General features: G+C 49.3%; 6 protein-coding genes, 1 long non-coding RNA gene and 1 pseudogene across 15 annotated transcripts; 3 read left to right on the top strand and 5 right to left on the bottom strand.

Annotated features, from left to right (window-relative positions):
* The first annotated feature begins 46500 nt into the window (after positions 1 to 46500).
* On the top strand, positions 46501 to 86870 carry TRIM67 (tripartite motif containing 67). 3 transcript variants are annotated; one of them, XM_081300492.1, is made up of 10 exons: positions 46501 to 48510; positions 69776 to 69871; positions 71544 to 71666; positions 72435 to 72545; positions 73587 to 73740; positions 75960 to 76105; positions 78216 to 78354; positions 78781 to 79084; positions 80997 to 81159; positions 81948 to 86870. In XM_081300492.1, exons 1-10 carry the CDS (start codon positions 47500 to 47502, stop codon positions 82011 to 82013), a joined length of 2313 nt encoding a protein of 770 aa, XP_081156618.1. In that variant the 5' UTR covers positions 46501 to 47499; the 3' UTR covers positions 82014 to 86870. The 3 variants fall into 3 exon arrangements, with proteins under 3 accessions (XP_081156618.1, XP_081156617.1, XP_081156619.1); XM_081300491.1 differs by having other exon boundaries at positions 73587 to 73746; XM_081300493.1 differs by lacking the exon at positions 80997 to 81159 and having other exon boundaries at positions 73587 to 73746.
* Positions 86871 to 89304: 2434 nt separating this feature from the next.
* Positions 89305 to 98239, bottom strand: FSAF1 (40S small subunit processome assembly factor 1). 2 transcript variants are annotated; one of them, XM_081296962.1, is made up of 7 exons: positions 98031 to 98239; positions 95902 to 96230; positions 92270 to 92326; positions 91557 to 91652; positions 91348 to 91434; positions 90755 to 90807; positions 89305 to 89917 (listed from the first exon to the last, which is right to left on the bottom strand). In XM_081296962.1, the coding sequence occupies exons 1-7, from the start codon at positions 98110 to 98112 to the stop codon at positions 89782 to 89784; spliced, it is 840 nt and encodes a 279-aa protein (XP_081153088.1). In that variant the 5' UTR covers positions 98113 to 98239; the 3' UTR covers positions 89305 to 89781. The 2 variants fall into 2 exon arrangements, with proteins under 2 accessions (XP_081153088.1, XP_081153089.1); XM_081296963.1 differs by lacking the exon at positions 98031 to 98239 and adding an exon at positions 97635 to 98024.
* Positions 98235 to 127267, top strand: GNPAT (glyceronephosphate O-acyltransferase). Its single transcript, XM_081296955.1, has 16 exons — positions 98235 to 98456; positions 106675 to 106857; positions 111507 to 111683; positions 113701 to 113830; positions 116415 to 116542; positions 116922 to 116997; positions 117262 to 117413; positions 117533 to 117663; positions 119089 to 119312; positions 121758 to 122000; positions 123171 to 123250; positions 123985 to 124125; positions 125306 to 125405; positions 125482 to 125575; positions 126084 to 126145; positions 127007 to 127267. Exons 1-16 carry the CDS (start codon positions 98379 to 98381, stop codon positions 127048 to 127050), a joined length of 2043 nt encoding a protein of 680 aa, XP_081153081.1. The 5' UTR covers positions 98235 to 98378; the 3' UTR covers positions 127051 to 127267.
* LOC308650716 lies at positions 106864 to 116407 on the bottom strand. Its single transcript, XR_014022395.1, has 3 exons — positions 114253 to 116407; positions 108379 to 108486; positions 106864 to 108269 (listed from the first exon to the last, which is right to left on the bottom strand). It is a non-coding gene; the product is annotated as an uncharacterized lncRNA (long non-coding RNA).
* EXOC8 (exocyst complex component 8) lies at positions 127099 to 138376 on the bottom strand. Its single transcript, XM_081296954.1, has one exon. It carries the CDS (start codon positions 138235 to 138237, stop codon positions 136093 to 136095), a length of 2145 nt encoding a protein of 714 aa, XP_081153080.1. The 5' UTR covers positions 138238 to 138376; the 3' UTR covers positions 127099 to 136092.
* Positions 138377 to 138767: 391 nt separating this feature from the next.
* SPRTN (SprT-like N-terminal domain) lies at positions 138768 to 155442 on the top strand. Of its 2 annotated transcripts, XM_081296956.1 has the most exons (5): positions 138768 to 138995; positions 139853 to 139952; positions 144871 to 144999; positions 146278 to 146545; positions 147400 to 155442. In XM_081296956.1, exons 1-5 carry the CDS (start codon positions 138775 to 138777, stop codon positions 148155 to 148157), a joined length of 1476 nt encoding a protein of 491 aa, XP_081153082.1. In that variant the 5' UTR covers positions 138768 to 138774; the 3' UTR covers positions 148158 to 155442. The 2 variants fall into 2 exon arrangements, with proteins under 2 accessions (XP_081153082.1, XP_081153083.1); XM_081296957.1 differs by lacking the exon at positions 144871 to 144999.
* Positions 155443 to 155588: 146 nt separating this feature from the next.
* EGLN1 (egl-9 family hypoxia inducible factor 1) lies at positions 155589 to 197719 on the bottom strand. Of its 4 annotated transcripts, XM_081296958.1 has the most exons (5): positions 196642 to 197695; positions 164568 to 164687; positions 161599 to 161735; positions 159260 to 159327; positions 157425 to 157953 (listed from the first exon to the last, which is right to left on the bottom strand). In XM_081296958.1, the coding sequence occupies exons 1-5, from the start codon at positions 197494 to 197496 to the stop codon at positions 157892 to 157894; spliced, it is 1242 nt and encodes a 413-aa protein (XP_081153084.1). In that variant the 5' UTR covers positions 197497 to 197695; the 3' UTR covers positions 157425 to 157891. The 4 variants fall into 4 exon arrangements, with proteins under 4 accessions (XP_081153087.1, XP_081153086.1, XP_081153084.1 ...); XM_081296960.1 differs by lacking the exons at positions 157425 to 157953; positions 159260 to 159327 and adding an exon at positions 156128 to 156264 and having other exon boundaries at positions 196642 to 197701; XM_081296959.1 differs by lacking the exon at positions 164568 to 164687 and having other exon boundaries at positions 196642 to 197706.
* On the bottom strand, positions 197593 to 219267 carry LOC308651274 (tubulin delta chain-like; annotated as a pseudogene). The gene is made up of 2 exons: positions 218070 to 219267; positions 197593 to 198089 (listed from the first exon to the last, which is right to left on the bottom strand). The product of its transcript is annotated as a tubulin delta chain-like (transcript).
* Between the last annotated feature and the right edge of the window lie 1504 nt (positions 219268 to 220771).

The raw sequence follows: 220771 nt of genomic DNA, 5'->3' as shown, positions 1-220771 counted from the left end.
CTTTTGGGTCTGTTAAGTATATTATCATGTCATCCGCAAATAGCGATAGTTTAATTTCTTCTTTTCCTATTTTTATGCCTTTAATTTCTTTTGTCTGTCTAATTGCTCTGGCTAGTACTTCGAGAACTAAATTGAATAGAAGTGGTGATAGAGGGCATCCCTGTCTTGTTCCAGATTTTAGAGGGAATGCCTTCAATTTTTCTCCATTCAGAATGATGCTAGCCTGAGGCTCAGCATAGATAGCTTTTACAATGTTGAGGTAAGTTCCTGTTATCCCTAGTTTTTCTAGTGTTTTGAACATAAAGGGATGCTGTACTTTGTCAAATGCTTTTTCTGCATCCATCGAGATGATCATGTGGTTCTTGTCTTTAAGTCTATTGATGTGGTGGATAGCATTTATTGATTTCCGTATATTGAACCATCCTTGCATCCCAGGAATGAATCCTACTTGATCATGGTGCACAAGTTTTCTGATATGTTTTTGTATTCGATTCGCCAGAATTTTATTGAGAATTTTTGCATCCAAGTTCATTAGAGATATTGGTCTGTAGTTTTCTTTCTTTGAAGTATCTTTGTCTGGTTTTGGGATCAAAGTGATGTTGGCCTCATAGAATGAATTTGGAAGAGCTCCTTCTTTTTCTATTTCTTGAAATAGCTTGAAAAGTATTGGTATTAATTCTTCTTTGAAGGTTTTGTAGAACTCCGCTGTATACCCATCTGGTCCAGGGCTTTTCTTAGTTGGTAGTCTTTTGATGGCTTCTTCTATTTCTTCTTTTGTTATTGGTCTGTTTAAATTGTGTGTGTCTTCCTGTCTCAATCTGGGCAATTCATATGCCTTAAGAAATTTATCGATATCTTCGTTATCTTCTATTTTATTAGAATATAGGGTTTCAAAATACTTTCTAATTATCTTCTGTATTTCTGTAGTGTCTGTTGTGATATTGCCTTTTTCATCCCGTATGTTAGTAATTTGAGTTCTCTCTCTTCTTCTTTTCGTTAGCGTGGCTAAGGGCTTGTCTATCTTATTTATTTTTTCAAAGAACCAACTTTTAGTTTTATCTATTTTTTCAATGGTTTCTTTTGTTTCAATTTCATTGATTTCTGCTCTAATTTTAATTATTTCTTGTCTTCTACTACATTTACTGTTGTTTTGCTCTTCCTTTTCTAGATTTTTGAGGTGTTGTGTGAGTTCATTTATTTGTTGGTTTTTTCTTTTTTTGAGGTAAGAACTCCAAGAAATGAATTTCCCTCTTAAAACTGCTTTCATTGTGTCCCATAAATTCCGGTATGTTGTGTCTGTGTTATCATTTGACTCTAAGAATTTTTTCATCTCCTCCTTTATGTCTTCTATAACCCATTGATCATTCAATAACATATTGTTCATTTTCCATGTGATGTAGGATTTTTCCTTCCTTCTCTTATCATTGATTTCCAATTTCATTCCATTATGGTCAGATATGGTGCATGGTATTATCTCCACGCCTTTATATTTACTAAGAGTTGTCTTATGGCATAATATATGGTCTATCTTTGAGTAGGATCCATGTGCTGCTGAGAAGAACGTGTATCCACTTGATGATGGTTGATATATTCTATATATGTCGGTTAAGTCTAGATTATTGATTGTGCTGTTGAGTTTTATAGTTTCTTTATTCAGTTTTTGTCTAGAGGATCTGTCTAATGGCGAGAGCGGTGTGTTGAAGTCACCCATAATTATTGTGTTGTGGTCTATTTGACTCTTGAACTTGAGGAGAGTTTGTTTTATGAACGTTGCAGCTCCATTGTTGGGTGCATACAAATTGATGATTGTTATGTCTTGTTGGTGGATGGTTCCTTTTAACAGTATATAGTGACCTTCTTTGTCCTTCTTGATTAACTTAGGTTTGAAGTTGATTTTATTCGATATGAGTATGGCCACTCCTGCTTGCTTCCGAGGGCCATGTGAGTGGTATGATTTTTCCCAACCTTTTACCTTCAGCCTGTGTATGTCTTTTCCTATCATATGAGTCTCTTGAAGGCAGCATATTGTTGGATTTGTTTTTTTGATCCAGTTTACTAGCCTATGTCTCTTGATTGGTGAGTTTAGGCCATTAACATTTAAGGTTACAATTGAGATATGATTTGTATTTCCAGTCATGCTTCTTTATTTATTTATTTTAGTTTGGTTAGTTTTGCTTTTTGGTTATTTTCCTCCCCCTTTACTGAGATACTTCCTGCTGTTAGTTTTGGGCACTATTTTTCACATCCTCTTCTTGTAGTGTTTTGTTCAAAATGCTTTGCAGAGCTGGTTTTCTTGCTGCAAATTCTTTTAGCTTTTGTTTATCGTGAAAGATTTTAATTTCATTGTCAAATTTGAAGCTCAATTTTGCTGGATATAGTATTCTTGGTTGGAATCCATTATTTTTCAGCGTTTGAAATACGTTATTCCAGGATCTTCTCGCTTTCAAAGTTTGTGATGAGAAATCTGTCGTTAACCTAATTGGTTTACCCCTGAAAGTAATCTGCCTCTTTTCTCTCGTAGCTTTTAATATTCTCTCCTTGTTCTGTACGTTGGCTATCTTCATAATTATATGTCTTGGGGTTGGTCTATTATGGTTTTGAATGTTTGGGGTCCTGTAGGCTTCCAGGATTTGGCAATCCATTCCATCTTTCATCTCTGGGAAGTTTTCTAGAATTATTTCATTTAATATGCTGTCCATTCCTTTGGTTTGAATCTCTGTGCCTTCTTCTATCCCTATGACTCTCAGATTTGGTTTTTTTATGACATCCCATATCTCTTGAATAGATTGCTCGTGGGAATTAAGCATCTTTTCTGTGTTGACTATATTCTTTTCAAGTTGATAAACTTTGTCTTCATTATCTGATGTTCTGACTTCTACTTGATCAAGTCTATTTGTAATATTCTCGTTTGAGTTTTTAATTTGGTTTATAGTTTCCTGGAATTCTAGGATTATTGTTTGATTTTTTTTTAATATCTCTATCTCCTGGTAGAGCTCGTTCTTTGCCATTTGAATTTGTTTGTTTAATTCATTTTCAAAATATATTTTTATTTCTTGGACTTGCTGTCTCATGTCTTCTCTAATATTCCTTTCCATTCGAGTTAGGTATGCCTTGAGTTCTTTCCCTATACCTGTTTCTGAAGTTTCTATGTCCTCCTGTAGAATTGAGTAGTCTTGCATTGTTTGTAATCCTTTTTTCCCTTGTTTTCTCATGTTGTCCACGTTACTTTCCAGCTCTTTTTGATTGTCGTGTTTCTGCTCTCCTCTATAGATTTGTTTTGTTTCTGTATTACTCTGATGTCTCTCCTTTGTGTTGTTGAAGTATGACTGCTAACGTGGATTCCGCTGGGAAGGAATTCCGACGTTCGAGCTCCAGTGACGACACTACTCTGCTATGACGGGCCCCAGTCTCCTTGCTGGGGTGCCCTAATGGGGGGGTGTGACTGGACTGTCTCTGTGTGGTTTCAGCTCCCGGTCGTGGCAGGCGGGTAGACTCCAGCCGCCCAGTATCACAGGCCGCGGGCAGGTGATCCGTCACCAACGGGAGGGCGTTCTCCTACCGCCAAGTTACGCGGGCAGTGGGTGAACTGTCGCCGGTGGGCCTGCAGTTTACAGCTGCCCAGTCGCGAGGGCCTTGCCTCTAGGCTCCTGGTTTCTCCTGCTAGCCTTGGTTTCTCCTGCTAGACCAGATTTCCCCTCAGTGATGATTCTCGGCAGTTCAAACTGTACTCTGTGCCTGTTTTGTTGTTGCAATCTGTCGGACAGTGGCGGTGGATACTTCAGCTGTCCAAGATGGTGGCCGCTGGTTACCTTAGTGGAGTGTCCCTTGTAGGGGGTGGGGCTGTACCGCTTCCGTCCCCGCCAACAATCCCGAACTCAGCCCGGGGGTCAGTGCGGGCTTGGGCTTAGCTGGTGGGATACCACCGTGTCGCAGCCACTTAATTCCCTGCTGACTCGTTAACCCCTTCTCTGGGGCGCCACGCCTTCTGTAGCCTCGGGGCAGGCCGCGCGAATCAGACAGCCTGGATCTCCGGGGTCACACCGTTGGCTTTTGGGATCCCCAGCACTCTATGGTTTTGATTTTTTCTGCTTGCCCCTCCCCAGCGCTGGCTAGACAGGTTTTCTTTTGGCCGCTGATGGGAGGGGGGGGGGGTTGAGGGTCAGGTGCCTCTAGCTCTCCTTTAGTCTTTATGCAGGCTCACTCTGATAGTCCCTCCCCCTGAAAGTCTAGGAGAGATTTTAAGCGAAATCCCCCTATGTATGGGGGCTGAGCTGGGTGATACACACCTGTTTGTTGTTGCAATCTGTCGGCGAGTGGCGGTGGTTACTTCCGCTGTCCAAGATGGTGGCCGCTGGTTACCTTAGTGGAGTGTCCCTTGTGGGGGGTGGGGCTGTACCGCTTCCGTCCCCGCCAACAATCCCGAACTCAGCCCGGGGGTCAGTGCGGGCTTGGGTTTAGCTGGTGGGATACCACCGTGTCGCAGCCACTTAATTCCCTGCTGACTATTTAACCCCTTCTCTGGGGCGCCACGCCTTCTGTAGCCTCGGGGCAGGCCGCGCGAATCAGACAGCCTGGATCTCCGGGGTCACACCGTTGGCTTTTGGGATCCCCAGCACTCTATGGTTTTGATTTTTTCTGCTTGCCCCTCCCCAGCGCTGGCTAGACAGGTTTTGTTTTGGCCGCTGATGGGAGGGGGGCGGGTTGAGGGTCAGGTGCCTCTAGCTCTCCTTTAGTCTTTATGCAGGCTCACTCTGATAGTCCCTCCCCCTGAAAGTCTAGGAGAGATTTTAAGTGAAATCCCCCTATGTATGGGGGCTGAGCTGGGTGACACACACCTGTTTGTTGTTGCAATCTGTCGGCGAGTGGCGGTGTTTACTTCCGCTGTCCAAGATGGTGGCCGCTGGTTCCACACTAAATATTTTGACATCCATGAGGACTGGCAGTCAACACCCCTTTTATTTATTTATTTATATTTAGGCGTGCTGTTGCGTAATTGTTCAGGTTTAAACCAATAGTTTTAACCAGTGCCACAAAAATTCTGTAGAAATTTCTATTCATTTTTGGGTGTGATGTGGATCAAACCCAAGGCCTTGCACCTGCTAGGCAAGCACCCTGCCACTGTTACTTAGGTGGCAGTTAGAGCACAAGAACCTGGAAAACAGTGGAAGTCCCTGTGAACATACTCTTTGGAGCTGAGGACATTGAATGGCACCCGCCACAGAGATGCTCACTTTCTGGTCTGCGTTGGTCATTTTCCACTTGGTGCAGGACCTAGGATGAGAACACATGGAACACACCTTTAGCCTGCAGAAGAAGTAGGAACAGGGGGATTGATGGGACAGTGGGATAGTGGAATAGTGGGATAGTGGAATGTCAAAGCGGGGAGAGCCTGTGAAATAGAAGGGAAGGCAACCTGCAGAGGAAGGCCACTCACTCCTGCCCGCCCTCCTGGCTCCCTCCTACCTCCCTCCCTCCCTCCTCCACAGTCTCTGTGCCAAGCAGTACTACCAGGCTCAAAGATACAGACAGTAGCTCTGGGATAAGGAACGAGGGCCTTTTAGAAGCAGAGCAATGATTTCTGTCCTGCGTACACCAGCTGTTCCTTAAATATTGAACATGATTGGAGGGGCAGACTCAGAGAAGCCCATTAAAATGTCCAACTTTTCTAATTTTAGAAATAATATTGCCCCCGGAGGAGGCTTCCAATTTAGCATTTATTACCTCTCCTCACCTCCACAGAAGTTTTTACTTAGTCAAATGTGCTGCTCAAGTAACAGAACCCTGGTTACAGAGGTCGCCCCAATGACTGTGCCTGCCCCCTTGGCATCCAGTCCCTCACCTGCCACGTCCCTTCTTCAGGTTGCACATCCTTACATCCTGCTCCTGTGGTCCTGCAGCCACCTCTGTCCTCTGCCTCCCTGACCACTCCCCCAGGCAGGACCAGTGTGAGCAGCTGTCCTGAGAGGCAGTGCCCACGGAAGAGATCCCAGATCTGTCTGCCCTCCTGGTGGCACCGAAGGACTCCAGTGCCACCCTGTTCACCTACTCCTTTTGAAGTCTAAAATCAAAGTTCGGAGTTAACACATCCACTTCTGAGTAATAGTGAACTTTAATCCAACTTCACCCCTTCCCAAGTAGGCTGTACAGGGGAGTAGCTGTCCCTGCCCACACGCATTAAGGCTCAGAAGGGATGAGTGACATCTTCTTGTTTGGGCACAGGATTCTGAAGGACACAGAAGAGCGAGTATGCAGTGGCTCAGCAGTTCCAAGAGAGGCTCCAACCGTCCTTTACATCCTCCTGTGCCCTTTGCATGTCTATATGAAGATTGTAACAAAATAAAAAAGGTGTTTAAATAATTTTGTTCCTAGTTATATTTAGGCAAATTCATAAATATCTCTGTTCCAATAGGCTACAGTTAGTCTGAAACTTATTTTTGTGTGGCTGGATGTTTAGACCCTGAATGTAATACTTTGATTTGTGAATATTGCATCTCATCCTGTTGGAAAAGGTCTTCTGAACCTTGGTTCTTCAATCTAGTTTAATACTTGTCTTTCCCAGAATGAGCTCATCCAAACCAATGAATGGACTCGCCTCTGTGGTAGTAGTGACAGAGGTGTAGGTGTGATTTCCAAGGCAGCACCTCGTTTTCTCCTCCAGTGCTCTTGAGGCCTGTGTGACCACCCCACTTACAGAAGATGAAACCAAAGTCCAGAGAAGGAGCCCGAGCTGGACTTTCACATTCATACTGTGTTCGGTGGGAGAGTGGACAGCTGAATGTGAGGCTTCTTAGACTCCACAGATGTTCCATTCATTGTGGTTTAAAAGCTATGGGATGGGCAGTGTGTAGGTGCACAGCATCCTACTGACCACACAGCCCTGGAGTAGACACTTGACCACTGCCCAGCAAAGTCCCCAAGAGCACGATGAGCAGGAAGGACAGAGCGGAGGGCAGAAGCTTGTGCCAGACCCTGCTCGGTGGCATGTGCATCGCACAGTCACCCAGTGCTGATACTTGGCTGTGCACAGGACAGCCACTGGCCATGGAGGGTGACTGGGCCTCCAACTGTGGCCTGGTCCCCAGGAAGATGTGCCAAACTGTGATACACAGTGGATGCAGAAAGCTTGCAAGACATCTCATTGATACCTATTCATGTTGTTCAAACAATGTGTTGGAGATGCTAATTTAAATAAAATATAGACATATGTGTGTGTGTGTGTGTGTGTGTGTGTTTTGTTTTGCATTGATGGGAATTGAACCCAGGGCCTCTCTATTAGTGAGCTACAACTCCAGTCCTTTTTATTTTTATTTATTTATTTTTAAGATTTTTCTTTTAAGTTGTTGATAGACCTTTATTTTATTTATTTATATGTGGTGCTGAGAATCAAACCTAGTGCCTCATACATGCCAGGCAAGTATACTACCATTGAGCCTCAACCCCAGCCCTATTTTTATTTTTTTGAGACAGACCTTGCTAAGTTGCTGAGATTGGCCTCAAACTTGCAATCCTCCTGCCTCAACTTCCCAAGTCACGGGGATTACAGGCACTACAGAGTCTGGCAATAATATATTTTAATTTTACCTATTTTTATTTTTTTAAAACATTTTTTAGTTGTCAATGGACTTTATTTTATTTATTTTTATGTGGTGCTAAGAATCTAACCCAGTGCCTCGAACATGCTAGGCAGGTGCTCTACCACTGAGCCACAGCCACAGCCCTAATTTTACCTATGTTTAAATGTGGCTACCAAAAAATGCAATTACATATGGGACTTGCATCCACAGCTCACATTATGTTTCTGTTGGGCAGCACTGTCCTAAAATAAGTCCTAGATCCCCAGGGTTAAAACTCAGATGTGCAAACACACAAGGATCTTTAAAACAGTGGAAAGCCTAGCGGACAATGTAAACACTGTGTACCGCAGGAGTTCACAAATGGGACCAGCTTTGGAGAAAGGCCTTGCAGAGGAGTTGGACTCTTCTGGGTCTTGCAGGAGCTAGAGACAGAACAGGGGTGACCTATCCTGTGGCACTGTGGAGATGGCTAGTGGGTGTGTGCCCGAGATGAAGATCTGATAACCTGCATCTAGAGACTGGGAGCCCTTGCCAGTCTTGAGGTCCAGGTTGAGGCGCCCAGCCTGGTCTCAGGCAGTGGGGAGGCAGAGGCAGAGGACCTGTCAGCGCAGGGATGACGACCTGTGCTTAGAGGGTGGACTGGGCAGGGGGAGGGGGATGCAGGCGTCTCAGCTCTGGGGCAAAGGAGGAAGGACAGCAACATCTTTCAGGACTTGAGCCCTGTCACTCCATGACTGGCTGTTTGAGAATCATCCTGAGACCATTCACATTTCCTTTTTTACCTTGAGGGAACAAGAGTTGAGAGAATGGCCCCAGTGGTCACTGGGGCTGTCACATGGAGTAAAAGTCATCCAGCTGGCAGCTGGCACGTGTCCTGTGAAACCACCACCCAAAACCCTTTACAAGGGCCAGAGTTTACAGGAGGGCCTGGGTTGGGACAGGGGGCCTCATCCAGGTAAGCTTCGAGGAGACGGAGGACCATAGTGAGTCCCCACTCTGCATTATCCACTCTACTGTGAACATCAAATGAAAGGAATAAACCTATTGAACAGAGTACTGAACCCAGGACGCTCAGAGCATGCTGGGCCAGGACTGTCACAGAGAGGAAACTGGGCTCTGGACAGACTGGAGACCCAGGCAAGACCGGCTCCCAGCCAGCAGTCTCATGCAGCAGAGGGAGAGAGACCTGAGAAGCAGAGATCCTGTGCCCAGCAGAGAGCTTGAGGCCCTGCAGAGAGCCTGAGGCCCAGCAGAGGGCCTGTGCCCAGCAGAGAGCCTGTGCCCAGCAGAGAGCCTGAGGCCCAGCAGAGGGCCTGTGCCCAGCAGAGAGCCTGTGCCCAGCAGAGAGCCTGAGGCCCAGCAGAGGGCCTGTGCCCAGCAGAGAGCCTGTGCCCAGCAGAGAGCCTGAGGCCCAGCAGAGGGCCTGTGCCCAGCAGAGAGCCTGAGGCCCAGCAGAGAGCCTGTGCCCAGCAGAGAGCCTGTGACCAGCAGAGAGCCTGAGGCCCAGCAGAGAGCCTGTGCCCAGCAGAGAGCCTGAGGCCCAGCAGAGAGCCTGTGCCCAGCAGAGGGCCTGTGACCAGCAGAGAGCCTGAGGCCCAGCAGAGAGCCTGAGGCCCAGTAGAGAGCCTGAGACCCCAGCAGAGAGCCTGTGCCCAGAAGAGAACCTGAACCCAGCAGAGAGCCTGAGGCCCACCATTCTTTTCCCATTTGAATTATGGAACATCGATGATTTCACAACTCTCCATTGTCGGGAGTTGCTGTGGTCAAAAGCTATATGCACACCTGTAAGTCCTGAGTAAAGGGGTGCTGAACAGGTATCTCACCCCGCAATACATTGGGCTTTTCCCCAGCTTGGATAAGGAAGGTGTGGGCATCACCTGATGGGGTTGAGTTACACTCACCTGTTCCTTTGTAATCCTACCCCTTTGTCCTTTTTGGGATAGAATATTCCATGGAACCTCCCCTTGTGTGTCCCCTATACAAGAATAAAGAATTCCAGTGGCTCTCTCTTTCCATGGACCCCTAAGGTAGCAGAGCTGTTCCTGAATTTTGAAAAGGTACTTCTGTGTGTTGTGTGCTTTCTTTGCTGTTTTCTTAAGTTACTGGAATAGTCAGATTTGTGAACCCAGCACAGGTCGCCAGCTCCGGTAGATGGCAATACTCCACCTAGCATATTTGGAATTTAATTTCTTCAAAGCTGCTTTCAAGGATCCAAATAGGAGAAAAACAAACATCCAGAAGCAATGTGCACAAAGCCTTATAGTTTGGGGTACAGATGGATCTGCCTGGTTCTCAAGGGCTGACACCTTCTCTAAATATCAGTGAGTTCAAGTCATATGTGTTCCTATCATCACACCCAGTCGTGCAGATGTGGGATATGCCAATACCCAGAGAACAAAAAAATTAGGTCTTTCATACTTTTTAATTGTCTTGTAGTTCCTTCCCATAGGCCTAACAAACAGTCCTATGAGTAAAACAAAACCACAGAATTGCCCTACGAGGCGTTTCCAACAATGAGTGGCTGCAGGAGAAGACAGACTTCAACTCGATGTTTATTTTTTAAAGTGCCAATTATAGATGGAACAAAAAGAAAGCAGAGATGGCCTGTGGTCCACCACCCACAGCTGACCCTTCTTCCCCTGGGCATTCCAGAGAGCACCTTTGTCATCCCAGTGGCTGATGCAGTGGCCATTAAGCCAGGGAACTTAATGTGACTGGGCTCTGATGCAGTAGCCCCAGGAGGTACAATCTGCAGGAATCACAGCTGAGTGGGAGGGCTGAGGAAAGGGGAGAGTAAGAACCTGGACTGGCAGCCAGTCAGAATCTGGACTGACGGATGCTGCTGCTGTCTGACCAAGCATGGACTGCTCAGGCACAGCAGGGGCATTCTTTGAAATAAGGTCTTACTGATTCAACTCTGAGGATGTTAGTAGAAAAGCATGCTGCTAAGACACCTGCAGGTCCGAGCTCAGAGGTGAGGTAGGAGCTAGAGACCTGGCGGTAGAGGTGAGCTTGGCGGGAGGAGCCAGGCCAGGTGGACGTGCAGCGAGAAGAGAAGGCTGGGGACGGGGCACCCAGGACATGAACACTGCCACTCAGGCAGAAGTCGTGTGGGTCACAGGCTTCCTCCACCAGACACCAAGGAATTGACCCCCATTGGCACCTGCAGAGCCCAGTCACATGTCTCAGCCTCATGAGATTAGGGATTTCCTACTCCATAGAGTGCACTGAACAAGAAGTTGTCATTCATGATAGATAATCAAAATGCTGCTGCCTATGCGAAGCTAAGCCTTGTTCCTAGGGACTGTGGACCTAGATGGGTCAATCTCAACAAGGAAGAAACATGAACAGTCCTGACATGGGAGCATGCTGCCCAGAGACAATTCCATTCAGACCTGCAGAAGGGCCTTCTCCATGCACATCCACCAGCAAAGTCTTCTGTGCTTGGGGACCTGTTCGTTCGTCCTTAGTTCATCCCTGTGCATGTTAGCATATGAAGTCACACGAGGTCATTGAAGAAGGGTCAGATGAGAAAAAGCCTCCACAGCACAGCGGTCAGAGAGCCAGTTCCCCTGGAACAGACCAAGAGCCCTCCTCTGAAGTTCGAAGAAGAGGTCAGGTGGGTTCTCAGCAATGGGGACAATGCTTTTCAAATTAGAAAGGGCCAGTGTCAAAAGAATAGTAAAACTTTCCTCCAAAGTTGGAGAATGAATTGTAGCCACCCAAAATTCATGTTGACGTTCCAACCCCCCATCACCACCAGCCCCGTTCCTCAGAATGTGACTGTATTTGGGAGAAGGTGTAAAAAGGTGATCAAGTAAAGTGAGGTCATCAGGGTGGGCACTGATCCAATCCGACTAGTATCCCTGGAAGAAGAGACTTGGACAGAAGATGCTACCTGCAAGTCAAGGTGAGGCCTTGGGGACACTGTCCTGTGACCCCAGCTCTCTGCTGCTAGCCTCCAGGTTGGGGGCCGATGCCCGTCTCTCGTGTGAGCCCCTGGCTCTGCACTGTTGCTGTGGCCCTCATGAACTAACACACTGAATAGTCCACACTTCACAACTCTGTGGCCATGTCCCGGATGGTTGGATGTGGTGCTCAGTGTGATCACAACAAATGCCCTGCCTCAACCAGGACAAAGCTGCTTTCAAGGGCAGGCAGGAGAGGGTAACCCCCAGTGTGAAGGCCACAGCTGGAAGTGGGATGCTCACAGCATCTTGCCTTCTGCTCAGACTCTGGTAGAAGCGCAGTACCCTTTGTCCCAAGTCCCAGCACCAGCAGTTGCTGGCTAAGGGCAAAGGCAGACACTCAAGGCAGGAAGGAGGCAGCCTGTGGACAGCCCCGCAGCTCACCGCTAACCCGTCCACAGGCCTTTGCTTGAAAAAAACAAAGCTATCATTTCTCTAATCAGTGCTTACTGAGAGGACTGTCTGTCCTCTGCCTTGTAAGATCAGGAACAGGAGACAAGGAGGCCAAATCTGCCCACTCTTCTCGGCTTGGTCTGTTTCCTACAAATCCAGTGAGTTGAATTTGGAAGGGCGCATCCAGGTATTGTTCTCTGGGTTGTAACATATTATCTCCTCTCTACAGTCTATAGTTCTGGATTAGCTCCTGTTTTCTTTCTCTGCTTCCTTCCTTCTCTCTCTAGCTCCCTCTCCTTCTGTTCTTCCCAGCAGAGTGCATTAGTGTCCCTGTGCAGACACACACGCTGGTCCTACCAGGCCTCCGGCTGCATCATTAGTTACCTGATCCTGCCCACAGGCTCTGTCCAGAGGTGGGTCCCGTGAGCAGGCTGACCATGGACTGAAAGGATCCCAGCCCATTGCCCTTGACTTGCCCAAGGTCCCAGAAGCAAGCATCGGTGGACTGCTAAGGAGCGCAGAGCAGACCCTTGTCCAGTGTCCCCTTCCCACTGCCTGACCACCGTCCCCACCTCCTTCACCAGCTCTCCTCCTAGGTGCCGTTCTCTCCTGACCTAGGTCAACAACCTTATCTGACTTCTGAGGCCAAGTCCTTCTTGTTTGGGCCCAGGTCAGTGGGCCTTTTCTGGTCCTCTGATCACCCTCAGGGATCTCTGTTTCTCAGATAATCTGTCCTATGACCAGGCCAAGGGCCAGTTGTGGAGAAGCGGCCTCCAGTGACTGCCAGTCTCAAGCTTCTTAAGGAATGAGTGTGCAAAGGTGAAACTTGTCACAGAGGCAAACCCCACAGGACATGGGGAGGGACCCTGGAAGGGAAGGGTGTAGCCAGCCGTGTGCCTGAGAACAAAGAAAGCAGCTGGGCCTGGCTGTCAGTCCTCCTGGAGAGGCTGGGTATGCCTTGGAGGACGGAGTGGGCACGAACCAGCTGAAAAGTAGGTCTTGACAATCACTGAAATCTCACTCCATTCTGCACAGAGGCAAGCTCAGTCCTCTGCACCCCACAGGCCTGGAAGTACCTGAACTCGGTGGGTGCTCTGAGCTCCGAGAAGTCTGCTGGGTCAAAACAGAGAACCAGAGACCAGGCCCAAGGAGATGCCACTCCTGTCTGTCAGGCACTGCAGGGAAGCTGGGCCTGTATTAGCTGCACACATCCAGGGCTGGAGAGCCACTGCGGGATTGGGAGGGAGACAGCCAGGATGTCTAACAGGCATGTGCCAACGCAGGGAGAAGCTGGGCCAGACACCATCCCCCTAGCTGGCCTGGTACAGCGGGGTGGCCTGGCTAAGCTTCTACCGCCCCTAACATGCCATGTGTCTATGAGACAGGATGCCCCAAGCTCAGAAGGGCCTCCTCAGGTAGCCAGGCTGACACCAGGTGGACTCATGATGTTGCCAGGCTGACACGATGACTGCTGACTCTGCCTCGGTCAGCCTTGCTGTCCTCCTTCCTTTGCCCAATACCTGTGGCCGCCCAACCTCCAGGGTGAGATGCTGGGTTTTGATTTGTCTCCCACTTCTGTTCTTGGCCAGGAATAAAAGTCTCCCTCACTGATCAACAGGTGCTCAGTCTTGTTATTAGTTCCATAATTCCCAGAGGGAAAAAGGACCCAGGCTTTGGGCTCAAAATTTGGTAACACTGGGACACCACAGCAGCAGCATGCTGACCACTATGGTAGCCCCAGTGGGTGCCTCTTCCACCTAACCCTGGACGGAGGCCACCTGCTGAGCTTAACCAGAGGGAGTCCTGGCTGTGGGCAGCTGTCCTGGGGCCTCAGTGCTGGGTGGACTGGGAAGGCCAGATAAGTCCTGAACCCAGAAAGACCTCGCCTTACAAACCCCTAACAGAGCTGAGGTAGCCCTCACACTCTGGTGTCTGCTCCCCGTGACTCAGAGTTCAGAAAGGGGGAACCTGGCTTCTGGGTAAGACTGTATTTCAATAAAGGCTATTAGTGAAGATTCTGTGGTTGAAAGTTGTAGAAATCAGGCAAAGAAGAGGGTTTATTGGAAATATGTAGGTCTGGGTGTTTTCTTACCTTTTTCCTTTTGTTTCTTTTTTAGGGGGGTGGTATTGGGGATTGAACAGAGAGCCTCATGAGTGCTAGGCAAGCACTGCACCATGGGCTACCTCCCCAGCCTGCTCTGGGTGTTCTCTAGCACCAATGGCCAGGTTTCCTTTTGTTTTCTTTGGCACTGGGGATGGGGAACCCAGGGCACTTGACCAGTGAGCCACATCTCCAACCCTTTTCATTTTTTATTTTGAGAAAGGGTCTTGCTAAGTTGCTTAGGGCCTCACCAAATTGCTGAGGCTGGCCTTGAACTTGCAATTCTCATGCCTCAGCCTTCTGAGTCTCTGGGATTATTAGGTATGCACCCAGCTCAACCACCAGTTTTCTGCTTCTCCAGGTGTCCTTCAATTCCAACACTACCCAGAGTCAGTGCAGACCCAGCAGAGCATCAGGGCTCAGCCCACCCTCCACCTCAGGAGCCAGATGCAGGTCCCAGCCTCCAATACTTCTGACTGAAGATCTCGCTGGCTGGGAAACCCAGAACAGCTCAGAAAGCACTTCGTAAGATGGGTTTCTTTTAAAGGATGCACTCAGGAACCACTGGATGGAAGAGCTGCTGGAGGCCAGGCCCCTGCGTGCAGGCTCCATGCCCCATCAGGCAGGCCTATGGGATGTGCTCACCAACAACAGCTAGTCTAATTCAGGTTCTGTCCTCCTAGCTCCAGCTCCCCCGCTTTCCTGGAGGTCCAAGAGGAAGCCAAAGTCTCACCCTTCTAATCGCTGGGTCTTTTGGGTGATCAAATTCATCATGAGACAATCTAGGGTCCCACACTAAATTACAGTGTTAGCACAGCCTCAGATATGATTAATCAGAAGGGATTAGTTATTAACACCAGAGACACATCTATCAGGAATTCCAGGGGTTTTAGGAGGCTAAGGAAGCAGGTGTGGGCAATGGGCCCTAGAGGTCTTGGTAGCAACGCGCAAGGAGGCCAGCCTCCAGTCCCCCCACCCTCCCCAGCTGCTGGGCGTGGGCCACGGGGCCCTGGCCTCCGCTCACAGCGCCCCCCGGAGCCTTTCACAGTGTGGGCATCCCCCAGGCCCGGGTCCAGAGGCTCGGACTGAGCAGACCTGCCCCTCCAGGAAGGGGCCAGAGCGCAGGGCCGGCTGTTCTCCCCGCGCGCGCCCGTTGCCGGGTATTGCTCCGGAATGGGGAACTGCGGGCTGTGCCGGCCTCGCATTCTTCCTCCCTTTCGGATTTTCTGTATTCCTGGGGGACTGCTGCGTCCTGGCACTATGTGGACGTCCACGATTTTCCGGCGCGGCGAGGCAGGCGTCCAGCGCAGAGACGCCCGGAGCGACGGAGCCCCGCCCGCCGACCAGTGCGCGCTCCAAACCACTGCCCTGGGACGCCAGTCACCCTCGCCGGGTCCTGGCTGGCTCTCAGCTGCTCGCGTGCGGGAAGGGGAAATCCTGGTCCTTCGGGCCTCGGCTCGGGGTCTGAAGTCGCGCGGCCGGAGCACAGAGCAGGTGCTCGCTGGCGCCCCCTGCGGACCCGGAACCGCCCTCCACTAGGGAAGATGAAGGACTTCTATAAGGGAGGGTGACCGCAGGAAGGCGTGACGCCGGCGGCGGCCGCGAGACCTGCGGTTCCGTGCAGCAGCAGGCGCGGGGGAGGGGCGTGGAGGCGAGCTGGCCTGGCCCTCGGCGAGCTCCGCAAGCTGGCTCTGAAAGATGTCTGTTCGCTCTTTGGCTTTTCACCATTCTTGCCATCTGAAAAATGGGACTGGCAAAGCTTGATTTGCGGTTCTGAAAATTACCCCAGAAGATGCAGCACAGCCCTCAGTAGCTGTCCAGTTGGTGACAGGCGTCCCTGTTGGACTGGGAGATCCAAGAGTGATTTAGAGACATGCAGTATCGGTTGCTCTGCAATCCCACATCTGGCTACCAGAACCAAAGGTATCAGAGGGAGACCACTGTGTCTCTTGGAGTGTTTCTCAGAAGGAAACCAAATTTAGATCACAGCGCGTGGATGAACAGCCGAGTGTTTCTAAAGGGCTGGAAACTAAGCGCCCAGTTATGTGGCCGCTTTTAAAACAAAGGCAGTAAAATGTGCTCCCTCACAAGTTTCTAGGCACTCTGGAATGAGGGGTGCTGCTCTGCTCTGGAGAAGCTGGGTGATCCTGTACTGGTCCTCCACGCTTAGCTCTCTCTGCTGCCCACAGGGACGCCCCAAAGCAACACGTGACTTCCTTTCTTCTCTCTGGAGCCATCCGAGCCTCCACCGAGGTGTAGCTCTGTGTGTGGCAGGGCGCTTGCCTAGCCTGGGAGGCCCTGGGTTCCACCCTCAGCACCACAAGGGGCAACAAAGCACAAAAAGTCCCTCCTGTCTGTGTCATCCGACTCCCAGGCCTAGGAGGAAAGGCGGTTCTGGATGGTAGTATTTATCAGCAAGACATCTTCACTGTGCAGTGAACCTCACCTCAAGTCTTCAAAGACATCTTAAAGGTGCACATGGAGGGCTGGAGTTGTAGCTCAGTGGTAGAATGCTTGCCTGGCACGTGTAATGTCCTGGGTTCAATCCTCAGCACCACATAAAAATAAAGACATTGTGACAATCTACAATTAAAAAAATATTTAAAAATTAAAAAAAAGGTGCACTGGAATGCCCTTCATTTTTTAAAGGGAAGAGTCCATCCCCTCCCCAGCTTGCTGGCGCCTCCGCTGGCCCCTCCTCTGGGCATGGTCCCTAGGCATCTCCCTCCAGGGGTCTGGTGACCCCCACTGCTGCCCTCTGCCCTGGGCTCCCATTCAGGCAGAAATTCCCATCAGACTCCCTGTGTAGAAGGTGGGACCTCACTGGCAAGCACTGTGCCCGGATGAATTGGTCCAGCTGCTTTGTGGCATTTTGATTGATGCTCAGTCGATGGGACTGTTTAAAACCCAGTTTCCTTTGGAAAGGCAGCAGAAAATCACTGGCTTTGTGCATGTGTGCGTGTGTGTACCCTGAGCACTCTGAATGACTCTTCAAATGTACGATTTGTTCCTATTTAATTTAATCCAGGGGTCTCTAAAGGTAAAGAGCAAAAACAAACTCCACATCTATGGGTCCTCGCCAGAAGAGGGACTCAGGTCATTCCACATTAAAAATGCACACAGCGACCTGTGACTGCACCTTGGGTGGGGTACTTGCTCACACTGCAGCAAAGCAGCCAGTGTCCCTGCTGCCCCAGGTCTCCCCTTGCCCAGAGCTCGATGCTCCGCCCTCTCTCCCAGGCATGCACTAGTGGCTGCTTTGCCAGGACATTAGACAAGAAATCCAGGCCTGCATTTGCCCTGTGTTGGACAATAGGCAGTGATTCTGAGTCCCACTGTCTAAACAACAGTCAGGTGACAGGACTATGGAAGTAGTTCCTGCTTACGTCCAGCTGACAGCAAATCAACCATCAAACACACATCTGCTTGGAATCAGGTCAGGTAGTGTGATGTTTGCCTCAAAACTGTCCAGTCCATAAAGGCAACAAATTGTTCTGAGTGGCCTGATCACTCCTGCTCACAAGCTATAGCATCCCCTGGAACAGGGTGCAAGAGCATGGTAGGCATGCCTTCCCGTTGACAGCACTGCCGGCCGAGTCAGAGGATCCATTGCCTTGTGTCTTTGCACTTGGTCTTTGTTCTCACTGAGAACACCTCTCTTTACTTCAAGTTCCTACTCTGTACAGGAGTCTAAAAGACATTCACAGTGGCTTCACAGTCCCGCCATGGGGATTTGGAAGAAGAAGCATCATTTGAGAGGAACATCAGTAATAGTAGGATCCACCTGCTCCCCAGGAGAGGCTTCCTAAGAGACCTGGTAGACCCCAAGCCCAGAAGGGTGCACAGCTCATATCTGCAGAGCTGGGGTTTAAGCTATGTGCCAGAACCAGCCCTGGCAGCCCCATTGTCTGAATTCAAGAGGTTCTATCACAAGGTGAGGGCTGATGCACCAACGGTGGCTGGAGAGGTGAGGAGAAGAATGTCCCAGGCAGGAGGGGGTGTCCTAATTCTAGAGACTCTTGCTCTTTAGCCAGAAATGCTTCCAGGAAAGAGAAGGGCATTTTCACCCCTTTGGGTGAATAGAAATGTCCCTCAGTAGCATGTGGATCACAGCAGAGCTCTCTGAGCTGGAGCTCTCTCCTGTCTGCTGTCTTCCATGCAGCATCCTGGGAAATGACAGCTGGCCTCCCTCTGCCAATGTCTCTTTCTGAGGAATGCACTGGCTTATCGACCCGTGCTGTTCGAATTTGGCCAGTGAACCTGTGCCCCAAAGGTTTGTCAGCTCTGAGGGCAAGGGTGATGTTGGCTGCCGCTTGTCTAATGATGGGTGAAATACAGTAAATCAAAATGAACTAATACACCTAACCTCCCAATCATCCTAACAGGCTTGCCAGCCTTAAACTTGCCCAGAACACGTGCACCAGCCTACAGTGGTAAAAAAGTCATCTAACATAAGCCTTTCTTTAAGATAAAGTATTGTTAGCTCACATTATTTATTGGAAAATACAATGGTTCTATGGTATTATGGTTTATCCCCAAAAGCTCATGTTTCAGACAATGCAAGAATATTCACAGGTGCAGTGATTCATTTTGAGAGGTGTAACCTGATCAGTGGATTATTCACTGGTAAAGATTAACTGGGTGGAGACCATAGGCAAGTAGGATGTGGCTAGAAGAAGCAGCCACTGGGGTTGTAACTTTGGGGTTTATATTTTGTCCTTGGTGAGTGGGGCTCTATGCTGTCTGGGTGCCATGCTCTAACTGCTCCCCCTGCTTTGTCCCTCCACCATGATGCTCCGCCTCACTTCAGGCCCAGAGCCATGAGCCGGCTGATCATGGACTAAATCCTTGAAATTGTGAGCCAAAATAAACTTCTTCTCCTCTGAGTTGTTCTTTTCAGGTCTTTTGGTCACAATGACAAAAAGATGACTCAAACAAATTGGTACCTGGATTGGGTCATTGCTGTGACTAATCTGACCATGTGGTTCAGAAGTTTTTGGAGCTGTGGGAACAATTTTGAAAAGTTTGGAGATGTAGGCCAGAAAATCTTTGGTATGTTGTAGGTGGAGTTTAATGGACAATTCTGATGGGGGTTCGGAAGACCAGAATGCCAATGAGACTGCAGACAGTAAAGACTGGGCTTGTGAGTTTATAGAGGGGAAGGAGGAGATTGGACGAGAGGCCATTCAGGTTACATTCTGTCAAAGAAGTCATTTACATTTTGCCCATGTCCTAAGACTTTATGTGAAGCTACCTTTAAAAGCAATGTACTAATTCATCTGATGGGAGGAATTTCAAGGCAGCACAGCATTTGGGCAGTGGCATAGATGTTGCTAGTGACTTTTAGCCATTTTTACTGTGATAATCAGGAACAGAAAGCAAAGCATACATATTTAAGAGGCTTGCAGTTTGGCCATAAAAGTGCAAGCAAAATTGGAGCTAAGGAAGTTGTGGCTGTTAAAAATATTGCAGCCACTAGAGAAATGTTACATGCTTTGTGCAGTAATGATATGGAAGGTCGCTTGAGGGCATTTTGGGAGTTAGCAAGACCTCATTCGTCTTAGGTCCAAGGACGTAAAAGTTAAAATTCTTTTGAAAAGAGACCATGAGGGCACCCTGCTTGCACAGGGGGCCTAGGAAGTTTTTTCACAATGCTCAGATTCCAAAGCACTCAGAAGATGATGCAGCCATGGTTCCTGGAGGCTTGACTGATACTCAGTCAAGATGGTGGCAAACCTTGGCATCAACCATGTGGTCCTGGTTCTTCAGAAATGCATGATGCTGAAGTTAGGGGGTCAAGGAGGATCTACTGAGATTCCAAAGGAAGACCTGGGAGGCCAGGCAAAGTGCAGGAGGGTCAGCATCCCTGTGGGTGCCCCTGAGAGGGTGATGCATGAAGACACGAGAAGGAAGCAGAGCAGCAGCGGAGACCCCCAAGACTAAGAGATGCCAGTAACATGGAATGTCTCCCAGGAAAGTCTCAGGAATCCAGAAGACACAGCCAAGAGAGAGACCGTGCAACCAGCAAGGCCATAAGGCTGAGTCACAAAACGTCATGACGCCATGGGCCCCAGATGCTTGTCATGGAGCAACAGGACTTCTCTGCCCAGCTGACCATGGACTGAACCCCTGAAACCGTGAGACAAATTAAACTATTCTTCCTTTAAGTTGTTCTTGCCAGGTCTTTGGATCACAAAAAGCTGACTGAAACACACGACTATGCTTTTGCACCATATTAATGTTGAACCATCGTAAGTTGGGGATCTTCTGCACAATTCTTGACTTTAAAATCTGGACCTCAGACTCTGGACGCCAAGACATACAAGGCATTGCTGGGGAGTGTAAGGCAGAGTGCACAGAGGTCCCTGAGACCTGAGCTCCCTCTGCAGGGTAACAAGTGTCCACTGGGTTATTTGTGTGTGCAGACACAAGCTGTGAGTGGCGCTTGGCACTCTGTGGCTTTGGCAGTTCCAGGTCATGGTGGGTACAGTGGCCTGGGTTCTGGTGCCATCTCTGCCTGAACCAGTGGGCCTCCCTGGGTTCCCAAAGCCAGACTCTGAGCCAGACTCTGGGACAAGTGGCTTATTTGAGAGGTGACCCCAGGATACACTGAAGTTGTTGAGGGTATGAGGCTAGGGAATGGGAAGTCTGTGAGGGCAAGCTGGGCCCCCCAGGGCATGGGACTCAATCCCCCAAGACCCCTCAGAGGAGACTGCAGAAGCACCTCAGAGTGGTCCATCTGTGGGGTGGGGAGTCACCCCCAATATCACCTGCTTTAGCCCAAGTTTGCACCTGGGCACACTGTATCCTTAGCATTCTCCTGGCTGCCTTGCTTGCAGGCAGAGCAAGGCAGGGAGAAAGCCATGGGGAAAGAAGGAGAGAGGAAGCCTCAGGTAGACACCGACAGCTATGGGGAATCGTCCACTGAAGCCACCAGCTAGTGCAGAGGTGGCCAGGGGGATCAGAAGCATCTGCTGTGGGTCCCAGGTGTTTGTAAAACAGGGGAGTTGAGCCAGAGCATGTGCACGCTCATGCCTGCAGAGCCTTCTACCCTACAGACCTGCTCCACTGGCCACCTGACCTGGGTAGGGACATGCCACCTGACAGCACCTTGTATGTTGAACACCTGCTGTGACCACAGAGAGATTTTGTGGTGAGCACATTGTGCAATGTCCACAAAAAAGAAATTGGTTATTGAGAGGCCTGGAAGGACCATCCAGGGAAGAGGCTGTCCCTCCATCTGAACACTTGGTTTGGCGACCTTGCTTTTCTTGTTTCAATAATAAGGACCTTGCATTTGTAGACAGGCGTCACCTGCACATCCATCATTGCATTTAATCTCCCCATGGTCCTGTAAGACAGGCAGGAACATTTCCCCCATCTTAAAGTAAGTGGTTGTTCTGGAATATTCCTTGTCAGCCATTTCTGCAGCAGCATCTTCAGCTTCTCTAGCCTGCTGTGTGACAGGCCTCACCCATCACTGCAAAATCTCACCCCAAATGTGAAACAATAAGCATTAAAGGTGTTTTCTGAAAAGTTTTTAAAAAGAGTTAGTTACCTTGGGGCTGGGGCTGGGGCTCCGTGGTAGAGCACTCGCCTAGCGTATGTGAGGCACTGGGTTCGATTCTCAGCACCACATATAAATAAATAAATAAAATAAAGGTCCATCGACATCTAAAAACAATATTTAAAAAAAAAGCGTTACCTCACTGTTCTCTGGCTCTGGGATACAGGAGCAGCTTAGATGGGCTCCTGGCTCTGGCGCTGGCAGGAGGTTGCAGACAGAACGTTGATAAGGGTGGGTTCATCTGAAGGCTTGGCTGGGGCTGGGGGACCCACTTCCAAAACGACTCACTCACAAGGCTGAGTTGGCAGGGGGCCTGTTCCTTTTACAGCAGACCCCACCCTCAGGCTGCTCCAGGGTCTGTCCCCACCACCTGGTAGCCAACTTCTTCCAGAGCAGGAGAGCCCAGGAGGGAGCAGACACCACTGTGTGTTTTGTGAGCTAACTCTGAAGCCATACTCTGCTGCCCACCACATCCCACTGGTCACAGAGCAACACAAGGGCATAAGCCCAAGGCAAAGCCAATGTCACTAACCCTGTGACAGCAATCCCAACGTTACAATGAATCTCATAATGAAAAACAAGCATCCAGCATATGCTGTTGAATTCCTGATCCTAGCTTTCTAATTTACCTTCATCAAAATAAGATGTTTGCAATAATAATTCCTGGTTTTCAGTGTTGTTTATTGTTGGTTGACTTTCTTTCCCCCACAGAAGAGGTGGGATTGGACCCTCTATGTTTTTCCCCTAGCCCCACCCTTCAACATGCATTCCTCCATCTTCCTAGTATAGTTAGATTTTTTTAAAAAATATTTTTTTAGTTGTAGATAGACACAGTACCTTTATTTTATTTATTTATCTTTATTTGGTGCTGAGGGTTGAACCCAGTTTCTCACATGTGCAAAGCAAGCGCTCTACCACTGAGCTACAACCACAGCCCAAGTTTGATATTTTTTAAAGATAATTATAGAATTGATTATTATATCCATGTATTATATCCAGTGAAGCTATGCTGTGTACCATGATATATTTACTTTTGTTTATTTTTCCTGGAGTTAATAGTTGCCTTTTATTTTGTTTAGTTTTTTATGTACCTCTAATTTTCAAGATCTTTGACAGAGCTTTTAAAAAACTTTTCTAATATGTTTAAGTAGGATGGCAGCTCACCTTTATTCCCTGCCCCCAAACCTCTTTTTGGAGTCCCCTGCCCTCTTGCACTGATTTGGCCTGGTTCTCTCTATGCCTGCTACACATGGCTGTCCTGGGGTTCTTTATACTGGGAAATCCTGGCTTTCCTTTCACTTCCCCATTTCTGAATACCCCATCCTCCTTATTTCTAACTTCATATGGTGAGGAATGTCATCCAGTAGCATATGGAAGTTTTTCCTGCCTTAACAGTATTTGGAACTGCCTTTGACATGGCTCCTGGATGCCAGGCTGCACAGCCCACCCCCTGTCCCTGCCCAGAAGCAGCAGCAGGGCTGTGGAGCCCGGAGTTCAACCCAAGTAGGTTGGAGCACAGGCAACAAGCATGACCTGTGACTGTGTGCCCACGGTGCAGGTGTGGGGTCCTGAGGGCTTCAAGGAAAGGCACTGGCCTGTCACCCTTGGGCTTCCAGGCCTGGGCACAGTAGGGACACCTGTTGCAGAAGCCTGCTCCATGCACCAGTGCAGCACAGAATCTGCAAGAACAGAGCATCCTACAACCTCCACCTCCCACTTCCTGACCTGCGGGGAGAAAGTGGAATGGGCAGAGTAAGCCAGGACTCAAGTGGACCAATAACCTTAGAAGGTCTCCAAACCTTGGTTAGCATAAGTGTGGACCAACAGTAGTGACCCAAGTGTTATAGATGAGCACACGCCAGCCAGCTGAGAAAATGTTCTGTTCCCTCTTGCATTCCAGGAGATCTGTCTCCGTTCTTCAGTAAATGTCATCCTGGTCTGGGGGTTTCATTTTTTTAATTCAGGAGACAAAACCCAGAGGGAGGAAGTTGAGGGTGAGCCCCTTGCACCGAAGGACAGAGGCTCAGGGCTGCGGCCTGCTCTGCGGCCACAGGGTCTGCAGTCTCAAAGTCCTCACCCACCTGGGAAGCAGGGAACCCAGTGTATCTCAAAGCCCTGATTTCATCTTCATCCTTTTCCATGTTCCTAAATCATAGTGTGTGGAGATGACGTCCCCAGAATTCCTAGGCTCCACTCAATGGTCACCGCCTCCTGGGCTTGCTGTGGGGAGCCCAGTCAGTGCCTCTGTCCTTCATGTCATAGCCATTTAAGATGTCTCATAATTCTTGAACATTCAGTGTGTGTGTGTGTGTGTGTGTGTGTGTGTGTGTGTGGTGCTGGGCATTGAATCCAAGGCTTTGTACATGCCAGGCAAGCGCTCTACCAACTGAGCTGTGTCCCCAGCCCCATGCATTCACATTTATTTTTATTTTTTTATTGGTTGTTCAAAACATTACAAAGCTCTTGACATATCATATTTCATACATTTGATTCAAGTGGGTTATGAACTCCCATTTTTACCCCGTATACAGATTGCAGAATCACATCGGTTACACATCCACGTTTTTACATATTGCCATACTAGTGTCTGTTGTATTCTGCTACCTTTCCTATCCTCTACTATCCCCCCTCCCCTCCCCTCCCATCTTCTATCTCTACCCCATCTACTGTAATTCATTTCTCTCCCTTGATTTTTTTTCCCTTTCCCCTCACATCCTCTTATATGTAATTTTGTATTACAATGAGGGTCTCCTTCCATTTCCATGCAATTTCCCTTCTCTCTCCCTTTCCCTCCCACCTCTCATCCCTGTTTAATGTTAATCTTTTTCTCATGCTCTTCCTCCCTGCTCTGTTTTTAGTTGCTTTCCTTATATCAAAGAAGACATTTGGCATTTGTTTTTTAGGGATTGTCTAGCTTCACTTAGCATAATCTGCTCTAATGCCATCCATTTCCTTGCAAATTCCATGATTTTGTCATTTTTTAGTGCTGAGTAATACTCCATTGTGTATAAATGTCACATTTTTTAATCCATTCATCTATTGAAAGGCATCTGGGTTGGTTCCACAGTCTAGCTATTGTGAATTGTGCTGCTATGAACATCGATGTGGCAGTATCCCTGTAGCATGCTCTTTTAAGGTCTTCAGGGAATAGTCCAAGAAGGGCAATAGCTGGGTCAAATGGTGGTTCCATTCCCATCTTTCCCAGGAATATCCATACTGCTTTCCAAATTGGCATGCATTCACATTTAAAATCAAGACTTCACCACTTGTCTGGAAGCTGTATGATGAGAATTCAGTATCGTGTAGGGTGATGAGGCTAGAAATGCCTTGTTGGAGGACTCTGAAGGCAATTTGCTTAGTTCTTTCTCCTGGGCTCACTAATTTCCCCAGAGAGAACTCCTCCACCTCTGCTTGGCAGGTAGCATCTGAACCCAGAGGAGACTAGTGGAGTGGGGACCTAGCACCTAGCAGGTGCCCTTTGCTGAAGCCTGTGTTCAGGGCATCAGCGACGGACACTCAGGAGACCCAACCTCCAGGCTTCTGTCAGGGCTGTTGCTCAGCTGTGTAACTCATGGAGCAGAGAGGACTCTGGGGTGAAGCTGCCTTTTTTTCCTCATCACCTGCCCATGTTGGGAAAGACCCCAAAGCTGCAAACTCTGTGCCCTTGGGGTTGCAGGAGAGTAGGTTTGCTGCTTCCTGGCTTCTGTGTCCACACCCACTTCCTGCTTCTGTGGCCTTCGTTCTGCTTTGACGGCCAGCCACATTAAGGGCCCTCTCTGTCCATCTGCTTTCTGGCTTGCCAGATGGCGTCTGGACTTCTCATCTGCTGTCTTTCCTCCGTGCTGCGGAGCTGCACACAGTGATTCTGTTCTGCAGCCTGAGGAGGGCCTGGGTGTGTCTCTGAGCCGGCTGTGGTGGCTCCTAACATGGAAAGCCCATATCTGAGCGCTGGGGAGACAGCAAGGAGGGAGCTGGGCTCGTGAACTCACGTCTCACGCCAGGACCAAGGGCTCAGCCCCGGGGAGGCGGGTGAGGGCCAGCTCCGGCCAGCCAGGAGCAGGAGGCCTCTTGTCTCTTCTGGAACTCAGAGGCTGCCTCTCTCAGGCCCTTCCTGGTGTTCCTTTGACAGTCACAGTGGCTGACACATCATGGTCAGCTTTAAGTGGGGCAGGAGACGAGACACGTCCAGGTCAAGTGAATCCTATGTCACAGTTGTAGACAAGACATTTCCCAAGTGCCCAACAGGTCCACAGGCAGAGCTGAGTAGAATCTGACCAAAGGTTCAGCAATGGAGGATTCGGGTACAGCAGTGAAAACAGGTGAAGCTTTTCACCCTGTTCCAGTCTCTATGGGGCACCTGCAGGCTAGTGTTCTCAGTAACAGTGACCTCAGTTCCCAGGAGACTAATCTAGGCATCAGAACCCAGCCGTTGGAGGGCGATCGACAGCAAAGCCAGCGGGCACCAATGTACGGCCCAGCCGCATGACTTCCCACATCAGTGTCTTTCTGTCACTCTAAAGCAAACAAAACGATGGGGTTTAATTTGTTTTTTCCTGGGTAACAGTTGGGAGTAAAGACAGGTATGTTCAACTGGTCATAGTTAAGCAAGTTGTCACGTTCGTAGGACACCTTTTATTTCATTCTCTGTGACTTACCCTATTCCTGTCCTTTTTCCACTGATAAAATTATTCATCTTTCTTCACTAATGACTTTTTTTTTTTTGGGGGGGGGTGCCAGGGATTAAACTGGAGCATTCAGCCACTGAGCCACATCCCCAGCCCTATTTTATATTTTATTTAGAGACAGGGTCTCACTGAGTTGCTCAGCACCTCCATTTTGCTGAGGCTGGCTTTGAACTTGAGATCCTCCTGCCTCAGTCTCCCAAATTGCTGGGATTACAGGAATGCGCCACAACACACGGCTCTTCACTAAAATTTAAGAGCTCTTTACATATAAAGAAACATGAGTATTTTAAATATGTTGCATTTTCATTTTGATAATAATTGTTTTTGAAAGTACGTTCTAGATGATCTGGTAGATAAGCTTATGAGTGAGGACGGGGGAATTCTCAGTGCCTGATTTGCATTTGTGAAGTCGAGGCGTTGTGGCAGACGGTACAGATGAAGAGTCTGAAGCAGCTTAACACAGTGCGGAGGAGCTGAGCAGCCACAGCTCGTGACAGCAGAAGCAGAGTTCTAGGTCACATGGAGCGTCCTGTGTGTATGCCTGTGTGTATGCTGTCCCCAGGAGAGCGCTCAGCTCCCGACTGCAGTGAGACTCTGAGTCAGATGAGGTCTTGTCTGCGTTTCAGTAAAGTCCAAATGCCAATCTCATTCTCCAGTGAACAATAAGGATTCTGGAATCCTCAACTGAATCATTAGTGAGATTTTAATTAAGTGTAAATCATAATTTTCCAGGACTTACAAAAAAAGCTTAAAATTATTTGTACTGTTTTGTACAATGTGTTTATATAAACAACCTTTCTTGGCATTAGAGTTTTTAAAATAAAATGCAGAAACAGATAAAATATCAAAACAGTCCTGAGAAGTCATCTTTCCAACTATAAAACCTAATATCAGCCACTCCACAGAGCTAACAATTTCTATCAGATTACATTAGAGATGTTCATTTCAATTATAAAATATATATATATATATATATATATATACACACACACACACACACACACACACACACACATACGTATAGGGGGAGAGAGAAAAAATAAATTGATTTTACAGAATTAGCTAACATGATTTTAGAGATGGGAAAGTCCAAAATCTGCAAGGCAGGCTGGCAGGCTGGAGCCCAGAGAAGGCTAGTGTGGCCTTTAAAGTGGGAAGACCATCTGTGGCAGAATTCCTTAATGAGGGGAGGAACTCAGTGGCTTTTCCTCCCAAAGCCTTCAACTGATTCGACGAGGCCCACCACACTTCAGGGCTGCCTGCTTTAGTCATAGTCACTGATGTAAGTGCTACTCTTATCTACATAACGTCTTCACAGACATCTAGATGGGGTTTGACCGATTGTTGGTACAATGGCACAATTAGGTTGACACATAAAATTAAACATTACAATTTGTTATGGGCCAAAGGCTTCAAATTTTGTCTTATGCACATATTTTATAAGTAGTATGATAAAAGTATTGTAACTGCGCCTGATCTGGGAGTGTCTGCATGTCTTTTCTCTTTAAAAGCATTGGAACCACCCGCGGGTCGAAAGGTGCTGCTTGCAGGACTGAAAGCCATGCTGAGGCCTTCCCTCCAGAGGAGGGAGCCCTGCTCCACCCTGTCTGCCTCCGTCCGTCCGTCTCTGTTGGTGGCTCTGCTTGGTCCTGGATGCCCCACAGTGTCCGCCTCCTCTCTCCACACTGGCTGTGCGGCTCCACATCTTTCTCTTTAACATATTTCTCCTCTTGCAGGTGAGGCTTAGGTGACGGTGTCAGTGGAACACAATGCTGTCACTCAGGAGGATCCCTGAAAGGGCAACTGCAAAGTGACCTGCACGGTCACTGCAGCGAGCAGGAGGGCACAGAGGAAGGAGTGTTGTGACATCCCCTGGCTTCCACACGGGACCCTTTCACCTGGGCCCGTGTCAAGGAACCCCCCACCCCCTGTGAAAGTCCCCTCAGGCAGGAAGAGAGCCAGCTACCACTTGCATTAGGACAGAGAACTGGACCAATAAAACCTGCGCCCTGGGCTGGCAGCGGTAGTGTCCCCGTCAGGAGTGCGCAGACCCGGCTATAAATAGAGCCGGCAGCAGATAGGGCCGCTCTGTAATCAGGTCACCAGAGTCTGCCTGATTTATTTTCTTTGAGTCTTTGCCATTTTGCACTCGGATCTGGTCTCTTTGTGACAATGATGCAGCAGGACAGGAGCAGCCCCTTCCGAGAGCTGCCCCTCCACCCGCCCCGTCCTGGTTTCCCCATCTCTCCTCTGTCTCTCATTCTCTGGGTGGTCTCTGTCCGTCTCTGTCCCTCTCTCTCCTCTTCTGTCTCTGCCGCGGCTTGTGCTCTTGTTCTCCAGCCTTGGGAAATGAGGCAGGGGCTCCTATCTTGGGGGCCTCCTTTTTGGTCACACTCCCACCTGGGTGAATGGTATCCTGGAGTGGGTTCACCCCCAGCCCTCCCAGGGCCACTTAGCTTCCTCCTGAACTGCGTGACTGAGGGTGAGGGGTGGGGAGTAGTAGTGGGAGAGCAGAGATTCCCCCCAAGATGCACCTCAGTAGGGGCCGCTGGACAGTGTCCTTCTCCTTCCCCAGCCCGGCGTGGCAGCTCCCCTGGGCCTCTGATGAAGGAGAAGTAGAAAGGACCCTCCAGGGTGTCCTGAGTGCTGGGAGGGCCTCCAAACCCCCCACCTACTCCCATCACAGGTGCATAATGCCTTCCTACAGAGGCGGCCCACTTGGTGACTCTGGAGGCCTTTGTGTCCCTTATTCAACCACAGCCCCTGAAAGGCATGCTGAGGAACTTTGAGCCAGCCCATGATCTAGGTCTGAGCTGGGAGGGGACACAGCTCCAGGCAGCCCTGGGCCCTGGGGGCGGCCTCTGCTGCATCCAGGAGCCCAGATCCCTTGCTGGCCCCAAGAGCCCACATTGCTGCCCCCACTTGCCTCACTGAGCTGCTGCTGTGGAGGCTGGGCTGCGTCTGATGGGAGGCCTTTCCATCTGGGTCATGGCTGTGGAGAAGCTGGCTGCCTCGCTGTTCAGGCTGGGAGCTGCTGGGGGTCCCCCGTGCCTGGCTCTGGCCTGACCTGCAGTAGCTTCCTGTAAGAGTGGCCCTACATCTGAACACTCAGGAAATAGGCAAGTGGCATCACATCAGGCTGTCCTTCAGGGTACAGAGTCACTCAGTCACTCAGTGGATTCTTCATTCACCTTCCACCTAACAAGAACCCCTCCCTTTCCTGGGAACGAGAAGCAGGGTCCCAGAGCCCTTGCGGTGCTGGGGGAGGTGCTGGGTGGGCACAAGGATGAGCTGCGGCCTCTCCGTGGGCTGCAGTCCGCTCTGTGCAGGAGCCGCGCCCTGTGTGCAGGGACCACACAGTTTGCTTGCTGTCCTCCAGCTGCAGCCTGCGAAGCCCAGTCAGAGCTGTGAATCCCAGAATCACAAGATGGACCGGTCCTAGGCCTTTCTTAAATAGCCCAGAGCAGGCACAGGAACCAGGCTGACAGGCCCTGTGAGTTTCAGCTGCTGGAAGCCAGAGGGCAGCAGGACGGAGGGTACTGGACACCTGGACAGCTGCGGGGTGGACACAGAAGCTGCCCGGTGCTCTGTGGGTCGTTTCTGCTTCTGTCAGCCCAGCCTCTGGTCTGCTCCTTAGCAAGGCAGTTGGTGTGGGAGAGAGGAGGCCTCTGCCTGGCTCCTGACCCAGAGATGGAGGACCATTCTGCGCCCCTGGAAGGCTCTGGCGCTTCCTGTGAGGGGTGCACGGTGAACTGTCCTAGTGTTTCCTGTTAGGGCAGATTGCCAGCAGCACTGGGCTGCACCCCCTTTAACTAGGGCTCTTAGACCCTTCACCAGATCACCAGGTGCCCACCAGGCAGGACACACTGGTGGCCTAGGCACCCAAGCCAGGCAGCTCACCCTTTGCACTGCTTCAAGCCCCTAAAGATAAGAAGAAATAGGTAACTTGAGCTGTCCTTAGCTATTAAATAAAATGAACTCCTAGTTCAACACCTTCCCACAGGGACATATCAGGCCCCAGTGGCTAACCGGAAGAAGCCCACCAAATATTAAGAAATAACACCAACCTTCTATACATTTGTCCAGAAACTGTAAGAGGAGCAGCCTCTTAACTGTCCCTGCTAGGCTCCCTGGCTACCTGCAGTGCAGCGATCCTGTCATTGGCCTTTGATGCTGCAGCACCTACATCCCAGAACTTTCTGCTGCTTTTGGCTTAGAAAAGACACGTCAAGAACTTCCTGGGACTGAAGGGCAGAGTCCCCCAGCCCCTTCCCCAGGAGGCTGGTTCTGCGGGGGAGGGGGGTGCTAGTGCTCTTTCTCATGCCTGCTGCTGCCCCTCTGGAACCTCAGACCATGCACACGCCCTTTGTCCCTGAGCTACACCCCAATAAAGGCCTGGTTTTTGCCTAGAATATCCCATGGCCCCAGAACCACTTGGAGTAGGAGTAGGAAGCACCTTTCTCCACTAAGTGCCTTTGGACAATGTGAAAAGTGATTGATCACATGTGTGCAGGTCTATTCTCATCCACTGACCTCTGTGTCTGTTTTTAAGCTGTTATTTTCATCTTGGTTACTAGGGTTTTACAGTAAGTCTTAAAATTCGGAATTCTTTTGGCTTTTCCAGGACCTTTGCATTTCCATATAAACCTTAGAATCAGTTTGTAAAACACCTGCAGGGATTTTCACTGGAATTTTATTAAATTTGTAGACTGATAATGTTTTGAACAACCAACAATAAAATAATTTAAAAAAAAAATTTGTAGACTGATTTGGGGAAATTTGAGTTTTCCAATCTGTGAATACAGGATATCTTTCTATTTGTTTACTTATTCTTTATTTACGTCAGGGCTGTTTTATAGATTTCAATATATAGGTTTTGCACATATTTTATAAACATTTTCCCTAAATAGTTGATATGTTGATGGTTCAATAATGGCATATAAATTTTTGTACACAATTTTCTTTTTCTTTTCTTTTTTTAATCTGTTTTTTTTTTAATATTTATTTTTTAGTTCTCGGCGGACACAACATCTTTGTTGGTATGTGGTGCTGAGGATCGAACCCGGGCCGCACGCATGCCAGGCGAGCGCGCTACCGCTTGAGCCACATCCCCAGTCCCTTCTTTTTTTTTTTTTTTAGTGCTGGGGATTGAAACCCAACCCTTGGCTCTTTTTTTATTTTTTATTTTGAAACAAGGTGTCACTAAGTTGACCAGCCTGCCTGGACTTGCCATCCTCCTACCCCAGCATCCTGGGATCACGGGTGTGTGCACCACCATGTTTGGAACCAGCACAATTAATTTTTGTATCTAGACCTTTGCTAAACTCACTTGCTAATTCTAGTAGCTTTTGAATAGATTTTCTATGTTGATCCTGTTACATTCAATAAAATATAGCTTTTTCCTTTCCAATTGGAATGTCTTTATTTTTCTGGTTTACTGTACTAACTGGGACCACAACTAAAATACTGGCTAGAAGTTGTGAAAGGCATCCCTGGTCTTGTTCTTGACCTTTAGGGAAACACGCTCAGTGTTCACCGCTAAGTGCTACAGGCCATAGGGATTCCTTCATAGGACTTCCTCAGGCTGGGGACTTTGCTGTTCTTAGAGGGCTGAGAGTATTTAATCATAAGTGGACTTTAAATTCTTGCCAAATGCTGCATCTTTATTGATTAAGATGAAGTTTTTGTTGTTGTTTAATAGTATCACCTGAGGGCTGGAGTTGTGGCTCAGTGGTAGAGCATTTGCCTAGCATGTGTGAGGCCCTGGGTATGATTCTCAGCACCGCATATAAATAATTGAATAAAATAAAGGTCCATCAATATCTAAAAGAAATATTTTTTTTAAAAAAAAGAGTACCAATTAAGTGAATTATAGTGACTGATTTTCTAATGTCAAAATAGGTTTGAATTTTTTGGAAAACCCCACCTGATTGTGAAGTACCTTCCTTTTCACACATGTAAGAGCTTGAATCGTTTAGAGTTTTTTTCTGTTTGTTTCTTTTGTGTGTGTGTGTGTGTGTTTTGTTGTTGTTGTTGTTGTTTTGGTACCAGGGATTGAACTTAAGGGCACTCGCCCACTGAGCCCCATCACCAGCCCTATTCTGTGTTATTTAGAGTCAGGGTCTCACTGAGTTGCTTAGCTCCTTGCTTTTGCTGAGGCTGGCTTTGAACTGGAGATCCTCCTGCCTCAGCCTCTCGAGCCACTGTACCCATGAATTGTTAGACTTGTTAGAGAATCTTGCTCTGTGCTCATGAGCGAGGAAGGTCCTGATTTTCTGTCCTCCACAAACCTTCGTTTTGTGTTGGCACTAGGGTTATGCTGGCCTCGGGAAAGTGGGCTGGACTGTGTTGTTCCTCTTACAGTTTCAGGACAAGTGCTCAGAAGGTTGGTATTATTTCTTAAAATTTGGTGGACTTCTTCTGTTTAGCCATTGAGACCTGGTATGTCTCTGTAGGAAGGTGTTGAACTAGGAGTTCATTTTATTTAATAGCTAAGGATAGCTCAAGTTACTTATTTCTTCTTATCTTTGTAGTCTGTTTTTTAGGGAATTTATCCATTTGGCTTAAAATTGTTCTCAGTGTTCTCTTGGCATTAGTGACTAGGCATGTGTAGCAATGTGCTCTGATTCCTGACAAAGGTATTCGTGTCTTCTCCCTTTTGTTGATCAGTCTGGCTAGCACTTTGTCAATTTTATCAATCTTACCGGATCATTTTTTTGGAGTTATTGATTTCCTCTATATTCCTTGGTCTTCTATTTCATTGGTATCTGCTCTCATTTTCACTATTGGCTCTCTTCTGCTTACTTTGGTTACAATTTGCTCTTTTATTACTAGTTTCTTTCATTTTTTTTTTTTTTTATGGACACAATACCTTACGTTTTACTTGTTTCTTTTTATGTGATGCTGACTATCGAACTCAGTGCCTCACATGTGCCAGTTGAGGGCTCTACCACTGAGCTACAACCGCAGCCCTATTTCTAGTTTCTTAAGGTGGAAGCTTAGATTCAACTTGATTTGCTGTTTATTTAAGATGCTTCTTCTTTTCTGATGAAGGCATTTGGTGCTGTGCATTCCCTTGTAATCACTGCTTCCTCCTTAAGTCACATCCCACAGTTTTGATGGGAGAGGTAACTGAGCATTGAACCCAGGGCCTCAAGCATGACAGGCAGGTTCTCTGCCACCGATAGACATCCCCAACACTTTAAAAAAAATTTATTTTGAGATAGGGTATCACTTGGTTGCTGGCCTGTAATTGCGCCTGTCCCCAGTAGTTGGGATTATAGGCATATGCCACTGTGCCTGGCTTTCCACCATTTTGACATATATTTTTCCTTTTATTTGGTTCAAAATACTTTTCTAATTCCCCCCTTTGATTTTTCTCTGGCCTCTGGCCTTTATAGAAGCACATTATTTACTTTCCAAGCGTTTGGGAATTTTTCTGATATCTTTCTGTTATTGACTTCTAAATTCATTTTTCTTATGGTCAAAGAACACAGTTTTATGAATTTAATTCTTTTACATTTTTAGACTTGTTTTGTGGTTTAAAATATGGCTATTTTTATGTTTTGTGTACGCATGAAAATACTGTACATTCTGCTTATGTTGGATGGAGGTTCTATAAATTGACTAGATAGAACTGGTTGATAGCCTTGTTTGTCTTGTTTGATTTTCATATCCTCACTGATTCCTCACCTGTTTGTTTACCCATTGAAGGGGAGTGTTACACTTTCAAGTTGTAATTTTGGATTTGTTTAATTCTTCTCCTTTTTCTTTATGCATATTTCAGTTCTGTTAATGTGCCCACATACACACGGAGGATTGCTATATTTTCTTGGATCTGTCCCTGTCTCCCAGCACAATGTTCCTCTCTGCTGAGGTTGTGTTTCCAGGCTGAATGGACTCTGCCTGGCGTGAAACCTCTCGGTTTCTTGATTTTGGTGTCTACGTGTCATGTCTGTATACACCTTTGCTTTTCTCCTGTTTGTCTAACTTTGTATTTCACATGGCCATCTCTGCCTTTTAATTTGGGTGATGAGAACGTGGACATTGAAGGTTCTTGTTATATGACTGGGTAAAGCTGTCTTGCTGTTTTTCATGTGTACTGTTTGGTCCTCTTTTCCTCTCTTCTAAATTGAGAGTTTTTGTAACGATTCCATGTTACCGTCCTCTGACTCAGGTGTCCCTGGGTCCTCCCTGTACTGTTGCCCGAGGTCCACAGTGTGCACCTTTCCTCTGTCAGAGCCTGTCCCGTTCCCTCTCTTCTTCCTTCACTCCAATCACGGGCACGGTGCATCCTCTGACTTGTCTCATGGATCTTAGATCCATATGATGTCTCTTAAACTCTTTGGTAGGCTGACTGCTGTTCACAGGAGCAAGGAGTGGGTAAGGATGGATGGGAGGAGCAGATGGGGCCCAGTGCCGCAGTCTTGGCTGGGCACAAGATCATGAGCCACTCACAGCTTTGTAGATTCAAACAGCAATTCTTTATTCCCGAACTCACACCGGCCTCTACACACGTTCTGGGGAAATCCAAGTTCTGCCGCACAATTCACATCCCAAAATACTTTCTCAATTCCACGAGAACTCAACGGGAACTCAGGCAGCAGGATACGCCCTATTCCCAGCAGCAATAACCTTAAACCTGGAACTGCCTTAAATCCAGATTGTCCTAAACCGGGAACGCCCTAAACCCAAATTGTCTTAAACCGGGATACTTCCTAAAACCTGCAGGATACACCCTAAACCTGGATCCACCCTCGTCCTTGAGCAGGGTCACCTTTCTCAAACACACATGCAATGTCACAGCGAATTTCCAAGGCAAGTCCATTTAACATGGGGTACGCTGGCAAGGAAATTTCGATGCGTCATTCCTATTTGGCAATGGCCCTCAGCAGCCCAGCAGCACCAGGAGTTGGCCCTTTGGGCTAGACAGAAATTCAGAGGTGCATTGTTGGGAACAGACACTCAGCAGACCAGCAGGGTGCAGGAGCCAGGGCTCATGTCCAAGTGAGGCTGGAGGCTCTGAGTCAGAGGAAGAGGGCACGGACATTGAGAGACTCAGGAGGAGCTGGGTACCATGTCCAAGGCGGGTGGGTGAAAGGCAGGCTTCTGCTGCCAGACGGCCACAGGTGCAGGTGAGGCAGTTGGCACCCTATGAGGTCACCAAAACTCTGTGAAGGGCTTTGGGCTTTCAGGAGATGCGAATCTCCAACTTGAACCAAAGGTGTCTGGATTTCAAGGTGCCTCGGATGGCGTCCGTTACCCATTTTAAGTTGCTGCCTCCTCATGTGACCTGTGAGTTCTGTGGAGATGGAATCCTGTCTGCTCCTGCCCTTGAGTCCCTGATAACAGACTCACAAACTTCTTCAAAGACAGGATGATGTGAAGCCAGAGGCCTGGATCCCACCTCAGCTCCTCCACCTCCTGGCCAGGCACACCTGAACAGCCCCTTCCTGAGCTCCACCCCTTCTTCTCCTCCTGAAAGTGGGCAAACCCGATCCCACCTGCCAGTTGTGCTGGATAAAGAGTGGAAAACATGAACCAGGCAAAATCCCACATGCTGACCAGGGAGCAGGGATTTTTTAGTGCCTGCTGCATGATGGGAGGTCATGAAGGTCAAGTGCTCTCTCAACTGTGTTCCAGGGCACCTTCTCCCCTCCCTCGGCTCCTCCCCATGGGAAATTCCATCTGGAGACAGTGATCTGTGGAAGGGGATGGCACTGGGCTGCTGTCACTGTTGTCCTTTCCACACTGATATCAGCTGAGATATTCTGGTCATGTGACTGTAGATTACGGCTAAAAGGCCACCTTAGGTATGCCGAATTTCTGGGCTAACTCTGGCCGCACAGACATGGTGCCCTGTGCACATGTGGGAAGTGGAAGGACCCTGCAGGGCTGCCTTGGCCTCTCTGCCAGGACACATGTGCAGCCATGTCAGCTTGCGACCTGTGAGCCTCTCCATGTCCTCCACATAGTTGGTGGCTTCGCAGGATCCACCAGGAGGAAAGTCTGAGCCCCGCAGCTCTCAGATCCCCACCCTGTGTGCAGGGTCTGTCATCCTGTATCCCTCAGGACCGGGGTAAAGGTGGACCATGAGCCCTCTCAGTGACACTGGTATCTTGGCTTTCTGGTCCTCTGTCTCTCTTTTCTTATTACCCAAGACAAGCTATTGGATTGGCTTCTGCTTTTTCATGGTGCATGAAAAACTGACTCCAACTGATCTTACTGTCTTCTAAAACTACTGTTTATGACATGAAGTATGTTTACTGAGTTATTTTGAGCTCAGAATCTTTTTTAAAAAAATTTTTGTAGTTGTAGATGGACAGCATGTCTTTATTTTATTTGTTTATTATTATGTGTTGCAGAGGGTCAAACCCAGTGCCTCACACGTGCAAGGCAAGAGCTCTGCCACTGAACTACAGCCCCAGCAATTGAAAGTCAATTATTCCTCAAAATATTATCTTTGCCATAAATTTAAAATTCATAAGCCATAAGCCAAGACGTGACTGTCTTCTTTGTCTTTGGTTCTACTAACGACATGGCTGGACCACCAAGCTGTCCTGCTAGCCCACTCATCCCTCTGGAGAAGTGTCAGTAAAGCAGTGGCCTGGGCAGGCTGGAACAGAGCAGCCAGCCACGGCCTGCCTACCTCTCACCCTGCAGCATCCAAACTGGGTGGCTGCCACACCCACTTTACCTGGCACTGCAGCATCCAGGGTCTGCTTATCTCGACTTCCTGGGAAAGTGGGATTGCAGCAAGGGGCCAGAAAAGGAAGTGGGCAGAGCTGGGTGGAAGCTCAGACTCAAGGGTTAACTCCCCCCTTCTGATTAATTAAACAACAAGCAATGTGGCTTAAGGACCGTGCCTGGTAGGTTGTCCAATTCAACATATGGTTCTTACCCATCATGGGAAAACTGACCTCTAGGCGTCAGCCTCCTGTCTTAGGTTGATACCACTGCAATCGGATCAACCCATCACTGACTACCGGTCCAGCATTCAGCCATACTTGTGGATAGGCCTATGCACCAGTGGGGGGGGTGAGGTTCTTGCCTCACCTCTGTTGGCCCCCAAATTTTAGACCATCACTAGTAGAAGGGAGGAGGATACAGAAATGCCACGACACCAAGCCAATTGAGGGCTCCTTTGGAAAAATTGCATCACTGGTGACACCATCAGTAAAGATATGCCAGCAGTACCACAATTCGCTGCACCAGACGATAGTTCACAATGCATGCAACTGATATATAGTCCAGGCAAGTTCTGCAAGCAGTTCAAAGCGGAGGAGTCTATCAATATGTCCATTTCCTCCCAAAGTAAATCGAGTCCTTGATTGAGCATTACTTGTTGAGTTATATTCATTGATGCATCAGTTTATACAGTTTACTGTGATAGCTATCATAGAAGCTGTAGTTTGGTTTTATCTTAGTCTTCACCGGCACTGGGATGGAGATGGGAATTCTGGCAAAGATGCTAAAGAGACATTATCCTGAACAGAATTATTAAATATAATGAAAAGTAAAGGTGAAAGTAAACAAACAGATCTGTTAACCACCTTTAAAAACAATCCTTAACAGCTGTTTACCTAATTTAAATTAGTAAACAAACAGATCTGTTAGCCACCTTTAAAAACAATCATTAACAGCTGTTTACCTAATTTAAATTAGTAAGCAAACAGATCTGTTAACCACCTTTAAAAACAATCCTTAACAGCTGTTTACCTAATTTAAATTAAACCATTTAAATCACGTGAATAAAAAAAATAATTTGGATCCATTTTTTCATGAGCGCTCCTCATATATGAAATATGGACATACACACATACAGACATACAACACAAAACAGAAGTGTGAACACATAACATACAACACATAAGACAATAATAAAGGCCTTGTAGCTTTACCTAGGTGAAATCTCCATTGCAATGTTTAAAAACTCCACAGTCAAAAAATAAAACTGATCAGAAAAACATTAACCTAGGTTTGTATGAGCTCAAAAATAAAATAGAACTTTATGATGTGGAAAAAATGCAATAATAAAATAGATATTGAAAAAAGCACCCTGGTTAATCACTGTTGCAGATGTAAGAACAGCCAAGCTGGAGCTCTGGATATCAGCTGTTATGGATTTGAGTCAAATCATCTTCTTTTTGGTCTGTAGAAATTGCTTTAGTTAGTCTCTCTGGAATCCAAATCGGCTGCTGTTCTCCCTGTGGAAAAAAAACAGAACCCCGACTCCAGACAATCACTGGGTCAGGACCTTTCCATTGTCCTGTTAGAATATCTTTCCAAAGTACCTTAGGCTTATGTACATTTTTTGGATATATATGTCTTTCCGCAGCACTAAGTCCTGATGAATCCAAATTTAGAAAGTTTAGAGTAAAAAGGGTTATTTTAAGTTTATCTTTGGGGGATATATACCCCTTTAAGATCCTTTTAAATTTAAGTCTTTCAAAAGCATTCTGCCTTAGTTTTTTAGAATTACTTTAGTCCTTTTAATTTTTTTTTTATGTGGTTTTAAACTAATTTCCTTCTAGTTTAACGTTTTCTAAATTGGTTCTTGCCTATAAATTTTAACACCCTCATCTGAGACTTCTAATTCCTGCACCACCAGAAATTAAAGTTGATGGGCTTTTTGAAAAAAAATTACTAATAATCTCCTTGTTCTTCTATTTTATCCAATATTTGACTTTAAACTTCTCTCTTCTACCTTTTTTTATCTTGAATGTCTGTATCTAATAGTTGTCTTAGCTTTTTGCATTTTCTATCTGAAATACCTTTATTTGACATTTTTAACCATTTTCTATCTTATTTCTATCTTCTAGTTTTCTTCTAAGGTTTTTATATTTACCCTTAGTTGCTTTTTTCTCTCCTAGTTTTCTTTTGTTTCCTATTTTGTGGGTTTAAAATTCTTGTCTTTCTTCATCTTTTTTATCTTCCTATATCTTTTTTATCTTTCTACATCTTCTCTCTTTTTTTTTACCTTTCTGTACTTCTGTTTTTAAAGTTTTCCACTTCAAATTTTTAATCTTCTTTATCTAAGTATCTTTTCTTATTATCTTCCCATTTTCATGGGTTTTTTTTCTCCATCATGAAGGCATCTTAACCACCTTCAATTTAACCTTTTAAAGCCTTTTGCAACTTATTTAGACATTTTACAACTTTTTACTTTACCACACAAAGATTATCTCATCTCCCTCTTTTTGGTTTAATAAGTACATTTTAATAGTTTGATGAGTAAAGCAATCTTTTTTCCGCCATGAAGGTATCTCGACCACCTTCAATTTAACCTTTTAAAGCCTTCCAATTATCATCTACACTGTACTTTTAAATGTACTTTTTCACCACCTACAGCTTCACTCTTTTAAACGAGGCTTAGATTCTGTTTAAATCGCTTAATGTTAGTTTACATGGCTGCCCTTCAACCAAAGGCTTTTTTTTTCTCCATTAAGAAGCTTTGTCTCAATCTGCCATGTACAAATATTTTTTTCTTCTTTCTTTCTTTCTCAAGCTTTTAAATTAAGTCTAGTTTCCTCAAAATCTTTTTAAATGGCATTTTACAACTTTTTACTTTACCACACAGAGATTATCTCATCTAGAAACATTTCTTTCTTTTTTTAACCTTTATATTAAAATATATTTCCACATCTTGAATCTTTTTATCTCTTTTTTAACCATTAACCCTTTTTATAAATTCACATTCTGAAACAACCCTTATAAAATTTTTGAATTTAGACAAATTACTCCACTTTAATAAGATGAAATACTTTCATGTTTTTTATGGTACTATAATACTGTAATTGAAACCCAACTGAAACTTCTTATACTCTATGTATATAAATTACACCTGATAGAATCTTAAGACTTAGTAACCTTGTTTCAGCAAAGACACAGACCAAAGCAATATTAAACTTTTTTTCCATTTACCAATTTATGAAAATGCACATAATGTTTAAATATATTATTACCTTATGGAACTTAATAAGTAAAGAGTACTTGATTTTATATTTAGTGGTTGATATTTTAACACTTTAGCTTTGTAAATTAATCAGATGTCTGTAAAAACCAAGATCTTAGACAAATGTAGTAAACAGAATTAGCCATCTCTTTCTTATTGAAGAAAAATCCTTCTACAGGATACCATGATGGTCCCATTGATATACTTAATCACTCGTCTTTAAAAAGCCATGGGCTACATTTTTGTATTGTATCAAAATATGTCCTAGCTTTTCTTGGTCTTACTGGGGTGCCTCCTTCCTCTAACAATTTCTCTTCCTTGGAGGCAAACAACTTCAAACCTTGAGTCAACCATTTTCCCCAGTTTGCCTGAGAAAGTTCTAGGAACAGGCCACTTGAAATAAAAACAAAATAAATCAAAACAAGAACACATTGTTTTTTGAAATGGTCACCCATCCTTTCGCTCTCCTTCAGAGGCGAGCAATTTCACTTACCTCCAAGTTTCAGAGGTTCCACGTACGGACCACCAAATGCTGCAGTCTTGGCTGGGCACAAGATCACAAGCCACTCACAGCTTTGTAGATTCAAACAGCAATTCTTTATTCCCGAACTCACACCGGCCTCTACACACGTTCTGGGGAAATCCAAGTTCTGCCGCACAATTCACATCCCAAAATACTTTCTCAATTCCACGAGAACTCAACGGGAACTCAGGCAGCAGGATACGCCCTATTCCCAGCAGCAATAACCTTAAACCTGGAACTGCCTTAAATCCAGATTGTCCTAAACCGGGAACGCCCTAAACCCAAATTGTCTTAAACCGGGATACTTCCTAAAACCTGCAGGATACACCCTAAACCTGGATCCACCCTCGTCCTTGAGCAGGGTCACCTTTCTCAAACACACATGCAATGTCACAGCGAATTTCCAAGGCAAGTCCATTTAACATGGGGTACGCTGGCAAGGAAATTTCGATGCGTCATTCCTACTTGGCAATGGCCCTCAGCAGTTAACCAAGAGCCTTAGTACTTTCCCAAACCTTATTTGCACGAGTTTGGACCCATAGCTTTAACCCAAGTGCTCCATAACCCAAGACTGGCATACTCTAGTGGCAACCTGCTATCAGGTCCCCGTCCTCCTGTGAGAGTCCTGTTCCAATTTATGAATAAACCTTGCTTTTTTGCATTCACTGTTTCTAGGTTGTGAATTTTTCAAGAACCCAGAAAGAAGAGGTTGGCTGTGAGCTGCTGGGGCTGCTACAGCACTGAAGGGCAGGGCCCACGGTTAAGAACTGTGACGCTTCTCTGCTACAGAAGCTGGCAGTGTGCACAGACCCCAGGACCCTTTGCCAGCAGGAGAGGGAAACTGGTTTCACTATGACCATGACCATTGTTCCTTTGCAATGAGTGCTGAGTTGAAATAGAAAGAGCTTGAGAAATTATTGAAAATAGAAAAGATATTGAGCCTATTTTGATTAATATATAAAATGCTATCCTGTGACTTATGAGTAAATGGTGTACAGTTATTAGCTGGTCATAATTTCTTTTTTTATTTTTTCAGTTATTGATGGGCCTTTCTTTTCTTTCCTTTATTTACATGTGGCACTGAGAATTGAACCCAGTGCCACACATATGCCAGGCAAGCGCTCTGCCACTGAGCCACAACCCCAGCCCTAGGGTCATAATTTCTTAAGTTTTTCTCACTAGAAGCTTTAAAAACCCATAGTAGCGATTAACCTATGTATGGTGTCCATATTTAAATGTCTCTTTCTTTCTTCTTGCCAACCATGGCTCCTGCTGACCTGACTGTGAGAGCTGCCTGAGGCCCTGGGGGCTGTGTCCTCCCTGGGGGCTGTGTCCTCCCTGGGGGCTGCACCTGCTTCCTGGCAGGGTTATCCTCCGGGTTCTTCACCGGCCCTCTCACTCCCTGCAGACAGGTACAGCTTCCCACCTGCTCAGGTGTGTCTGCTGCTCCCGCCATACAGTACACACAGTGTCTGCTGAGAACCAGCCATGTGCCTGTCCCCAAGTCAATGTGTGGGGGGCGGTGTTTGAACATACAGAGACAACAAGGCTTGGCATCTGCTGAGCAGCCCACGCACCCACTGCGCGGCATGTTTTGCCTGAGTTGCTTGTTGAATTGCCTCCTCCAGTGGAGATGTACACTTCCTAAGTTTCTGTTTTATAGCTGAGGAACCCAAGTCACTGAGAGCGTCTTCCAAAGCCTGCCCACTAGTAAGCAGGAGGGCTGGGGTTCCACCCCACGTAGCCCAGCTTCCAAACATACTCTCCCACCACCTCACAGCAACACAGGGAGGTTTGTGGGATTCCCATCCACTCCGGAGGGATCTTTGGGCAGACTCTGTCACACCATGTTGGTCAGTGTTAGGAGGCTGCAGACACTGCACCCAGTGCTGCCACTCCCAGCCCTGAGTCATGCTGAAGATGGCCCTCCAGGAGGTGGGTGTGGCACCCCGGGGCGCCAGAGCCTTGGAGGGGAGATGCCCAACACAGGCCTCAGAGTCAGAAGAAACTTCCAGGTGAGGGCCTGCACTCTTGCTTTGACCTCTCTCATTCCAACTAGGACCTGCTCTGTGGCTCCATGGGGGCTCAAAGGCCATGGGGGAGGGGGCTGCTCTTTGTTTCCAGGTGGCGGGTGGGGGCTATACTCAGGCCCTGCCATAGGCATCCTGACACCTCACTGCTCTGTTACAGAGAGTGTGGAGTGGAGACAAAAGGACATGGCAGAGTCAGCTCCCACAGCTGTGGCTGGGAGCAGGGAGCCCACCAGGGGGAAGCGCTGGTGGTTGTGGGAGAGAAAGGGAGAGGTGAAGCTTAACAGAAAAGGCCAAGCTATGGGCAGAAAGCAGCACCCAAGAACAAAAAGGGCAAAAGCACAAACAGTCCCGGGCAGGGTCCCATGGAGACAGGTCGAGCCTAAGCACCATCACAATCTCCAGAGGTTTCTGAAGCATCTATCTCAGTCAGCTGGTCCCTAACTTCTCAATAGGCAGACAGGCCAACCTCCACCCCAGCTAGTGTTAGAGGTGGGAGGAATAAAGAAAGGAAATTATCGTCAGGATGGAGGGGTATTTTATAGGCCCCCTTCCCCCCCTCCCGTACATGCTGGTCTCAGACATATGCAAGGTGTGAGACCCTCGGAGGCCACCTAGCTGCTCTGACTGTGTTTCTGCTCTTCTCTGCCGCAGAGGCCCATCTGGAGGGCACAGCCCAGGGAGCAGTCATTTCCTTCCCATCAAACTGCACTGGGCCATGTGGTTCCTGGGCTGCAGATTCCTAATAATTTCCCCAAATCTTCCTGCAGTTTGGCAAACAGGAAACTCAAATCTCAAATGACACCCCATAAAAATGCCCAAAACATTCAACTAAAAAAATACCATCGACTTTCGTTTAGAATTTGTTTAAGAGATTGCTGCACTCAAGATTGCGGCATCTATTTTTAGCTGATAAGCCTTAAGCTCCATTCTACCTAGGCTTGAAGTTCAAGGGTCTGGAAGTCTTCACAGATTGCCTTTTATTTCTGGCTTGCTGTGTCAGCCCGAGCTAAATTATTTAACTGAGCTGTGCTTGTTTTGGAGAAGTAACTCGAGTCTGTCTCTTGAGGGTTTCTAGGACACTTAGGGTAAAAGCCAGGCTGGAGGACATTGGCCGGGGTGACTCCTGCAGAGTGTCCCTGCTGGCGGGAGGGTTGGGCATCAATGCACTCTCCATGACTGTGGATGATGGTAAGGTGCACCATCAGCTCACCAAGCAACCACCGGGGCAAAAGTGGGGAGAAGGCTGGGCAGATTTCAGCAGCATTGTGACCATTGTAACTTAAGACCACACACACCCTAACATTGAGGGCCAGTGGTGATGCTCACTTCCCCAGCTGGGAGGCAGAAGTAGAACTAGGAAGAGACGGCTTCTGCTGTGAGTGTCACACAGAGCACAGCCACCTGCCTCATGGGTACAGCCCTGGCTTTACTGGTGCACCTGCGACCTGGGACGTGGGTGTATCACACAGCACCTGCATCAAATTTCTTTATGAAATTCACTCTTTTTTTTTGAAATTCACTTTTTAAAAAGGGAGATATTTCATTCTTATTTGAGATAGGATCTCTCTGAGTTGCCCAGAAATCGCTGGCCTTGAACTTGAGATCCTCCTGCCTCAGCCTCTGGAGCAGGTAGGATGACAGGTATGGCCAAGGTGGGAGGTTTTGTTCTTTTTTTAATATTTATTTTTTAGTTGTATTTGGATACATTACATTTATTTTATTTGTTTATTTTTATGTGGTGCTGAGGAGGTAGGCGAGCACTCTACCGCTGAGCCACAACCCCAGCCTGGATGTTTCCTTCTTAACAACACGGTGCCATGCCCCCTTTCCCTGTGGCCTCCCTCCAGTGGGCTGTTCCTGTCCCTAGGAACTGAGCCAGGCAAGGGCTGCTACCTCCTCCTGCACAGACTCTAGAACCAGGAGAAAACTTGAAGTTCTATTGCAACATTATGTAAAATGAGAGAACCAAGGTCCAGAGAAACCAGTGACTTCTCTCTATACTTATGGTCATGGCAGAGTTGGGTCAGAAAGCGAATCTTTAATAAATGATGTTGACAATTGTTAGCAATCGCTGTGGTAGGATGCCAGTCCTCCAAAGAGGCAAAGCCCTAGGCACTGTGCAGTACACAGCTGGTTCAGGTTGTGGAAATGGGGCGGCACAGATTGAGGACGCACATGGAATGCACAGGTGCAGGAATTGGATGTGTTAGATAAGCATCCTCCTCAGGGGTGACAAAACCATGCTCAGCCTGAGCAAAGGAGGGGCTTACACAGGGTGCCCTTCAGGAGGCCACCCACCCAAACCCAAGCAGTGTGGTCCTGGATGCGAAATTGACAAAGCAGGAGTCAAGTAGAGTGGTGGTCAGGGACCAGCCTGTTCACCCTGGAACTGCAGGAGGCATGACTTCCCCTGAAGTCACCAGAGAGCTGGGCTGGGTGAGTGAAGTCCTGCTTGAGTCACCAAAAAAGTGCACTTTGAAGTGCCTTCAGTTGCACTTGGTGACTCTGGGTTCCGTGGTCACTTTCTCCTGGGCTTATCAAAGCATTGCAGGCAGGAGGCCACTTTCTCCTGGGCTTATCGAAGCATTGCAGGCAGGATGGGGCTCCAATCACAGAAGGCCGATTAGGACAGGGTTGTCACCATCTCCCACTGGGGATACTGATGTCTGGGGCTTGCTGAGCCAGATTGCTTAGTCCAGTATGGTGTCCATCTGGCCTCAGGTCGGCCTGCTCTTGAACTTTGCCGCCAAAGCAAGCTGCTCAGCAGGGGTAAAGCTGAACTGAAGACGCACACAGAATCCGCGGCGTCCGTGTTTACGAAGATCACACTTGGTTCCCATGCATGCATTTATTATGATCCCAGACAGGGAAAGCTTAAGCAAGCTGCTGGGGCGGGCGCCGTGTCCCCAGGGAGTCCTGATTTCCGAGGTCTGAGTCTCTTTGGGGCACAGCGCTGCGCCCCTCCCCGTGGGCCGTTCCCCTCCCGAGGCTCCGGGCCACACGAGGGCTGCCGCCTCCTCCTACCCGGGCCGCAGCGGCGCCGCGCTCGCCGCGCACTGGCAGACTCCGACCCGCTCCCTGACGCCGGCGCTGGCCTGCGGTCTTTGTTTGGAGTACCGGGGAGCCCGGCGCCGCGCTGCTCCGCAGGCACAACGTTTCTAAACACGGTTTCCGAATTTGCATGGGTTTCCTGCCCGCGCGGACTTCCGTGGCCAAAGCCCCCGCGCCAGCCCTTCCCCGGCGCGCCCGCACCGCCCGGCGGTGGAGTCGGAACCGCCCGGCGGCGCTGGGACCTCGCATTCCCGCCGCCCTGCAGCAGGGAAGACCCCGCGCGGTGCTCGGCCGAGGCCGCTCGCGCGCCTGCTCTGGTGGGACCAGAAAGCCGGTTCTGCAAAGCCCACTCGTTCTCGTCTGGGGTGCAGACCCCGAACTGCCCGCGGACGAGCACTCCCGGTCGAAACGAGGAGGCAAAATGGCTTGTGCTTGGATTCACATGTAAAACCTCGCCCTTTGGCTCCAGGTTGTCCGACATTTTGTGACTGGCTTTTTTTCTTTTTCTTTTTGCTTAATCATGATTTGGGAAACCGTGTCGCCGGTCCCTTTCTAAACGGCTGACCTTTTAGGGCTTGGTTTTTGCCCTTTTATTCTGGCGAGCCGGGACCAGGGACAGAACGGCAGGGGCGGGGCGGGGCGGGGCAGGGCGTTGTGCTAATTCTCGATGCAGTCTCCAAGCAAATAATGGGTTGTTATTAACAATGATCCTCCCTGCGAAATCCTCGAATTGCCCCTTGACTCCCAGCAGCGAGACGCGAGCCCTTATTCGCTGAGCTGGCGCCTCCCCCTCCGCCCTGTTACTCCCGGCTCGGGAAATTACAACTCCTGGGCGCGCGGCGCGGCAGGCGCGGGAGGTGGCGGGGCAGGGAGGGGATTCCCGAGCCAGCGGGCGCTCGCCCCCCGCCCGCCGCCGCAGCGTCGCGCGGCCAAGGTCAGGGGCGCCGCAGGAGCAGCCGCTTCGAGCTAGGGACGTGGGTCAACGCCGGCCGCGGGGAGGCAGCCCCGGGCGCAGCTGGCCGGTCCGCAGCTGAGGGGCTGCCGAGGTGGCCCGGCACAGCGGACCCGGCGGGCTAGCCCGCGTTGCGCACGCGGGAGCTGGAACCCCACGGTCACTCTCCGCTGGCAGCCGCTGTCCGCCACCTCGTAGTGCTGAACCAGCCCGGGCGGAGCGGCCTGCGCTCGCGCCCGATAGGGGCGGGGCCGGGGCAGAAGGAGGACTCGGGACAGCCGCCCCGCGGAGCCAGGAGCTGAAACGGAGCTGGCCAACCGCAGCCGACCGCTGGTCCGGTATACAGAGGAGGCGCGCGGCAGCCGACGGAGGCGCTGCTGATTCATCTCCTGGAGCTCCTTGCAGACCACCGCGAGAGCAGCCAGCAACCTCTGGACTCTGGCCGCAGGCTGAAGGAGCTGGTGCAGGAGCCTTGTGGGTAGGAGGTGAGGACCCCTCCCTTCCATAGCCCCCAGGAGTCTTAGGGCGGTGGCCGCAGGACCGAGAGGGGCGTGCCCGAGTTTGTGAAGGAGGCAAACCCGTGTGATGCCCAGGCCTTCCGTCTCACCGGCGTTGACCACACTCGGCCCCCGCCGCCCGTTTCCGAAGCTTTGGCCATTCCTCCCCGGCCGCGAGCAGCTCAGGCTGCGGGCGCGGCGATGGAGGAGGAGCTGAAGTGCCCCGTGTGCGGTTCCCTGTTTCGCGAGCCCATCATCCTGCCCTGTTCCCATAATGTCTGCCTCCCGTGCGCTCGCACCATTGCTGTGCAGACCCCGGACGGGGAGCAGCACCTGTCCCCACCGCTCCTGCTTTCCCGGGGTGGAGCCGCCGCCGCGCCCCCTCTGGATCAAGACACTGCAGCCGGCGCGGCCTGCGGCGGCGGCGCGAGCGCAAACGCTGCGGGAGGCCTGGGCGGCGGAGCGGCAGGTGGCGGGGACCACGCAGACAAGCTGAGCTTGTACAGCGAGACGGACAGCGGCTATGGCTCCTACACCCCGAGCCTCAAGTCCCCCAACGGGGTCCGCGTACTACCCATGGTGCCGGCGCCCCCCGGCTCCTCCGCCGCGGCTGCCCGGGGTGCCGCCTGCTCTTCGCTGTCGTCCTCCTCCAGTTCCATCACGTGCCCGCAGTGCCACCGCAGCGCCTCCCTGGACCACCGCGGCCTGCGCGGCTTTCAGCGCAACCGACTGCTGGAAGCCATCGTGCAGCGGTACCAACAGGGACGCGGGACCGCGCCGGGGGCGTCTGCGGCCGCGGCGGTGGCCGTCTGCCAGCTGTGTGACCGCACCCCGCCGGAGCCGGCAGCCGCGCTCTGCGAGCAGTGCGACGTGCTCTACTGCGCCGCCTGCCAGCTCAAATGCCACCCTTCCCGGGGCCCCTTCGCCAAGCATCGCCTGGTGCAGCCACCGCCACCGCCCGCGCCACCCGAGGCGGCAGCGGCTCCGCCCAGCGCCGCCGCGACCCCCAGCACCGGCAGCGGCTGCAAAAGCCCAGGGGGCGCTGGGGCCAGCGCGGCCCGGAAGTTTCCCACGTGTCCGGAACATGACATGGAGAACTACAGCATGTACTGCGTGAGCTGCCGGAGCCCGGTGTGCTACCTGTGTCTAGAAGAGGGCCGGCACGGCAAGCACGAGGTGAAGCCGCTGGGGGCCACGTGGAAACAGCACAAGGTGAGCGCTGGCAGCGCCGCCCAGGCGCAGCGCGGGAGGGACCCTTGGCCTCTTGTGCAAAGTTGGCAGAGGGTTAGCCTTAGGGCCACGCAGGAACAGCCTCGTTCATTCATTCATTCCAGCAGTTAGCTATTGAACCGTGTTTATGAATCAGGTACCCTGAGCTGTTGGGAAAAGATATGAGAAAATGACTCACTAAGTCCCCTCCCACTGGAAACTGAGATTGTATACAAACTACCCCAATTGCAGAAGCAGGGCTCTCACTCCCAAAGGCTAGTAAGGTACCCTGGAGGCCCCTCCCAATTAAGCCAAATAGGGTCTTCCCTCCATTTGAAAATAAATGCATTTTTAAAGTGCACATTACCACCTGGCTGAAGAAAACTGTCTGGGGCCTTCCTGCTCAAAATCTGCTCTAAGGTGGGAGTTTGCACCCCAGCCCTGCCTGAAGGGATGCACTGTTGCTTGTTCAGCAGGACACCCTGTCTTCCAGAGCAGGAATTTTCCTACCCTCAGTTGTTCTCCAGCACCTTCTGTCCTCAAAATGCCTTTCAACCTAGAGGGCAGATGTCTCCTTGGCACATCTGGAGGTGTGCCCTTTCAAGAAGGGAGTGTTTTCCCCAGAGACCCTCTCTTGCCTGGGACTGTATCCAATCAAAACACATACAGTATTCCCATTGGATGGTATGGAGACCTCTTACCTCCCTCTCCTCCTTAGAGAGGGAGATTTGCATGTGGATCTGAAGGAGGGAATGGGCCAAGTCCACTGGCCAGTGGGAGAGGGGTGGAGTCATAGGTGATCTCTTAATAAGGGGACCAGGCACACCTCTCTACAGCCTCCTTCCCCTGGAACTTGCTGGCAGCAGGAAGCTGAGTGTCAACTCCAGAAACTTATGCTGACAGTTTTTTGGTTGTTTTGTTTTGGCACTGGAGATAGAACCCAGGGGCATTTTACCACTGAGCTACATCCCCAAACCTTTTTAAATTTTTTATTTTGAGACAGTGTCTTGCTAAGTTGCTTAGGCTGGGCTTGAACTTTCAATCCTCCTGCCTCAGCCCTCCAAGCCTCTGGGATTGCAGGTGTGCACTACTGCACCTGGTTTGTCTTCCTATTTTATACTTCAAGAAAGAGAAGAAACCATCAATATCTGCTTAGACCCTTCACCAGGCCCCAAAGGCAAGGCTAGAGTCAGCTCTAACCAATACTTAATCTCCCACCCAAAGGCCCAGTGGGCACCTAGATTCACTACCTTTAGAGGCCATAAATTGGGCTGGGCAGGTAAGAGCCTATTGTTCAAGGTTCCCCAATGCTCCTGGGCTCTTGGTACCCTCATTCATGAACTCTTTCCAGTAAGCTCATTCTAGAGGAGGTAAGAGGTCTCCATACCATCCAATGGGAAATACTGTATGTGTTTTGATTGGAAAATAGAGCAATTTTCCAAGGCTATCTTATCACCCAATTGGGAACAGGCAGAAAGGGCCACACAGAAGAGAGGAAGAGACAACTGTTTCTGTACAGATTTGTTTGTATGAATATGAAATATACACAGTTACTATATAGAATTTCATCTGCTATGATGAGCATGTGTTGTTATTGTAATTTAACATTTTAAAATAAAAAAATTGAAGAAACAAATAGGGAACACTTGAGGAATCCCCTTTGGAGAGGGAGATTTGCATGTGGATCTGAAGGAGGGAATGGGCCAAGTCCCTGGTCCTAGAGCAGTGGTTCTCAGGGGGGCCCATGTGCAGATGCCCCACCCTACCCAACTGTTTTGGGAACCTTCAGGAGTTCATTAGTAACGAGGAAACATGGGCCAGGAGACTGCTGAGAACCAGAGTGCAAAGTCCCCAGACACTTACCTAGCCTCAAATGCCAATAGTGCTGCTGGTGAGAAACCCTGCTCTGAGGTTGCGCAGCCCTGGATCTCTCTAGAGCCTGCAATTTACTAGCTGAATGAGTTTAGGTGATTTTAATCTAAAACGTTTTGAAAGTAAAATCTAAGTGGAGCCTTGTGGGTGGATTAAGCACAGTTTTGTAGGTCTAGCCTCCAGCATACTACCCGACCCATTAAGTGGGATTGTTTTTATAGTCCTGACACTTCAAATCAGAGGACTTGCAGAAAGCTGCAGGGCAGCAGCCTGAGTGCTGTTTTGACCTCACTGACTTGGTTATCTGGAGAAAACGTGAGCGGGTAACTTTGGGGTTGTTTGTGGTGAGCCCCCACATAGCCTCGAGCTGAATGGGGACACCTGCCTTAAGTTCGTTTTTTTTTTTTTTTTTTCCATATGGCCCTTTGTTACATATACTTTGCAGGAATTGTAGATGCCTTACTTGTTTCATCTTTTAAATGAATTGACATCATTTTACAAATCAAGAAATCATTGTAAAAAGGCTGTGATCAATTACCAAGACAAGAAACATGAGTTCTAAATCTCACATTCTGGTTTCACAAGCTGTTACATTTTCACATCCTAGAGAGCCAAAACCAATTTTGGGTATTGCCACTGAAGTGTTCAGAATAGTGAGGATTAGAAATGAAGGAAAGTCGATGTGAGATTTTGCAGTTGTGAGAGATTCAGCATCTTGCATGGAAGAGGTGGATAATGAGCTGTCATGCCAAGAACCAAAACCATGCAGGGAGACTCAGTGGTCACCCCCAGTTTGGTGTCAATGTATAAAATCTCTCCCCAACCAACAGTGCACCAGCGTGAGAAGAAGCAGCAGCCAGGGGTCAGCTCAGGAGTGGGAGGGTTACTGTGGGAATATGACTGTGCAGATTCTGGCATCTGAATTTTGTATCTAGCACTGCTGCTTCAGGGACAGCCACGTCCTCATGAATGGAGCCGGACACTGCGAGGTAGTTCTGGGGAGCTTGTGTTCATGACTGCAGGCAGGTGCTGCCACCGTTGTTTTCCTACAGAAAGGGAGGTTGTTGAGCATGTGTTGTGGTGTTCAGGGACTAGACATGAAAAGACACATGGGGGAACTCATGGCTTAGCTTTGGAGTAGGCACCAGGGCCACCCCAGCAGTGAGGGTGGCTACTGAACGAATGCCTGCACACGGCACATCACACGCCCACCTGGGCCGTCCAGGTTCTTGTGAACCTTAACATCTTCGGGGTTCTTGTTTTCTGTCTGAAACCCCGGCTCCTCAATGGACCTCCTGGCTGCCAGCAGCACTCACCCCAGGCTCCTGGGCCAGGAGAGCCTCCCTGCAGAGCCTCCCCACAGGCTCCCTTTGCCCAATTTCCTCTCCGACTAGCACTAGGGACACCAGGTCTGTTCCAAAGCAAGGTAGATAATCATCTTTTAAACACAGTGTGGAAATCTTTAGATCTTGGCTAAACAAATTCTATGTTGATTCCCCCCGAAGAGGATTAACCGTTTCCAGGAGCTTCTGACCTGAAGAAGACCCCAGAGGTGAGAAGACCACCGCTTCCCAGACAGCATTGCCTTTTTTGTCTACTGATGGCAGAGTTCTGCTTCTCCTGAAGCTAGGGGGAAGGTCACTGTGGCCTAGCCTGTCGCAGGCCTCGATCACATCTGAAAGTTGTGCTTCAGGGGACTCTGGCTGCTGGGTGTAGGTGGTTGGCCCTGAGTTAAGGTAAGGACACTGTTCCCAGCTGAGGTTGTGGGACACGGGCTAGGCCTCTCCACAGAAGCCATTGAGCATCTCACTGGTGCCCCAGGAATGCCGCTCGGGAGTGAGGGATGACTCAGCCTGAAGACCTCAGGAGAGATGGGACTTCCCTCCAGCCTGGAGGATGTGCCAGGGGCCGTGGCTTCCCAGCACAAGCCTCCAGGAAAGACCTCCACCATCAGAAAGACCACACATGCAGAGCAAGGCTGAGCTGTGGCCAGCTGCGCCCAGCCGTGGGGGACTCACTCCAACGATTGCAGCCCCATGTTACCAGCAGGGCCCTCTCCTGAAAACTGCAATTACAGAGGGAGAAATGTGGCCTGAACTGTCATCTGCAAATTCTAATTTCAGAGAGAACACTTCTAATGTGGTAGTTTTTTTTTTTCCTTCTGGAATTGCTTCGACTCTCTTTTTTCTTCAAACTGCAATATAAACTTCTTTACTAATGATAATATGGTTTTCCATGGCTGTGTGCTATTCTATTGAAGGGTTATTTTTTAGTTAATCAATATGTTAGTGCTGTGCAGAGGTTTCAGTCTTTAGCTGTGCTGGACATTTCTCTGCTAAACCCATGCCTGACACTCCTGTTTCCTCGGGTTAGATTAGCAGGTGTGCTAGTGCTATATCAAAGGATATCCATCTTTTAGGTCTGAGTAATATCTCCAGATTACTGCCTGTCCTGTTGTTTCTCCCAACAGCAAAATTATGTCAATAGTAAAAAATTCACAAGGACAGGGACCAGTAGGGTAAAGCACTGGTGTGCGCTGTCTTACTTCTAATAATTGTTGTCTACAACTTTCACTACATTTTTGTTAAAACTGTTTTTAAGAGGGGATCACAAGTATCTAGACGTCTATATTCCTAACTAGTCAGGGGCCTTCTTCCCCTCAAGAATCGATTTAACACGTACAGCTCTGCTGTCCTGTATCTCCTCTTGGATTTCAGGGTCTCCAAGGTCCACCTGCGGTCTTTTGGAGTGGGGTTGGGTGGCCATTAGAAACAGTTAGAGAGAGAAAAGACGTTGGCCAGTGACCTCCAGGACGTCTGGGGCTCCAGCCTGCCTGCCTCCACTGGCCTGGGGTCTGTGCACTCTGAGGCAGAGCCTGGGGTGGTGGGGAGCCAAGCCTTTCACTGACTTTGAAATTCTGGGAAAAGAAGGCTGTATGTGCCTGGCTGGCTCAGAGCCCATGGCAGGGCTGCCGGTCCTGGAGATATGCCCATGGTGGTCCTGGGCACCAAGGTCAGCACTGCAGAACCATCACTGGAAAGAGAGCTCAAGTCATGCCCTCAGAGCCACCTCTTCCCTACCGCCCCACACAGCTGGGAAACTGTACCGGAGAGGCCAGAACCCACAGCTTAAAGGCCTTCCTCTTGTCTTTGAAGACTATTTGAGAGTTTGAGGAGTTTGGAACTGAAGTCAGCCTCAAAGTGTGTGACAGGAGGTCCCTCTTGTCACCAGTTATGAGTATGGTAATAGTGTGTACCGTGGCTCTCCACATCTTTAGCCTGCAGTGGAAAGACTCCCTGTAGGTGTACATTCCTGATGAGCACCCTGACTGCAAGAGCCAATCATGCGGAGGGTTCTAGACGGGAGGGACCTCATGCTCTCTGAGGCACTCTAAGGAAAGCACCAGCACACAGGCTCACCACCTGTGTTTACAAATAAGGGTTTATTGGAACACAGCCATGCTTTTTTGCTTTCTATTGCCTATGGCTACTTTTAGCCGTAGTTGCTTTGGGGAGAGTTGAGTAGGTGCATCACAAATGGGTGTTCTGTAAAACCGAAAATATTATTTGTCTCTTTATAGAAAAACATTTGCCCATTTTACATTGCTGTGACAAAGTAGCTGAGAGAATCATCTTAAAGGAGGAAGGAATATTTTTGTTTCATGGTTTCAGAGATTTCAGTCCGTGGTTACTTGGCCCCGTCTCTTTGGGCCTTTGGTGAAGCAGAACATCATGGTGAGGAGTATTTGGTGGAGCGGGCTGCTCACCTTGTAGCAGACAGGAGACAGAGAGAAAGCGGCTGGGGTCAATGCTGTCTAGAGGACCTGTCTCCAGTGACCTACCTCCTCCAGCTAGGCCCCGCCTCCTCAGCTTGCACCACCTGTGGGAGCACCACTAGCTGGGACAGGCCTTCAACACATGGACAAGCCTTGGGGACACTGCAGATGCAAGCACAGCACCTCCAGACTTGCCCGCTCCTAAGAGAGCCAGTCTCAGCACCTGCCTTATGGGAATGCAGGGCTCTGAACCCAGAACAGTCCTGCTGACCCAGGGTCTACACTGGAGACTCCTGCAGGAACTGTGTGCTGGGCTGCAGGATGTGGGCCCATGACTGCAGTTCATCTGAGAAATGGCCACGTTCATTGGAGTGGACTCCAGGGCAACCCAGAGTGTTGAACCCAAAAGTCAAGAAGGCACCCGACTTCCCGATCTCAGAGGGTGGGAAGCAGCTGCAAAGCTGAGGGATCCCCAAGCAGAGGGCAGGGGCCTGGGGAAGGAACTCTGCACACATGTTCTTTGCTGCTCCCTGGGATGGAAAAGAAAGCTGTCTGCTGTTTGTCCTTGGATTTCCTGTTTGTTATGTCTGTTGCTCTAGAAAGCAGTGGGGTGTGCCTTATCCACTTTTGAGGGGACTGCGGGGGTGATGGTAGAGGTTATGGGGTCACAATCTGGGGCCTCTGGGCCAGAGCATCCAGGCAGACAGGGAGAGGCTCTGTGGGGGACTTCCTGTTTTGTATAGTCGGCTGTTGGATGGTGGAGTTTATGAACAGTGGCCCTGTCACTTTGCAGATGAGGAAACCTGAGGTGAAGGGCTCTCTAGACTTGCACAGCAAGCCCTGGGTTGATATTGAAAGATGGCCTCCACTGTGCCCCAGGGTGTGTGCTGAACAGCAAGATGCCGCAGAAGGCCAAGTGTGTGTTGGGCTAAACAGTAGATCCACGTGGCGCTTGCAGAGGAGTCATTATATGTGGAAGAAACAGGGTTAGCTGAATGGGACAGGGTGTGCCCATGTCTGTCTTCCCCGAATGGTGGGGACAAACATGGCACAATCTCTCCTTTAACTGGAATGGGCAGCAAGAAAGGAAATCAGAAGGGGGTGGGCAAAACACCCCGTTTAAAACCAACAGGACAGGGGTTGGGGCCGGAGCGGGCGAAGAGAGCAGATACTCTTCCCATTTCACATGCGTCACAGGGAAGAGGTTCAGAGGACAGGAGGGGCAGGACAGGGGCAGGAGCCAGGGGGGCAGGAGACCAGGAGTGCTGGGGGTCTGCCTGACAGACGGCCGCTGCAGGAGGGATTGGACCTGGAGGAAGCACCCGCCTGGAGCACCTGTGCAGACAGCAGGTGGCTTGAGAACCGGGTCACAGCCAGGTCAGGAAGCGCAGGCAAACCCTGTGATTGCCCAGTCTGCTTGTCCTGGCTTATAGTTTGATTTTAGATGGTAGCTACAAAACCAGAAAAGCAATGACCGGGAATGATGGTAGGTGGGCCACTAAAATGAAGAGCCGAGGCCAATGGCTCCACAGGTTGGCTGCTCTGCAGGTTGGCTGCTCTGCCCAGTGGGGTTGCCAATCAGTGGAGCTGTGCTTCCTGGGAACCAGATGCCACCTCTGACACTTGCTGTGATAGTCCAAGCTGACCGTGGATCTCGCCATCATGGCCTTATTCTTAGTACTTGCTTTTTAACCCACCTAAGTACTTCTTGGGTCTACAGAGAAGCCAGGAAGCACCTGTGTCCTTGCAGGGACAAGCGTAAGTACCTGGTTGTAGAAGGAATCGTCTCCCACAAGGGCAAACATCTGGTCACAGGAGAAAGAAAAAAAAACAACTAATGGGTAAATAGGCTAGGTGCCTTCTGATGGTGGCAAGTACTGAGACAGAGGTAAGGATAATGTGACAAAGATATTTCAACAGTGGAGAAGGTTGGAAATCATCTGTGCAGAGGTTAAATTTCCAGATAGGACTTGAAGACAGAGGAGAAGGGACCAGCCCTGCACGCTGGAAAGGGAAGCAGGAGCCTAGAACCAGAGGTGGGAAGAGGCGTGGCAGGTTTGAGGGGCAGAAGTGGGCCAACATGTGAATGGCTGGCAGGAGCAGAACCAGGCGGAGCAGGGAATGCAGGGCTGGGTGGACCCTGGGTCCTACCGGGTGCCAGGGGAGCCCCCAGAGGGCTTTCGGCTGGGAGCCAGGAGTGGTTCTTAGAAGGTCCTTGGGGCCTTTGTTCAGGAAGGGAGGGTGGGGGACACGAGTGGGGACAGGAAGACTCATCTGAGGCTACTGCAGTAGACCAAGTATAAAAGGGGAACTCTAGTTAGGAGCAAGCAGCAGCAATGGCGAAATGCTCGTGCATTCATCTCCTGCTGGAGCCCGCCCCACGTCTTGGACTTGTGGTTTGATGTCTTTCATTATTTTTGCAAAATTGTTGTCTACTCTCTCTTCAGATAATTGTTCTATCATTTTTAAAAATATTGTTAATTGTTGATGGACTTTATTTTATTCATTTATTCATATGCAGTGCTGAGAACCAAACACAGTGCCTCATCAGGCTAGGCAAGTGCTCTCACGAGGCCACACCCCCAGCCCTCTATCATTTCTCTAATCCTTTTGGGATTTCAATGACACGTGTGTTAGATTGCTTGATAACATTCCATAGTTCTTGGACACTCTTCTTTTTGTCTCTTTGTGTTGCAGTTTGGGTAATTTCTGTTGACCTCTCTTCAAATTCACGACTCCCTCCTGGGCCATGTCAAGCCTCCTGACCTCCTCTTCCTCCCCACATTGCCTGTCCCTCCCTGTCCCAGCTGTGGGTGCCTCAGTCAGAGCACTCCCAGGACAGTTTCTACTTCTCACCAGGGACACAGGTTTTCTTCTCTTTCCCTCAGCTGTGAGGGGTCTTTGCTCTGCTGCCAAGGGTTTTTTTTTTCCTTTTAATTTATGCAGTCTTAAATTTTATAGAATCTTACAAGCTGTCTTAAACCCCTTTTGAAATAAATAGAGCTGCTTTTCTTTTGCCTGCAGGCCAGGATGTCCCTGGGGTGGGAAGAGCTGCCTGTGACCTGCAATGGGCATTCAGCATCGGTGAGATGTCCACTTGGTTGCTGGAAGCCTCTGTGTGGCAGGCAACAGCTCTGCATGGCCATCCCAGGCAGCCCTGCTCTTCCCAGCTCACTCCAGCCTCTGCCACTTGCTCTAGACAGTGGTCACAACGTTTCTGTTTTCCTTTGGTTGCAGAAGAACTAGGAAACACTTTCAAAATCCTGCGATGTACTCCACTTGGCCAGTCTTTAGGTCTGTTTTCTACTTTGTGCGGGGGGGAATTCTTCCTTGAGCCTGGAGCTGCAGAGAGAGAGACACTGCCCGTGGGGTCCGACTCCTGGAGCACCCGCTCTGCTGGGGTCAGACAGTCCTTTCTACCACCAAGTCTCCTCTCAACTCCTTTTCTGTGTTCTAGACCTTTTTCTAGATCGATTTTGCTTAAAATCCATTTCTTCTCTCAATGCAAAATGGTAAGAGTACAGACCTGGCTCTTCCTGAGCAAGCTGCAGGTGGTGGCCTGAGGTCGAGTTGGGCCTACAGCATCCCAGGCCTGCCTGCCTCCTGGCATCTCCATGGGTGAGGCCTGCTCCTTCTTTTCTTTCTTTCAATTCTTTTTAGTTACATGCAACCCTGGGGTATACCCTGACGGTATCAGGGTGTGAAACTCAACCCACTCTGATTCAGGGCCCACCCACCTGTCCCCATTCCCTCCCTTCTCCCCATTCCCCCTTCATTCCCTTTACCGGGGCTGGGAATGTGGCTCAAGCGGTAGCATGCTCGCCTGACATGCGTGCAGCCCGGGTTCGATCCTCAGCACCACATACAAACAAAGATGTTGTGTCCGCTGAAGACTAAAAAATAAATATTAAAAAATTCCCTCTCTCTCTTTAAGAAAAAAATCCCTTTACCAGGCTGCACATACAGAAGTTCTGCCAGATCCATTCCACGGTCCCTGCCTTTTCCCATCCCTTCCTCTTCCTCTTTGATCCCCTCCATCTACTCTCCTGATCTTTCCTCTATCTTGATGAAATTCTCTCTCCCACTTTTTTCCCTTTCCCTCTCTCTTTCTTTGCATTTTTTTAAAACTCCCTCCTTCTTTTGGACTAGTTTCTGCATATCAGAGAAACTCTCAGGCCCATCCATTTACTGACAAATCCGTAAGTCACTCTCTTTATAGCTAATAGCCTGTCATGTGGACCTACCACATTTTCTTTGTGCATTCATCTACTGAAGGTGCCTCGTTGTTTCCACAGCTTGGCTGTTGTGAATTGTGTTGCTGTAAACTCTGATGTGGCCGTGTCCCTATAGTATGTGGATTTTACATCTTTTGGATATATACTGTAGAGTGGTGTAGAGTGGTAGTTCCATTCCTCATCTTTTGAGGAACCTCAACACTGCTTTCCAGAGTGGTTACTGGAAAAAGTCCCACCAACAATGTATGAATGAACGTTTTCCTCACATCAAGCGAGGCCTTTTGCAGTGTGACCTCCAAAGTATAAGAGCAGTCAGTTGCACTATCATTCCGATACATGTTGCACATCAGGCACAAAGCTAAAGGGGAATTTGGTTCTTGCTGCTGACCCTTGGTTCATTCCAGAAACTTTCCTGACATGTTGCCCAAGGAAAATACTCACTTGTTCAACAAATACTCACTGGAAGCACGTTAGTACCTCATCCCAAGCAGGAACCCGCAAGCTCTCCCTCTCCAAGACTACACACAGCAGGATGTAGTGGGTATGGGTCCCCGAGGGCCAGCTTCCAGGCAAGACAGCGAAGGGAGGGGCACTGAAGTGAGTTGGGACGCCCACTAGTCCCTGCAAGGCAAGGGGGGCATACCCACAGGGGAGCAGCAGGCAAAGGCACAGAGGTGTGGCCGTGCCATGCTGTGCAGCATGTGCCAGCTGTGCCCTTCCGTCGACTTCTGCAGAACCTGATGAGCCCAGGCCCTAGGGAATGTGTGCCAGTTACTCTGGGTCTTACTCTTCCAGGTGAGCTCTTGAGGATTGCTGGGCACCAGCTGACCCCATGGTCAGGATGAGACGCCACTGTGTGCCCTGGGCCTGTCTGATGGGAAGCCAGTTCCTGGTGGTGTTGTCCCTCGGCTCCACCTCTCCTGGTTTCTACCTCAGCCTAGGTGTTAGCTGAAGACGTCCTTGGGTTTGCTGACCTATCCATATTGGTCAGCTGCCCTCTGCAGCCTGGGGGATGCCTGAGCAGTCAGCATCTGGAGACTCAGAATGAGAAGGTGAGAAGTGGTGGCGCAGAGAGGAGGGCCTTGCCTTTGCCACCCCAGGGCACTGCACAAGCCAAGGCTCGGCAGGCGCTGCTAACCCTCACCCAGCAGGTTGGGCGCGATCAGCTCCCCTACGAGTCAGTGTGGCAAGCAAGAAAAACCCACTGGCCACCTAGAACAGGGAATCCGTCAGCACAGTGTTTTCTGCCTCAGCACTCAGGGCCCACAAGAGATCCCAAAGCCAGGTCTAAAGTCCTGGACAGGAGGCCACATCAGCAAACCCAGACTCCATATCTGCTACTAGACCCTCAAAATTCTGTGACCCCAAAGGTGTGGTGGTTTCTTCCCATCAGCAAGCATGCCGTCAGTTCTGCAGTGGACATTGGCTGGGTGTCCTCTAATGCTCTTCTCTTCCGACCCTCCCTTCTTGGAGGCAGTCAGTGTCAGACCCCACAGGTTCAGAGCTCCATCCCAAGGACCCCCACCTAGGTGCTGACCCCAAGCCCCGGGTTGCTTTCCCTGAGCTTCTGACCCACCAGCTATAAATCGGGGTCCCCCAGGTTTGATTGACTTGCTCCAGTGGTCACAGAGCCCAGGCAGACACTTGCTCACGCTCACAGTTTATTATAAAGGTTATTACAAAGGACGCAGGCTGTCCAAGGAGGGGGGAGGTAGAGCTCCCACGGTCCCCCAGACACACACCCTCCAAAACCTCCCTGTGTTTAGCTGTCCTTTGGGGATTTTGTGGACAGCGTGTAGCAGTGGGAGTGGGTAGAGGTCTGCCGTGAGGCTGGTGGTCAGGGGAGTCCAGCAGGGCTGTGGTGCAGACACAGTGAGGTGTCTTTTTCCTGCCAGCGTGGGCAGGACCCTCTCAAAGGGGTTTTCTGGTGCACTCTCAGGCAAGCAGGTCAGAGGATTTCTCTGGCTAGCCCGAGGCAGGTGGGCAGGGAAGTCAGAGTTTCTGTGGCCTGCCCTGGGAGGAAAAGAGTCAAGAGAAAGAAGGGAAGGGGAGGGGACTTGGCTTCCTGAGTCCTAAGGTGCTCGACATGCTTCTGTTCACATGGGAATAACCTGGGCCTTGGGGACGATGAACCACTTGCTGACTGCTGTCCAGCATGGAAGGTCAGAGGAAGAAGGCATGTGGCTGTGTCTCCCTTTGAAGTGCAGGACATCCGGAGGCAGCCCCAGGGGGTGGGACTGCCAGTTGCCAGCAGGGTGGACTCCAGGGAAGAGCCCTGCCATGGCCACCAGACAGGATGGCCTGTGAGCGCTGGTCCTCCCGGGCAGTGGACAGAGCTATTCAGTGAGCTTGTGGGGAATGAGGCTGAGGAGGAAGGCTCTGGTTGAGAATGGCAGCCTCCAGGGTGTCCACCTCTGAATCCCTGGGCTGGGGAGGCCTCTGACCCAGCAGATGTGTGAAAGTGGAGCATCTTGAGAGGGGAGGTGGTCCTGGGTTCCTCATCTGACCCTGTGATCGCCCAAGGTCCTTGCAGAAGGGAGGCAGGAGGGGCAACTAGTAGTCACAGATGTGAGGTGGATGCAAACACCTTGGTCCACAGGGGACCGAAGCACCATGCCACGTCTCAGGGGCCTAAACATCAGAAGTTTATTCCTCTTAGTTGTAGAAGCCTGAGATCATGGTGCTGCAGCTCTGGAGTCTGGGAGGTAAGAGCACCTGCACCCTGGGTACTCACGGGAGGAAGGTGAGGAGCTGCCCAAGGCTTCTTTGAGGCTCTGATGAGGGCCCAGAGCCTCTGGAGAGGCCCAGTGCTCACAACCCCATCACTGAAAGGGCCACCTCCTGATGCCACCACCTTGAGAGTTTGTATACAGTGTGTGCATCTGGGGACACAAACACCAAGACCACAGCATGAGAGGCCGCATGAGTCAAGCAGCCATACCAGGGTGACCTGGGCAAGGAAGCAGACTGTCCCTGGAAGGAACAGCCCTGGCGCTCTGCAGACTCTGGCTCCAGACATGGGGTGATGACTCTGTGTCACTTAGGCCTTCCAACAATGGTGTCAGGGAGCTCGTGTGCCAAGGGCACCCATGACAGAATGACCCCGGCTGTTCCGGGCAGGGTGGGTCTGAATCTTCTCTGCCCAGCCTGGATGGGCACTGAAGGGTGGGGGTCTTCACAGATGGCCATCTTCTGTGCTGCCAGCCGTGGTGGAGGCCTCATGTAGCCTAGCCCTCTCAGGGAGCCAGTGCACAGGAGCTGACCTCCTGAGCTGCTTTGCTTCAGGGACCCCCAATCCGGTTTCCCTGTCCTGCCAAAGACCCCTCTGATCCTGAGACCCAACTTAACATGGCAGGGCCTGCTGCCCACCGTTGCTCACTCATGGTGACCCCTGAGCTCATTGCTCCTGAGTGGACTTCTGTGCAGGGCCTAGCCCTCACTGACCCTCAGCTTCAGCCCTATAGCAGGACTCCATGACAGACCCTCTAGGGTGGGACTGGATCCTAGGGCTTCCGGGAGGGGGAGCCTAGGGGCTCTGAGAACCCAGGGGCTCCTGGGGAGGGGTCTGTTCCTAGGCCCCCCTTAGGATCCTCTTTGGCCCTATTGCCACTGCTGAGGCCTCTGTGTGCCCACCTGCCCTCCCAGCTCTGTGAGTCACCTCCAGTGGCACCGTGGCTCCTACTCTGCTTCCCCTTCAGACCTGTTGCCTTGTCTGCTTCCACCACAAGGGCCACTGAGGCTTGGAGTCTTTAGGCAGCTGTGTTTATCTTGGGCATTGACTGAGCCTAGCGCCTGCAGTTCAGAGAAAACCAGGAAACAGGGCGGCTCTCTGCCGGTGGGGCAGGGTCTGCTCCAGCTCTGCAGGGTGGGTAGAGGGGCTGCGGGTCTACAGCCAAGGGCAAGGAGGGTCATTAGAAGTGCCCTCCTGTGTGACTGCACTAGGGATAGCTCAATAGTGGCAGTTAACCTAGAAAGAGTCATGAAAGGCCGGTCAGTCTGCAGGGCATGGGGAGCTGCCAATGCCTAATGCCACAGAACAGAGGGTGAGGAATGTCCACCTGGCCATCGTAATCATGCCCAGTGTGGGGGAGGCTCAGAAATTGGAGAGCAAAGTCAAGTTAAGCATTTGTGGGGTGCAGCACTGGTTTAGGCAAAATATGGCACCAGGGACACTCAGGACTGGCTTGTGGTGTGGAGTTGGCCACAGCATGGAGGTGGCTACAGACACGGCCTGTGAACCAGGCCCCCTTCAGGGCGTTCAAAGAGCACGTTCTACTGGGGAGGACGGCCAGAGCTTCAGGAGGAGCTGCACTTGGGAAGGGTCTTCCCAGGTGGGTGCTGGCAGCAGCTCTAGGCAGGGCCAACAGGAGGTGCTGCAGGCAGAGCCCAGCCAGCAGGGGAAGAGCAAGGTGGCCTGGGGACCCAGTTTGGAGGAAGTGTGACGTCCCCAAGGGTAGCAACATGGACAGTCTGGGTTGCAGAGCTGAGGGCCTGGAGCCTCTCTAGACAGCAGAGGACACTGTCATAAAGAAGAACAGAGCCAGGCAGAGAGCCGGGGGGCTTTTTGGTGTGTGGGACTCAGGGCCCTGGGGGAGTCTCTCGGCAGCAATCTTCACCAGCAGTTGGACACGTGGGGTCTGAGTCCAGCCCAGCCATGCTCCAGGTGCAGGGGCTGCTGGTCTAGCAGGGGGACTGACAGTGCCACAGGGAGGGCTTCCTGGGGACCTGGCACATGGTGCTCCAAACATTAGTGGGTGGTGTCAACTCAGTTACGTGCCGGACACTGACTTAGTCCCTGTGCCTTTCGTTTCTGGGGTAATGGTTCGCCCATCTCTAGCCCTTTCACATGCACATAAGAATGACCTTCACATTCGAGAGGCTGAGTTAGGATTGCAAGTTCAAGGCCAGCCTTAGCAACTTAGGGAGACCCTGCCTCAAACTGAAAATACTAAAGACTGGAGATATAGCTCAGGGGTAGAGTGTTCCTGGGTTCAATACCCAGGACCAGGAAAAAAAGAAAAGACATTTAATTATCCCTATGACCTTGGGCAAGTTCACAGCACCCTCTAGGTGGGAAGAAAGACAAATGGCTACACACCTGCGAGTGCCATTGGCACACATGCAAGTTACATCAGGACACTGGGTGGCAACACAGAGCACATTTACGTGCTCCTTTATAGTTGGTACCTTTTACTAGACACTCAGCTTCCTCTATGTGAAAAGAAGTCCCCCACAGCATTTCTAAGGTCCTTGTGTCTACATTGTGTACCTCCTTTGATATCCTAATGTTGGTGATCAGGGACCGAGTTTGAAAGCAAGGGCCCCAGATGTCCCTGCACAGACCCTGGCAAGCATCTGGGGATCAGCTAGAAAACCGCAAACTGCAAACAGAGATGGGTTCCAGAAGGTGCTTCAGACAGCTTCAGAGATGGTAGACTAGCATTGGACAATTCCTAAGGAACCAGGGAGGGCTTGATTGTGTTGCTAAGCACAATGGTGAGATCCTGTGGGGCCAGATTCACCGCTTTTGTCCAACCTTAGGAGGGCAGAACAGAAACAAGAAGCTTCCCAGGACTCTCCTACAGGGGTTTGAAGTACACTGGCCCAGGCCCCTGCCTGTGAGGAACCCAGACAGCTCTGGGGGCTGCTGGTGGAGATGCTCTGTGGGGCGGGCAGGCATTGGTTGGACCCAGGAAGAAACTGTCCCAATCCAGACTCCTAGAGATGCATTCTAACCCGCGGGGACAAGGAAGCCACTAACTGCCCCTTGCTATTCAGTTAGACCCATTCAACCAGGAAGCAGAGCGTGTCTTCTGCCTGGGCCTTTCCTATCTTTCCCAGAGTTAGCTATGATCTGCCCACTGGGGCAAGCCAAGCTCCTCGCCTCTCAGACTCGAGGTCTTCGTTCCAGCCAGAGAGGAATAGTGTTCAGGGTCCTCAGCCAACACCCAGCAGTCCCTGTGGAAGACAGAGCTGGTGCTCTGAAGGCTGAGGCATGTTGAGGGCTCCTGTTCCCAAGGAGGAGTCACCCCAGGCTGCTCGCTCCTGGGGACCCAGTGTGACTGTCATACCATCTTCCAGGCCAGGAGAGGTGACTTACCATCATTCCTCACACAGGACTGGGTGGAAAGAAGGACAAGTGCGTTTCTGTGGGGACACCCCCATGGCTGCCAGCCCTCTCTGCCCACCTGGGTGCCGCCAAGGCCTGCTAATCGGGGGACAGGCCCTCACCCGACTGAGCACAGGACTGGCCCTGGGAGGCTCTGTGCTGGGGGGCTCTCTGGCCATGCAGAGGCAGCAGAGGGGAAGCAGGTGGTGAGTCTGTAGGCCACTGAGCCACAAGATGGCTCTGTTTTCAGCCAGGCACTGCCCAAGGTCATGGTCTCCTTGCCAAGTGGGAAGCAGGTCAGCTGGTGCTGGGGAGGCGGGGCCGCTGGGAGGCAGGCACTGGCTGGAGCACAGCCATGCTGGTGCCTGGCACAAGTATGACCTCTCTTCCCACCAGCAAAGGTGGCGGATCCGGATCTGCTGGGACCTACCCGGCTCAGCACCGGCCTCTGGTCCACCAACCATTCTGCTCTTCTTCAACCAGGGACTATTCCTAAACTTCCATTTGTGCAAAGACAAAAGACAATTGTTGATGCCCTAGAGGTAGGGGGAGGTGGCCTCTGGGGGAGGTGACAGGCCTGAGTGTGTGTAAGCCCCAGACCCGCATGTCAAAGCCCTGACCCTTGATGTGAAGAGGTGGGACCTTCAGAAGCCCTTAGGCTCAGATGAGGTCAGGAGGTGGAGCCCAAGGAGAGAAAGGAGCCAGGCCTCTGCTGGCCACTAGGGGAGGGCGTGTGTAGGACCCTGGAGGAGCCCAGTGTGCTGGCGCTGGAGGCGTAAGCATCCTTATCTAAGGTGCCAGTCTGGGGTTCCAAAATAGCTGAGAAGGGAATGGGCCTGGCCTCGGTGGGCCCATGCTCTGAGTGGGTGCCTTGGGGAGGGGCTTGCTGCCCCTCTCTGGATGCTAATAACTGATCACTTTATAAGATGCCTGCAGGCCTATGGACAATGCTGCCATCTGAGCCTCCTTCCAAGGTCAAGTATCCTGGATCCTGGACCCTCCAAGGATGGGGGTCAAGATCTATTCCCCTCTATATTAAACTTAATAGCATATAAAATCCAGCTCCCACAGGCTGGGGCTCGGCTCAGCAGTGTAGTGCTCACCTAGCATGTGCGAGGTCCTGGGTTCGATCCTCAGCACCACATAAAAATAAATAAATAAAATGAAAGTATTGTGTCCAACTACAACTAAAACATTAAAAAAAAAAAAAAAAAGATCCAGGTCCCCAGCCAGGTTAGCTGCCCGTCAGGTGCTCAAGAGCCACATGTGGCCAGTGGCCATCAGTGGAGGGTGGGCGTGGAGCACCCCAGGTTCTGCTGACAGCTTTGCTGTCTTGAAAACTTGCAGAGTGGGTGCCCTAGGGTGAGCCACAGAGGGAGGTGCCTGAGCAGGGGCTCAGGGGTACAGCAGTGGAGTAGGAGAAGCTTCTCGGAGAGGCTGCCCTTGCTCGGATGCTCCTGGCTCCCTGGAGCGGACCAGCCCTCAGCTGCACCTCACCTAGAGCTACAGAGCCTCCCTTGGCTTCCATGCATGGTCCTAAGTCTGCTCCCAGCTAATCAGAGATTTCCAGCTGAGGCTACACTTGTCTAGGCCAGTGAGGCTCCTCTTGGAGGGCTGGGTCAACCCAGACTCCTGGCCTCCACCTGGTTTCTGATGGGCAGCTCCGGGAGGAGCCAGAGACTGCCCTTCTTCTGAGGTCTGTAGCAATGCTGACACACACAGGGATCCTGCTCTGAGAACCACTGCTATGGTCTAAAGAGTAACATTCCTGGGCTTTTTTAATGCCAGAGAGAGAGAGAGAGAGAGAGAGAGAGAGAGAGAGAGAGAGAGAGAGAGAGAGAGACATAGTGCTGCATGGCCAGGGGCTCTTCCAGTGCTGGGACCTGGCTGTGACAGCCAGATCTCTCTGGACTGCCCTGCTCCACTCTCAGCCTTTACATTTGGAAAATGTGACTAGTTAAAAACCAGGTCATCCGCCTTGTCCATGGCTAGGTTTCAAAGACAAATTGGATTGTGTGTGTGTGTGTGGACACAGGAGATGCAGGACACTTACGCCATAGACCCGAGCTCAGCCAGCAGATGCCCCCATTGTGAGCAAGCCATGCCATAAACAGACCATATACACCTGTGTCTTTCTACAATATCAGATTCATTGAATAACAATAAATTCACAGGCTACACACTTGCAGTTGTTGTGATTCACTGAATGCCAGTGGGTCAAGTGACAGAGGCCAGGCACCCACAAGTCCTTTCCTTCCATTCCACACTTCATTTCTAATATCTGAAACACTCAAGGCACACACTGCACTTCATACAATTTTCATATAAGAAACAGACTAAAAAAGGGTAAGGCAGCTTCAGGGTCAGAGGGTGCTGGGCCAGCTGCACAGGCAGAAGGATGTGGACACAGAGCAGAAGGGTCAAGGCGGAGGTCAGATAAGGGTCAAGGAACTCTTTGCACAGAGTTGCCCAGGCAGTGGACCTTGGTGGATACCAGTTTGTTTCAGAGTATGAGTTTGAAGTGTCAGATAGAGGTGTCCCCTTGGAGGGGCCAGGAGAAATGCTGTTAAAGCCCAAGAACAGAACTGGAGATTCACTGCTGTGGCAATTCTCCTGGGCAAGGCTTGTGAGGAGTGACCAGATGACAGAGTGCAGGTGCCACCGTGTCCAGCCTCAGGGGGCTCCTCCTTTAATGGGCCTTGGGTAAGCAGGTTCTGTCTGGTGAGTTTGATAAGCTCCCATGTCTGGTGTTCCTGATGAGATTTGGGATGGCCACATGTCCAGGTGTTCCTGATTTAGTTTGATAGGTTGGCATACGTAAATTATCTGTCAATTTGTGCCTTATGGTGGTGCCAGGCAGATGATGGTTGTTCAAACAAAGAGTAGAGTCTTTCTACCTTGGCACCTGTACTGGAAATAGAGTGACTCAGGGCAAATTCCTGTTGCATAAAATGGAGTTACTGAGGAAAATGAACAGCCTGAGAACTGCTGTTCTACACACCAGGGAATCACTCAGGGCAGGCACAGCCTGAGAACTGCTGTTCTACACCATGGAGTCACCCAGGACAGGCACAGCCTGAAGACTGCTGTTCTACACACCATGGAGTCCCAGGGCAGGTGCAGCCTGAGGACTGCTGTTCTGCACACCATGAAGTCACCAGGGTAGGCACAGCCTGAGGACTGCTGTTCTGCACACTATGGAGTCACTGGGGCAGGTGCAGCCTGAGGACTGCTGTCCTACACACCATGGAGTCACCGGGGCAGGAGCAGCCTGAGAGCTGCTGTTCTGCACACCATGGAGTCAGTCAGGGCAAGTGCAGCCTGAGGACTGCTGTTCTACACACCATGGAGTCACTAGGGCAGGCACAGCCTGAGGACTGCTGTTCTGCACACCATGGAGTCACCAGGGCAGGTGCAGCCTGAGGACTGCTGTTCTGCACACCATGGAGTCACTCAGGGCAGGCGCAGCCTGAGGACTGCTGTTCTACACACCATGAGGTCACTCAGGGCAGGCACAATCTGAGGACTGCTATTCCACACACCATGGAGTCACCCAGGGCAGGCGCAGCCTGAGGACTGCTGTTCTGCACACCATGGAGTCACCCAGGGCAGGCACAACCTGAGAACTGCTGTTCTACACACCATGGAGTCACCAGGGCAGGTGCAGCCTGAGGACTGCTGTTCTGCACACCATGGAGTCACTCAGGGCAGGCACAACCTGAGGACTGATATTCCACACACCATGGAGTCACCCAGGGCAGGTGCAGCCTGAGAGCTGCTGATTTATGCACCATGGAGTCACTAGGACAGGCGCAGCCTGAGAGCTGCTGTTCACACACCATGGAGTCACTAGGGCAGGTGCAGCCTGAGAGCTGATGTTCCACATACCATGGAGTCACTCAGGGCAGGGACAGCCTGAGGACTGCTATTCCACACACCATGGAGTCACCCAGGAAGGCACAGCCTGATAGCTGCTGTTTCATACACCATGGAGTCACCCAGGGCAGGAACAGCCTGAGAGCTGCTGTTCCACACACCATGGAGTCACCAGGGCAGGCGAAGCCTGAGGACTGTTGTTCTACACACCATGCAGTCACCCAAGACAGGCACAGCCTGAGAGCTGCTGTTTCACACACCATGGAGCCACCCAGGGCAGGGAAGCCTGAGGACTGCTGTTCTGCACACCATAGAGTCACCAGGGCAGGCGCAGCCTGAGGACTTCTGTTCTATACACCATGGAGTCACCCAGGGCAGGCACAGCCTGAGGACTGCTGTTCTACACACCATGGAGTCACTCAGGGCAGGTGCAGCCTGAGGACTACCATCCTACCCACCAAGAAGTCACCAGGGCAGGCGCAGCCTGAGAGCTGCTGTCTAACACACCATGGAGTCACTAGGGTAGGTGTAATCTGAGGACTGCTGTTGTACACACCATGGAGTCACCCAGGGCAGGCACAGCCTGAGAGCTGCTCTTCCACACACCATGGAATCACTCAGGGCAAGCACAGTCTCAGGACTGCTGTCCTACACACCATGGAGTCACTCAGGGCAGGCACAGCCTGAGGACTGCTGTTCTGCACACCATGGAGTCACCCAGGGCAGGCATAGCCTGAGAGCTGCTGTTCTACGCACCATGGAGTCCTGCAGATGGGGGTACAGGTCACTTTCCACATATCCTATTTTGCAGCAGCTGGTCTTGGGTTCAGAAGTCCCCTCTGTGGCTCTGATGGCCACTCCCTTCTCATCGGGCTCATGGTCAGACACTGGCAGCTACTAGAGAATGGTATAGGCCCAATTCACCTCTAGGGCCACGGGCCTCTCTCTGTTCCTCCCTCTGGTGTGCCCATAGGTTGAATGGTGACTGTGCAGAAACAGGGAGTGTGGAGGTTGACTTGGGGTATAGAATGGTTATAGCATCTCAACTGTTGAGAGATAGACCTGCCACAGAAGAGTGGGGCCTAGGCCAGGCGACAGGCTCATTTGTCCCCTTGTCCTGGGCTGAGTCCACCCGGGACAGGCCTGTTGCCTTCCGCAGCTAGTGAGCAGTCCTTGCCTCTGCCAGGCCTGGGTCAGAGGGAGGGTGGAAGCCCACCCACACTCTCTAGGCACTCTGGGAAAAGCCATGTGCTCTGGGGCCAGGCCTCAGTCATAGTCCCTTTATAGAGGAGGACGACCTGCACAGGGAACTCCTGCAGCCCTCGCACAATGTGGCTTCAGTGAGGAGGTGCAAGCAGTGTTCCCTTGACCCCTCCTTTGACAATGTCATGTCTCTTCCAGGCCCAGCTCTCTCAGGCCTTAAACGGGGTTTCGGATAAGGCCAAGGAGGCAAAGGAGTTTCTGGTCCAGCTCAAGAACATCCTGCAGCAGATCCAGGTGAGCATGCTCTGGTTCACTCAGCAAGGACAAGTCCCCACCTGCCAGGTAGGAGAAGGAGGGGCAAGCCTTGCGATGAGCACTCGGCCCCACACCAGAGGGCTGGCATGTCCTCGCACATCCCTGCATGTCGCCTGCCACTGTCTGCTGACATGCACGTGACATGACGTGGGATGGAGTTTACAGGAGGCCAGCAAGTAGAGGCCACGTGCTGGGGAGCTGGAGAGGTGTGATCCAACTAGGCCACACAGGTGGTGGCAGCGGTGCCCTGTGCCCAAACAGTCCCATGTAATCGTGGCACCAAAATGTAAATCCAGGTGTTCACTGAGCACCTGCACTGTGTCCGACTGAGCCTAAGAAGCACCCTAAGCTCAGTCAGTCTTGCTTCAGGGATCCCCGTGTAGGGGAGGGAGCCCCCACAGGAGGGTGCACACAGGGCCGAGCTGTAACAGATCTGCACAGATGGTGCAAAGGAGATTGAGTTGAATTCCTAGCCCGTGAGAACTTGTGAGCCTTCTGCCACCGTGACAGACACCTGAGACAGTCAGCTCACGAGGAGGAGAGGCTTGTTCAGGCTCGTGGTTTCAGCAGTTTCTGTCCACACTGCTGGACTCCACTGCCTCTGGGCCTGTGGTGGCTCAGTACACCATGATGGGAATGAGTGTCAGAGGCTTCTGGCCTCCTGGTGGCTGGGAAGCAGAGAGAGGAGGGGCTGAGGTCCCAAAGTTTTCTTCAGGGGCATGTCCTCAGCAGCCTAACCTCTGCCACAAGGCTTCCCCGCAAAGGCTCCGCCACCTGCCAGTAGCACCACAGGCTGGGGCCAGGCCTTCGGGGATGCATATGGTCCAAACTAGAGCAAAACCCATCCCCTCATAAGCTAGCCTCAGAGGACACCCTCAGGGCATCTGAAGTATGATGTCCCAGTGTTTCACACACAGGATGGGTTAGTTTATCCAGACTCTATCACAGAGCACCAGAGACAGGGCAGCTTGACCAGGACACATGCACTCTCTGTCAGGAAGGCTAGAAGTGACGGCCATGACAGTTGGGTCCCTCCTGAGGCCTCTCCTCGGCTTGCAGATGCTCTCTTCTTCCTGAGTCCCCAGGTGACCTCTGTGTGTCTGTCCTGCTCTCCTTTTCTTGTAAGGACCCTGTCAGGTTGGATTGCGACCTGCCTTATTACCTCCTAAAGGCCCCGTCCCCAGGCACAGGTACTTCCAAGGTCCCAGCCTAGGACTTCACCACAACACTGGGGGACTGAAGCAGAGGTCTGGACCCACACTGTCCGAGGTCTGAGGACCTTCCTTCAAGCTGACAGAGCCAGACCTAGAGTGAGGACATTGCTTTTTGTTTGCTTCACCTTTTTCTGATTATAAAAAGCCAAAGTATGTGTCATAGAAATTTTGGAAAGTAGGAAAATAGAGCTGAGTCCCCACCTGCGGGGGACGTGCACACACTAGTGGTGACACTGTGCCTGAGGCGGCCTGAGCCTGGCTCTGGAGAGCGTTCCCAGGCGCAAGAGCCTCTGGAATGGTCTGTGAGGGTGACGACCCCCAGGTGTGAGGCCTGCACAGGTCAGCCCTAGGGCACCGGGACCCTCTCCTGTGGGGCAGTATAGGGGGCTCGGGGCTTCTCCTTTTGGTCACCTCCCTCAAGCTCTCTGCCTCCCTAGGAAAATGGGCTGGACTACGAGGCCTGCCTGGTGGCTCAGTGTGACGCCCTGGTGGAGGCTCTGACGCGGCAGAAAGCCAAGTTGCTCACCAAGGTGACAAAAGAGAGGGAGCACAAGTTGAAGGTAGGCAGCTGGGCTGCCCTGGGGTCCCCTTCATGCTCTCCTGCCCAGTGCTGGACCTTAGTTGAGTGGCTAGGGAAGGAAGGACGTGGTGAGGAGGGGCTGAGCCGTTGGTGGGTGGTGCTCAGGAGACAGTCCCCACCCATGCTCCCTGCAAAGCCAGGGCAGGCAGCAGCAGCCACCATCTCCCATCTCCCACCATCTCCCATCTCCCACCATCTCCCACCTCCTATCCTCAACTGTAGAGTGGGAGCAACTCGTCACAATGGCAAAGCTGGGCTCTGCTCTGGCTCTGTCCCTTTCTTCAGTTCTCTCTGATATATATGGCCATCCCTGCCCCACTGCACCTCTGGCAGGTGCCTCTGCACTCTGAACTGAGGAGGGCTGTCACACTGGGCCCTCTGGCCCTCCTGTGAGTGTCAGGGGCGTTTCCTAACCAAGCAGGAAGCATTACTTTCGAGGAGAGGAGGAGGGAGTATTGGCGGAAGCCCTGTGGCCGGTGATGCAGCCATCCTGGATCCATCCCTGCCTGCTGGCCAGTGGAGCAAGGCCGGGGTGGCCACTGGCCCAGGCGGAGCTCAGGACAGGCCCTCTCTCCACACTGCTCCATTCCAGAGTCTGTTGAGGGAAGCGGCCTCTCTAGTCCCCAGTAGGCTGGAGCAGAGTGCAGGAGTGGGCTGGCCAGGGCCCCTCCCCACTGGCTTGCTGACTCTTGGGGCTTGGCTGCTCTTCCTCTGGGAAGGCAGTTGCTGAGAGGAGTCCCTGCTGCAGATGGTTTGGGACCAGATCAACCACTGCACGCTGAAGCTGCGCCAGTCCACAGGGCTGATGGAGTACTGCCTGGAGGTGATGAAGGAGAACGACCCCTCTGGGTTCCTCCAGGTGAGTCGGCCATACCAGGACGGCCCTGGGTGTCCTCCCACTCACAAGCACCAGCCCCAGGCCAGCCAAGGTGTTAGGCAAGGCCCGTCCACAACGTGACATTGTGGGGAGTCCCTGTGCTTGGGCGTGCAGAGGTCCAGCTCACCTTCAGCTAGGGCCCTCAGCAACTCTGACCCTAGTTTTACAGCCTCCATAGAAGGAGAGGTGAGCTAGCATGGTCTCTGGTGGCCAGACACCAACCGTCAACATCTTCCCCATGCATGGGAAGGGCAGTCTGCCAGATCAGCCAGAGAGACTGCCCAGGGAGAAACCAGGTAGAGTCCACACAGCTTCCCCTCAGGGTGCAGTCCTGCAGGCCTGGTCGATGACCAGCTAGTTCAGCCCTCTTGGGGTCACTGCTGTGGCCCTTAGGCTGGCTCGGGGTCATGCGTGTCTCTCGGGAACACAGCAGTGATTCAGCCTCTGTCTGGTAATTCCCAAAGAAGTGTGCATGGGGCCCTGGCTCTGCAGCAGGTGTGCAGACGTCTGATGAGCAAAACTTCCCAGCCAGGGAAGAGCTGTGGGTGCAATTCAGCCGGAGTTTGCCGCAAAAACCACAGAATGATCAGAAGAGATGCATTGTGGGGAGTGGGCTTCTGTGTTCAGAGGACCTGGGGCACACTTTCTTCACACCCTGGGACAGACGACTAGCATTTCCCTTGGCAACGTACCAGAGCTGGCAAAGCAGATGTAATCAAGTGTGGTTTTGCATATTTTTTGAAAAACATCTTTATTTCATGAAAAGGTTTGACCCGATTTCTCTAGTGCTTCTGTACTTTTGTCACCATCACACTGTTGAACCACAATTTGAACAAAACAGTGAGTTTTACCCAGCCAGCGCTGTGTAGTAGGGGTGGCTTCATCTGGCCCTGGCTCAAGGACATGTGCTCAGCACAGCCCCTTCCCATCCCTGAGCCCACAGAGACTAAGCCCTTGGCTCCTGCCCTTCACCCTTCACTGTTTTCTACAAACCCAACCCTCGACCTTTTGCTCCCCTTCAAGATCTCCGATGCTCTGATCAAGCGCGTGCAGTTGTCCCAGGAGCAGTGGGTCAAAGGTGCCCTGGAGCCGAAAGTGTCTGCAGAGTTTGACCTGACCCTGGACAGCGAGCCGCTGCTGCAGGCCATCCACCAGCTGGACTTCATTCAGATGAAATGTAGGGGTGAGCCACGGTTGGCCCTTGTTCAGCCAGTGCTTCTTCCCAAAGGGGCGTCTGGTCTGAGGGGCAGCTTGGTTCTGGGAGCCCATGATGCTCTCTGCCACAGGCAGAGTGGCAGGGCAGGGTCACCAGATGGTGGGCCTGACTGTGGAGCTGGGTGGGTGGTCCTCTGTCTGAGCCTGAGCTTCCTCTTGTGTTCACTCACAATGACCTATGGAGTGTCCACCATGTGCCAGGCTGTGGCAGGTGTCTTGTGTGCAGAACAAGTCTGCAAACTCTCCAAAGACTGGGCTGCTGTTCTAGAGAAGGAAGGGGACAGTGTGCAGACAATGAGAGATGTGAGGCCCCGCAGTGGCAGCTGGTGCCAGCGCAGGATAGAGGGGGCAGTGGTTGTGGGGAGCTGTTTCTCAAGGGGAGGAGAAGGGAGGGGCAGCCTAGTGAGAGCTGAAAGAAGGCACTGGGGCTTCGCAGGCAGGGGTAAGTTTCCTTTGTCTCCAGAAGTGCAGGAAGGTCAAGGCAAGAACAGAAAGAGGGGTTGGGGCTGGGGCTCAACAGTAGAGCACTCGCCTCACACAGGTGAGGCACCGGGTTCCATCCTCAGCATCACATAAAAATAAATAAAGATATTGTGTCCATCTACAACTAAAAAATAAATTTAAAAAAAAGAGCAGAGGGATCAGGAGAGGATGGCAGGAACCAAGGAGGTGCACGGTTAGGGTTGGGTAAAGTTTGTACAACTTGGCAGCCGCAAAGGCAGCAAGGGACAGCCAGAAAGAGTCCTGCCCTGCAGGTGTGTTGGGAGAGGAAGCGAGGGCACCTGCAGAATCTGAGAACCCAGGCAGGCCTGATCTTCAGAGTGTGGAGAAGCGGGGCTCTCGACACCCCAGGCTCACTCCCACAATTTGCACCTCCATGAGGTCAAGAAATCCCACCCGCCCCAAGCCACCTGCCCTGAGTGTGAATGAGATGCAGTGCCAAGGAGCAGAAGGGCCGGGCAGAGTGGGAACGCTGCAGCGAGGGAGAGACCCCAAAGTGGGCGCACCACGGGAGGAGGCTTGGCTGTATCCTCATGCTGCTCCTGCAACAGGGAGCCACTGCGAACAGCGACTGCGCTGAGGGCATGGGGAGGGATCTTACAGCTCACCCATGGGCGGGCGTCAGGCTGTGCACGAAGCCACTGAAAGCACACCTGAAATCGGGATTTCAACCAGCTGGACCTTCAGCCAACATCTGGAAAATAGTGACCCATTCTTGGAGTCAAATTGAAATATCAATCTTGTCATTTTTCCTTTTTGAAAATGTCAGAGTGGATTCTATCAATTTCTAAAATCTCTTGAGCCCAAAGAGAGCTAGAACCTACGTTGTCCCCTCTTAGTTCAATAGAGCTCAGGGCACACCTGGTTTGCGTTCCTCATTCCACGGAGTGGCATCCATTGTCCAAGTTCCTCCTCTGTCCCTGGCCCTCTCCAGGGTTGGAAAGCTTCTGGCTGATGGTTGCAGGCATCTCTGCACTCAGCCTGACCTGTGGTGGTCAGTGCTGTATCACAGCACAATGCCTGAGGTGACTGTCCTGGAGCAAAGGTTCACTTGGCTCACAGCCTGGGAGGTTTTAGTCCTAAGTCAGATGGTCCCATGATATGTGTTGAGGGGTCCTAGCTTAGTGAAGCTAGGACATGAGAGCCCATGGCCAGGAAGCAAAGGAGAGACAGAGGAAGGGGCTGGGTCCCCTCCAAGGTGGCATCAGTTCCCAGTGAAGAGAGGACCTCCCCTGGCCCCACCTCCCAAGGGCTCCCCTATCTCCCAGCAGCACAACACTGGGGACCAAGCCTTAAACACGAGCCTTGGGGGACACTGAAGGTAAACAGTAGTGTCCCTCTTCCCCGCCCTGGTGTAAGGCTGACTCTTGCCTAGTTCTGGGACCTACCAAAAGGGCTTGCCCAGGCCTGTGCTAGGTGGACTCCACTGAGCTACCTCAAGTGCTCCTCACGGGCTGGCCTGAGCATCACTGCCACGGCTCTTGGTGGCAGGTGACAGGCTTGGGGGTAGGCCATGACTCCAGTTCTGAGATCAGGATATGCTGTGGGATGAAGAATGACACAGGACCTGCACTTCCCTATCCCCAGCCCTCCTTGGCCTGGGGGTAACCCAGGTGTTTCCTGGGGTGGGCTGGAGCCTGAGGACAGGGGCGCTGCGCTAACCCAGTGGCCCCGTCACAGTGCCACCCGTCCCTCTGCTGCAACTGGAGAAGTGCTGCACTCGGAACAACAGTGTCACCCTGGCTTGGAGGACGCCGCCCTTCACCCACAGCCCTGTGGACGGCTACATCCTGGAGCTGGACGACGGGGACGGGGGGCAGTTCCGGGTGAGGCCTGCTGCTGGGCATGGGGGGAATCCTAATGTGATGCTGTGAGTAGGCAACTGAGGCCACCTTGAGGAGGGGCCACAGGATGGAGAGCTGGTGGCTGGGCTTGTGGGAGACTGGGCTTCCCTGCTGCAGGATGGCTCTGGCCCCCACCGGCAGCATCTTCTATCATAGAGGACACAGGGATGACTGACACTGGCATGAGGGAGGGACAGAGCCCGGGGACAGCACCGCCTGCAGGCTTCTCCCTCCCATCCCCCCCAACACTCAGGCCCCCTGCAGGGCAGGCTTCCTCTTGCCTCATCTCGACCATGTCATTGCCATTCAGGGGATAGGCTTGTCTCAGGGGGTCACATTGTAGAGGAGGAGGCTCTTGCTAGGCCTCAAATATCTGGCAAGGGGCTGGGTGTGTAGAAACACATCAAAAATGGCTGTTGGGTTGGGATGACATACTGCACTCATGGCCCCCTGGTGGACTGACTTGGGGACTGTAAGGGCTCTTAGTGAGACTGAGTGCATCTTCTTCCCTGCATGACAGAAACCCTAGGACACCCCTGACCCCACCAGGTCAGACCTCTGCAGGACTGTCCCTGGAGCTTCCACTTGGCTAGGTCCAGGTGCACATGTGTGCAGGGAGCATAGCCCTGGACTTTCTCCATCGCCTCCTGGCCAGTCCCTGCCCGCTGGACCAACAGCCACTGGATTTCTTGCAGTCCTTCCCCAGGGAACCTCCCCCACTGAGCAGTTTGCCAAAGATCAGGGCTCCCTTAGTGTCTCTCAAAGGGATTTATGTATCTGTCATTTCATTTTTTGTTTGAAAAATACAAGCATGTAAGAGTTGGGGAACTAACCATGCAGTTCCTTGAGAATCGCTGAGTGTGGGTGGGCATGGGCTAGCGGGGTGTGAATTGGAAATGGTGTTCTATTGGGGGTGCACACCTTGGTCCCTCTGTGGTGTTCCCCCATCAGACAGCAGGTATGGGAACAGAGAAAAGGCTGTGGACATGAAGAGGAGGCCCACAGAGTTCAAAGGTGATCCCTCTTCTTTGAGTCATGACCACTGAGAAAGCCAGACCCAAGGGCTCAGGCTCAGGAGGAGCGGCCCTGCAGCTGGTGGGTGGCTTTGAACAGAGACAGACCTGCATTTGAAAGGTGGCCCCTCAGTGCACTAGCTGCAATCCAGGGACAGCTCCCAACCTTCCCCAGGTCTCCTTGTGTGCAGAGTAAAAAACAAAATAACAATGTTTCCAGGTTGTGTGACACTTAGCAATGCCTGGCACAGAGGTAACTGTCAAGAGCTTGGAATGACAAGTGAACAGGGAGTCCCACACAGGAAAGCAGGGAAGGAATCTGGACACACCGAGCAGCACAGAGTTACAGGGGAACCTGAGGCTGTGCGGCCAGGGAAAATAGGACCAGCATAACTTGGAAGTGAATGGGGAAGAAAGTACGCCCTAGGAAAGACACTTGGGTCTGACTCAGAGGGTCTCATCCTCTTGGAAAACAGCATCTCCCGGGGGCCCAGGAGCAGAAAGTGCCAACCTCTGGGGCAGGAGGGGATGTGGGAGCCATAGTCCCTTAGAGCTTCAGAGTCTTTTGAAAGGGTCACCTCGGCAGAGACAGGACGTCCTTGGATAGTGTCCTAGCTGGCTGAAGACCTACAGACCCGCCTCCCTGGGACCCCCACATGCCTCATAGCCTGCAGGCACAGTGGCCAGGAGGAAGATGTTTCCTCCCAGTTTGGAAAAGTCCTGGGACCATGCCACAAGTAGTTGTAATTTCCCTTATTCAAGAACTTCTTTTGGGGGCCGGGTATGGTGGCCACATCTGCAATCCCAGCAACTCAGGAGGCTGAGGCAGGAGGATCGCAAGTTTGAGGCCATCCCGGGCAACTTAGCAAGATCCTGTCTCAAAATAAAAAATAAAAAGGGCTGGGGTGCAGCTCAGTGGTAGAGTACCCCTGGGTTCAATCCCAGTGCTGCACAAATAAACAAAATGAGTAACTTCTGTTGGGGCTAAAGCACTTTTAGTGGCCCCACATGCGCAGGAACCATCTGCTGAGGGCTTTTCCGAATGCCCCGAGGGCCTAAAGAGTGTCTTCCTCACTCAGGAAGTGTATGTGGGCAAGGAGACCCTGTGCACCATTGATGGGCTGCACTTCAACAGCACCTACAACGCCAGAGTCAAGGCCTTCAGCACTGCCGGCCTCGGGCCGTACAGTAAAACCGTCGTCCTGCAGACGTCCGATGGTGAGCACCGGCTCTGGGGAGGGGCCATTCTTTCCTGCTGTGTGTGCCTCCTCAAGACCTGGGGCTTGGGGGCAGGAGGGTGCCACCCGTGGGCTGCAGAGGACGGAGCCTTGTGACCTGGGCCCCATGAGCTGAGTGTCCGCGGACTTCCTCTTTCACTCCTAGCATCTCTGAAGTGTTTGGGAGGTATTGGGAACCAGGACTCCCTGAGGTGTCCCAGGTTGGGACTGGAAGCCTGGTTGTCTGTTTCTTGGCAAGGCTGAGGGACAGGTACCTGGAGAACACAGGGCAGGAAGTGGGTGTGTGTTTTCCATGCTGAGACCGCAGGATGTGGCGGGAGATTGGTAAGTCTGTCTCTGAGCACATTAGAGGCTGCCAGCAAATTCCATGGCCTTACCCTGCTTCTCTTGCCTTCTTCCTTTCCAGTGGCCTGGTTCACATTTGACCCCAATTCTGGGCACCGGGACATCATTTTATCCAATGACAACCAGACGGCCACCTGCAGCAGCTACGATGACCGGGTGGTGCTGGGCACAGCCGCCTTCTCCAAGGGAGCTCACTACTGGGAGCTGCATGTGGATCGCTATGACAACCACCCAGACCCCGCCTTTGGGGTGGCCAGGGCCAGTGTGGCCAAGGACATGATGCTGGGCAAGGACGACAGGGCCTGGGCCATGTATGTGGACAACCACCGCAGCTGGTTCATGCACTGCAACTCCCACACCAACAGGTGCGTGGCCCGCTGCCCCCCTAGACATGCAGGTGGGTCTTCAGGTCCTGGTGGTCTGACAAGGACCAGGGAGAAGTGACTACTTCCTGCAGCCCCAATGAGAGCAGATGACAGTGATGGGAGCCACACCTGCCCAGCAGGCAGCTGCAGGGTAGCTTTCTTTCTGATTTCACTCCACTGCACAGTCATCCAGTCAAGCCTGTGTTCTGTGGGGCTTTGCAGAGGGGGCACACATCACTGCCATTGCTGGTGGGACACTGTTACTACCCCAAGGGATGAGGAGCCTCAGGGAGCTGACTCACTGGGCCCCAGCTCCAGCGTGCTCTGGGCCCACCAGCTCCTGCAAATAGCCCCCCGGGCACCTTCTTCACCTGGGAGGACCCAGCTGAATTCAGGGAAGCCAGGTCTGGTCTGGCCGGGAACTGGTCTGAGGGCACTCAGAACTGCCTGCTGCCCACTGCCTTTTCACTGGTAGTGTCCTTGGCTCCAAACCTTGGGAAGCTCTGTCCCTCTGTGTGCTGTCCCCACTCCCTCCATCCCTGGCCCACAGTGGGGCCAGGTCCAAACCCACCAGCCCTATAGCTTCTTGCTTAAGCCAAACCAGCACCCAGAGACAGTCACCTATGGGAGTGACAACCTCCTTTAACCCTATGAAGTAGTTAGCATTGCCATTTCAGAGAAACTGGCCCAGCCACAGGGACTGAACCGAGGATTCCAGCCCCTTCTCAGGGTGGCGTGGGCACACCCCTGCCAGTGGGCGGACAGCCTTCTTGGTCTTTCGCTACCCTTGCCAGCCCATGAGTGCCTCAGCAGTGGGATCTCTAAGAAACGGGGGCCAGAAGAGAGCACAGGGGAATCACTCTGTACACCCCACCCCCACACCGTGGGTGTGGAGCAGGTGCAGGGAAGCACCTTTCCAGAGGAGGCCTGCTGCCCTCACCACAGCACTGGGGAGTCCCTAAGAAGAGCACCGAGAGCCCAGTTGTAGTTCCCTCCTCCTGGGTGTGGGATAGGGCCCTGACCCTGAGCCCAGCCCTCCAGGAAACCTGGCTCTGGAGAAACACCCTCCTGATTAGCCAGGTCTTCCCGGATCTTCTCATTGCTCAGGTGGCTGTCCAGCTGCCCATAGCTGAAGGGAGGGATAGCCTCAGCCCAGGGGGACAGGGCGAGGTTGGCCAGGACCTTGGGAGCATTCCTCACTTAAAATCCCTCCCCACCCAGAGGGTGCTCTCTGCTTATCTCCAGCTGGGAGTGCAATCCATCAACTCTGTCAAGCACAGGGCTGCTGACATAGTCCCTGGTTGTCCCTGCCACTGCAGGATGAGGACCAAAGGGCTTGATTCACTACTCAATGCCTGCCCCTGCCACATCCTGCTCTTCAAGAGTCCCTAGGGTGGTTCTGGGGAGGACAGCTGGAGGGCGGGGTCTTTCTGCAGGCTGGGCATCTGCACATCCATCAGGGCCAGCAGCTTCATGGGGCTAGGGAGAAAGTGGGACCAAATGAATTATTTTCCTTGGCAGTACCCATCCCACCTCCAGTTTCAGATGGAACCCTCCTGGTGAAACCTTAGTTCCCTGGGGCACAAGTCTCAGATCTGTTGGAAAGAAGGGGTTGAGAGCTGTTGCCTCAGGGTAGAGTCTGGTGTGTGGCCAATTCATGGGGTACTGCCAGAGGAGGCTCCCAAACCAGCATGAACACTCCCTGCCCCTAGGTATTGAGTTTGAGGTGGGGCTGTCCTGTTGTCCCTGGCCGCACAGCCTTGGGTTCTCCTGTAACTCTGTGCCGCTCAGTGTGTCCAGGATCCTTCCCTGCTTTCCTGTGTGGGGACTCCCTGTTCACTTGTCATTCCAAGCTCTTGACAGCACCCTGGGACAGCCAGGCGATAGGTCTTCCTGGGACTTCTCTCCTCAGGACGGAAGGCGGAGTGTGTAAGGGGGCCACAGTGGGCGTGCTGCTGGACCTGAATAAGCACACCCTGACCTTCTTCATCAATGGGCAGCAGCAGGGGCCCACGGCCTTCAGCCACGTGGATGGAGTCTTCATGCCAGCCCTCAGCCTCAACCGCAATGTTCAGGTACCTCATGCCTCTCCAGGCCCCGAATGGCTGGGGGGCCAGCTCCCTGCTGCTCATCCACCAGCCACTGCCACACACTTGAGCCAAGTGGACTAGAGCCTCCTGGAGGCGATCCTCTGCCAGGATGCACTGTGAGGTGTTCACTTGGAATGAGCAGGGCTCCGTGGTGGCAGTGTGTGGAGGAGCTGGGCTCAGGGCCTGGGAAGGTGCCGATGGTGTTGAGGCCTGGGACAGAGGTGCCACGAGCAGCAGAGGATGGGCATGGGGGAGAGAACTGTGACGTGAGGACTGGCTGCCATCCTTAGCCTCTAGCAGAGTCATCTGGCTGGGCAGGGGTAGATCTGTCTTGTGCCTGCTGAGCCTGCACAAGGTTGAGGCCACAGCAGTTTAAGAAGGTCCTCGAGGTGTGCTGCAAGGCGGGCTGCTAGTCTACAGGAGTGGGGGACAGCACAGCCCCAGGAGACAGGGAAGGAAAGAGGGCAGCAGGAAGACGGTGGGCACAAGTGCCCAGCCATGAGAACCAGTCGCCTGCTCAGCAGTGTGACCATTGCTAACAATGCTGGAAGCGTGGTCAGCCACCCGCACGGCTCCTACTGTGAGGAAAGAGGCCTAAGCCAACCAGAACCTTAACTAGCATGTCAAGTGGCCCAATGAGTAAAGCCACCCAGGCAGAGCCACCCTGGGCTTCGCCCATGACGCCCTCCAGCAAGCAGAGGGCAGCCTGTGACTCTGTGCTGGGGCAGCACCCTGTGTCCATGGCAGCCTCTCAGCAACCCCTTCTTTTCTAGGTCACCTTGCACACAGGACTGGAAGTGCCAACCAACCTGGGGCGGCCAAAGCTGTCAGGCAACTAGCCTGGCAACTCCGGCTGACCAGCAACTGTGCTGAGACACCTGCAAACCAAGTGCCACTCTGTCCCCACTAAGCTCACATAGCTCAGCAGGCACAACAGGCAAGCCCTGGGCATAGCCAGCCGGGAACGAACATCTGGAGCCCCCTTCTTCAGGGGATGGGATTGGTCTGCAGGCCACATGGTGGCTGCCACCGTCAGTGGTTGACAGGGCAGGGCTTCACCTTCATCTACTCAGCGTTAGAGATTCTCCACCCAGGACTTTCCAAGAACGGAGGCCTTCAGGGTTCATGTGTATGTTTCCTGCCATCTGTTTGCAACATTTGTTTGGTTTTGAATGGAAAGAGGAAGGCTGGCTTTGAGACTGGTGTCCTGAGAGGAGCCAGGGAGCTACTGCGCCAGCCCAGGCCTGGGTGCTGGCTCTCTCTGCCTCCGCTCCTGCCTGAGTCCTGAACTGGCAGGGGCACATGTCTTCTGAGAGAAGTTGCTCTTTAGCATTTGGTCCTAGAATTTTGCAGACCTGATTTGGGACTGACTGACAGGGACACTGATCCTTAACGCTTGATTTCTGCCTCTCACTGAACTGCTGCGGACTTTGGAAAGAACCCCCCGGCCTCTCCTGAGCAACTGGCTGTGCTCTGTCTCACCCCACACATGCCGCACGCACGGCACGCACACGCACAGCACGCACACACATGGTGCACACACACAGACGTGAGCAGTGCTATGAGGTTTCATTCACTCAGTTCTTGGCTCTGCAATTCTAATGACTGACCTGTCTTCACCCTGTGGTGGCTCTTTTTGGAACTGGCTTCCCAAGAAGTTACTGGAAATGTGTCCAAGGGGCTCTTCTGAGCTGGCCACTTGGACTGGAAAGCACAGAAGCTGGAGGCCTGGCAAGGCCGCCTGGTCATCTACCCTTTGTTTTGAGACCCACCCCACTGCCATCGTTAAGGTGTAATGGAAAACAGAAGTGGCCCGATGGCAGGCAGAGATGGCTCTGCTGTGACAGGGGCCTCCAAGAAGTCCAGAACAGAAGGCTTAGTCTGCACCTTGTCCCCTCCCTCGTGAGCCATGAGCCAGGGTGTGCTCCAGGGCCCTGTACCCACAGTACCTATCCCCACTTCTTCCCTGTCTCCTGCCCTTGCCAGCCCCACCTGGTGATCACCTGACTCTCTCCTTTTTAAAGAATCTATTTTGTCAAGCATTTTATTTTGACATGAAGATTGACTTGTCCACTTGCTGGATCGGATTTTCATGAGACTGGCCCATACACCGGCACCAACTGTGCTTTCTCATCTGCCTTTGTGTTCAGACCCTGCGCCTGCCTCCTGAGTACCCACTGCTGGGCTATGCGGATCCAACAGTCCTACCTCAAAGCTCTTGCTCATGGGCCGCAGGACCGCCTGGCCTGCCGTGCTGTCATTTGGCCACGGAGGCCAGCTGCGGGGTGCCCTCAAGAGCTGCTTGGTGCTGTTCCAGCTTCCATGTGGCTTGCAGCCACCCTTTGTGGAGGCCTGGGTCTGGCCTCCTCTCCCTCTTCCTGGAGTGCTTTCTGGCTCTGCTTCTCCTGGGCCAGAGCCCCATCCAGAGCCTTGAGGCAACATACAAGTCCTGAGCTCTGTGTCCAAGGCTGCTCAGCTGCCTCCCAGCCTCCACTTTCCTTCAGCGTTGGCTGTGGACATAGATAGCCCTGGTGGCCCCAGCGTGGAGCTTGGGGCAGGTGCCTAAGACTAAAGAACGCAGAGAAGCGCAGCCTTCCTGGGTTTAACACCTCAGGGGGGCCTGCAGCCAGGTCAGGGGAGATGTGAAAATGCAGAATGGCATGCCCACACCTGCAGGTGGCCCGCTCCTCTCCTCCCCGGGAATCAAACCCAGGGTGCGGAGCATGCGAGGCCAGTGCTCTACTACTGAGCTATACCCCAGCCCTCCAGGTGGCATCTTTAAGAAGACATTTTCTGAAATCATCAAAGCAGCCAGGACCTCTGCTCCCAGTGTTGGGAGGGGCTGGGGCGTCTCCCTTTCTTACTTGCCAGGAGCAATACAGCTGGTGCCAGGCAGCCCCACAGCCACTACCCTGCCTGCAGCACAAAGCCCCTTACAGGGACTAGAATGGACTCAGAAGAGAAGGGAGGCTGCCCACACTGTTTTTTGAGGGATCAAAACACTGAAGAAGGAACTTATCAATTCATCAAGGTGGGAAGGCCTGGCATTTGGGAAGAAAGAACAGGTGGTGGGATTCTCTTCTGCCATTGAATTCCCTACTATCTTACAATGCGGTGACATTCCTGTATGTAAATGGCATCAAGAGAAGGCTGGGCTGGGCAAGCCAATCTGTGGAGCAGCCTATGACATGGAATGAGGCAGTCTGTATGCCTTTCAGGCGTCCATCAGCACTTCACCTTACAGAGCATCCTGGCTCCTGCTTCAAGGCAATGGAAGGCCATATTCCACGCCACCTTTCTCCCATCCCAGCCTTCTTTCCTGCCCTAAGCACTATGTATCCATATGTTCGGCTGCATTTCCAGCCTTATATGTACTTTGTAGTTGCAATAATACCCTTAGGTGCCCTGTGACACCCCCCCCCCCAGTAGGGGAGGGTCATACTTCCCAGAATGAGCCTGGGAAACACTGTGGAGCTCCCCCAGAGAAGGGCAGGCCATCCCTCTCTCCCCCTCATGGTGCCCCTGTCCTATCAGGACACTCAGACTAGGATCAGAGTGCAGGACCTGTTGTGCTTCCTACGGGGACATGTGTGACGAAGCCTTAATTCTAATCGCAAGTAAAGGCTTGACCTCTTGCACAGAAGGCTTCAGTGAAGATGGTGGGCGGCTCGCCCATGGGCTGCAGTCCCAGAGCCGCCTGCAGCAAGAGGTTGGGAGGGTGGTGAATGACTCTGGGGTCTCAGCTCGGGGCTGCCAAACACCATCACCATCACCAGGCTGTGGGGTGATGCCAGGGTGTCTCACCCTGGATGTTTTGGGGCAGGGTTGCACCCCTGGGGTCTCCCACTAGGTGCCAGCAGCAACCTCCAGGTAGCTGACAACCACAGCTACCTAGAGATGCTGCCAAGTGTCCCTGGGGGGCCGCCTCCAGCTGAGGACTACTAGGTTATGCTATTGGATATTCAGAGTGGTACTCACTTCCATGTCAAACAGAATGCCTACACCACAAAGCTGCTGACCGGGATTCTCCTTTGGTCTTCAGTGGGAGTGGTGGGGAGTGGGGCGCCACAGACAGTGGCCAACCTAGGTCTCTGTTTTGTTCACTTTAGATGCTCATCAGCCCCACCTTCAAGTCTAGAAGGAAAAGCTCTTTCTTTTTCCTTGGTCACATGTTACCAGAAGCAACAGGGACTTCTTAATGGGTCAGTGGCTTTAAAAAAAAAATCTAATAGATGTTACCAGGAGACAAATATTGGAGTCTGTGTGGATCCTGGGAAATCTCAGGATTTTCCTTTTGCAGTTGAGCCTGCAGCTGTTGTCGCTGATGGTCTTCCTCAGCAGGTCTTCCTGGCAGCTTTAGGTTGATGGGCTGCAGAAAGACTGGTGGGCTTGGGGCAGGATGCATGGGTCAGACACAACTGCAGCCCTCAGATGCTCATTTCTCTTGACCTGACTTTTGATATTGGTTTATGGCATGGGTGGGGGCAAATCTCTTATCTTTCGTACCTCAGAATCCCCGCCTGAAAATGGGACTGGTCATGATACCCTACCTCCTCTGCTGTGCTGAGGATAATGGAGGAGCACCTTTTAAAGGACGTGCAGTCTCACCTCTGCAGCCTGGGCTAATGGCCCACATTCGACGGACCAAACCTGGGTGGTGATTTTCCAGCATTCTCCGACTTCAGTGTCTTCCACCCACGCCTCCTTGTGACAGGGTTGAGTACTGGTCACACAGCTACCTGGCCTGGGGAGGGTAAGAGGCATGCAGGACAAGTTTCCTGTGACCAGACTGTTAGTGGTTCTCTGCTCAAGGCCATGAGCAATCTCCAGGTTAGTGCTGCAGGCAGGCGGAAGCCCCCTTAGGCCAGGAAGGCCACAGCCTGGCTTTCTGCCTCCTCGGTGGCAAGGTCTGTGAGCAGGGCCAACCCATTGCATCTCCTCTGTCTCCAGTGCTCGGCATAGAGTGGCTTTGTGGCCATGGGATGGTGTGATGCAGTGCAGCTGCACTGGGGCCACGGCTGCATGGGCTAGAAGAAGAGCTGACTGGACACGGGTTGCTTTCAGACCCCTGCAGATGGCTGGAACTGCATTGGCCTGAGCTATATGACTAAGTGGGGGACAGGGAGGTCCCCAATTTTCCTATGAATGATATTGATTCCAGGTAAGTCTCATCTGAATGCGACATTCTTCTCTCAAGGGCACAGCTCATGGAGGGCATAGCTGCTAATCTAGTCCTGGGGAGGCCCAGGAACTTGTGGCAGCAAGACAGGCCCTGAGGAGAGGCCAGAGACAGACTTCAGGGTGGAAAAGGGGCCGCTGGCGGCTGTGGAAGGGGACACGAGGCCAGTACAGGCCAGCCTTTCAGCACCCCGTCCGTGGGCTATAGACTCCCGAGCCCTGCTTGCTCAGCACTGAGAGGAGGAGCAGGCGAAGCGGACACGCAATGCATGATGTAGAGGTGCTGCCTTCGCACCGAGCTGTCTGTTGAGCATGAGAGGTGTTTGTTTGACTTTGGCAAAGGAATTTAACAAGAAGCAAAAAGCTGTGTGTCCTTGTTTTGGCTGTCGACAGAACTTCCATTCCCTGCCTGTCCTTGCCCCACTCCCTACTCCCCAACTCCACATCACTTTCTGTCCCTACTCTGCTCCCCCACTCCACATCACTTTCTATCCCCAGTGGTTGGTGTCTGGTGGCAGCTCTTGGTCCTGTGGCTGTTCACGTTCCACTGAAAACAGGGAGGGTGGGCAGTGGCAAGAAAAGTGATTTTTTCTAGTTTTTGTATTGGTATCCACAAGCGTTTGTATTTTTTGAATTGCAAACACTGTGTTTTCTGGTCTTTGGGGGTTGGTTGGAATTTCTGTATTACCTTTTGGAAAACTTGAGTTTTACCACAGTCTTAAGCAGATTTGAAATAAATTCTTTTGACACTGCCAACTAGAAGACAGATGTGGTCTGTAACCACTGCTGAGGCGGATGCTGCCTTCCCGCAGGGCAGAGCAAGTCAGGGGATTCTGCTTTGCAGGCCTAGGCACTCTCGTCGCCTGTGACTTGCAGGTTGCCCAGGAGATCATGGAATTCATTTTTTGCCAAAGATAACAAGGCTGGAGTTATGAACAGTCCAGGAAAGGAGGCAGTTCATACTGAGGGAGACAGCCAGCCCACCAAGGTCTCGGCCAGCTCCCCTCTGGAGTTCTGGGCTGCAGTGATAAGACTGGGCTTTGCACCAGCCACCACCATTCACTGACTGTGGTCACCTGGGAAGGGGATGGGGCAATCCTTGTAGGCACTCACAGCTGAAGGGCTGTCTGCCCTCAGCTCCTGGCAGTCAAGGGAGTAGTCCTCTCCTCTGGACACACACTGCTCCCGGCTGGCTGTTCTTCCCCATGTGTCCTGAGATGCTGGGCCAAGATGGCCTGGCAGTGTGTGACTCCCAGTGTCCCAGTCACCCACTGGCCTGTTTGCCCCAGGGTCCTGCTCACTGCTAGTACAGCTCCCTGCAGAGGTGGGAGCAGCACACAGATAGTCCTCCACACCCAGGGGACTCCCCACACAGAAGGCCTGTTGAGACCCAAGCTGAGCTCTGTCTCTTCCAGGGCTGCTCATGACTCTTCTGCATATGTCCATGTCACTCACACACTAGCCATGAGCCCTGGAGGGAAGGAACACTGTGTTCACCACACCTGGCACGACTGACTTGCAACTGGTCATGCTCTTGCTTGAGGACAGCAAGTGTGGGGTGCAGGAGTGGGGGAGAAGTCAGCTAGTCAAGGAGTACCTCACAGAACAAGGGTGCAGAGCAGGACTGGGGCCTCTGGGCTTGGGTGCAGAGTGGGCAGTGTGAGCACCATGGGGGTAGCCAGGACAAGTGGGTAGTGCTGAGCACCACAGGGTAGCCAGGGTGAGTGGGAAGTGCTGGATACCACAGGGGTAGCTGGGGTGAGTGGGCAGTGCCGAGCACCAAGGGGGTAGCGAGGGTGAGTGGGCAGTGCCAGACACCATGGGGGTAGCCAGGGTGAGAGGGCAGTGCCGGACACCACGGGGGTAGCCAGGGTGAGTGAACAGTGCCGGACACCACAGGGGTAGCCGGGATGAGGCATCTGCACCCCTTCTCAGGCTGGCTTCAGGTTAACGAGCAAAGACCTCCTCACATCATCACCAGGTCATAAATGGTCAAGATGAGTTTCCACACTCCAGTGGTCCCTCTCTACTTTCCAGCCACTCTGTCAGGAGGGAGGAGGCTCTGCCGCCCCTTCCTGCTAGGCTCAGCTTGTCCTGAGCCCCCCTGTATAGGCTCTCTGTCTCCCTTAGGCGGGCCAGTCACCCTGCCACGCGTGTCCTGCAGATCCGAGTGCACTGAACGTGTAGCGCTAGGAAGCACCCCACCAAGAGAAGGGGCAGCATGCAGACACAGCAAGTGCACACTTGCCCCGGACAGACCTCAGTCATGACTTCATAGACACTTCTCTCTGCTACCAACCCTGCTGGAGCCTCGTCAACAGGAAATAATAAGCACCAGCTGAAGTCTGGATCCAAATTGCTTTGGCCGTATTTATCATTTCTGCCCCTACACCTCAAAGTGCTTCTAGAATGCAACTGGCCCCAAAACTGCTCCTCAAATACCTGTGCAGTAAGTTAAAAGCAGAAACCACAGCGAAGTGTGATTTATACTTGGAATTGCAGGCTTTTCCAAAACGGACTAGGTGGGGGACTCTGGTCAGCCTGGCCAAGAGCCTATCTGCTGTCACAGCTCATGGGCAAGGGCCCCTCTTCCCCAGTACCACATTTCTAGCTCCTGAGATTCTTCCTAGTGCCACCTGTCATGTTCTGCAGGCTCCACTCATCCAAGTTACCCACACGCTATCCTCCACAGTCCACTGAAAGCCGCGCAACAGCCAGCCAAGGACACCCAGAGGGTTGTTGATCAAAACTTGATTACGTGCTAGGCTGGGATCTGAATTTTTTGGCAATTAAAAAGTCATAATTGTACCAGCATTGAAAATGTTTCTTTAATGTGCCACAAGCTTTGAGAAGCTGTTGACACCTTAAGTAAGGATGATATCATTAAAAATGTGTGTGGCTTGTAAGTTCTGGCTTCCGCAAGACAATATCCACTGGCACATGAGCACTAAGCACATGTTAAAACCATCTTTTATTATTTAGCAATCAATACAAATACAAAAAATATTTTATTATATAACTTCTTACAAAGTAGACTTTATATACAAAGTAGGCTGAAAAATTAAAACTGCTTTTCCACAAAACTGAAGAATTACCACATTCTGAATTCTTTCATAAGGTAAAAGTAGTCACAAATGTTAAAAGGCGTACACCACCAGTACCCCCCAAAAAGTCAAAAGGCAATTTAATGTCAATCACTAGCATTTACAAGACATTGTGATTATGGAAAACTGCATCACAAACAAGTGCTCCAAGTAACCAGGGCAGGAAGTGGAGGTGACACTTGCTGTGCTCACCAACAGCTGGCAACGCGGCCTCACCTTTCTCTTGTGGAAATTCTCTTGTGGAATGTGAGGAGTCTGGGTCTGGCAGGGCCCAGTGCCAGCAGGATCACCTGATCCCATTCCTCTTGTTAGCTGATAAAGTGCTTCATTTAGTCACTCTGGAAGAATTTATTTTCTTGATATCAAGGGGGCTCAGAATCAATGTCCCATTTCTGAATTTTCCAACCTGTCCAACTTGTCCACTTGATGAAGTACTAGAAACCGGCTTCTTTTTGGATTTTCTACATTCAAGGTGAGAAAAAGGTACCATATGCGGTCAGGTGCTGGTAGCACTGAGGCTATAGTATCCTTGCAGAACCCACCCTGATGCAGTCCTGCAGGCCTTCCTCCTCAGAGCCTTGGAGTAGACTGACCTTTCTAGGCTGGCCCTCCCTTTGCTCAGTTCTGCACATGGATGTCACTGCCCTCAAGTGACCTCCCAGCTTCCCTGGGAAGCTGTTTCAGCCTCTTCACAGTCTAGTACCCAACATTGCCTTGCCTACCAGTATGTGTTATTTGGGGCACTTCCCTTCCTACAGCGCAAGTCCTGGAGGACAGGGACCCCATCAGTGTGGTCATGACTGGGGACCAACACCTGTGCCTGGCCCCCTGCGTCCTGGCACACAGTGGGCACGCCATGGATCGCTGTGGCAGAACAAAGTACCGTTTTACAGCATGTGCAAGCACCACTAGGCATCCAGGAAAAAAGGTCAAGACAAAAAAGTCACGTGGGAAACAGGAACTGAAGAAAGAGCAGGCAGTGCTTGAACAAAGGCAAGAGGCAAGCAGAGGCAAGGCCGGCTCCTCACAGCCCCTCCACGCACTGTGGCCGGTCAGGCCACCTGACCGCTGCTGGCTTCCTTCCAGCCCAGCTTCCTCCCTAATCCCTAAGGGGCCTGGTCTCTGACAACAGAGGGCTCCAGTTTCAGTGCCAAGGAAGCTCCTCGGTTGGGACAACTCACTAAAACCCACCTTTCCCCTGTGGACCTGGGAGGACACTCACACATTACAGGTGCTGCCGCCACACTGACCGAGGCTCACCCATGCTGCACAGCCCTGGCTCCTGCCAGCACACTCACCTGTCTTCCTGCCTCTTCCTCTTCTTTTTCTTGAAAATATCTGTATCCTGTGCCTGATTTCAGAATTAAAGGTAATATATGGGTCAGTAATGGAGAATGCAGATTCAAAAACGGGCAAGAGGTTTGTGACCAAGGTACCAGATATTTTTAGTCATTTTTTCAAATGGGCCTACTAACTATGACTGTTTCAAAGTCTCAATCTGAAGCCGTTTCAAGAATGTGAAAGGCTATTCCAGGTAAGACCAACATCAAAAGTAAAGTCTTCTATTCTAGGTGAAAAGACCCAAGTGTCATACTTATTCTTGGGGCTTTGCAAAGGGCCTCATGTGCTTTACAACATAAAACACGTAAGATGCATAAGGGCAGCCAAGAGAGGGGAAGAGCCAGCATCACCTGGGCAGGCGCCTGCTATTCAAAACTGCCCCTGCAGGTGAGCAGCAGATCCCTTGGCTGGCATCATGAAATTTGGCTGGCAGAGAGGAGGGAACCAACATTCAGCAGTGGTGTTCCTGAATACTTCCAGGCATGGCCACGGCCCCAGCAAGCCCTGTGGGAGATAACCCCCGCCTTTCTGCTCCCCACATCACACCTACCACTCTCTTCTCTTCTTCCTTTGCTGCCTTTTTTTCTTTGATTTGCTCCTGTAAAACCTTGTAATTCACATAACTCTTTTTGGGAGGCTGAAATCAAAGAATAAGGACATGTATCGTCAGCTTTTGTTTTGTGAAATGTCCCAGTGTTCCCTGTGTTGCCCTGGGATGCTCTTTCTGCACCCTGTGGCTAATGGAAGATGTCCCCTCACCTTAGCACCCAGCATGATGGCACGCTCCTGTTCCAGGACTCTTTCCTTTCCCTTCCCATAGCCCATGATCCCAAACCGGTGCACTTCCAAACGAGCCTGTGGAGAAAACAGAATTCAACCCGGATGCATGTGTGGGCAACATGGCTCCAACTGCAGAGAGTACTGTGGTCCTGTAGGTGCAGTAAAGGAGCTCCTGGAGGCTCTCCTTGCAAATCACTGTCATGTCAAATCTGACCACTGAAGGAAAAAATTATCTCCACATGCATCAGTGACAACTAGGACCAGGGAAGAGCTCTGCGACACTCAGGCTGCTTGCAGACGAGCTGAGAAACACCACCTACTCAGGACCACCGACCATAGCAGCTGCCATACCCACTCGGGGTGCTGCCTGGCTTCTTCCTATCCTTTTAGTAGGCATTTTTAAAACCTGTTCTGATCCCAACAAGGACATGTCCCTGGTTTTTAGCTTATTATAGTCACTGTCACTACCTTGTGTCTCTGAGAGCACACAGCATGCAATCAAGTGAACCAGCAGGATCTGCATAATCACTTCCCTAACCACTATACATGCAAAACACTTTATGGCACTATAAATAAAGGTGTTAATGACTACAAATTTTACAACATTTGATAAATTTTATACAAGTACAATGAACTTATAAATAAATAAATAAAATCAATTACAAATAATTAAACAATCTTAAAAAATATACCTTTTCCAAGTTAAATTCTTGAATATCCACATCTTTTTCAAGGACAAGAATTTTATTCTGCGAAAAAAAAAAGAATTCTTATTAAAATCATCTTTGACTGCATTAGTACCCTATCATGACAGTATAGATCACCATCAGAGTTTCAAAAGCCTTGAACAGGCTACCTCACACCCATTAGACTGGCCACTATCATAAAAAAGAAAATAACAAATGTTGCAAGAATGTGAAGAAATTTGAATCCTGTGTTCCACTGGTAGAAATGTGAAATGGTGTGGCTGCTATAGAGAATTGTGGCAGTTCCTCAAAACCTCAGTGTTCTCTGACCACCTATCTAGTAGGTTCTACCTGTTATGCTGGGGACCCTATTTATTTCTTCAGAGCATTTGCAATTCTTTCCAATTATATTAATTTATCTGAGGTTTTGCTTGCCTCCCCAGCAGACAGCACAGTTTATTTCACGAGGGCAAAGAACGACACCTGTTCACTGCTGCCTAGAGGCTGCAAATAGCAGGCACTCAATTATGTGTGGAATAAATGAGTGAATAAGTGATTTTTTTTTAAACCTACTATTTCCTGTGCATTAGAAGTAGCACAGGAGCAGGCAGTTCACCTGTGGGTATTTGGGACAGGTAAAACGCAACATAAATGGTGGCCAGTTCCCATATAAGCCAAGGACAAGCAGTTGTAAAGCACAAGGCAGTTTCCTCACAGAATGTATGGTTCAAGTCTCAGTCCTGGAAAAAGACCACTTCCTGGGTTCAGTAGGGCCAGCCAGGAGGCCTGCTGTGTAGCTCACCCCACCTCCTCTTTTCTCAAGGTCTTGCTAAAGACAAACAGTTGGTGCCCTGGATGTTCACCAGAGGTGACTGTTATATTGCTACATATTTCTGCCAATCTCATGTCTGTTGGAACTTGTGCCATAATGGCTTAAGTGCTTTCAGAGAACAAAGGCAACTATATGAGATCACTTATTCATTCATTCATTCCACCACGGGGAGCTGCTATTTACCCCTCCCTAGGGCAACTACACTTTCCCATATTTCACAGGCTCTCAGCACAGCTTCTGCACCTCATGAGCCCCAACTCAAGAGGACGCTACAGGGACCAAGTCACATTCACCTGCTGCAATGCTGAGATTCTATCTTCTCCTGGGTGTACGTGTTTTCACTGTATCCACATTCAGTTTCCTTAACCAGACACAACTAACATTTTCAAAAGATATGAATTTTTATTAATATTTTTAGTTGTTAATGGACCTTTACTTACTTATTAATTTGTATGTGGTCCTGAGAATTGAACCCTGTGCCTCACACATGCTAGGCAAGCATTCTATCACTGAGCTACAACCTCAGTCCAAAAGATGCAAATTTTTTTAAAAAGAAGAAAGGGTGGAACATCAAGGACAAATGGAAAATTTCACTAGGCTCAGTAAATTCAAACCAAACAGAGTCAAGGTTCCCAAGGTTCCTGGGAAAAATCTAACCACGACAGAAAGGACTCAGAACAGAAAGAAAAGGACCACACAATGGACATTCTATTACTAAGAGACAGGGAAACGCACAATCACTCAGTGCTAACTTCCCCACCCTTTTAAAATGAAGGAAACTTTCCAGTCTAGAAGGGGAACACACAAGAGTCTAGGAAGGACGTGAAGCCTGACACATGTGTGGAAGTGCAGATAGGGTAGGGGGATACCAAGACACTTATCCTGGCTGAACTCTCCAGCCCTGAATTACACAGCAAAGCAGGGCTTTCCCAGTTCTCTCACATCAGAGCTGCCCACATAATACTAGTATCTGAAGGGAGCTCTGGGGTAACAGGAGACAGCTTGAGGGCTTTGGCTGCAAAGGACCATTTCTTGGCTCTCCCCTAACAGGTCCCAGTACCACAGGATATGGAGCATAGGAGTTGGGAAGCTGACCTAGAATTCTAAAATAAAGGTAAAGATAATTGGAGTGTTCTAATAATCCTTGAGGGAGAAATGTTAGTAAACCGACAGTAAGTGCTTGCTTTTGTTGTTTTTAGAGTAAAGACATGGCAAACTGTGGGGGCCGCCCCTGAGCTATACGAAGCATCCTCTCGTAGCCTTGAGCCCAAAGGGTGTTGGTCTGGCACTGAACGCTGTCTGGGCTGCACGAGGCAGGTGGCCTCCACCTTCGCTTGGCCAAGAAGTCTACTTTTCCCTGGCTCTAGACCTGGGCGTTACCCACTGGAGCTTAACCAGCCCACTCCTGCCTTATTTAGTGAAGAACATTTGATCAAAAATCCTTTGTTGATTTCCCTATAAATAAAGGGAATTCTGGATGCACGCATACTCTCTCGCTCTAGAGTCTTCCAGTGTGAAAGCAGAACACTTAAGGTCGCAGAGCAGTTTCACCCCTGCTTTGTGAAAAAAATTACTTCTGTGTCCATTTGGTCTTTTTGCCAGCAGCCCACAGACACATAGGGATCCCAATCCCACAGCCCAAGCGGGATGTGGGCGCATGGTAGCAAACACTGGCACTAATGCGTTAGTTCTAAGGATGTACTGTATCCAAAAAGAACAACTGCAAGCCAAACTGTCTTAGTGGTCGATGGAACTGTATGCCTCCAAGATATGTCCATGAAACATCTTGAAAAAGGATCTTTAGAGCACAAGGATCTCAACAGAAAGTCATCTTGATTTAGGATGACCCCTAAACCCAAGGGAAGATGTCCTTATGGAGGCAGAGTAAAATAAAGTGGACTGCAGATACGCAGCTGCTAGCCAAGGGATGCCCAGAGCTACCTCTGATCAAAGACACAGGGAAGATTCTCCCCTGAGCCCTCAGAAGGAATACAGCCTTACCAACATCTTGATACTAGACTCCTTTGACGTCTAGGATTGCAAGATAATTTTTTAAGTCACTAATTTTGTGGCTATTTTTGCAGCAGCCTTAGAAACAAATGCAATCCTCATTTCCTATTTTGATAGACCAAAGTTGATAGGACATATCTTTGTGGAGGAAAAAACATTTGGAGGTTAACCATACCTCCTTCACGGACTGAATTTTGGGTCAGATTTTCAGGTTCAGTTGGAAAGACAATAAAATCAACTGCTCTTCCACCAGAATGCAAGTTCCTCAAGAGCAAGGATTGCTGCACATTTTGATGCTATATTCCAATGCCTAGAACAGTGGCTGGCAGTTAGCAGGAATATCAGAAAGAGATGAACAATTGAGGTTTTCCTGAGCACTAATAAGCAGAATGCTTATGAATGGAAAGGAGTTTACTGAACATGTCTGGGCTTATCAAGCCCCACAATTCTCAAGACAGTTCTGTTCTCTTGACTTGCTGCTGGCCAGGTCCTGAGCACTAAGTAACCAGAATTTATGCTTATCAGAGTTTTCCTGCATATCTTAAACCCTGAGCCACTGCTGGTACCAAGTTTACCGGTAGTTTACATCAACTATGAGATTTATAATGAAGAACTGATTAACTCTGAAGGGTGAGAGCTTGATAAGGTCAGTCTACAAGTCTAGATGACAGATAACAATTTTATGCTGAGTCCTGTGAATGAGCAAATCCTTAGGTGGGGGTGGTCCTGGGGGGGCATGCCATCTATAAAGACAGTAACTTAATGCCACCATTCAAGGGGTCAATCAACTTCTTACCTTTGTGTGCTCATCTTGTTCTGGTTGCAGTTTTCTTTTTTTATTTCTGCTGTGAAATTTGACCACTTCTATGTGGGGAAAGGGTGGTAATGTAGCAGCAGAGACTTCTGGTCCTGAAGGAGGATCCTGGGAGGTGACATCAGGAGCACCATGCATCTCTTCTCTGAGCTCCTTGAAAAAGCTGGAAGCACTCTTCCTCTGCCCCCTTTCAAGTGAAGCAGGCAGGGAAGGTGGCCCCACTGACCTGGCTGCTGCAGCTCCCACATCTCTCTTCTTGTTTTCCCTCTTCTTTCTGATCCTCTTCTGTTCTGATTCATCTTCAGTCTCTCCTGTTTGTTCAAACACAAAAAGGAAGCAAATATTTTTGGTTTTAGCTATCACCAACGTCAAGTACATGAAAGCACTGCGTTTGGCACAACCATTAAGTAACAGCAGTGCACACTAAGAAATAAACTGTTTTCGTCAAAGTACACTCCCACAACTTATAGAATCTACAATGCAGCCATCATGTCCTTGGTGACCATATTTATACAATGACTCTGGTCCTCACTCTAAGCACCAGCACCATGACAGTGCCCATTACTGGACATCCCAACAGGCTCATACATGGTGCTACTGTGTCTGACACAGCAGCCAATGCTGTTCTTTTTTTTTTTTTTTTTTTTAATTTTAGGGTTACAGATACATGACATGTATTTTCTTTCTTTTTAAAAAAATACTTTCTAGGCTGCATGTAGTGGCACTTGCCTGTAAATCCAACAACTCAGGAAGTTGAGACAAGAGGACTGCAAGTCTAAGGCTCTGTCTCAAAATAAAAAATAAAAAGGACTGGGAATGTAGCTCTGTGGTTAAGCACCCTTGGGTTCAATCCCCAGCACTGCCCCCAAATAAAATAAAAAGTAACTTTCTAGGATTATAGATACATGTAACAGTCTTCCTGTTTTCTTTATCAATTAACAACTTAAGTTGATTGGCTTAATTTAAACACCTTTATTTTCTACCAATCCCTATATCTACTTTTTGATTCACCTATTCAAACTCTGGTCAGTCATCTAAAGGTTCTGACCAAAATTCTGGGCCTCATTCCTCACCGACAGTATAAATACAAGAGCTCTCTGGACATTAGTTGATGATTTATGCTTGCTTCTATTTACTTAGTCATTTACTCCAACTGTGTTAATAGCTGCTACACTCTGGCATTAAGGATATAAAAACGAGTAAAGAAAATCCAAACTTTCACAGCTTCTGGCATAACAATTCAAGACTGTAGAAACAAACTATATCAGACTGTTTTTTTCCTCTAGATTTTAAACTTCTCAAGTCAGAGACTAACTCTTCTCTGTCCTCCAATATTTCCAAGGGCACAGAGTTGCTTCATCACAAGACAGGATCTGGAGTTAGGCTCTGGGCCCTGCAACCCAGGCTCTGCAAATAACCAGCTGGGTAACCTTCAGCAAGCTCGGTATCCTTCAGTGTGTTTCTACATTCCTAGTAATAGGAATAACGACACACCCACAAGGTTAACAATCACAAGGTTGTAAAAATTAAAGGGGTGTATGTGAAAAGCAAATTGCGCCTGATAAATTCTCCATACTTTTAAGCTGATTCTTACTGACAAGGTGAGCCGCAACTGCTCCGAAATAAAAACAAAATAGACTTTGTCTTCATTACCATAACCTAGTTAAGATCAGGCTCTTGGGCTGGGGATGTGGCTCAAGCGGTAGCGCGCTCGCCTGGCATGCGTGCGGCCCGGGTTCGATCCTCAGCACCACATACCAACAAAGATGTTGTGTCCGCCGAGAACTAAAAAATAAATATTAAAAATTCTCTCTCTCTCCTCTCTCACTCTCTCTTTAAAAAAAAAAAAAAAAAAAAAAGATCAGGCTCTTGGTACCAAAAGGTGGCCAGCCATGTCAGCCCTGCTGGGCTTCCTACTGAAGTGCTAGGCAGTTACCAATCTTTAATAATAAGCCTTTTAATTTCATTTTGGCCCAGTAAAAGAGGACAGGGGAGCGAAAGGTTGGACACCTCGTGGACAGCAGAAGGCCCTGCAGAGGCTCGCGGGCGGCCGGCGCTCCCCAGACTGCAGGCACCGAGCGCCGTCGCGCCCCAACGCGAGTCGTACTCACCCAGGTCGTAGAGGGACTGCAGGAGGGAGTCCAGGCGCGTCTGCGAGCCCACGGTCTCCGGGGAAGCTGACTCCGGTGCCATCGCGCGCGCGCGGGACCCCGGCCAGCCGTCCACTCGCCACTCGCACTTCCGCTTCCGTCGCCGACGGCTGCGCGTGCGCCGCGGGGCCCCGCGCGGCTTCCGTCCTGGGCAAGATGGCGGCGCCCGGGGTCCCGTGCGGCGGCCGCAGAGGGTGCCGTCGGCCTGGGCGAGGTCGGGCCGCCCCGCGCGGAAGAACCGCCCCCAGCGGCTGCACCACCGCCGCGTAGCAGAGGAACCCAGGCCCCGCCCGGGACGGCAGCCGCGCCATGGACGCTCCCAGCTCCTCCAGACCTTATTTCTCGGTCGGCTCGTCCAGTTCCGGCGCTGTCGCGCTCCTCTATGCGGTAGGCGCCCGAGATCGCGGCCCGCGGCGGGGCTTGCCCAGCCTGGCCCTGAGCTGCCGAGGTCCACCGCCGCGGCGTGGGTGCCGGCGCGGTTCCCAGGCAACGGCTTGTGCCGCGCGCCTCGGCAGCGCGCGCGCCGGGCGGTTCCCCCGCGGCCCAGGGCCTGCCGCTTCGCCGCGGGGCCGCCCGGCTGGTGTGCTGGCAGGTCGAGGCCGCGCTGGCAGAGCCGAACGCCCGGGAGCTCTGTGTCTAGCTGGTCTGGTCTTCGTCCTTGCACTTGTTCCAAGCCACTTTGGAGGACAACCTTTGCCACCCAGCCTGTCTCCGACCGGCCACTTCAACTCCGGCCACCCCCTCTTCCTCTTCTGGGCTTTGGACTGGTGGGGTTTTTTTGCTTGCTTTGTTTTTTCCACCAAAATGTTGGTACTTAAAATTTTCATGAAGAAATTGCAAGGTGGGAGCCCTTTAGCCGTTGAGATTGCACAATACTGGGGCAACTGATCTGGTTATTATCTGTTGCTTTGATTACCAAATTAATTTTTATCTACTTTAGAAGGAAATGAAGTAATGCATTTTGAAGACATAAATCCACGTCCTGGCAGTTAGCGTAAGTTTCTGATTTAGGTACAGTGTAGTGTTAATTTGTGCAGGAAGGTCAGCGCAAGGAAAACACAAAAGGGCAAAATAAACAAAATCCCCAGTTTCTAAGAGAACGTGACCATCTCCAGATAGGGACAGTCCTCTTTGTAGTGTGTTGAAGCTCCAGTATGCTTTGTGAGGAGCCATTCATTTATGATTGCTGCTAACTGCCTATTCCCTCAAGCTTAATCACCCTTAGCGCCTCTCCTCTCTGACCTTGTCAGCCCACAGTTCTTTGGTGGAAATATTTCATCTTTGTTTTCTGATTCTGATACTGCAGGACAGACATGTGGAGAACAGGGTTGTTGTGCAGATCCAACATACGGAAAGCTTTTTCTTTTTTTGTCCTAAAGTGGTTTGTGAATTGACTGGAATTTTCTTTGTGTGTGTTGAACAGAGTTGGTGTTTTACTTCTTCCTTCATCAGTGACGTTTTAACCCTAAGATTTGTTGACTTTTTCACATTAAAGACTCCACCATGCGGCCTGCGCAATGGTTTCATTAATGAGGTTCTAGGCATAAAGTTAGCTAGATGAGATCGAAATAAAACAGACTCAGTTACCTTTTTTATATTGCTAGGTCCGAGACCTAGCTCCCCTCTCTGGTTCCCTCCTCTAACCGCCCAGCAGGGCAGCAAGGATTACTCAGGCAGGGCTAGCAGGAGAGAGAGAGTTTGAACATGCCTGGGAGTAGCCTTTTATTGGGGAACAAGAGATTCAGGGGAGAATTCCATCCAATGAAGGTTGAGGCGGGACCGCACTCCAAGGTCAGGGTCAGTGATTGGGTCCCCGGGGTCAGGCACACCCCCACACGGATGGGCTCTCTCATCAGGAAAGGGCCGGAAAGCTTCGACACAGCCAAAGCGCCTTAGACCCTTAACAGGAGCCACCCAATCACGTGTCAGAATGGCTTCCCACAAAAGACCAAGACAATGCATGTGAACAATGTACTTCTGATGCTGGACAGCAGCCCTCTTATTAGTGGTTCTGGCTACTCTTTGTGATTGCATAGTCTTATTTCAGTGAACTACTTCTTACTCCTTCAGGTTGTCCTCATTTCCACTGTTATTGTGCAATACTTTCTGTCTTATCTGAGATTGGTTGTTTACAGGTATTTAAGATACTTCTGATAAAAGCAAACATTAGAAGTATCTACAGTATCATAGTCATTATTCTCAATGTAGGTGTTACAGATCCAGCCCTTGCCTTTAAGGACATGGGAAGTCATAAGTGAATAAATAATTACAATTAAGTAATCTAAGGGCACAGCATATATTGTGATAGTAAAATGGAGATACACCTGGTTGTTGTGGACTCTGCAAGGCTTCCTAGAGAAGGTGACACCTTAGCTGAGGTTTGAAGTGTGAATGGTAGGTGAAGGAGAGGAAGACAGTCTTAGGCATTATGTAAGAAAACCACTGCCTTACTTGTGTTGGGGAGCCAGTCATCAGGTAAGGATATGGCAAAGGGGACATGAGAATCAGAAGAAGCAGGCAAAGGACATTTCCTAACAAATATGGATATCATGTCTACATCCTTAAGGATAACAATCTTGGTTTTACGGTAGGCCATTTATACTCAGCTACTGGTTTCTGGCACGACTATCTGTGGGCAACCTCCTTTACTTAAGCAGAGAGTGTAGGATGGGAATCAGGGTGGGGAGGGAATCTGAAGCATAAGCATAGAGATGATCGGGACACTATTGCAAGAATCCAGAAGACCAAGGAAGCCTGGAGTAGGCCAGTGCAGTGAGGTTGGTGGAAGGTCGTGAATGTTTGTGGGACTTAGGACAGCAAGTTGTTGGCCCTTAGAGCCAGTTGGCTAAGGGAAGGGGGGCAATCTGACATTGACTGTTGGGTTTCTGTGACTTGGCAACTGGGCAGCTGATGCCTTTTGATAGGACTTACAGGAGAGAAACAGGTTTTGACAGGTATCAATTTCAGTTTGGGATGTGTTCATTTTGAGGTAAGAGATATTTAGCTTGTTGATTATCATATTATAGACCAGAAACAACATCATCATTTGAGAAGACATCAAGTAGAGTGGCAATATGGTACCAGAGCAAAAGAGGAAGGTCTGGAGTAACATGCTGCTCCGGCAGTCATCAGCTAGTAGCTGTATCCAAAGCCAGAGGAGTACTTGTGGTCTTTCAGTGAGATTCTGGGATGAGAAATGGAAAAGTCCTGGGACTCTTGATGTGATTCCTTTGCTGTGTTCCATAAGACTCTGTGTGGTCTGGTAACTGCCACTGCTCTGACTTTCCTGATCTTGCCTAATAGTCTGCAGCCACCTGACCTTCTATTTCTCAGGCTTAAAATAAGCATGCCCTCTGCTCAGAATGCGTGTGCAATAGCCTCAGTGTGGCATGCAGTGTTCCACAATGTTGTACTGCTGGCTCTTCTTATTATAGATATCCCAACTCACCTGTCACCTCCTCAGAGAGGCTTCCAGCAACTATTTAGCTCTCAAGTCACTTCCTCATCAGGTCCCCTACTTTATTCCTTTAAGTATAAAGCCAGTAGGCTTGCCACAGCTGACAGTTAAATATTCACCAAGTGTGTGGGAATGTTGTGTGTTCAAATACAACCATTATTAAAAATCAAAGTAGGGCTGGGACTGCAGTTCAGTGGTAGAGCACTTGCTTAGCACATGTGAGGCCCTGGGTTCAATCCTTAGCATTGCATAAAAATAAATGAATTAAAATCAAAAAGTAAATTATATACACTTACAATTAAAGTCTATTTAAAACAATGGTAATACTCAAAACCTAGCATTTCCTAGTTACCTTTCTGAATCTTATAATATGTTCTGGAGGTTGTGTATGTGTGTGTCTTACTGGAAGGTGGAACTCCTGAAACACGTGCTGCTGTGCATCTTTCCCCTGTTGAGCTTGAAGTGGTGAGGGCTGTAAGTCAGGGCTCTCCATGGCGTTTGTCAAATGGCTGGATACTCACCAGCAGCACACTACTGGTGGTTTCACTAAGCTAACTGACCTTATTTATTTGTTGTTTGTCTTTCCTTGAGGGCATGTAGCTCTCCTCCCTTGGACTCTTGCCTGCATTGTTCAAGTTGTGTTCCCAGTGTATAACTTAAGGCATGTAGAACAGTGCCTGGTGGCTGGTGCTGGAGCAATTGGTGACCTTCTTCTGAGTGAATGGGTCCTCTGGAGCAGTCAGAAGGGAGGTTCAGAAGTCAGGAGAGGCTTGTCCAGCCATCAGCTGGGGAGCCTGCCTGCAGACTCAGACAAGGAGAGTGCCCACTTCACCTCTTACTTAGCTTTCCTTTGTTTTATATTCCTGGATGAGTAGCCATGCAAATATGTCTACTCAGTGATAATCAATACTCCTAGCAGGCCTAAGGGAGGGCCAGTTGATAAGTAGTTGACCCTGCCTGCACATGGGAACCACTTAGGGTACTTTTAGAAATCCTGATGCCCTAGGCACTGCTCACAGAACTAGTTAACCAAGCACCCCCTAGTGGTGGGGCCTGAGCATTAGTATTTTTAAAGTTTCCCGAGGTATTTTAATGTGCAGCTTGGGTTAAAAACCACTTGATTGAACGTTGGATTAGAGCCAAATTGGGGAGTTTTGAGCTTTATCCTATGAATGTTAGGGAGCTGTCGTCAACAGGATTCAAGAAGTAACTGCCTTATTTCATTCTATGATGACTGAGATCCTACTGATAATAGTAGGTTCAAAAACGTAGAAGATACTTTACCTACCTCAACAAGAAGTTCACAGTCTTGTACAGGAGGCACCAAATACAGGTTTAATAAAATGTTGGAGGTATCATTTTGAAAATCCATGCCTCTCTCAATTGCTGGTATTGCCATGCACTTATTACTTATAAGAGAGACTGTTTTGATCACCACTCTGTCCCCAACACAAACCACAAAGCCAAGCTTACAGCTGTGCTCAAATATGTAAGGACGAATGCTCTTTTGCCGAGGTGTTAACTTGAAGAGAGGTCTGGAGAGCCCTGAAATAGCATTCTTTGTTTAGGGAATTGCATGTCTACAGCAAGACTGTCAAAGAGAGGAAGTGGTAGGGGTCATGAAAAGCTGGGGTAATAAGGCAAGAGGTGTGGACTTGGCCCTGCAGGTAACAGAACTGTGCAAAAGTTGCTGCTGATCCTTTTTTGCAGGCTTTTTTTTTTTTTTTTTTTTAGTTCTAGTTGGACACAATAACTTTATTGTATTTATTTATTTATTTTTATGTGTACTTAGGATCGAACCCAGGGCCTCGCACCCATTGAGCCACAACCCCAGCCCCTTTTTTTTTAAATATTTATTTTTTAGTTGTAGTTGGACACAATATCTTTATTTTATTCATTTAATTTTTATGTGGTGCTGAGGATTGAACCCAGGGCCCCACATGTGCTGGGCGAGCGTTCTACCGCTGAGCCACAACTCCAGCCCTTTTGCAGGCTTTCTTAAAGTGCCTTTTTTTTGCTGCTCTTGGTGTCCTGATTGCTCTGCCCTCCATGTGTTCCCTGTTGATCCTGATCCTGATCCTTTTCTCTTTCTATTCCTAGGACCACTAAATGGAAAGTTTCAAGATCCCTTTTGACCCTCAAATTACATGATGATGTTTGTTGCAGTCTAACCGGGGTGATAGAGCTGTATGTTCCTTATTAATGGCTTATAAGCAAGAGTGTGTGATATGTTGCAGTGACTGCAATTTTATGTCAGAATTCCAGCACCATGGCCAGATGCTGGAAAGATAAAGAAATAGGCCGTCTTAAGATAATTGTGCTCTAGTATCGAGACAAGACATGCTGACAGTCACAGAGTGTGGGATACATACTGTAATAGACATGGATTGTAGGTGAAGAAGTCCACATGAGGAGGTGTCAGTAATTCCAGGTGGAACTCAAGGGGAGCCTTCACAGAAGAAGGGGTGCCTATGCAGGGATGACAGGAACAGATGGGCAGATGTATAAGGCCAGGTGCCAGAAAGAAAGCATGGTGGGCAGTGCAGTTCCCTCTCCCAGGAGTGGTTGATGGGTGCCGTGGCATGGTAGGGTTGGGTCTGATTAGAACTCTCTTGAGAAGAGCACAGAGGCAGTGAGTGCAGAGGACAGTGAGCTCAGCGGAGGGGCTGTTGAAGGAAAGGGCTGAAGCTGCACTGAGAGATGACCAGGGCAGTGGTGAGTTGCCAAGTGGACAGGGTGCATGCTCAAAGCCAGGTTAGGACTGGACAGAAAGGGTGAGGGGAGAGGCACTAGAGTGATACAGAAGGCTGCAGATGACAGGGGCCTGGAGACTGAGATCTTAGGAACAGGATGGCATTCAGGACCCTGCAGAGCAATGAGTTCCTTTGGGAAAGGCCAGATGTGAAGTGTGGCTACCAAGTGTGTGTGCTGAGAGGCAGGAGAAGCCGGGCCAGAAAACCAGGAAGTGTGTGCCCATGCCCAGCACCGTGAGGAGGATGGACAGAGAGGATTGGAAGAGGAGACTGACTGAGGGAGGTGGGGGAAAGAACACAAATTTGTAAGGGGAAAACTTCTCCCAGGTTGAGAGTCACTGGATTACAGAAGCAAGGTAGATTTTTCTACTGTGACAGAGAGCCATGAATTAAAAACCAAAGCAGGGAAATTGCTGGACAGTTTGAGGTGGGCAGGGAGAGGGAGCACTAGATAATGGTGTTATATAGTAGAGGAGGCTGGCAGGATGAAAGCTGGAAGAGGCCAGGATGGAGGGGTTCACTGAAAGAAGGATGTTGGAGGGGGGGCCTAAGGATGTGTTTTTGTATATAGCAAGGAGTGAAGAATTATATAAATTTTTAATATTAAAAATAATGATATTGCTGGACATGGTGGCATACACCTGTAATCCCAGCTACTTGGGAGACTGAGATAGGAAGATCACAAGTTTGAGGCCAGCCTTGGCAATTTAGTAAAGCCCTGTCTATAAACAAACAAACAAATAAATAAATAGGCTGGGGGTGTAGCTCAGCGGTAAAAGCACCACTGGGTTCAATCCCCATAATAATAAGAACAACAACAAAATAAAGAATAATCAAAGATGGGCTATGGGTATAACTTTGTAGTAGAGTATTTGCTAGCATGCACAGGCACCTAGGTTTGATCCCCAGACAAAAAAGAAATGAAGGAATTTAAATGGCATGGAGCAATATTTAATGACATTAAATGAAAAGAAACACGTTGCAAGTCCCAATGTGTATGTGGCAAGGAAAGAATGTGTCCATCCGTGCATTTAGAGAAAAAGAATTCATGAAAGTGTCTCAGAATCTAGGTGATTTTAATTTTTTCTCTATGCTTGTATGTTCTAAATTTTTATAATGAACATATGTTGCTTTGGTAATTTGAAAAAATATTTTAAGTACTTAGGGAACATGATGATTGTGCAGCCACTAAAGTGGTTTAAAACAGTACTCTGAGTTGAAAACAGGTAAACTGTATGGTTCTTGTTTTGAATAAAAACATGTATTTCTATATCATGAATGAAAAACAATAAGGAAACTATTACATGCTGTGAGCAGGTTGTTCCTGGGTCATAGGATTGGGAGCAATTTATATTTTTATATGTGTTACGGTGTTTCCAGATTTTCCATGATCAGGCCCTGCAGCAGTGTGGAGGTGGTCCGGAGTTAGCCTGAGGAAAGTCCACCTAAGTCCACCTCTGTGTGCCTGAGTCCCCTTGTAAGCTGGGACTGAGAATGCCAGCCCCTCCTGGGTTTGTTGAGAGGCTTGCTCCTCTGTTCAGAGCTGTTAGAAGAGTTCTCACACGCAGTGTGCAATTTAGACGTGCTAGCTGAGAATATCAACACCACTCTTACTTTTACAATCAGAGGACGTCTTTTTGAAATAGCAGTCAAAGAGTCATTGGTAGGCTTCTAAGAGCTGCGCTGGGGGCTGGTTGGGTGGAGAGAAGCCGAGCCATGGCAATTGAGCGTATGTGGCCACAGTGGCACAGACTCTCTGTCAGAGCGCGTGTGGGTGCTTTCTTCTTGAGAGATCTTCCATTTTCTTTGCACTTGTATAGGCTTATTTGACATAAGCCCATATATGTCAAATGTGGGCTCCTAATATATTTTGATTTAATTTTTAAAGCTAAGTAGAGGCAGATGAAAGTCTGTCAGTGTGATAGAAGAAACCTTGCAAAACTGATGAGATTATTCTGGAGCTTAATCTTGTCTCTGCTGTTTTTGTTAAGTTTCCCAAAGGGGTACTGGCTTTACAAAAATAGCAACCAAAAATATGATAAAAATTCAGTATTGATGTATTGATTCTAATAATTGTTACATTCTTTTTTTAAGTATTTTTTAGAAGTAGTTGTACACAATACCTTCATTCTATTTATTTTTATGTGGTGCTGAGGATCGAACCCAGGGCCTCGCATGTGCTAGGCGAGTGCTCTACCACTGAGCCACGACCCCAACCCCACATTTCTTTTTCTTAGTGTATGAAAACCTAACGTCAGAACACTCAATTCTTTCGTCCAAATGCCATGGAATAAATATTTTGGTAAAGGTGAAACCTTTCCTATGTCATCCCTAATCTGTCCCATTTGTTTTATAGTATGTGCTCATTACTTTCTTTGATTTGCCTTATTCACAGAAAGAGCTTAAAAAGTGGGATGATTTTGAAGATATCTTAGAGGAGAGGAGACATGTCAGTGACTTGAAGTTTGCGATGAAGTGCTACACGCCTCTTGTCTATAAGGGAATTACTCCTTGCAAGCCAAGCGATATTAAATACAGTGTTCTCAGTTCTGAAGAGATTCATTATGTCATTAAGCAGGTGAGTCCTTTGGTCACAGCCAGACTTATTCATTGTAACCAGTTCCTTCTTGTTTCTCTGATTTTATTTTGAATGTATTCTTTTAGGTTTAGCTATATTCAGCACATTCACCAGATACCTGACATCCTATAATGTGTGTTTGCTTCTTTCCTAGACACTGAGAACTGCCGCCACCAGTTGCAGTGTCTAGGCTGGCAGGGAACAATGACGGTCACACAGTTACAGTAAAATTCAGTTCAGGGCACACTAGCGGTGGCCCAAGATCCAAAGACACTACTAAATAGTTAATAAGGACTGTTAATTTGGTGTGGAGAGTGCGGGAAGTGATTTTACTTTTAAATGAGATCTGAAAGATGATTCAGGTTTTTCCAGTGAAGTGGGTGAAGAAAGTTCTAGTAGAGCAGATCATTATGACTGCATTCCTCCATGTTAGAATACCTGTGGAGCTCTGAGAAACGCCTGTGCCCGTGTCCGTGCCAGCTCAGTTAACAATGTCAGCGAGAGGGAACTTGCAGCAGGAGTGTTTCAAAGAGCCCAGATTCCAAAGAATAGCAAAGTTTGGAAGCTGCCAGTGTGATTTAAGAGAGAACATGAATTAAGGGAACATGTATTAAGAGAACGTGTACTTTCACATACTAAAAATAGCTCAGAACAAAGAACAAAGAGAGGATGACGGTAAGCTTTTAGCCTGGAGAAGTGAGTGGGGCCGGTCGGGTAGGGCTTTGTTGGCCTGTGGTGTGAAGCCGCAGAAGGCTCTCGGTAGAGTGAGAGTGCGCTGGAGTGCCCTCAGAACACCGAAGACAGGAAGTGCTCATGGGGCTCTTGCAGTAGTCCCCAGGTGCCACTGTCATTGCCTGCACTGGGGTACAGCTATTAGGACAGGAATGGACAGGCTTCAGAGATTGAGAGGTGAAGCTGATCTTTTTAGGTGGATGTAGGATATAGGAAGGAAGGAAGGAAGTGGAGCTGTTCAGTGGGAAAGGAACTTAGACCAGAGAACAGGACTGGGAAGGGAGCAAGGCTCGCTCTGGATGTGTGATTTGAAGACCTCAGAAGGAAGGTGTTCCATAGACAAGATGGGAGCTTCCTGATGGCCAGCCCTGTGCGTCCCCTAACCAGGCACTCATGAGGCCCAAGTCCACGGTGACAGACTGATGCCCTTGAGGCTGTTGCTGACCTGTGCTCATCCCACCCGATCCTCAGTACCATAGCTATACTAATAGCACAGAAGGCCTGGCCATTAGTGGTGTGGGCCTCCTTTGCTCCGTGGCTCCATTTTTTTTTCGGATCAGAGGAGAGCATGCTCTTTCCTAATGGGCTCCTCTGGGAAGTACACATGCCCTTCCGCCCTTGTCTTATGGTCTCTGCTCCTCTGTGATATCCTCAAGGAAGCCATGTGTGACTGCTGTGATCTGCAGAGGAAGGAAGAGAACACCTTCAGAAACTATGCCTCACATACATAGGGACTCATTCCTGTATACAGGACTGGCTCCCTTAGGCTGACCCTCTGCCTGGCCCCACCTGTCACTCTGGTCCCTGGTTGAGGTGCCTGTGTTGCAAGGTTGTGCTCTGGATGGTGGATCGGGCTGTCGTGGTCCTGCAGCCTCCTCTCTGGCCTTCTGGAATTGGCTGGGGAAGAAGAAAGGCATTTTCAGCTTCTTGATTTGACTCTCGTTCCCTGAGACTTAGCTGTAGAGGTCTTGCTTCTTGGCTTTTACCTTGAGTTTAATCTGGTTCATGGCCTGGGGAATGTTCTCTCCACCCTCTGATTTCTCTTTTGATTTGGATGTTGACTTGTGCTCCTAATCCCTTTGTTTTGATTGGCCTTATGTATCAGAGAAGCTACCAGTTTTCTCCAGTTAGGCCTGTTTCACAAGTTAAGTCAGATTTCCTCATGAATAAAAACCCTCATGGAGCGGGCATGGTGGTGCACGCCTATAATCTCCTCGGCTCGGTAGACTGAGGCAGGAGGATTGCGAGTTCAAAGCCAGTCTCAGCAACAATGAGGTGTTAAGCAACTCAGTGAAACCCTGTCTCTAAATAAAATACAAAGTAGGTCTAGGGATGTGGCTTGGTGACCGAGTGCCCCTGAGTTCAGTCCCTGGTACCAAAAAAAAAAAAAGAGGCTGGGTTTGGAGAGGTGTGTTGGTAGGCAGTTTCATTGTTGTAAGGAACATTGTAGCATGTACCTCCTCCATAGCTGGACTTGCGGTGAAAGCACATGGTGGAGTCTATTGCTCTGAGGCTCACAAGAAGCAAAACAGCACGAGGCTAAGTCAAGCACAGAGGGTGTGACGTATGGGAGACCTGACTGAGCACCAGGAGCAAGGCAGCATGCTGCCTCTTGTGTGTGTGGTGCTGAGCTGGAACCTGGGCCTCGCATATGCTGGGCAAGCATTCACCATGGTCCTCACCCCAGTCCTACATGTGCTATTTTACAGTATTTTTTAAAATTTTGTCTAAACAAGTAGGAGAAATACACTGTAAAATAATAGTAGAAAGTGGAGCATAGTAAGTACATAAACCAGGGACATAGGAGCTACCATTAGGCAACACGTCCTGCAGGGGCCCCTGGAGCTGCCTGCTGTCGGTTCCTGATTCCTATTGACTTACTCCAGTATCATCACAGACTGGGAGCCATGCATTATGCTAAGACCTCTGGACAGCTGCAGTGTCACTAGGCATGGGCACCTCTTGGCTCTGCTGTGATCTTATTGTTACTAGACATGGGGAACCTCGTGTTGCTACATCTTTTGTAGTTATTTTGAGTGTGGGAGTTGCTGGGGATTTTACTCAGGTGTTCTACCACTGAGTTTCATCCCCAGTCCTTTCCTTTCCTTTCCTTTCCTTTCCTTTCCTTTCCTTTCCTTTTCTTTTCTTTTCTAGGGTCTTGCTAAGTTGTCCAGGTTGGCCTTGAACTTGTGCTCCTTCTGCCCCTACTGCCTCAACCTCCCAAGTCTCTGGAATTACTGACATGCATCACCACACCTAGGAAGATTTATAAATTTTGAATAAGACTATTGCTACAACCATCAGATTTTTTTTTTCAGTTTCTTTAAAGCCAAACAAAAAATCAAACTAAAAGAACTCATAAAACAATTATATTAAACCAGTTTAGCCTTTATCAAGTCAATGGCCATAACACAGCTGACTAACAGGATGCCTAGAGCAGCCATTAGGGTATGCTTTCAGATGCACAGGCCACAGTACATCATAACAAGTCACAAGTAATCTTCATAGCTATAAATAGCTCAAGTCAGCCAGAACCTCTCCAGGGGGCCCTCAGATAGAATTAGCACTGTGCAATCTTAGGCAAATCATAGAACAGATCTCCCAAACCAGCCAGATTTCTCTGTACCAATATGCCTGCCTTGCTGGTTGGTACCACAGATTTGCAGAATTTTAACTTCCCTGGCCTCAGAAGAACCTGGACTGGTTTCAAGGAGCCCCCAATGACAAGGAAAAGGAAGGGTGAGGTCTGATGTGCACTCGTGGGGAGAACTGAAGCCAGGATCAGACTTCAAAGCCCCTGTATTCCAAAAATTCATTTCTTGTCTTCACCAAATGATGGTAAAACAGCCAGTGTCAGCCTGCCACAGAGAGGGAGGCACTGCACAGTGGAGGGATGGTGGTGGTCTCAGCTCTTCCTCTTCTGTCTTCCTGTCTGGGGTCAGAGAACTGTAAGCAGTAGCCATTTTGTGGGCCTAGTCTCCTGCCTGGCTCCTTTCTCTGGAATGCTGATTCTCTTCACATTTCTAGCTTTTAAACTTACCTACATGAACTCATTCAGATTTGCATTCTGGCCATAGCTGCCACATGCTTAGCATGCTATGTGAAAGCTGGGGCCGCACCTAGCCTGTGGCCCCCCCAGCCAGCCTGGCCTGCTGGCTAAGAGCTGCACCCAGGCCAGCACCAGCAGCAGCCCCACCACCTGCAGGTGGCTCTCCTGCTGCTGCAGTGGATGTGGCTGTGGGGCACACACTGGGCTGTGCCATCACTTACCAGGAGCCTCAGGGAGCCAGCCAGCACAGCAGCAGCACCGTGTGTGTGTGTGTGTGTGTGTGTGTGTGTGTGTGTGTGTGTGTGTGGTGGTGGGGCTCTTGCTTTTATGAGATAAAACAATTTTTGAAATGTGCCCAGAATCGGGGTGATGTTAAGCCCTGTGAGGGTTTCAGTGAGGTGCTGAGACAGTGCAGAACTGCAGGTGGACTATTCTCATCAAAAAGTTCAAATCAAAGAAGTGGAAAGTTGCCTCCGATGACCAAGTTACTTTAGCATGAAGGTGTCATGGGAGATGGAAGTGTGAAGTGTAAAACCTCACTTTATAGCATCACTATATGGCAGTGGAAAAGGGTGCTCTGGTCACTGAGTTGACACAGAATTGAGGGATGGGAAAATGTTTGTGTGCCCTCCTTAAACTGGCTGTTTTAATGTTTTTCTTTGTGAATTAATGAATATAAAGTGATTTTCTTCCAAAAAAAGAAAAAATAAGACCATTTATCTACTTCACTGTGTTGGAAAAAACACTATGTCAATTTAAAACAAGAAGAAAACACATCATCTTGGAGTTGTATAATTCTGGTCCATTTGAAGCTAACCATACTTTTGGAATAGAGTTCTGGCTTATCTCTGCGTCCCTCTCCTTCCAGCTCTCTACAGAGTCTCTCCAGTCTGTCGATGTCCTCCGCGAGGAAGCGTGTGAGATCCTGGATGAGATGAGCCATAAGCTGCGTTTGGGAGTCATTCGGGTTTTTGCCTTCGCCTTGAGTAAAATATTTAAACAGATTTTCTCGAAGGTGTGTGTGAATGAAGAAGGCATTCAGAAAGTGAGTACTGACTTAGACCCAGCCCTTCTGTACCCTGGCAACAACTCGGGCATCTCCTGAGCTGGCAGATGCTGAGAGCCCAGGCACCAGGCGTTAGCGTGGCAGAAGAGGATGTGCTTCTCTGGGGCTTGGTTTTGCCTTCTTCCTTTTAGCTCTAGACTCCTGATTTCAGACTAATATACTTGGTCAAGTACGACTTTCAGACTAGTCAACATACCATGTTCACAGAAGTTAGACACGTAATACAAATAATTTTATCTATATTTCACCTGGACTCCTCTCCAACATTTCCTTTATCCTGTTTGCCAATGTTTTCCTATAAATAAAGTCATTCTCTTATGGTACAGTTACCAACATGAATCAGCCGGGACATGGCACTTGTGATGTGGACCTCACAGCTGCCATTGGCACTCCTCACACTCATGTTCTGTAGCACCAGAGAAGCCCTAGGGTGTGGGCTATGTCCAGCCTCCCCTCTCCTTCGAGTCCGTTGATCCAGAACAAGTTCTCAGTGTTTTTGCTTGTGTCTCTGGGTATCATGCTGTTCCCAGCAGAGGCCAGTTATGTCATATCCCTTGGGTTAGACGTGAACTGTGTCCCTTTGTGGTGGGCTCAGGGGTGCACTTTGGGCAGGAATACCTTAGAGGCGATGCTGGGTTCTCCTCAGCACATCTGTACTGTTCCTCACGGGTGTCCCTCATCACTTGGTTGAGGCTGTGCTTCCCGAGTTTCTCCACTGCAGAGTTTACGTTCCCTCTGTCCATAGTAAGCATCTTGAGGGACTTTGGAAACAGTCACCGTCCTGTTTCTGTCCGACTGCCCACTAGGTGTGCATCCACTGCTAGTTTTTGCCTGGATCGCATTGCTCCGAAGACTGCCTAGTGGTCCTTCCCTTGCTGGTGCTATTGGGAAGCTTGCCTTATAGTTTTTATTTCAGAAAAACAGGTAACAAATTGATACCAGTGACTGTGTTTGAGTCTGTGACTTGAATATATCTGGAATCTCAAGTGTCTCTCCCAACTATATGATGCCCATTCTCCAGGCAGTCAGACACAGAGAGAAATATTCCTCTTATTTTGTCCTACTAATTTATGAATCCTGCTGACTGTGGTGGTGCACACCTGTAATCCCAGCAACTCGAGAGACTTGAGACAGGAGGATTGCAAGTTCAAGGCCAGCTTTAGCAACTAAGTGAGACCCTGTCTCAAATAAAAAAGGGCTGGAGATTAAGCTCAGTGGCAGAGCACCCCTGAGTTAAATGCCCAGTACTGCAACAAAACAAAAACACTAATGAAAGCCCCTGTTAAATCTCTCCCAGAGAAGCTAGCCCTTGCTCTCTGTTGCTGTAAGCACCCAGGCCAGGGCAACAGTTCAGGTTGGCTCTTTTCAGTCTTAGGGATTGAACCCAGGGGTACTTAACTACTGAGCCGCATCTCCAGTCCTATTTTTTATTTTGAGACAGGGTCTCACTAAGTTGTTCAGGGCCTTGCCAAGTTGCTAAGGCTGGCCTCAAACTTGCAGTCCTCCTGCCTCAGCCTCCTGTGTTGCTGGAATCATAGGCATGCACCACTACAGCTGACTTGGGTTGGTTGTGTAAGGCAGGCTGACCTGGGTCTCACCCTCAGCTCCACCATTCATAAGGTGCACGCCCATGGGATCAACAGGGAAGCAAAGGCTTAGACCTTACTTACAAATACATGTTAGTAAATCCACGTCAGATGACTGGTGTAGAAAATGCCAAATAATACATGCTTGTGATCATCGTTATTATTCTGATTCATAAAATTTATATATTTAATATTCTTGTATTGAGTGAAATTGTTTAACTAGAACTCTAAAATAATACTTAATCTGGTCAGAGCAAGTGAAGTTTGTATGTATGTAGCGAAGGCAAAAACATGGTTAGCATTACCTTTAAGCATAGACTTGTCCTCCTGATTTTTGATTTGAGGTATGATTTAAAATCATAGAGAATGTGATAACTGAAATTATTCCAAATGTAATATATTTCTTCAAGCTTCAACGCGCTATCCAGGAGCACCCCGTTGTCCTGCTGCCTAGTCACCGGAGTTACATTGACTTTCTGATGCTCTCTTTTCTTTTGTACAACTACGACTTGCCTGTGCCAGTCATAGCAGCAGGAATGGGTATGTACTGATCTGCTCCTTTTTTTTTTTTTTTTTTAACCTTATAGATTAAAATGTTCCCAAGAGTAGTTCTAGCCCTGCTGAAGTATGGAAGGCAACGTTAACCCAGCCTCCTCTCAGGACCCAGAGTGTGACAGCCTGGCGTGGGTCCTTCTCTCTTGGCTCCTTGTGCTGGGCAGATGGAGACAGGCATGCAGGCACACAGGACTCTTTGGTTTCAGTTTGAAGAATGTGACAGTACTACCCATGTATAGTTTCTACCTTCTGGCTTTTGTATTTGATTATATACTAATAGCTCTCCCTCTAGGTAAATGAATAGGTCTAACTTTTAAAATGTATTTTTTTGTGAAGAAATACGTATAACATGAACTTGCCATCTTGCCCACATTAAGAGCACGTTCAGTGGTGTCAGGTATACTCACTGTGTCATGCCGCCACCACATTGTCCATCTTGCAGCACGGAAGCTGTACCCACAGAATAGGACCTCTCCATCCTTCCTTCCCAGCCCAGGCACCTGCTGTTCTGCTGTCTCTTCTGTGAACTTGACGGCTCTGGTGCTTCCCTCAGGTGGAAGTGCCAGGGTCTCCCCTGCAGTGATGTGATGGTGCACATCCTTTCAAGCTTCTCCCATGTAATCTGGTCAGAGTGTCCCTCCTTTCTAAGGTTGAATAATATTCCCTGTATGAATAGACATGTTAGTTTATTCCTTCACCCCAGTGGACAGTTGGGTTGCTTTTCCCTTCTGCCTATTGCAGATGACACTGCTGTGGACATGGGAGGACACTTATCTGTTCAAAACCCTGCTTTCAGCTCCCAGGTGCAGTGGCCACACATGTTACCTGAGTAACTCAGGAGGATCACATCAGAGCCTCAGATGAGACCTTGGCTCAAAATAAAAAGGACTGGGTCTAGTTGTGGTAATGCTCCCCTGGGTTCAATCTCTAATACTCCCCACAAAAGAAAAAGAAAATTAAAAAGACCCTGCTTTCAGGTCGGGCATGGTGGCACACTCCTGTAACCCCAGTGACTTGGGAGGCTGAGGCAGGAAGATTGCAAGTTTGAGGCCAACTTCAGGAAGGCCTTGAGCAACTCAGTAGGACCTGCCTCCAAAACAAACAAACAGGGGCTGTAGCTCAGTGGCAAAGTACCAGGTGTTCAATCCCCGGAACCAAAACATACCAAAAAAAAAGACCTTGTATTCAATTTGTGTTAGACATATACCAAGGAGTGGAATTGCTGGATCACCTGGTAACTTTATTCGAACTTGAGGAGCGTCCACATGGCTCCACCAGGGCAGTTCAGGTTCCTCCATGTTCTGGCCTGTCCTTGTTGCTTTATGGGGTTTTGTTTTCAGTAGTGCCAGTTCCAGTGGGCATGGAATGGAACAGCACCGTGGTTCTGACTTGCATTTCCCCGGTGAGCAATGAGGCTGAGCATCCTTTCCCATGCTTTTTGGCCATTTATGTGTCTTCTTTGGAAAAGTTTCTATGCAAGTTCATCATCAATTTTTTTAATTGGATTATTTTAGGTTGTTGTTGAGTTGTAGAGGTTCTTTATATTTTCTGCAAATCCTTTACCAGATAAATGATTTGTAAATGGTGCCTTCCATTCCCTGCGTTACCTTTTTGCTCTTGATTACATCCTTGGATACACAGACATTTACATTTTGATACAGTCCAGTTTATTTTTCTTCTGTTCCCTTTGCTTTTGGTGTCCCGTGTAAGACATCATTGCCAAATTTAGTGCCTTGAAGACTTTCCCCTGTGTTTTCCTTGGAATCTTAAAACTTCAGGCTTTACCTTTAAGTCTTTGAGGCACTGAGTTAATTTCTATATATGGCTTAAGGTAAGACTCCCATCTTGTGTATTGCGCTACTTTTGATACTATATAATGTTCAGTATCATGGGTGTATAATTTAGAGGATCATTATTATAAAGTTGTTGTATTATAACTTTATATCAGTGCTTTATTTCTGTGGAATTGATTCTTAAAAGTAGGACTGCTAAGGTAGATATGTCATTTATCAGCTTCCTTTAAGGCCACCAGGAAAGCTGGGATTGAAGTGTTCACCTTTGGTAATAAATGTAGAAAACTGTAAGGTGAAAACTGCTGGGACTCAAGTATACTTCCTGAGCATTTTCATCTGAATAAAGATATGAGGAAGATACTTGGTAATTAAGGAAAAAGAAGAGAAAACTTGTCTTAAAACTGCTAGTAGAGCTGTCTCTGTGTAATCTGTCCTGCTGCACGTAGTTGGATGTTTTTACCTGCTGGGATGGGGGTGAGAGCAGGTTGGCCTTGTTCTCCAGGTGTGAAGACAGAGGTGGCCCTGTCGTCTGGTTCAGAGCAGGGCCAAGGACCTGGGCCTGGGCTGCTGCTGCTGCCCTGCTGTGGCCTGTCTTGCCAGCTGGTGTCGGCACAGCGCATGGAGCCTCCCAGTGGCTTTTGGCTGCAGCGCCCCTTCTCTTCAGTGGTTCTGAGCTGTCCTCTCATTGACTCAGTCTCAGTGTAACTGTCCATGTCTCGTGTGTAATCTGATGGCCTCTAAGCTCAGGGCTTGAGAAAACTTCCTTTGTTTTTCAGACTTCCTGGGAATGCGAGTGGTTGGGGAGCTGCTGAGGATGTCAGGTGCCTTTTTCATGCGGCGTACCTTTGGTGGCAACAAACTCTACTGGGCGGTATTCTCTGAATATGTAAAGACCATGTTACGGGTAAATGCATGTGATGGCCAGGTTTTTTCAAGCTCAGTTTTTTTTCCAATGATGTTTGTTTTGCTTTTACAAATTGTGAATTTCTAAATAGACCATTTAGCTGTTTTCCCCCTTGAGGAACATTCCAAGTCTCAGCAGTCTGTGGCTCTCTCGCCTACATATTGCTGTGAGCAGCATTTATTTATTTAGAGGGTTGGGAGGGCATGGGGAAAGGAATCAAAAGAAGTACCTATGGGGCTGGGGATAGAGCTCAGTGGTAGAGTGCGTGTCTAGCATGCGCCAAGGCCCTGGGTTTCATCCCCAGTTCCAGGAAAAAAAAGTGTCATTTTGAGAGTAGGCAATGGGTTTTGTGTCTTGTTTGTTTGTTTTCTCTTTAAAGAATGGTTATGCTCCTGTTGAATTTTTCCTCGAAGGGACCAGGAGTCGCTCTGCCAAGACACTGACTCCTAAATTTGGTAGGTCACTTATAGATTAGAAAGAAAAGTACATACCCGGAGGATTTAGATGTGACTTTCTGATCACTGCTAAATAGAACTTGATACTTTTAAAACTTTTTGACAAGATAATTGTTTCTTTGTAAGTATAACTGTTTCTAAAAGTGGAATGGTTCCTATTTATAGGCTTAGGATATGTGCACACTTTTACTGTCTTCCTATTTAGGCCCCTGTGTGCTCTACTCCCCAGTGTGAATGAGAAAACATTTTCTCCTATGTTTACAGGTCTCTTGAACATTGTAATGGAGCCGTTTTTTAAAAGAGAAGTTTTTGACACCTACCTTGTCCCAATTAGCATCAGTTATGATAAGATATTGGAAGAAACTCTTTATGCATATGAACTTCTAGGAGTCCCGAAGCCAAAAGAATCTACAACTGTACGTGAGGATGGCCTGACTTGATTTTCATCAAGTACAGAGAATATCCCAACTTATACGTGTTCTGTCTTATAAGTATACTCCTTTTTTTTTTTCTTTCCCCATTATGATGCTACTAGGGGTTGTTGAAAGCCAGAAAGATTCTCTCTGAAAACTTTGGAAGCATTCACGTGTACTTCGGAGACCCCATATCGCTTCGATCTCTGGCAGCTGGGAGGATGAGTCGGAGCCCGTATAACTTGGTTCCAAGGTGCAAGGCCTGTTTTGATAGCTGATGTAGAGAGGAGGGTTAAACCTAGCAGTGTGAGTCGAGACCTGGGTTGATGGCCTCCAAGCTTGAACTGTGGTTTACCTGAGAGCACACAGCATATCACCAGGGAAGCTGTGCTGCTTCATTTTTTCTTTCTTCCTTTTTTATTAAAACTTTTAATTTATTTACTTATCATAATTTTTATTGGTGCATTATAATTCTACGTAATGACGGGATTCATTGTGCCACATTCATACAGGCGCAGGAGATAATTCAATCAATCCCTTTTTTGTCGTTGGAAGGCTTCAGTGAAGATGATCTGTGTTTGCCAACAGTTGGTTCTCTGCAGGGTACACGTGTCAGACATGCAATCATACACAATCGCCTTCTTAGGTGAACTCTCTCAACATTAGGAAGAAGAGTGCTGCTGTTAACAAGTGCACCTGTAGGAGCCATTGAGCCTGCTGGAGTCCAGCTAGCATGTGTCCTGAGCACTGGTTTGATCCCAGAAAAGAGTGTGTGGTAGCCACACATGGGACTGAGCCCATGTGTGGTATTAAGTCCTTGAGGAGGCGGAGTTCCCCAGCGGGAGTGTGCCTCTCCAGTAGCTGTATTGTCATCTCAAGCATCTGTGGGCTTCCTGCTGCCACCCATTCTCTAGACCTCACGTTGGGTGGCCAGCCTATGCTGAGGACCCTTGTGTGGCTGCTGTTAGGCCCTGCATATCTCTTTTGGCTCCACCCTGTGCTCTTAGGCCTAGTGTACACTTGCAGTGATCTGAGCATGACAGAGCTTCCAGTTGCAGATGGGGTTCTCGGCAGGCATTGAAGCTCTCAGACTGAGCAGCCTGTTCGGTGCAGATGTTAGCCTGACGGGTGGTATACAGTAGAGATGTCAATGGTGCTAGGATTCTGCAGAGATGGCCATTCATTTTACAGGGAGGTATTGGTTTTCACAGAAGTGATATGAACTATTTAAAAATCAGCAAAAGTCTCCCCCTGGAATTAGGAATTTAGAGTATTTCTTGCTGGGTACAGTGTTGCATATCTGTAATCTCAGCAGCTCAGGAGGCTGAGACAGGAGTATCGTGAGTTCAGAGCCAGCCTCAGCAAAAGCGAGGTGCTAAGCAACTCAGTGAGACTCTGTCTCAAAATGAAATATAAAAAAGAGCTGGAGAATGTGGCTCAGTGGTTAAGCACCCCTGGGTTCAATCCCCAGTACCAAAAAAACCCCCAGTATTTCTTTTGTTTCAAGACATGTCCTGGAAATGTCTGGGCAGATTACACTGTGGTAAAGCAAGAAACACTTCTTGCAGGTGGCCTAAGGAATTTGGTTGGCAGGAGCATGAGCAGCCTTCCGAGGGGTCCTCCCACCCTGTGAGTGTGGGTAGCAAAACTGCCATGTGTTCTGTGCCCTTCCTTCTAGATATATTCCGCAGAAACAGTCTGAGGACATGCATGCTTTTGTCACTGAAGTTGCCTACAAAATGCAGCTTCTGCAAATTGAGAACCTTGTTCTGAGCCCGTGGAGCTTGGCAGTTGCTGTTCTACTTCAGAACCGGCCATGTATGGACTTTGATGCCCTGGTGGAGAAGACTCTGTGGCTGAAGGGCTTGGCCCAGACGTTTGGAGGGCTCCTCCTGTGGCCTGGTATGTGGTGTGGAGGCTCGCCTTTCACTCTTTAATTTGGGAATGAATTCTAGATGTGAGAAACTTGCGTGAGAGCTGAGCTAAACATCCTTCAGAGAAAAGGACCCTTGTCTGTTTTTACCCCTCAAGGACTGGAACCCAGCATGTTGGCCCTTGAGCATAAGCATTTACATGTCGTGTTCCCCTGAGACTAAAAACACCTGAGGACTGGAACACTGTCCTTTTGTACCCATCAGTGGAGACTAGGGACAGGATTCCTTCCTTCTCTCAGACCACCTCATGTTAGCAGCAGCCCATTTGCCTTGTGGGTGGCATACACTGAACGGCTGGCCTCATCCAGCTTTACGCAGTTTTCAGATGAAAACAGCTTGTCAAAAACCTTGTCCAGGTTTTGAATGCTGTGGAAATCGAGGGTGTATGTAACAAGAGTTAGCGGAAATTGTTTCAGTCTTTTTGATTTAAGATTATACAGATGGCAGATGGAATTTCAGTCCTTTCAAAATCAGGTAATTATTTCTAGTTAACTGCCTGTGTATATTCACCATGCCGACGCCAAATGTGTGAACAAGCAGTGGGGTCAGTGAGCTGTGGACGCGCTGTTGAGAATGCCTGAGAATACCATGGGTGAAGGGAGACTTCACAGAGTGGCTCTGCAGCCCCTTGACAGGAGAGGAGCTCCTCAGAGAATGAAGTGCCTGGTCCACGCAGGGATAGCAAATGCAAGACAGTGACCTGCATGTTAGAAAGCTGCCGCTGGGTTGGGTGAATAGAAGAAAAGGCTGTAGGTGGCAGCTAGATTGCCTCGGTCTGCGGGCTTCAGATCTGGACTGAAACCTCTCAGCTACAGAAAGCCATAATGGATGTAAGCAGGACAGTAAGACAGAGTGGCCTTTAGAAAACATCCGGCTACCAGCTCTAAAGATGGACCTCCATGGAAGAGACTGGAGACGTAGCAGGTTAGGAGGCTGCTGTGCCCAGCTGAGAAGTGAGGACACCCAGTCCCACTGGTGGCTGAGCTGGCGCATAGCAAAGAGGAGTCCAGGGGGAATTCCTAACAAGAGCCAGGCAGTCCAGTGCCTGTCACCAGTGAGGAAAGAGAGGGAGGTGACATCTATCTCAGTATTGTGGTGGTCTTGTGGGAGGTGAGGGGCGTTTAAATTATGATACAGGGTAGCAAGTATTTGGTGTTGTGAGTGGGGCAGGTAAAGTATTGTCCTATAACTGTGTGCCCCAGGGACATGTGAATACATAGACACCTGTCTCTCTAAGGCGTCTTGCTTTTTGAAGATAGGATAAGTATGTGACTGCCTAAGAGTACCTGTGGCTGGCTGATACTGCACCATCCTGATTATTACAGAGTCTGTCATATCCAAGTGTCAGTGTGGCCAGAGCAACTGTGCTTCCTAATTATAGAGCATATATTCAGTTCCTTTGTTCTGTTTTACTTGAATTATCACATAGTCCTAAGCATTCTCGTATCTAGAGCCTTTATTTATTTATTTATTTATTTATTTAAGTGCTGGGGATTGAGCCCAGCGCCTTTTGCATGCCAATCGAGCCACTGGGCCATTGGCTGCATCTCCAGCCCTCTGGAGCTTTTTATATCATTTCATACATACCATTAACTTGAGCAAGCTGAGAGGGCAAGCTGATCAAGAATGAGTGTGATTGAGGCCACTGAAGGGAACAGAGTTCAGAGCCTTGGAATGAGCAGCCGTATCTGCAGCCCACATACCAGCCAGGAATGGGCCTTTACTCTGAGACCTTTGGTTCATTCCCTGTATATAAGCCACACCCCTCATTTGTCCCTCCACTGCAGCATCAGCAGAACCTAACACCCAGCTCTCTGGCTGAGGTTCATAGTAAAGCAATTGCCCTTGCTGTTAAACATCACCATCTCTGCATTCTGCTTCTGTGACTACCTGTTTTCCATGTCCAAGTCAAGGTAGGGTCGGGTGATGAGCTACGGAACCGTGATGGGTCTGCCTCTCTAATGATGCTAGATGTGGGGAAGAGACACATGTCTCTCTGTACTCTGAGACCTGGTGCTAGGAGCTGGGTGGGTATGTAAGAAGTATATTTAATGTACTCATGCACCAATCATGGACCTTTGTGTCTTAGTATCGTTAAATCCATGTACGTGTGATTTTTCCAGTCATGTAATTTGCTCTTGCAAATGTTTGGATGCTCTTGGTTCCTGAGGTAGACAGCAGGTGTTGATTTTCAGATTGGGAACTGATGTGTACTTCAGAATGGCTGACAGACTTAGGGTAGACGGAGTTATATACATGTCCTGAAAGATTCCATACAGGAAGTGCTTCTTTCCACTCCTTCATTTACCATGACCGCAGCTGGTAAGAGAGTAGCCCAGCCTCTGCCTCTCCTCTCAGGTCAGGCCTGCCCTGCAGACCCTGTCTCATTTACACATGTTGTCTTTGTGTACAGATAATGAACCTGCTGAGGAAGTTGTCCAGTCCAGCATTCTTCTGCATTCCAACCTCGCCAGCCTCGTTAAAGACCAGGTGATTCTGAACGTGGACTCCGGAGATTCGGAAGTGGTCGATGGACTCATTTTCCAGCATATCACTCTGCTTATGTGCTCAGCTTATAGGAACCAGTTGCTCAACATTTTTGTCCGTCCTTCCTTAGTAGCTGTAGCCTTGCAGATGACACCTGGGTTCAGGAAAGGTAACTTTCAGGAACGTGACCTTGAACTTCAGAAGAAGCCTAGCGTTGCAGTTCCATGGAAGGAGCAGTAGTGCACAGCAAGGATACCACTGGCAGGGCGTGGGGCCTTTACCCTCAGAAGTTAGCTTTGCTCCTGAAACACGTGGTCATCTATCTTAGAGTCCTAGAATTGGAGGGCACAGTGGCATGTACCCATCTATAGTCCCAGCTGCTCAGGAGGCTGAGACCCACCTGGGCAATACAGCAAGACCCCACCTCAAAAAAAAAAAAAAAAAAAAAAAAGAAAAAAACTTAGAATTGGAAGGATCTAGAAATTGCCTAACCTAAACATCTTCTACTATAAGTGAGAGTTAGGCCTACAGAGTTGCATAATTGCTCAGAGAAGGCTCTGCATGTGAGCACACTTGCCCCATGTCCTGGTCTGTTCTGTTCTGCTGTGACAGCCCCTTGTCCAACAGAACACCAGCGCAGCAGTGTGCACGTTGCACTGAGGAACGGGGAAGTGAGTCAGGCACAGCTTGTATTGCCATGGTCTCTGCCCAGATCTGCATGAGGATCCCTGGGGGAGCCCCACACCAGAGCCGCCTGTAGTGGGCCTAGAATTGGGGTTCTATTGGTGATTTCTTTCTTTTTTTTTTTTTTTTTTCCCTTCATAGGGAAGAGACCACAGGTATAGTAAAGATCCAGGACTATGAGTGTTGAGGGAAGCTAGGAAATCAGTTTCTCTCCCCCATGGGGACTCTGGCATAGGGGAAGTGATGTCCCAGGCTTCTAAGTATTGTGGTATCTTCCTTGTTACCTGACTGACTTATTAGAAGCTTATTTGTAATTTAACACATTAAAATTATGTTAGACTAGTTTACTCTGCAGGTGAAGTTCTGGTTGATTCTGGCTTCCCACAGGGGACTTAATTCTTGTCCTGTTATATGCATAAAAATGCACCTTTGGGGGCTGGGGCTATAGTTCATTGGAGAGCATTTGCCTTGCATGTGTGAGACACTGAGTTTGATTCTCATTACCACATATAAAAATAAAGATCCATTGACAACTAAAAACATTTTAAAAGATGCACCTTTGAAGGACTGAATTTTGGGGTTTCACTGACTTCCTGATACTCCCTGAAAGTTTAAAAAGCAGCATGGTGATCTTATGTAACAAATTTATTTGCAGAGGATGTCTACAGCTGCTTTCGCTTCCTCCGTGACATGTTTTCAGATGAGTTCATCTTCCTTCCAGGAAGCACATTGAGGGTAAGTCTGCACACAGCAGGAGAGCAGGTGTGCACACATGAGTTCTGCAAGCAGGCAGGCACGTTCTCAGGCAACACAGTGAGAAAAGCAGGCGTTCACGGTCCAGCAGATCCAGAGCTGTACAGCGGATGGTGATGAGTATTGAATAAATAACCCTGGGATTCTTTGTGAGGAGGGTCCCTTCTGGAGCCATTAGTGCAGCTCTGTAAATGGCTGTTCCAGTAGATGTTTGTAAGTCTACACACACCTTTCTGCTCACAGCAGGTTGGAATGTGTCTGCAGGCAGGTGCCTCAGCCTGGAGAGGAGCAGTAAGTAGCCTTGCTGGCAGTGTGGGCAGTTGAGCAAGTGGGCCTGCTAGTTCTCTGGGGTAGCCAGTGGTAGAACACACCCAGGTGGTGCAGGCTTTGGTTGCTGTGCTAAGGAGAACAGACTTTGTTTTATTCTGTGGGACTTGAGAGCAAGCATGCCAGTGAGATTTGAGCATGAGCACAACTCTTAGGTGTCTTTGGGACTCTTCGTACACACTTGCTAGTTAGATTAAGGAGGTGGCTGTGCACAGTGAAAGAAAGTCTGTCTGCCCAGTGGTTTTCTTGTGCTGCTGTGGAGCTTCCAGGTGGTCCTGGGAGGCTGTGACTAGCTGGTGTCACGGCTGAGGACTCATGCTGTGTTGAGGTGCCTATTCCCATGAACCTGAATTCCTGGATACATTCTGGCTTCCCCTTTTCCCTTCCAGGACTTCGAAGAAGGCTGTTACCTGCTTTGTAAAAGTGAGACCATTCAGTTGACTTTAAGGGACATCCTTGTCACAGAAAAAGGAAAGGCTGTGTTAGAATTTCTAGTAGGACTCTTTAAACCTTTTGTGGAATGTTATCAGGTATGTAAATTTGGCAAGTTCTTCTTTATGATCCTGATATCAAATCAAAAGATTTTTCCACTCCACACGTATTATTGCTCTGGTGGGCCAGGATTTTTCCCAGTGAATGATGTCACCTCCCAGGTGTCTAGAGGAGGAGCAGAAGGCCTGGTCTGTCACAGAACCAAAAGAATGACAGCTTAGTGAGACCTAGAGCACAGTCTTTGTGTAACCATAGTTTTACCCAAACATTGTTGTCACGCTGTGTCTTGTCTTTTGGTCTTAGTGTGTACCACAGTGTTTGACACATAATAAGCACTTAGTGAATGAAAGACCCAAGACCCGAATGATGCATAGAGTCAATCATTTATGTTACTCAAAGTTGGAAGGCAAAGAAAAAGTTCCAAGTGCAGGTATCTAAAGAGCTTGTCAGAGCTCTCAGTTGACACCAAGTAGGAATGGTCAGGGTTCAAAAGAGAGGGAGTTGGAAATGCAAACCCAGGGTCCCCATGTATTGGAGAGAAGAAGCCTCAGGCTGGGCTCAGTGTATGCCCTGCCCACGGGCACCAGACCTGCTTCCTGGCACAGGGGTGCTTGTGGCACGTGAGGTGACACCACTAGCCACCTTGCACAAAGCTTCATACTTGGTGCTTGATCAGTGTCCCTTCTACCCTTTCTATAGTAGAAGTCATCCAGTGTTTTAGGACCTAGCACTTTGTTGGGTTTATTTTGTAAAAAAGACAAAGTTATAAACATCTGGCTCCTGTTTTCCCAAGTAGCATGAAATACAAAGCTGGTAGTAATTAACTTGCAACCAACTAAAATGCCAAAGTAATGTTTAATAAATGTTGATATTATTACAAACCATTGTATTCTAATTGTAAACATGAACTGAAGCTGGGCTGGGGCTGTGGTCAGTGCAGAGCGCCTGCCCAGCATGTACGAGGCACTGGGTTAAATTCTCAGCACTGCATGTAAATGAATAAAATAAAGGTCCGTTGACAACTTTAAAAAAAAAATTAACTGAAGTTTAGAAAGATATCCTAAAAGTCCTCCCATGTTTCTCGGGTTCCACCTTAATGGGTCTGCATTCTGCTCCACTGGGAGGTGCCATTCTTTAAGAAGGTGGTGAAAGTCATTGAGGGTTCTCCTGTGTTTGGCCACCCTTTCTCGCTTTACCTCATTGTCCTTTTAAAATCAGATCATTTGCAAGTACCTCTTATATGAAGAAGAAGAACGCTTTACTGAGAAGCAGTACTTGGCTGCAGTGAGGAAGTTCACATGCCAGCTTCTCGATCAAGGTCAGTCACTCTTGTGGGGAGGGGGCTTTTATTACTGGAGAGCAAGGGGTCCACCAGCTCTTCCTCCTTCACCCAGGAGCCTCTCAGTGTTATGATGTGCTATCTTCCGATGTGCAAAAAAATGCCTTAGCAGCCTTTGTGAGACTTGGCGTGGTAGAGAAAAAGAAAATGTAAGTACTATGCATAGTTCCATGGTTGCTAAAGGGGCAAGGGCCACAAGTGACACTGAGCAAAAGCCCAGGCATGGGCGTGTGCCGTCTGGTAAGTGTTAGAATGTTCTTCACTTACCCAGCCCCTCCCGAATGAAATCAGTATGCGTCCCCAGGAAACCTGTGTGGTTATGAATAAAAATGCCACTGGAGCAAAGGAAGGAGGTAGGGTAGGCCAGTCTGTATCTGTGGCCTTATACTGACATTTAGAGATTAATTACAGGGAAGATTTTTGGAGAATGTAGTGTGGGTGGTACATGGATGGATGGGTGGAGAAACAGACATTCACCTCTAGAACTAAAGCAGCAATGCGAAAGCTTAACCTCTCATGGCCGTGTCTCTGGTGTGGTCCAAAGAAGGAAGGGTGAAGCCAGGAGGGAGGGCGGGCCAAAGGCCTTCCAGCCACTGTGCACTGTTGGGAGGCCGTCACCTTGATGTGTGCAGTGACAAAGCTTATTCCTTTCTTTAGAAACAATGAAAACATATTTAGTGTGAATGAACCTGCCACAACCAAATTAGAAGGAATGCTCAGTAAGTACGGTTTAATAGACATGAAGAACTTCTGCATTGTTTTATCAGTGTTTTTCCCATGCTGGAGCTGGAGCTGGGCCTCACACATGCTAGGCAGGTGGGGGTATAGCTCAGTGGTGGAGCACTGGCCTGGCCATTCCCTGTACCACCAGAGACAGAGAGAGGAAAAGACACAGCGCAGCCCAGGAAATGCAGGCCATTTGTTCTTGTATCTGTAAGAGTCAGGAGAGTCAAGCGTGAACAGAGAAATAGCCAGAAGAGTTGAAAAACTTCCTGCAGGGATGTTGGGATGATATTAGAAGGGGGTATCGACATTTAAGGAAATGACGATCTGTTAGTCATGTTGAATGAGCACTATGTCATTAATACTCTTACAAGGGGCGTTTTTGTACCTAAGCCTAACTCAGGGCATTGGTCAGGGCTGCATGGAGGGCCCCTGGGTGGCATCTGCCTAAGCCAGGAAAACCAGGATTGGGCATATAGAGGAAGGAGGGGTAGAGGGGCTGTGAGAACTCTTAGAGGAGCATGATGAGCACCACCCCTCTTCTGTTCACAGAATAGGTAGCCTTAGAACTCAGTTTCAAATGTGGTAAGGAGGGGTGTAGAGCTAAAGCACTCACACATACCTTATCTGCGAGGATGACAATCAGTTTATTAATAGTGGGGAGCAGTGGCCAGCTCCTGCGTCTGGCCCTGCCACACTGGCCACACCTCCTGCAGAGGGGACTGGCACCCCATTGGTGCAGTCGGCCTGTACACTCTGCACAGTGTTGGGTATCCCTGTTGGGCAGTAGCTTAAGACACAGTTGTATGAGGAAGGGCAAAGTCTGAGTCATTTCACAAGCTCTTTGTTTATGTCAGGTTGTAAGACACCGATAGGAAAACCAACAGCTGCAAGACTTTAATGGTCATCACACAGTTATTGTTGTAAAGGACTACTGCCAACATGGGTGTAAAGGAAGACACACCTCATGCTCCACAAGACTTTATGAACATAGACTCCGTGGAGAGGAAGAAATGATCAGTGTAAGCAGTCAGTGTAATCTTCCCTGCCACATGGTTAAAAGGCATTTGTAAATCCAGCTCTGTGTGTGTTTAAAATAAACGTCTTTTGAAAACATGTTTGGGAAAGCAAAGTTCAGCTTCTGTTTCATAAACACTTCTTAGTCCCCACATGTGCTCAGTTTTATGTTGCCTTCTGGGTTGAAGCACCATATTGACATCAAAGGCTCTTGCTGTTAGGAGAAAACTGTGAAGAAGGTGTGTCAGCTGAGTGTCCCTAGTCCAGAAATCTGAAGCTTCTTGAGCACCAACCTAACCCCAAGAGGAGAATTCCATACCTGACCTCATGGGAGGAGTTGTAGTCAAAACACAGGTGACACTAAAAACCGTAGTGAAATAGCCTCAGGTAAGGGTGTCCGGTACACATGGAACATAAAGGCAGTTTGCATTTAGACTTGGGGCAATCTGCATGATCTCTTGTCAGGAGTAACACTTCCAGTTCCACACACTGTAGTGAAGGGACACTCAGCCTCCGTCTTACTGCTTGCTTTAGTTCCAGTTGTCTCAAACATGTATAGTGGTCACAGAAATAGAGAATAAGTTAGCAAGCTTACTTTAAACTTTACTACCCAGAGCCTTCATTAACAAAATGAATGAGTCAAAGCTACATGCAACTAAGAGATACTGTGTGAGGAAGCTTGGAGTACTGTGGCTGAGCACTGGGACCTTGGCAGGTGGCCACTCTAAGGTGACCGGTAGGTCGAGTTGTTGAGCAGAAGTTGGCTCTCCAGGGTGCTGGGTTTTGAGGATAGACAGGGAGAGTGGAGTGGCATGTGCAGAGAGAATAGGGAGTGGATAGTCCTGGGCAGGTTCTGGAGGACCCAAATGAAGATCGGGGGGCTAGAGTGAGTCTTGGATAGTGAAATTCAAGAGAAAGGTGCTTTATCTGCTCAGGCTTATGGAACAGGGTGCCGTGGACTGGGTGGCTTCAACACAGACATTTCTTGCAGTTTTCCAGGCTGAAGTCCAAGGTCAAGGTGCTAGCAATGCATGTCCATTCTGAGGCCTCCCTCAGCGGCCATCTCCTTATGTGTTTGAATGAGCTAATGAGATCACTAAGGCCACCATGAGGGCCTCAGCCTCCCGACCACATCTGATTTTAACCATTCCCCAGTATAGGCACCTTGGTCTGAGCTTCAGCGTGCAAAGTGGGGGGATACAGCTCAGTCAGCAGCAGCATAGTCAACTCTAAGACATTTGGGTTGGAATCCAAGTGCCAAGGAAAACCACTGGAAAGCTCAAAATAAGGTGCAATACTCCCTGCGTCCAAGTTCCCCTGCGATGTGCACGTGTTCCCAGCAGCCAGGCTGCTTCTGTGTGCTCATTGGAGGTCCCTTGTACCAGGCCACGCACTGTTGTAGAGCCAGCTCAGCAGTGCTTGGCTGATGATGTCTTGGTGCACGGCCAGGTGGCACCAAGCTGCTGCCTTCAGGGAGCACGTGGGCCAGTGCTGCAGGAGTGCTGGGACCCAGGCTGGTCATTGCCGTGGAGACTGTGCAGTGGAAAAGTCCCCGATGCCAGATTTGATTGCCTTCTTTTCCATGACACTTGCTATACAGGTGCATGTTGAAGACTCAGATGATCTTTGCTTACTTTTAGGCCACTTTGTGACACGGGTTTGGATGAAGCCTTGAGTTTTGGGTGCAAGTAGCTAGATTTGTCTCCTAGTGAGCTTTTGCATTAGAGCCAGGCAAGCAATCAATGGCAGAGGTAAGGACTTGAAATAAAAAGAGATGAGGCTTTGCGCTTCCAGCAGATGGTCTGGAGGACTCACTCACTGTCATCCAGCACAAGACGCTCCAAGTAAAAGCCTTCCCTAAGACTAGCAGCTTCTAGCACCCACATGCATGCTTGCACACACCCACAGCCAAGCCCAGAGCTGACTCTTGGCCCCTCTCCTGCCTCCTGCTGTACACTCTGGAGCTGCCACTGCTTTGAAGTAAGGCCCCAAGCACCTAGCTTTCCAAGATTATCTCCCGTTCACGCTACAGCATGATGTAGTCACTGAGAAAGCATAGTCTGGAGCTGGACCAGGTTCAAAACAACTCTGCCACGTACAGAAGCTCAGCCTACGATGTTATATTGAAAATATCCTAACTGAAGGTTTCACTGAGTGCACCCCATCTGCTGACCACCTTGGCAGCACAGTGCCCTGCAGTACTGGTGTGACCCCTCGAGATTGTGGGGCTGGCTGGAGCTGTGCACACACAGCATAGTGAGAGGATACCACTGCATATCCCTAGCCCTGGAAAAGATGAAAGTTCAAAACAGTACCACCCTTAAGTGAAAAGGGGAGCCATCCAAAGATGGAGGTGATGTGCACGAGCCTTGTGTGGCCTTGTAAGGTCAACTGAAACTCTCAGAGCCTCTGCCTCAGGGGGACACAGTGGTGTGTGCCTGAAGTCCCACCTACTCAGGTGACTGAGGTAGGAGGATCGAAAGTTCCAGGCCAGCATCAGCAATTTAGTGAGGCCCTGTCTCAAAGTAAAAAAATAAAAAGGGCTGGCTATGTAGCTTAGTGATAAAGTGTCCCTGCATTCAAAACAAAAAAAAGGGGGCTGGGGTTTAAAAAAAAAAAATCCCTGATGTCAGGTTTCAGTTTTCATACAAATAATTAGGAAGTTGTCACAATGTTGAATCATTAATTTCCTCACTGATTTGAAATGCCACTTTAGTACTAAGTCCATGCAAGAAGTAGCTGATGGCAGCATTTGAAAGAGATGCCCACTCACCCACTGTGTTGGCCTTCTGCCACCATGACAGACACCCAAGACAGCTCACGAGGAGAGGTTTGTTCAGGCTCGTGGTTTCAGCAGTTTCTGTCCGCATTGCTGGACTCCACTGCCTCTGGGCCTGTGGTGACCCAGTACACCATGATGGGAACAAGTGGCAGAGAAGGCTGCTGGCCTCTTGGTGGCCAGGAAGCAGAGGAGGAACTGAGGTCCCAAAGGTTCCTTCAGGGGCATGTCCCCAGCAGCCTAAACCTCCTCCCACTTGGCCTCCCCACAAAGGCTCCACCACCTGCCAGTAGTATCACAGGCTGGGGCCAGGCCTTCGGGGGAGGCTTACGGTCCAAACCATGATACCCACCCAGGCAGCTGTTGTTCTCCTTCCAGAAGACAGCAGACATGCTCTGGAGAGACCGATAATAAAAGTTGTCTGTCTGAAGACCAGGCCCCACAGTAAAAGGAAGCAATGCAAGAACATGTCCCAGCACTGAAGGTACACACCTATTGAAAGGTCTGCTAGGGAACAAGAATGAGGACTAGAAAGCACTCCACCTGACACTTCAGGACTTATACAGAAGAGATGTTAAAAACTTTTCAAGAAAGCAAGTAGTTGTTCAGGAAACGGAATGAATCTGACTTGAGAGCAACTTTAGAAACTAGAAGACCATGGAGTAATGCTTTTCAAGATCCTAAGGGGAAATTATTTCAAATCTAGGATTCTATATCCAGCTTAACTATGAGACAACCATGAGAGTAGAAAAATACTTTTAAACATTCAGGGTGTAAAATATCAATTTTCTCCACATCCAGAAATATGGACCTAACTAAAATGGTAAACCAGTGGAAAGAGATGGTGTCTAAAGCGGGGAGTCTAACAGAAAAAGGAGAGAATTGTCCAGGTAACGGGAAAGAGAGATTCCAGGTTGAACCATGCAGCAGACCTAGAGCAGGTCAGAGTTTGATAACTGATAAAAAATATGATCAAAGTTGAAGGTGACCTTAAAATTACTTTCTGCCCCACATTGAAAGGTGACATTAAAATTACTTTCTGCCCCACATTTAATGCTTCCACACTCTGGTGGGAGGATGAAGGGAAGCAGGTGGGGGAAGAGTCCTGCTTTCCATCACGGCCCAGCTGAACTCAGAAGGAGGCAGGTGTCTGAGGGAGACCCTGGCAATGCTGCTAAGCCAACAGAGGGGCTGTTCCTAAAGTAACTGGAAAAAGCAAAATTATAGTTTATCACTGTGGTTGAAGACCAAACCATTACAGGAAAACAAAAGCAAACAGAAACCCCTCCAGTAAGGTACAGCTATACCATTGGCGTGAGATAATGTCTTAGAAATACTGAATTGTATGGGCTGAGGTTGTGGCTCAGTGGCAGAATGCTTGCCTCGCACTTGTGAGGTACTGGGTTTGATCCTCAGCACCACATAAAAATAAATAAAATAAAAATATTTAAAAAATACTGAATTGTAGGGTTGGGGCTATAGCTCAGTTGGTAGAGTGCTTGCCTCACATGCACAAGGCCCTGAGTTCAATCCCCAGCAACACACACACACAAAACCTGAATTGTAGCTGGGTGTGCATGCTTATAATCTATGTAGCTTGAGAAGCTGAGGCAAGGAGGATCTTAAGTTCAAAGCCAGTCTCAGCAATTTAGCTAGGCCCCAAGTAACTCAGTGAGACCCTGTCTCTAAATAAAATACCAAAAGGACTGGGGACATGGCAGAGTTGCTCAATGGTTAGTGCCCCTAGATTCACTTCCCAGTACCCCCACTCCACCCCACCAAAAAAATACTGAATTGTAGCTAGGTGTGGTGGCACATGCCTATGATCCCAGTAGCTCAGGAGCTGAGGCAGGAGAATGGGAAATCCAAAACCAATCTAGGCAACTTGGCAAGATCCTGTCTCAAAAATTAAAAGGGCTGGGATATAGCTCAGTGGTAAAGTGGCCCTGGGTTTTTTCCCCAGTATCAAAAAACAAAACTGAATTGTTATGTGAATGAAAGCAAGATGCTGAGCTGCATGCACAGTATAATTCAATTTTAGGGAAAACACATGTAGAACTCTTATACCAAGGGTCACCTCCTCTTGGAAGTGGGGTTTCTGGACACACATGGATCTCTTACCAAGGGCCACCTCTTGGGAGTGGGTTTCTGGAGGCTTTGTCAGAGATGCCGGCTTTGAGTCTTACACCGTATGCTTATACCAGGACCCCATGAGAATTTCCCACTCAGAATTACACTGCTCCCTCCCTCAGTGTCCCCCTGCACACAGCTGAGCATCTCTCTTTTCCAGTCTTTAGGGCCCTCTCCAGCCTCAGTCTTCACAAAGCCTAGCATTCAATTCTTTTAAATGTGGGTATCCTCACTGTCTGCAAATTATTTTATTATTTATTTATTTCTGGTACTAGACGTTGAAGCCAGGAGCACTATACCATGAGCTATACCAGAGCCCTTTTTATTTGAGACAAGATCTCACCAAGTTGTGCAGACTAGCTTTGAACTTCCCATCCTCCTATCTCAGCTCCCCAAGTTGCTGGGATTACCAGTGTGTGCCACTACATCTGTCTTGCATTTTACTTTAAAAAAGTAGAACCTTATAATTTAGTTCCTATGTCTTGTAGCCTATGTTACACTTTCTTCATTCAAGAATGTGCAGGTAGCATGAAACTTCCTTTTTAGAGTAAATTCACATTTTGTACAGGTGAAACTTCCCACAAGGGAATCCTAAAATATTTAGATCCAATTTATTCACAACTCTGACAGCAGAATGTTTATTTAAATTAGCTAACAGCTTTCGGTCCTCCCTACATAAATAACAGAAAATAAAAACAACAAAGAATAGTTAAAAGAACATACTAAATCCCAATTAAAGAAAAATGCAAATAACATTGTATTATCAATTTTATCCAGTGTAGGCATATTTTAAGCTTTATTTTATAAAACACTTAAGATTTTCTAATATCACAGCATATCAAAAGCAAAATGCACATACGAATTTTATACTACATGTAAAGTCCCAGATTTCCAATCCTCGGTAAGATGCCAAGTTGAAGATACATATACTGATAATTAAACTATAGATAGTGTTTTGTATAAAAATAAGTGAGTTTTTAACACCTACATGAAAAGAGGCTTTAATCAAAAGAGACTTAATTCCAAGGGTGTCTTTTTCCCAACAATTAATTCAATCAAGTCTGTGATCCCAAGCTCAGTGACAGGTATGCTCAAAGCACACAAGAGATGGTAGTCCACAGTGGTGCATCTTGGTATCTACCATATTTCTGGACAATCTCTAAATTCATTCAATTTTTAGAACTTATTTTGAAATCTAATGAAACCAAAGAACAGGGGCGCTCTGACTGCACTCTGAGGAATACAACCTGAATTATTCTGTCTGGGCACAAAGGTGCATTACCACCTAGTGGTTTTAGTCTACCTCCCATGCCAGTTGATTCACAGAAGCATACTTCCTCCAGCTACAATTCAGATTAAGGAGCCCACAGACTTTTGCAAAAGAAAATTCTGAAATTCCAGCTTTAAAAAGCAGATAGTTCTATGAAGAAGGAACCATTTATGTATGAGAATACACATTCACGATTCATACCATAAGATAAATTTCCATTTCAAAAGTATTTTACAGACCCAGAGTCACAGGTTTACATAGTATGTTTTATACTATATGTCAGATAAATGACACAGAATAATCAATAACCACAAAATTTTATAAAATTCAAGTTTCCAGTGATGTTTAAAAAAGAAGTTATATCTGTTCAGCTGATATATCCAGTTATGGTTATCTAGAAAATCCCAAGTTATGTGAAAAAAAAAAAAAAACTAAGAGACAACTCTGATACTTCCCGGCCTTTTAAATATGGATAGCTAAAAATATAGATAGCTAAAAACTGTGCTGTTTTGGCTTTTGAGCTATTAGGTCAAGGAGTGTTACAGCTCTGAGCTACTCTTCAGATCATGTTTAGGTTTCACACAATCTTCAGCCTCAACACCACCATTTATCCAGATAAAAGAATGATCTATGGAAGTCATGGGCATGAGAAACACGACTTGGGGACAAAAATCACAATTAGAAGCTAGGGGAAAAAAAATGAATCTCAGCAAACACAATTTCTCTGAAATAGGAGAAGTGTTATATATATATGAATATATATGTCAACACACCACAGAAGCATTTCTTTAGTTTTTTTGTTTTACTAAACAATCTGAAGTAAGCATTATAATCTGAGGTCTTTTAACTGGGTGTGGTGGTGCACACCTGTAAATCCCGGTGTCTTGGGAGGCTAAGACAGAGTGGCAAGTTCAAGGCCAGCCTCAGCAACTTAGTGAAACACTATCTCAAAATAAAAGGGGCTGGGGATGTAGCTCAGTGGTTAAGTGCCTCCCCGTTAAAAGGCAGGGAGGGGGTGAATCTGAGGGCCTTTAAAAAAACAAAGGCCATAGGGCTGGGGATGTGGCTCAAGGGGTAGCGCGCTCTCCTGGCATGCATGCGACCCAGGTTCAATCCTCAGCACCACATACAAAGAAAGATGTTGTGTCTGCCAAAAACTAAAAAATAAATATTAAAATTCTCTCTCTTAAAAAAAAAAGGCCATAAACACAAAACAAGAAAATGCAGTTCGAAATAAGAATTGCAATGCATTCCACTGTCATATATATATATAAAGAAAGAAGAAAAGCAATAGCCTCCAAAAAAATTTAAAAAAAGAAAATGCAGTGCGGATCATTCTGAAGTTACACAGGGTCTCTTTTCCCTGTGCTTTGGGCATATCCAATCTCAACTTTGTTACAAAAAACAGAATTAAAAAAAAATCTGTGCCAGGCACGGTGGTGCACACCTATAATCCTATTGGCTCAGGAGGCTGAGAAAGGAAGAATTCAAAGCCAGCCTTAGCAAAAGTGAGGTGCTAAGCAACTCAGTGAGACCCTGACTCTAAACAAAATACAAACAGGGCTGGGGATGTGGCTCAATGGTCGAGTGCCCCTGAGTTCAATCCCTGGTACAAAAAGGAAAAAAAAAAAATCTGTATTGTCAGATTTTTTTTCCTTTTGGTATGAGGGACTGAACCCACAGATGCTTTACCACTGACCCCATCCCCAGCGTTTGTATTTTTTAAGATAGGTCTCACCCAGGCTTGGAATCCTCCTGCCTCAGTCTCCCAAAACACTGAAATTACAGGTATGCACCACCTTACCTTGCTAAATAAATATCTTGGTGGAAACTTTTCCATTTGCCTGAACACGGAGCCACTCTGTAAACTACACTGAAGGAGTGGGAAGTCTCAAGTCACTGAATGCTGCCAGGTTCCTCAGTGTGTGTTTTGTTGTTGTTAGTACTTTATTTAATATGACAAAAGACAAAAAAGCTTCAGCTGGAATTTCACACAATCCAAAATGTGTTGAAAAAAAATTTTTAACATGGTCTTTTAGATTTCCAAGTAAATGCTCCCCAACAAAATATTATAAAGCTGTTAGTCAGCAACTCAAATTAATCAGCTTTCAAATTACAAACTTGAGAGTGTCCAAATGTTTTTTATGAATCTGCTTCTGGTACCCTGTAAGGATGGAAGTGTTTGACACCCACACATGAGCTAGTTCCAAGAAAGAAGTCTTGTGACTAAAATTTTCTCTAAAACTAACTTCCCAACTCCTTTCTTTCCCCCAAATTGTTCATTACAGTTTAAAAAGGAGAAGTGCATGAGGCAGGGTGTTTTATATGGCACTGTACCCTTTAAAAAACCTAATATTCTGGTGAACTGGGATACTTCCCAACATCCTTGAACTCTGTCTTTACAGATCTTGTTTCTCCATGCTGCATAATGTACAGTGTTTTAATTCAAAAGACAAGCTGAAGTACTACAGCAACCATACATTCATCAGCTGATCCAGAGGACCGAAAGCTGTTAGCTAATGAATACATTCATTAAGGAATTACCATAATTTAAAAGGAAAGCATGGTATACGTTTTTCTAGTCTTTTTCTCATTTGTGCTTCAATTAGCATTTGTTCTTTCTTCTTTTGATTTAGCCTAAGAGGTACCTTCATTTTTACATTGAGACCATAAGGAATACGATAATGTAACTTAACATAAATATAAATGACACACAAGCCACATTTAAGTATCACGAAACAGAATCCTCAGACCACGGAAGTTGTGCTCTCGGGGTTCACCCGGATGAGTCTAGATGTGCTCCTCAGGTCTTGGAGCTGCTTAGCAGGTTTCCCCACACCTTCTTCAAACCTCTTCTCCACCACAGGGAGGACTGTTTCGTACAGAAAGGACGCATTCTGTCTGATAAATGCCTTTTTCTCTGGATCCTGCTCACACCGCAGACTGTAATCCACATGCTGCACGGCAACCAGGATGACTTCCACCAGGCTCTCCAGGAGGACCATGTGCAGTTCTGGGAAGTACAGCTTCAGCGCCTCCTCTAGGAACCCCATGGTCTGTTTGGTGAAGGCCACCACTGTGTAGCTCAGGTTCACCCAGCAGTCGTCGCCGGTGTACTGCTCGAAATTACTGACCCCACAGCTTCTCATCTCCTCCTTGAGCTTCCCCAGAGCCTCAGGGGTCATCAGGTTCATCCTCCTCCACATCTCCTCAGAGTTTCGGTGCTTGGTGGCTTCGATGATGATCTCCTTGTAGCTGTGTAAGGCCCCCTGGATGTCTCTCACTAGCAGGGCATGGATGATGAAGGTGAGGTCCAGTCCGATGTCCCCGAGCTGCTGGCAGTGCTCCTTGGCCACCTTCACACACTCTGCAGCTGTCGAGAGGCTCTCCTTGCTGTCAAACACCTGCTTGCTGAAAGCATCCACGAACATGCCCATGGCTGACCTTGCCCAGACCACAAAGGCAGAGTAGCAGCCACTATCAGTGCCTGCAAAGTCTGTCTCGAACTCCTTCGCTGTCTCAAGAAGACTGGTAAAGAAGACATGGCACAGCTTGTGAATGTAGAGCAGAGTGGCTCCTTCAATGCGAAGCTGGCGTATGGCAGTGTGCACCGCTGCTGCCCTGTTCCTCAGAAACAGCTCACAGGCTTTGGTGCACTGGCCAAGGCGGATCAGCTGAGAAACTGCCCTTCGAGTGGCCTTGGGACCACCTCTCAGTGACCGATCTGGGGAAAGCTCAAATACTAGCACCTCGGTTAACTGTCGAACCCGTTCGTCCACCTTGGCCCTGAGTTCTTTCACAGGAGGTGGGCTGGGCTTATCTTCCAGATAATGGTTTAATTTGTCCAGCAGGTCCACTGCGCCCTCAAAGTCTCTCTGGGCAATACAGACATCCAGGTCTTCGGGCAACTCCTGGATCCACTCCATTGAGAGGTCCACCTTCTCCTCCTCCACCTCAGGAAGCGCTGGTTCTTCCTCATCGTCCTCCTCGAACGGGTTGCCAGCCTTGGGGGTTGCCTGCGGTGGCCCTCGAGGGGCAGCAGCGGCCTCCTGTTCCCGCCTTCTCTTCTCACCTAGGGCCCTTTTGGTCTCCTCCAACACTTCCAGCCATTCGCGCTTGATCTTGGCGTTTTCCGCCTGAAATATGCGGCTCTCGGGGAACATAAGTAGCTTGAACATGTCCTTCATGGGCGGGTTGTCTTTGACGTTGACCACAGCCAGACCGTCCAGCGGATACAGCGCGTTGTAGCGGTACATGCCGCGCCGGTGCGGCAGCCAGGTGGCCACGAGGAGACAGTCGTTCATAAGGAAGCCGTGCACACGCTGCAGCTGTGCCATGTGGTCCGCCTCATACTCCACCAGGTCCCCGTTGTACACCAGGTACTGCCCCGCCTCCAGCAGGTGCCTGCAGCCCTCCACCTTCTCCAGCAGCGTAGTGAGCGTGCGCTGCTTGCCCTCCTCGCCCGCGCCCTCGCGTGAGGCGCCCGCGGGCCCCGGCAGGAAGCCGGCCGGGCCGCGCCGGCGGTCCCGGACTCCCGCGCCCGCCGAGTCTTCGGCGGTGGCGGCGGTGCCCGCGGCGGCGGCGGGCAGCAGCGCGAGAGGGATGCTCTCCAGGCTGCTCTTCTGCTCCGTCAGCAGGTGGCTGAGCTGATACATCTCGCTCTCCAGATAGGAGATCTCGCGCGCCGTCTCGATGAACTGCCGGTAGTTCTGATAGACGTTGCGCTTCAGGTTCTGCGCCGTCTCCTCCGCCAGCGCCTGGACCCGCTGCCTGTGCTCCTGCAGGTCGCGGTCGCCGTCCGACTGCTGCGACAGCTGCTTCACGTACAGCCGCGCCTCGAAGCCCCCCGACTCCAGCTGCCGCCGCAGGCGGCTGGCCCCGCTGTCCGACATGGTCGCTGCTCTCCCGCGTCAGCCGCCTGCAGTCTCCACCACTGTCCGCCGCCGCCGCCGCCGCCGGGCCCCACCCGACCTCGGCCAAGCCTTGCAGCCAAGAGAGCGGGGGGGGGGAGGGGGGGCCGAGCCGAAGGCGCCTGCGCCGAGCCCTGCGCACCGCATTGCGCCTGCGCAGGAGCCGATCGATGCACACTGCGCCTGTGCTGACCGAGCGCGGACAGCGCGCCTGCGCGGACGAGCCGTAGCGGAAGCAGACGCGGCCGGGAGCAGTTGGGGGGGGGGCTGGGCGTGGCGGGTGGTGTGTGGTCCCAGTGCGGTGTAAGGGCGATACCGCGCTTCCCAAAGTTTTCCTGCGGCTTAGCCCGGGGATCCCGTGCGTGCGTGCGTGCGGCGGCGCCCGGCCTTTGGTCGCCAAGCCCCGGGTCTTGGCCCCGCGCTCGCGCCGCAGTCTGCCTTTGAGTTCTCGCGAGACCGGCGCGCGCGCGTCTCAGCCGGCTTCGTAGAGCGGGCGGCGTCCTGGCGGCGAGCAGTGCGATGGACGAGGACCTGGTGGTGGCGCTGCGGCTGCAGGAGGAGTGGGACGCGCGGGCCGCGCAGCGCGAAGCGGCCCGGGAGCCGCCGTCGCTGGTGGACGCGTCCTGGGAGCTGGCGGACCCCACCCCGGACCTGCAGGCCCTGTTCGTGCAGTTCAACGACCGCTTCTTTTGGGGCCGGCTGGAGGCCGTGGAGGTCAAGTGGAGCGTGCGCATGACACTGTGAGTGCCCGCGCCGTCGCGAACGGCCCTCGGGGCTGTCGTTGACGCACCGCCGCGCGGGAGAGGCCAGGGGCCTGCCGCCCTGACCCCCGCGGCGGCGGAGTCAGGGGCCTTGGGGGAGGACGCCCCGATCCCAGCGCCCTCCCCCATATACACGGGTCCCAGGGACCTTCGGGATGGACGCCCTGACCCCAGCGCCCCCCCACCACACACAAGCAGGTTCCAGGGGCCTTCGGGATGGACGCTCCGACCCCAGCACCTTTCCTACACGCGGGTCCCAGGGATCTTAGGGATGGACGTCCCGACCCCAGCTCTCCCCCACACGCGGGTTCCAGGGGCCTTCGGGATGGATGCCCCGATTTCAGCGCCCCCCAACACACACGCGGGTCCCAGGGGCATTCGGGATGGACGCCCCAACCCCAGCCCCTCCCCGCGCCCCTGGCTCTCCCCTTCCGGGTGGACGCCCCGACCCCAGCGCGCCCCCGCCTCCCAGGTCCTAGGGGCCTTCAGGATGGATGCCCGGACCCCAGCGCCGCCCCCTCACGTGGGTCCCAGAGTCCTTCCGACTTCCTGACCCCTGCCCACCCGGCCCCAACCCACTCTACACCACCGCCTTCCCCACAATTTGAGCATTGCTGTGGGTTAAGGTGAGGGCAGCCACTACTGCCCTGACCCCAGCCCCAGCTAAATCTTGACTGACCATCAAGATTTAGCTCCTAGGAGGGTGCATAATCAAGAAAGCCCTCTGCAGTAGGGTTCTCTTAGTGTGAACTGCCCATGGCAGTAAGGTTTGCCCTTCCAGCTCTTCCCCTTTCTTTTGTGTGTTTGGTAACTGTGTTGTGGTGATTGCTTTCCAGGTGTGCTGGGATTTGCAGCTATGAAGGGAGGGGTGGAATGTGCTCCATCCGTCTCAGTGAACCCCTTTTAAAGCTGAGACCAAGAAAGGATCTTGTAGAGGTATTCTTTACATAAGATGATTCTTAGTTTCTTAATTTACAGTGTTTATCATAGATTTAGTCTGCTGTGAAAAATTACTCTTTGCTTAGTGCAAACTCATAAATTTTGGAGCAAATAATGAATATGAAATATTTTTATAGTGCTTCATAGTTAAGTAAGGTTGTCAGATATCTTATCCCACTTGATCTTTACAACAGCCCAGTTTATGTTCAATATGAGTTATCTTTGTTTTTACACGTAAGGAAATTAGGGGCCAGAGAGATTGAATTATATGTTTAGAAGCAGAGAATAACAAGATCCAGTTCTTCCTGTTGAGACAGATGTTGATTCTCCTGTTTGACCATCATGCTGCTGCCCTCTAGTGATACCTAGCTGAGCTGGCCACACTACTGGCCTGGGGGCACATTCATATGTGGAATAGAGGTCATTCCTTGTGATACAGTGGACCAGAAACAACTCCTAGTTTACTTTAGGTTGGGTTTAGTATATGCCTGAAATTTCCCAGGATGCACCTAGTGTGATTTGTCCTCCCCCAGTTGTCACTTGAAAAATCTGCACAAAACAGCACAGGGATGACAGAGGTTGTCTGCATAGGGTGGGAAATAGATTAAAACATCCTTGGACATGTGGGGGATGGATTTTTGTGTGTGTGTGGTACGGAGGCTTGAACTCGGGCACTTGACCACATCCCCAACCTGTTTTGTACTTAATTTAGAGACAGGGTCTCACTGAGTCGCTTAATGCCTCACGGTTGCTGAGGCTGGCTTTGGTTTTTTTTTTTTTTTTTTTTAATATTTATTTTTTAGTATTTGGCGGACACAACATCTTTGTATGTGGTGCTGAGGATCGAACCCAGGCCGCATGCATGCCAGGCAAGCGCGCTACTGCTTGAGCCACATCTCCAGCCCCCTGAGGCTGGCTTTGAACTCGAGATTCTCCTGCCTCAGCCTCCCAAGCTGCTGGGATTACAGATGTCTGCCGCTGCACCTAGCTGCCATGGGATTTTTAAGGATAATAAAAGATGACAGGTTTCACAACAATGACTGTTCTTATACACATAATAGTGGTTAAATGGCAAACTTTATATTTTTAAACCACAGTTTAAAGACATGTAAATAGTTACTAAATATAAAATGGTATGATAAAAATATTTGGTTAATGAAAAAGAAAAGGAATGAATAAGCCAGCCCATATGACATGAGAAATAGCCATGAGTGCCGCATCAGTTATACTGCATGTCAGTGGCTTCGGTGCTCCTGTTGAGACACAGTGTGATGTACTAGATTAGAAACAATATGCTTTCAGAAAGGGTATGCACATGTTAAATTTAGAGAAAAGGAGAAGCGTGTCATTCCAACAGTTAACAATATAAAGCTACCATTGGCTAGCTGGGTATGGTGGTGCATACCTCTAATCCCAGCAGCTCAGGAGGCTGAGGCAGGAGGATCTCAAGTTTGAGGCCAGCCTCAGTAAGTTAGTGAGACCATCTTAAAATAAAAAATAGGGGGGCTGGGGATATGGCTCAAGCAGTAATGCACTTGCCTGGCATGCGCGGGGCACTGGGTTCGATCCTCAGCACCACATACAAACAAAGATGTTGTGTCTGCCAAAAACTAAGAAATAAATATTCTCATTTATTTCTCTCTCTCTCTCTCTCTCTCTCTCTCTCTCTCTCTCTCTAAAAAAATTCTCTCTCTCTAAATAAAAATTAAAAAATAGGGCTAGAGATGTAGCTCAGTGGTTGAGCACCCCCGGGTTCAATCTCTGGTACAAAAAAAAGGAAAAGAAAGCAAGCTACCATGGCTATATTAGACCAAAAACTTCAAGGAAATAAAATTTACTAGGAAAAATATGAGACATTTTATAACAGAATAACATTAGACAAAAATACATAATGACTGTAAAAGTGATAACATAACTTTGAAGTATGTGGAGCATAAATTGGCAGAAGCTAAATAATACAATCATAGATGCAGACATTAACCAGACCTCTTAGTGACTTGATGAATAAGTAGAAAAAGTACACCTGAAATAAAAAAAAGTTGAACACAAATAACAAGTCACCCCTCTAGGCGCCCTCACAGAGTCGCTGCTGGGTGCCTGTCAGCAGTGAGTAAGAGAAGTCGCAGTGTCAGACCAGGCAAGGATGGAAAGGAGACTCTGGTTCCTGCTGAGTGTAGTTAACTGTAGCAAATGGGGGTCAAGAAACGGCTCATAAATATGAAGTTCAATATGACCACTTGCCACTCCCACCACCCACTCTTTAGCACCTTTTGCCTGCCGCACTTGAGAAGCTCATTGGTAGCAGTTGCCACAGCCCTGCAAAATTAGCACCCACTCCTTTAGGCATGAGAAGCAGGTTGCAGTCTGTCCAGCTCTCATGCATACTAAAGGACAGATCCTTGCTTTAAGCTCCAGTTTCCCTGACCCTGAACCTCTGTCTCTGATGCTCCTCTATCACTGTTGCCCTTAGCTATTTGCTCCTGCCATTTGAGCCCTAAAGGACCAGCTGAACTTTTTGACAAATGGAGACAGAAGAGAAGTTACTCTTGGCAGGAGGAGTGGGAATGTTGTGAACAAAGGCAGGCAGAAAATGTGTGTCAGTGTCTGGACCAGAAGTGGGGGCCGTGAACCAGATTGGGCAGTAACAGAAACAGGTGTGCTGTCTAGAGCTCGAGCCTGGCCTCAATATAAAGGCAGAGGTGTTCAGAAGTGCCATGTGCTGCCCTCATAGTGTTGAGTTGAATTGGACATCTCAAAATTTCTCTTTTGTGAGTGTGGGTATTTATCATTACTTTAGAATATTGAGAAACTTTTTTTTTTTTTTTTTAAAGAGAGAGAGAGAGAGAGGAGAGAGAGAGAGAGAATTTTTAATATTTATTTTTTAGTTCTCGGCGGACACAACATCTTTGTTTGTATGTGGTGCTGAGGATCGAACCCGGGCCGCACGCATGCCAGGCGAGCGCGCTACCACTTGAGCCACATCCCCAGCCCCAAGAAACTTTTGAAATGTAGTGTAGCTTTTCTTGAGTTTGAGTCTTCTGAATAGAGTGGCATTTACTTGAAAAATACAGTTCCTCTTTTAAGAAGTACAGTTGATAACTATAAGGGGGTATATTCATAATGACCATGCAAAAATATTTGATTGTGTGTGTGTGTGTAGTTTAAAAGGCTAAAAATTAAGCTGGGGTTGTGGCTCAGTGATAGAGCGCTTGCCTAGCATGTGTGAGGCACTGGGTTCAATTCTCAGCACCACATATAAATAAATAAAAAAGGCCCATCAACAACTAAAGAAAAAAAGTATTTTAAAAAAAGACTAAGATTCATTAATGCCGGTTTTGTTCTTCTGTTAGAAATTCTTCATCTTCTTTCTTTGTCTTTTTCTTTCTTGCTGTGCTTGAGATTGAACCCAGGGCCCCACTTTTGCAAGGCAAGTGCTCTACCACTGAGATAAATCCTCAGTCCTGGAAAATCTTTTTTTTGAAAAAAAAAATTGAGGATTATGGAAAATTCATGCTTTTGAACAAAAAGCTCCAGCAACTTTTAAGTGCATTTGTAATTTTGCACATAAACTGCTCTCTTGGTGAGGAGTAAGCAATAGCTTTTACTGTTTATCTTAAAATTTTACTTGATTTGAAATCATAAAACAAGCAAACTACATACAGAGAAATCTTGTCTATGTCTGTCCTTCTCTATCCTTAACTGTCCACCTACTATTATTAGTTTATTATTCTCTTATTGTTCTGTTTTGCAACTGTATCTTTTATTCCCCTTTTCTATGGTACAAAGTGTGAGAATGCTGTGTGCACCCTGCTGTGCTCCATCTTTTCTGCTGGAACAATGCACTCTAGTCTTCTCTAGATCCTTTGTGGGATCTTCCCCACTCTCTTCATGCTGCACAGAACTCCCTTGTGTGGCTGGGTACTCAGCCAGGCTGCCACTTCAGCACTCCTGAATCATGTCTGATTTTCTGTCTTTGCACACAGTGCTGACTGGTGCCCCATAGTAACCATTCCTGCTGGTTTAGGTATTGCTGGTGTAAAGGCCAAATGCACTTGTGGTTTTGCCGGGTACCATCAGATCCCTCCCTTTGGGGTTGTACCATTTTGCACTTTGTCAGCAGTATGCAGAAGTGTTTATTTTCCCTGAGCTCCACCAACAGTCAGTTGTGAGGAATTTCACCAATCTTGAAGCAAGAAACAGTATCCTAATGTAGTATGAATTTGCACTTCTCTTTTTATAAATGAGATTGAGCATTTTTTAAAATGTTTTTAGGTCATTTATTACTTCTTTTTTCTGTGAACTCCAAGACTGTTTATTTTGTTTATTTTTAAGAGACAGGGAGGGTTGTTGTGGCTCAGTGGTAGAGCTCTCGCCTAGCACGTGCTAGGCCCTGGGTTCGATCTTCAGCACCACATGAAAAATAAATAAATAAAATAAAAGGTCTTGTATCCAACTACAACTAAAAATAAATGTAAGAAGAAAGAAAAGAGGGAATCTCTGTTGCCCAGGCTGTCCCTGAACACCTGGTCCAAAGCAGTTTTCTTGCTCAGCCTCTTCAGTAGCAGCCATTACAGGTGCACACTATTACACCTGCTTTTTGCCCACTTTAAAACTGGACTGTTGTCATTTCCTGTTGGCACTTGGAACTCTGTATTGATTCAGAATCAATAGCCTGGTGTTTGAATCTGTCATTTCACTTACAGTGTTTTTTTCTTCTATCAGAATTTTAAAGGTTTTCATGTAGTTGAATTCATGAAACTTCAGGATTTTGGTATGTACTTTAAAAGGACAGGCAGACCTTTGGGTACATATGAAAGTTCTATGAGCTTGTGCATAAGAAGTTAAGACCTCAGGTAGAATAAGAAAATGCATTTTTATTTTCAGAGGTGCTATGACAAATTGTTTTCCATTTCAGACTCTCTTGCACGAGATGATACATGCCTATTTGTTTGTCACAAATAATGATAAAGACCGGGAAGGACATGGTCCAGAGTTTTGTAAACATATGCATCGTATCAACAGCCTGACTGGAGCCAATATAACGGTACAAAGCCATATACTTTTAGTGATTTTCTTATTCAATAACTCCTGGGATTTAATTAAAAAGAGAGAATGAGGTAGAAGTAAGTGGTATTTCTGAGGATTTCAGCAGTGGACAGGAGGCCTGTAGTAGCTGATAGGCTTGTCTAGGCCCACACAGTAGAGTGGCCATGTCCTCTGATCACCTGCTGTAACCATTTAGGCAGTCAGTGAGACTGCAGGACCTCTTCTCTGAACTCTCACTCATGAGGATCTTGACTTTATTCCTCATAACAGGCTCCTCCTTGAGTCCGTCCTGTATTCGGCCACTTCTGTGTCCCTTTTGATTTTCATCTCTGCACAGTCTTGTAGGAGGTAGAGTCAGGCGCCTGGGTTCAGATCCTGCCTGGCTACCCCGTGCTTATCTGTGTGCCTGCCTGATTCTTCTCTGCCTCACTTTACTCATGTGCCAGCGGGGGTCATGGCAACACCTTGTTGTTGTATCATGGGGAGGAGAGAGGATCACAAGAAAGCACAGGTGAAGAGCGTGGGCCTGGCCTGAGTGCTGGTAAGGTCAGTGTGTCAAGCCTCCCTGGTCTTTGTTCTGCTTCCTTCTTCCGCACACTGGATGGTTTTTACTCATCTCTGTGCACATGAGTCAAGTGTGTATAGGTGGTTTCTGAGACATTAACTTTTGTAGAGGTGTTTTTGTTGTTTTGGTTTTTTCCAAAACTTTTTTTCTAATGTCAGATTAATCTTTTAGTTCAGGAAGCATTAAATTAACTGCTGTTTCCCATTAAAATGAACTTTTAAAAATATTTTTTTTGTCTGGGTGCAATAGTGCATGCCTGTATTCCCAGCGGCTCCAGGGGCTGAGGCAGGAAGATCATGAGTTCAGAGCCAGCCTCAGCAAAAGGGAGGCACTAAGCAACTCAGTGAGCCCTGTCTCTAAATAAAATACAAAAAAGGGCTGGGATGTGGCTCAGTGGTCATATGCCCCTGTACACCACCCCCGCCCCCCAAAAATTGTAGATGGAAAACATTTCTATTTTTATGTGGTGCAAAGGATTGAACCCAGTACCTCACATGTGTTAGGCAAGTGCTCTGCCACTGAGCTATAGCCCCAGCCCTAAAATGGACTTTTGAAAAGAAACTAAATATAGGAGCTTGTCTTTTCAAAAATAGAATTTCTCAAAAATATCTGGGAAAAGGAAAGTTAAAAGAAAAAAGGAAAGACTGCTTCTATAAGAATTTCTTGAATTGTCAGTTTGCTTTCTGAGTGGTGACAGTGCTCTCTGCCCAGGTGTACCACACCTTCCACGATGAGGTGGATGAGTATCGGCGACACTGGTGGCGCTGCAACGGGCCCTGTCAGCATAGACAGCCATATTTTGGCTACGTCAGACGCGCAACCAACAGGGCACCCTCTGCTCATGACTTCTGGTGGGCCGAGCACCAGAAAACCTGTGGAGGCACCTACATCAAAATCAAGGAGCCAGAGAACTACTCAAAAAAAGGCAAAGGCAAGGCAAAGCCAGGAAAGCCACCAGTGCCAGCTGTGGAGAATGCAGGTACTTTATGAACCCCTCTGCCCCGCGCTATAGCCCATAGGGTCGTTTCTCCTGGAGAAGTTTTCAAGTATGCACTGAGGGAAAACTCCCCCTGTCCAAGAAGTAATGGTAGGAAAACATGCTTTGCTCTATGTGGAAGTGAGTGAAAGTAGAATAGTTTCCACTGACGATGCTGGAGGGTAGAGTCTCTTTTCCTCTCTTGGTTTAGCACTGAGTTGTTAGGAAACAGAAGGCAAAAAAGATTGTCAAAGTAAAAGTAAGCAAAAGAAGAGTAGTTAGAGCGTAAGTCCTGATCACAGACTCTGGTCAGTTGGGTTCTCTCAGGTCCCTTCTGATGTGAGTATGATCCTGGCGGGGATGGGAAAGGAACCTGACATGTTGGCTGTACTTCACCCTGAAGACATGCCCTGTTCTGAAAGCTCTTGCTCAAGTTGGGCTCCTTCCCTTGGGAAATTACCCAGGAGGACAAGTTGTGGAAGGGTTTGTGTGTGGGCTGATGTCTCCTCCTATGATTGGAAGGAAACATACCAAGGTAGCACGCCTTCCCTTCTAGAGCCCAACAGAGAGGAAACCAAGTTCTTTTCAAGGTGAGTGTTCCTCGGTGGTTGTTCTGTAGCATGATGGGATTCTTAAAAAAAAAAGAAAGAAAGAAAAGAAAAAGAAAAATTTGTTTATCCTCTTTGTTTTCTTGATACCAGAGCTCTGGCTTCCAAAGATTATTCTTTTCCCATGAGTAGGTAATTATTAATTCTACATGGTTCTAAGTTGGAATGAAATATTTCTTTAAGACTCATCCATTAGTTTGGTGTTTAGTACTGCATTAATGTTGAGAAAAATCTGTGTTTTCTTTGCAGATAAGCCCAGTAGAGGTGAGGCACAGCCGTTGGTCCCTTTCAGTGGGAAAGGCTATGTTCTTGGAAAGACAAGCAGTTCACCTGTGCCTGAGAAAGCCATTACCTCGCATTCCATCAATAAGACCAAAGATGTTTTTAATCAGGGCCATTCAGCAAACACCCTAAGGTCTGATTCCAGCATTGAAGTGAAATTTGAACAGAATGGTTTAAGTAAAAAATCATCTCATCTGGTCTCCCCTGTTGTCAGTACCAGTACCAGTACCCAAAGCATCCTCAGCAGCTACTTTCCCAGGGTCTCATTTGCCAACCAGAAGGCTTTCAGAAGTGGGAGTGGATCTCCAACAGCAAGTGGGACCATTGGCGACATCACTAAACACTCTGTCTCTTCTGGCTCTCAGAGAAGGGTTCCAGCTTCTAAGATGCCCCTGAGAAATTCCTCCAGAGCAAAGACATCAGTATCTGCAGCTGTAGCCCCGGGTGGGGTTGGGTCCCAAGAGAGATCCCCAAGCAAACGGCCCAGGCTGGAAGACAAGACTGTTCTTGACAACTTTTTTATCAAGAAAGAGCAAATACAGAAAGGTGGCAGTGATGTGAAGAGTAGTTCACACCCTGCGGCTGCAAGTCAGAGTTCCAGCAGCTGCTGTGGTCAGAGTCAGCTGGTCAGCTGTCCAGTTTGTCAGGATGAAGTTCTGGAGTCGCAGATTAATGAGCACTTGGACTGGTGCCTTGAAGGTGATGGCATCGGAGTCAGAAGCTGAGAAGCTTCTGTAAAGGCGATGAGTCTCACTTGTTACGTGTGACCTTAGGGACCACCACCATCCGTAGGGGACTCTGGGTGACACCAAGCCTGTGGTTAGCACAGTGTTCTGTTTTACTCTAGGTGGAGGTCTAAAGCTGGGCTCGGGAGCGCATGCCTGTAGTCCCACTATTGAGAGCTGAGGTGGAAGGTAGCTGTGAGTTTATGAGTTTGAGACCAATCTTGGTGACATGGTGAGACCACCGTCTCAAAAAAAAAGTTTACATCTTAAGGTGCTGGGTTTACTCCTGCCTTACCTACATTGTGGTCCAGAGTTTGTTCTGCCTATGCAGTTTTAGATATTTTTGTTCTTTCTTGCTCTTGAAGGCTTTAAAATCTATTAATCTTTATTTATATGTTTTTCTCAAAATATCTGTCTCAGGAATGCTGTCGGGTTTTGGTTAAGTTAAAACTCACTTCCATAGCACCAGATGTGCCAAAACCTGGATGACGTAAAGGTACAGAGTTGAGTCATTGTAGGGTGCTCAAGTTTAGGGTTTTTAAACAGCAGGATATAAATTTTTGATATTTTATAAAGAATCTGTTACAGCTTTACTAAAAGGTAGCAGATTGGTTAGATAAGGAATATTATAAAATAAATTTATTTTGGAATATTACTAGTTTTATAGGACAGATTTTATATTGAGTTTAGCTTCTCAGAATTTAGTAAAGGGAGTGGCTAAACTCAGGCTGGGCAGTAGCTGGTCCATGTGGATGCCAGTGTTTAGAACCATCATAACAAAAAGGGTGCCATTGGTGCACTTGGTTTGTTCCTTTTGCAGAGGCTCTCTTCCTGTTCCTGCTGCGGTGCAGACAGCTTCTGTGTCAGTCTCGCAGGATACCTCTGCTATCAACATTCACTTGGCCTCGGAGGTTCACTTTTCTTGGTTCTGAACTCTGGTGGTGTGATTTGTTCCTGGTCAGGTTCCAGGAGTCTTGCGGGCCAATCCAGGTGACATTTACATAGAATTCACCAGTTCACCATTCCCATCACCACCAGAGGCTGCTTCTCGTGGTGCCGCCTGCTCCCCAGGCAGCACCCACCACCTTCACTGTCCCCAAAGGTCACCACTGTTTCCACCTAAGGTTAGCTCAGCCTGTTTCTGAAATTGATGAAGAAGTGGTGGTATTGCTAAGTGCGGGGCTCCTCCTCACTGCTCCCGAGTATGCAGGTTTCCATCCACTCCAGCATTAGTAGGATTCTCAGTTTGGAGCCATTGTGAATGGTGCTGCTAAACACACTCCTGCTCCTGTTAGTGTGCACATGGTCGTGTGGCTCTGGGGAACACTGTTGGGGTGCACTCCTCCAGCAGTGCAGGAAAGCTCTTAACTGGTTTTAACTCTTAACTGGTTTACTCTTAACTGGTTTTGGCCTGCCCAAGTGTTCATATGTCTTAAAGCATGAAGTTAATCGGTATTTAATAAATATTTATAAATGGCTGTTGGACTCTGTTGCTGAACACTTGCTGGTGGGCTTTCATCAGTTGAACAAGTTATATGCAATAAAACACTTTTGGAGCAAAACTGCTCAGAGTTCTGAGGCTGTAAACTGAAGAAGGGAGTTGATGTCTTTAAGGAGCCGACAGCCTCCTTGGCGACGCAGACTGGCAGAATAGTCTTGACATCTTTTGGTAAGTGCTGTGACAAGTTCTGCCCGGTGTGGTGGGAAAACCTTAGGAACAGTGAGCATGACGCAAGACTTGAGGCCCTTGTCCTGGAGCAGACAATTCAAGTGGAACCTGGGTCAACCTGGAGGTTAAAGGGTGGAAGGGGCCTGCAGAGAACGCACAGGCATGGAAACAGACTAGCAGGGTGTTCTGGGGACTGCAAGCTTTGGGATGCAGCTGGGATAGGAGGGAGGGGCAAAGTGGCAGGAGAAAGAGCAGATCTAGCTCCAAGTTGCTAGGGCAGCATCTCTGCTTCTCATGCCATCCTGTGGTTGTGGTCCCTTGACCAGGTGGGCTTGGAGAGGCCATGCCTCAGCCAGGGACAGGCTAAGAAGCCTGGGTGGAGGAAGGCAGAGGCAAGAGGAGGTCAGGATAATGAGGCTCATGTTGGGTCAGTGGCAGTGCCTGGGAGGACAGGAGTACCTGCTTGGCTCCGTTAGAATGAGGCATTTGGCCTGAGGTCAAGCCTGCACTTCCAGCTGTGTGAAAACTGGAGGAAATGAGCACCCTCAGAGGTGGCTCCTCAGAGCAAAGTCACTCCATTTCTCTCATTTTTCCCTTTCTAAAGCAAACTTGTGGCCTCACTAGCAGAGCTGGTGATTCTGGCTCAGCCTCACAGAGGGGAGACAGGGTGGTGTTTTATTTCTACAAAAACTAGGGGTTTTTAAGTCTGTCTCACAATGTCCAGTTACATAACTTCAGAAACGTTGGCCTGCTTTTGTAGACTGTAAATGCACACCCTAACTGAAAATTCTAAGGTGGGTGGGAAAATACTATGACAAAAACTTCATTCTGTCCCATTGTCCCAAAGCTTTATTTAAAAAATTTTTTTTTTAGTTATACATAGGCACAGTATATTTTTATATGGTGCTGAGGATGGAGCCCAGTGCCTCACATACACAAGGCAAGCGCTCTGTCACTGAGCCATAATCCCAGCCCCTAAAGCTTTATTTTTTTTTCAAAGTGTATAGAATTTTTAAATAAATCAGAATGTTTCAAAGTAAAACCATTGTTGTACCTTCCTACAAGACGCCTGCATCTGTGGCTCCTGCGGGTGGTGGACATAGTATGTGAATCTGGTCTTCCCGTCATTCTTGTTCTTGACATTTTTGCCTTTCTGAGCAAACTGTAGTTGTTGAGCATCAGTACAGGCACCAGATAAACTGGAACTCTTCATATAGCAATGACTGTAGGGTCCTAGAGCCGGAAAGGATAGGATGTGGAAATCTGCTTTGGCTTTTCTCTTGCAGTCTACCATTGGCCTTGAAAGTCACTTGCTTTATCTTCACACCTCTAGAAGCAGATAGTAAGAGTCCTGAGCTCCCCAGGGGGTGAGCATTGTGAGACTAGAGCCCAGCACTGCTGCAGAGCAGAAGCCAGCCCAATGCTAACCTAGCCAATACATTCCTCTTACTAAGTCCCTCCTCCTGAACACGGGGTGGTACTCTCCTCAGGTTACATTTCTGAAAAGCCTACAGCAAAGTGAAGCCCAAGCCACCTAAGAAACCTGTGAGCTCAGGGCAGAAGGAACTGACCAGGGCCCTAAGTCCTGTGAGGGGAGCAGAGGATGAGAGCAGGGCCTGTCGTCAACAAGGACCAATCCACAGGAACTTCCTCTCCACACTTGCTTTTCACCTGTCACTGAACACCCACGTCACAGTCTTGAAGAAAGCAGTGTCCCAGGTAACAGGACAACACTGAGCGTCGGAGCAACGAGGTAGGCCTGCATGGTCTGTGAGCTGTAGTCCTATTCCTCTGACCAGGCCTGATGCTTGTTGCTTGGCCCACCCACATAGTCCCAAAGAATCCTGGATGTCAAGTACCTCCTTCACCCTTTCCTCAGAGCAACAGGTGTCTGTGAGGTCCCTAGTGAATGAGGGTCTCAAGTTCCAAGGTTATCACTTTGCACAAAGCATGCTGATGAAGGCTATGTGCATCTCCGTACCTTGCTGAAGGATGAAAATCTAGGTGCACTTAGGATATGCCAAGAACAAACCACTCCAGATTATAAGCATACCGTACACACTAACTACATAAAAAAATCTGTACTCAAAATCAAGCGTGGTTTTTTAGACAGATTCCATTCTAGATAGATTTCCTTTATGTGCATACCTTTAAAACAAGAAATATAAATTTGTGTGCACATGTGTACATTCATACAAACATAGATAAGTAATTTCATTTATAAAGTAAGATGGACTTGTGCTGACTTGAGTTGCAGTTTTTACTCCCAGTATTTACACAGACCCCCCTGGCATCAGCCCTGCGGATGGTGTTCAGCCTTGCCTTGACGGAACCTGCCAGGGTGCCCTGTGCATAGGTCATCCGGTTTCACAAGTGCAGTGCTGCCCCAGGGAGGAGGCTCGGCACATGACATGTATCATTCTATTTTTTAATCCTTCCAACTATCATTGGCTACTTGCTTTTCAGTGCCATTTATAACATTTTCAGTTGGATCTATTCCTCTGGCATCTTGTAGCTTCCTCTTACTTGAGATAATTCTGTCTTCAATTTTTTTGCTGACTTCAATCAACTCTTTGTTTCTTGACTTCCCAAGAGTTTCTTTCTTATTTTGGTCCTTTTTTTTTTTTTTTTTTTTTGAGAGAGAGATTTTTGAACTTATAATTTCCTATTGTTTTTTTTTTTTTTTTTTTTTTTTTGAGATGGGGTCTGGCCATGTTGCTCAGGCTGGTCTCAAATGATCCTCCTGCCTTAGCCTCCTGAGGTGCTGGGAGTGCAGGCATGAACCACTGCTGGGCTTGAATTTCTCCCTTCAAGTGTTAACTTGGGTTTAACTCAGAGTATTCACCAGCCATGAATGTCATCTTGTTTTCTTCTTAGTCCTCCTCCTGCTCATTTTGGAAGCCCACTTTTCCACTTTCAGCAATAGCTGCAGTTCTCCACAGGTCTTGGGGCGAGGTCCCCATCATGGCAGGGCTCGATGAGGTGCCCAGAGGTGGTGCTCTTTGGGTCAGGGAGGAGCTGGAGATAGAGCCTCTGAGACTATCCCCCTCCCAGATGCCATCTTCTGCACAGTCTCCTCCAACCTGTGAACTCCAAACCCCTACCTTTCATGCCCAGGGAGCCAGTATGCTCACTTTGGGATCTGACTTACCAGGATTTCTGTCACCTGCAGGGTGTGCCTGACCTGTTGGGTCCCAGATACGGCCACAGCCACTGCGCGGCCCTCCTTGCCCTCTCTCTGCTGGTGCTTTCCTCTGCCTCACAGGTGTTGTGTAGTGCTGGCCTTGTGCATGACAGGAGGCACTGACAAGAAGCCAACTGGGCTGACAGAGGTGGGATGTGACAACTGGACTGCAGAGGTGGGACATGTATCCTGCAGGAGGAAAGGACACACAGGGCTGCAAGAACAAGGGAGCTCTTGACCATATCAGCAGGCGTGAAATAGCCACCGAAAAACTGGAAAACAGATGCCCTCCAGAGAAGATGAGGACAGTGACCAGGGCAGGAACAGCAGGTTTAAACCGGCCAGCTTGTGACCCCACTCTGGAAAGCATGAGAGCAGAGGGGGACAGTAATGAAAGACGTCAGGAAACACCCAGTCAGCAGTGCCATGGCCGAGGTGCCCATTCCACTAACTGGCTCACAGAAGCAGCAAGTCACACTTGGAACCGGGCTGCTTCAGATCTCAATCCGCACAGAGACTATGGCTGCCACAGTGCCGCAGACTCGAGGACAGCAACTTCCAAACGAGAATTCTGTCCTCAGCCAAGCTCCAGTTTGGTGTCGTGGCCAACAATGCCCATACCCACATGTGCTTGCTAGAACCCAGAGACCAGGGCCACTGCAGCAAGAAAGGACACAGAAAGGAGGGGGCAGGGTGCTGACATGGAGTGGAGACAGGGCACTAGAGACCAGCCGTGCTCCAGGAGGAAGGGCGGCCGCCCAGCAGCACAGGTTGGGAACCACAGGCACAAGTGAGAGGCGTGAGGAAAAAACATAAGTCACAGAAGAAAATAGAACCACATGGCACACTGTCCCTCTGAGCTCCGAGCAGCACACCACCACGGGAACGCCAGAAGCTTGACTGACCCCGAGCACACCACCACCAGGTGGGGAGGCTAGGTGGCAGTGGCGGCAGAGGGTGGGCAGTGGAGGCCTCCTGTGTCTGCGGTGCGTCCGGATGGGGCTGGAGTGCTGGCAGGAGGCCTGTGTTCTCATGGTCCTGGTGGCACCCTCAGCAAGCAATGCCTGGTCCTGAGATGCCAGGACAGAGTAAGGATCTTGTCCCTTAGCTCCTCAGGGCAAGCACCCGAAGGACCACTCAAGAGCTGAAACTTGTTTTCCTCTAAGAGTGAGGTCACTGTTGCTCCTGACCCTTAGAGAACACAGTCTAGCTACTGAAGTAAACTTACACAAGAGCCCAGCTTCCAATCCCCGCTGTCCACTTCTTATCAGCTGTAATGAGCCAGCATTTCCAGTTCCTGTGCCTACTTTGTCTAAGGACATAGGGCGCGGGTATTCTATAGACCAAGGAGGAGCAGAACAGCTCTGGAAGCCGCTGCCAGATCTCTGTGAAGGGAAGACCTCATACAGTGACTAACCCTCGCATCATCTGGTCACAGCCACCTGGGCTCTGCCACCCACAGTATCACACCAGTGGGTTCTGCTCATGAAACCCTTTCTGGCTCACACGCACCTTCTGCACCTGTTGCCAGCCAGCAGGTACAGTGAGCAGCACGATGTGCAGGTGAAACACCTGGTGTCCCGGGCAGAAGCTGTGCCGACCACCACAGTCTGGGCCTGTGTTCATGATGTGAGGCCTGCAGATGGAGGCGGAGAGCCAGCGTAGCCGCCTGTCAGAGGCGCGGTGAGAACACAGATGGTGCAGGTATTTCCAGGCCGCAGCACTTGGGAAGTAGAGTGTGTGCTGTGCTCCAGTAATCCAGCTGAAAGCCCACCTGCAGAGACCTGTCTCAGACAAGGAGGCACCTGAGACTGACAGCTGCTCAAAGCCCACCAACTCCATGTTCTCCCTCTGCAGCTCTGCTGCCATGATGTTGGAGGGGCACGGCATCTGTTGGGGGCCAAGTTGTGCCAGGCACGAAGGTGCTTTGCACACTGTCTCATTCAGCTCTCACAAACCTCTGTAAGTCTGCTTGTTTTCAGATTATAAAAGGATCAGAAGGTCACACGATTAAGTGGCTGAACCAGAACTAAATAGATCCGTTGATCACACCACCTAATTCAAACAGTCTTCACCTCTAATTCATGTGCCCTCTCCACCAATCCACCCAGCTATACATCCTGGTACAGTTCTCCAAATACCCTAAGCTAAGCCAGAACATGAAAAAGCACCACACTAAGAACATCACGTGAGAGAGACATGGCAGGTGTGTTGGCTCACTGCAGCAGGTAGTCACAGAGCTACACTCTGCTACACACTCAGAAGCACACCTGAGATGGCCAGCGCGTGCCTGACACCCTTTCCTTTTGCAGCCAAGTGTGACACAGACTCTCAGCAGTGCTGAGCACACTCCAAGGCTGAGATTCCAGACAGAATGGGATGAGGCAGAGTGGGAACGTTGCTAAGGCTGCTGGACTCCGTGTCTGCCGCTGTCTTCTCTTCCCTGTAGTCACCTACAAGAGGCATCCTGGACTAAGCTGGAGAGGTGTGAAGCACACAGCCGGCCCAGCCAAGGGCCCTCATGAGAACAATGCATGGTAGTGGGTTCAGAAACAAAGAGCTGCAGTGACAACTGAAATCTTTTTCAAGAACATTTATACATCTTTTTAATTAGATTAGCTTTACAAGCAACTCCAGCGTTCTTCATAATGAAACACTGCTTTTCAAATTACATGACTTTGTAGTCTATCCTGAAATTCTTTGCCTGCTATTGCTAAAGGTCTGTGTTTTACAGCTGGTTAATGTGTTGAAAAAACAGCATTTTGAAGCTTTATCTTTAACCAGAATTAACACATATAGGCCACAAAGAGTTTTAAATAGAGTTCTACTTAGTGACAGGTTAACAGTCCCACTAACATGAAATGAACAGATTTTAAATGGATATTAAAGAAATGGCTATGCTGATTTCTTGATCTTTTCACAATGTATCACCAAGAAAGTATATAAACCTCTCCAAAAAATATACAATTTAAGACCTGTCTGGCAAGCACAACCCATAGACAGTAGAATCTGATACTTTGTACACCTGCAGAGGTATCCATCTGAAGGACAACAGTGCTCCCAAATTAAAAGGCTATTGCTGTATGTCTTGAGGATCCAACAAGCCTTCCACCAACACAGAGCAGTTCCTGCCAACGGTGCATAACAGAGCTTGTGAGCCGGGCCGGAGGCGGAGCGGGGCGCTGCAGGCTGGATGCCAAGACTCGGACATCCAGGCCGGCATGGGTACTTGCTGGAGAGGCGCCGTTGATCATCTGGAGTAGAGGAGAGGGCGGGAAAGGACTGAGCCTGGGAGAGGAAAGCACCACCCTTTCTCCCGCGAGTCCTGCTGCGTGAAGTCACAGCTCTGAGCATCTGGTCCCCCAAGTTCACACTGTCAGTTTCTCTCAATTTTTTTCATGTTTTACATGAACGATAGCAATCTTTTAATAAAAATTACTGAGCTTTCCATAGAAAAGGTCTCTAATTGAATACAAACTATACAGATGCTAAAATTGTCATAGGTTGAAATATACAGAAATATTTCTGTATACTCGTATTTTGGCAAAGAAGATCAAGGACAGAGAGAGAAAACCCAAGGGTGCAAGGTCTTACACCTAATTCATGCAAAATAGGGATACCATCCTTTGGGCTTTGCTCAAGACCAGGGAAGTGACGCCTATGACACCCATCCCAACGCAGTCTTTAAGAGGTTTGGGAAGCCTGTGTGATCTTGTAATAATCCCTCTTTTTCTAAAAAGTAAAAAAGAAAATCCATGAAACGTAAAAATATCTGATTTTGTGTCCTCTGCTTTTCTAAGCTAAGCCTACATCTTTCAGGGCTGGTAAGGAGGCCAAGACGTTTGGGGAATGCCTCATGGCTGGGCAGGGCAGCCAGTGGGCGGAGTCTGCAGCCACCCCTGTCCACCTGAATGCATCCTTATCCCCTCTGGTGCTCTTCAGCAGAATCAGGTTCTCATCTGCAGGTCAGATGGGCCGTAGTGCCAGGGAGAAATGCAACAGTAAATTTGAGGAGAGGCCAGGGAGAAATGGGATTATGTCATCTAGGATTATAGGACACGCCTGAGAGCAGAAGAGAGCCCTTTATCTTGGGATCCTGAAGCTCGGGACACCCTCAAGTCCTTTAGTGCCAGACACTTTTGTTTCTGAAAAAAATTAAGTGAAAAGATAAACCCTTCCTATTGTGCACTTTTTCTGGTAAGACAGGGACTCAAGGTTACTTGATAGTCACTGGCAACCGCTTCACGGTCAGGTTTCACATGGACAGTGTCGACGGCACTTGCACCATAGCAAGGTCTCCGAGTTCAGATCAGTGTACGGCGGGACAAGAAGGCAGTCTGGGCTTCCGGCTGCAACTACAGTGCTCCTTCCCTTGTTTCCAGCCCAAAGAAACCGACTCTCAGTCACTGGACAATCATTGTGAGAGGCCTTTTAGGGCAAAATTTAATAGTACGAAGAGGTTTACAAAAATAGATTGATGTTATTTTGAGGAATAATACTGTAATTTTTTTTCTCATTTCAGTTTTGATAAATTGTACCTAATCATACAAAAATTACCCCAAATTCAAACTTGATATAAAAAAGAGAGAGATGAAATGAACTCAGCTAGATGACAGATCTGGCAAAATATAAGAATGAAAATTCCACGTAGGGCACTTGTTCGCGTCAGGTGGGGAAGCAACAGTCCTGGAGCGCTTCCTGTGGTGGCAGAGGCAGGCACAAGTTCAGATCAGCAAAGGCTCCTGCCCCATGAAGTTCAGGGGAGCTGCTTGTCCCGGGCGGGCCCGCTGCGTGTCTGCCGCATGTCTGCGTGTCTGCAATCCTCCCCTTCCACTCGTCTGGAGCGGCGTGGTGACAAGGGTGCTGCTGGCCAAGGGCGGCCTAGACGTCCTTGCCAACGGGGTCGGAGGGCTTGTTGAGCTCAACGCGCACGCCCTTTTCACCTGCCAAGGAGAGGAGGCACACTCAGCACGCGGCGTGCCTGACACTGGGCCAGCATCTCAACTAACCTCATGCTGCCCGGTGGGCTCTACGGGGACAAGCGCTCACTCGGCAGCAGACCTCTGAGGGCGGAAGCATCCCCTACACAGAGGTGGTGACTGTCTCCTAGTGTTCAAAAAGCCACTGGACTACCTTAAAACCTAGTGCCACTGGAAGCAAATAGTAGCTTTAAAAATATACAGAAAATGTGTGAATGTTGGGTTTTTTATGTTTTAATAAAAGGCTGAAGTTGGATTACCAATGGCCCACAGAAATACCGTGATCAGGACGCCAACAATGGAGCCCATTAGTAGAGAGGCCAAAAGGAAGATGCCACCTGGAACCAGGACGCGCTGCTCAGGAGAGGGGCCTATGGAGGCAGCTGCGCCAGGAGGGATGCGCAGCTACAGCCAGGGTGCCTGTCTGCTGTGCAGACTTGGTTGGGCCTCCCACTTCACCTCCCTGTGCTGGCTGACTTCGTGTTCTTTAGAGCATGTGCCTTGAGAAAGGGCATGAAAGGAAGTAGGAAGCCTGGCACTAGGAGGTTGGCAGCCGGTGACTGAAAAGGACAGTCACAGAGACTCGGCTTAGCTTGAATGACTTCCTCGGAACTTGCCTCATCCTCGGAAGGTTCTGCTGGCTAAAGATAAAGCGAAGCCAAGCACTCTGGCACAGCCCAGAATCCCTGAATTTGAGAGGCTGACACAGGAGGATTGCAAGTCTGAGGCCAGCCTGGGCAACGGAGAATTGATTCAAAATAATAAAATATAAAAAAGGCACAGGGGTGGGGTGGGGATGGGGCTCAGTGACACAGCCCTCCTGGGTTCCATCCCCAGTACCACAAAAAAGATGACAGCAAGGATGACTTCAATCCTTTTTAGGGCTAGGGTGTAGCTCAGTGGTAGAGCGCTCCCCTAGCACATGCAGGGCCTGGGTTGGATCCCTAGCACCACACATAGGCGTGGATACACACACTCACACACTGCATGCACTCATACACACAGGCGTGCGCACACACACACCCTCTTGAGCGCACACACACACGCTGCACACACTCATACAAATACGTGTTCTCTCTCTCTCTCTCTCTCTCTCTCTCTCTCTCGTACACACACGCACACACACACAGAGTCTTGCTTTAACTGAAGGCATGAAGGACCGACAGCACAGGGGGTGCTCCCGAGTGAGCAAAGTTCCTGGGCTTTCTGCACATGCCCCCTGGTCCCAGACATCTCTGCATCAGAGCTCCCTGGCCCCAAATGACGTTACCTGTTAGATATTTTACTTTAGCTCGAGCTCGCTCATCTGCATCAAAATACCAAACAGTTATTGCGTACCTAAAAGAAAATTCAGAATAGGATAAGAATGGTCACAAGGGGGACAGTGGTATGTGCCATGACAACAGGTCAGCAACTCACCACGCCACTGCCGTGCCTGGCCTGGACGACACGAGGAACACGGGGTGACGTGCCGTCTCGCTCACCAGTAGCCTGAGAGTGAGAGTTCCTGCCTCTCCTAGCACCCCCTAGCCAGAAGCAGGCAGAAAGGGGGCCACCTGAGTGCCACAAGGAGAGGGATGACCCCTGCACACCGTGCTATCAGGGACAACCCAGAGGCCACAGCTGGGATTCACAAGGCACTGATAAGCTTCTGGGGTTTTTACCAAAAACCATCACACCGTGTTTGATGCCTGCAGTTTGGCTGAACTTCATTTTCCTGAAAGACTTCTCAAGACTTATTCCACACACAGATGACAGACTCCTGGCTTACTGACCATCCAGTACACACAGTTCCACCCGCTGGGAACACATAGGAACATGTACAGGAGTGAAAACATGTTCCAGTCCCCTTCCCCAGGATGATGCTGCCATCGGCTGAACATCTTGTGGATCCTGGCCAGTGTTCACAGGGGAGCAACACAGGCCAGAGACAGACAGCAAATTATCTGAGAAGTAGTGCACCGCAGAGCCACCAGCAGCTCTGGGGACACTGTGGTGCACAGGTCTGTCTGCAGCCAAGGTCCCAGGTAAGACCCAGGCTCCTGGCCCCACCCTCCCTCGTAGGGTACCACAACCCTTCTTACCACAAGCAGCTTCTATTCTCTTGGGCAGCCGAGGTACCCGGCAAGGGGTTCAGATGGATGATCTTGCCTTTTGCTCATGCCCTAATCTATAACTACGTCATAATTGGAGTTCTGATGACTACACCCAATCCCTGAGAGCCCCAGTGCTTACAGAAATGCTGCAAGCTACCACCTGTCATTGTCCTCCCATGGAGTGCCTTTGAGAGTCCTGTGTTCTCCTGGGCTGCCTGCCATGCCCAGGTTAGCAGCAGACCACCTGCCTCCTCTGCCTGGCTCACTATGGCCTTCTCCTCCTTGCCACTCCTAGGCACTCGTCCTCCACACCACCTGGCATTTTTCACTACCCAAAATGACTCTCATTTCTTCATCTAGGTGGTACATTATCCAGCCAAACTCAGACTCCACAGAAAGGAAGGCCTGTGAAGCAGATCCTGGGTCAGGACTAGTCAGAGAGCAGTGGGGGTGGAGGTGGGGCTCAGCAAGCCACCAATGCAACCCCATCCTCACTGGGGTCCAGTTATGACGCCACACACCACCCAGCTTGCCACCCAGTTTGTGAAAACGCGTGAATTTTGAATTTTTTATGTTTTAATAAGGATAAAGTTGGATTACCAGTGGCCCATGGAAATACAGAGGCAGCATGGTCAGAAAGGAGGGAGGATGCTAGAGCACAGAGGACGCTGAGCACCAGCAATCCCAGTGCCCCATACAGCGAGGGGCAGCCCTGCTGGGGCCAGCACACCTCGCCCAGCCCCCACACTGGCTGGTCAGGGCTACAGTTTCACCAGAGCATGAAGAGCCCCCTCCCTAGCAGGGAGGAAGTATCCAGGAAACAGGACTGTCTTCTACCAATGCGGACTTTCATAAGAATGTCTGTAGAATCTTCTAGTCAAACAATCTACACGTCTTAATTGAATCACACATGGTAAAAACAGACCACATTTAAAGAATGCATTAAATGTAACCAGTTCAAATGCTCCCCTCTGTTGAGAAGCCCAGGGAGCAATGCTGCTTACTGGGACAGCCATGCAAGTGCCCGCCACCCCACGCCCGCCTCCTGCATCCCCTTTCCTCCTCACTTCCACACTGGTCACCTCTGATTTTTCTACTCTTGTCCATTTTCCCACACTCCCTCTTTTTGGTCTCTTTACCACCCCTGAAAACCTGCCTTTTGCTTCCCTACCTTTGTATGCTCAAGTGAAATGTTCTCACCAAGGGACAGACAGTTAGCAGGCACACAGAGCAGCCAGGGCTGGGGATGGGGAGGCCTGTGCTTCCCGTCCTGCCCACATAAAGAGACTGCCTCAGACTGAACACTTTGTGTCTGGGCACAGCGTTCAGTACTAACTGGGGATAACCCCGCACAAGGTGATGATGGCGTGATGGAGGCCTGGCGAGTCAAAGGGACCTGTGGGAAGCTCCCCGTTCAACCTGCCGTCCCCTGCCCCACCATACCTGGGTGCCATTCACCTGCCATCCCCTTCCTGCCCCACCACCCTGACCATGCTTTTGTAAGGGATACTACCTTGTAGCATATGCTGGTTGTACTTCATGAGGGTTGCGACGGTCAGACCAGAAAAACAGCAGTCTATCAAATTTGGGTTCAATGTCAGCAAACTGGGCTTTGCCTTCTGGAAAAATTCGAAGTATCCCTCCACTTACCTAGGGAGAGAGCCAAATGTGTGAGTACAAACAGCAGAGGTGCTCCAGACTGAACCCAGAGGGAAAAGGCCACCTCCCATGTCAAACTCGGAGCGGGATCACTCAGGGGTTATCTCCGTCGACAAGGTGCAAAGGTAAGTCGGGCTTCTAGGGGCCTCACTGAGGCAATGACAGCCCACCCTGGCCTTGGGAGCTTTAAAGACCTGACGAAGCCGACAAATAGTTTGACTTCAAAAGCCCTCAGATGATTCTTGAGAGTTTGAAAAGCAGTGAATACGACTTACTTATAAGCTAATGGCTGCTCAAGACACCCTGATGGCTGGTCAGCAGTAACCCAAGGGCTCCCTCTCTCACATGAACACTGGGTTCCACAGTTCAAGGACACTTGCTAGGACAGTCACAAACTTAGTGCCTCCTAAGAAGCGGCACACAACCCCCAGTCAGGGTGCGTGCCGCATCCCGCCGCTGGCGGCCGCCCGGAGGGGGTGCCCGGCGGTCCCTTCGTGGCGGGGCGTGTGATAAAAGAATAAAAAAAAAAAAAAAAAGAAGCGGCACACAGGGCAGAAGTGGCTCTGCTCATTGTCACCATCAGCCCATGGGCTCCCTGTCCAGGCCAGACGACAGGTGACCAGTGCCCTCAAGGCCAACCCTAAGGCTGTTCTTATTTTCCTGAACACACCACTCTCTGTCTGGGGTCATCTCAGTGTTGACTGAGCATCAGCTGCTCTGGGAGCCATGTGGCCCCAGGTGGAGAGCAGGGGACAAGGCAGAGAGCCCAGGCCCCTGTGTTTTACTTTAGTAAAAGGCACCCACCAGGGAGCAAACCCAAGGACCTGCGCCCATAAGCAGGAGGACCTCCATGGTGGGAGGGAGCTGTAACGCCTGGCATAGACCATGGCATGGCTGAGCACAGCAAGAACTCCCCCGGAAAACCTGCTGTGCTCCCAGAGGATGTGCCCAGGGGGCTTGTCCCCAGTGACAAGGTGCCAGCTATTGGGATCCTGGCCCGCCTCCCTCAGGTCCTGTTGTCCCTGAGTCCCTAGGCATCAGACTGGGGCGGAGAACGTCCCTTTTTCCTGGGCCTGCCCTCTGGGGACAGTTGCTGGGCCCGGGCAGGTGCCTACCAAGATCCTGTAGGAGCAGTGCTGGCCAACACTTCCACTCTTCCTTGGGAACTTCCTGATAGCCCAACTGGCTGTTTCCTGGTCCTCTGCTGAACTGTGCGCCCTCCGAGGGCTGTGCCCTTTCTGCTCTGACCCAGCTCCCAGGACAGCAACTGTACACTGTCTACCCTCAGGGCCCACTCGCAAGGCATGGACTGCTCTACTCACAAAAACTCCACAGGTGGCTTTCTGCCTGTGCATCACGGCCTGACTAGGACACAAGAGACAGAGCCCCTAACAAGATCCAGAAGCTAGGTGTTGGTCGAACTTGTCTCTGGCTTCCTGTTAACCTCAAAATCTGACCAGAAAGTCAATCTTCAGGTTCTGCCTGAGGCCATGCCACCTGCTCTGTGTCCTGGGCTTGAGGCGAGCCACCACATGAACTTCCCATTTCAAACTCAGCGACAGGTAGCAGGACCAGGCTTGTGACATATGCTACAGAATCTGCTTAGCAGTGAACTTCTCTCCACCTTGAACTTGGACCAGGACAAAGGGAGCTCTGAATCAGAACATCCTGGGGGCAGCTGCAGCCCCGAGAGCACCTTCCACTTGGACCTGCTTCTCGGGACAGGCTCCACACACCCAGCACCGGGTCACCTCCCTGTGTGCACTGGGCAACGATCTGGGCTCTAAAGGCTATTTGGTTTTTAAAATCGCCCTGGCTACAGAAGCACGTTTATTCTATGAAACTCTATGACCTGCACGCATTCACTTTTCTGTTAAATGTTATTCTTTAGATTTTAAAAAATCACCCAGCATAGTCAGTTGAAGCAGCCTGCAATGCGGGAACATGTGGCATGTCTGAAAATCACCTAAGGTTAACGACATGAAAGGAACACACATTTAAAACAAGAGCTCGCTCACGCCGCGATTCTACCCGGCCTCCCAGGGTTGTCAGCCTGGGATGAGGGAGGGACACAACCTCGCCTTGGCCTGCAAGGGCAGCACTACATGCCTCAGCCAACTCAGAGCAGCTGGTGCTTCCTAACGACTGCTGGTGATCACCACCAAAACCCTGACAAACAATTGTTCCAAGAAGTGTTCTTGTAAAAACTATTTAAAGGAAGTTATTTTAATAAGGTCACTTCTGTAAAAGTTAAAATTCTAGATAGATCCTTCACTATCTGGAATAACAATTCATTTTTAAAGATAAAATAGTACCTTTTCATGCAGCCTTATTGAGGAATAATCAATACACCAAAAGGTACCCATATTTAATGAATTCCACTGGATGGAACAGGACACAACATGCAGGGACCCAAGGCCCACCCATGGCGATAAAATCCCTCCCTCCCAATGCTTCCAGTGTCCGCGGCGCCCCCTTTCTTTTCCCATGGTGAGAACCCTGAATACGAGATCAACTCTCTTCACGTTCTCGCCTACAGCACTGGAGGTCAGCCCGGGCCCTCTTGCCCCAGCCCCTGCCCTTGGGAGGCTCAAGTGCACAACACCACACTGTCACCTACAGGCCCTTGGTGTCTGAGACACATCAGTATCCAGTTCCAAATACATTCACACTTGTTTCAATTTACAAAACTCCATTCCTAATACTGGGACTGAAGAAAATTTAAGGGAGAATCTAATTATCCCACGTGTTAGACAGTGTGGCCCAGGGGAAGCATGAACGTTAATATGTGTGAGAAGACAGATGCTCGATGAGGCTGCATACCTTGGCGTCCCAGTCTTTATTCAGATAGTATATGCACGTCACACATCTTCCATCTCCGTTTGGGTTATCAACGTGCCGCACGTAACCTGTCCCGTTGCCGGGGTAACAAGCAACCATGGCCTGCAATAACGAAATGATTTAAAGTCCGTGGATGAACAGAAGGGATATGAAACCCCTCCTCAGAAACAGCTGCTTCTGTCCAAGTCACACTCTCGACGGACAGAAGGAAAGCCTTTCTACCACTGGCCCTCATCAAGAACACAGGACAGCTGCACCATTGTAGACAGCACCCTTGTCCCACCATGGAGGTCACAAGCCAGCACCCTACTCAGAACAGCACAGGGCAAAGGGTTTTAGGGCCCCACGTCCTGACTTTCCCACGTACTAAGGATCAAGGCCAGGCAAGCTGTCCTGCCCCTGGGGGTTCTCTCTGAGCTGCCTCAGGACACTCATTCATCTGACAGATGGACCCTCCCAGAAACCCCGATGCTCTGGAGGGCACCAGTTCGGTAGGCACAATCCAGACTGTCAACTAAAGTATCAGTCCACATAATGTCAGTGATTAAAAAAAGAATACATTAATTCACCTGTGACTAACCCTCTTCAGATCATTAGACCATTTTTTGGCTCCGTTTATAACACTACATACTGCAGAACCCGGGGGGGAGTTACACAGAATGAGGGAGAGACCCCAAACAGAACCCTCCAGGTGTATGCATAAAAGTCGGTTGAAAATGGTAAAGTCATCTGAGAACAATTCCCAGGAATTATCAGGAAAAAAAAAAAAAAGATGCTCAAGGTGCCGGTTGCTCTTGAAAGCCCTTCTTCAGGTATTGGAGCTGATGGACCAGTGCAGAGCTTTCGAATGTTAAATTACTGTACCAGGACATTTAGGGCAAAGGATGCTGATTTTTAAAATTCATGCTCCGCTTCCCAGCTACAGCATCTTGGTGGCTACATCTCCGAGAATCCTTTGAAACCTCACTTCCTGGACCTACTGCTCTTCATCGGCACCTGCTGACCACCCTACACCATGCCTCTGCTCCTCCTGACTCTGCTGGCAGTGCTGGGGAACGGCGGGGAAAGCAGCATGGGGATGGCGGGCTCAGGAGCCCCCGGGAAGCAGGAGCCTGTGCCATTCTGCATCACCAGCTGCCAGAGCCAGGCTCCCAGAGCAGACCACAGAAAAGGGCCAGAGGGCGCCAGAGGGACAGTGTGGCCGGCCTGGGCGCTCTTGGCTCCCAAGACCAGGAGCCCAGACAGGAGGCCAAGACCTCTGTACAACAATCTCCTCTGGGACCATGGATTCAGGCCTCTGCCCGCCCCTCTTGCTGAGAAGGAAAGCAAAGTCCTCCCTCCACTCCACACCTGTGTGCAGGACGCACACCAGGCCCATGTGGAGGATAAAACAAAGTCCCGCACACAACCCAACCCTAGAATCTGCCTCTGGGTGGGCCCCTGGACACGTGAGGAAGCTAGGCAATGGGAAGCGTCTCTCCATAAGATGACAGGAGCCCAGCCTGGGCAGGGCAGCCGCAGGAGGCCAGAGAGGGCACCAGCCCATGGGCTGCAGGCCTAGGGCAAGCCGAGATGAGCACCGTGGATAGCACTCTGAAGCGTTCAGAGTCAGGGAGGAGCCATCTAACCTCCTGTGACCAGGAGGGCTATGGCAAACCCAGCATCACCTGCATGGTACCAAGTGGGGCCCACCGCTCGCCAGGCGCCCCACGTGGTTCACACGTGACAATTGAGGTGACACGGACGAGGCCATAGCTACCACCTTCAAGAACTCAAAGATAGCCAGGGGGGAGGTCGTGAGCCAGCAGACATGTGGGTGCAGGAGGCTGGCGCTGGAGCCATGTGCCCGAACACCACAACCTCAGGCCAGCCAGCACCGAGACCACATGGGCTGCAAGTTCCACAAGGAGATGAAGGAGGCCAAGCCCAAGAGAACGGCCAAGAGGATCTTCTGAGGGCAGAGACCACAGGACTGTGAGGGATCCAGATGGATGAGTCAGGGGAACGCCAGGCAGCTGTGAGTAGGCAGCACCCAAGGTGAGCACATCCAGCAAGGCACCAGGACCTGGGAGCCAGGAGCTTCTCAGCAGTGATCAGGAGGAGCCCAGCACCCCAGAACAATTGTTCCAGGTGGGGACTGGGGCCACCCCGGGAAATGAGAGGCCAGGCGAGGTCCTGCCTGACCATCCACCAGGGCAGGGTGTAGCTGTTTCCTACACCTAAACTCCAGGTGAGACTTTAAAAAGAAAAGGTGCACGTCTCAGACTCGTAGAGTACGTTGAGTTCCCCAGTCCCTGACGTACCTGGTACCTATCTCTACACGTGCTTCTCAGAGTGGCCACCGCCAGCACATGTCTTCTGCTCTGGGGACACTGAGAACATGTCAGTAGAGGGATGGGGCACCACCGGGCTGCATTTAACCTGCCAACTCGACCGGCTTCCAATACCAGTCTAGGAAAGGCTACGTGGTGGCTTTGTCAAAAAACAGAGCAAGCACAGCACAGCTTGGTTCCAGAAGACAAGCAGCGAGGTTAATTCCCCTGAGGTGCTGATGCCACAACCTTCATCTGCCACCTAGTAGGGACACCAGCCTTTCCCCATGAGATGCTGATGTCTCAGTCCTCATCTGCCACCTGGCAGGGACACCAGCCTTGTCTGCCTCAGCTTCCTGTGGGGAAAACCTGCTCCAACCTTTGAGACATACACGACCCGTAGTCCCCCTGTGCATGAGAACACGCAGGACAACAGTGCATCTTCAAGACCAGAAACACCGCAGCTCTGCTTTGCACTCCAGAACCGAGGGGAGGACGAGCCGCCGGCTGTCCCTCTGGGGTCGCAGGCGTTACTGCCCGCACCAAGGTGTCCATGGGAGGCTCAGTGGGGAGACAGGCCTGATAGGGCTGCTGCTCCAGCTCTGGTTGGGGCTCTCCCACTTTCTGAAGAGAATTATTTAAAAATAGAAACTGACAGCTAAGAGGACTACACTGTGGTCACCAAGCCACGTCCACCCTGAATGAGGGGAAAGGTTCAGATGATCCTGCTCATACAGGCTGCCTAGGCACCAGTGCAGAGACCCTCCTCTCACTTCCTCATGGCCACCTTCGGGGGCAGGCACCAGGAATCTTCCCCATTCACAGATGCCCAGCAGGACCTCTGCCAGGTTGAAAGGGCAGAGGTGGGACAGGGACATGGGCAGGAGTCCTCCCCAGCTCCTCAGAGGCCTGCATGGCTGGGGTGGACCTCACAGCTGGGTTGACCTCATGGCTGGGGTGGACCTGACGGCTGGGGTGGATGGCAACACAGCCAGCCTGGACACAGGAAGGCCCAGGAAGGCTCCATACTCACCCGCCACCAGCCAGAGGCCTACAGAAGTGGCTCCATGAGAGGAAGGTCCTTAGGAGAGCAGGACTGAGGCAAGTGGGAGTTTTCTGCAAGAGTCCTCCCAGTTTAAAAGCGAGGCTCTTTACTTGTTCAGTTTAGCTCAGTCTCGTTCGGTAAAATATTCAATCAAAAATGTCACTGAAGTCACTTACTTGCTTCTGACCTCATTTAGCACAGTGGGTGGGGCTCAGGAGGAGGGACAGGCCACGTGACTCCCTGTTTGCTAAGGAGCTACAATGCTATGAGCAGGAAGAGCACCATGACCACTGGACTCCTGAGCCCGGGTCCTGGAGGGAGGGAGGAGGGCAGGGAGCAGGCATGGCTCTGGACCAGCCCCGTCACAGAAGGAAGGCACAAACAAGTCCCAGAGGGACAGACCCACAGCAAGCTTTGCAGCAAAAGCAGAGGCAACTGTCAAGAGCGGGCCCTTAGTGAAGGCTTAGAGGCCGGGAAACACGGAAGGTGCAGTGCCTGCTGACTGCTGCACACAGTCCTGGGGACAAAGGCAGAGTGTGGGTGGACTGCAGACAAGCCTCAAAGTGCCTTCACTTCATTTTTGCTGGATTGAATCAGGGACTCTACCACTGGGATACACCCCTAACCCTTTTTACTTGTAAGACAGGGTCTCACTAGGTGGCTGAGGCTGGCCTCAAACTTGCATCTTCCTGCCTCAGCGTCCCGAGTTGCTAGGGTGACAGGGCTGGCCCTAAATGCCCCATTAAGGAGCATGTCATGTGTTCAATATGCACAAGGAATCCCTCATTTTGGGGGTAAGGGCAATATGGTCAGAATTGTGCCTCAGAAACATAGCAGTGGCCTCTGAGATGGACGTGGGGAAGAGCAACAGGGAAAGACCAGGTAGAACACAGCCTGGGAAAAAGACAGCCCTGGGAGGGTGGGGGGCCAGAGTGGAGCATGAGAAAAGCCTCAGCAGGTGGACAGGGGCAGAAGGTGTGCCTGGGTCCAGGCTGCAGGGGACACAGGTCTGGGTGGAAAGGCTCATCTGGGGACGCGGTTCCTCTGAGGGCAGCTAGGGATGCCAGTCTACAGCTCTGGGGCCCTGGCTGGAGATGTGGACTTGGGGGCCGTCTTCTGTGGCTGCCAGCAGTGTGGGAGGGCGAGGACACAGGCCCGATTCTGAGGTGCTCCCTGAGGCCAACATCCCCCATCACAGCAACGTGGTGGCCAAGTGGCCGCGGCCAGCATACCATCACTGACTCCCACCAATGTTTAGCTGAGTCTTTTTCCGCTGTGAATGAAGGTCAGAGGAGGTTTCCTCAGCCTTGCGCCTGATGGTGGTTTGGGGACTACCCTCCGGAACACCCCGATGCCTCCTGACCACTGAACGACGGGTGGGGAGTCACAACACTCACCCACGTTCCCGGGGGCCACTCCTGCCCACTGGCTCTCAGCCAGGCCACTGCTGCCTACTGTTGTCAGCCCCAGACATTAAGCTTGATTCTTTAAGAAACTGCTCAATATGATAAGTAAAAATTTGTCTTTTTAATGTTTTGATTACATCTTACATTTGCAAAAAAAGAAAACCTTCTCACACTTCTCGGCCATGCAACTCTGGACTGCCCACTCCTGCCCATACCCACTTCCTGTCAGCTGCTCATCCTTTCTCTACTCATGTCTGAGAGCTCTTCTGTTCCCAGCTGCCACCAGATAACACAGTGACAGCTTCTGCATCCTTCCTGTGCTCCTGTAGCGTATTTTAATATGAGGTACTTACTTAAGCAGGAAGGCAGACGGCAACCCCCCCCCACCATGGTTCATACAGTCAGTCAACACGCAAACGCACGGTGGTACCAGAGAGCTTCCAACCCACCTCACTGCAGCGAGGCCAGTGTCCTGCTGTCCCCAAGCCAGGGATCTGATGGGCAGATGGAGGTTAAAAGTCCCTGCAGCTTCAGAAAGAGTGGTTTGCCCCGATGTTATCCCTGGCCCTGCTCCTACCAGAGCCCTGGTGGTCCACTCTTGAGTCTGCACCCAGACCTTGAGGTCCCTGATGGTTCTGTAGTTCATCCGCCTCCAGGGAATTCTACTGCCAGATCCCACTTGGAGTAAGCTGAATCCAAAGCCAGAGGGGCACCTCCGTCTTGAATAAATCTCCCAGAGAAGATGTGCACTGAGGTCCCATAAGATGCAGAGTAGGGACCTCATCCAGCTTGAGAGCGCTAAGTAAGGCTGTTGGAGTCTGCTTGCTAACACAGGTCTGCACATGCGCCAGGCTCAGTGGGTTTGGCACTCATAGTAACGCACTGAGAAGCTGGGCTGGGAAGATCAGGTCATGCATTTAGTGGGAGACACTGGACATCAGCAGCAGCTCTGGAAAAGACCCAGAGAACAAGTGTTGCTGAGGCCCGTCACAAGACGCCTAAGAGCAAAGGTGCAGTCACCTCTGTCACAGGAATGGTATCAGGAAAGACATTATAGAGAAAGTGACCAGCGAGCAGATCCAGAAATAAGTCTGCCAGAGCAGGTTAGACTCCAAGCAGAGGGAGCAGTGTTTACACTGGGAAGGGCGGGGCGGGGGGAGGGGCGGGAGCAGGGGGGGGGTGATGCTGTGTCCAGAGAGAAGTCCCAAATGCAACATGGCTGGCAGGGGAAGTGGGGAGGCAGCACTGGCTGAGGAGTCCACCTCCTGGGCAGAGCAGGAATCTCTAACCTGCCAGAGGTCACCTGGGCTGCAGCCTACAGCACAGAGACCCCCAGACGCTCCACCTGGGCAGCACAGAGCCCCCCAGACGCTCCATCTTGAATCATAGGTCCCAAGTACAGGGTGAGGCCTGAAGCCTCTCCTTTTTCCTCTCCACCCTGGTTGGCAAAGAGTTTGGAATTGTAATTTTTTAAAAAATCATATCTCAATTTCACAAATGTCACTCAGGCTACCTGTCGAGATGACATGGAACAAGAGTGGAGAGCAACAAGGCTGGAGTGCATGGTGGGAATGGAGAGGGAGGACGGACTACAGCACAGGAAGATGGCAGAACCCACCAGGGGTGGAGGCTCCCGAGGACGAAGCCAGCCTGGAGGACTCAGCGAGACCCTGTCTCAAAATAAAAAGTGAAAAGGGCGGGGGCGGGGGTGTGGCTCAATGGTGGGGCACAGCCTGGGCAGCTTAGAAAGACTCTAACTCAAAATAATGAACTAAAGGGGCTGGGGTCAGCTCAGTGGTAGAGCTTCTCTGGGTTCACTCCCCTGCAGGGCAAATCATCTGTCCCCCTCCCTCCCTCCCTCCGGGATGCACTAATTCCTTCAGCAGGCACCGACTGAACACCTGCCACATGGGCAGCCCCATTCTGGATGTTGGGATATAATAATGACAGAAAGACAAAAAGGATCTCCCTCCAAGGAGCCTGCTCTAGCAGGAGAAGGGACACAAAGCCGGTCAGTATATAGCACAAGACGTCGTTAGAAGACAGTATAATGAAGAGGTGAAGGGGATGTGATGCTGAGGGGCAGTGTGTTCCCAGGGCCAGGTGACCTGACACCTGAGCAAGCCTGAAAGGGACGGAGGAGGAGTGTGCAGGGCGCAGGCTGGCTGGTGTAAAGCCCTGGAGGCGTGGCGCCTGGTGCTTCGAGGACAGGAGCTGGAGAGGAGGGGACAGCAGGAGACCTGGACAAGATGGGGAAGGGCCGGGCACGGAGATGGTAAGAGGGGCAGTCATGCCAGGATTGAGCAGCTCACCATCCCCTGGGAGCTGCCCAGGGATATGGGCACTCACTCGGTCACCAGCTAAGTTGCCACAGAGCCCAGCTCCAAGCTCAGTCATTTGGGATGTCGGATGACTGCTCAGACCACAGGTGCCAAGTGGCCGGATGCTTGTTCCCTTTTGAAGGCAGGATGAGCAGTATTTCCAGAAAGACTGGCATAGGAGTATGAGACACAAGGTGGCCCCAAGCTTTTGGCCAATGAAGAGAAGAGAGGGGGAGGCCGCATGGAGGCTGGAGCTTACCATGAACTGTCAGCAAGGCCACTTTGACTCCAGCACTCTGGAGCCAGCAGGGCAGATGCTAGCCTCAGCAAAAGCTAGACGCTAAGCATCGTGGTGAGGTCCCATCTCTAAATAAAACACAGAATAGGACTGGGGCTGGGGCTCAGTCCAAAGTGCTCGCCTAACACATGTAAGGTGCTGGGCTGGATCCTCAGCACCACGCAAAAATAAATAAATAAAAATACAGGTGTGTCCAGCTACGAGTACAAGAAAAACTTAAAAAAAAATAGGGCTGGGGATATGGCTCAGTGGCTGAGTGCTCCTGAGTTCAATCCCTGGTACCCCCCCCCCAAAATAAAAAACAAAATGAGGGACCAAAGGTGCAGGCCAGGCACAGCAGGAACTGCGCAGGGGGCGGGTGGCCCAGAGGACACGCATCCTGGCAGGCTGTGGTCTCAGGCACACAGGGCCGAGTCAACAGGACACAACTCAGGTGTGTGTCCTGGCTGGCAAAACTGCTCCCCGCTCCACGGAAGGCAGTGTGGAGTAGCAGGAGGGACAGAGACCGAGGACATGGAGGCTGTCCTCGGCGCATCACCCCGACCACCATTGACTGCCGCTCCCCGGCTAAGTCACTCTGGGTCAGTTTCCCACCGCTCCGTGCTCCACCTCCCTTGCCCGGGGAAGGGAAGACCACAGCAAGATGCCACTGGCAAAGCTAACATAGGACTGGGGATATGGCTCAGGGGCTGAGTGCTCCTGAGTTCAATCTCTGGTACCCCTGCTGACCTCCATCACTCCAACAAACTAGCACACGGGAAGTGCCGGTCACAGAGGCTGGTGTGTGGACAGCTCTGGTGCCAGCTGAGCCCGACAGCCACAGACCCAGAGGAGCCATGTGCTTGGGGCACTGTGTCCCTTGAAAGGTTAGCATGGGAACACAGCCAGGTGCTCCATGATCTTGACTCCTTTCTTCTTCCACAAACACCTGCGCCATCACGACTGGGAGCACTCACTATGTGCCAGGCACTGTGGCCAGTTTGGTCTTTTTTTTAGTTATAGCTGGACCTAACACCTTTATTTTATTTATTTCCTTTTTTATGTGGCCTTGAGCATGCTAGGTGAACGCTCTACCACTAAGCCCCAGCCCCAGACCTCAGTTTGGTCTTTATTATCCCATTCTGTCCCCACAGTAGCTGCTGAAGAGGTCTACTCCATATCACTCCTTCCAGAAAGAAGGATGAGGGCCCTGAGGAGTTGACTGGTAGTCACATGTCTGGCAGTCAGCAAGGCATAAGCAGGCCTGAGGGCTCCCCGCCCAGCTGTGGCCCCTGTTCTATGTGGCACTTCCTGTCTCTGTTTCTTTGTGGCTAGGTATGTGCCCAGTGAAATGCCTCCCAGCTAACGCCACTCACGAAGCGCTGCTGGGATCACATGAGGAATTGGCTGCCCTCAACCCTGCACAAGCCCCTTGAAGAAGGGGAGACCATTGCAGAGGCAGGAAGTTCATCCTGTTTCTGCCCGCACTCCATGTGACCAGGACTCAGACCAAATCCCAGGCTGAATCCTCATCCCTAGAGCCAGGGACCTGACCCACGACCTTCTTGCCCAGCCCAGGACTGCTTTCCACCAGGCAGGGGCAGCACACTGGGAGGCCCAAAAGGTCCCACCCAACCCAGAGATGGGAACTCACAGGTCAAACCCCAGAACGCCTGACTCCAGTCCTACATTGCTTCCTGCAAATAACAAATCAAGGGCTTCACAGAGGAGGACAAGAAATGTAAGTAGCACTGCAGAATGAGAAACAGTGGAACCTGAAGTGTGCAGCACCTGCTGACCTCCATCACTCCAACAACATGAGTAGGGGGGACCTGCTGACCTCCACCACTATACACCCACGTATAAGGACCTGCTGACCTCCATCACTCCAACACCCACGTGTAAGGACCTGCTGACCTCCATCACTCACATACCACGGGTAAGGACCTGCTGACCTCCACCACTATATACCCACAAGTAAGGACCTGCTGAACTCCATCACTCCCACACCATGTGTAAGGACCTGCTGACCTCCACCGCAATACACCCATGTGTAAGGACCTGCTGACCTCCACCGCAATACACCCATGTGTAAGGACCTGCTGACCTCCACCGCAATACACCCACGTATAAGGATCTGCTGACCTCCATCACTCCAACACCCACGTGTAAGGACCTGCTGACCTCCATCACTCACATACCACGTGTAAGGACCTGCTGACCTCCACCACTATATACCCACAAGTAAGGACCTGCTGAACTCCATCACTATATACCCACAAGTAAGGACCTGCTGAACTCCATCACTCCCACACCATGTGTAAGGACCTGCTGACCTCCACCGCTATACACCCATGTGTAAGGACCTGCTGACCTCCACCGCTATACACCCATGTGTAAGGACCTGCTGACCTCCATCACTCCAACACCCACGTGTAAGGACCTGCTGACCTCCATCACTCACATACCACGTGTAAGGACCTGCTGACCTCCATCACTCACACACCACATGTAAGGACATGCTGACCTCCATCATTCCAACACCCACATGTAAAGACCTGCTGACCTCTATCACTCACACACCACCTGGAAGGACCTGCCAACCCCCATCATTCCCACCCCACGTGTAAGGATCTGCCGACCTCCATCACTCACACACCACGTGTAAGAACCTGCTGACCCCCATCACTCCCATACCACGTGGAAGAACGTGCTGATCTCCACCAGTCCAACACCCATGTGTAAGGACCTGCTGACCTCCATCACTCACACACCATGTGTAAGGATCTGCTGAACTCCATCACTCACACACCACGTGTAAGGACCTGCCGACCTCCATCACTCCCACACCACGTGTAAGGACCTGCTGACCTCCACCTCTACACACCCATGTGTAAGGACCTGCTGACCTCCATTACTCACACACCCACGTAGCAGCACTTGCTGACCTCCATCACTCACATACCACGTGGAAGGACCTGCTGAACTCCATCACATCTCACCATGTGGAAGGACCTGCTGACCTCCATCACTCCCACATCATATGTAAGGATCTGCTGACCTCCATCACTCACACACCACATGTAAGGACCTACTGACCTTCCTCACTCACACACCATGTGGAAGGACCTGCTGACCTCCATCACTCCCAACCACGTGGAAGGACCTGCTCATCTCCATCACTCACACACCACGTGGAAGGGCCAACTAACCTCCATCATTCCCACCCCACGTGGAAAGACCTGCGGACCTCCATCACTCACACACACGTTAAGGACCTGCTGACCTCCATCAGTCCCACACTCACGTAGATAGACCTGCTGACCTCCATCATTCCAACACCCACGTGTAAGGACCTGCTGACCTCCATCACTCATATACCACGTGCAAGGACCTGGCGACCTCCATCACTCCTACACCACTGTAAGGATCTGCCGACCTCCATCACTCCTACACCACTGTAAGGATCTGCCGACCTCCATCACTCCTACACCACTGTAAGGATCTGCCGACCTCCATCATCCCCACACCATGTGTAAGGACCTGCTGACCTCCATCACTCACACACCCACGTAGACAGACCTGCTGACCTCCATCACTCACACACCACGTTAAGGCTGCTGACCTCCATCACTCACACACCACGTGGAAGGACCTGCTGACCTCCATCACTCACCCACCCACGTCTAGCCCCCAGAACACGGTATCACTATTATATAGAAAAGGACACGATAGGACATTATCTTTTCTGTGACTACTCAATTCTAATAAATAGAACAATCTTAGAATACAGTATTCTGATAATAAAATTCTTGAAAATCAGCTTTTTCAAAAAAGGTAAAATATAGAAATATTGGATAAGGTTTTGAAACAATTGTTACAAAGGTTAACGATCAACACAAAGGCTTTCATACTTTCTGGAGATACACTAAAAATGAACCTCCGAGTGTGGGTAGCTAAGTGGTACACCATTGGCCTGGCATGCGGGAGGCCCCCAGCACCACAAAAAAGAATCAAGTCCACTAAAGTTTACCCTTCAAGGACAGCATATGAAGCTTCTAGGGCCAGGCTGGGCTCCGTGGCAGAGCGCTTGCCTAGCATGTGGGAGGCCTTGGGTTTGATCCTCAGCACCATAAAAATATAAATAAAAAAAATAAAGGTATTGTGTCCATCCACAACTAAAATAAATAAATAACAATGACTACATAACTTTAAAAAAGTTTTAGAAATAAAATTTTAGGGGCCTGGGGTTGTGGCTCAGCGGTAAAGCACTCACCTGGCACGTGTGAGGCCCTGGGTTCCATCCTCAACACCACATAAAATAAAATAAAGATATTATGTCCATCTACAACTAATAAATAAATATTTTTAAAAATTTAGGGCTATGTATTTAAAAAACACTTATAACATTAAAATATAAAGCAGAAAAATTTTGAAAAGAGAAAAAACAATTTAATTTTAAAAATAAGTAATTTCCACTATAAGATAACACTTAATGCAAATGTCTTTCAACAATACTCACAATTCCTCACTGAGATGCCATGTGGAACTAATGGTGGCCCAGTGACTGGCTGCCTCCACTGAGTCTCTGATCTCCCCAATGACACAGCTAAGGTGGGGACAACAACGAGAGCAGGGCAGCCAGAGCTGCAGTAGAGCAGAGCTCAGCGTGACACCCACTGTCACCTGTACTGGGGCAGGACCAGGCCAGGAGCACACATGCACACAAGTCCAGCTCAGTCTGTCATCCCAGCGGCTCGGGAGGCTGAGGCAGCAGGATCGTGAGTTCAAAGCCAGCCTGGGCAACTTAGCGAGGGCCTAAGAAACTCAGTGAGTCCCTGTCTCTAAATAAAATGTTTTTCAAAGGGCTGGGGGTGTGGCTCAGTGATTAAGCTCCCCTGGTTAAACACCCCAGAACAAAAAAAAAAAAAAAAAAAAAAGCCCACACTTCTTTAAGAGTCTATGCTGACTTGTGGCGTACCTGCGGTGTATGCTCACCCAACAGTACCCTTACTGAAGAGCATGTGCTCAAAGTCTGCGCTTACCTGCAGTCTGCGCTCACCCACAGTCCATGTGTACCGAACACTGTCCTCTCACCCAGCAGCGTATGCTTCAAGGGCTGTGTGAGGACACAGCAGAAGACACGTACTGTCCCTCCCAGTCAGCCCTGGACTCTCTGCTGATGGCCACCCCACCCAGATGTGGTCAGTAGCTTTTGTCTCCCCAGGATCCACTGCCTCCAGTCTCCCTCCATGAGCCTTGTTTCCTTGGGGACCCCTGGCCATGGTCCTCAGCCCCCATACCAGTGAGGCTTACTCTCTACCCTTCAGGGGACATGTGGCTCAAGGCTGCTCAGGGTCGCTCAGCACTGGCTACAGCCAGTCAGCACAATGGGCTGGTGCAGGACTTCTGTGCTCAAGGGAGCAGAGGGGCTCCCTTTCTTGGTGCACATCCAGGAGGTGACAGCAAAACCAGGTGTCCTGCTGTCCCCTAAACAGAACTTGCAAGACACAGCTAATTAGAAAAGTGGAGAGCCCCAATTGATGCCGGCAGAGCCCTTGGTTGATCAAACCTTCTGACAGCTGGAACCCAGGGCTGCAGTTATGGACACATTTCCTTCCTGGTTTGCATAGGCCAGTCGAGGGACTCTCGATTTTGTTTTGGCCATTCCCATCTGAGAAAATCGAGCACCTCTGGTATCAGTTGGCACCCAGAAGCTGGTGGCTCAGGATACAGCAGAGCTCAACAGTGAGGGCGTGCACCTGAGTCAGAGAGATCTAGTTCCTAATCCTGGTTCTAGCAACAACTGGCTACGTGACTGGGCATCTGCCCAAACTTACTTCCTCCTCTGTGGCCTGGTTTGATGCCCACCTCAAAGAGCTGATGAGTGGATGGGACAATGTGTCCACACAGCCCGCTCTTCTGCCTGCCAACGAAAGGACACTTGGCCAGCTACACTGTGACCACAACACTGATTCCCAAACCAGCCTTCACGCCTGGCCTCCGGGATCCACACCTGTATTTCACCCACTGTCCCCTACCCGGAATCGGGCACTCAGCATCTCATCTTACCTGGCCTTCACACTGCACTCGCTAGAAGTGGTTCCCAGTTGACTAACACCATTCTCTGCAGTCTGAATCCAGAATCCTAGCAGTCATATCTGGGTGAAACTGTTCATTATCTAAGCAATCATACAGTCCTGCTGGATATCTGCAGCCTGACAGGAAAGAATTGTCCTCCCTCTGGTGATACAGCAAGGGCCACGCTGCTTCGGGGTGGAGACCTCTCGTGGGCTTCCGGGAGACCTGGCCCTCCCCGTCACCCTCCTTGTCACGGCCTCCCTGCCCCAGTCCCTCTGTGTCCAGCACAGATTACTGCTAGCTAGTTTTTTTCCTTAACCTCAGTCTGCAAACCAATGTTTATATGAGTCTGATCTTTGTGGCTCCGGCTACTTCACACCACTGGAAAAAGTTACAACCATGTAGTCTGGGCTCACAGAGATCTGCAGGGTTTCTTGGCATTCCTCAAGGCGGTCATTTCAAGCTACTCCCCAGTCCCAGCCGCTATTTCAGCAGGACTTCCTAACTCACTAGGTGATGCTTCTTATTTACAGGAGGAAAAGTCCTTAATTTCTCACCCCAGCCTGTTTCTAAATGTGCCTAAACCTATCATCCTCCTCACCCCGCACCCTGAACAGGAATGGCTGTCACAGAAGTGCTCAAACAGTGCTGCTGTCCCTACCTGAGGCAATCCGGCCTGACGTGCTGCCGTGAGCACAGGTCACGGGACCTCACCCAAAGTGCCCGTGTAGGTTCAGCCCGCAGTGGGCAGCATCGGGGGCAGGGTCTCATGCCCGGCCTTCTCGCCTCCTCCAAGCCCACCCACAGCACCCTTGAGCCTGCTCTCTAACAGCCAGAGGCTTCTCTAGCAAACATCAAGCTGTCTCTGTGCAGAACCAAGTCCTCTTTACCCACTGCTACCCAACCTTCCACGCTCTGCTCTGCTCCTGACAGATTCTGAGAAGGAGAGTCTCTCCCTGGTTCCCAAACTTCCTTAGTGTCTTGGTGATTTTTTTATGCCCCCCTAGGCCAAAAGAAATTCCTAATACTCACCTTTACTAAGGCGTAAGGGCCAAAGCCCTTGGTCCGTGTTTAAGACTGAGCAACTTGGGGCCAACAGGGACATCACAAGTTTCCCAGCCCTGGGTCGGACTGAAGGCTGGCCACCTGCTCCCATCCACAGCAGGCCTTGCCCTCCTTCAGAACAAGTGCTGAAGACCCAGCCTCACCAGGAGGGGTGCAGTGACCTGGTGCTGGTGTGCCTCCTCTGAACCCTAAGGACTCTCCCGGGGACCCGCAGGGGTGGGCTGCAGTGTCTGGGGCGCCTGGATGCATAACTCAGAAATGGGGCTGGGGGCTGTCCTCAGAGTCATGGCAGCGCCCTGCTTGGGAGCCTGCTGGACATGCAGCCTTGGGATCTAGCCAGACCTAGGCTCAGAGTCTCCCTAGACCTCCAAGTGGCCCTCAGACACAGGAATGCAGATGCAGACAGTCTCCCTGCCATGGGCCTCACCTCCAGTCCCACTCGGCTCACTGCCTCCAGACTTGTGCTCCTGCAGCTCCGGGGGTTTTTCCTGGCAAAGTCCCAACCCACCCCAGCGCCTTCTCTAGCAAAAGCATGAATGTCCTTCAGACACCTCCCCAGGAAGGCCCTCTGCGGCATGGGGACCCTCCTGGAGGAGCTCTGTCTTCCTGCCCCTCCAGCCCTCTGGCTCTCCTCCTCCTCCTCCAGCCTCCCCACCAGCTTCTGCTGGGGCATGGCATTTGCTCCTACGCCAACCTCCGTGGCTGGGCAATCCTCCAGAGTCTCAACTGACAAACCAGCATCTGCCTAGAGGGGCACAGGCAGAAGACACCAGAGGCCCGAACTATGTCTCCGCTCTCCTCGTACACCGCCCTTGGCGGAAGGGCACCCTTGCTATGCCAGGTTCCTCAGAGGGCAAGTCCCTGACAGCTGCCCACTCTCCTCATCTCAAGATCCTTGCCAGGCCTCCCACGGACCCCTCCAGCCACCTCCTCCACCTCAACAGAGGTCCTGGCCCAAGTGTGGACTCCTGCAACCATCCCCTCATGCACTCCTTCCTCCCGTCCCCTCATGTACCTCTTCCTCCAGGGCCGCCTGCAAACCATCCCTCGCACTCTACTCAAGCCAACTTCCCGAAACTACAATCTGATGCCAGCTGCCCTCTAAATCCTCCCAACTCCACGGCCTGGCTGTTGGACTGTCCAAGAAACTGTGGAAGAGGACAGCTTCAGATGGGGGCGCTTATGAGGACACTGCTGTGAGGCCATTTCCTCTTCAACAGCCATTTTGCTCTGCCCTCTGCGGTGGGCGGCCACTTGTGCCACCGAGAGGACTGGGGGGTGCTGTGGCCGAGTCCAGGGCCTCTTACCACTGAGCTCTACCCCACGGCAATTCAAACTCCTTTTAAACCAAGTAAAATTCAAACTGAGCAAAACTCACCCAAGGAAGACACACCACTTACCTGGGGACTGCATACTCCCCTGGACATAGTGCCACCCACCAGGGACCAGGGGAGGGCGGGCCTCGGCCTGCGGTAGGCCTGGCTGCCCCATCCTGTACTGAAGTCCTCCTGGCACACGGTTTGTGTTTCTCTGGCTGCCCTCCTATTACTACAGCAAAAAGAGTACGGAGCCTACAGAGCTACGATTCCCCTCCTCACGCCCACTACACGCCAGACACTGCCACCCCGGTGTTCCCAACAACCCTGCTGGGAAGGACCTACTCCTGTCACAGGCAGGAAACTGGGTCTGGAGAGGATTGGGAAATTTTAAACTCCAAGGTCACATAGCTAACATGTGGCAAGGGCCAGAACTGAAAGCCATGTCTCCTTGATGTCAAAGCCAGGTTCCGCAAAGAGAATGCAAGGAACCAGAGGGAGGTGCTGGGAGGGAGAAGTGCCAGGGGAGGGCAGCGGTAACAGGGGAGCAGATGCCTCAGCAAACAGGCACCGGGCTCCATCAAACAAACCAGAAGCAAGGACGATGACTGTCAGGCACTGCAAGCCGCCAAATGTGAGGCTGGACTTTGCTCCCAGCTAGCCAGGACCCACACATTCCTGGTCGAGATGAAGGGCAGACAGAGCAAGCAGGATGGGCGAGGGGAGTCAGACCTTCCTGTCGGCACAAGGACTCCAGAAGCTCTCCATCAGATTCTGAGTGGCAGCTGCCGTACAGTCTCGGGAGGCTAAGCAACCAAGGCATGAAGGCAGAGGGCGCTAGCTACACCATCCCCCCAGACAGGGTGTCAATCAGGAAATCGGCTGAGCTGGGTATGAAATGGCCTACCCTTCACCACTCGCTGGCAGTGGGCTTAGGGAGCACAAGACCAAGGATGAATGCTTTCACGTCCCTTATACATCCTGTAAGAGCCACTTGTGAACTGGGCCCCTCAACCTGGACTAGACTCTGCCTGGCAGAGCTGAGGTGGGCCTTGCTGCCAACGTGACTGGCGCAATGTGTGGGCAGTTGCCTGTAGCGCCCAGGCAATGGAAGGCCCACAGAGCCAAGAGGAGCCTTACCAAGGGACCAACACCCGCCATTATCTGAAAAACAACCTGTCCCATCCTTGCGTCTACACACTGTCAAAACGATGTCCCTGGGAGCGAATGGCCATTGCACTTTCTAGTGGAGGCTGTGGAAGCGGAACAGCACTCCATGCACTCCAACAGGGATTCCAGTAAAAAAGCGGGGAGCCATCTGACACACAGTCGGCTCACCTCGACTTTTTAAAATTAAGAAGATCCTGCAATGCGAACAGCAAGAGCCAGCAGACGACCTGAATGCAGCAGGACACCTCTGAAGACACACACAGACTCCCTGGCATGAACCGGCAGGTTGCGCTTACTGCTAGCAGCCCCCTGGCTTGCAAGACTTCCAGGCTACACCCGGAGCAGGCTCTTCAGTCTCTGGGGCCTCGTCTTCCTCGACTGTGTGATGAAGGAAAAGACAGTGACCACACCTCAGATGCCACTGTGAGGACAGAACGCAATAGATAAGCTGGGTGGCACAGCGCCCGGTGAACACCCCATCAATGTGGGCACCAACACGGGCACATTGAGCACAGAGAATGCAGAACATAGCAGTTCCTGAGATGTCCCTTCCGAGCCCCACCCACATGCTCTAGGGCTACCTCACAATCTGACACACAGTTCTACATCACAGCCCAACCTACAACTGACACCAGATCCAACCAGGGGCCACAGAAGCAGTTCATCCAGCTGGTGGTTGCCTTGTCTGTTTTTGCAGTGCTGGGGACTGAGCTCAGGGCCTGTGCCTGAGACCCACATTCCCCCTCCCCGTCATTTCACTGACTGGCAGTATCCCCCTGCGGGGGGTGGGGGGGTGGCGCTGTGCCCCGCTGGTCTACCCACCACACCTTGAGCGCAGTTGCTCCCTAAGTTTGGTAATAATGAATGGAATGCCTCGGTCTCTGTGGGGACAAATTTTTGTTTCTCTTGGGAGATGCTGAGCAGTGACATCCTGGGTTACACGCTCAGTCTGCATTCACCCACTGCCCTGTCTGCCCAGTGGCAGTGCCACTTTGCAGTTCTTCCTGCCACGAACGGGCAGATCAACCAAAGGGTGCTCACCCTCCACATCCTCCCTGGAACATCAGGTGAGGCCCCTTCTGACCTCAGCCTTCCGGTGCTCCCTGGGATGTTCTGATATCAGCCTTCCTGGTGCTCCCTGGGGTGGCATGTCTTGTGGCCTTAGTCCTATTTCAGTTCAGTGACCAGTAACGCTAAGAATCTGTGAGAATCTTTTGCACTTGGTCTTTCGTGAAATGCCTGTTCCAACCTGCTTTCTACTTTCCCATTGGATCCTTTTATTACTGAGTTATAAGAATTTCTTACACACTCTGGATAGGAGTCTTTCCTCAGATTAATGTAAACATTTTCTCCAAAAGTGTTTGTCTTATTGTTTTTAAAATTTTTCATTTTTAAAATTTCATATTTAAATGTTGACAAAATACAACTTATCAATTTTCCTCTTTTATGGGTCATCTTGTTTGTGTCCTAGAAAATCTTCATCAATCTTGACGTCACAAGGATTTACTCTTTTCTCTCTCTGTTTTTTTTTTTTTTTAAACTGGGGATTGAACCCTGGGGTGCTTTATCTCTGAGCTACATCCCCAGTCCTTTTTACTTTTTTTCAAACAGGGTCCTCCTCTTCTCTTTTGAAGTTTTACAGGCTTTATACATTTAGGCCAATGATCCATTCTGAATTAATTTTTTATATGATGAAAAGCTTAAGGTTTATTATTTTCATAAGATAGCCAAGCCATCCAACACCATTTTTTGAAAAAAACTAAAAGCAAAAAACATATCTCACCCTGAATTACCTTATCTTTATTAAAAAAAAAAAAGTCAAGGCTGGGGTTTGGCTCGGCGGTACAGCATTTGCCATATGTGAGTGAGGCCCTGGGTCTGATGCCCAGCATGGGCATGGGATTCTGAATCTTGCTCCTGTTCCAGTAAGCTACAGCCATTTCTTCTTTGACCCAGAGGTTACTTCCTACACGTATGGATTTCTTTTCTTTTCCTTGCCATGTGGGGCAAGTGTTCTGCCTTGGAGGTACCCCGGCCTGCTCCCCAAAACTGCTTTCTGCTTTAGCTCTGCTGAAGAATACCAACACTCTGTGTGATTTCAGTCCAGGTTTCTGGAGACGTGTTCCATGATCACACATGGAACACAGCCTGCCAGGGGCACCTGAGTGCTGTCGTGGCAGGGGCGAGGTATAGATGACCGTGAGTCCGAGCTGTGACAGTACTGGAAGCTTCTCCACCCTCCTTGACCTACCATCTACTTGTTCCAACAATCACTAAGAAAGTCGAAATCTCCAGCTGCTATAATTGTTAAATGTTAATTTGTCAACTGCTTCTTCCCATTCTGTCAGTTTGGCATTTTGGAGCATTCTAGTATTTTTATAATCAGAAAACATATAAAGTCACAATCAAAGCAGCAACCTTCTTCCCATGACATACAAGATTTTCACAGTCAAATAAATATGCAGTTCCCAAACTCAAGAGAGCAAATGCCTCAATTAGAAAATATTTAAGCTCAATTACATTATTCAAAGTGTTGTGTAACTCAATTCAATTACTCTTCTATGCAGACCTACATAGTACATAATTCTTTAAGAAAAATACATATATGAACACATGTAGTTTAACTTCACTTGCCATTAACTACTCATTTTCAAATAATAAGCTTTACTTTTGTTATAAATGAATAAAACCATTTTATCCAGTGTCAAGTTAAAAAACCCACAGCCCCTAATACATAAGGGTTCATGTTTCCACTATTAAAAATGCTAAGGGGAGGCGCCCTGGGGCTGTGGGCTCAGCAGTACAGTGCTTGCCTGGCACATGTGAGGCACTGGGTTCAATCCTCAGCACCACATAAAAATAAGTAAACAAAAAATAAACAAAATAAAGGTATTGGGTCCACCTACAACTAAAATCATATATATATATATATATATATATATATATATATACACATACATACACACACACACACACACACACACACACACCATCAATTTTAGAAAAACTATGAGCAATTTCTTGAAAGGCATTTGCTGCTATTGCACAAGTCTCACAGGTCAAATCCAGCCACACAGATGCTGAGATTCTCAGACCTGGCCACAGCCACGAGAAGTCACGGCTGAGGGTAAAGAAACCACAAAGCATGACTGGAAACAGGGAAATCCCCAAGGACCTGCACTATTTTAGGGAAAAAAGAAATGACTTTTAGGATTTTTGTTTTTAAAGTGTCCTATTAAATTATAGATTACCTGGTTAAAAAAAAGAAACGCTAAGTAATATTGACAAGTCATAAAGCAATCCGATGTCGCTTACCTTGGTGAGAACTGTGAAGCAAGACCAAACTCACTGGTGAGATTCGATCTGCTCTTTCCAGCTCATCTGTATGCACAACCAGCTTTTAAAATTAATCAATATCTAAGGGATTCCATTAGCAAGTGCAGTTTCAATAATTAAACTCATGAATGTAAATAAAATATTTATTGCCACAGACTCATTCTGCCAAGGGGAGCCCTAAGGGAGTGACTGGGGGGTCAAGTGTCCCTCCGGAGTCCTCTCTTCCACAGCAGGCTGAAGGCACCCTTCCCAGGAAGCCAGGGCTCTTTCACACAGTGCCAGGGCTGGCAGCCAATGGCTGGCACAACAATGGAGAGGTGTCACTTAATAGGAAGGTCTGTTGTCCCAGCAAACGCAAGTCAAGAACTCTTCACTGCTGACGGCAACGTCAGCTAACACCAGAAACAGGGACAGCAAAGGGGCATCAGGGCGGAGTCTTAATAACCTGAAGAGCCCCTGCCACAGCTAAGGACATAAGCACCTTCCAGAAAGCTTCTTATGCTTAAGCACGCTAGCTCTTCTGTTACCCAGATCCACGCTGCTCCCCTTACAGATGCAAAGGCTGAGGCAGCTACCTGGCCAAGCTCCATATGGAGCTCCAGAGCTCCATGGGGAGAGCCAGAAGACAAGGCGTCCAGAGCGGCTACCTTCCTTGCCTACACAACTGCAGACGCAGGGACGGCTCTGGGCCTCCTCAAGTGGGCGCCGGCCAGGGAACAGCCTGAAAAGCTGCACAGGCATGGCCCGCTCCTGGAGAGCAGTGTGGGCGAGCCTCTCACACACCAGGGATGCCAAGCTGTGGTCTCCAACCCACAGAGGGACAGCAGGCAGGCAACTCCAGGAGCACATTCAACAAGGGCAATCTGACCTGTGTGCATTCCAGTGTCATCTCTTGGAGAGAGCCCCCACCCCAGCCCCAAGGCACGATTACTACCAGGGCTTTCTTAAACAAGCCAAACCCACCTGGGGTGAGCAGACAGGACTGAGCCAAGGGATGAGCTCAGCCCGGTGCCACTGCACGTTGGCTGCCCTGCAGCAGCACCTGGCAGGTCCTGGATTCCTCTTGCACACACCAGCCACCTTCGCTTCCTCCACAACAGGACCACACAGCAGAAAACTTTCAGAAGTGTGCACACGCGTCCCTGGTCCCAAGGTGTACCTGCTGCTCCTCATCAGGGTCTGTCACTGGGCTGACACTCTGGTGGGGGAAAAGTAACTGCAGGCGCAGTTCTAAAGACTCAGCGAGACAGTAGAAAGCTGGCCATGAAGGATGGACTCACAAACTCTCTTCCTAGTTTGGGCTTTCTGAACTCCATTGCCTCGGTTTCTAATGCCACGTCTGACTTCAAACTTTGCATGCATGTTCACCCTGAGGTGAGAAGGTGGCAGCTTCCATTAGATCCCTAGGGGTCCATAAGCCAAGCCAAGCCATGAAACACTAGCTTAACTGCCTTGGAAAGCCCTGCAGACAGACAGCTGGGCTGGGAGCAGGGGTGGAGGGGGATATTTCATTATCACATGGGATTTCCAGTCAAAAATGTCTATTCAAGAAATTGCACTCCAGAATACCCTGGCCTGCAACCACCCAAAACAACCATTCCTTAGCATCAAATATTTGTGCTAAGGATGAATCCAAGCTATGGCCTTCACAACTCCACCCTGGGAGCATGAACACACATTTCTAAATGTCGACACTAAGCAGAACTCTCAAGCAGAGCTTGTCAAAGGATGAAAATAGGTGAAAGCTGGGCACAGTGGGGCCACCTATAATCCCAGCCACTTGGGAGGCTGAGGCAGGAGGATGGCGAGTTCAAAGCAGCCTTAGCAACTTAGTGAGGCCCTAAGCAACTCGTTGAGACTGTTTCTAAATAAATGGGGGGAGGAGTGTGGGGCTGGGGATGTGGCTTAGCGGGAAAGCACCCCTGAGTTCAATACCTGGCACCCCTGGTAAGGCCAGGTCCTGTCACTTGTACTCACTCTGCCACTGCCTTCCCCAGGCTGATGATGGGCTCAGATAAAGAATGTGATCAACATAGGAAGGTTTTCTGATTATGAAAGAAATATTTCTCATCTTGCATAAGCCAGGCCCTCTCATTAAATGCAATCCTCAAACCCTCTGTTAATGTACCTGCAATTCCGACTCTGACAGTTCTAAGACCCAATCAAAACCAGGATGATTTTAGAAGTTTAAAGTTCTGATTTTGAAGATTCCACCTTGCCCAACGTCACGTAGGGAAGGTGCCATCTGTGTCTGCATGCCAGGCACAGGTCCTCCCCCGGTCACAGAGGAGGGTGGACAGGCAGGACCTTCAGCCTCACGTCCACCCTGCTGCGTGCTGCAGTGACGTGTTTCCTGGGGACTCTCAGGCACTGGACCGGGCGGTGAGACCCACAGGGCTTGTCCCTGGGACATGGGGACACTGTACAGCTCCTTGCCATCGTAACTCAACCCTGGTTCTGGCGGAGGATTGGCACAAAGCTTCCCTCTGTCTTCAGAGGCCTTTCTCCCAGTGCGTGGAGTTAAGAATAGTTTACGGCCTCACTGCCCTGGCTATTTTTATCTGCAAAGTTAGGGCTGGAAACAGCACGTAAAAGAGACAGGTCTTGCACGCAACAGGACAAAACCTCAGCCTCAGGAACAGCTCCTGCACATTTAGAACTGGACGGGGATGGAGGCAGAGGACAGCTGAGGCAGGTCACTAGAGGTAATGTGGCACAGCAAGCACACCAGGGAAGCTGACCTGAGCAGTGTGGCACCACGGTCCTGCCCCTGAACCTGCGGGGCAAGAGGCACCCACAGGTCTACAGGAAAGGGACGGGTGGCGGGGGGAGATGTTCAGGAAGGGGCTGAGTCCAGACCCAGAGATGTGACGTCTGAGGCACAGGCAGCTTAGAGTGGGGGCAGGGGAGGAGCTGGGCAGGAGCCACAGGTGTGTGGGGAGGGGCAGTGAGGCGGCACCCTCCCCTGACAGCAAATGCACTTCCAGGTGGGGGTGGACACGTGGCGTGATGCAGCCAGCCAGCAGCAGATGCAGAAGGGCCCTAGGTGTCCTCCACACACCCTGAGGTTCCCAATGACACGGATGCCGTGTCAGAAGCTCACACAGAGTGGACATGGAAAGGATACACTCAGAGGAAAACCCGTCAAGGCAACGATGGTGCTGGCAATGAGACCTATAGAAAGTGACTAACCTCCCCCAGGGAGGCATCACTGTAGGCCACACCTGGGCACCAAGCCTTGGGGCGCTGAGGGCGCAGCCACAGCAGGGCAGTGCCCAGTTCTGACGAGAATGCCTGCCCCCTTTCCACACGGACAGGGCTGCGAAGGCTCCGAGGACACGACAGCGGCAAGGGGACCAGTGCAGGAAAAGGAAGAGACAAAGGGAGGTGGGGCTGCAGAGCAGAGGAGAAGACGGCCACGGTGGGAAGTGTGATAGCCACCCGGAACAAGGGGTAGACAGGTTGTGTGAAGCCGTCCACTGACGGATGAGGTGTGCCCCAGAACAGCAGGCTCTGCCAGACTCCACAGACCCACCCCGTTCAGTGCGGTCTGAATGACCACTTCCTCCAGGAGAGCTCTCCTGGCCCATGGATATCAGGCTTGTCCAGACTGCTGCTCATCAGATTGATGCTGCCTCGCCCTGGGCATGAGACCCCAGAGGGCAGAGGACCACATGACCTGGGGGCGCAACCTCAGTGCCCAGCACACTGGGCATTCTGTGAACAGTTGCTGAATAAATACCCGGCGTCCCCAGATGAGATGGATTCAAAATTGTTTCATCCACCTCTTTGTCCCTCCCAACAGGGGACGCCCACCATCTTAATCACGCTGACTTTACAAAACTTCAAAAAGAATAAGGGGGTGTCGCCCAAACCCACACAGGGTAAGAAACACAGCCAGAAGACGCTGAGGAACCCTGACAGTCAACCAAGTCATAGCCTGAGTGCTAACCAGGTGCCCAGATCCCCCCCAGTGCCTCTCCGCCCTCACTGTGGGCAACTCGTCCGCAGGGAGTTGCTGCTTTATTTCTGGAGAATTTGCCTTGAAACAGGCAACAGACTCAGGAACTTGTACAGGAGATCATCTGGGAGAAAAAGTGTCGGCTGGAGGAGACAGACCTGGCCACAAAGGACAGTGCCATCTAAGGGCACAGATACCAGGGAGAACCACACTGACCCTCCAGTCCCTGCCTTATTGAGGAGGAGCCTGGCTTCTAACCAAAAGCCCAGGGACAGGTGATGGGCACTTTCAGCGGAGGCTACAAGAGGCAGGAGCCTTAGTCTCCCCACTGACTGGGCCTTTTCATACTGGTGGAAGGAAGCCGCCTTCTTAGCGGCCACGTGGACAGACATGGAAGCCTAGGGACCTGAACACTGTGAGGAGCCTGCAAGTGGCCCTGGCCGGGTGGCCAGAAAGCAGCTCCTCCCGCCCACCTTGTGAGACCTCAGCCCCAAGCCCAAGACCCACCTGCAGCTGAGGGGCTGTGAGCAGAGAGGCAGCCCATGCCCAGATGCCTCTCAGGACCTGAGACATAAGATGTGGGTGATGTTCTAAGCCACTAAATCTCGGGTGATCTGTCACAGAGCAATCGTAGCTAATATAAGCTACCAAGAAGAGTCTGCAAATAGAGGCGGTTTGTCTTTTCCCTCCTCGGGCTTCTGGCTACGTGCAGAGCAAGAACCGAGCCTCAGGAGAACGCCACGGTCAGACACTGCAGGCAGAGTCGACACCGGAAAGCTGCAGGAGGGAAGGGAACCTACAGGTTGGGGCCAGGGCAGCAGAGGAGCCACAACCAGGGCAGGGGTAAACAGGCTTGCAGGCAGCAAGACCTGGCCGAGGGGCAGCTGCTGAAAGTTCTAAGTGAAAAGCAACACAGACCCCTACTACAGAGGAGTTCTGCCAACAGAGCTGGAGGTGGCATGAGCGAGCGAGAAAACGGCTATAGGACAAGGAGGCTCTGACACACCAGGGAGTCAGGGCCCCGGGTACCTGGGGATAAGAGGGGTTGACCTGAAGGGAGAAAGGGCCCATGGCACCAGCCTTCCAACATGCAGGTTAGATGCTACGCCTCCTCCTCAAGTTTTATGATCCAAAATCTAGTCTGAACTAGAAGCTGCTGGGACTAAGGTAGTATGACACGTTCTGGGTCTCCGGCTCTGTCCTGGGTCCCCGGCTCTGTCGGACTGGCCACGTGTTGATCTTTAAAGGCCATTTCACACACAATAGCCTAATTCTTACTTCACAGCCCTGGATTCTGCATTCTCACTTCCTCACATCTGTAGCTAGTGCTCTTTGGCTCTGACTCCACCCAGGGGATCAATGCCCTCACACCGGCACTGTCCTCTGGGTCCTCAGTACGGGCCCTGGGCAACCCTCCACCTCAACCACATGGTTACTTGTGGCTAGAATTCACTGGGACTGTTCTTGATATTCTGTGGTCATTCTACTCCTTCTGGATTTTCTGTAGGGGTTTGATTTTTTTTTTTTTTTAAGAGAGAGTGAGAGAGGGGGGAGAGAAAGAGAGAGAGAGAGAATTTTTAATATTTATTTATTTTTTTTTTAAGTTCTTGGCGGACACAACATCTTTGTTGGTATGTGGTGCTGAGGATCGAACCCGGGCCACACGCATGCCAGGCGAGCGCGCTACCACTTGAGCCACATCCCCAGCCCCAGGGTTTGATTTTTAACAGCACATTTAAATGAAGATATTTTATTTCTGACTTTATTTTGGCTCTGAATCTAAATCTATGCTGGCCTCATGCTGAACCAATCTCCTCCAGAGTTTCCACAAATCTCAGAATCTGGGCATTTCTTCTTACATGGATTTCCAAGCCGTCTTGAGCCAGCTGTTCACAAGGGCGCACAGATGTGAAGACAGCCAGGGTGGAGCTGGCAAGGGCACGCGTGGCCCTGGGGAACAGAGGGCAGGCCAGGGGTCAAGAGCAGCAGCCAGCACAGCCACCCAAAGCAATGTGAGCAGAGAGCACAGAACTTTCTTCCTGTGGCTTTGGCTGGAAATAGGTGCTGGCAAGCAGTTCAAAGGCGAGAGAAGACAGGCAGAAGAATTAGGGTGAGACAGAAAAAAAGTTACTTCTCTCCAGCACTGAAGTCAACTCCGGGGCCTTGTGGCTCTTCCTTCCCTCTCACCTGTAATCTGCCCGCAGGTCTCCTGGATCACCATGCAGGATGCATCCAGGCCACCCGCAGGCCTGCTCAAAGACCCTCACCCCAGGCCCAGACCACAGCAGGAGTGTCCAACTCCTGCCCTGCTCCTCCTCCTGCCTGCGGCTGCCCTCACAGCACCATGGAGACCTTTCTTTCTAAAATGACGGGTCTCGTTTTGCTGCCCAGGCTGGCCTGAACTCTGGCCCGAGCCATCCTCCTGCCTCAGCCCCCCAAGTAGCTGAGATTTCAGGCCCATGACACATGCCTCACTCAGACTCTGACGGCCTCTCATGTCACCCATGATAAAACCTGGGTCCCAACCCTATAGCAGCCCCACTTCCCATCACAGCGCTCTACTGACTGTGTCCCTCCCCCAGCTGGAACCACCACAGCTTCCTGGCCATTTCTGACACGCCAGGCACAGTCCATCTGGGGCTCCTGTATTGCTAGTGGTAGCCTTGCTCGCGATGGTCTTCCCCGGACCCACAAGTCAGCCCCTGGATTCACTGAGCCTGTACTTAGATCTTGTCCCCAGCTCTGTCCTCACCTTGCTCATCTCTGAACACGTCCCTCCTGCACATCCCATTTCTCACACCTGTGCCTACTGACGCCCACCCTACCCTCCCCAGGGAAGGTCAGCTCTGTGAGAACAGGCACTGTTTAGGCTCTTCAGCCACCCCTGGCTGCCCAGACAGTGTCTGTACATGGGCAGAACTCACTTAACACTTGTTGAATGAAAAGACTGTCAAAACAGGACTCAGGGAACAGAACAAGGAGCCAAGAGCACACATATTCTGTGACGACACGCGATCTGGGATATGTGCCCCCTGTGATCCTGGTGACTTGGGAGGCTGAGGCAGGAGGATTGTGAGATTGAGGCCAGCCCTAGCAAGTTAGCAAGGGTCTAAAAGCAACTTAGCGAGACCTTGTCTCAAAATAAAAAGGGCTACGGATATGGCTCAGTGGTTAAGAGCCTTGGGTTGAATCCCCAGTACCCAAAAAAAAAAAAAAAAAAAAAAAGGAAAGAAAGAGGATCTAAGACATGGAATAAGGAACACAAGAATTCCAAACTCAGGAAAAGTTCACAGTGACTTCAGCGAGGAGGTAGCAGATCTGTCCGAGCCTTCAAGGAGTTGGTCATGGGACATGACATAGGAGGCACTGCAGCAAGGGTGGCAAGGAGCTGAGTGTGTGCTAGGAGGAGTGCCGTGGACCAGCTCCGAGGGCAGTGCTGGGTGAGCCTCTGCCAGGGCTCTGCTTTGTAGAACAGAAGCATTCTTGCTGGAACTAGAGTCAAAGGCAACTGTGACAACGGCCCAGTGAGACACGGAAGCCACTGTGCGGCCCAGACATGCTCCCAGTGTGGACTCAATGCTCCTAGGAAGGACGGTAGGACGCACAGCAGGAAACTTCTATGAAAACTGCCCAGAACTTGTCAGAACGAAAGGGGACAGAGAGCTGGAGTCGCTCATGCAGAAACTAAATAAAGCCAAGCAAGCTGCTTACATCCTCCAAAGGCAGAGCAGAGACACCAGGAAACACCAAGGACCAAGACAGACGGCAAGGCCGACGGGGTGGGGCAGGGCTGGGTACCGAGAGTGGACATGCCATTCAGAAACAGCTTGAAGCAGCTCCTCCAAAGATGGAAAGGGGAGGCCGGCACCAGGGAGCACAGCTTCAAACAATGCACAGCAAAGACGCTGCAGGAGAGCCTCCAGGAGCCAGGCAGGGACCATCCACGAGGGAGAGTCACCCTGGAGCATAGAGAAGCAGAACTGCAGGAGCTCCGGCATGAAGCAGAGGAGGGCAGGAAGCCCAGCGTCCAGCTCCTCCCAAAGAACAGAGGCCAGCCTCATTGGGCTACAACACGTGGTTCCACAGAGGCACAGATGGATAGGAGAGGGAGCTGATCCAAGGCCTGCCAGTGTTCCTGACCAGCTCCGCATCCTTGAACAACTCACCTAACTTCTCTGGACCTGTTTTCTGTTTTAAAAAACAAGTGTGCGTGTGTGTGTCGGAAGCAGTCTGGTCAAAAATGGTTCTGAGCCTTTTTCCCTGAAGCTCATGAGAGGGGGAGAGACAGGGAGAGCAGGAACTTCTTAAAAGACTGGAGTCAGAAAAAATCCTTTAGAATTGAAGGTGTGCATTTACATGTAAACCAGCTCATTAGATAAGTGCTTCCTACAAGATGAATCTGCTCCCTTTCCACCTAGCAAGCCTCTAAGCCTCTGAGTCCATCTCCCCAGCAGCTGCACAAAAACTGCACGTGCAGGATTTCCCACCTGTCTGCACCCTGTAGAACTGACTTTGATCCTGAATTCAGATGCAGCCAGTAACCATCAACAAGCTGCTTTGGTATGTAGGGCCAGGGTTCCACGAGGAAAGAAGAGAGCAGAGGCAGAGAGGGAAGGTAGTCCTGTTGGGCCCCAGCCTTATGCTGACCTATTCATTCAGGCCTTATGCTGACCTATTCATTCATTCAGGCATCATCAGGTCATGCCCCCAGTCTTGCAGGTGGGATGCAGGCCTGAGTCTAGGTGCCAGCAGCGCAGGATTCTGGGGAGGGCTTTCTCCCTAGCTTGCAAGGCATCTCCTCCCTGCGTCCTCACAGGACAGGTACCGTTTTTAACAGGAGAGGATTGTCACCACATCTCTATTGTAGAGGAAATAAAGCAATAGGACTTCCCTCACCCTATTCTCTGCTCTGAAAGCCATAATCTGCCAGCACTGACCAATTAATTACAATACCAACAAAAAAATCTTAGTAACACAACCTGGTATTTCGGTCAGCAAACCTTACTACCCCCTCTCCTTACTTATGCTTTCCCTGGATATATGAAGGTTTGGATGAAACTGAAATTGTTAGGAATACCATCTAGTAATTTTATTTTCATGGGCAAGCCTTTTCCTTCAGGGACGCCACAGGAAGGCTGAGGCTCCTCTAGCCTCACTGCCCGCATTCCTCTTCCTCCACCCTCAAGGTCCCTGTGACTTCTGACAGTAATACCCCTCAGCAGGCTGAGGGTCCTTCCTGGTGGATGGAAGAACAGGATCAAAGGGCAGTTTAAGGGGAAGAGGGGAACCCAAAAGACAAGACTAGAGAAAGTGGGAAGTGGCGCTAGGACACCAGTGGCTTCTCTTCTCCCCTGTGTTACTTCATCCTTCCCTGTGGTCCCTCAGTTGGAGTACCTGAACAAACAGTGGCCAGATAAGCACTTGGGAGGCTGGAGGCCACCTGATGATCAGGCCCTGCCCCAGGTGTGAGCGCAGAGCACAGTTGGTGTAAGGGAAACTACCCAAGATGCTCAGCGGGGAGGCCTGAGCGCAGGACTGGACTGCTGCAGGTTTCAAAGCTTCTCCACCTGGAGCAGGGAGAAAGCAGAAGTGGGAGAAGGACCTGCCAAGACCACACACTTGAGAAGGGTACAAAATTCTTTATGGAAGACCCCTCCGCAACCACCCACCATGAGGTGTTCTGGCGCCTCGAGAGCCGTGTTTACAAGCACCACTCAGGCAGTCAATACACGCTGGCTTTAAGCCACTGCGTCAAAGAAACATTGTCACCTGGTGTAAGTTTACAGAACCCAACCATGGAATCTGATCATCCACACAAGGCTGGTGCTGCCTGCCCACTGTCAGTGAAAATGCTCATCAAACTCTGCCTCCAAGGAGGTGCCAAGAGATAGATACCTTCACTCCACCCCCATGTCCTACCTGCCTCCAGAGGGGCAGGGAAGGCGGGGCCTTGATGTCCAACTCAACTGAGCTGAACGCCAGCCAGCTTTTCCTAAGTGCAAGGCCTTGGCAACGTCTGAGCTGAAACTTCCTCAAATGTAAATCAGGAATGCCACCCACTTGGCAGGATTAAGACTGCTGTGGCCTGTTGTGTGGAGCTAATCTGGTGCACACTGCGGTCACTCATGGTCTGGTGGTGCTAGTTTTGACTGCCTTCTCACTCCCCCAAAGCAAGCACTCTCATGGGGTTTTTTATTTTGTTGCTGCTGCTGTTGTTTTAGGAATACTCAAATCACATGTTCAAACATGACTACCTAAACTCTTTCAGCCAGGAAGTATAATGAAAGGAATTCCTAAGATCGTTCATAGATCCTGAAACTAATGGAAGCATAAGATCAGATGCAGAGCCGGCACAATCCCCCTTCCTCCAGCCAGTCCCTCACTGCAATATTGCAGGTTCAGTCAAGAGACTTAAATCAGTTTCCCTCAGCCCCCTGGGACCCCTGGGGAAAGAGATAACTATGTCCTAACAGCTGTCCATCAGAAGCAGCTGCTCTAAAGCCAGGCTGTCTGCTGCCCCTTCCCTGAGAAGGATAGGGGAGAAGAGGTCTCAGCTTAGCTGGGAAAGCAGATGACCTTGGAAAGCAGATCAAGGAAGATTTAGGACATCCCCTTCCTCTGACTTGAAGGTCAGCTCAGCCCCACGGCGGACCTTGGTCAGCCCTGTCCCACAACAGCTCCTCTCCTGCTCCACCTTCAGATTTGACCCCAACAATGTTTCAGTTGTTAATATAAATGAAAATCTTGTGAAAGAGCAAAGCTGAGGTTCACCCAGGCCCCTTTCCTTACCAGCTTCATTTTAAGAAACTGCTCTTCTTTCCTCTGAATCTAGTAACAGGAGGACACATGCCTTCCCCACCATGAATCCACAGTCGTGAAGGAGCATCACATCTGGATTCCCCACAAAGCTCATGTTTGGAACCCACCTGATGCCTGGCCCAGCCTTCGGGCAGCCTCAGAGTCACACATGATGAGTGTCAAAAGGACAGTAACACACACAGAGAAGAGCCATGTGTGTACAAACGCACCTGTGCCGATTTCCCAGCACAGTCCCAAAACAAAATCAGACACCAACTGACAGCGCTTCGGGAGCAGGGTGGCCCAGCAGAGCTGGGCACAAAGAAGATTCAGTGTGGAAGTAAAGTGAAAGGAGCTGCAGAGGAGGGGCAGGTCTGCTGCTGACCTCGGGAGGAGAGAGGCCCGACTAAGGACCTGCTGAGGAGCACTGCATAGCCAAGAGCAAACAAAAGGAATCCAGGAACGGAACCGGGGCCTCCTGCTCCAACGCGGTGCTGCCGCTGTTGATGTTCCAGGAAGCTACAAAACTGCTCCTTTTCAACAGAGGGATCATATCAACAAAGCACACAGAGGAAACCTAGCTAGGATGGAACCTGCCTGTACTGAGCGACCGAAAACGGAAATACCTCTTTCCCCGCTTGCAGTGGGTTTGAAAACAGCAGGGACGGAGCCGGACGGCAGGGGGAGGGCGGCGGCACAGCTCTTCCTGCACACTAGAGTCCCGCTACCAGAGACGTGCCTCTCTGAGGTCCGCTGCCCGCCTCTCCTAATGCGGTGCGTGGCAAGCCGCGCAGGATAGGGCCTGCGGGAAGGGCTGCGGGAAGCGCTGCGGGGTGACAACCGCGCACCGCGGGGCAGGGGGCCTTGCCCACTTGACCCGCGCAGTCCGAATCCAGGCCCTGCGCCCGCGCCCCGGCGCTCGCCGGCAGGACAGGCCGCCCCTCCTCGGCGCTCGCCCAGCCACTTACTTTCGTCCGGCCATTGATCTTGTAGTTGCCCAGCTTGCCATTGCAGTGGCGGATCAGGTCGTCCATGCTGCTCATGAGCAGCCCAATGGTCTCGCAGCCGGGCTCCTTGCCCTCGATCCAGGTGATCTTGTCACCCCGGATGTCCTTGGACGAGTCGCTCTTCTGACTGACCAGCTGCCCGTCCGTGAATTTGCCGGTGTCGTGCAGTGCGCGCACCTCGTCGCCGATCTGCTGCCCGGTCTCCCTGCCCAGGAAGTCGTCCACCACGCAGATGCCGTGCTTGTTCATGCACGGCACGATGTACTCCAGCGCCAGCTTCAGCGCGGGCAGCGGCTTGGTCTGCCCGTTGGGCCGCAGGCCGCCGCCGGGGCTCAGCGCCTCTCCGGGCGAGCTGCCCGCCGGGCACAGGCTGGCCCGCTCAGGACACGGCGACCGCCGCGCGGGCGGCTCCTCCTGGCCGCACTCGGCCGCGCCGCGGGGGCCCCGGGCCTGGGCCGCGTCCCCGGGGGCCGGCGCGCGCGCGGCCTCGGCGCTGCCCTGGCGCTGCCCCGCCGCCTTCCCGGCCCGCGCCCCGGCGTTCCCGGCGGCGGCCCCGGCCCGGGTCCGAGGCGCGGCGGAAGGCGGCGCGGGGCCGGGCTGCGCGCGCGGGGCAGCGGCCGGGCCGGCGGGGTCGCCGCCCTGGCACACGAGCTTGTGCTTCTTCCAGTCCTGGCGCTGGTGCTCCTTGCAGCAGTAGAAGGAGCTGCGGCAGCGGCCGCAGCGCAGCAGGTTCTCCATCTTCCCGCACAGCTCGCAGTACTGCCGGTCTCGCTCGCTCGCGCTCGGCCCTCCGGGCCCGCCGCTGTCACTGGCCATGGCGGCCGGGCCGGCCCGGGGCCGGGCGCGGGGCGGCGGCGGGGCCGTCAGGGCGCCGAGCACCGCCGCCCGCCGCGGAGCCGCGCGAAGCTGGCCTCAGCGCCGCATGGCTGCCGGGGCGGCGAGCGCGGCCTCGGGGCGCGGCCGGGGCGGCCCGGGGAGCGGGTGGGCAGGGCGCGGGCCGCGGCGCCACTCGCTCCGCGCGCGCTGCACGTACACCACGGCCGGCGGCCCGGCGGGCGGGGCGGGCGCACACGCGGCGCGCTCAGCGGGCGGGCTCGCGCGCCCCCGCCCCGCCCCGCCCGGACGCGCCGAGTCTGCGCGCGGGCGGGCGGCGACACCTGCCGGGCGAGCGCGCGGCTGGCGGGGCCGCGGGGCGCGCTCCGGGCGGGGCCGGGAGGAAGCGGAAGCCCGCGGCGGCGCGGCGCTCGCGGGGTTGACGCCTCCCGAGCCGGGTCCGCCCGCCCCCTGCGCCCGCGGGACCCCGCGCGGCCTCGCCCTGAGCTGCCGGGCGCTGGGAACAAAGAGCGCGGCGAGCCGCGGGGCCCGTAGGGCGATGGCTCTTTTCTTGCCTTCCTTAAACCCTGTGAAATCTGCCGGATCAGAGCCCCAGGAAGGCTTGATGGCAGCAGGTTAAATGAGGTGACCATTCCGGCTTCAGTGACCACGTCGGGCGCTCCAGTTCAAGCGCGGACTCCGGGAAGCTCGCCGGGTGCTGCAGGGCCTGCTGGCATTACCCCTGCTCGCATTTCGTGGAATACAGTTCTTTGTTTTGCACCAGGTGGAAACCTTACCAGAAACGAACCAGGGGTGCTGCCTTCCACCTGTCATCTGTCTTAAGAATAAAATTGCCTGCAAGTCGGTTTTCACAGGCTGACTGAGCACCGCCAGTGCGGGAACCCCACGCCAGCCTCACAAGTGCTCTACATGGGCTGCAAGTCACACCCCAGTCCTTAAAATACAGACTTACAGGAGCTGCAGTGTGTATCCCCAAGGCAGAAGAGTATGAGGAATTGTTATAAACCACATTGCAGAACAAATTTCTAAAAGGGGAAAAAAATCCAGCTTCAATCCCAAAGTGTAAGATTTCTTTTTCAACTACACATGATTTAAAGCTTATTAAATTCTGCAATGTACATAAAGGGCATCCTTGGAATCCAGTCTGGAGAGAGGACAATATCTCTGCAATTTGCTGGTCCTTTGGGAAACTGAGGAAATAATTAAATTCAAAGCTTCAAATTCCAGACCAAACTAAAAATCCTGCCTTCTTAGAACACTCTTGAGACCTAGGTCTACCTCAGATATGCATCCACCTTCCCCAGAGTGTTATGAAATTCAGTAAAGTGTCATTTCACACATTACTAATCGGGCTCTTAGTAAGTGTATTGAGTACATACGAGCAGTCACATGCCTGAATCCATCTTGTCACACTTGAGCACACAGTTCAGTGTAGGGGGTAACATTTAAATAATGACACCCCCCCCAAAAAAAATAATGACAACTCAGAGTTTAAACTGCCCCAGGAGGAGGACCATTACAATGGTTTAGGGATATGGAAAACTGCTAGCTCTGCCCTTTGCAGCAGTAAGAATCCATGAAATTAATTTAGAAATTTCTAAAACTGTCAAGGAGTTATTGTAGAGCTTACAAAAGCTAACTTTAAAACATTTTAGATATGTACAAATTATGTATTTCATTCAAGTAAAACCTAATTCTTTATAGGCCTCCTTTTGCTAGCGTAAGTATGAATTGTTCTTGACTATTCCTGAACTGTTCTTACTAGGCACATTCATGGCACAAATAGTTGATTCTTCTAAATTTAGTCATTTGTAGGTATTTTAAATAGTCCAAAAATTGTTTCAAAATTATTATTTAGGTCTATGGCATGCAAATTATTTACACACCCAAATGTACTCTTCTATTTTCATTGAAATCTGCTTAATAGATGTCCATACTGAGACCGTTGTTTGCAGCCTGATACAGTGGCACATTCCTGTAACCCCAGCTATTTGGGAGTCTGGCACGGTAGGATCTAGAATCCCAGGCCAGCTTGGGTCACATAGGAAGACCCCATCTCTCTCTCTCTCTCTCTCTCTCTCTCTCAAAAAAAAAAATTGTTAGCTTTTTTTGTTGTAAATACGTATACAAAATTACATGCTGAACATGTATATCTTGAAGGTACTTAATCTAGTCAAGTAAGATTCTTGTAAAGTTTTCATGAATAGAGCAAATATAAAATATTGATTTTAAGTATCTCCAAAGATCCATGGCTGCAGAATTTCCATTTACTCTAGCTTAATGATTTGTGAGCAAGTTCCAGTGCAGCACAGTTCCCCCACACCATGTGCTAACAGCTCAGTAGCCATTGGTGAGTTTGCCAAGATTCTGGACCTCCTTCAGCATCTGAGTGGTTGCCAATGGCCCAGGGGTTATAAAGCAGGTTCACACTGCTGTGCAAGAATTTGTGATCACTTACATGGTGCTCGCTGTTAGGTGCTACATTCTGTTCTAAGCATGCTGCAAATACTAAATTGACCTGTCAACAGAACTATGAGGTGGGTACTGACTGGGCCCATTTTACAGAAGGGAAACAAATAGAGCATGAGAAATCCCAGGCTTTGAGGGACTCCACCTGTCCAAAAGGACTGTCGTGGGAACTGAAGGAGGAGTGAAGCTAAAGGCACTGCCCTAACCCATGGAATCAACCGCCACCAAAGCTAACAGCACCCCTTTTGGCACCCCTGTGCTCTTTCAGGAGTGTTTCCTTAAGCCGTATAAAGTGATAGCCACTGAGGACTGACCAGAAATGGATGCAATGCTGAGAGCAAAAGGTAAGTGAGGAAACAGATGCAGGAGTGACTGTGACCCTTGAGGAAAGCTGTGGACAGAACAGTGTCTTTGAGGAACTAGCCCCGTCTCTGCTCTAACACATTGAAGATTCACATCGACTATCATCCCCACACAGGGAATCAAATATCTGATTTAACTAATGGTCTCTTGTTTCCCCATCTGTGACAATTTTGTTTTAATGCATTGCAGAGAACAGAAAAATCAGATGTCACAGGCATTCCACCAAGATAAACAGGAAGGCAATCTTTGGGTTCCCAGAAAATCAACTGAGAATCTGAGCCATTTTCTATCTATAGTTTGGGAACACATACAAGAAAGTGTGTCTTCAACATTGAAGCAGCACCTGCTGTCTGTGCCAGCATTCTGCCAGAGGCACACGTGTTCCCAGGTGCATAAGGCTGCCCTGGTCCTAGTGCTTCTGGGCAAGGCCGTCCCCCCTGGAAAATGAAATCATTAACTAAGAACTTCTGTATGTCCAGGAAAATTGAAATAGCCAAACTGTATCAGTCATGATCATAAAATGACCCACGATCCAGTTTAGAATTTTATTATGTATTGTAAAATAAGAGGTATAAAATTCATGGCCATTTCTCATTATAGTGAGTTTTTAAAATGGCTCACAAACTTGGGATTCTATCTATTATGTTAATGTGATTTTTTCCCTAGCAAAGATTATCTTAACATCAAACCAACTTTTATCATAGTGCCAATTAGTAACTTATACCAACCCAAGTTGGAGACACAGAAATAATTTTTTTAAAGAGAGAGTGAAAGGAGAGAGAGAGAGAGAATTTTTAATATTTAGTTTTTAGTTCTCGGCGGACACAACATCTTTGTTGGTATGTGGTGCTGAGGATCGAACCCGGGCCGCACGCATGCAAGGCGAGCGCGCTACCGCTTGAGCCACATCCCCAGCCCCACAGAAATAATTTTCCTGCAGCAAACCAAAAACCTAAACAAAAACAGAGAAAATGGGATTCCAACATGGCGGCGGGCGCAGAGAGATCAAGTCTCTGACCTCTTCAGCTGTGCGGGCATAGGGAGTCATAAACAACCTAAATCTGTTTGCTCAGGATCACTAGGCAATGCTGAGCTGACGTGGATCTGGGGCGAACAGTCTGGGCCTCTCAGAACACACACTGAGCCCTGATCGGCTGAATTCAAACTCCTGTTCACTTGCTTCCCGCAGACAAACAGCTGTGACTCAGCATTAATCCATCCGGCTGAAACAACTGGTCAGCCCTTCTCATCCTACGGAGGTAAATGCCTACCGAGCCTTCATATAGTGGCCACAGGTTTGAAACGGGGCTTGGGAGAGACAGTAAGGACCCACCCGTTGCATTGGTCGCCCGGCAAAGGGAAACGAACTGTCGCCATTTGCAAGAGACACCACTATGGCAGAGAACTGACGTCATCAGACTGCGGCGGAGGAGATAACTTCATTGAAACCTGCGGCTACAGGTGTGTAATCCCCTAGCCTTCCCTCTCCACACATCGGGGAAACCTTAAGGGCCCCTCCCAGCTCTCCCGTAAGGGCCCCTCCCAGCTCTCCCATGAGCGCGATAGCCAGACCAAGGGAATCAGAGGTGGCGCGGGACCTGCGGCGAGGGACTACCGCTCCCACCAGGGCTGACTGCTGAGGTCTCTTCCACCAGCTACCGGGGGAGTGGCTACCGGAGGGCAAGTAAAATTCGCTGAGGATTCTCAGCCCCAAGCTCTACAAACTTAGGGTCTGAGGGAATGGCAAACTGGAAGAGTGTGCCCAGTCGTTCATGAAAACAGGGCTCCCGGGAGCAGCAGACCTGGCGTGTAGCCAGTATTGTGATGAGCGGCACCCGTGAGAGGGGCCTGGCTAGAAGAAAAGTGGGAAGTGACTAGACACAAGAGGAGGCCCTAGACACTCAGGATTGGAGACTCGCCCAGTCTGGGAGGAGCTGCTGCACAGTGATTGGTTCCCGCGTATTGACAGGAGAAACTTGACCTGGTGGGCACAGCGCCACCTAATGGAAGAGAAGTTAATCAAACTCTAAGACTGCATTTATTAGTTTTTTTTTTCTTTTTTTCTTTTCTCTCTTTTTTTTTTTGATTTGGGTTTTTCTTTCATTTTAATTTTTCTTTCTTGTTGTTTTTTTTTTACAATTTTTTAAATTTTTTTCTTCTAATTTTAATTTTAATTTTTTAAATTATTATTATTTTTTTTATTTTTTTCTTTTTTTATTTCCTATTTTTTTCTTCTTTTGTCTTTTCATTTTTCTTATCCCCCCTTCCTTGAATTCTACCTGCTTACTCTCATTCTCTTTAGTGACTTCTTCCCTTCCCTTCTAATACCTTTCCTCCCAAGCATCAAATAAATTTATAGGAGTAAACAGTAACTCAGCAGTCAAACAGAACAAGAAGTAACACGAGCAGCTTCAAAAAGCAAGGAAGAAAAGGAGTACAAACAATGCAGGACAGCCTAAATATTCAGGAGGACCTAGAGTCATCAGAAAAATGGTCATATAAAGAACTCAAGGAACACCTTAGACAGATGGAATGGAACCTTAAAGAGGATACAAGACAGCAAATTCAAGCAGCGAAAGAACACATTGAGAATGAATTACATAAACAGATAAAAGAAGAAGTTAAGCATCTTTATCAGGAGATAGAGATTATACAAAATAATCAAACAATAATTCTAGAAATGAAGGAAACGATAAACCAAATTAAAAACTCAATTGAGAGTATCACTAACAGAGTGGAGCAAGTAGAAGCCAGAACGTCAGATAATGAAGACAAAATATATCATCTTGAAAAGAGTCTAGCCAACTCAGAAAGGCTGGTAAAAAATCACGAGAAAAACATCCAAGAGTTATGGGATAACATAAAAAAACCAAGCTTACGAGTCATCGGGATAGAAGAAGGTACAGAGATTCAAACCAAGGGAATGAGAAACCTGCTGAATGAAATAATTACAGAAAACTTTCCAGAAATAAAAAAGGAAACAGATATACAAATTGAAGATGCATACAGGACACCGAGCACACAAAATCACAGTAGACCAACGCCAAGACACATTGTTATGAAGATATCCAATATACAGAACAAAGAGAAAATATTAAAAGCTACAAGAGAAAGGAGACAGATTACATTCAGGGGTAAACCAATAAGGTTAACAACGGATTTTTCATCACAGACACTGAAAGCAAGAAGGTCTTGGAACAATGTATTTCAAACACTGAAAGACAATGGATGCCAACCAAGAATTCTGTATCCAGCAAAATTAAGCTTCAGGTATGACAACGAAATAAAAATCTTTCATGATAAACAAAAGTTAAAAGAATTTGCAGCCAGAAAACCAGCATTGCAAAGCATTTTGAGCAAAATACTACACGAGGAAGAAATGAAAAACAATAACCAAAACCATCAGTGGGAAGTGCCTCAGTAAAGACAGAGGGCGAGGGGAAAGATAATCATGGAGAAACAAACTAAATTTTTTAAAAAAAGGATAAACAATCAAACATGGATGGAAGTACAAACCATATATCAATAGTAACTCTGAATGTTAATGGCTTAAACTCTCCAATAAAGCGACATAGGCTGGTATCATGGATTAAAAAAAACAAATCCAACAATATGCTGCCTCTAGGAGACACATCTGATTGGAAAAGACATACACAGGCTGAAGGTGAAAGGATGGGAAAAAATATACCACGCACACAGTCCTCGTAAGCAAGCAGGGGTGGCCATCCTCATATCGAATAAAATCGACTTCAAGACTAAGTTAATCAAAAGGGATAAAGAAGGTCATTATATACTGTTAAAAGGAACCATTCACCAACAAGACATAACAATTATCAATATTTATGCACCAAATAATGGTGCTGTGACTTTCATAAAACAAATTCTCCTCAAGTTCAAGAATCAAATAGACCACAACACAATAATTATGGGTGACTTCAACACACCTCTCTCACCATTGGACAGATCCTCCAAACAAAAGTTGAATAAAGACACTATAGAACTCAATATCACAATCAATAACCTAGACTTAACTGACATAAATAGAATATATCAACCATCATCAAATGGATATACTTTTTTCTCAGCAGCACATGGATCCTTCTCAAAAATAGACCATATATTATGCCATAGGGCAACCCTCAGTAAATATAAAGGGGTGGAGATAATACCATGCATTTTATCTGATCATAATGGAATGAAACTGGAAATCAATGATAAAAGAAGGAAGGAAAAATCCTACATCACATGGAAAATGAACAATATGTTACTGAATGATCAATGGGTTACAGAAGACATAAAGGAGGAAATCAAAAAATTCTTAGAGATAAATGAAAATACAGACACAACATATCGGAATCTATGGGACACAATGAAAGCAGTTTTAAGAGGAAAATTCATCGCTTGGTGGTCATTCCTCAAAAAAAGAAAAAAACCAACAAATAAATGAGCTCACACTTCATCTCAAAGCCCTAGAAAAGGAAGAGCAAAACAACAGCAAATGTAGCAGAAGGCAAGAAATAATTAAAATCAGAGCGGAAATCAATGAAATTGAAACAAAAGAAACTATTGAAAAAATTAACAAAACTAAAAGTTGGTTCTTCGAAAAAATAAATAAGATCGACAGACCTTTAGCCATGCTAACGAAGAGAAGAAGAGAGAGAACTCAAATTACTAACATACGGGATGAAAAAGGCAATATCACAACAGATGCTACAGAAATACAGAAGACAATTAGAAATTATATTGAAAACCTATATTCCAATAAAATAGAAGATAGTGAAGACATCGATAAATTTCTTAAGTCATATGGTTTGCCCAGACTGAGTCAGGAGGATACACACAATTTGAACAGACCAATATCAATGGATGAAATTGAAGAAGCCATCAAAAGACTACCAACCAAGAAAAGCCCAGGACCGGATGGGTATACAGCAGAGTTTTACAAAACCTTTAAAGAAGAATTAATACCAATACTTTTCAAGTTATTTCAGGAAATAGAAAAAGAGGGAGCTCTTCCAAATTCATTCTATGAGGCCAACATCACCCTGATTCCGAAACCAGACAAAGACACCTCAAAGAAAGAAAACTACAGACCAATATCTCTAATGAACCTAGATGCAAAAATCCTCAATAAAATTCTGGCGAATCGAATACAAAAACATATAAAAAAAATTGTGCACCATGATCAAGTAGGATTCATCCCTGGGATGCAAGGATGGTTCAACATATGGAAATCAATAAATGTTATTCACCACATCAATAGACTTAAAGATAAGAACCATATGATCATCTCGATAGATGCAGAGAAAGCATTCGACAAAGTACAGCATCCCTTTATGTTCAAAACATTAGAAAAACTAGGGATAACAGGAACTTACCTTGACATTGTAAAAGCTATCTATGCTAAGCCTCAGGCTAGCATCATTCTGAATGGACAAAAGTTGAAGGCATTCCCTCTAAAATCTGGAACAAGACAGGGATGCCCTCTCTCACCACTTCTATTCAATATAGTTCTCGAAACACTGGCCAGAGCAATTAGACAGATGAAAGAAATTAAGGCATAAAAATTGGAAAAGAAGAACTTAAATTATCACTATTTGCAGATGACATGATTCTATACCTAGAAGACCCAAAAGGGTCTACAAAGAAACTACTAGAACTAATAAATGAATTCAGCAAAGTGGCTGGATATAAAATCAACACGCATAAATCAAAGGCATTTCTGTATATCAGCGACAAAACTTCTGAAATGGAAATGAGGAAAAACACTCCATTCACAATATCCTCAAAAAAAATAAAATACTTGGGAATCAACTTAACAAAAGAGGTGAAAGATTTATACAATGAAAACTACAGAACCCTAAAGAGAGATGTAGAAGAAGATCTTAGAAGATGGAAAAATATACCCTGTTCATGGATAGGCAGAACTAACATCATCAAAATGGCGATATTACCAAAAGTTCTCTATAGGTTTAATGCAATGCCAATCAAAATCCCAACGGCATTTCTTGTAGAAATAGATAAAGCAATCATGAAATTCATATGGAAAAATAAAAGACCCAGAATAGCGAAAGCAATTCTAAGCAGGAAGTGTGAATCAGGCGGTATAGCAATACCAGATTTCAAACTATATTACAGAGCAATAGTGACAAAAACAGCATGGTACTGGTACCAAAACAGGCGGGTGGACCAATGGTATAGAATAGAGGACACAGAGACTAATCCACAAAGTTACAACTACCTTATATTTGATAAAGGGGCTAAAAGCATGCAATGGAGGAAGGATAGCATCTTCAACAAATGGTGTTGGGGAAACTGGAAATCCATATGCAACAAAATGAAACTGAATCCCTTTCTCTCGCCATGCACAAAAGTTAACTCAAAATGGATCAAGGAGCTAGATATCAAATCAGAGACTCTGCATCTGATAGAAGAAAAAGTTGGCTCCGATCTACATATTGTGGGGTCGGGCTCCAAATTCCTTAATAGGACACCCATAGCACAAGAGTTAATAACAAGAATCAACAAATGGGACTTAATTAAACTTAAAAGTTTTTTCTCAGCAAGAGAAACAATAAGAGAGGTAAATAGGGAGCCTACATCCTGGGAACAAATTTTTACTCCTCACACTTCAGATAGAGCCCTAATATCCAGAGTATACAAAGAACTCAAAAAATTAGACAATAAGATAACAAATAACCCAATCAACAAATGGGCCAAGGACCTGAACAGACACTTCTCAGAGGAGGATATACAATCAATCAACAAGTACATGAAAAAATGCTCACCATCTCTAGCAGTCAGAGAAATGCCAATCAAAACCACCCTAAGATACCATCTCACTCCAGTAAGATTGGCAGCCACTATGAAGTCAAACAACAACAAGTGCTGGCGAGGATGTGGAGAAAAGGGTACACTTGTACATTGCTGGTGGGACTGCAAATTGGTGCGGCCAATTTGGAAAGCAGTTTGGAGATTCCTGGGAAAGCTGGGAATGGAACCACCATTTGACCCTGCTATTGCCCTTCTCAGACTATTCCCTGAAGACCTTAAAAGAGCATGCTACAGGGATACTGCCACATCGATGTTCATAGCAGCACAATTCACAATAGCTAGACTGTGGAACCAACCCAGATGCCCTTCAATAGATGAATGGATAAAAAAAATGTGGCATCTATACACAATGGAGTACTATGCAACAATAAAAAATGACAAAATCATAGAATTTGCAGGGAAATGGATGGCACTAGAGCAGATTATGCTTAGTGAAGCTAGCCAATCCCTAAAAAACAAATACCAAATGTCTTCTCTGATATAATGAGAGCAACTATGAACAGAGCAGGGAGGAAAAGTAGGAAGAAAAGAGTAACATTAAACAGAGACATGAGATGGGAGGGAAAGGGAGAGAAAAGGGAAATTGCATGGAAATGAAGGGAGACCCTCATTGCTATACAAAATTACATATAAGAGGTTGTGAGGGGAATGGGAAAATAAACAAGGAGAGAAATGAATTACAGTAGATGGGGTAGAGAGAGAAGATGGGAGGGGAGGGGAGGGGGGATTGTAGGGGATAGGAAAGGTAGCAGAATACAACAATTACTAATAGGGCATTATGTAAAATTGTGGATGTGTAACTGACGTGATTCTGCAATCTGCATTTGGGGTAAAATTGGGGGTTCATAACCCACTTCAATCTAATGTATGAAATATGATATGTCAAGAGCTTTGTAATGTTGTGAACAACCAATAAAAAAAAGAAAAAAAGAAAAAAAACCGAGAAAATGATATAGGCAGTTCCATATGTATCAGCTCAAACATTTATCAACCTTCGCCCTCTTCTTCTCTGTCTCACCCTGTTCTGCCCCTTTCTGTTCTTGATGGGTGGGTGGGAGGGAATATTAAACAAATACTTCAATATGCATGTCTGAGAAGGCCTGTAAGAAAAAGATCAAGTATTAGATTTTTTTCTGGTTGTCTCAGGATTCTGTTTTTTGTGTTTCTTGAGTGGATTTTGCTTTACCAGTACCTGTCCACCCACCTCCCTCCCCCTACTGATTTGCTGGAGGAACGTGACCACTTATGCTGTAGATGTTCCTTGTTCTGAATTGGTTGGCTACTTCCTGTGATAACCCCTTTGCTCCTGTAGGTAGTGAGATGGATTTTTATCAGCCTCATGGTCTGGGTGCTGTGCATCTCCTATCAGGTCATATCTGGAGACACAGGCTGGCTGGGAGTTGTTGTTCATGGTCATGTGACCACAGCCTGCTTCCTCCCTCTGAAGATTACACCACCCTCTTGTCAGTTGTTCTAGCTTCAGATGATGACTGTCCTTCAATCCCATATTTCATTAGAGGTGTAGAATAAGGAACTTTCTAATCCTATCATTCTTTCTGAATTTATTACCTGAAGAAATTCTACCTTATGAAGCCTTTCTCCATCAACTCTCGGTTACCCTGAAATTACCACTTGTACGTGACAGGGAGAGTCAATCCCTGTTTCTTTTTATTTCTTAATTTTCAGACATATTGAGCTGGTGTCCTAGTGATTTCTAAAGAGGTATAAAGAAACAGCATGAATTCGTGGATTTTCATGGCTGCAGTATTTTCATCATTCTCTCTGGTGCTCCAACTGTCCCATGTGTCCTAGACATGGTCACATTAACCTGTGAGGAGTTTTTGCTTCCTGGCACAAGATGGCCCAGACTGACCTTGCACATTCCTTGTCCCTGGCATAGACAGGGCATAACTCCAGAGCCCTGGTTACTTCTAGTGGAAAATGGTGGTTTATACTGCTGTCAGGAGGACGCATGACCACTGGGTTGATGTGACTTCTAGTGCCTTCTGATAGAGCCAGGATGGGTGGTTTTGTGTGACTGTGCCAGGAGTAGAAGCATTGTTGGGCCTCACTCTTCTGGAGCCTTAGTTTAATGTCCTCTTTCCCTCTGCTGCAGTGTCTCCGAGGGACACCACGGCCTGGCTGCTCATCTGCTTTTCTCAGAAGAAATGCTCGTCCAAGCTGCTGCCCCAGGGCTGGCCCCTTCTGGCCTCCTCCCCAAGGGCTGCTGGGCCTCCCACGCCAGCGTTTAGTGCCCAGTGCGGACACCCTGCAGGGTGACTCCTCTGTGCCTGCCCTTTGCTCTCCTCTTGTTCAAGGGCAGGTGCTTAAGCAACCTTGACATCACCGTCCTGCAGAGGCACACAGGCTAGAGGAATCTGGAGCTCATTTCTCTACTCACAGGTAATTGGGAGTTTGCACTGTTCCGTTTCCTGCTGGTGCTGAAGTTGGGTGTTATATGCATGTCAGATTTTATGGATTTGGGGGAAGCTGTATTGAGAAACAGTGATTTGGCCTCTGACTTTATACTCCAGACCTGAAGGCCCCGTTAGGGAGCACCTGTACCATAACTAGAGTGAGATCGTGTGGGAGCACGTGGGCCAGAGGTGCTTCAGAGCAGTGATGGACGCTGTAATGTAGACCAGGGTCAGAGAACTCTTCTGTGCAGACCCAGATGATAAACATCCTGGGCTTTGGGGACAGGCTGTTGCTTCTTGTTGGGGGCCAGCAACTCTGCTGCTGAAGCACAAAAACAGGCATCAACAAGAAGTGACCAGAGCAGTGTGGCTGTGCTCCCACTGACTCAACAGCAAAAACAGGCAACATCCTTGGGGCTGGAGTTGTGGCTCAGTGGTAGAGCACTTGCCTAGCACATGTGAGGCACTGGGTTCGATTCTCAGCACCACATTAAAAAAATAAAAAAATAAAGATATCATGTCCATGTACAGCTAAAAATATTAAGACAAACAAACAAAAAAAAAAAAACAGGCAACATCCAGAGTTAGCCACAGGCCATAAGTGCCACCATGCCACATACCAGCCCCTGGGACTGACCTCAACACAGATCAATCACAAAATGTCATGAGATGGTGGTGTGCTTCAACAGAAAGTTCAGAGAACATCAGTAGAGTAATATTTGCCTTTTTAAGAGTTTTTTTTCTCACTTAATAGAGAAACATCAGCTCACATCTTCCATTAGAGGCAGAAGGATGGAGATTGCTTTAGATCTTTGCCGTGTAGTATCACCATAGGCAATATTTAATGGTGTGAAATGGCTCACAGTATGTTGGGACGTAATATCACAATTCAGGCATCCAGTTCACACTTGTTGGTCAGTAAGCTTTAAAAGATTACACAAAATAGCGTCTGTAGTTTGCAGACAGTGTTCAGTGTGCTTGGAAGAACCTGAAGTGTGGATGGCGGTGTCCACCGTGAGAACTACTGAATGGTCTCGTCATGAACATCTTTGTTTTCTTTAGTTGTTTCTTCTTTTACAATTCCATAGTAAATGTGTAGACAATTTGTTAAATATATTTGTTTTGATCTGAAACAAATAATAATTTAATGGCTTGTTTGTGATAGAATATAGTGTAAAAGAATGAATAAACAAAGGACTTAAAAACAAAAGATGCTTTAGTAGATGGGATGCTTTTGTGGTTTGGATCTAATAATGTCCCCCTCAGAACTTGTTTGTTTTTTTTTTTAAAGGGAGAGAGAGAGAATTTTTTTTTAATATTTTATTTTTTTAGTTTTCAGTGGATACAACATCTTTATTTTATTTTTATGTGGTGCTGAGGATCGAACCCAGCGCCCCGCGCATGCCAGGCGAGCGCACTACTGCTTGAGCTACATCCCCAGCCCAGAGCTTGTTGTTTTTTTGTTTTTTTGTTTTGGGGGTATTGAGAATTGAATTTAGGGGCACTCGACCCCTGAGTCACATTTCCAGCCCTATTTTGTATTTTATTTAGAGACAGTGCCTCACTAAGTTGCTGGCTGGCTTTGAACTCATGATCCTCCTGCCTCTGCCTCCTGAGCTGCTAGGATTACAGGTGTGCACCACTGTGTCTGGCCCCCAGAGCTTGTTGTGAAAACTGATCCCTGATGAATCACGGTTCTGGGGTGTTTAGGCAGTGATGAGCACTGTGACCTTTCCAGTGGATTGATCCATTTGATGGATTCGTATTGCAAATTGTCAACTGTGTGCTACTATACACAGGTAAGGAGAGGCTGGAGGAGGTGGTCACTGGGGGCATGCCCTTGGGTGCTTTATCTTATCCCCAGTCCTAGGCAGCTCTCTCCTGCTCTTTGCTTTCTGGCTGCTGTGAGCTGTGCCCTCTCCTCGACTGCATCCTTCATTGAGATGTTCTGTCTCACCTCAGGCCAGAGCAGTGGAGTTGACCCACTGTGGACCATAACCTCTGAAACTGTGACCCCCCAAATAGGCTTTCCTCCTCTAAGTGCTTCTTATCAGGTTTTTGGGAACAGTGAGAAAAAGCTAACTAAAATAGTTGCAGAAAATCATTGACAACATTTCTGTAGGCAATATGTTTCAGTCTAAAGAGCCTGGGGAATTTTGGAAAAATAACTGAGTTCAAATTCAAACTCCCTTAATACCTAGTGATCTTTAAAAGTGAGATGCCCTCCTGGTCCTCAGTTTACCCACCTGTAAGGGGAAATAATATTATCTACCGTGTATGTTAAAAGCTTAAAGAATTTACATAATAAGGTAAATTCTAGCTTTCCAAACTAACTCCTTAGAACTGTTTTGAAATTTTGAGTTTCTTAACCTATTTTGCCTTTTCTTTATAACCAAGTACAAAGTCTTTCTCTATATTTTAATCCATTTATAAATGCCTGTATTATATTCTCCAGGCCATAGAATCAAAACACAGATAAAGTCAAGTCTGACACCTTTAGACTCTCCCGGACACCTGCTGCAGTCACTGTGACCACTTGGTCTGAGCAAAAGAGAAGGGTGCAGCTCCATGCATGAGGGTGCCAATCTGCATCTTGCTTCCTCATGGCACTCTGAGCAGCCCTCCTCTTCTTCTGGCAGACCCACATGGAGCCTTCAGATCTTCAGATTCTTGTGTGGCTTGCACCACAGTTTCTTCTCTCCTGGTCAAATTGTTCTAACATGTGGTGCTAATATTTGGACATTTGTCCCCTGAAAAATCCTTGTTGAAGCCTAGTTGCCATCCAAGCAGCATGAAGAGCCAACTAAGCCAAGGGCAGAGATCTCATGGTGGATCAGAGCCCTTCTCAAAGAGCTGAGGCCACAGTGGGAGGTTCTGCTCTTGTCTGCTCTAGCTCTTCTCCTTCAACCATGCGACGCTGCAGCAAGAAGGCTAGCACCAGATGCTAGCGTCTTGTCCTGGGCCTCCCATACTCCAGAACTATGAGCCAAATAGAGTTCTTTTCATTATGAATCAGCAGCCTCAGGATTCCATTACAGCGGCAGCAGTGTACGCATGGCATCCCAGCAAGCCGCAGAAGGCACCTTTGTAGATAATGGCCTCCAAAAATATTTCTCAGCTCTTGACTTCTGAATGAGTCAATGATCTCATGTAAAGGGGGTTTGCAAGATAATAATGCCAATATTAGAGTAAATGTCGTTAGTATTGTATTCTAAGAAAATCACTGGCTGTGAACTAGGAAAGACTATGGAAATGGTTAGCAACATGGAAAGCATACTTCGTCAGGCTTCCAACAGATTCTCCTTCTGCAGGGGTAGAGCTCTAGATTGTTTATTTTATATCCTTGCATTTGTATTGCAAATCCCCAATGAAAAGTAAATTGTTTTCTGTGCTGAATGAATTGCAACCGGAAAGAAGGAAGAAGCAAACAAGCACCACAGAGTGTAGTCAGCAGTGAGGGCGGTGGACATGGCTGCCGTGGAGGAGACGCTTCCTGAAGAAGGTGTAAAGGGAAATTCTAAAGGAAGTCTCCCTGCCCACCTAGGTTACCTTATGTCTCAGAAAATCAATTTTTAAAAACTTTAAAATTTAAATTAAATCTATTTTAACTGATACATAAAAACATAAAAATGTACATATTTATGGGTTGGGGGTAGAAATGAATAATAGGAAGAATTGTTGAAAATTAACAAATATGTGGAAATTAAACAATATGCTACTGAACAATGATTGGATCAAAGACAAATATAAAAGGGAAAGAAACTAAATAATATGTTCAAGCAACGAAAAATGGAAACCAAAACCTATGCAACAAAAGCTGATCTAAGAGGAAAGTTCATAGCAATAAGTGCCTGAAAAAGAACGGTTTCAAGTGAAGGACCTAATGGACACCCCAAGGAAGTAAGTTAAGGAATTTTAATTAAGGAATTTAAAAGGACAAAGTAACCCCAAGATTAGCAGAAGGGAGGGAATAAAGATCATAAACAAGTGAAGTAGAGATTATAAAAATAACAAATGATCAATAAAACTAAGACCTTATTTAAAGCTAATGAAATTGACAAACCCTGGACTAAGGGGAAAAAAAGACTCAAATAAATTTAGAAATGAAAGGAAGACATTAAAACTGATAACAGAAATACAGAGGAGGATGACCAACTCCTGCGAACATCTATACACCAACAGATTAGACAACCTGGAGTAAGTGGAAGAATTCCTAAAAACACATAACCTACCAAGACCAAATGTTGAAGAGATTTGAGTCTGAACAGACTAGTAAATGACTGAGGAGATTAAGTAAGTAAGTAAAAATATCCATCAAAGAAAAGCCAAGGAATGCAGAGCATAGTAATACACAACCGTAATCTCGTTGCTCAGGAGGCTGAGGCAGGATGACAGCAAGTTCAAGGTCAGCCTAGGCAATTTAACAAGACTCTGTCTCGAAATAAAAAATAAAAAGTAACAAGGACTGGGGATGTGGCTCAGTGGTAAAGCTCCCCTGGGTTCAATCCCCAGTGCTGCCAAAGAAAAAAGTTTTAAAAAGCACAGGGCCAGATGGCTTACATTCTAAAGACAAACTGACACCAATTCTTCTTAAACTCTTCAAAAAAACTGAAGCATATGGAATACTTCCAAATTCATTTTATGAGATCAGAATTACCTGGTATTAAAGCCAAAACAAAGGCACTACAAGAAATGTAAAATATAGGCCAAAATCACTGATGAATATTGACACAAAAATCCTGAAAAAAAAATCCAAAAAACTAGAAAACCATATTTAACAGTACATTGAACAGTACGTTCACCATCATCAAGTGAAATTTATCCCTGGCATACATTTGGTTCAATACATGCAAACCAATAAATGCAATTCATCCTATTGACAGAATGAAGAACAAAACCGATCATCCTCATTGATGTAGAAACAGTATTTGACCTAATTTATTATCCTTTTATGATAAAATTCTTCAGCAAATCAGGTAGATAGACTTTTCCCCAGCACAATAGAGGCCACATGTGATCCACCCATGGCTGACATCATGCTCAACAGAGCAAAGTTAGTTTTCCTTCCCAGATCAGGAAAAAGACAAGGGTGCCCACTCTTACTACTTCTGCTAAACATAGTACAGGAAGTCCTAGCCAGAGCAATTGGGAAAGGGAAAGAAATAAGAGGTATCCAAGTAGGAAAAGATGAAGCAAAATTGTCTGCTGATATGATCTTACATATAGAACATCCAAAAAGTCTCCCCCAAATACTATTGGAACATATAAACAAATCCTGTAAAGTTGCAAGACAAAATCAGCTCACAAAAAAATCAGTAGCATTTCAATATGCTAACAACAAACTATCTGAAAAAGAAATTAAGAAAACAACCCCATTGGCATAACATAAAAAATAAAATACTCAGGAGTAGATTTAACCAAGGATGTGAAAGATGTGTACACTGAAAACTCTAAAGCAATGTTGAGGAAAACTGAAGAGACCCAAGTAAATGGGAAAACACCCCATGTTCATGGATTGGAAGAATTAATATTGTTAAAATGTCCGTGCAATTCAAAGTTACCTACAGATTCAGTGTAATCCCTATCAAAGTCCCAATGTCATTCTTCACAAAAATAGAAATAGAAATCTTAAAAATCACATGACATCTCAATCCTGAGCAAAAAGCACAAAGCCTGAGGTGTCACACCAGCAGGTTTTGAAGACATTTATGAAGATGTAGAGCTCGAAACAGCACGAACAGGCACAAAACAGACACATCAACCAATGGAACAGGATGGAGGGTTCAGAAATAAACCATATACGTTGCCATCAACTGATTTTTGACAAAGTTGCCAAGAACACAAAACGGGGAAAGAACAGTCTCTTCGGTAAATGGCCTTAGGAAAATTGGATATCCAAATGCAGAAAGATGAAAATTGTCACTTATCTTACCCCTTATTCAAGAATAAACACAAACTGTATTGAACCCTAAGATCTGAAATCATAAAGTGACTGGGAGGAAACGAAGCAGAAGCCCCATGATGTCTGGGCAGTGATTTCTTGGACATACCCCAAAGCACAGCGATGAAGCAGAACATCAGGACAGCGTCAGCCCACCAGGCGTTTGCTCAGGAAAGAAAACAACAGTGAAGAGACAGCCCATGGAGTGGACAGAATACCTGCAAGTCACATATGGGACAAGGACTGATACACCAACTACTCAGAGCAAGGAAAAGAAAACTAGTGAAAATAGGCAGAGGACTCAAAGGGGCATCTCTCAAAAGAAGACATACACATGGCCAACAGAGATAGGAAAGTGCAGATTCATGGGCTCAGGTACTATTTCGATACATGTTTACGTTGTGGAATAATGTGCACATTGCTCTCTAATCATCAGAGATTGCAAACCAAATCATGGGACTTACCACCTCATCCTGGTGACTGTTCCCAGAAAGATAAAAGATGGCAGTGTTGGCAAGGGTGTGGAGAGAAGGGGAGTTCGCCCTGGGAATGTTACAAATTAGTGCATCCCCTGTGTAAGATAGCATGGCAGTGCCCCCAAAACTGAAGATAGAATGGCCATGTGACCCAGTGATCCCGCTGCTGGTGTACACACCCAAAGGGAACGAAATCAGCAGGTTGAAGAGACACCGCACAGCAGATTCATTGCAGCACTGGTCACAATAGCCAAGACATGGAACCAGCCCTGGAGTCTGTCCACAGAGGAGAGGTCTGTAAACATGGAACACCGGGGGGTCTGCCTAACAACACGATGAACGTACAGGAGCTGTACGTCAAGTGAATGAGCCACCATTAGACAGATAGCGTGAGGACTTGAAGAACATCGGACTTGGAGACACAGAGAGTGGAGTGGCCATTACCAGGGGCTGGAGGGTGGTGACAGGGAGAGGAGAGACTGGTGGTCACCAGGCACAGTTTCAGCCATGCGGGAGGAGTAAGTCCTGGTGAGCTGTCACGCAACTGGACAACTAGAGTGAATCATGATGTATCATCTCTTTCAAAACGAAAAAGAGGGTTTTAAATGTTCACATCAAAAGGGCTGATAAACATTTGAGGTGATGAATTACTCTGGTCTGATCATTCCACAACGTACACATGTATCAAAATATTAAGTCAGCCCATAAATTTACACCATTATTTGTCAATTAAAAATAAAATTTAAGTTGGGTATGGTGGCCCATGCCTGTCCACCCAGCTACTCAGAGGCTGAGACTTGAGGATCAGTTGAGCCCAGGAATTCAAGACTAGCCTGAGCATGATAGATCCATCTGGAAAAAGCAAACTAACTAAAAGAAACTGTGGAAAAGGAAGAAATGGATAGGATCTTGCTTTACAGAGGACAGAACCAGGGCAGTGTCGGGAGAGGGCCATGGAGTCAAGTAAGGGATTTCTTGAAAGGTGGGAGAAAAAGCCACGTCTGACTGCTGACCTTGAGAGATGGTGGCTGTGGCTTTCCCTGAGATGCAGGGTGACAGTACAGAAGGGGAAGGGGAAGGGGAAGGCTGCTCACCTGATTAGGGCAGCCCTTACACACAGAGGAGTGTGGCCCTGGCTGTGGGGTGGCCACAGACCTTTCACCAGGCACCCATAATGAGTCAAGTCCAGTTGATGCTCCTGCAGCAAGACAAAGCACAGTGCCACACTCCATCTGCACGGGGCTGTCCCATGTTGCCATCTGGGTGGTGTGTGTGCATGTATGGACATAAGTACTCTGTGTGCAATGTGCCCATTCCTGTAACAGATGTGGAGTGTGCACGGGTGTCTGGTGCACGCATACTCAGTGTGCCAAGGTTACCTGAGGTGGGTAATTGCACAACAGGTGCTGTACATTGTACATGGCTGCGCAGGATCAGCCTTGAGCTCATCACACCATGTGACAAGTTGCTTGTTACAGCAGCATTCTGGAAAGTACATCGCACATGGGAAAGGAAGAGAAATGGAGCCACTGAAGTAGGAAAGGAAAAAATGGCCTGTGGGTAACAAGCAGTCCCCAGGTGGAGACTGGGCTTCCAAACACAGTGAGCACGTCGTGGCCTTGGGCTTGCAGAGGAGGCCTACCTGCTGCTTGCCCAGGCGTGGGCAGGGAGAGCATCTGGAGGAAGGCTTCCTGAAGCTGGCCCTGTCCTCTGCTCTCCCGAATGACCCTTCCTTGGTGCATTTAAACTCTTCTTTAATTGTTGAGGGCCACAGCCGAGTCGGGATGACGCATGGCATTTTTGCCAGAAGTAGTGGTTGAGAGGTGATGCCAGCGAGCCATTAAGATGATGACTTTTGAGTTCTCTCGGAGTTCCCGTTGAGTTCCGGTTGAGCTCTCGTGGGGATTCCTGAAGAGTTTGCCTTGGTTGGTAAAGTTCTGGTGGTGGGAGTTCCAGTTGGTGTGTGGTGTGTTCTTGCAGGAGCCGCGTGGGTGGCATTCGAGAGAGTTCCCTGGGAGTGTGCTGGTAGAGTTCGGAAATAAAGTTTCTTCCTGCTTGAGTGGCTCGTGATTTGTGCCCAGCCAGACTGCGGCAATTGGTGGCCTGTACGGGGAACTAAATTCTCCATTAAGTCTCCTAGTGGGTTTCTTCTGTAGTGAAAAGCGCCTTCTTCAGAATAAGTAGGCTGAAAAACACTTCCCAGCTGATGTGCAAGGACTTGATTTATATCACTAAAGGATATCTGCTTGATATTCATGAGCTTTCCACAGATCTTATGGACAGCATCGTTCTTGTGAACTAGGAGGGCATCTGAAGATCGGTACAGGTGAGAAAGAGTCATAACGGAGTTGTAGTTCTGAACAATAACCTCACCAGTTCCATAGGGCCACATAATCTGATTCATTCATACTCAAACTTAAAGAGTTTGAGTACTGATCTTGTAAATCCTGTGTAATGAAAGCTCCCAGCACAGATCCTGTGTCCCCAGCTATACTCATTATGATGAAAAAAAACCACTCAAGGAGTCACATTTCTCCACTTCCTTCTGGATTAGTTTCATGATAGATTCTTCATGCCTAGGTCCATGTACAGAGTAACCATATGCCCAGTTGTTTCCAGAACCTTGTTTTTGACAGAAGCATGCATGCTGACCATATTTCCATTGGCCAGACTGGGAAGCCTTTGTCAGAGTTTGATTGATAACCTTAGGTTCCATGTCAATAAGCACAGCCTGGGCAACTGGAACTCCATTTTCTTCCTCCCTGAAGAATCTTTCTTGGCAAGATGCTTGATATGCCTCATTTTCTTTTTTAGAGCAGAGTCCTTGGAAATTGTGTGAGTCACTAAATAAAGTATCAAACACTTCAAAACCAATCTGGTTGCCACACTGACCAAGCTGCACTGTTACTATTGACATGCTGAGCCATGAACTAGTCCTGTTTCTTCAAAAAAAGTGAGCAACCGATAAGAAAAACTGGTGTTCTGAAATATTGTATGACTTTCTCCAGGCCACCAAACTAGTAAGTGGCAAAGCCAAGACTCTCTCTTTTCCCACCGGCGGAGCTCCGGGCTACCGCCACTCACTGACAGCCCTCCACTCTGCCACGGTTTCCGTTGGGTTCAAACTTCAGAGGACCAACCCTCTCACTATTCGCATGCTCCTTTCTGGAACTAAAAAGCCACAGAGAAAGAAAGCATATGTTTCTTAAACGAAGAGTTTTGCTGTACTTCCCGCCGTTTCTATTCAGAAAGGTTAATTATGCATGTTCGATTTCTCTACTCACAGTCTTTGCTGGCTTTGAGCATAAGCCCTAAAGGATCCAGATTGGCCTTGACACAAATCTTCATGTTGTCACAGAGCCACATGTAAATTAAGTCAGTGCCTAAGTAAATATAAATAAAATACAGTCACAGCCGCTTCATTTGGGTACACTGTACACAAACATGATTCAGAGCATGCTGACAGCATTCATGACCTAAGACCAACCAGAGGGGTGACGGGGAGACCCTGTGGTGAGTGCTTGCCTAGCATGAGCAAGGTCCTAGGGGACAGGGGCGAGAGGAGTCAAACTGGGATTGTCACCTGCCCTTATAAAAGTTCATGAAGTTATTTATGTGTGAAACAGACCTGAGGCCACGTCCTCACTGAGGTCTGCTCCTTCTCTCAGCTGCTCCTCCAGATAATCACAGCAGGTACCACGCAATGGCAATGACCATGCCAGGCACAGAGAAAGGTAACTTGGCGGCCGAACAGGAGCTCTGGAAATCAGAGGAGCCAGTGTCTCCAGCCGGAGAACACCAAGGCACCTGAGTGAGGCCCAGGCTGGTGGAGACCTGTGCCTCCATGTCTCACAGGCACTTCCAAACCCCAAGGTTCTAAGGAGCCCCCTCCCCAGGCTCTTCTCCAGGCATCCACTGGCCGAGCCGCTGTCTGAGTTGGTGCCACAGCCGTCCCTGGAGGTCCCTGGCTTCCTCCCTTCTGCCTCCCCATCGGTAGACCTGCCAATCCTCGCACTGTCAGGGCTCTCAAGCCAGCTGTGTGTCCCTCAGTCACCCTGTACCTGGTGTTTGCTGTCAGCTCTAGTGACCCACAAGGGACATGTGAATATCACTATGATCTAAAAAGCTGGTGCAGGTGGCAGCAGAGGCTGTTCCCAGGACTCAGAGGGGCTCTGGGTCAGTCAGGAGAATCTCCAAGATCTGACCCGCTCAGAGGAGCACCTGGAAGGTCAGTCAGCAGTGGTCAGGCCACCTGGAACCCACTTCCCACCCATTCTTCTCATCAGTGCCATTGACACTCTTATTTTTATATTTTAAAGAAAGTACATTTAGAATTAGCCAGCTGCTCTCTGTATAGATGATTTCAGTTTTGTTGATGATGTCCAAAGTATCACAGTCAGCAGTCAGTGGAACGTGAGCCTTCTTCTGTCCCTAAGGCCTGAGCAGGGCCCATGGCCATGTTACTTCACAGAGCTTCTATGCAACCTATGTGACCTGGTGTTTGCTGGCCTTGACAACTGCAGTGAACACAGTGTGGAGTCGTCTCCCATCTCAGACCTGGCGACAGCATGGTGGTCAAGCCGGCCTATCTGGGGTGCTCGTCTGAGGATATCTGGGCTGCCAGAGGGTAAGGGATGTTTGGATCTTCTTTTGTGGGTGTGAATGCCTTTCAACACTATCTTCTTGGGCTTCAAAGCATTGGCTTTGGTTCTGGCTTCGGAGGGTCAGGAGCTACCTTCTTAGCTTTTGGTGCCATT

Source organism: Spermophilus citellus (genome assembly GCF_964194105.1).
Source record: "Spermophilus citellus genome assembly, chromosome: 6".
NCBI classification, from domain to species: domain Eukaryota; kingdom Metazoa; phylum Chordata; class Mammalia; order Rodentia; family Sciuridae; genus Spermophilus; species Spermophilus citellus.
Note: the sequence above shows the minus strand (reverse complement) of the source record. Positions and strands in the feature narration are given on the sequence as shown.

Excerpts from the sequence above, each read along its gene's own strand:
- EXOC8 (XM_081296954.1), bottom strand. The coding sequence starts at position 138,237 with ATGTCGGACAGCGGGGCCAGCCGCCTGCGGCGGCAGCTGGAGTCGGGG.
- SPRTN (XM_081296956.1), top strand. The coding sequence starts at position 138,775 with ATGGACGAGGACCTGGTGGTGGCGCTGCGGCTGCAGGAGGAGTGGGAC. Across the intron at positions 139,953-144,870 it reads CAAGAAAGGATCTTGTAGAG|ACTCTCTTGCACGAGATGAT; the intron begins GTATTCTTTACA and ends TTTCCATTTCAG. Across the intron at positions 146,546-147,399 it reads GCCAGCTGTGGAGAATGCAG|ATAAGCCCAGTAGAGGTGAG; the intron begins GTACTTTATGAA and ends TTTTCTTTGCAG.
- GNPAT (XM_081296955.1), top strand. The coding sequence starts at position 98,379 with ATGGACGCTCCCAGCTCCTCCAGACCTTATTTCTCGGTCGGCTCGTCC. Across the intron at positions 111,684-113,700 it reads ATGAAGAAGGCATTCAGAAA|CTTCAACGCGCTATCCAGGA; the intron begins GTGAGTACTGAC and ends TATTTCTTCAAG. Across the intron at positions 113,831-116,414 it reads AGTCATAGCAGCAGGAATGG|ACTTCCTGGGAATGCGAGTG; the intron begins GTATGTACTGAT and ends TTTGTTTTTCAG.
- TRIM67 (XM_081300491.1), top strand. The coding sequence starts at position 47,500 with ATGGAGGAGGAGCTGAAGTGCCCCGTGTGCGGTTCCCTGTTTCGCGAG. Across the intron at positions 76,106-78,215 it reads GGGACGGGGGGCAGTTCCGG|GAAGTGTATGTGGGCAAGGA; the intron begins GTGAGGCCTGCT and ends TTCCTCACTCAG. Across the intron at positions 81,160-81,947 it reads GCCTCAACCGCAATGTTCAG|GTCACCTTGCACACAGGACT; the intron begins GTACCTCATGCC and ends CTTCTTTTCTAG.
- EGLN1 (XM_081296958.1), bottom strand. The coding sequence starts at position 197,496 with ATGGCCAGTGACAGCGGCGGGCCCGGAGGGCCGAGCGCGAGCGAGCGA. Across the intron at positions 164,688-196,641 it reads AGATCAATGGCCGGACGAAA|GCCATGGTTGCTTGTTACCC; the intron begins GTAAGTGGCTGG and ends TCGTTATTGCAG. Across the intron at positions 159,328-161,598 it reads CAACCAGCATATGCTACAAG|GTACGCAATAACTGTTTGGT; the intron begins GTAGTATCCCTT and ends ATTTTCTTTTAG.
- FSAF1 (XM_081296962.1), bottom strand. The coding sequence starts at position 98,112 with ATGGCACCGGAGTCAGCTTCCCCGGAGACCGTGGGCTCGCAGACGCGC. Across the intron at positions 92,327-95,901 it reads AACAAGATGAGCACACAAAG|AATAAAATTCTTGTCCTTGA; the intron begins GTAAGAAGTTGA and ends TTTTTTTCGCAG. Across the intron at positions 91,435-91,556 it reads CCATCATGCTGGGTGCTAAG|CCTCCCAAAAAGAGTTATGT; the intron begins GTGAGGGGACAT and ends CTTTGATTTCAG.